Below are 240,157 nucleotides of genomic sequence, written 5' to 3'. Positions count from 1 at the left end.
ATTCCCCCCATGATACCCTGATGGGAAATGGGATTTTGGAGCACTGGGAGCGCCGTACAATAAAGCTGGGAGAACCCAAGCCACCCTTGATGTTTGGGGATGTTTTAAGCGCTGGTTTTGTAATCGCTGCCATCTCTCCACGGCTGGCTCGAGACGGGGGTCGTTCGGTTAATGCACGTCTCGGTCTTCATTGCCTTTTTAACTAGTTTTTAATCAGTAATTATTACTGAGCGGGAGCGATGTGCGGGCTCCTCTCGCTCGCTCCCCAGGCGAGTGCCACTCAATATGTCACGGCAATTAGCGCGCGGTGGCGGCGGGGCGAGGGATGGCCACCACTGCTGCCACCGCTGCTGCCACCGCTGCTGCCACCGCTGCTGCCACCGCTGCTGCCACCGCCACCACCCCGGCTCCTGGAGAAAGCCCAGGAGTGGAGGAGGATGCGGCTGAGCCTCAGAACCCTTCTGGTTCTGTTTTCACAGCCCATAATAACAGCACGGCAGGACTCCAACACAAAGGGACGGAGCAGGTCAGGCCGAGGCAGGGAAGCTTCTCGGCCCCGGGGCAGGGGCAGAGCCTACAGCGCCCTGGGCTTGGTGTTTGATCCCCTGCAGCCAAACAATTCCTGAGCCGTGGATCCCAGCAGCAGGCACCAGCTCATGGGAGCCTGCCCGGCTGCTAATTGCAGACCTAAGTAAATAGCAGGAAACCTGGCTAGGTGGCCCTGGGGATGACGGCAGCGTCCGTGCCCTCTGCAAAGAGCTGAGGATCGCGAGCATCTCCCCTGACAGCACCTGGAGACCAGCCGAAAGCTGCAGCCCCGGCAGGCTTGCAATGAGGATCCTGGTGTAATTGCTGACGCCTTACGACATCTCACACAGTTGGGAGCAGAATGGTTTGGGGTTGGGAGGGGGGTCTGTCCCCTTAGCCACAGTCCCAGCCCTCCTGGGGCACACTGCGGGGCTCCCAGCTGGCAGCGGATCAGCGTCCCGCGGAACAAATGAGCTTTAAAAGCCCGCTCCTTTGTATTACTCCTTATTAACAACGAGGCGGCCCTTGTAAATAGCCATGAAGGGAAGTGCTTAAGCTCATAATTAATAAGCGCTGCCTTGGCTTCTGTTGCTGAGCCGCAGCCCGCAGGGAGCGGTGGCAGCGCCCCCGGAGCTGCCCGTGCCCAGCAGTGGTGAGGGGGGGGTCCCCGCGCCGGGGGTCCCGTGGATGGGGCAGTGGCGGGATGGGCACGGTGACACCGCACAGCTCCAGAGCACCAGGATGGGCACGGTGACACCGCACAGCTCCAGAGCACCAGGATGGGCACGGTGACACCGCACAGCTCCGGAGCCCGGCTGCCACGCAGACCCCAGTGCTAGGGGCTGTAAATGTTTACGGCAGGAGGAAAAGGCCATAAATCATGTTTATGTCCCTTGTTTTCTTTATCGGGGCACTAATTTGACAGGGAAGGGAAATTTTTGCTTATTTTACAACTCTGATTTTGGCTGCAATTTGATTTCAGTAGCTGGGAGGCGAACACGGAATCTTATTTTTATTCCGGAGTTGGTATAAAAATTTACATTTTGACAGAGACCCCCACTAACATTTTAGCGCAGATATAGCGGGCCTCCGGGCATTTCGCAAAACACATAACCCAACGTATAATACACTCATAATTCACTAATGTTTGCTGAATGACAGGGTTAAGTGGCTGCTATTCCCGGCCTCCCACCACACTAATGTACTCCAGACCTGCGCTCCTTTTCTTCTGGATGGAAGTCAAATCGTTTCCTGCAGCCCTCGCCGTGGAAGCTCCTTCCACCGCACATAAACAGTACTTCCTAAATTATTTTCATTTGTTCTTCTAATCTAATTTTTCCCTTGGAGCTCCACTAACCGCCGGGCCCGCGGCGGGGCCGATGTGCTGACTGCTCCCCCGGGACCAGCCCGCCCCGTGCCCACCTCCACGGCCGATGCTGGTGCATCCCTGCGACGCCAGGTTGGCACCCCTGAGCTCCTTCTGGGTAATGTTTGCCCCTTCCCTCCCCATAAGGCTTTTATTCCCTCCCTCTCATCCCTATTGCAAGCAAGATCTCAGCACCAGAGGTGGCTGGGTCCTGCCTGCCGGGTAGGAAAAATGGTTCAGAAACAACCCACCCCAATTTGCTCTTCTTCACCTTGGTTAAAAGCTCTCCAATGGCATTTAAAGATTTTATTCCCCAAGGCTGTGCATGGGGAGGGACCCCCCCTTGGGCAGCCCCACCTGCAGGAAGAGGAAAGCTGCGTTCGGCTTCCCGAGCTGTGTGCTTTATTCCAGCATCGGAAAGGTTTGTATTCGACACGGGGGGGAGGACAGGGAGGTGCCACAGCATCACCTGCGCAGCTCAGCCATTTGCCCTCGCTAACGAAGCTGGCTAATGCTGCCCTCGTTGCGTTACCCTCACCAGATGTGTCGGCAGCACAGGAAAATGCCGTGGAAATGCTGCAATCTGCCCTCAGAGGGAAGGACAAGGTCACCCCTGGATGGGGACCCTGAGGGCAGGGGCAACGGGGCCATGCGCTGGTTTCCCCCCAGGAACAAACACTTCCCCCCTGCTCCAAATAAAAGGGACTCGCAGGTCTGTTCAAAACAGTTTATTGTATTTTTTGTCAGACAAACACATTGATTTCTGGACCACAGTAGAGGATGGAAACCTTTCACAAACTTATTTATTTGAAAATACAAATATAAAATTATACTTTCCACATCTGTGATGTGAGAGACCCCCATCCACATAGTATTTTACAACAGGGCTTTAGAAAGCCATACACAGAGACCTGAAAGATGCTTGATATATATAGATACATATATATATGTATATATATAAAAAAAAAGTCACTACCAAAGTTCTCATCAGTTCATACTAAAGTATAAAAGGAAGGGCTAGGCTTGCCACTGTGCCATAGTTTATTTAGGTACATTTATGACCACCTGAAATGCTTAGACTTGCATTCTAGTACTGATGGAGTTCAGACCTTGTACAACAGAGAATGACTTAATTTGCTACCCACTACGGTCAACGCGACACACAGATCCCACGCTTGGTGTTACGAGTATGTACAGAATACAGAGCTGTATAGCACGGGTGAGTCCTGCTTCTCCGCCAGGCTGCTTGGATTTTTACACTGATCTGAAATGAAATTCTCTCAAGACGATACATTCGGATTGTTTGGTAACTGAGAACCGATCACGTAGATTTACTCTCTCAAACTACTTATTTTTTATTATTTTTGGTAATTTTTATTACAGTATTAAAGTATTGCTTAGCTTACAGAATCTCCTCACGTAGTGTTCACACACAGAAATGGGTTTGAATTCGATTCTGTACGTATGAAACTCTACAGTGTATGTGCGCAGACCCCAGGATCTGCCGGTGTGTCTTCAATGCATCCTGTCTCTTAAACTTACACTAACTTCAGTTTTCTGTTTAAACTATTTTGCTTAAAAACAAACAAACGAACAAAACTAAACTAAAAAAAAAATAATTCAAAAAATTCCACCCAAGAGACATATCCATAGCATAAAAGACAGCTATGAGTTAGTGTTTTTTTTTTTTTTTTGTAAACAGTTTCATATGCAATATCATACATAACCATGGCTGGCCTTCAGTAAAAATGTAGTAAACTATATTGCTTTATTATTGATTATGTTGCATTGAGTGAATGGCAAAAACGAAACAGGAAGGTAACTGTGGCTGGAGTCACTAGCCCTCATTCACACTAAAGATGAAAACAGCATCAGAGGTTTCAGAGCAGGGGAGGGAAGAAAAGAAATCTGAACACCTTTCAGGTCGTTATTACCAACAATTACCCAATGGTTTAACTAGTCTAGCAAGATGTGTAACATTCACCAGCTGAATGCTGCTGTACAATGAAAAAAAAAAACAAAACCCAAAAAACTTACAGCAAGAGAGCCATGCTACCTTAAAGTCCAAGCTACAAATTCAACTCAAAATGAACATTTATGAAGTGTAAGAAACAAAAAAAGGGACAGATCAGGCTTCATTTTAATCAAGCCAATCACAAATGACCTTTTTTTTTTCTTTTTTTTTTTGGTGGGGGAGGGTAACTGAATTCTTTTGGATTTCTGCAATTCCTTTCAAAATTGGCATTGTGTTTGGTTAAGAAAAATCGTCCCACGGCACGGCCAGCACAGCACCCAGCGCTGCGGGAGGCGTGCGACGGGGGAAAACCGGCTTCCCCGCCACTGACCGCTCTCAGGGGGAGGTATTTTCGGTGCCCATTTTGCACAGCTAGATAGAAATCTCTCTTTTTGGTCACTCTGGGGGTAGCAGTTCTGTACGAGCTGTTTGGAAAGAAAAGGGCAATATCTGCCGTAACTGCGCGTTCGCTCCCTGTGCTTGACTAAAATAAAGATGTAGCTGAGCCTTTGTGCAGAAAATTTACAGAAAACCCCCAAACAAACGAACGAACAAAAACCCCTTTGAAATGGACTTCTAGATGAGTGGGGGACTAATGTGAACCTTAGTCTAGGTAGCCACATCAAAACATATCGGATTCCACGACATTTGTGCTATGGGCCACTGGGACTTTTCAAAAGGTATATAAACATCTAAAACATATTCACACAGATTAGCAATTTCTTCTGAGCATTCTTAAAAAAATATTTTTTTCTCTTAGTAAAATCGTTTTAATATACCGTGCCTCCCTCTTTTAAAAAATAAATTAAAAAAATCCAGTTTTGCATATCTAGCATTAGCATTTAAGGTAGTATGGCACATCCCCTTTTCAAAGTCAAGGGTGGGGATCTACAAAATGCCTTAAGAGTTTGCCAGCATTTTTAACATTGTGAGACCTTTGGTTAGTTGAAACCGCATCAGATCAGCAAAAGAAAAGAAAAAAAAAAGAAAAAAAAATAAAACAAACAGGAAAAGAAAAAAAAAAAGGAAAACCTTCCCAAAATTATTAGCATTTTTTTTCTTAAATAAGAGAAAGTTCTATCCTTACTGGTCCTAAATCTGAATAACTACATCTAAATTTTTAACCTTAATTACGATACACCTACCAATATGTACTAGAAGAGGAAGAGAGAAAGAGGGGGGGAAAAATTCACTACACTAGCATCAGGACAGCACTCTTACAAGATAGCCATTTTATACACTATTAACATACAACAATGATCAACAAAGAATATTCTATGAGGTGATAGGGAATGGAGAGGAAAACCAACTGGTAGTACAGTACATCATCAACATTGACAAAATATCAATAAAAAATTCCCTGATTATACATTGAATTTCAGGGAATTTGGTTTGTTGTTTTTTTTAGTTTTTATTTTTTAAAGAATTGTTTTATTTACTTTATTACTTGATCAAGTCTCAATATTTAAAAAGCGTCCAGCATTTTGCTTAAACCTGGTTGTTCTGAAATAAGAAAAAAACCTAAAATATTACACAAAAAAGCATGATTCTTTTTTTTAAAAATAAGAAAAACAAGGTTTTCTCCTTTCGGTTAGCAGTATGGTGCCTTGTTTTTGTTAAAGATGCCTTGCTCTACCTTGTCTATTGAACGTCTACATTAGTCTACTTGTTAGTAAAATTTACAAAAATAGGAGTGCAGCAGCTCTTTTTAACAAATGTCGCATTCAGTGTCTTATACTGGCTGTACCTAAAGTACCAAATTTATAAACGTAACAATTTAAAAAAATATTAATAAAACTTGTCAATATTACGTTAAAAAAAGAAGAAATATATCCACACTACAGTATGTTCTTAATGCCACCTACCATGTTGTACTTCTAGTTTGCTGTTGCAGGCCTATTTACCAATATTAAAAAAATTAAATTAAAAAATATCCTTCATAAGTTTCCTCCCCCAACAGAGGACCATATATATAACAGCCAAATATTAAACATGTGCAAATAGGAAACTGTCAGTTTTTCCCCTACCAGTCACAGTGCAATGATGTTTTATACTTTATTTTTTTAAAATTCTGTTTACAACTACAATAAATTAAAATCTTCCGTTGCTTCTAGGGTGAAACTTGTAGCACTGAGGTATTCCCAAAAAACAAAGTCGCTTTCCTAATTCGTTAATACAGAAAAGTAATGGATAAAAAAGGTAACGATGCAAGCTCTACCACCGCTCCGCCTGCAGCTCCCTGGGGCGGGGAGCCCTCTCCTCCCCGGGCTTCGCAGGGCGCTCGGAGCAGCTGAAATGACTGGACAGCAAGTGGATCTAATTCGAAACGACAACTAAGAACAGGTGTGCTTTGAACCTTAAATGCGTTAAATAGTAAAACCGTAGCTTCTTTTTCAGTCTTGGGAAAAGCAGTTTTTAAATTAAAAATACAACGAGACTGTTACTTGGTAAGCTGTGCACGTATGACTAGATAGTATGCTGGTATGACGCTAGGACAGTTCGAAGGTCTACCACACCTACAGAGCAAGCGAAACAGTGTTAGTCTAACGCTGGTGGGCCAGCTCTGGCAGTTGGTCTACACGGTTAAAACTTTACTTTTTTTTTTTTCTTCCATTTTAATAGAGAAACTGCCTCAGACTGACTCCATCACAAAAATAGTTTGTATTTCTCTTTCTTAATAGTTTATATGTAGTTAATGGAATTGTATTTACAGTATTTTTTTTTTTTTTTTTCAGAATTCACAATTTCAAAAAACCTTATATCACCTCTTTCAACAAAAAAAAGCACTTATAGAAAAAGGACGCGCCAAAGTCTGCCGTCCTTGCCTTATTGCCGAAAATAGATAGAATCAGGTGAACGAAGACACGTCACAAACGAAAAGAGGTGCCAGGGAACCCGCTGCCGGAGCGCGTGCCCGCGCCCGCCGTGCCCCGGCAGCACCCAGCCCGCCGCCGCGGCGCTGCCACCACCCGCCCAGGTCTACGGTGCCAGAACTGGTGCCACCCGCTGAGACCCGCGGCGCCGCCTCAGCGTCCTGTAAGCAACAACGACTACGGAGAACGGGAGGAACACGGAGAGAGGGTGGGGGGAAAAGGAAACGAAAGAAAACCCTTAATATAAACAGCTAGGCTATGGTTAGGCTCCTACGAGATACACAAAGAATTAGGGCTACGTGGCTACGAGGCTATGTCAAAACGCTACGAAAAAACGTGGGTTGGATAGGTTTAAAAAGGGGGGGGAACCCATCGAGAAAATAAAACGAACAAGAAATGGATTTTATATACATACTTTTAAAAGCTGTTGTTTTTATAGTACAGCAGATTCATGAGATGATGAGAGAGATTTTAAACAACCTAAGTCCGTCGAGTGCCACCTCCAGTTTGTTTGTTATTGGTGATGATGTAGTGCTCAAAGTCTGATGATATCACCTAAACATGGGACCACTCAGAAACTTCGCCCTGTCTTGCCCGGACATCCAGATAGGCTCTGAAAGGAGAGGAGCACACACACGACACAGAGGAGAGCAGGGTCAGTGGAGGTTTGGAGACCCGACCGCGGTGCCCTGCTTGGCGCCGTCCTGGCCACGCTGCAGGCACAGGCTGCGGCTCCGGAGCGGCGGAGCACAACGCCACCACTTCTCCTTCCTACCCTGCACCCCCCCGTCCCCAGCACCCATGCCCTGTGCTCCTGTGGCCGGGCTCTGTCAGCACCAGCCGGGCTTCGTGGCGATCAAACACGACTTGATGCACTGGAAGAACACAAGGTGTTCCTCGGGCATCGCGCCCCGAAGTTACAAGGCTCCTGTAAAATGAGTGTTATGTTTTTTCTGTTTTATTATATTTGTGTGGGCGTGCTGCAGCCCTAGGGTTGGAAATAAATATTAGGGGCTTCGGGCAGCTGCAGAGAGGTGCCCGTGCTGGCCGTGTCCCTGGGGTCACTGCCCAAAGCCGCCCCAACGCCGAGCGCTGCACCACGGCGGTAACTTCAAACCCGGTGGTCCTGGAGGAATTAATAACAAGGCTCATTTCCTCCACTCCAAATCTATTTCAATTAGTAATGAGCAACATTAAAAGCACTTTCTGTTTTTAAGTCATTAATGGCTTGAGTTTTAATACTGGCCAGTAAATGATGGTTACAATTTGATGTGTTGTGGTAAGTGTAAAATGATTACAATATATTAATCTGATGAGCACTGCCTTCACTGCAGCATTATTAGTTTGAATTATGATGTTCTGCTCAAACCTCTAGCATGCTTTGTGTACCACCTTGTTATTACACAGGCTGGTGGCCCAGAAAACATGAAGGATTCTGACAAATCGACCTGAGAATGCACACTGATACGTACAAATAATAACCGGGATTAAAGCAAGAGTGCTTGTGCATTTTTTTTGCTTTCCCATAAAAAATGCTACTTGGTGGACTGAATCAATTCATAAAACAATTTCAGGTAATCCTGTGTGTTTATGAGTAGATGCAGAGTAAATAGCAAACCCCTTTATTCACTAGTATTTAACTATACATCTATTTTTACATTTATTTTTGTATTATTTAAAGCCTCTGAACATTTTCCACAGATCCCAGTCCCTTGACTAACTGTAGTCCTAATTCATACGCTGACTTTGAATGTGAAATTGATCAGGTAGAGCTGGGCTAAAGACAGAGGAATTAAGGTTGTCACATATATTACATTTGTGTGTCTGCAACAAGAGCTCTAATGGTGAACTTCCGTGGTTTCATGGGCATACCTTCTAGTTTTCATTGACTGACTTTTCTAATCTACGCTGTTCTCAGTGTAAGACTATTTGTTTGCAAAGATGAATATACCAAAGGCCAAAAAATAATAAAAAAATTAAACATTTAATTAACTCGAGCTTAGTTCAAAGGGTAGGAAACTGGCAGCGATCCAAGGATGCATTACTCAGGTAATGTCTTTAATTTAATTTGCTTAGCTTTAATTTTTTTTTAATCTTGATAATTGCTCTATGGTTACTAGTTACAATGTTATCTTTTAGCTGTAATATTTGGTACAGCACTTAATTAAGAATGATGGTTTCTCTGTAATAAAGCAGTGGGGCTCGTCTATTTTTAGATGAGTGCATTCATAGCGAATCTATAACCCTGACCATGATGCTGTCAACTGGCACTTGATTGCTTCCCCAAAGGTTTTTTGGGATCACCGTTTATTTCTGTGGGGTTTTGAAGTCTCCAAATCATTGCACGAAGTGTCATGACTATGAAGACGTGTCTTTGCTGGGTTCTAGCTCCCGATCTGCCTTCCAGTTTCCAACCCATGAGATTGATTTAAATAAAATAAATCACAGAAAGGAATGATTAAAGGCCACGGAAAGACGAAATGAAGATAAAAGAATTGTTCACTTAAAGTAAATATACGGGAAATGGTAGTTTAGCACAAAGTACAAATGGTATATACTGTAATACCTCCAAGTGAGATGGCAACCAACCATGTGTAACGTTTCAATGGTATCCATTTGTAAAAGCCGTTGCAATCAAAGGTCCCTAAAATTGTACAATTGTTAAGTTCATCAGTGCTCTATACATGGGAACAGATGATTATTAATTTTTGGCAAGAAATTATCACAGGACTTGAAAGACTGTGTTGCCAGCATGAATATGTATTTCCAAAAGTTGTTCTGGTCACTAACGACTCCATGTTCCGAACTCTGGTTACCTTTCCAAGACCATCATCTTCTCATTCCCCCGGTTATAAAAATAAACTTAGGGTTTTCCTTTTTTTGTTTTTAAACCAGGGTTAGTAAATGGAGAGTGTTAAATAATATATATGTAAAAAAAGGGCTACTGGACTCTTTGCAGTTATTGGGGGATAGGAGAAATTAAGAGGCTGCCAATCTGCAAGTCAAATACAAAATCAGTCTTTGAAGTATTAGTGCAGACAAATCAGGATATCACGGCTTTCATTGTGCATCTCATTACTTGAAAGATCAGGGTGTCACTGAGGTCAAAATGACCAAGTTTTCCAGAACAAACAGGTCTTTTTCATCAAGCGAAAAATGGAAATAAGGGTCTTGGAAGTGGCAGTTTAAATTGGTGTAATAATACTGCACATTTTATATGAGAATGGATCCAAGGGGGCTGTCAGGTCCCTTGCGTGTCCATGTGAGGAGCAGGACCAGGGCAGGAATGCAGAGCACGAGGGCACGAATGGTGGGCAGCAGGCTGTTTTGGCTTTTTGGGTACCAGCAGTTTATGCAATAAAAATAACACAGTTTCAGGAATTTTGTCTGCACTATGCTCCCACTCCCCCATTTCATCCAATTTGGTCAAAGAACAAAATTCTCTGTTTCGTTAGAGGAATCTCGGGGGAGTTCTCTGTACTTTGACATGTTTACCTTACAAGAGGAAAAAAAATCTCAGCATTTTACCAGGAAAAAGTAAAACAACTTAATTTGCTGGTTTTCTGTTTCAGAGACTGACAGCCACTAAAGCAGTTCAACCACATTCATGCTAACACACACAGGTAAAACAGTGCAATCTGAAAAACAGCATGCAGCTTTGTTAAGCAAATTTCCATCGCCCATAATTAGTGAGCCTTCAGAACCACGCAGCACTACAGAAATACGCTTCCAATGACATGACAACACAGCACAAGTGACTTACTTGCAACCTGCAAATTTTAAGGACTGTTAGTGACACCGTAACTGGCCTGAAGATGCCTGGGGGTGAGGCAGCGCCCACCTCCCACACTAACGTGCCCCCAGCTCCACACTGACGCCGCAATGGCAGAGGCTGGAAGCTCCAAGCCCGGACAGTCCCGTGCCACCAGCGGGACACTGTGACCCCTGTGGGACACGGGCAGGACTGGTGTCCCTGAGAGCCTCTTTGTTCCCCTGCGGGTGGGAGCAGAGGCTTGGTACGCTGCCTGCACATCAGCCTCAGCGGGCCTTTAAGTGATGTGGAGACCATCTGGATAAGCAGAAGCTTGGAAGGCCATAATTATTAAACGTGTCTTTTTAAAATAAGCCACGTCAGGACCACAGAAGGCGTCAGACGAGCGTTACCAATCCGGTTTGCAACTCCAGCGGCTCTGGGGCAACAGTGTGCAGCTCTGCACCAAGCCTGTCAGCAACCGCAGCGGGTTAAGCACAGCGGTGGAGGCTACGGGGGTGATGCGCCACCCACCCCATCACTTAATAGCTCAAAAAAACAAACAAACCCCCCTTAATGTCACTAAATAACGACCCCATCCCACCCTGGCTGGCACGCAGGGGCCACGGCGCGTGGTACTTACGGCGATCCCGTGGCCGAAGCCGGAGCCCGGCTGTGGGCTGGCAGCGCTTATGTAGTTGCCGACGCCGGAGTCCTGGCTGGCCGTGCCGTAGAGGTCTGCGACGGGCCCGGGGCTGTTGGCCCCGGGGAAGCCTCCGGGCCGGGCTGGGTTGGAGCCTGCCGGGGAAGCGGGTGCGCCAAAATTCGGTTGAGCACTGTAGCTATTCAAGACTGGTGTGCAGAGAATAAAGCTGGGTATGAGGCCAGACGCCGGGCATGCACCGTTATTACAAAGCCAAACACCAGAATAAACAGCCTAGGCCCAACTTCTAACACTTAACCAAGGCCATGCGATAGGAGAGCAAGTACTGAATAATAGTCAGCCCGTACTACTACGAAGCTTAGAGCTCCAAAATATATATATGAATATATATAAAAAAAAAAAGAACAATCATTCAACACACTACTGCAACCAGAGACTGGAGGTGCTCATTTTCACCAAATTATCACAAAATATAATAGATATTTTTCAACATCTGACTTGATGCTCATGCAGTAGTAACAAGTTCTCTAGGTCTGGGCACGCCGAGACAGCATTCACATCCCATGCAAACTACAAAGGAACTAATTTGAGACTACACATTGTGGTAATATTGATATTAAAATGTTGACAGCAAATAACTTCAATCACTTCTAGTAAAATCATTTTTGGATCCATTCGATACTTTTGAAAAAAAACCCGCCCTTTTAAATTGGGAAGCTGTAGAAATAGTTCAATAGTTTTTTGTTTGTTTGTTTGTTTTTTAATGGTATGGAATGGAACAGTTTGGATTTTTTTTTTTTAATATATGAGCAAGGAGAGTGTTGTTTTGTTTATTGATTTTTTTTCCTTTTGATTTGGAGAGCGAAGACCTACCTTCGTCTCCAAAACCATGCTTGGGACATCAACCAAAATTAAACAAATAAATAAAGATCAAAAGCAAAAAAGAATTCCAGAGGGTGTATGACAACTCACCTCCTAACGTGGAAGTAAAAGAAAATTTTATTTTTTTCCTCCCTTTGTAATTTTTTTTTTTTGAGACAGAAAAACAATGTAAATAAGAATGATACTAAAGAATAAATTTAGGTATTAAAGCATGTTAGATGATCAGGCTTCTGGCATTTCTCAGGGTTGCTCTTGGATGTAAAATTTATGAGAAAGAGGTTTCAATGCAAAACAAAAGTCAGCGGGCTGGGGAGAGCTGATGGGGATGGCTGCTGGAAGCTGGAGCTACCCCCACGCCGTGCTGGCGGCCCCTCGGCCTGCACCCTGCACCCCACACCCTGCACCCCTCATCCCATACCCCACACCCTGCACCCCTCATCCCATACCCCACACCCTGCACCCCAATACTGCTGCCAGGCCCCAGGGCCCCGTGGCTGCCCCGGCTGCACGAGGTGCTGCAGGGACAGGGGGAGAGAGGCCTGGTCGCACCGGCCTGCCCAGGCTCTGGCCATGTCCTCACAGCTGAGACTGACTAGCAGGGCACCCAAAACCATTCTAAACGCGGCACAAACAGGTCTGCTGCTGCTGGCAGGACACGGCCAGCCCTATCACACAGCCACCGTGTCCCTGCGAGCTTGCCCGAGCTGTGCTCGTGGTTGTAAGCAGGCACCTTCACCTCCACGCTCAGGCCTGCACCAGGACTTGCTCAGCCTTCTCCCCCGGCCGCAGCTCCCTGCCTGTCTCCATTAGGCACTAAAAGGGTTTATAAAGTTTGATAGCCTGCAATAATCTCCTGCCCCTAGCCTGCAGCTCAGCACCAAGCCGATCAACTGCTGGGGTTTACTGGGGCTGAACACCAGCCTGGGGACAAGCCCTGCTCACCCAGCAGGAGCAGCGCGAGGGAGGACGGTGCTCCTGGTGAGCTCTTTCCAAGACACAAAGTGAGCTTTGGAACAGCCCTGCCTTACCAGCTGCTGAACGTGAACGAGAACTGGGGGCCAGTGGCCAGCCCAGAGCTGAGCTGAGGCCGGCACCTTGCTGGGGCTGAGCCGCCACCAGCCCTCCGACCGTCCCCACCGCGCTGACCACGCAGGAGGCACGCGTTTCTCAAATGAACAGATTAACTACTCCCAAACCCATCCAAATGGCAACTGTTGGCTCTGCAGCAACAGGAAAGTAAATTTTGCAAAATAAATGATTTTCTGTGGCTCTAAAGTGGTAGCAGGGGAAAGTAAGTAGGTCATCTTAGCTAGCAAGTTAAATGAAATAAGGCATGAGAGAGTAAACAGATTATTTTGGAATTCACTGGCAAACAAAGTACCATTTTTTTATTATTAAAGATTAAATGTCAAGATAACATTTGGCCTTCTCACTCATGAAGAAAAATATCCAGCTGAGATGTTCAAAAGCCCTTTATTACTATAAGCTAGCACTTTTTTTTCCCCTTTTCTTCCTCCTGTTTCAACAAAATGGATGCGGGTTTCACTGCCCAGTCACACAGAAAGCCCCGCGTGGCCGCTTGTGCAAAGCCACGAACCTCCAGGAGGGACACGGCCGCTGCGGGGAAGGATGTGCCCAGCACCTCGGGCAAGAAGGACGTAAGGACACGCATCTTTTAAGAGACCAAGGATACCAGAAGGTAGAGGGCAAGACCAGCTGGGGACAGCCGTGGTCTGGAACGTCAACAGAAGCACCAAACATTAGAAAAGCAGCCCCAAATCTCAGGGTGCAGCTAGTGGTGCATGGGGTGCCCCAAGGCTGGCATGGGTGCTTGTGTAATAAGTGGCAGCAGCAACACCGGTGGCTGCATCGCCAGTTTACAACCTGCTTTTAATTGTTATACAGCAACACGTGTGCCAGGAGGAGGTGCAAAGGGTGACAACAGCATTGTTACTGCCAGGGGAGGCAATGCCAGCCCCCAGCCCAGGACAGCAGTGGGACAGCGCTGCCCTGCCAGCATGGCTCTGCCCTGCACGAGTGGTTGCCTCCCCGTGATTCACAATGAATTTCCCAGCATGGTTTGCTGGGAAGAAGTCCAAATCGTGACAGTAATGTGAAGACACAGTCCCCAAAACACACAGCTCTCATTTAGAGGTGCATGGGAGATTTAATTAAAAATCAAAGTTGGGGTGCAAGGCCAAATTTCTCTTTGCCGCAGCCCGCTAACAGCAACAGCACATTGGGGCTGGCATGAATGCGCCTGCATAATGCTTTAAGATTCAATTTCAAGATGCAGTGATCAAATATTAGAGCGTTTCAAAACGGCACTGAAATGAGGGCAGGGCTGGTGAGCTGGGCATCCCGCAGCAGACGCGTGACACAAAGGCTGCCCTTGGGTTTGCACTACGGCGAGCAGGAATGCGGGGCGCTGCGGCCAGCCCCACTGGAGATGCGTGGGGCAAGGCTGCGGGGATGATGTGAGTGAACACCTCTGTGAATACTGTTGTAGCTTGGGACCAGGAGCAGGATGCAGCTGGGGCTGGTGCCCGCACGATGCTGGGGGCTGCCCGACGCTGTGCTGCTGCGGGCAGGAGCAGAGATCCGCATGGGGACGAGCCGCATCGATGCTGGGGCTCATCAGCCATCCATACGCTGCGGCATCTCCGCATCATTAACTCGCAACTGCAAAACTGCACAGCTGACAAGGAGACATGCTCTGCCGTGTCCTGAAACCTCACTAAAAGGAAAGAGCAAACAGAGCAGCAAGGAGCTAGAGAGGTGCTCCGTCCCTCCGAGTCAGCCCAGCCACTGCCATTTACATCTTCAAGAACATCGGAGGAGCGGCTGTCACACACGCTGAATGAGCTGGCGACTGTTTATTCAAACGTCCTTCTGATTGCGGGTATGTAATGTAAGGAAAAGGCAATTTTCTATCCGCTGAGCATCAATTTAATACTACACACTGATGATCACAGAAGTGACTGTGGAAGAACGCGCGGCACAGACGCACGCCCAACGCCCCGCTCTCTGCAAGCGGCTCGGTGGGGGCGCAGGGTGCCCGCTTTGTGCAGCGCCTGCTAAACAGCTGCTTGCAAAACTTTACAGGAAGGGCTGGAAGCTTTCACAGAGCTGACACTTTGCTCCAGACCCGATACATGAAATAGAAAAGCTCTCATAATTACCAGGAGACTAAACACTCCTCAGAAAGCCTTATTTTAACGATTCACTCAGCCATGGCGAGTTGCTAAATATTTGTCTTCTCACAATAGCTGCACTGAAGCGCACCTCGAGCTGGAGGCAGTTTTACGAGCGCTTTGAAACAACAGCAAAGGGACCTTGAACGACTTTCCCAACATACAAAATGCGATGCATTCGGGTAAGAAATGCCTGAAAAGAAATTTGTTGTACACAAACCTGTGAATAATCTGAGACTAACATAAAGCAGAAAACAAAACAAAAATCCTCCGGACTCTGATACCATTTCAGTCCTCAAAGGAAAATGAAGACACTGTAGAGACACAGATCTGCAGGACCAAGCTCCTGCTGTCAGCTCGATCGCAGCAGGAGCTGTCCAAGAGCTGTGTGCCCCTGCACACGGGAGCTCCTCTCTGGGATGCGTTCGGTGCAACCCTGCACGTTCACTGCACCCAGTCCTTGAGCACTGCTGGGGCTTCCCAGGCAGTGAACCTCCTGCACGTCTTCCTGCCAAGCTGAATAGGAATTTGAAGAGAGTTTTAAAATGCACCCATAACCTCAAGACAGTGCTTCAATGAGCATGGCTATTTTATTACTAACTCGTCTCGGCGCCCTTTAGCAGAGCTGGAGCTGTCTTTATCCACACCTAACACGCATGTAAGGTACTTCTCAACGCACCACTCAGACGAGTGAGTTATGTGAAGCAGCCAACAGCTGGAGCCCAAGGCGAAGCTGGCAGCTCAGGCTGACGGAGAGGCAGGAGGCTCGGTGCTCCAAACACTGCTGGGAGCAGGGATGGAGCTCGTGGGAGCTCGCTTAGTAAGCACCTTCTCCTACAAAGCGCCGTGTTAGCACAGCCCTTGCTCGTACATTAATCCGCGTTCAACAAGAAAGGTCACTATTGAAAGATAAACTCTCTTTCGATGAACTCTTGAGAAATTTCTAAGTCAGGATTCATTATGACATTTGCCTTAGCAAGTGGTGTACTGCGCTGAACAGGATCCAAACGCCTCTGGGAGGGGAGGGAGCAGATGGGTAAAGCACAACAAGTTGCATGCTGAAATCCCACCCAGAGCAACTCGATTCAGCTGTAAATGATGGAGGTAATGAGGGAGGGGAAGGAAGAAAAAAATATAAGGATTTTGATATTACTGGCCTACAAAGAAACCTTGCATGGTCCTGGGCTTATGATCAATCCTCTCAGGCTTAGTGAATTAGCCATGGCAACGAAACAACGCTCTTAAGCACCCCTCAATTACGCTGTTTCAAAAGCAAGCCAGGAAATACACGCAGGGCTGTGAGGCACTGCCTGGGGACCGCTGCTCTGGCACACAGCCACATGCAGCACTGAGTTACAACCCTGCTCCCCCTCCAACGGCACCAGAACCTAGACTTACATCCACTCAAAGCTTCCCAAAGTGATTAAAACCCTTAGCATTTATTGTCCTCAGGACAGATTAACTCAGGAGCTGATCCAAAGCCAGTACACATCCTCTGTCTGTGCACCAAGCCAGCAGCCATGCCTGGACCTGGGCAGCTGGAGCAGAGACCAGGCGTCCACCGAGCCCGGGAAGAGGGCTCAGCCCCTCAGCAAAGTCAGCCCAAGGTGGCAGCAGTGGGAAAAGAGGTCAGTAGAGCAGCCTGTTCTATATGAAATACCATGTCGTGCTTTTTTTTGCATGTAACATACAAACATTTCACAAGTTAGGGAAAAAGGAACGTGATGAGCAGTGCAAAATCCGCGGCTGCCTTCCCCGCCACTGCACACAGGCAAGGGAAATCTCAAGTTTGAAAGAAACCACCAGATGATTTACTGGCTTTCCTCCTTGAGAAGAGGCAGAATACTTCAGGATGAAATATAGTGCCCTGTTATCGCAGCCAGAAATGCATCTCGGAGCTGAGAGCGCAGCTGAGCGCCGAAGCGAGCCGGCTGGAGCCGCCGCAGCTTCTCCTCGCCCGCAGATGTCCCCGTCCCCTCCCGCAGGTGTCCCCATCCCCTCCCGCAGACGTCCCGGTCCCCATCCCCTCCTGCAGACACTGGGCTGTAAATCTGGGCCCACGCCACCGCCCGTGCTCGCCCCAGCCGTGCATCTGTAAGCACTACAGCAGCGCTCCCAGAGAACCGCCTAATGGCAATCAATCACCTCCCGGGGAGGGCTCATTATCCCTGGGCAGCAATTAACACTGGTGAGCTAATTTACTACTGGCATTGCTACAGCAGAGTCCAACCACAGAGGCTGGCGGAGGTGTTACTCTGAGAGCAGGTGCTGATGTGGAGCACGGCATGGAGACCGGAGCGACACGTGTGAAGAGCAGAAGAACGAAGCACCCCCCATGAACATATCCGAATTTAAAAAGCGTGTATCTGTTTGTTTTTGCAAGTGGAGCAAATGGAAGAGGCTCTATAAAAAAAATATTTTAAAAACCAACCCAAGTGGAAGGGATTGTTCAGTGCCAGCAGTGTGGCATTGCCACCGGGAGGAGACGTCCCGGCATTTTCTACAGTTCTTCCTACACCCAGTGCTAGTCACCTACAGCTCGCTGTTTCTCCAAGCTCTCCTTGCTCTGCTTCATTCCGCCAGCCCCGGCGGTGCCTTTCCACACAAACAGGCTTTTTGACAACTTGTTGATCCAGTGCTCTAATTTCTGGATGACTCTCTCATCTACCATAAACAGCCACGCACAATTTGGCAGGCATTTCTACCATCAATGTTTATGATAATAACAACACGTGCTTGAAAGCAGCAGGAAATTTTCAATATAACTATCATTAAGACAAAATGCTTTAAATCAAAGCCATTACCCACTACCAAGACTCAAAGCTCACAAGATTAGGCTGTTTTTTATCTTTATGAAAAATTCATATAACATTCCACAACAACATCTTCTAGCTCGAAGGGGGAAACAATCTAATAACACTTAGCGCCGGCGATGGAGATGGAAAGGGGATCGGGGTGGGGGATGTATGGCTCAGGGTGGGGGCAGACAGGTCAGGGAGGTGACACTTGGCCAGCAGCAGGGCACACATGGGAGATGAGGGTGCACAGCCTCCTGGCACCAGTGGCACGGGGACAGCACTTGTCTGAGTGTGCTGTGGCTCCGTCCTCTGCACACAACCAACCACGGGTAGCCCAGCTGGGCCAGGAGCTGTGCCAGTGCTTGGGGACATGTCATTTAACTCACTTGGGACTACTGGATTTAAGAGGGGTTGCCCACCTTTTTGCAGAAGGAGTATCATCTGTAGCTTTAGGGTAACTACACCTCATTCCCTAAGTTGGCCATCCTAAAAGGACGCTTTTACTGCCTTCCTCAAACCTCTGTGGCACTGTGCTGCGGTGTCTGGAAATTGGGAATTTCCCCAGGAGTTACCCAAGCATTCAAGCCTGCTGTACTGTCTGCAAGAACCCGAGTGTAAATGCTGCAGAGGACATTACAGGAGCACCGGGGCTACTGGTGCGGGGCAGATTGCTCCCCTCCTGATTTCCTGAGCATCCTGTGTGTCCTGAAGCATGAGCACCAATGGCCACATCTCCGTGCATGACTAATGGAGCAGCAGTCACAGTGTGGTGCTGATACTTTAAATAACCACCACAGTATGGACTGCGGAGAAACTCCAGCACTGCCTGCAAAGCTTAAATCGTTAGTGCTTAGAGCCTTACAAATGCCGTGTCGTTAGCTAGCACGGCTCTCCTCTAACAGACAGCTTGGCCAAAGCTAATGCTTTGTGCACTCACAGCTGAAGTTAAGGAGCTTGGACCTTGCTTCTCAGAGATGGTAACTACCCAGAGGTGATTTACCTGAGACTCGATGTACAAATTAATGCCAGTGTGAATTAAGATGTCGGTGCTCGCGATTCTTGTTTGCCATTCAGACTGTGAGAGTGCAGAGACACAGCACTGAGAACCAAATGTTCACGTTTAGGCTCTTCTGTTATATATCAATCACTGCACACAGCTCCTGCCAGAGGCACAAACACGTTTGTTTGTGGTCAGGATGAACTACCAGAAGCATCACTGTCCTGTATCTGCTGTATTTACATACAGCACCATTTCATGTCTGAGGCTAACCGCGCCCGGCACACCTCCAATTCAGATCGATGCTCAAACTAAAAAATGTCTCGGAAATAATGAGCTGGAAACACACAGACGTTCTGGAGAGCAGCAATGTACAAACAGCTCACAACTCCCTGAAACAGAAAGTGGGAGACAACCCAGAAAAGTAAATCACCCCGCTGCTACAATTAGAGGCGCCGTTCAGCACGGCCCCTGCGGAGACCTGCGCGGTGCCGCGCTTCGTTTGCGCTCTTTCCATGCAGACTTGAAAAGCAAACACCTCTCTGCAAGAACTCGTGGCAGACAGAGATCCCCTGTCAGTACTGAAAGCCAGAGACATTTTTCTTAGGACAGCCAGGTCAGTCCTGCCTCTGGGAACCCCAAGGGCCAGCTCTGTGCCTTCTCAGCACAGCTCGGCGATGGGGCACAGCGGTGGGCAGCCCTCCCTGCCTGCAGCCCTCCCGGCCCTGCAGGAACAAACAAAATAAAACAACTGTCGGGCTCATCAGCAAAGTAAGTGGTGATGAGGCCAAGAGACACCGAGAGCTGCTATCTGCCTTAACAAGGTACTATTTGTACGTTATTTTCTATCTGCAGTCACACTTTAAAAGGTTGTTCTGTCTCTGCAGCCCCTTTGGAAACGGCTTCACACATCAAAATATCGCAAGGATAACGACAAAAAGCAGTGGGTGGTGAACAGGTTCCCAAGCTCGGCAATTACAGCTGGAACTGAGCAGAGCACAGGAGGGGGGCACCGCCTGACCCCTCCTCGCGGCAGCCGCCTCCCAGACCGCGCGGTGTTGGTGACAATTATTAACACTTCCCAGGCCCGCAGCTAGCAGCAATCCAAGCTGCTATGAACCAAGCTGGACACGTCGGTGTGATAATGACAATTGTGAACTTGTGGCGACTGTTCCTGCCTCCGTTCTGGCACTCTCCTGCCAGCACGGCATGGGGACTTCTGCTCCACCGCCGTACGGGGGCCGAGCACTCGGCACGGACACAAAGAGCGAATGCTGAGCGATGGTGGACGAGCAGAGAGCCAGAGCTGCACAGTCTGAACAGACTGGTGTAAGCTAAAAATTCGAGTGGTGCAGGTGTTTAAAAACCAAGCACCGTCCCCTCGGTGCTCGCTGCAGGCACGTGAGCAGCACCTGTTCTGCTAAAGACTGCACTTAACTCCTCTGAAGCATCAGCCAGAGCTGCTGATGTGCACTGATTTGCCAAAAAAAAAAAAGACATGAAATCCAACATATTCAAGCCCAGCTTTTCTAAGTCATGCACTTATGTAGCAGGACAAAGAAATGCACTTTCCAGCTTGGCTGTAATTTTTTTGCGAGCAATCAATATTTACTGCCTAATCATATTCTCCATATTGCAAGTTAGCGGTGTCACTCGCGCGCCGGGCCGAGCGCTACACGGAGGCCACACAAAGCTTCACTTGTAGAAGCTGCAATCAGGGAGCCAGCTCTTGTCACAGCCTTACAAAAGGATTTCCTCTCGAGCAGCTCATCTTTAATCATTATAAAAGCACAGAAGTTTAATCCATTTTTGATGTAAGCGCTAATAGCTTTGTGTCCTTGAAGTTCAAAGTGGTCTTCGTGCATGTCGCTAATTAGCCGAGCAAGCAGCCATTCAGCTCCCTCTCATGTTTCTAATTAGATCCTTAACAACAAACAAATGTCGACCTTACAAAGGCTGTGCTACGTTTCCCTCCATTAGTTAAACAGTTTGGGAGGGAGGCGGTTTCCATTTTTCTGCAGTCGCTCCCCCCGAAAACATCCCTCGACGATGCCGGGCTGGGGCACTGGGGTGCCCGTGCTGCCCCGCACCGACCGCCTCTCGCTCAGGTGCTGAGCACCGGGGGTCTTGGGTGGGCAGGGACCACCCCGGCCCCATGCTGTGGCCTGGGATGCTCACCAGCTGCATGGAGACCAGCAGGTGAAATACAGAGGTAGAGACACTCGGTCCTGTCAGCCATCTTCCCAACAGGTTTCTCCGCCAATTTAGCTGGTTTTACAGTTAATTTAAAATCTGGTGTGGTTTAATTTTTACATACTTCACATGAAGTGGTTGGGATTGTTTCCTCTTGCTCTCTTTTGGCACTGGCTGTCTGTACCAGGCTGCCTCAGAGCCATTTCAGCAGCAGTAGCCCCACCACAAAGTGTTTGGGTTTTCAGGTGAGGTCCCTGCTCCAGTGCCCAGCCGGGGCAATCGAGGAGGTCCCTGTCCTGAGCACGGTGGCCGCTGCCCCCTCTCTCCATGCCCTGGGCCATGGGCTCTTGCTGCGTTGTGGGACCCGGCCCCAGCACTGTACGTGCTGCCAGTGCCTGTGCATGAAGCTTTAACACTTATTACCATCCATCCAGCTGGCAAATGAGGGCTAAAGCTTGCGATTCTGTGCTAATGCAGACCTCTCGCTAATAATTTTTCTATTTAAAATGAACAAGAGCCAAGCTAAGAGAAGCTGGCGCCTTCACCTCTCGCTGCGTAACGTGAAATCTGTTGCTACTTTTACCATGGGCAACCACATCTGCATTAATTGTTTACCACAGCCCGGACAGGTCTTTTATTAATATTAATGAGTAACAGGGAACAAAAGGCCCCTTTATTTTTAGCCTACTCTAATTGCGTAGTAATTACTCATCTACAAAACAAATGAGCCAAACTCCATTGCCATAGCAACAGAAACTCCGGCCTCCCACTGTAACACATTAACTGGCTATCACTCCTGTTAATTTTAAATTGAAGCCTTTTGTACAATAACAGACAATACTGGAGGAAAATTAAAACAAAACCAGGTCTTTGTTCCGCTGCCTGATGCGGCTGCAGGGGAGGGCAGGGTGGCGGGGGCACCTTCCTGCGGGGCTGACGCCTATGGGGGCAACCGGGTGGCAGGTGAGCTGTGAGGCTGCATTGAACCCTGGTGCTCCCATGCCATGATCCTCTTGTGCCATGGAGTTTGCACCAGGAGCCTGCACAGACGTTTCCACCAGACTCTGTTGGTCAGACAGGTGCCCCCCTGTATGCCTGCACTGCTCTGAACGCCTCTCTTGGGATGGGCAAGGGGAAGACCCTCCCCATCACTGCTGCATTTGTTTAGCTCGAAATTGTTTTGTTGATCCTGCTCCCTTACACCCAGGCCCAGCACTGGGAGGAAGGAGAAAGTGGCACTGCTCTGCCCACCAAAATGAGATCCTGGACACGTGTGTCAGCAGTCATGTACATTCCTGGCCTTCATGCCCCGTGCAGGACCTCCCTGACCCACGCCACTGCTGCCAGCAAACACGAGCTATGGGCACCAACAGGGCTAAGGCTGCCTGACACAGGTTTTTGGTAATAACACCCTGGAAAGGAAAACATGAGCTCATGGTTGAGGAAACTGCGAGACGCTGTGCCTACCATGCCGAGGGCACCGGTTCATCTGTCAGCAGCAAATACCCGCGGCCCCTTCGCAGGCACCTGGAAGCCCTCAATGGCACACAGCTCTGGGCTCTTGCTGTAACTACCAGGAAATGCCTCTAAAAAGCCCCAGATGTGCGAATCGATTATTTTTAAAAAGCTCGAGTTTATATACCTGAAGACCAATTTCGCCTTCTCCAGCAATTACTGATCCACACTCCTCATGCTAATCCAGAGCCAGATGCATGCTAACATCTGCTGCAAGGAAAAATGCCGCTGCTTCTTTTTCACTTTATCTCAGAAAGGAGAGAGGGAAAAATATAACTGTAATTATGTATTTACTTCTAAAACATTTGGGGAGAGAATCAGCATGAAAATACTCACAATAGTGTGTCTGTAAATGTGCACTGTGTCACATTTAGCCGTTGTCCCACTAATGGGTAACAGCCTGCGCCTGCTGCCAGCCAGGCGAGCTGCTCCTCAGCTCAGCGAGTATTTTACGCTGCTGGTGATTAAAATGCACAAGACGTGCTCGTGTGCTTCAGCACCTCATTGCACCACTCAGCTTTCAAACTTCACAATGGCTCGTCTGCATCTTGCGTGGAACAAAGTTTAATTATGAGGCCGAGAGCCCTGTCCCTCCGCTCCTACTAGGGAAGACGCAGCCAAATGGCATCACTTGGCCACCGCAGTGCTCGGAGGGGCTGCAGCACAGCCTGCCCGGCCACGGGGCTGCACGGGGCACGACGTGCGTCCCGCACGAGCTCTGCCAGGGAGCCTTTTCCCACTGAAAATAGTTCTCCTGATTGAAAAGACTATTAAAAGTTAGCCACTAAATTCATTAAAGATTAACTTACGCTGTACTTAAGTCTGCACTTCAGAGGTGGTCACTAATTGCACTGGAGATGATTTATCAAGTGCGCGAGATTTTCTATTACAAAATTATTGATTAAAGCTGATGTATTTAAACCACAATAGACTTCAGCCAGGAGCCCTGTGAAACAACCGCCGCTGTGGTCAAGGCCTAATAACAGCGGCACAAAATTGTTTTAAATCTACTGCATTTACTACTTTGTCCTTTAGAAAGCTCAGTCCCACGAGGATTTAAAAAATCAGGAAATGGCATCCTAGAGTAAAAGAAGACAAACAAGGCTTGTGGGTAGCCTGAGTTCTGGAATGAACAGGAGCGGGGGCTATAACAGCCCCAGCAAAAAGCACCTAGGGAAACGCCGACTGCCCTCCTCACGTAGCCATGCTACACAGGCTGGAGGAGAATGGCACATTCACTGTTCAGACAGGTCTCGGTGCAGTCTGGCTTCTTCTCTGTTTAACACGAGACATTTGTCTTTGTGCTCACCCATTACCGGAGCACAAAGCTGTGCGTGGTTCTTTGTCTTACCCCTCCCACCCTGACCGCCTGCAATGCTCTCAAATGCTGACTGCCTCTGCTAGGAAGATAAGCAAAAGATAAAATCTGATGCAGCCATTAATTTTTTGATGCATCAGCCGTGCTGAGCTCCAGTTGCCAGCCTCTGTCACATAATTACAGGCTGTTCCAATGGAGTGAGAAATTTCAGCCTGCTTGCTGCTCCCAAGTGGTCCACTTGTTAGGTTCTGGCTTTTGAGATTACATAGCTTGGATTAAATTTTATGTACTTTTATATAGCAAAATAAAAGAAGGAGAGTAGTTCCATCTGAGCTGCTGAGCCACAAGGGAGTCCTCTCAATGGGCCGTATAAATCCCAGACTGGCTCATCACTGGATCTCCGAAACGCTCCTCCTCCTGACATTTCTGTGTGCCGGCGCCAGCTCCGCTCCTTCCACACACAGACTGACTGCGGTCCCACTTTTTTATGGCTGTAATTTGCTAACACTATGGGTGCCTAACGACAAGATTAAATTTTTAGAGCACCTTCTTTAAGTATAAGACCAGGATTCCTAAACCCCATGCAATTTGTCGCTCTGCTAATTTTTAGATACACTCCTCACTTCATCATATGCCTCGCGCATTAAACAGTGGGTCCTCCCGTCTCCTTGGCAGATTGAGATTGAAGGGGGAAATTATTCTCCCCCTTGATGCAGGAGTGGTTCAGCTCCTCAGGGGCAATAAGGGAAGTAATCTGGGTGGCTCAGATTGCCTTGCATGGGCTTGCATTGTGTCGGCTCCATCCTTGCAGTTGTTTGGTTGATTTACTTCATGTTCTATTAGAGGTAAGGAGCGGATACAAACTCTTAATTACATTTTGAAAGCCCATTCTGGATATTTTATTTCCTTTTAAAGCACTTGCTGAAATAAGTGCCCTAAGATTGCCTGTACCCAGCGGAGCAGGAACGCGCTCAAAGCACGCTCGGTTTGCAGGGCATCGCCTGAGCGCCCAGGGAGGAGGGAGGCTGCGGTGGGACGGTGCCATACAGTATCTGATCCCAGCAGGGTACCTTCTGACAACCAACAAACTAAACCAATAAGCAAAGCCTAATTCAGGATCTCAGTTACCATCTGTGAAGCTTACTGACTACAACTGCATTTGTGGAAGAATTTAAAAAGTTTAGTGCATAAACCGGGGCATGAGAAGCAAAGACGCTTGCTGGCTCAATGGCAAAGATGATGAACTTGTCTCAAACTCCTAATGCTGATATTTATGAAATGTTAAATCTTAATAGAAAAATGTTCCCTTAAGCTCAGTGACATGGCAATGAATACAAACCGCCACTAGCTTAGAGTCTTTGTTGCATAACAAGATTTAAGGTTTATGACCTAAAAACAATTGCTTTACAGCTCAGGACAGTCTGCAGGAAGCTGCTTCACACACATGGTATTATACAGACACCCAAATGGAGTGATTTGCATTTGGCACATCTGGTCTACAACTGCTAACGAATGATTCTATGGGCTAATATGGGCGAGTAACAGGCTGATGAAGAAACCATGATTGTAAAATGATTTAAAAAATATCTTAAATTCTTTTAAATACAAAATAAAAATAGGAGAATATAGTTATACTCAGCATTTTAATTCCTAGGGACTTTAATTTGAAAAAAATATAGCAAATTTACTATCAACATAACAGCATGTGCGGGTTCTTGTACAGAAGGGTGTAGGTTGCCTACAGCCATGTTCAATTTAAACTTCCAGATAATGGGATTTAACAAATACGGTACTATGGATCCAAGCCTTTAGCAGCTCTCTGCTTTATTGATAGCCCTACACTTTCAATCAGACCAAGGCTATGCTTTTAACTGCCGCGCTATTTCACGTTGATGGTACCTATAATATCAACTCAACAATGCATGTTCTACAACTACATCTACTGCTACCAGTACGACTACTACAGTGCATGCATTTAGTTCAGTCCCACAGATACATACACTCTAAGAACAGGCAAGGGGAGATGTGAAATGTTTTACGGGGGACAACAAGTGTTTTGTTTTTTAAGTAAGGGAAATTAATAAAAACATCAAAAGAAAGAAAGTGTACAAAAAAATAGAGACATTTCTCAAGAGTTGATATGAGTCGTTTCTTGAACCGTTTCGTCTGAACAAGCAAAAAACATGCAACCAGCTGCTACTAACAAGAAGCTGGACACTGAGAGAGGATTAATAGGTGTGGACAAACCTTCCCGCTGAGAGCGCTCAGAAGAGTGTTTGAGAGGAGGTGTGCACGTCCGAGTGTAAGAGAGGCCGGAAAGTATGCCTCAGAGACACCCTCTCTCACAGCAGCCCCAACCAAGCAAGAGAGAAAACAACAAAACATAACTGCTCACACTCACCATCAAGGTCAGTAGCTCGCGTTACTAGATTCGTTATACTGGCAAGTATAAAGTACAGTAAGGGGTTGTCGGGGCACGGGGCTCAAAGCCGGGACTGGTGCCCGAAATCCAGATGTGCCGGAGGCGGGGGCCGGGGGGGGGGGGGGCTCCTTGCGCCGTGCCCCCGCGCTGTCCCACCGCGCTGGGCGCCGCCGACCATCTCGGCGGGCTGAAGCGTGCCCGTGGGACCCGCCGCGCCGGCACGGCTCACCTGGGACAGGCGTGCGCGGCTGCCGCTGGTGCCGAGCAGCGGGGATCGGGCTGAGATTATGGCCTTAGCGTTTTTGTCTCCAGTCATCAGGGAGGAATAGTTGGTGGCAACAGGTTGGAAACTGGAAAAATCTCAGACTCGTCAATGAACCCAAAAGGAAGGAACAAAAATCCTCTCCTGCCAATTTTTTGCTGTCTCACTTTCCTTCCAAATTAATCCCCCCCCCATGTCAAATGCAAGATAAAAATGTCCCCCCCTCCCACATGATTTTACTTTAAAAAAAGCATTTACAAGACAAAAATGTTTTACACTTAAAATATGTCAGGTGGATTTAAAAAGAAATGTGACATTGATAGTGAAGTTGTCTAGGAGGAGTTTGCAGCACTCAAACTTTTAAGTTTGCTCATTTTCCATGGCTCAGGTCCCAATTCATTAAAAAAAAATACAAGAATGGATGAGGTTGTCAAAAGCAGCCGAGGGATCCGGCAGCACAGCCCCACCTGACGTGAATGGATGTGGCCAAACCCCCTCATCAGCTCAAGAGACCTCAGCTATCGCCTCCTCACAGGGATGTGGGACCGGGCATGTGATTTACTGCGAGAGGCATCGCTGCATTCACCCTGCCCGCAAGTGAACGGCTAGGCTGAGCCTGAATTTATGACTGACATTGAGCACGAGTGGAGGGAAATGTCCCTTTTTGCTGATTGTAGGAGATAGCTGCTGTGACAGATAAGAGAACTTGTTTGATCGAGCGTGGTAAACTGGTGGCCGTGTTCTCACAAGCTGCAATAGGAAAAGAAGGGGAGAGGGAAGCGAAGACCGGATAGCGCAGGGGACGGGGCCAGGAGTTGCCCACAGCCACCGCGGCCCCGCCGCAGCCCCCATGCGGTTAACTGCCCCCGGTGGGCTGCTCCCGCTGTTAAGCAAACATGCAGGTTTCCTCCAAGGACACAGGACCACCACCCCAGGAGCATCGGAGGTCATTAGTGCCCACACACCAGAGCCGAGGGGGTTTGGAAATGGAAAGGCCGCAGTCTCCTTGGGAGACCAAGACGCAGGCCCCGGCGCCAGGCTGGGTGCCGGTGCTGCAGAGCCGCTGTGCTCGGTGGTGAGGGCAGGACCTGGGGGGCCAGGTCACCGTGGAGGTGGCCGGAGGGGACACAACGCCACGCCGCCCGCAGTGGGGCTGCGGAAGGGGCAGCAGCCACAGGGCCCGGCCCGCGGCCTGGGGCAGGGTAGGCCCAAGATGGGGCAGGGGCACTGCCTGGGCACTTTCTGGCTCCGTCGGGGCTGAAGAGGGAACTGGGCCAGCATGGGGCAACGGTGCTGTGCTCTGGGCTTTGGGCTGGGGCACGTGCAAAGGAGGGCTGTGCAAATTTGTAAAGGGAAAAAAAAAAAAGAAAAACCAACAGAAAAGAAGAAAAACCCCAACCATTTTTCTTGTAATGAATCGGGCCCATACACTGTATCACAAGATCATACTCTACTGCTCCTGAATACAATTCACTACCATGGCTGGATGGAAGTGGCGAACCCAGGATGTCCCTTCCGAAAACTGTCTTTGGATGGAGATGACTCTACATGAAACACACTGTGCCCAGAGCAGGGCTCACTGCACGTGCAAGTGGCAGCGGGGCCGGGGCTGCAACAAACCCACCTTCCTCCTTGAGATCTTGGGGCTGGGAGGGGTTCTTTTGATTCAGTTTTGGGGTTTTGCCAGTTTTGTGCAAAGAGGCAATTTCGAGGCTTGAAAGACATTTCCAAACACCATACTGCTCTTTAAACTTGCCAGAAAGGGTGTTGTTAATTTAGGATTAGTTTTAGTTTCGTATTGCAAGTTCAAATAAAAAACGAAAGAAACAAAACAAAACAGAAAACCCAACAGAAGGAAAAACAAAAAACACTCAAATTAAAGACAAATGATTTTCAGGCACAGAATTGATCAATGCTCAGTTCAGTTGTAATGGGCACCAAAAGCACTCCGATTAAAAAAATAATAATCAGGGAAGCAACGTTAATCCAGCCAAACCCTCTGTGCCTTGCTAAGGGGCAACTCACCAGGTCTGTTTGTACGTAAAACAAAACCTGAAGGGCAAAACATGAGGAAGAGGCAGAAACAATGAAGTCTTTTTTTTTTTTCTTCCTGAAATCATATGCAAAAATCAACCCCTTTTTTTCCTCTTTGTTTCTTTTGTTTGATTGCTTTTTTGTTTCCCTCTGTGAAGGGGCAGTGGGAAGAGCAGGGAGATTGGGGATCCCCACAACCAGTCTGGCAAGTCACCCCTTAGGCGCTCTCTACATGCCACAAAATGGAACTGGTACAGATAATCCTTTGTAGCCTGCAAGCAGTGCCAGTTTGCATGGAACGGAGTTCTCCTGGTGTCTTGCTTTGGCCTCCATGGCATTAGGCTCACACTCGAGACACATCAGGGCCTGCGCCCTCCTTCTGACCCGTTGCGTAGCGGTTTAGTCGGCTCTTTTCTGGAAGAGCCCAGTTCACGCCCTGGGACTGCCAGAAAAGTCACCAAGAAACCCCCACGTCAGGACTGCGTCATGAGTGAGCTGGGAAACAGCTGCCAACGCCACGTCCTCCGCCCGGGCACAGGCCTCCACCCGGCACAGCACTGAGGGGCCGGGGGCTCCGACCCCAGGGAGCAGCCCCCTGAGGCGGGGAGGCCGCAGATGGCTTCTCCCTCAGCCGGGCATGCGTGGGGACAGGCCAGGGCCAGGGCAGAGGAGGGCGCTGACGAAGGAGCAGCTCACTTATGACTGCACTGAACACTTAAATTCCCTAAGTAAAGCACTAATTCGTATGTTTATCTGAATTTAAAACCAAAGGTAATAACGGTAATTGGCAATGATTTATTTATTTCCCTTAAGGGGAAAAAAATAAAAGTTTTCAGAAGGACAGGAAGAAAAGCTTTGGCATTTCTCATGGGAAGCAGGCCGGAGTTTGCAGCAGGGAATGGAGGTGGTCATCCAAGAAAGGGACAAACTGCCATCAGTGCTGGGTTGCCGGCACTGCAATGCATGCCCCTGACCCCACAGCACCGGGGTGCACTCCTCCTGCTTGCCCACGGCCACCCCTGCACAGGAAGAAAACACCATCCCAGTAAGGGATGTGTCCAGACTGGTTTGAAGTGGGGAGCACAGCTCTGAGCACAGCAGGAGCCCATGCTGCTGCATTACCTCAGCGCAAACTTTCCATGAGAAATGAAAACTTTTTTTCAAAAAACTCCACATTTTTTCTTTGTTTTGGTGTCCTTTATAATCTCAAATTTAAACCAAAGAAACAAAGAAACCAACATAATAAAGGAATAAATAAAGAAACAAATCAGAATATCTACCCAGGTTTTGGCAGTTCTTATGCCAATCTCCTGCAAGGTGCTCCAGGCCCCGTGGCCTCTGCTTGTAGTTTGGGTTTGGGTTTGATTTTTTTTATTTTTTTGATTTTTTTTTTGGTGATTGATTGTTTTCAGGTCCCCAGGATAAGTGTGAGGAAAATCAGAGAAATGATGGAGAGCTGCAGCCACACAGAATACCGACAGAGCTTTTACCTGACCCTGCACTCTGAGGGTTTGCTCTTCCACGGGCCCCCCTACCTGATCCTCTTGCTGCTGCCACGGCTGCCGCTGCTACTGGTCCATAAGCCGCTGCCGGAAAACCTGGCCGTGGAGAAAAGGAGAAGGGTAAAGAAAGAAGCCAGCGGGCACCACGCGTCTCTGCGGGGCGCGGGCGGCTGTGGCCTGCTAAGGGCAAGGCGTCTCCGAAGGGCAGCGTGAGGCTGTGGTCCCAGCTCCCCATGCCATCGATGGGCACCGCGTTTGGGAAGAGCCAAGCCCTGCCCGGGTGCCTGCTGCAGGCAGTCTTTGCTGGTACAAAGGTGGCCCAAATCTCCCTGCAGAAGATGTAAACAGCAGCGTGTGCCACTGATGGTGCTTCGTCCCGCGCGTCTGGCCACGGCACTGGGGGTGGATAAACTCAGAGGGACGCCTGCAGCACTGAGCTTACATCTCCTTACTTTCAGAGGGTTAGGGTCGGCCCGCTCGCACAAAACAATGGGTGCGTTTTGTTCCGTGCTTATTTGCAAGTGATAATAACGTGCTGATCTATAGACATAACGGTAATGGAAAATACGAGAAGGTCCTCATGTCAAGATCACAGATTTGCTGGGATCAAGCAGAAAAAACTCACCGGAATGTAATTTAAAAAAGAGAGAAAGAAAAAAGCTTTTGAAAGCAAAACAGCCACAGATCAAGGATCTCTAAGACATACACCCTGCTACAGGGAGGCTGAGACGTTACAAATGAATGAAATGCTGCTAGCAAGATTTCAGATTCGGTTTCTTTACTTAATTAATATTAAAAAGATCTGCCAGAGGCTCTGACTTTAAATATGTATTTTAAGAGGGCAATGGCAAGGTCCAGGCTATCAGCAAGAACCCCAAATACCCTTGCTGCAAAGTCAACAAAGCAGTCACAGCACTCCCGGTCTTTGGGAGCTCCGGCTGCTTCTGGTGCCAGCCAGGACACCCTCTGGGGTGCCAGGGCACCTGCCCCTCAAGCATGCTCCAGGACTTTGATCACAGCTGCTTTGCAATGCTGAAGAGCCACACAAAAATAACTGAGCCAACAGAAAAGAGAACAGCAAACTAGAGAGATGGAGAGTGAGATCCAGAAGAACCAGCAGACTACGAGCCCGCTACCTCTAGCGCTACCATCTCAGCTACAGGGAATCTACCGGGGGCAGGAACAGAGAGCAGCTAGGCTAGAGTGACTTGAGGCTACTTAAAACATTAATTAAAAAAAGACATACTTGCATTTAAATATGGTAATAGGGCTGTTGAGGGAAAAGAAAAAATCTAGGTAAATGTATGCAGAGCTACCCCGGGCTGCTGCCTGCTGCTGCTCCCCGCCCACAGAGCCCATGCACGCAACAAATCCTGTTACTTAATGCCACTGTGAACTGTTTGTTTTCATTATGTTGATGATCTGCTATGATCTCCGAGGAGCAGGATGCAGTGGGAAACACATCCATACTGGGGGATATTGTAACCAAAGTGCACTCCTGCTGGCGATGGACACGTTAACCCTGGCTGGCTCCCCCTGACATACGGGTAGCGGATCTACAATATCCTGGAGTGAGAAGACTTCAGTGTTAGAAAGTCAAACCAACCTTCCAACAGCAGGGAAAACACCTGTAGGACAAGTGCACAGGCTCTGGGGCTTCATTTTTGTGCAGAGCTGTGCCTACGCCAAACCCCAAGCTGGTGCTGTGGGTGATGCAGGAGCAGAGCTGGCACTGTCCTTAAAGCCTCACAGCACAGATTCTGCTACCACGTCCTGAGAGCAGCATCCTCAGCATTCCCTTGTCCAGCCAGCCACCAGCAAACCTGCCACTTGGAGGCTCTGGGGGCTCGCTAAACCATCCGCAAGGGATCAGAGTAGCTGTGTATTTCCCATGGAATAAAATGCCTCTGCCAAAACCAATCTAATACCCTTCAAATCACCAAGCATCCCCTGAAAGCAGCATAAAGAACAGGGCTGGAAAGTTTGTTTCTCTTGTTCAACTGCCAGGGACTCTCAGTATCTATTTGAAATGCAGGACAAAAAGTTTTGCCATGCAAAAGAATGAAATAACAAGGGTGGAGAAAGCACTCCACAGAAAGAGCCCGAACAAAGCATTTATTATGGCATTCCTGAGTTCACTGCAGACAGATGTGTGAAAAATTAATCCCTCCTCCCCCAGCGAAAGCCATTCTCCTGATTCTGAGATGAAAGCATCTGTGGGACACGGCACTCCAGACAGCTCAAGTGTGATCGGGCTTGCTCGCATGCTGCCGGGACAGCCGCATGGTGCAGCAGGATGGCACGGCCGCTGCACAAGTGGAAGATGGAAGCAGTGATGGATTATCCCAACTGGCAAAACCTGCTTACCAGTACAGACTCACAGACTGGCTCCATCACTGGAGGATCCCTAAATCAATCCAACACTCTGAAAGTAATCAGTCCCACACACCAAAATTACATTTGCCAGGCACTGCATTAATCAGTTCCTTCATCTGAAAACAAATTTCCCAGTCATCACACTATCGGGCACATTAATGCTGGGTGATGTCTAAGAACTGTGCCAACTTATGCCTAATACTGATGGAGTTCTTTGTCCCTGAATCTCTCAGGAATGATGGGCAGCTGACACTGTCTCCATTTCACAGATGGGATAAAATGAGGCACAAAGAAGCAAAGTGACTCCAGAAAGTTATCTGCAGAGAGCGAAGGATGCAGCCCGGCTCTCAGCCATTCTGGTCTCGGGCTCCACCACCAAGTCTCTTAAATTCCCTTAACACCAATCCTATAGCAGTACTGGAACACTTTTGGTCATGCTGTATTATTACCTCCCGCTGTTTATACATTTTTAAATCAGTGAGGACTTTAAACAACAATACAGTGACAGTGAAATTAACACCGAACCCTTTCTGTGTACTGCAGGAAACTTCTGCCTTAATCGTCCTTCTGTGTTCCTGCACCATTGTATTCAAATTTGAGAGCTGGGGCACCTGGAGCTATTTAAGGAAGCAGAAAGCATTAGCAAGCACTTGTGCTTGTTTCTGTGCCCCAGAAGCAATCTGCTTGTCCGCAGAGCCTCTTGCTGGCCTCGCAGATCACACCAGCACTTCGGTGAGGACGTCTGCCTGCGTTCCAGCAGTGACAGCCCCTTCCCATGGGCCTGGGTTTAAACCAGCTCCCCCGAATCCCCGTGGCACCTTCCGGAGAGCAGCTCCTCAGGCAGTGGCAGAGGCGGATCCGCTCTGTCCTGCCCTGACCGATGGCCCTGGGGCTGCCTCAGGAGGTCGCCTTGGCAGAGCCGTGCTCCGACCCTCTGCAGCTGCTGGGGCTGGGACCAGGCACCCAGACCAGGGCACTGGGAAGCCACTGGGAGGCACTGGGAGGCACTGGCTGCAGCATGCTCTGGATCCAGCCCCCAGCGGCGATCCCACCGTCTGAGGTGCAGGGGGCCCAGCCTGGCTTCCTCCAAGCCCGCTGCGCTCTGAAGTCAACTGGGAAATCAGGAAGGGCTGGAGGGAGAGAGAGACTCGTTCACCGTGTTTGTGTGAGGGCTCCAATTCTCGCAGGAACAACCCCTGTCCTTCCTTGTGTATCCTCTGCATATAATTGCCTAGAGAAAACAAGATACCAAAGCTGTTCCAAAGGAGCAAAGTGCCCACTTTAGGCGTTGCAATTAGAAGGTATTTTACAGTAAATGTTTTGCAGTGGGCTTGCACACTGACCAGGAAAGCCCTGAGGATTCACAGCAATTTCATGCTCTCTTATTGCTCAGAATGAGCCAAAGCCAGTATTTGGAGGTCAATTTTTCACAGATAAATTTTTCTGCTTCCTGCATCAATAGTTTCACTTTAAAAACTGAAGCCGCCTCGTGCGAGGGAAGACGGACACATCTGTTTTTAAATGCTGTGCCCTGAGGTCACAGATGGAGTCAGTGGCTGTCTGCAAGCAACTGCTTTATCCAACGCACAAACAAGTTCGGGAGCAGGGGATCGAAAGGGTGGAACGCGACCGACAGCAGCAGGACAGGACTTCAGCAGGCAGCACGCAGCCCCACTGGCTCGTACTTGGCGTTACCAAGCAGAAAAAACTAAGACCTGGGGATTTAGCAGATCTTTCAGGAGATTTGGGAACAAATCTGGCAAGAACAATGCTGCGTGAGGAGGGCTCAGGGGCTCTGTGGGGGGCACACAGCATTGCAGCTCCCTGCAGGACCAGGACCGGGCCCTGGGGCTGCCCAGGAGCCCCTCCAGCAGCAGGGGACTGGGGCCACTGGTGCTTCCCGTGAGCCACAGCCCCTGCCCTGTGCCCCACGGCAGTGCTCTGGGCCGGGGTGATGCTGCCTGCAAAGCCACCTGTGTCTTCACTCTGCTCGCTTCCTTCTCAATCCACATTTCTCCTCTACCCCAGCACGAAGCTAGCCAAAAGACTAGAAACAAGTGAAAAACACAATAAGCATTATATACCCCCTTCCTCTCTGCTGCCAGGACGTTATAAACTGCCTCCCATTGCAGTAAAGCAAATCACACCCATTTGCTTTCAAGGGTCTGCACCTCACCCTGAGGCAGGCACAGCGTCTGCATCGCCCGACCATCCCTTGCTGGGCTCTGGAAGCCCCCTGCAGTGCCAGGAACGAAGGCACGGTTTGAACACAGTGCCCTTTTCATGTCACTCAAGCTTTGAAAAGAAAACATCCCAGCAACAAGGCAGGAGAAGCCGGCACACGCTTGCCAACTCCCTGAGAGGGGAAAGCAGAAGGCAGCGGCTGTGCGGGTCTCTTGTGCTGGGGGGCTCACTGCAGACACGGCCAGCTCTTCGCCTCCAGGCTGTGCTGCTGGGGGAGAACTGAGGAGGGAGGAGTCTTTGTTTGCACTTGTAGATGATGGCAAGGAACTGCCCGGCTCAGGCAAACAGCAAAGAAGCGACCTCTGCTGAAGCGTGTTGTGGCCACGTCCCGCTGGCTGGCGGTGCTGCGGGGAGCTGGGGGGTGCTCGGAGCCCCCCAAAACATCACTTCCAAGTGCTGCCCCGCTGCCACACTGCTGCCATGGCCACGGCCAGACCGTCACCAGCCCTCCCCTGCTGTCCTGGCCCAGATGGGCAGCCACCAAGGGCTTCAGGCTCGGCTCTGCTCGGCCCCTGCAGGCCCCAGGAGGACACGAGATGCTGCACAAGCAGCCAGACAACAGCAACCAAACAACAAGACCAAAAGGTCACAAAGACCCGGAGAACCAGGTTTTCTATCAAAAAATACCACGCAAAGGATTTTTCTCTGCTTCCTACCAGCTAAAGCACGTAGGGCAGAAGAGGTCATACGCTCGGACTTCGGCAATAAGCACGTGGATTTCAAGCAACAATCAAAATGCAAGCTGAGAGTCTCAAATCATCATCTGCCTTCAGCACCAGACTTCAGAAAAACAACAGAAATTACGAGATGTGCGTGGAGAATAAAAGCCACCATAAAACGAGCAGAATTCTGCCTCCCAGTTTACCAACTATTTGCATGCGTTGGCGTCGCAGCTGAGCGCCGGGGCTCAGCCTCCCGAGCACCGCTCCGAGCGGGGCGTTTCGGAGGCCGGGCGGCCGAGCTCCAGGTTTCCGTCCCGCCTCATCTCACAGCGCTTTGTCTTTTAGGCTGACCCGGCTCACGCAGCGTGCCGATCCACATCAGTCGTTTGGGAGTTCACTTGATCTCCCAGAAAAAAAAAGTGTGAAGTCGAGAATGTGAAATCGTCTGCAGGTTGAGTGGGAAAAGGCGAGGGGAAACTGATCCCCTCCTTTCAAGCAGCGTTACCAGCGGCTTTGATCAGCACAGAAAAGCGTCGCGAGGCTCACAGCTGTCATTTCAAATGGGTTCTCGCCTGCATTATTCTTTCCATTAGGCAGTGTTATCCTCTTTGTAGGATCTTTAGGCTTCATTTCAAAAGTATCAGAGACTCACAAGCATGAAGCAGAAGAGCCCAGTCGCCTTTTTTTGGGAGTCGGGCAGGCGTGGGTCCAATTTACTGGACACAAATGCAGTCTTTAATGGTGAGCACGCACAAGGGAAAGCTCCATCCCAAAACAATCCCTTTATGTTTAAAACCTTCATCTTTCAGTCCTCTGTCTCCCCCTCTCCTTTTCTATAAGAAACAAGAATGAGAAAGGAAAACCAGCTGCCATTTCAAGCTTCAGATTAACGACTAACCGCTCACCATACAGAGGAACATACACAGAGAAACCCAATTTCATCTGGGCTTGGTGAAAGACGAGGATTCTACCAAACCATTCGCGTGTTATCATGGTTTAGTAGCAATTAACACTTTTGGATTTGATCGAAGACCCCGTGAAGCTCTCTCCCCACGCCCGCAGGACGTGACCGTCTGCAGCGCCTGGCGCTTCCAGCAGCGACCCCGCCGTGTCCCCACGGACACGCTGCCTGCCCGATGGCCAGGGGGGAACAAGGCACAGGGCAGTGGTCCATGGAAATGGAGAATTTGTCTCCTAAGCTTTCGATCAATTCTATTAATACTTCTAGCTTCTCCAGGCCTGCTCAGAGTTCTTTATTGTGACAGCCCCATTAAGTGTTTCCCTTTGTCTTTATATGCTGTGTTACATCAAGCTTATTAAAATCTATTTCACCAGGTCAGAAAATTAGCGAACTTCAGATACAGCACATCATGCATAATGGAAACCTCATTAAACAGCCCGCTGTGTTATTCAAGGCACAGTCATCTGCTGCTTAAAATGTACGATGCGTAGCAAGATTTTGTAGGAAAATTCCCAACGTCAGACACCCGTAATGCGCTTCACACCGGATGCGTGTTTGCAGATGGATGTTATTATGAACAAATATTTCTGCTTTGGAATTTCAACAAAACAATAAAAGCCAAATATAGTTAATTTAAAATTTGGCACTTCCACATTATGTACAGTGAACAACCCATTTTTCAGCTGTTTACCACTCTCAGGCCATGGTTTTTAAAATGAGAATGATGCACTTTTGCCCAGTAATTACTTTATGCATCAGTGAGACAAAGCCTTGTTTGTCTCCAAATTATCATTCTGTGTCATTTCAAGTGTAATAACCCTTTTGCAGTTATTTCACCATACAGAAAACTGGGAAAGTTCTCAAAGGCAAATGGTTCACTCTAAGAAAAATATTTATTCAAAAAAAAAAAAACACAACAAGACCAAAACCAAGAAAAACCACAACCAATCCAAACCAAGAAGCAAAAGCTGGTAGCTGTTTTAGCTTATTTACTCTACTTAAAAGCTATTCCAATCCTATGGCAGCTTTAAGGCACCAATACACTTCTGAAATGTGTCCTATGAAAACTATACCTCCCACCACCCACCACTCTGACTTGGTATGTAATTCTCCCTAATTTAGTATCTGGTGAAATACAGGGAATTATGAGCTTCAAGTGAAAGCAGCTGATGTGCATGAAAGACAATCTCAACTAAATCGCTTCCTAAAAGCAAGTAATTCTGTTTAGTACTAAGCTGATCGCACGATGAAAGCATTTCTCATTTTAAAGCCCAAAGCCAAACACTTACCATTGATTTTTAATAAACAAGGTATGTATAAATGAAATGATCGTTGCAGGGGGAGGAACGCTTGTGAATTCACTGAACCCACGCCTGACACGCAGCGCAGCAGCACTGAATTTCAGTCACCTGCTGCTGAGCGAACAAGGGCAGGTTAGGTGGAACAGCATCAAGGCATATATTTAAAGTTCAGCAAAGTGGCACTGATTTGCTTCAAGCCTCATTTCAGTTGCTTTGATGGTAGAGAAAATGAGCTATTTTGTTTAAACAGCTTGTTTAAATTTTTATGAATGATCTAAACTATCTGGGTAAGTATTATTAAAAGACAGATCCCAGACTACGAACGAATGCATAAAAAGAACTCACGCCTGGAAGCTGAAGCTGGCAAAATTCAACACAGATGAGAGGCACCTACGTGAAGGAGGAGGTAATTAATCAGAGGACAAGGTTACCAGAGGGCAGGAAATTCTCCACAACTTGCAGGTTTCCAAGTCAGGAGCGAATGCCTCGCCAGAAGACACGCTACAGCTCCCCGCAGCTTATGGAGCGCAACAGCGGTGGCTGGCAGGGACAGGGAACTTCACGCTTCCTTGCTGGAGGAACTGCCGCTGTGCATTTCATAATCCACATTATGAAAAAGGTCAGAGGAGATGGTTGTGGTGCTGAGCCTAAAAACCCTCAGGGCATCACTGCGGGGACTATGTATTACTGCTTCTGGGCACAGGAGAACTTGGAAGCTACTTAAAACTTAATTATGAGCTTGAAACCCCACTATTAAATGTGACTGAAGAATGTTTTTGTGCTGTAAGGGGAATAATCTCTTCAATTCTTTTTCAACCCCCAGCTCCCAGTTTTTAACAGCTTTACAGTTAAAAATTGTACCTATGGAGGCCAAAGGCCTAAGCAGGTGAGCTGCGGTGCTCCGGCCCATTTGGACAGGCAGAACTTCCTACAGCAGAACGGGCCTCACCACATCACGTTATGCTTTCCACAGGGTAACCTGTGTTTGCTTCCATACTTGTGTGCTTGTGTTATGACTCTTTACTCCTGTGGCTAATTATTCTCATTAAGTTCCCCAGCTGCTGCAGCTGCGGCCTGCTCACCACGCAACGATCACTCAGGGACTCTTTTGCTGCAGAACTGCCCGAAACACAAAGAGCTCCTGAGAGACCCAGATTCACCAGCAGGTTTGGTTGGTTTTTCTTTCCATTCTCTCCTCCCTGTCGCTTCAGGATTGCTCATTTTCAGGGCGATAACCCTGGGTATTTAAAGCCCATCACAAATTTCACGCACAGATCAGTGAGCAGCTGGGAACGGGACAACCGAGTTCGATGGTCAAGATGTCCTTACTGATCAAGTAGGTGTTGAAGGCATCACCAGAGAAAAACCTGATGAAGGGCCTGGCAAGTTTTGGTCCTCTGCCAGACGAGCAGTATGGGGAAACCTTACCAGAACCTTGCTCGCAGCATAAAGCCTCTTGCCTGGAGCTGGAGAGAAGTGGAGGCAGCACCTGTACTAGCCACCTGCTGCCGTTCAAAGTGCTGGAAGCTGGACCACTGGCTGAGATCAACAGCTCCCCTCCTGAAAAACCCTTAAATTCAATAGCCAGGATGTTACTTTAAGGAGCGGGGCAAATGGCAGGTGAAAAGGAATTTTACAAAGCACTTCTCTGCAACATGGTAAAAAACAAAACCACAACTCTTCTCAGAAAACAAATGCACCTAAAAGCTGCTTAAGTTCTGCTCAGATTTGGGGAACGGCTCTAGATACCATTTTTCCTGCATCAAAATAAAAGCTATTGCTATCTAAGCAGAACTTGAAGGAGTACCTTCTGGCTTTATGGGCTTTGCTATATTAACTTCTCAGTTTGTTTTCCACAGCTTCAGCTGCTCCTTGCTCCGGGGATGCAACTGCAACAAGAACGGCCCCTCCTCAGCCTGCCCTCTGCCAACACAGGAAGCCCAAACTCTTAATTTTAAACCAGGTCAAGTCCATAGCCTTCATTTTCATTGAGGAAGACAGAAACTGAAAGTTCTGAAGAGTGACAATTAAGGAGATTCTAGTAGATTTCAAATGCATTTTGTAAACCACTTTATGCCATGCAGATGCAGTAATGTGTTTTAGGTGAACAAAAGCATGCAGCACAGGGATGATTACAGCAGATTTTAAGCAGTTAAGAGAGGGTTAGACAAAGTCAGAACGGTTCCTCTTACTGTTATAAGGCTTAACTTAGCTGCGCCTCCTGAGTACCTCCACTGCTTTATACCATGTCCTGCTACATACGAAATGGTCTGCTTGGCAGTACAGTGAGCTACAAACATACCCCTTTCCTCTCTCCCACTGCATTTCCTGTAGGAGATTACTTATAAAGGAGTGGGAGACCAAGAGTGAGAGACCTGCAGGAGAGCAAAACAAGCTTGCAGCTTTGTAATATTCCTGAATGTCCTCAATACCAGATACAGAAACTTACTTCCTTACCTCCTTTCAGGCACAATGAAAAAGAAGCCTGAAGCTTGTCATTATTATAGCAATTACTCTTGTCTTTGGTACCAGCTCCTTTTCTTGACCCAGAAAATAACTATCAGACTCACTAGGCAAGCATCACCAATAACTTTTATGTAAGAACAGCTTCCTACCCAGAACTGATGGACTACAAGTGAGCAGTTTGCGACTGCTATCAGAAAAGAAACTAAATTAAGCTTTATACGTTAACAGAAAGTTGGTTTGGTTTTAAATGCTCTCATAATAATAAAAAACATAGTTTAGGCTTTGAACTTTGATTTTCATAGCACCAGGCACTGCAAGAGCATGACCCAAGACTGGGCTTTGCAGACTATGGAGTATCATTATTAATGAGCAAGTGTATTTCCAGGAGCTCAGAAAAGTTTGTGAAAATATTTGTTTTTCCCACCTCTCCCCATACACAAAGGCTTTAATAAGTTTTAAACATTCAAGCAAACAAACCCTTAATTAAAAAGAAATTTAAATTCCTGAGCTGAAGGCTTCTAAGTAACTTTGGCAATCCCCAGACATCCAGGTAACGATGGAAGAAAGTATAACAGAGGGAAACAAAGCGATGGCAACTCCCGTGCTCCCCCAGGCACAGCCAGCAGCACCAGTCCCACAGTGGGGTCTGGGGACAACGTTTGCCATCCCAGCGAGGGACCTTCTCTAAAGCAACAAGTTACCTGGTTTTCCTTTCCATTTCCAAATAGCAGAAAGAGATTCCTGCACATCAGTGCTGGAGAGTTTGCAACAAGGGTTTCTAACACAACCTGTGGGTTTGATGCTTAAACCCACCTCGGTCAGCACGATGGAAGATCAGACTGTTGGGAATATTGCAATTTTTACATGTAGACATCGCTCTCCCCCCAGTTACAAGTGCGTTGTCATATTTTCTTGTTTTAATTTTTGCTGTCAACACACCTTGTATGTAACCATTCATCTGCAGGTTCTTCAAATACTGGGTCACACGCTTGGAGTGATGGTTGTTTTATTCTTTTATTAAATTGTCATTGGTACTGGTTATTTGGTGCATCCAAACCAAAATATTAAAACTGCAAGCTAAGAGAGCAGCAACACAGCATATCCATTGTAAACAATTTATTATTATTTTCTACCTTAGTTACTTACAGGAAAAAAGTCATAAAAAAGAAAAAAAGAAAAGCACAGATGGACTATTTACAAAAAATGAGAAAATTCACAATAGCTGAAATGTTTGCAAATCATGCACACTAAGACAAGTTCACAAAAGCAAAGCAATTCATAGCAAAAAAACCCAAACAAAATAATAAGAAGCCATACAGATTAAAAAAAGCTATTGCCTGCAGAAAAGTAAAAAGAAAACTAACCAATTATTACATCAAGCATCTTTAATGAAATGAACAGCATAGCCGTGTATTGTAGAGCCTTTGACACTGACATTTTAACAAGTGGATTAACAAACATTAAAATGCATTACAGTTCTACTGTAAGCATGCAATTTACTTCTCACAAACTTATAAAATGGGTAGATACACTTAAAGAAAAACAGGATTCAAATACAATGTGTGTTTTCTACCCAAAACACCAGAACCTGGTCTTGTTAAAAAGGAAGCCAATGGATAGAAGCATATCACAGAGCTTTGAGGTTCTTCTGGCATTTGGGTGAAGATTAAGAGGCGCAATACAGCTCAAGCTAGCGAGGTGAAAGCTTGCCCCTCTTGCCAAAATTTAAGCAATTTGCCCACGATTTGCAAGCAAAGTCTGGAAGTAAAAGCGGCTGCAGGGAGTACGTGAAAGCGTTGCCTGCTGCAAGAGGAGGGGGCAGCTAGTGGTGCAGAGCTCAAGCGGGGGCTGCTGCAGCACGGTGCTCCAGCCCCCAGCCCGGCGGCCACGCGGGGGCTCACCGGCCACCGACCCCGGCACCGCTGCATCGGGGCACAGCTCCGGGACTGCGGCAGCTCCGGGCAGAGCCACCACGACAAAGCGAATCAAGAGAACAAAACACACGTGGGTCAGCTGCACCCACAGCCACTGGCGGCACAGGTTCACACCTGCCCACGCGGGGCGTGCTCGTTTGGAGGAATTAAACCCTGCTTTGTCGATAACCACAGCAAGAGGAGACCCTAGTCTCACTCCACTGTAACTATGATTTGTGCTACTGCTGAACGTCTCTATGTAAAAAAGCGCCAGCATCTCTCTTTGGGCTGCTGTGTAAGAACCAATCATCATTTTTCCTTCCTTGATAAAATGATTTCTAAGAAGTTTGTGAGAAGTCATGCCTTCATAATGCCCCTATCCCCAGTCCTTGTGAGTTACATTCCAAGTGGGCATTAAAAACTCATAACAAAGCAGAGGAAAAAATTAAAAAAAAAAGGAAAAAATAAAAAGCAAACTCAAAGCAGTGAGGATATGGAGCCTTTAAAAAAATAAAAAATAAAATAAAAGTCCAGTCAATCAAACCAGCCAGTAAGAGCAGCAATTTTTCAGTGGACATTGATATTAAACATGGACCACCCAGGCTTTTTCTGTCTCTCTCTCTCATTAGCACTGTAGTAAACCCCGATTAATTTGTTATGCATCTTTAAGAACTAGTTGATAAAAATTATGTCTTGTGAAATCGGCAAATAGTCTGCAAAGTGAAATAAGAACAGAAATTAATAGATTAAACTGAAAAGATAAGTCCCAGAAATTAAAAAAAAATGACACAGAAAGGGAGTGATTGTAATTAAAAGAAAAAGGCTATATACCGAGTTATAAATGCATAGAGGAAAAAAAATAACGTGATGGGAGAAGATAGAGCAGTCGCCAACCTGACTACGTGTGCCTCGCTGCGGGGCCGGGCGTCGCAAGGGCGCGCTGCCGACAGCGCAGGAATGACAATGCAAGCAGGTGGAGCGTGGCGTCTGTAGCATTGCTTCACTTCCACAATGGTATCAGTGGGGCAGTTCAATATCGGTGGGCACTCTATTTTTTTTTTTTTAATTTAAAAAGTCAGTAGGTTGTGTAACCCGAGAGGTAACCGGCACGATGCCCGCGGCCAGCCCCGCCAGGCTGATGTGTGGCAGCGCTGTCACACGGCTGCACTGTAGCAGAACGCGCTGCCACATCTCTGTAGCGATCTGTTCGACTGCAGCTGGGTATTTAGAGGTACGTTTGCACAGACGTGAGGTTGCAGCACTGCTGCTGTGTAAGTACCAGGTTGTTAGGAGGGTGCCGAAGCTCTCCGACACCACGTCACTTTTTTTTTTCCCCCGAATCTCAACATTGAGCACTTGGACATGACAACTTATTAAAAAACTATTCCAGATTCCTCTCCACCAGGCTCGCACCTATCTCACGCTCTGTGCCACAGCACTTACTGCCCCAGACGCGCTCTCCTCGAACAGCCGGCTCCCAAGGGGACACCCCATCTGCCCGGGGTGCCCCCCGCTGCGAGCACCGCCGCAGCCTGCCCAAGCCACCCTCATGGCACCATCCCCGCTGCGCCCCCACCATGCAGCACCCACGAGGAGCGGTGCTCCCGAGCCACCCCTGCCAGGGTCTAATTGCTGGAAGGAATTTATGACCTGCAGGGAGAGCAGCGCGGGCACGGCTCTAGCCCCGACAGAGCCATGCCAGCCGAGGCGGCCGCTGCGCAGCTCCCCTTCTGAGCCCAATTTTCGAGCTGGCCCCTGGTGCAGAAGGCACCACTGGGGCCTGCAGTTAAGCGCACCTGCTTTCTAGAGGTGACAATTTGCTTTGATTTTCTTCTGCGTTTGCAATCTCTGCAAGAGATTGGAAATAACTAGCAACTAACTGGAAGGCCTGTTTTGAAAAACCTGGCCCTTAATAAAAGTGTATATAATGAGGGCTGGAGTCAAACGGCATCTCTGCTTTCAGCCAGCCGACACGTTCGTTTTAGACATGTTTATAATTAAAGTCATCTCTGCCGATTTTCATCATTTAACATATCAAAGCTGTCTCTCATTTAGCTGTCTTCATACAAATGAGCTGGTGCAGGAGTCATGAGAACCCGGGAGGACAGCGAGAGACAGGTAAGCGCCTTCTGAAGCCTCCTCCTGCGTTCAAGCACACATCGGTGCCCACCTGGAGATTTTTTGGGTGACCTTCCTGTGTTGGGAAGCAGTGCCTGGCTGAGCCGAGCACCCTGCTCCTGGCTGGAGGAGCTGCCAGCACGGGGCTGCTGCTGCTGGCAGCAGCATCAGCACTTGCCTTGTCCTGCTGCCCCAGCACAGCCCATGGGGCACCTGCCCCTGCCAGTCTGTTGGAGCCCCAGTGCCCTACCAAGGCACCATTTGTTTTATTCACATCCTCCAAAGGACCTGACTCAGTCTGAAAGGGCTGAAGCAGAGGTGGGAACCAGGCAGCTGATTTTAAAATAGAGCCTTAGCATTGGTAAATTTCAGCCATGGAAAAGAAAATCTAATGAGTTTCCCTTGGTGCTATTCATCCTGCAGAAACCAGTTCTGCAGAAACTATCGTGCAAGGCCATTATTCATCTTACGATGTTAATGATGCATATCCTTTCAACGTAATGCTTTATCCTATTGACCCAGGGTTGAACACACGGACGTATCCTTGCCCCAGTTTGCCCCCAGCAGAGCCAACCACCACTCCATGCTCTCCGACCCACCTATGGGTCCATCCGGGACGGTGCTTGGTGTCCTCGCCACTGCACCTGCAGTGATTTCACCATGGGCAGGGTTTCACTTGGTTTCTCAACTGGCCTGAGCAAAATTGTGCTTCCACCATTCCCTAAGCCATTAGAGCATGGCACAGGGTGGTGATTCCACTCGCATGGGACCTCAGCGACGAGTGCGCTCGTGAACTGACCGTGTAACACAGAGGCTGCGGTGCCATGGTGTCCAGGTGGGCTTTAGCTACTAGTGGCGATAAACACAGCAGCCTGCTAGACCTCCCTGAGAAACGCTGAGGTGAAGTAAAAAGAAATTCTCAATCCCATGCAGTTTCAGTCCCAGCGGCAGCCTTGAGGCCTCGTGGTGCTGCACAGGGGGAGCAGCGCCCACAGCCCATGGCCCTGGGCCCTTGGAGGGGAGCACACCGCGCAGCCAGCCCTGACGGCTGTGCCAGGGAGGGAGGGAGAACAGCACAGAGCACCCCCAACAAGCACACGCCGTCAGGAACTAGCTGCTAGGAAGAACACCGAAGGTATCTACGAATATACAGGAACGTTGGACTTTGCTCCAAACTGCACTTCTAATGAATATGAACTTACCACAGAACGTGTGAACGTGTGTGAGAGTCTGTGTGTGTGTGCCTGCACATTTATCTGTAATATATATATATGAAAGAAAAAAAAAGTCAAAGGGAGGCTAACAGCTCTTAAATTATCTGTTGCTTTATGTTTTAATTTAAGAAGTTTGTTTTCAAATAACCAGTACCAATTTACACATTAATAAAAATGTCTTAAAAATATGTATATGTATATATATAAATATTTTTAATAGTAAAAAAAAATTGTTATGTGAAATGCTCCCTGCAGACTTGCCTGTCTCAACTTGCAGCTATGGATTTAAGAAAAAAAAAAAAAAGGAAAAAAAAAAAGGAAAAACTAAAGAAGGAAAGAAGGGAAAAAAAGTAAATCTGCAAATGAAATGTACATACCTGGGAATTGATAGCTGTAACTTGGGGCAAATCCAGGATATCCTCGGCCATACGTTGCAACAAAATTCGGGTAACCTTGATCACAAAAATATAAAAATAAAAAAAAATAAAAAAGGAGAGAGAGAGAAAAAAAAGTTTCAAGATTAATAAAGGTCTTTTAATTTATAAATATAATGCAAAATAACATGGAAGAAACTTGATTTTACAAGGGGGTACTCAAAAGTGAGATTCATTCTGCTCATGCAAAACTGCAGGAAGGTTTCATTATCTTGAATAGAAACATCTAGAGATATACGACTTTGCTGATCACTTGCCTGCCTTTCTTTGTGCGTGAGACCTGTCACTCACGTAATTAACATGCACTTTGGTATCTGAAGTCCAAGGACTGTGCATACTTGTTAGCTGGAAGAGTAAATGCCAAATGCTAAGGCTAAACACATAACACAGGTTTGCTCTGACATTTGGAGAGCTTACAATGAATGTACTTTGCTTCAGAGCTATTGACAGTTGGAGATTAAGGTAGTAGTAATTCTTTATCCCAGGAGTGTGAAGGACAACAGTTAACACATCAAAGAGTTAGAGGCAGCAACGGCAATGAGCCAGAGTCAAAGAGCTTTTAATTTTTCAGGAAAGTAAAGCCCAGATATGAGAACCGCTTCCTAAAGCAATTGCTAAGATACACACATCCAACCTCAGGCAGCTTTTGAAGTTTTATTATGAGAAAAATACCACTCAAGACCATTTTGCTAATAAAAATGCCTAAGTAAATGCATTAAGGTGCAATTGTGCCCTCTTCCACGCAGGGGCTGGAAGTGAAGCAGTAATGCTGCTCGCAGGGCAGGGCCGCTCGGATGGCTGCGGGCGCTGAAGCGAGGCAGGGCCTCAGCCCCGTGGGACCGTGTGGGACCAGGCCGCGTGGACAATGGCAGCTGGGCCGCCCCATAGCTGCTTGCCCAAGGGTCTCGCCTCGGCTGCCGGCCAGCCCAGGGCAGAGATATTTTGCTGGTCAGGCACCAGAGGTTTGCAACCTGCTGGACATCAAGGCCTGAAACCACACACGGGGAGGCAGCAGCCAGGGGGCCGCACGCTGAGGCCTCCCAGCCCTCACCCAGCGCCATGGCCGCCTCTGTGGGTGCTGCACGCAGTCCTTTATGCTACGGAGGTTTCCTAAAACTGCAACCTCGCTTCTGACCCTCTGTATTTGCTTGCTCAAATTCCTTAAAAACAGGAATTCTCCTTTGCACTTCCAACACTACTTAATGCTCTCTTTGGCTACCAGTGTTAACCTGGCTGCCCAGACTCCAGTGGTCTCCAGGAAAGGCCTCTCAAGACCAAGAAATCATCTGAAGAAGTTTGTTCTCTCTCCACCTGAAGCCAACAGACATCCTGCAGCGGTGACAGCAGCAGCTGGGCCGGACCTCAAGAACATGGGGAGCTGCTGAGCGGTTCCTCTGGAGGTCCTGTTATCTCCGTGTTTGTTTATTCGTTAAAATACTACTACATTGTACGGTAATTTTGCTGCCGCACCAAGTCTCTCCATTTATGATTAGATTTATATATAGATATAATATGCTATTAATCATAATCTAAAACAGGAAGATAAAAATGCTTGGATGAATTTTGATTATGGGATTAGGCAATGCCAGGGGAAAGCAGCCCTGCAATTGCAGGACAGCGCGTGGCAGCTTTCAGCAGATATGTACACACTGCTTAGCCCCTGCCTATTTATTTCACAGCTCAACAGCTGGATTCCCTTAGAAATTAATCACCTCTGTCGTTAAATCAGATCTTTCAGCGTTAAGCTTTACAAACCTTTTTTCCTTTTTTTTTTTTTTTTAAACCTACGATATTGATAAATGGATTGTTTGCTAAGTAACTAGCGCCATTAACACCACTGCGAGCTCCACAATGAAAAATCACTCTGCGGCACCGACCACAGCCACTCTCCTCGCCAGGAGGAAAACATTTGCTCCCATCCAGACCCAACCGACTCCGAGGCAGGTTTTGGCTGGCGACCTAGTAGCCCATGTGCCGAGGAGCACCCAGGTCTGCCCCAGGGCACGGGTACTGCGGGCACATCTCATCAGCTGCCCCATGGGGCCGGGGCTGGGGCTGCCCCCGTTGCGTGTCCCCAGACCTCAGGCAGCATGAGCAGCCCCGCTCTGCCCAGCCAAAGCCGCTATGTGCAATGCCAGCGGCGGGGCTGGGTGGGGGTCTCGGCTGCATCCGCGGCGCTCAGCACTCTCTAGGTCAGGCAGATGAAATCATAAATTTATAATACAACATTACTTCAATTTTCCTCTTCATTTACTGCTGCAGTGCCCAGCTCTGCTCTAACAAGTCAAAGCCCGATCCGTGCAGGGGAAATTGGCTGGCTGAATATCAATATCGCATTAACACCATGCCCATGTGGCTGCTTCATCAAGCCAAATTATGGCCACGCTGACCTATCCACCATTTCCATTAGATGCCATTCTCATCCTGCACCGGGTACCGAACAGGTTATTTGCTTCAGTAGCCCTACTGAATGACCAAACTCTCTAATCATCCCTTGCTGCTAAACCAAAAATCCACGTTTTGCCTGGATTGCCTCCTCTGAAGCGAGACCCTGCTGCCCACGGGAGCGCAAACTCAAACCAACACCCAAACCACTTTCACAGCTCCTTCACCCAGCTCCCTGTGTCTGCTGTCACCAGCAGCAGGCCCTGCACGCCCGCCCCGCAGGCTGGCCGAGCCAGCAGCCCTGTCCTGGCCACAGGATGGATCCTCGCCTGCGCTGGATGCTCCCTGGCCCGCACATGGCACTGCCGTACACAAGGTGACAGTGGTGGCCGTGGTATCGCCACGCTGACCACACGATGGTCACGGTCACACTCCCGCTGCAGGGGACACCTGGTGCTGCCACCAAGTCCGCTGCTGCTGCAGCGTGCGGTCAGTGCTGCCATATGGGGAAGGCACAAAAATAACTGCGGGACAAAAATAACTGCAAGCAGGTAACGCTGCCCTTCTTACTTGCAGTTTACCTAAGGGTACCACAACGTTACTAGTGTTAAAGCCCATCATGGTGGACTCACATTAAGGCCCAAGCATTACAGACAGGGAAACTGGGCAGATTTCCCCCCTTCCTCTCTACACATGGCAACCTGTGGCCCTGGGGACTGAGCTCCTCACCAACGTGCACACAAGGTCACTGGGAAGGCAGGACGGCCAAGCTGGACCCTCAGCTCCCTGATGTCCCACCGCAGCTCTAGAGGGAGAAACAGTTTGTCTCCTCCACAGGAGGAAGTGTCCACAACTACTGAACCAGCCTCTGGAAACATCTTTTAATTTTTATATGTGGTGACCTGGGATGGACAAACCTCACAGTTAGTATGCGGACACACTGCATGAGCACTTCGGGGCCTGGGGGCTCCTGCTTTTAATTCAAATACTTCAGTCAATGCAAGAAAATGATCAGCTACATTATTATTATTAGTGTGGCTCAGAGTAAGGAACTCCAGGTTGTTTGCAATGAAAGGTGCTGTCCTACTGCCAAAGCATCGCCCAACACTACAAGAAAAATGCTCAGGGTCTTGCTTAAAAAAGCCTTGGCTGTGACCTTGACGTAAGCACCCCTTGCACCAGGAACGTAGAACAAAACCCAGCTCCTGGAGGCACACGGGGGTGACCGTGTACCAGGAGCAGCTATGGAGATGAAAAGATCTGCTGTAAAAGTTGCCCCCTTGGTCCAAAAAAATCTCCTACTGATCTGTCTCCTACTTCAAGGGCAGGAAAAAGCAAAGCCCGAGCTGAGCACAGCTGCGCTAACTGGGGTGAACACCACACCTGGAGCTGCTGCAGGAGCCTGGTGGCTCCTGGAAGTCCTGCCATCCTGCTGGGAAGCGCGTGTCCAACGCAGGGTTCCCTTTCCTTAATTCTGCCTCAGAGGCGGCTACCGCTCTATTAAAGAGTCTGATGGAAAAAAGGAATGACTTTCTTTGAAGGGCACAAGCTTCTTTTATGCATGAGTTCAGCCTACCTCGACTGAACGTGTGCAGTAATGCAGAGCCCCAGTCTGCCTGGTGCAATGATATAAGCAGCCTGGTAGGGATTTTCTGAAATTTGGTGTTCATATCAGACATTATTTCAGCAGTCTCAGGGCATAAGCTTTATGGGCTGTGCTCTCCTATCTCTGGAGGGGTTTGCAAGTTAAAAAGGGCCCAACTTAAATATTAAACACCAGCAAGTCTAAGATGCTCATCACCGAATGAAACGAGTGCCGTAGGGTCCCAGCTCAGACCAAGCAGTGCAGCAGCCACCCCCAGAGCCTGGCGTCCCCACTGGGACCACCACACCAGCAGCTGCCCCGACCCTGTTTTTTTTTTCAAGTTTTCAGGTGTGGCCCTGAACAGAGAGCAGAAAGCAGGGCTAACACAGCAGCACCTACGTGGCCCCTGGCGAAGGGGCTCCAAGGGTGATGGGTTTGTACCGGGACCAGCTGGCAGGGGTGGGCTTCTGGGTGCAGCACGAGTTTTCGGGCCCCGGCAGTCCTCGTCCAGCTGAAGACATGCTCTGCCTGCCGGTGCCTGGGATGCGGTGCCTGCCCACCACGGAGCATGTGAGAGCCTTGCCATCCTCCTGCCAGGTGGGCTGCCAGAGAGAAAGAGGTCACGGGAGCTGAAACCATTCCAGCCCGCTCTTTATGCAGAGTGGCTAATTAATGTTCCTGGTCTCCCCCGAGGATGTGCACTTCCCATCAGCAGACAGAGACTGAGACAGCCCAGGAGCAGTCCTGGCAGAAGGCTCAGCCTGCCTGCACTCTCGCAGTCAAAAAATCCTTTCAGAAGAACACTTTAATTTTGTTCCAATCAACCAAATCATCACAGAAGCGGCTGCCTGTGCACCTTTAGACCCCGGCTGCTGCAGGCTCCTCGGGGAGGCTATGATTAATGAAAAAGACCAACTTCCTTAATAGCTTTGGAGGGAGTCACTCTCCACTCTTTCCTTTGGGTTGTCTTGTGCATTTGTTCCTTTGATTTCCTCCTCTGCCTGTGAACAGCATCTGGAGAAGGTGACCTTGGACAAGGGCTCCTGGAAAAAGGTATAAAAACCTTTCAAGAGCAGCTCCAATCCACTTGTTTCCAGTCTGGCCAGACACCTAAAACGAGGAGCGGAGTAAATCTGACACAGGCCTGTTGGGATCTGCCCCCAGCAGCACACCACGCTGGGTCCTCGCTGTGCGACGGGTTAATTACACCCTGCGCTCCCCTCTGTGGCTGGGAGGGGGCAGGAGATGTGGGCTCCCCGCCGAGCCTCCGCCTCGTGCCCCCTTTCCAGCCTTGAAGCAAGCTCCTCCGGGCAGCCTTTGGGAAGGGGCTTGTGGTGGCCGACCTGCCAGCCTAGTTGTGTGCTGTGATTTTGTTGTTCAGCACTTGATTATTTAACACGGTGCCACCGTAGCAAGCAGGAACTTGGAAGATAAAAAAAAAACCAACAGTGCGAGCTGATAATGAAGCATCTGGCCTTCACCATAGATCAGTCATTAATTCTGAGCAAGCCACTCTGATTTGAAATCTAATAAGAGCACGCTAAGGGCTGCCCTGCGAGAAGCAGAGGAGCAGCACCGGTCCGGCCGGCCGGCAGCCGTGCAGCAGGGAGGTGAACCTGTCAGCAGGCATCCCACCGCGGCCGTCTGCAGGAGCCGAGCCGCTCACCGAGGGCTTCTTTATTGCTTCTTAAAGCCTGAAGCGATCGTTTTCCACAGGGGCAGCCGCAGCAGCAATTAGTCACACCGCACCTGAGGGCTCAATCTTCCTTTCAGGTCCCCGGGGCAGGTCCCAGCTCCAGGAACTCCTCTCAACTTTTCCTCCTCGCCTCCTTTCCTCCGCCGCCGCGCACCCACCTCGGTGACACCGGGCACCGCAGCACGGAAGCGACAGAAGCAGAGCAGGACGTGTGCACAGGCACACTGGGAACTCACAGGTAACGAAATCACTGACTGACTAGAACAAGATAAATATTTTAACCATAAAATGTGATTTCCCAACACTTTGGGCAAGGGTGGCGGTGGAACGTGGGGACAGAAGAACAGATGATCGGCTGAATAACCGAATTACACATCCCCGAAATGGATCGTTCCGGCCACCTGAAGAGAAGTGCTATTAATTCTGAGATACAGCAAACATGGCAGGGAAGTTTTTCCCATGACATCAAGCAGTGCCTGAAGTCAGACATCTCAGCAGAACAGCCTGAGCTTCACAGGAACCAAACCCTCTGCCCTGACGCCTGCTCCAGGAGCCTTTGGGTCCTGCAGGGCCCCAGCCCACGCTGCCTGTGGACCCGCTCCGTGGAGCTCAGGAGCACTGAGAGCCAGCTTTCAAGGCTCGTTTTCATGCTCAGCTTCTAGGATCAACTGAACTCCAGAAAAATTCATCTTGAAAAGCTGAAGAGCGTCTTGTTTATGAAGCACCAGATGGACAGGCTGCTGGGACAGAGGAGGTTCTACTGATGGAGAACATGGCACTCTTGAGATCAAAACCCACCACCCTCTTTGTGGGCCAGTCCCAAGGGGAACTGCCTGGTTCCACTTAAATAAAGTGGAACCGCTGCAGCTGGCGGGTGCCTTCAGGTGAGCAGCACTGGGGGGGACGGGGGAGGAGAACGGCCTCATGATGAAGCCAAGTGCTCTGCTTGGGTCTCTGCTGCTGCTGGCCCCGCTCCGCCACCCCACCAACCCCGAGCACCTCTGGACAGAACCCGGGGAGCACCCGGGAAAGGCTGCGGAGCAGGGAGGTGGCTGGAAGGGTCCCTTCTGCCTGGGGACACCCCCAGCCCCCCTACCCATCACGTCCACTTTACAGACCCAGCAGGTGACAACCGAGGGAAGGTCCGGCAATATGAAGGGAGCAGAAAGTGGAAAACACACGGGTTTTACAAAAAGACACTGGCAATGCATTAGCAGGATTTTGGCTTAGTAAATCTGAGGACAGAATATCAAGAGGTTGGTTGTCAGACTATATAGAAAGAACAACTATCTAGGCAGAAACAAATGAGAACCAATTATAACTAAATAGACCTCGTGCACAAATAGAATTTTGCCATTAAATATCATTTATCCCATTTAATTAGTATTTTCTGGACACAATACGCCGGACTAAAATACCGTTCCATCTCCTTGAAACTCGTAATTATTGTTGCGACCTATACTGTTACACATCTCCCTGCTTTCTCCATCTTGCATGCCATTTAAGAACCGGCAAGATTTTCAATTATCTATGCTGAACTGTCAAAGATACCTTTAAAAGAAGGGGAATAATGTGTGACTCAATTCCTCTAAAAAGGGGGAGAGATCATTTTTAGTCAGAATGAACACACTGCATCTTTCATCATTCTATTTTTGCGAGTAAGAGTAAAACAGGCTATTTAAAACATCCATTTAAATGCAAATTTTTATATTCCAGGAAGGGGGGGGAGTTAATCATTTACCACAGACAGGATTATTTTCCCCACTCCACCCCTGCTGAAGTTTTAGGCTCGCACTCCCACGAGTGCCGAGCTGTGCTCGCCCCTACGCCTCACGCGTTCACAAAGCAGGGAGACAACACAGGGGAGGCTCGCTCTGGAAGCCGTTTGGTGGCTATTGCACACTTACCCAACATTCCCATCCCTAGCATAAAAGCGTCCATGGTATACGGTAATCCACGTGCCCTTCCTCTCGTCCCTGGTGGAAACATCACTTCTTTAGGTTGTGCTTTCTTACATTCTACCTATTGAGCAGAAACATGTACAAATGAGATGCAAATGAATTCCATGTAAATGTCAAATGCAGAACTGATCTACTTAAGGGGGGAGATTTATTTTTAGCATTTTCCTCCCCACACCGCCTCCCCCTCAAAGGTGAACTTTCAGAGCAGTGTAAACGGATTGAGAAGAGCAAACGTGTATGTCTCTTTAAACACAGAGCAAACCAACGCCGTAAAGATGACAGAAATGCTGATTGAAGAAGTTGCCGTGGTCCTGAAAGGAAAACCTGCGCTGCGTTTACTCTCAATGACACTTGCGGGCGTGGAATGGATGGAGGAAAGTCTTCAGCACAGCTCTATTACAATCGATAGCAGAAAATGACTCTCGGTGATCATTACAAAAAGCTCCTTTTAAAACAGGAATAAAGAATCGATATTTCTACCCAGCAGAAAATTTCTGTAAACCCTATTAATAAACGATCTGCATTCTTTCACTTCCAGTTACTCCTGCTGCCCTCTGAAGTCACTTAATGCCGCGTTAATCACACCGCCAGCCTCCGCCAACTCCTCCGCGGCCAGGCAGAGCCCCGGGACCGGGACCCGCTCTGGGGAAAGGCCCCGAGGGGCCGGGCTGCACCTTCAGGGGCTGCTTCTGTGCCTCTGGATGGGACGGGGAGAAGCGAGCAGATGGCCCAGTGGCCGTGCTGTTGCTGCCTACCAGGGCTTGCTCCGAGCAGAGGCGGGCGGGCGCCCGGGGGCGAGCAGTGATTTCAGCAGACAAGCCCAGGGATGTCGCAGAACGTGGCGAAACGCTTCCGTTCCTAATAGCCCTATCAGTGACAGTGTATTCATTGTCTTATGAAAACCAACCGCCTGTTCCTAGGCAACCCGATCAGGGAAAATTTCAGGTTTATACAGATTTCATTTAGGTAACATAAAGGTTAACTGACTGTAATGGGAGTATTTTAAACAAAACCACCTACTCCTCCCCTGTCTGCTGCAAACCTCGTGCCGATCCTATTTACTTTGCTTGCAACACATCCCAATGCAAAACCGCTCAGATCCCGCCGATGTTGTCAAAACATGCACTTCTTGAAAGCGAACTGCCCAAATCCTGTGAAGTTTGGGGTAATATTCTTCTGGAGTTGTGCCCTGCGACCCTCCTGCCCTTGCAGGAAGCCTCAGGAGCAGCACTGCGCAGAGCGGGACGACATGTGTGCACGCTGCAGGCACACGATGGGATGGAGAGCCCCGCGGTGCCCCACAGGCTTTCCGTGCCCTGACATTAAGATAAGGAGAGAAGGAAAAGAAAAGGAACAAAAAACTCCATCAGCCACCTCACTGGCCAGCAGCTCACAGCCTGCGCTGCCGCGGGCACAGCAGGGCAGGGCAGGCGGGGGTCAGGACCCATGGTGGGTCCCAGCCTGCAGGGGTGCCTGCAGCGCTGTTTCCATCCACCCCAAAACCTCAGTGCCCCCCGGACCCTCCCAGCCCTAGGGCAGCAACCTGCTGTGACTCCCCATCTCTGCCTCCAAGAGCTCTTTGTGTGCTCGAAACGCCGAGCACAAGCGCCCACCTCCCCGATGCCTCGCGCGCCGGCAAAGCAGCTCGGCAACATCCTCTGAAACTTTCCTTTGCTTATTTTTAATCAGAGAGACGTTTAACAGGAGTGTGCCAATCTAATTTCTCCAGCCAAATTGCAGCAGGGTGATCGCCAGAAGTGTATCATCTCATTTCTCAGCCATATTCCTCGGGTTCGCCACCACTCCAAATGTCACGGAGGCATTGGTTACACCTCGTAGCTGCTTTTGCTGCAAATATTCAGAATGATAAAAACAATCTAGCCTGGCTCGACGGACAATTAACAGGAAAATGAAGTTTGGATTAGCACCGTTAGAAACAATAACCCAGTAATTAGCTTTTGCAACCACAAAACAGCCTACCGCTGCTCTCTGAAAGACTGGCTTAATTTATGATTTTCACAGCACACGAGGATACAAAGGGAATGGTAGTGAGCTGCAAAGAAGTTTTAACTTGGATTTAAAGGAAAAGAAAAAGCCGCCAGTAGGAAAGAGAAATAATTCCTAAGCCTTGTAAACAAATATGCCCCATACGGAGGGCAGAACGATTTGCCATTTTCCAGCACAGACGTCTCCTCTCCGGGCTGGCTGATGTGCGGGTGCAGAGCCGTGAGCCCCAGCCCGGCTGCACGCCTGGGGGGATTTTACTCTCACTGGCAAACGGGGACAGTGAAGCAGGAGGTGAGGGGCCAGGCTGCTGGGGACAGGGCTGGCTGTCACCACCCATGGCAATGGTGACCTTGGGGCAAAACCCCAGGGGACCGCAGGGCAGGCTGCCCTAGAGGGACCCACAGTTGGGCTTCTACATGGGCAGAGCACCCGATAGGAAGGTGGCTCAGCTCCACACCACATCGCCCCCAGGAGCCTGCCTGATGCGGGCACGTTGTGCATAAACCCGGATCCTACACTTCCAGCTCAGCGTTTCTACACTCCCTTAATCACTGCCAGATTTTCTTCCACCTCCCCTGCACGAGAGATGTGCTGTAGTTTCAGCAGCCTAACAAAGAAAGTTTTAACTCTAAATCGAGAAAAAAATAAATAAAAAAAGGGACAGGGAAACTAAAATTTGCTATTTTTGTTTAGTCTAGTTTGGAGAATTAACATTACACTGGGGTGCTCCTGGGTGAAGACAAGCAGTCAAAGCCACCAGAATGCAGGACGGCTGGGATGGGGAGTGAAAAGCCTCTTATACCCAGAGCAACAGAACAGGCTGTCAGCCCGCAGCACCAGGATGTTTCAAAAAAATATGGCTAACAGCTTTCCAGGGAAAGCAGAGCTATTTTGAGGAAAGCAGAGTGCTCCCATATTCACAATGCACAAAAAAATCTATTTTACCGCCCAAAGACAAGGCAACTTTGTCCTGCCAGCAAAGTGCACTTCACAGTTAGTTGAGGTCGGGTTACCTCGGGGACCCCCTGCCACTCATGCCACGTCAAGGCAAACTATCGCTGCTCTGACAGCAACCTGCGTTCACCAACAATGCTGCAAAGGTAGCGCTACACCAGGAACACAAGAAAGGTTTTAAAGCATATTTAAAAACAGCTTTTTGTCACTGACCAAGGTGGGACAGGGACACTGGGCTCAGAAGTTGCTTGGCACATCTTCAGGAGATGCTGGCAAAGTGCACTCTGAAGTTTCTTGCAATTTTCTTTTCCCCCAAGCCCCTGGTAGCCCCCAGCACCAGGCAGCTCCCCGCTGTCCTGCGCAGGCTGCTGAACCTGGCCATGCCAGGGGACCGTGACAAGGGCAGCGCCACCACCTCACCAGCTCCATCGCTCACAGGCACATCCAGGACTGACATCAGAGGAATGCTCCCAGGCTGCAGGTGGCTGCAGCGTCCTTCAGCTGCATGGCAGCAGGGTCCTGCTCCCTGCCTCCTGCACGTGGGGCACGGCTCGGCCTCTCCAGGAGCGGGGTGCCTCGGATACACTAAAACCAACCCATGAACAAACCAGCCCACTGAATCCACCGCGGGCAGGAGAAGGAAAGCTACAGGTGCCTGGCAGTGCGAGCCGGTTTCCAGCAGGTGACTGAAGGTGGTGCCCTGCCGAGCAGCGGGGGCAGCCCAGCTCCCCGCACGTGTCACCCTGTACCTAGGGTGTGAACAGCTTCATCGCAGCCAAACCGCAAGAAAATCAATGACTCCATCACATTTCTTTTCCGGCTACTTCTGCACCCCTCTAAAAAACATTTTTTGGGGTAAAGCAGCCTGCTTGTGTGAGAAGAACACTATTCTGGGGACGTTTTGCTTTGGTTGCACTTGTTCTGCCCCCCTTCCCTCGGCGTTTGGAGAGAATCCGTGGCCTCCCACGTAAATTCCAGGTTTCATTTATTAAACACCTCGCTGGCATTTTCTTTTTACTTGCACACTGCTCGTTTAATATTACACTTGACATTCTAAGCTTTACGGATGGCAACAGAAGCAGAATGGGAGGGCTAAAAATAACCTGCCCAGGGAGGGAGGCTGCAAATGGGCTCGGGAACAGCGGCCGCCCACTGCCCCTGCTCGGGGGCAGTGACAGCGAGCGCGGTGCAAGGAGCCCACGTGGTGCCCGTGCACCTTAGGACCAGGATGGCCAGCACCTGCTCCCCATGCAGCACGGCACTCAGGGGGACACGTTAAAAACAAAGTAGGAGTGATCAGTCCCCGAGGGGGCTGCGGGAGGTGTGTCCGTGCCCAGCCTTACTCCGTGTGTCAGCGCCGGCCATCTGCAGCAGCTCGCTGTCACACATGTGTGCGCGGGGCTCTCCTGCTCCTGCCCGGGCTTGGTAATTAATCTGCAGACACATCAGCAACACGATGAGTCAGTCCCAAGACAGGATCATGTCTCATCTCCTCCCTCGTGGGCCGCTTTTAAAATTAGTGCTGGAGAAGAAGTGACAAGGAGAGCATGCTCAAAGCGTCGCGGCACCTGGATCCCGCACCAAGCAGGCGCAGAGTGCCGCGAAGAGCGCGCTTTAATTATCCGCAACAACAAAACGTCAACAGCCTACACTGCTTCTTCTGCTCCTTGTGATGTTCCTCCAGTGTTTTTGCCCTGTCCCATCCTGCAGGCTGCCGGCACTGCTGTTCCCTTACCACGCAGCCTCTCAGCGGAGAAGAATCCCTCCAGCAGCTCTCCCAGCTCTGCCCCAGCAGGGCACGCCAGCAGCAAGCAGCGCAGGATTTTAACAACCCAGCAAAGCCCAACCTGAGATTTGTGGCAACGGAAGGGAAGCAGCCCTGGACGTCCCACCCACTCGTGCCTCCAGGTACCCATCCTGCAGGCACAGGGCTCCAGCTGGAAGCTGCACGTGCCGTGCTCCTGCAGGGACCTGTCTGGGGGCCCGCACACACATCTCCCCTTCCCCGCAGGAGCATCCAGCGCTGTGCTGTGCCCTGCTATGTGCTCCGTGGGGCTGGGGCTCGGCGTCACGCCGCTGCTCTGCCTCCCAGCACCTCACCAGCTGATCTGGGCTGTGCTGGTTTGTACCAGGTGAAGGCTGAGTCCTGCTCCGTGGGAAATCTCTTGTGTGAAGGAACTACATCCATGGAGCTTTCCGCTACAGGCACCCAACACAGCGCTGTAGTTCTGCCTTCCCATGTGACAAGTCTTTAAATTTACATTTCACGTCTTTACATTTACATCTAAAGCGTTTCTAATTTGTGGCTGGGTCTGTTATTCCTGGGCTGGGGTGGGGGCGTTTGGTGTTACTTCTTGTTTTGTTTTAAGGCAGATTAATCAGCATTTAGTGACTAGACGGGAATGAAACCTCCCCCACAGCCCACAGTTATCTCCCGTGATGCAGCACCAGTGGCAGGAGGAAACTCCCGGAGGAGAGACGTGGGGAGAGCAGTGAGAGGCCAGGCTGGCAGCAAAGCCCAGGGCACGTCCTGGGGCCGGAGCACGGGGCTGGCATAGGGCACGGCGGGCTGCCCTGGCCCTGCCTCAGTACCTCACCAGCACGGTTGCCAAAGGGGCTGTTACTTTTATTTCCGATGCATATTGCAGTCAGGAACAATATGAAGAATATTATTTCAGTGCCCTGGGAAAAATTAGCAAGTCAAATATTGAATCAGGCCTCCAGCATATGCCAAGGAGATTGCTTTGATCTTATCCACACTAAAAGCTCTATTATTGAATTTAAAGTCTGTGAACACATATCAGACCAATATACAATGCATATCTGAATACACATTTGAGAAGCAAAGGCTGTTTTGACAAAGGGAAAAAGAATATTTTAGCCGAAAATATCAAAGTTTTTGCATCCATTGAAATACAAACGCCCTTTTTCATCTGGCTCAGTGGCTTTACTGACAGGGCAACCCGCAACCTGGGGCTCGATGTTGTTTAGGAGAAACTTCACCAAGGGCCTGGCTGCTGGGCTGGGCCTGCCCGGGGAACACCAGCACTCGATGGCAGAGCCACGGCAGCCACAGCCCCAGAGCAAGGCTCCGCACCCTGACCCCACAGCACCGGGGACACCGCGACCGGCTCCGGGCACGTCTGTGACCGCTGGGGAGACCTCGCTGGCACCCACCCGCGCGTCAGAAAGAGCACTTACCATTTTATTATTGATTTCGTGGAAGTGAATTTCACAGACTTTCTCCACCACGTCTTCATTTTCAAAAGTAACGAACCCAAATCCTGTTCGATAAAGGAATAAAAAGGGGAGGAGGAAAGGAAAACGTCAGTGAAGTCAAACAGCTTTCGTTCTAATGAAGCATTACCTGGCCCTTTGGATTTCGGGAAACTTTCACAGAATTACACACGTGTAAATACACCTGCTTTCTACAGGGCTGTTGCCGGGCTCATTACAGACTAATGGAGGGAAGGAGCATCATCTCAGAGAAAATTAATACGGTTCTGTTACAGCTCTTCCATGGGGCTTAATGGAGAATTAAAACCTCCTTATGGATTTTTTGATCCATCCTGAAGAATTTAATGGATAGTTACACCCTGGTTACAAGATGGCTCAGAAACTACAATAAGGCTATATTTTCTTTTACACCTTATGGTTTTTAAGAGCAACCTCTACAAAACCCAATTACATGTCCATGGAACCATATTGATTTTATCTCCTGTTTAATTCCACGGGACTTCTCCATTAGGGCTGACTCATTACATGACCAAAAAAAATAAAGCCCCGTGAGGACAGGAGATGATTCCTCAGTTACCCCTCGCTGCCCCGGCGATGAAGCCGGCACTGACACGTGGCAGAGCTCTGTGCTCGGGCCGGCCGAGCGCCGGAGGTGCTCATTTGTCCCCTTCTTCCTGAATGACTTCCTCTACTGCCTCATCAGGACATCCTGAGGCCGCTCAGAAGCCGCTACGTTTGAGGCCTCTGATCTAATCACTCCTCTCCTCTGCGCTGCTGCTTCAAAGGAGCTGTGGATTTGGGCTGGTTTAGGGTTGTTTGATGCCTGCTGCCCGCCTGTAGCTGTACATGGTTTGCTCTGCTGGCTCCACGCGGCTGCACGGAGGAATCTGGCAGCCCACCACGGCTCTACGCATTAATTCTCCCCGCTCATTTATTTTTCTAAAAAAAATATCAAGCTAAGAGAAAATCGAATGCGCTACATTTCTGGCAATGGCTTGATGAATAAACATCACCAGTGATTAACCTAACGAAACCTTACAAGTGTACCAACACAATCAGCTTCACCCCCCGACCTGTCCCGGGAGCGGTGCTGGCCCCACCGGGTGCCACCCCTGTCACCCCATGGCACAGGACAGGGGCGACCCCAGACCTTGTGCCTGTCCCCACCATCGAGGTGGGACGCCTCGTGCCACCAGCCCCAGCCTCGTCTGCTCGGGAGCACAGCAGCAGCCCCTCATCCCAAACCCGTGCCACTGTGCAGCACTGTGGGGCGTGCTCCTGGCCCCATGTTAAGCCGTGAGGCCGAGTCTCTGGACCCTCTCCTTGGGGGAAAAGCCCACTAGAAATGGTTTGTGGCTCTCCCCCGAGGTGTACCACGTTGTCTGATGGTGCAACCCAGCTCTCAGAGCTCTGCGCTACTTTGCTTTGTGCTGCATGGAGCAGCTCCAAGTGTTTTACTTCACCTAGGGCTTTTATTTGCCTTCCAAGTTACTCCGTTTAAATCCACCTGAAGCAGACCTGCAGTTAGAACGGACTTTTTGTGGTTAACTGGCTAAACGCAGCACCCCGGGCAGCCCGGCAGCACCCTGTGCCAGCAGGGACCGGGGCTGTGGGTGGCACGGCCGCATCCAGCTCTGCCCAGCACAGCGAGCACCCAGCCGGGCCGCACGTCGGTAGCAGCCTCAGCACCAGGAGCATCTTCCTCATTAGTAACTCATTAGCGAATCCTGCAGTTGAGGATTTCTCCTTCGTCTTCTGTCAAGTCTTGCTGCCAGAATGGAGCCGGGAAGGGGAATTTAGAGGAGATTAGCACTAATATGCAGAGCACCACTAAGAGCCCACTGCGGGCATTGTGTGCTCGGACCAGGACAGAAGTTTCCCATCCTCATCCCACCCCATATGGCTTAAACACGGGTTTATCAAGAAATTAGTTCTCTGATTAAATCAGATAGCCTCTCAGCTTTCTTTACTTACAGAATTGATAACAAGAATAAATAAGAGTCCATAGGTGCCAACACTCATTTGCAGGGTTTTGAACACCTCTGCCACTTCACACAGGCAAGAAAAAAAACAGCCTGGAGAGGGTCTGTAAGGAAACCCGGGGTTATTTTCGTTCGTTCCTCTCTAGACAAGCACAGGAGTAGTGAAAAACACTGATCACCTCTCCGTGCCGTGGTGTGGCTGTGCAATCCCTGCGCTTGCTGGATGGGGAAGTAACCAGAGGATTTTAATCTGCACATACACAGGCACTTAAATCCACAGGACGCTGTTCAGGAGATCCTACTGCTCCTTCAACGGGCAACCCCCAAGAGACCGTATACCCCAGAGCTAAAAACTTCATAAAAGTGACTAATGGGTCCTTCTTTGTTTCACTTTTTAAATATTAGATTACAACTTTCAGTAATTGCACGTATAAAAAATATTACTGTATGCATGCCTTATTAGTTAGCGTAATGAATACACGCTCATTTTTAAATTACCAAAACTCTTAGAAACCTTCCTGGACTAAATAGACAATTATTTCTTATGAGAGGTACTAGGAGTCAACAAAAAATGGTCCTTGGAAAGTGTATGAAAAAGATTAACACAAAACAAAGAAGGCTGTTTAAAATGGTGACATAAATAGGATTCCGGTTGTCAAGGAGCACACATTTTAAAATGAAATTATACTGCATCCTTCTGAATGAAGCTATTATTGGAAGCTAACAAGCTCTATTTAAGAGATAAGCATTTAACAGAGTCAAACGGTTTGGTTTTTTTATTCAAATGAATAAAACTGAATATTCATTTGAATAATCTTTTCTGTAAAAGAAAAGACAAAGAAGAGGGGGGAAAAAAATAAAATACGAGGCAAACCGATGCCCCCACATGAGAGGCACCAAGCCAAGAGTGAGCACTAAAGGAAGCTGAGACATGTATTCATGACCTTCAGGTGAAAAAACCCTCCTTTAGCATCTGCTCAAAAAAAAAGGAGTCATTTCACTCTATCCAAACGCCGGTTACTGGGCGATGACAGCACTGCCTGCCACAGCACTCCAGAAACGAGAGAAACACTGCTCAGAGAAAGTGACTGAAACCATAAAAAGATTAAAGCAACTTAAAAAAAATCAGTAGGAGCCATAAATAATATTAAGAAGCAGTACTGAAGATACCAAATGTCAGTGCTCCTATGTTCTGCATTTTGTTTTTTTCACGCTCGAATCAACTATATTTCACACCTTTGTCGTCACTTGAGAAGTTTTATGTCAACCTCAGTAAAATATAGCTGAGATGACGACACCATTGCTATGAAATATATCTACCGTCTCTTGCTAGTTGGCAGCAGCTTTTCCACGGCCAGGCTTTTATCTGGCGTACAGCAACATATATTACAGCTGCGTTTGTACATCCCGAGGACGTCACTCAGCAGCAGAATTGCACGAAAGCAGCTTACCCTGGGAAAGGTCTTGCTCTTTCCAGCCTGCACGTACGTTAAAGCGAGCAAAACAAGGTGACCGCATCCTGCACCAAAAAGGTTAAACCCAGGCTAATGCTGGGCTGGGCCCCAGAGGCTGGGACAGAGGGAATGAGACCCCGGCCTCAACAGCCTGCCCTGCCCTGGTCTGGGGGCTACCACCCCCAGTAGCCACCCAGCCCAACCCAACCCAACCCAACCCAACCCAACCCAACGAACCCAACCCAACCCCTATCACTGCCTGCCAGCCCAGCACCTTTCCCCAGGGCTATGCAGGGTGAAGGGAAGAGGTGCATGGACACCTCTGCTCCACAAAAAGACTCCTCAGCCACAGAGCGGTGCTCTGGTGGACGAACACGCTGCAGAGAGCCGGAGGAGCCTGTTCCAATTCCCAGGCTGTCCCAGGGTCACCCCACAATGCGGAGCAGGTCACTCCATCTCATCTGCATCTGCAGGGCTCCCTTTCACCCAAGTTGGGTCTGTATTGTCTCGTCAGACTGCGTGGTCTTTGCAGCTGGGACTGCCTCTTACTATATTTATCACATGCCAAAGTCTGAGATAGCTCCTTACAGGGCTCTGGGAAATAAGTAATCACCAAGGCTCTTTTGTGCCTACACAATAATCCGCCAAACCAAGGCAAGTAGACAAGAGCAAGGAGAGGAGAAGGGAAGAGATTTACATGGTTCACATCATACCAATAAGCACTGCTTAAATCTTGCTCCCGCTGCTAGGCAAGAATAACCTGGCAGCCGCCTGCTGGCCTCATTACCGCGGGACCCGGCTCCTCCGACGCCCGCAGGACGCTGCCGCGGCCATGTCCCCCCGCAGGCCCCCGGCACGGCCCCGGCCCCGGGGCTCGCAGGAGCTGTGCTGGGGGACGTGGATCCCCCGACAGCCCCGCAGAAGCTCAGCCCTATAATGAGGAAATATTAGTTCAGGCTGCGTTCCCCCTTTGTGCTGGGCCTCAGTACCTGATCTTCTCGTTTGTTTCCTTTATGCCTCTCTCCTTTTCTCCCCACATTTAAGTGACTTAAGCTTCGAAGCACAGAAACGTCCGGGCCTGCTGAGGCATTATTTATGCACCTGCTTTCTTGTTTATACCAATAGTTTTGGCAGCTGGTCCCGTAAACTGTAATAAAATGCTTTTCAAAAAGAAAAAAAAAAAAAAGAAAAAAAGAAATGTGACCAGACAAGCCAGGCATAATAATATTAAAGCCCATGTCAATTAATTTTTCCTCCTCTTGATAAACGAGCCCCATTCCATCCATTAATAATGAGGGAAGAAACAGGAAAAGTTGACACTACTTTAATTTATTTTCTCAACTTGCCTGGTCATATTTCTCCCCGTTGCAAAGCTTTCTGGTGCTGCTGGGAATTGCAAGTGGCTCCCACACAGTCGATGCATAGATTGGTGTGAATCAATACAGTTCTGCTTTATTCACACATCCCTTGTAATCAGAAGGGAAAAAGTTACTTAGTAAGCTATCTCGCACCCGGCTGCCAGCCTCATAATAATAACGAAGCTGCACGGGAGGGGACAGGGGGCCGGGGAAGCCAGGCTGCTAATCACTGCCACCAGAGCCCGTGTTTACAGCCAGGCAGAGCAAAGTGAGCAGAGAGGCCAGGACGTTTTAATTGCTCCGACAGGGAAGCGGGGATGGTTCCAGCTTGGTGCTGTCTAGAAGGAAATTCGCAGCCTGGATCGGAGCCCTCCAGGGACAGCCGCCCCTCTGCTCCGAGAGCCTGAACCCAGCCGTGAGGACTCCCAAAACTCAGCCCTGACTTTGCCACCTTCCTGCTTCGTGTCCCTGGACAAGTCGCTGGACCCTTCCTTGTGCTCCAGGTCCCACGTAGCTTCACCTCCCCTTCCCAGTCCCTTCCAGCTGCCATAGTGCAGCTCAGCTCGTCACAGCTCGGTGCTGTCGGAGACGGGAGCTGTCAGCTCTCATTTGTGGTTTTCCTCATCCTGCCTCCTGCACTGTGCACACAAAAAGGGGGTTTCTGCTTCCCATGTCTGCAGAGCACAGCCATAGCACACCTCTGTCCTTTCACCTCCTGCTCTCCAGGGAGCCACCACCAGACCCGAGGCACCGCGCGGAGGCAAGGAGCATCCCGGGGCTGCACAGGGCAGGGGTGTGCCAGGAGCCAGGAGGGGAAAGGGAAGGTTACCGCCTGCCATCCAGGGCCGCGGCATCAGCCTCATTTCACCGTGCAGTGTGCTCTCTGGCAGTGCTTCTGTGAATGATGCTCATCAAGGCAGATGCTCAGCCTGCGCACCCAGCCGCTGCGCGTCTCGGGGCGGGTGCAGGAAACAGCCAGGTTCCCCCGGCAGCCACAGGCAGGTATTACTGCTGCTTAAAGTGTCAATATATACTCCATGACATGGGAGTAAATTCTCAAAATTAAATCAGCAGACAACCGCCTCAGATCAAAACCTCCACGCAAGGTGCTAGCGTTTCAATACCGGCGCGGCAGGAGAGCGAAGAGCTGAGGTCAGCCGCGCAGCTGGATAAAGGGCACCAGCGAGATACTCCTCGGCTTTTGTTCTGGGAAGCTGCGGCGCTCAGGTTCCTCGCTGTCCTCCCACGGCTGTGTGGCATTTGCAAAGGGAGCATCGTTCAAAAAAAAAAAAGGAAAAAAGGGAAAAAAAAAAAAAAAGAAAAAAGAGGGCATCTTAGAACGAGAAGCCACTGCACCACGGAGCAGCCTGCCTGTTGGAGCAGGCAAAAATCCACCCACACGATTCTGGCAGCGATTGTCCCTGAAAGAAGGAAGGAAGAAGGGCAGACAGAGGGGTTTGTCCCGCGCCCCAGCACCCTGCTCTGACCCACAGCACCTGAGCGGGGCAGCAGGAGATGGGAGCAGGGGGGACCCGGGCTGGCGGTGGCTGCAGGCAGGGAACCCCCCTTCCCTTACAGACCGTGCTAATGCAAGCAGTACCTGAACTTCTCGTAATAAATTTTTCATAACAACAAATCTTCATTAAAATTTTATTCTATTAACATTCTGAAATCAAACCGAAGTGCTGAGTACATAATGACTAAAACGCACACTACACAGCAACTTATTAAATGCCAGCTTTATCATATTGTTAATTAACAGAAACCATTAATGCATTCACAGATCATTTAGAAGCATTAACGGTGACCTAAGAAAAATTGCATGTACGTGTGATACACTTCTGTCTGTACTTTTTGCATCTGAATTTCCTGCGCAGGAGGCCCCAAAGTTTGCTCCCAGTTCAGCTTCTCTGTGCTGGAGACACCGCGCCTCGACGGCTGGGCTGGGAATTAACTCAGGCTTGAGAATGAACGCACCGGGATGGAACAGGAGCTGCTGAAGGAAGAAGCGATCCCAGGCAGCGTTTGCTTTTTTGCCTGTTTGTAAACCCAGCTCCTCCGCAGCGTCCTGGAGCAGACCCACTCCTGCTCATCACAGCTCCTCACTGCTCCTTTCGTTCCAGGGAAGGATTTTCCAGCTCTCTCACAAGCTGGTGGTGTACAAAAACGATGGGAGCGCAGCCGGGCAGGGGAAGCATGATATAAACTAATGGATTTCTTCTTGCTATCAAAGAAGAAAACCCCAAATACTTGCAAAATCCAATTAATCTGCCTACCGCCAGAACGCCAACCTCGTGCTTCAAGTGAACGCTCGCGCCTGTTCCTCCACAGCACCCAGGGTCTCCAACAAACCCAGCCAAAAAACAACCAAAAAACTGTTTTCCAGTACAGCAGGGAGCCGCGGGGAGGGCAGTAGAAGGGCTGCGAGGCCACGGCTGCCCCGGTGCCGCTGCCCAGGCCGGGCTCCCCACCGACACCGCAGCCACTGCCCGCTGCCTGCCAATTTCATCCGCCTGCCTACGGGCGTCAAATACTCTCTGCCTGTCAATTCTTCCACAGTTTATTACCAAATTTCTAAAATATTACATTTTTTATTATATCCAAATTCACTTTATTGCATTTGACAATACAGATAATCACATACCATATGCTCTAATGTTTTGAAACCAATGCATGCTGACAGCAGTTTTTATTCATGATGCATAATTCTATCCGGGGCTAACAAAGGCGATGCAGCACCGAGCCTGGCGCTGAGGTTTTGTTGGTGGGGGGGATTTCTTTTTTCCATTTCCTTTTCTTCATTTTAACATCACATTTGCAATACTGGGAGAAAAGATGTTTTGCTTTTGGTTGAATAGGAAATTGGCTGAAAAGATGGGCTTATCAGAGAGATGTCCTGGAAATATTAATAACTGGTGGGGGTTGGTTATTACAATTACTTGCATTTGAAGCTTGTTGCTAATGGGGTTAGGGAAGCATGACAGCTCATCTCCGAGCGAGGACAGGGCTGCTGTGGTACGGCAGGTCCCAGGCTGCTGTCCCTGCTCATCTATCAGCCTCATCCTGCTCGGAGAGGGTGGGGAGGTACACGCATAGCTCAGGTGTGCTCACTTTTTACTGCTCCTGCAAGGTGCTCGGGTACCCCATAACGCAGGGAGAGGAGCGGGAGGAAGGAAACACCAGGGGAAACTTCCCTGGCGCTGCCTGCACAGCTCCATGTCCCAGCACCCAGATTAGGATTAGGGGCTGTGCCAGGGCTGGCAGTGAGCAGCGCCGTGGCTGCCCTGCCTCCCACCAAGACATGATGCAGCTTTGAAAATGGCTCCATCCCTTAATCCCCTGCCCTCGCCAAGCAGCCTGTACAGAAATCACACAGCAGGGTTCAGCTGAGATGCTCCTTAAACATCTGGAACTGGCTCTGAAGTGCTAACCCAGGGGATTCACCAGGGCAGGGACGAGAAGCAGCCGAGGCGGAGCAGCAGCTCCTGTCACCCCGCAGCACGAAGAGGTGGCACGAGTCCTGCCTGCAGCTCTGCTCCCTGGCAAACCACCGCGGGCCAGGCACAAGCAGCGGCCCCCTTGGTGCTGAGGAGCCCTGGAGCTGCCGAGGGCAGGGAGCTCAGAGCAGCAAGCAGCAGCAATTCCTCCACCATCAGGTGCTGAGCACCCACCATCGGCCAGCCCCGAATGCCACTGCGTCCACACCTACAGGCACGATGCAACAGTTTCCTCAGACACTATCACAGCACAAAAACTGCTTCCATTTAAAGCAGCTTGGCTACTGGGACAGAGAGCAGCCATGTGCACACAGTGGCACACGTGTATTCGTCCCTGAAGAGCAGCGGCAGGCGCTGCTTCCCCTGCCTCGTCCCGCTGCACGACGCCGAGCAGTGTTACGGGCAGCAGCCTCCCACGGTGCTCAGCCATTACGAATGAGTGACACGGCAATATCATACCCGATTAACTCTTTTCAAGGGAAAAAGACCTAAAATCACTTGAAGATAGCAGGCACCGAGAGCAGAGCTGAAATGCAGCCGCATCAAGCACCGGAGCTGCGCTCACCAGCGGCTCCAGTGACAACTTTTTGAAGCCTCTCACCCCCTGGTCTCCAGTGTCTCGTGGCAATAAGCTCCACAATTTACCTGTGTCTCATATGGAAAAAAAGATACCCTGGAGCTTGTGCTAAACGTGTGGCCTGGTAATTCTACTTGGTGTCCTTAGCTCATGCGCACTGAGAAAGGACGATCATCCCACGTGCCTTTTCCATGCCATTCACGGCTCACCCAGTTCTATCACAAACCCTGGGATGAGAAAAAATCGTGTTTATGAAGTGCTCTGAAAAGGAAGAGCAGAAGCACCGCGTACGATTAACAAGAAGCAATAAGCTCTTATAATCTTTTTGTAAGAGAACCAGTTAGGCTCGAACGCCAGCCCAGCGCCGTACAAAATCCCTGCGTGACTCCAAGGCAAAGTCAAGCAAAGAGCATTTCTGCACACACTCACGGCTCCGCGGCCTCCGTTCCTATCATTTCCTTCTCCTCTTCCTTGAATCGATGCTCGAGAAGAGCACGAGCTGAAGCAAAAAGGCTAGGAAAGTCACTCTCCCCCTTCCCTGCCCACACATATCCCTCTGCGAGCGGCCACCGAGAGCCGGAGGATGACGCAGAGCGAGCGCCCGGCTCCTCCTCAGGCTGCTCAACAGCTGCGAGAGAAAGCCCAGGCAAACCCCACGTCCCAACCACCGCGCTCAGGCAATGGATTCAACAACTTGAACGATGGCAATGCTGTGCAAACCAAACAGGATGCTATGTCTAAATTAAGCTGTAATGACCTGCTCTGCGGTCTTTATTAGTCAGGTAATGATCATTTAAGAGGAGGTTACTATCTTGAGCCAAGGGCACCTAATACCATTACTGAACTTGTTAAAACCTGCCAAGCAAGTCATTATTTCTAACATTATTTCTTTTTCTCTTAACACAGCTTTCCACCTTTATCCTTGTGGTGCTCGGCTGTAAATCACAGGTGGCGGTGATCGCGCAGCCTCCTCCTGTTCGAGGAGGCTGAATTCAGCTCCTGCTGGCCACAAGCAGGCTGAACTCGAGACAAGCACCCCAGAAGGGTAACGGGCACGCCTTGAGAAACCCCGACTTCAGAAGGCCCATGGGGACACGTGGCTGTGCAGAGCCAACAATTCGCTGAATGCTTCCCAGAGCCACGAGCAAGGCTGCAGCGAGGCCGGGGCAGACCTGCTCGTGGCTTTGACAAGGAGAAGGTTTCACCCTACAGGGAGAAGAAGTGGCTGAGATGGCTCCACTGGGGGCTGCCCGATCCCAAACCCGCAGGAGGGCCTGGGGGAAGGCGCACGGGGGCAGGACAGAGGCGAATGGGGGAGCTGAGACCTCACGGCCTGCCACAGGAGGAGCGGGGCTGAGAAAGGACGGACGGCTCGAGGCGAGCTGGCAGCCGAGGGAAGGAGGCAGAGCTCTGGCAGGGCTCCTGACACGTTGTGCTGCTCCTCTGCAAGACACTGAGAGCCTGACCGGCCCTACAGCCTGCCACAAAACGCACCCCAGGGCCGGCGGTCACTGCTTATGAGCTGCCACCACCAGCCTCCCGCACAGCAAACACGTCCCTGCCAGGAGCACAGGCTGTGCCCGGCCACGCCACCTGGGCTCTCCCAAAAATCCTCGTGCCCCCGGCCCTCAGACCACCGGGATGGCCGCTCCCAGAGACTCAAACCAACGTGGAGGGATTTGGGCGGTGGTGTCACCGCATTTGTGACACTGCTGGATGCAAACCCAGCCCAGACGCACCCAGCAGGCCCAAGAGAAGCAAAGGCATCAGCCGTGGCTTCTCTTCAGCAGGAATTTAATCATTTACTTAAAGCAGCAATTTCACATTTCACCTTGACGGGATACTTCTGGCCACCACCTAACATTTTCCTACTTGCCCCAGGAACACAGCAGTCAGTCCCCTACACCCCCCTTCCCATCCTTCAGTCTTACAGAGGCTCCTGTAAGGGGAAAAAAAGAAAATAGGGAGGTGGGGGTGAATAAAACAGACAAGCGTGCAGCTATTTAGCACTGTTAGCAAGAAACCTGATGGTGGGAGAACCCCTTCTGCCAGCCGGGCACGGGGCAGGGTCCCGCACCTGGTGGCACCGCAGAGCCCCCGAGGACACCCAGGGCCGGGGTCCCCTCTCCCCAGGGATGTCACAGGGGGTGCAGCACACGGGTGCCGGTGTCCCTGGCCAGGAAGGAATGAAGGCAGCTGCATCTTCCCGTAACCCGGCGTGGACAATATTATGAATGACACGAGCAAGCTGCCAGCTCAGGAACTCATTACTGTCAAGGTACAACATGGCTGTCTGCCAGGCCCCCAGCTTTCACACTCGCTATGCCAGAACATCCACACACAATTTAATTGCATTATAATTTCAAAAGTGCTTTTCAAACTGGAAAAAGGCATTCACTGATTAACCAGCGAAGAGCAAAATTGTTTATGAAATTGAATACAAAAAGCTACAGAAATGTAATTGGGTCGTTCTAGCACCTAATTTTCAAGCCATTTTCCCACTTATTTAATCACGAGATACAAAAGGAACTAGTGAATTGACTTCATACTAATTAGATTACTCCCCGCGATACTCCAGGCCCATATTCCAACTGGTTGATAGTGCTGTTTGAAAATGAAACAAAAAATGTAGCAACAGCTTGTCGGGGGCCATAACACATTTGTTTCCCATCAACCCTGTCTTACAGGAGGGCCATAAAACCCAGGCCAAATTCCCCCTAATCTGCCATAGCCAGTCACCCAGAAACCTCTAACTTTCCTGTAAAGGAATGAGAAACGATTGCCAGGCTATTACGGCTGCTCACACACGGCCACGTCGGGTCGGTGAGCCCCGGCGCGCCGTGCTCGCGGAAGGCCCGAGAGCAGAGTCGTGCCCTCGGCCGGCACCGGGAGGCAGTGAGGGCACCACGGGTGCTGGAGCAAACGGGCTGCCCGAGCCAGGGCACCAGGATTTGCCCCGCAGCTGCTCCCCTGCAACCCACAGCCCCGTGCATGCTGCCCAGGAGGGCAGGAGCTGATGGACGCGCAGGGTCCGCTGAATCCTCGTGCACAAACCCCACGGCACCCTGGTGCTGGCCACCGATTGGGGATGTTCACGCACCTGGGGATTCCCAAGAAGCTAGCAGGAACTGCAGATGGTTCATTTCGCTTTAAACCAGGTCACTAAGTTAAACGGGAGCGCTTCGCTGAGCTGCCCCCTTCGGTTTACTGAAGAGCGGCACTTGTGGAACAGGCAGCGCACGGTGCCTCTTCCCAGCAGAAGTTATGGCAGCAGAAGTTTTCCTCAAGCTGCCCAAGACCCACTCGGTACCCGACACAATCTGCTCTGAGCTTTTCCACTAATTTTAAATTTTATTAGGTGCAACATAATTGATTACATAATCAAATGTAGAACGTACATTATCAAGATATTGTAGCACTTCACAGGCCATTTAATCAGCATATCTGGGGCTGTGCCAAAATGAATTAGCTTGCATTAAATTTCAAGTACATATTATTGGTTGTATTTGTCTCCATGTTTAAGCAGGCGCTTGCTCTTAGAAAAGAAATCTGAAATCCTTCAATTGTAGAAACAGATTATTAAAAATAAAAAGGGAAGCAGGCATTCCTAGAGTTGCTATCTTCTGCAACAGAGACCAAAAAAAGCTCGCTCAATCCCAGAAAATCACCGTGATTGACCAAGGGATCGTGAGTCGTTAGTGTTTATCGACACCCACATGCATGCACAACAGCTGGTTGCTTTGCAAAAACCGTGCACAGAACTGTGAAGGAGCTAAACCCAGGGCACGACGAGGAGAGCACGCAGCCAAGCGCTCACCTCTCGCCTCCCCCCTGGCCGGGGGGAGCTGCACCACGGGACAACGGCAGCGACCAGACCCAGCACTCCACCACTCTCCATCCACCAACTGGTCCATTTTCAGCCACTTTCACCCAGAAAACCTGCCACCGAAACACACTGAAAAAGCCAGGGAAACCTGACCTGTAGTTCTCTGCCCAGCCCAGTGACGCCTAGTGGTTTTTCATAGCTGTGGTTCACTTGTTGTATTTGCACCTCACTTCCAGGGCAGATGCTGCCAGACAGTCACTGGCACGTTTCTTACAGGTGTGTGTTCTGCATGGGCTTGTTACCTGTCCCAGGCTGCACCCCAAACTGCTGCAAGCCTCAGTGGGAAGGAGAGCGTGGCCTCTCGTTGCCCTGCTGGCTATACACCATCATGCACAGGAAGAGAGAATTAGGCACCAAACAACAAAAAATTATTCAAGGAATTGAAATAAATGCTGATGAGAGTAGAGGGAAATACCAGCAAAAATGAGCAGCTTAGCCTCGGGTTAAAATAATACCTTTGAATTGTGCCGTGTGACCCCTTCGGGCTGTAGCTCCAGGCAGCACACAGCATTCTTGGACATTTTAATATCCTGGCCAAGAATCCCTCCCTGCTGCTCACGCACCGCATCAGCATTTGCCTAAGCAAACAACATATACTTCTGTGAGAAAGCGCCTGGCCATGACAGATGCTTTGAATATATGCACCATTTGTTCCTCTGGATACACAAGTAAAGAGCAAAGTGTCTGCTGAGCTATTCCTGGAAGCCAGATCCCACTGCTGGGGACACGGCAGCGCTGCACAGGACACCGAAGCCTCCCCTGAAAAACCCAAGCGCAAGGCACGGCGCGAAGCCCCCTGCAAACACCTCCCTGTGCATGTGGGTTAGAACCAAAAAAACCTTCTGACCCCTCCGGAGTTTGTTTCCAGGAAAGCTCTGATCAGAAATAGAGGAGAGGGGGAGATCACCCTTCTTTAGCACGAGCTCCAAGATGCTTTCTTGATGGAGGCCAGGGGCAGAGAGATAACACCGGTTCCTTCGGTGCACAGATGCTCATCAGGGCGAGTTCAGGTTCAGCGTGCGCTTCAAGCAAATCATGAATTACATTAAGATAATCACTTTCTTACACATATATTTAGAATATATGTGGGGAAAAGCCCTCATCAGTCACATTAACACCATCTAGAAATTCACGTCGGCTCTCCCTTGACAACTTGAGAACGGCCTGTCGGTTTGGGGAGGGACTTGTCCCAAAGGCACCTTTAATGTGGATTAAAGCACGGAGCGGGGAGGAGGATTTCCTCCCCAGCTGTCAGCGAGCACGCCGAGTGACGTTTCATTACTCTGCCACGCCGAAGGCACCAGCATCTCTGTGGGGCGACAATCTGGTGAGAGCTGCGGTGTTGGTAAATAGGACGGCACCAGCCACACCAGCACTGTCTGCAGAGCAGGCAGCGCTGCTCTTCAGGACTGGCATTAACAATGCTCACCTGGTTACTCCTGTGAGCACAGCCAGCCCTGTTTTCCCCTTTTCTTTTCCCCCAGCTATGTCTGTATCAAAAGGAGACAGACTTTGCTGAAAGACCCCGCGGTCAATTTGCAGGGCCCTTTATCGCAGAAAGCCGGGCTTTCATTTCAATGGTACTACACTTTTTTTTTTTTTTTAAGGTGCTATATAAAGAAGAAATCTTCAGTCACTGTACAGAGACTCTTTTCTTTCCCAGTACGCCAGATGCAACCTGCTGTGGAAATGCACAGGTTTAGAAGTGGAAGGCAGGCAAGCAATGGATTGTAACAAGCACCTTACATCAGAAGGAAAACAAAGGCCACATAATAAAGTGCTCCGAAAGAATGGTCAAATAAATGAAAATACTACATAGGACGTGCACTCGCGGAATTAAAACCCTGTATGCTCCTTCAGGCTGGAAAAAGTACTCTGCTGCCAAGTCAACGCAGCCGAAATGCGACTTCACTCCCAAGGGCTTGGGTGTTGTTTTTTTCTTTTAAAGAATGTTATGAAGCAAGGGATCCTTATGGAAGCAGCTGCACAGCTCGCTCTGCAGACTCCTCTCAGGCTCCTCCAAGCAGAGGCTGAGCCTTGCAAGGCTCTTTACCCTCACCCCCACATGTGGGTGCAATGCATCTCCCAGCACCCACCCCACAGCTGCATCCAAAGCTCCGCACACCCTCTCCTCCTGTGACACGGGCAAACAGCCTGGCTGTTACACTAACAGCTCCAGAAAGCCAGGAGAAGTCAGGTTTTATGTCTGTCCAAGGGGCAGTGGCTGACAGATGCCATTTCTATACACAGGGGCTTTTAATATGGCACATGTTTTAGTACGGCAGACTTACACGTGCCCTGACATCTGCTCACATGGGAAATTCAGAGCCCGTTCCTCGATGCTCCAAAAAGCTAAGCTTGCACAGGCAGCAGAACTGGTTTTAAGCCTCTGCTGATCCTCTTCTGTCTTCTCTGCTTCCCATCTCCGTGCGGACGGGAAATTGCCTCTCGGAGGAAGCGAGCGTGAGCCGAGGGCCGCAGCGGGTGCAGTCACTGTATGAACAGCGAGCGCGCACGTCCGACCAGCTTGCAATCACTCCAGTGACCTGACACATGCCTGATGCCATCATCTCTGCCTCACCCGAGCCGCGCTCTATTAAATCGTGGCTGCGTTCTGCTTTTTCAGCTGTCTGTCTCGCAGAAAGAGCACGGACAGGGCAAGCACACATCGCTCCGGCCTTGCTGGAGAAGAGGAGCTAATCCATCTGCTGGAAGCGTTTGTTGATATTACCAATCTCCTGTTGAAGTGACCAGAGTAAACCTAACATATCTTAATCATTTTTTCCACTGTTGGAAGCCAGGCATAAAAAAAAAACAGGAGAGTATTTTGGGAGCGCTGCTGGAGAGAGCCCATTGTTCTTTGCTGCATCAATAAAAGCAGTTTTGCTGTTTGATAGTATAAAGTGTTCAAGAACCAGATGCAACAAAGGAGCAGAATCACCCTGGGAAAGAAAACTTTTAATAGGGACCACACAGGGCTGGCCAGCTTTATGACACAGAGCTGCAGTAATGGAAAAGGAAAACAAGGCTCTGAGACGGGCACATTGCAGGCACGAAATCCAGACCCCTTTGCTACAACCACTGCTATAATTTCAGTGTGCTTTCCATGTTCCTCAGATACAAGAGGATGCTTTATTTCCAACGCAGCCTCTCCTGGCCACGAGGCAGAAGAGAGGCACTTTGCTGAGCACCGTACCTCAGGTAACCACGATTCTGTCAGCCCTGGATGCCACAACACCGTCGTCTGATCTCCCCAGGAGCCCGCTCAGGACGGCTCAGCCAAGCTGCTCCCTGCTGCAGATGGTTTCCTCGCCATTTGCTCCCCTCCATCTCCTCTGCCCTGACCCAAACGCAAGCACCAACCTACGGGGGCTGCTCTGCTGTGCCAGGGAGCCGCAGGCTGGAGGACGGCTGCCCAAGCACCTGCAGACCGATGGGTTTCTGCTGAAGCTCCCCGGGAAGAGCTGGCCACGCTGCTTTCATCTGCTGCTTTCAGAGGTGACCTCCACCAGCTTCTCCCCAGCCCAAATTAACCCAAACCCAACTCCCAGGCACAAATGCCAAGCAGTGCTTTATTAAAAGCTGCTTTTTCCTCCTCGCATTTTTGGTGACATTGTTCTGTGGATTTCCCCACACACTCAACCTTTCTTCAAACCACTGGGGAGACCTGCGAAATCTTTACACTTAAAAACAAAACCGCCGCGAGCAGCAGTCGCAGGCGAAGGGAAAGGTGAACTAATTACACACGCCGGAGCATTCCCTGAAGCATTTCCACAGCCTGGGTGCTGCTGGCCCAGACCTCGAGCTGCTGCCTGCCACGGTTCCCATCCCGTGCCCCCTCGCGGCCTCCACTCGTGCCCAGCTCAGGCACTCGGTGCCTCTCAGCAGCACCTCTCCAGCGCCAGGCTGTTGACCTGGAGACGTCTGAGAGCAGCAAGGCTTGGGGGAGGCACTCCCGATCCTGCCTCAGCAGCAGAGCAGCTCAATAATTTGAATACCCTTTGCTTCCCGGCTTTCACATCACACAAAGAGATCGGCTCGGAGAAGCGGTGTTTATGCGCTGACCTTTTCCTATGGTGTCTGCAGGCGCTCGGAACAAAGCAGTGGCAGGAGCTCACCGGAACTTCTGGGCGATTCAGAGCGCAGCCACGGAATCACTGCTGGGGAAGTCGGGGACCTGGTGCGGGGTTTGGGGTCCCTTTGTTGGTGTTACTGCACTCGGACACTCAGCCCGCTCTGAAGACCACTCAGACACAGCAGCAGCTCCAGCCCAGCACCACGCAGGAGTCCCACGGTGCTGCCTGAAGCAACCTGCTCAGAGCACTTGGTAGTACTCAGCTCCTGCGTGCTGCTCGAGGACTTCGTGGCCAACTCAGATCAAACCCTGTGGTGAGTAAAGCAGGGTGAGGAATCTGCATGCACCCAGCTAACAGCAACTACCTGAGCACAGAGGAAACAGGGCCAGGTTTCAGGCAGAGTTGGACTTTCACAGGATTTTGCAGCAGGCGAGGCTGTGGTTGAGTCCATGCAGTGCAGAGACATAAAAAAAGAAAGATGAAGTCCCTGGTATTTTACAGCGTTTTTGTGAAAAACATTCTCCTTGCCAGATGCAGAAATGGAATAATTAGCTACAGTACGTAAAGCCAGCCGTGTCTGTGGAGAGTTGTAATGAGCTGTGGTCATCGCACGCTGAGTTTTCAGCAGTTACTGATGTTCACCTTAGGTACGAATCGAATTACACAGTCTCCAGACAAGTGTCGACGGCAAAGCTTTTTGTCCCCTCCCTTGCTCTCTGGATGCTCACTTGCTCCAGGATTTCCTCCATCAGCGCACGGCCCCGCTCAGACAGGGGCTCCTCCAGACCTCATCATCCTCGTCGCTTCCAACGCCTGTGCTGCAGCTGAGACTCGCAGCCCCTGCTGGTGCCGCAGCCACGGCAGCCTCTGAGCCCAGCCAAACTTCTCCTCCACTAACCCACATACTTGTTTCGACCTGAAAGATAACGAGCAAACTTTTGGGGCACTGCATGTAGCAGAGCTGCCTGCCTCATTAATGAGGCAGGGGCCAGACGTTCCCAGAAAACCATCCAGTGGCACTGCAGAGGTGTGAGGATACCGAAGGAGCCGGTCCCTGTGCCATCCCCACGGGAGGAGGAGGAGGTCGAATGGCCAGAGGACAGAGCTGCCAGGCCCCATTCCTCACCCATTAGCCCCTACGTGACCTTGGACAAAGTCCTGCTCTGTAGGACCTTCATTTCCCGATCCAGACAGGGGGGATTGCTATTTGTAAGTGATCTGGATGAAAGGCCCTACAGTACATATGGAGGAAAAAAAAAAAAAAAACAAACTAAGAAAAGCCATGCAGCTCCGCGAGGCACGGCACAAAAGCCTTATTGCCAGTCAATGGGAACAGACTATTTATAGCTGAGGATCATTAACTGTATTAAAAAAGTTTGATGTTCTCTAACAATCTATGTCATTTTAAAACGCCGGCCTTCCCCTGACGGCCAGCTGATAAGTGGAGCGGCAGTGCTGAATAGAGGTAATTATACGCTAGTTCAATAGGCTGAGCCCGCAACCGCGCGGAGCCCTCCTCTGAATGCAAGCGTGTCCTTTCCCCAGGGCTCTTATTTAAATATTATGCCAGCTCCCACAGCCTACCGCGGGAAGAATGCTGCTATGTATACCCTCATAAAACTGCATAATTATGAATAATGCCTTGGTTTTTAACAAAATAAATCACCCCGCACCAAAAAAAAAGTGCTAATTCCAACCTACTGCTGGAAGATATTGAAATGCCAAGTGAAGTGAAGCATCCCTCTCCTCAAACACCGACACTCACCACTTGTTCCTGTATCACTGCTGCCCGCAGCAGCTACGTGGGGCAGGGCTGGCAGGGAGCGCACGCCAGGAGCACACACACGAGGAGCAGCGGAGCCGTGGGCCTTTCCTTCGTGCTCCTGGTTTTTTCTCCACGTCTCATTGGGCCTTTCCACCTGGGCTGCTGCCTTTTGGGGCAGGGGTTCTCCGTTCCCGGGGGGCTGCAGCAGGACCCCATGCTACAGAAGCACCCAGTGCCCAGCAGTGCCAGCAGGGAGCCGGAGCAGAGGGGCTCAGCCTCACCCACCGGGGGGCCGCGTGGTCACCAGCCCCCAGCCGCGCTCTTCCAAGTCTGATCAAGACATTAACGAGGAGGCACGCCTGATTCCCATCCAGCTCAAAGTTTATCAGCTTGTAAGAAATGTACAGGCGAGAAACCACAGATAACGCGTTGCTGATTGTTATCACCGGGAATATAAAGCTCCTGCGATATGACACATCGAACATATGGTTTTAAAGACTTCATGTTTTGATCCGCTACATGATGCCATTGTCATTTCAGCCTGGTAGGACTGACACGGCCTGACACCGGGTTGCCATCAATCACACGATGCACACTTTATCTTTTGCCAGAGCGCCGGACGTGCAAATAACACGGCCGTTTCTGCATGGTTACTCCCCAGACAGGCGTGCTCCAGGCGAGCAGCTAAAATCATTTCCTTCGATGGACTGTGCGACCAAGGGAACCGGCACAAAGCGAGCTATCGATTGCCGTGATTATTTCAGCATCAGCCGAGCCCAGCTGATGCTATCTCTGCCCCGCCGGGCCCCACAAGCTGCAGGCTGAGCGGGGCAGGCCGGGCAGGTCACAGCAAAGGCTGCCCACGGCTGGAGGCTTCTGCCTCGCCGTGCCGGGAGACCAAAGAGGTCTTTGGTCGCTTGGCTGTCAGCCTAACACCCTTCAGCAGCACTGAGTGTACCGCACCATTTTGGAAGATGAAAGCAGAGGCCAACGGGGCTTTGCTTTGGATGGAGATCGTCACTTCCACCTGAGCACCACGCTGCTTCTCTTTTAATAAAGTCTGACACCTGCAAACTGTTAAAATCATTTAAGGAGCTCAAGGCAGTGGACAAAAGGCAAGTGCATGGCTATCCACACCCAGCCCAGGCAGGCAAACTGAGGCTCGGAGCTAGGGGAGCTGCCACCAGCACGCAGGGAACCAGCAGTGAAGCCGAAGCCAGACCCTCAGCCTGTTCCCCCTGTGGTGCCGAAACATGGGAGCAGCTCAGCAGAGGTGAGGCCACGAGGGACTTCACGTGAACCAGCACATAGTGCCTCATCAGCTGCTTGCATTTTGGCTTCCAACATCAAAAACTCGGCCAGCAGAACTCACTGCTTGAACCCACAACCTGGAAGCTGCCAGCAGCGCATAGCTCGGACACAAACACAGCTCCTCCTGCCCAGGACCTGTGTAATGATGCTCCCAGAGCTGCAGGCAGTTCTCAGGCTGTGCCCCACGCCTGATCTGGGGCTGAGGAGGACGAGCCTCCTGCTCCCAGGCAGCCCAGGTGGTGTAAGGCCGTGCTGGCAGGGCCGTGAGGGCCGGGACTGACAGAATAGGAGCAGGGAGCAGGGGCTGGGTGCCAGGACACCCACTCGTGTCGGCACCATCTCCGCCCGGGTTTGATGTGCTGCTGTGCCGAGTGTCTCTGTGTTTCCTCAGCCAGGCCAGACGCTCTGGTGACGCTTGGTGAGACGTCGCGTTTGCTCTGAGAGCACCAAGTCTAATTACCCTGCCAAGCCTCTCCGCGTTTTTAAGAACCTTCCCTTTAAACTCTCGATAATAAGGGCTCTCCTCCGAAATACTCCACGTAGCTCTTGTTTCCCGAGTTGCCATAGCTACAAAGCAGTGTTTACTTGTCCTTTCAGCCTGGTACAGCTTTATTAGTGCCCGGCTCCCAGGAGGAGGGGAGGCCGGGTTTAACGCCGCTAATCCCCGTAAGCCCTGGGGGTGGGCAGGGGCAGGCGGCTGTGGGCACTGCCTGGGCCTGCCACAGCCCCCAGAACGTCCCCGAGAACGTCCCCAAGCCCCCAGCCAGCGTCGAGCCTCTCTCGTAATGCCCTGTGCAGCAGGTCCCCTGCCTTGCACCCAGAGCTCGAGATCCATCAGCCACGGCTGGCCCGGGGCTGCCGCCTCCCTCCCCGGCACTCGGACCGCGCTGCTCTCTCGAGATAAACAGGGTGCTTTTTAAAATTATCTTTTGCCCACAAGCAACACACGCACAAAAGCTGCCTTTCTGCCAGTCAATAACGGAAACTTTCAATAGATCAGGAACAGAGATATTTCCAGCGCGTTTCAAATCAAGTTCAGAAAGACAGCTGGGGAGAGGGGAAAGCAGCCACATCTTCGGAGGTTTCCTGGCGTTTTTAGCAAGCGGAGGTAATTTCTCCATGGTCAGTGCAAGGATAAAAGAATAGTTTTTAAATAACTTGCAGCTTTCGATTCTGTATTTATTTATTTATTTTACTTCCCCAAAAACTCTCCCCACGGAAGGACTGAATTTAACCAGAGAAGGTAGAGGAGCGACTACCTGGTGTCTGAAGGCCAGTAATTCCTTCATATCCACACAGGTACCAAATATAGGTATTTATATCGGCTACCCATGTCCTTCAGTTGGGAAGAACTCAAAACTATTAGGGAAAAAAAAAAAAAAGAGGTGTGCCAATGAGCACCAAGTGCATTATGCCATGAGCCACGCTGCTGGACCACAAGGGAAGGAGCAGCGGCCACGGGGCCGAGGGCTCCTGGCTGGCACAGCCCAAGTGTCCCGTCCTGTCCCTGCCCTGTCCCTGCCCCATCCCTGCCTGTCAGCAGAGCCCAAGGCAGCCCCCCAGCTGCCCAGCCCCTCGCTGCCTTGTCCTGGGCATGCAGGGGATAATTTGCTGCTCAAGGCCAGCATTAGCAATGCCTGTCTGTCAGCTAATCAGCAGGCAATTAGCCGGAAGAATTCGGGATGAAGCTTCAGACAAAGAGTAAACCTTCAGCCACTAAATTCCATCCTCAAATAATGAGGCTTTATTTTAATTTCAGTGATGATGCACTGCATCCCCTCCCCTTATTTACCTCCAGGAAGTAACACTAGCATTAAAAAATAATAATAATAAAAATAATCCACGAACCAGCTTCCACCTACTCCTATGTATCAGTCATCATTTAATTTGAGAATTAAGCTCTGTTAATGGACACAAACCATCATTTTGAGCATGCAGGCAGTGTTAATATTTGAATAAGCTAACAACAACAAGAAAACATAGAGCACTAATACATGCACGGTCATTCTTCCTAACGTGAAGGATTCAGTTTTAATTTTCAAAGAATATTAAGACAAATTTTAATTATACTACTGCCTCCCTAGTAAGCGCTTGCAAGAGGAACTCCATTGTGCAGAAATACGGGCCACAGTGGAAAAGAAAAACTTCCCAGTTAAGTAGCTTAATCATTGAACTGCTTTGAGATGGCTTTTTTTTTTTTTTCTCCATTGTAGCCTTCTCACACTTTGCAAAGAGGTTGTCAGAGATGTTTAGTCATAATCATTTCTCTGGAAAATGAAAAGTGAGCTTGACAAACAGGAGTGAGATCAGAAAAGAAAAGAGAAGAAACAAATCTGTCAATATGTGAAAGACATCCTGTTCCTTCCCAGTGACCCAAAACACCAAGGTTTGCTACTTTAAAAAATGAAAAGGGAACAATCTCCAAGGAACAGCTTGTTCACAGTTGAGACCAGTGCTGCCTCCGTTGTGTTTTTCTTTAACAGCTAATGAAATCTCTTTTGCACTTCTGCTACGAAGAATTTAAAATCAAAACCAAAACAAGCCAGGAAGGTTAAATATGTAGATCCAGCATCACCCTTACGTAAGCCCACATCTGTCAGGAAGGTCAGAGCTCCAACAGCAGCGATGATCAGCTCAGTTGCACAGAGCACTGCTCCCAGCCTTCCCCTCCTTGTTTTACCAGGCTGAACGTACAGATACTGCCCGCTCCTCGCTCTCCCCCTTCTCCAGGGCTTCCTGCAGCTTTCGCTGAGCTCAGAGACCCGTGGACAACCCAGCACATCCCAAACCCTGACCCTGCCTCCAACCACCCTCCTTGTAACCTGCCCTGAATGAGGTGCACCTGGGTACTGCCTCCACCTGCAGCCCCCAGGCTCCCACCCCAGCACCAAGCCCAGCGCTGCTCTGGGGGGAAAGCAAAGCTGGCAGAAAGAGGAAAATCAAGGTGCCATCCAACCCCTTCCGACATCACACAAGACAACAGTTTAAAAATTCTCTCTATTTTGAAGTCTTCTAATTCTAATTAATGAAATCTCACCAGGACTGAGAGGAGGGGGAAGCAATCACACAGCCCCTGAGCTGACGCAGGGATTGCAGTGAGCAGGAACCTCTCCTCTCCTGCACATCTCCTCCAGAGCAAGACCTCGGAATGATGTAATGCTGAGGAGTGAGGTAGGGTAAGAAATAGCAATCACTTTGCCAACTGCTCCTCTAACTGTGTCTCCTGACCAAAAGCTGATGAAGGACAACCCAAGCAGCACGAGGTGCTCCCCACCTCCAAAACCAGCCTGCGCCAGGGAACCCCCTGTTTGCAGGGATTTACTTAGCAGGCAGGGGAAGGGATGTGCATTTAAGTTGTTTTTCTCTGTCTCTGTGGTGTAAAGGAAAGTTTTCCATAGGAAAATCCTAAAGCTCACATTTCGGCATCGCAGTGCAGTTGCTCAACCCCTTCCCAGGCCTGGACAGGCGATGCCCTGTACACAGTGGAGGAAGCAGAAGGCTGGTCAGGTGGTGGACAACGGGATAAAGACTACAGATACATGCACCAGGGAGGATGGAAATTCAGGATGCAGAGCTCCAGCTCCAAAGAGCTGTTCCTGAGACACACGAAGCAAGAGGCTCCTTGCTCTGGGGTCAGTACAGACTGGCCTAAATAAAGTGCATCGCCCCCCCGCCAGGACGTGTGCTGCTGTACTTCTGACAAGTGGCCTTTTTAGTGTTGTTTTTTTTTTCCTCATTTTTAATTTTTTTCCCCACTTTTTACTCAATCAGCCCCAGTGTTTACAGCTCACTACACCACAAATCCTTATTTCATGTCACCCACTGGCCCAAGCTGTCCCCACTCACTGTTTCTCCTAGACAAGTTAATAAGATGGAAGGCTCCCCGGAGGCCTCGAGCCAGCGAACATTATCACTTGGAAGCAAGGCAGAAATACTGACACATCGGAAATGACTTCAAGCCTATTAATTACCCTTTCTTCTCTGGCAGATCTTTGAGAGAGAGCCTGACAAATTGAAAGGCAGCAGAGATCATCCTTCCCTGCCCCAGAAAAGCCCCCACCCACGTCAACAAAAGCAAAAACCCCCTCAAAACCAACAACAACCTTCTTTGTTTTATTATCAATTAATTCATCAAAAATTAGCTGAAGCCGAGGCTGCCTGCTGGTGACAGCTCTGCCCTTTTCCTTTTTTCCCCCCCACCTCCTGGGGCACAGAGCAGGCAGTGGGGCACCCGCTGGCGCAGCGCCCACCGACCGGGGACCGTCGCCGTCACCTGCGGTGGCTTCGTCCGGAGCTTCCCAGCAGCCAGCATCAGCAGCCTCCGTCAGGACGATCAAAACTGGCACCCCAGCTGCACTTTAAAACCCTGCTGACCACCCCTCAGCACATTTTTGCCCTCCCTCAAAACATCTTTCAAAATTCTGGCTGGCATAATTGATCCTAATTATTCTAAGCATTAGACGTTAAATGCGTTCCTACATGCAATGTGGCTCCAACCATGGGCTTTTAGCAAAGTCTATTGTATAAATAAGTGATTGGATTTTGTATTCAAGAGCTTCATATTTGACAGTATTAATTTTGATGCAAAGTAGCCACACAAGTCTAGATAAAGTCACTACCTTCCACTACGGCTTTATTTTTAAGGTGATTTTCATAATTTCTGGTTTTAGAAAAAGGCTTCAAAATAACTTGAAGAAAATCTTTAAGCCATTACCTAGAAAACTATCATTAAATCATTTGTTCCTTCTTATTAGTATCATTGTAATTAAAGAGAATCATATTTCAAAAATACATCTTCAGCAGCACTTATCAAAACCCATCCCTGCAGCCTATCAATTAGTATTACAATAACCTCACTCCCTTGTTGCCTTTGCTATTAGCATTTTGATTGAATGTCTGTTGAAAAGTGACTGGTAACAGAAGATTGTGTTCAGAAAGTAATGTTTCTTTATTCGCTTTCATTGAAGCTTGTCTAGTTGTCTCCAGTTCCTACTCAAAAGAGACAAGACAGTTCCAAAAGCAGTAATTTTGATGCAGGATTATTTTTTTTTTCTTCTCTGCGAGGTGAGATAGATTGGGTTAGGCTGGACACAAATGCTATTAAATCACTTGACAGCAGATTTGGGGGCTTCTTTTGGCTGTGACCCAAACACTCGAGCACGCACGAGCTAGCGGCAAGGTGGCACTGCGCGAGCAGCCCGGCTCCGGCCCCGGTAAGCTGGCACCACACAGCACAGGTCTTCACAAACGACCTTTCAGGAGCTTCAGGAATAATAATAATTAATAATGCATGAAGTACTCGGGGAAGTTTTTGGCTCTGTTTATCGCTAATAGTTTTGAACGTAAAAGGCAACAATCTATTACACGGCCCTTGGTGCTGGGGCTGCATCGCCACAACTCACGGAGAGTTAAGGTCTCCAGCCGTAATAAAGCCCTCTAACAAAGGACAGATCTGTAACTAACGTCATTAAGGAGGGGAAATGGATGCATTCTGCAAGTACCATGAATTATAAAGACAAGAGTTCATTAAATCCACTATATTAAAATAAAAATGACCTGCCATGTCAGACAGTTCTATTTACTGATATTCCCACTGCTGATGCCTTTCCACTGATAAATTACATTCAGCAGGCACAACGAACAGTTATCCAAAAACATTTCAATTACGTGAACGTGCTGGAAACTTGCAGGCAACGTTGTGCTGCCAGATAAAGGCAACCTGAGCCCCAGGTTCGCTTTTATGGCTTTGTGGGGAAAAGGAAGCAGCCCCGCTGCTGTGCCAAGCACCGCTGACGGGCCAGCTTGGGGCACCAACGCAGGGAGGGGAGAGAAAATGCCTGGACTCAGTGCCATCACCCAGACACAGCTGGTGTTACCCCTGTGTGGGGTTGTGGGGCAAGGAGCAGGCAGCAGCGGCCGTGCTCGGGTCCTGCAGTGCTCCCAGCCCCGCTCCTCGCCCTCCTTCCCCCGGTACCTGCACCCAGCGCCACGCCGGGCGCTCTGCGCGCTGCCGCCTGCAGCTCGGGAAGTCTCTCGTCTCTCCTGCCTCCGCCTGGGTAATGCCTTCTCCTCTGGCAGGCAGCCAACGGTTGATAATGGTGTCAGGTAGCAATTTCATTTTTAAAATGCTCTTATCAAAGATTTAAGGTGAAAGATAAGAGGAGCATACTAAATCACCATAAAGGAAACATTGTATAAGGCATAGTATTTTACAAATCAAAACAGTTATCAAAATGAAAAGGGATGAATATAAAAACAAATGCAGCCAGTGCTCAGGGTGGGAGCCTCCAGATGCGGGAGGCATTGATCAGATTTCAGGTTTTCTTGGCAAGTCTCAAAGCCTGCGTTGAACTTTCACCGTCACCTCAAAAGAGAGATAAAACGCCAGGTACATTTCCATGTGAGCATGTACACACACATCTCCGCGCCAGCACACGTTTATTTATAGGCCTTTTCATATAGATAGACCTATAAATATAGATATATATTTTTCATACCATTACCCACGGTTGTTGGGTGCTTTTATCAAAGTCATCTGACCTGGAAAGCATCTGTTGTTAATACCACTGTTTTATTATTTATCAAATCCATTTCTTCATAGAATGACTAATTTCATACCCACAGCTGCTCTCATCTCCCCTCCGCAGCTGCTCCTTCCCAGAGCAGCCAGGCACGTTATTAGCCTGCCGCCATCTCCCCCCACCCACGTGCCGCTTCTGCAGCCTCCAAAACCCCAAACGCGGGGACAAAACCAGCACAGGCTCCTGCCCTGCGAGGGATACACCACAACCCCCTCAAACGGCCACGAGGAAACGCGGGCGGCGGGGAAGCAGGCGGCTGATCTGCAAGAAAACAAATCCCACGCTTCTGCCATCTGGTTTGTTTTCCTGCAATGACGGGGAGCATCCAGAAGCTGGAGGAAAACAGAAGTCCTTACTCCTTTGTTACTCGGCTGTGTGGGTGCGGAGCCGATAGAAGAGACCCACACGACTTCCCCAGGGGCCTGAAGTCAACGCCACCGCTCCCAAATGACTTACACCGGGGTCAGCGACAGTCCCACTGAGAGTAAATTTGGCAAGACGGTGCCATGGTGGCAGCACCCGCCCAGGAGCCTGCCCTGGCTCTGTTCTCAGCTGGGACAGGAGCACCAGCAAGTCAAACAACCTCGCCGTGTCCCCAGCTCCCCACAACCTCCTGCCTTCGTAGGGACGCTGCGGGCTTCATCCCCCCCACGTGTGCAAAGGGCTTCGAAATCGCTCCGTGGAGGGCAGGGAGGGGAACTGCTACGGATCTGCTCCCTCCTGGGCTTCTACCAAGGCAGCAAAAAGGAAAGTGGTTGGTGTTCACAGGTGGTTTTAAATGGAGAATAATCTCCAAATCATCACATTAGTTTAAGGTACTCTTTCTGGTCTAGAAAACACTCAATAAATTAACAAAAAAAACTGAGCACAAACCCCACAAAATCCGCTGACCTGTGGATTTTTGCAAGAAGCTGTTTTTCAACTTATTTATTCTATCAGATCCAGCAAAAAAAAAAAGTGCCAGATGTTCTTACATCAGCTTATAGGTTAAAAAAAGATTACAAAAAAACCCAAACATACAGAATAAGCAAAATCACTCCTTGCCAGAACATATTAATCAACCTAATTAAAGAAATCTGATGTCCAAAATTAATGTTTTAGGAAAACCAGCCTCAAGTACAGGTAAGGGCACCGATAAGGAACGGTGCAAGCCACACAAGCTCCCTCCTGCTCAGCCTGTAACGAGCTGCCTGCCGTCCCCCCGCATCACCCAGCACAAAATCTGCACCACGAGACACCTGGGGAGCGAGCACAAAGGGTCTTGCGTGAAGGGGAAAGAGGGGAAGGTGAAACCACGGCAGAATTCCTCTGTTTGGAGACCTTTCTGCCTTCCCGTGTTGCTAACTGAGGACTGGCCAGGAGGTGAGCTCTGAGCTGGAGAGTTTCAGGGAAGTCAATGCTGCCCCTTTGGCCTTTCTGGACCCACCTCCCGAAATAGTTTGAGCTGCAACGTCCCGTGCAGGACAGCAGGGTGGCAGCAAGGAGCCAGGCCAGAGCTGGGCCAGCAGCAGCACGGTGCGGGCACTGCAGGGAGCGGGGTGGCAGTGGCCTTGACCCCTGGGGGGACACAGTTGGCGGAGGCCGGGGCTCGAAGCGAGCACGGCGCGGGGGGACCTGCCCACAGACCGGGCACCGCGACGCTGCGGTGGTGCACATTTTACGTATTGAAGCTGGTAATTTTAACAGCTTCTAATTTGCTAATGCAAGAGGATTGATTAGGTAGAATGTATCCCTGCAAGAGCCGTAAACCGTTAATTGCAGGGTAGCGTTGTTGCCATTTACACGCCCCACTCCCATTCTGCCAGCAGCGGAGCCACCGGAGCCTGGCACCAAGCAGCTCACACCCCAAGACGGGGTGACCCCCACCCAGCCCGACCACCCCTCGCCTCATCCCCCACCAGAACAAACACCCAGGGAACAGAGTGGTCAGGGGCAGCCTGGCAGAGCTTCCCCTGCACTGCCAGCGTATTTGCATAACCGCATTTCTGCTGAATCGCAGGGTTTGGGGATAGGGGATGTTATCTGTTCATGGAAACGGGTCACCGGGAGGCTTTAGGTACAGCAATGACCTTGGAAAATCATAAGGCTTCAGCAGCATCCGGGCACCGGCTGTGACAGGGTGGCAGCGGGCAGAGGGGACTGACGCTGGCACACGGAGGGACACCAAGCGCTCCCGGGGACACCGCTGACTGTGGCTCGCCCTCCCCAGGCTGCTGTGAACGCCCTCCCCACGTTCGGCAGAAGTGCTCTAAAAGCTTTATTATCAGAAGCAGCAGATCCAGAGCACAGATAGGAAAAATAAAAATCCCCACCCATGCGGCGTATTTAAAAAGCTGCACCCAATGCGCTCTGAGCAATCCGCTGGGAAAAGAAAACAATGCATCAGGGAGGGAAAACGCAGGATGTTTCGGTATTTTCACATCATATTTTTGGGCACAGGCACGTTGCAAGTAGCTGCCTATTTTCTCAAGGTCACTCTGCTGATTTTAATTCTGCTCATTGTATTAAGACTGCCCGTCTATGTAAATGTTGCATTTTGTTCTCCTCCTGTTTCTGGCCTTTCCTCAATTAACATTTTCAAATAGTCCCACAAGACTTGAAGCACTACCTGCTAATCACTCCGTTCATGCATTCTGGGAGGCAAAAGGTTTTTGGTTTCATCAGCTGAGTAGATTCATAAGCAAGAACTTATTCACGGCATTTAGGGTTTCCTTCCATTCACAGATCATCAGGATTTTTGCTAATTTATCTGTCGCTCAAACCGGCTGCTCAGCAGTGACAATAAAGATGGCAAACTGAAGGCATATTAAAATGACCTCACTGTCTTCTCAATGCAGCTTCGGCTGTGAAGATTACATTGTCTGCTTCTAATGCAAACACTCATCCCAGCCGAGCCCCTGCCTACTGACTTCCCACACATGCAACAGAACCGTTATCATAATTAAAAAAATGTATCTTGAATGTTTGCACCATTCTTGCTTTAAGGTTCCTGAAGAACCTTTCAGAGATGAGAAAGGTTCCATTGATTCACTTGGCACTCTCCAATACTACTGTAGTCTAATTGCATTAAGTTATTGATACTGTTCAGTACTAGGTGAATGGGAAGACTTCTCTTTTTGAGATAGTGACTGTTAACTGAAGCTCTATGGGAGGGAAATGCCCAGCTTGCTGCTGCTGGCTGGGCTTACTTCTAGCCCTGGGTGCCACACCGATACCTTCTACAAGGCCAACACTGCCAGCTCCCACTCTCCTGTGTCTCTGCTTTCCCATCCGAGGCACCTGGCTATCAGCCCCTGGTGATCTGCAAAGCCATCATTTAGAGCATCCCAGTGATTTCAGGAGGTTTGGCTAACATTTGAAGAGCTATTGAATACCTTCTGTATACAGGTGTCACGGCAAACGCTAACCTTCCTCCTGCACGCCTCTCCCTGCAGGTTCTGTTCCTGTCCAGCACAGGGTGTCGGGGCCGCCTGCCCTCCCCTCGCCTCGCACAAGGAGGGTGTGCAGCAGCCTGAACGTTTCCATCCATGTCTCCTCTTCTCACTGCCTGTATTAAAGCTAATTGAAAGGAGGCTAGATAAATTAAGAAGGTCAAAAAGGTCTGGCTACACAAGGCTCCCTCTGGGAAGAGGGAATTAAATAATTTGTTTTTACGTTAGCTATAAAGACAAGATACAAATGAGCATTACAAATCCACTGTCCTTTACAATGTACTTTTAAGTTGGCATTTACCTTAAAGTCTGCTTGTGTAACTGGAGACTTTCAAACTAATTGCTGCGCTGTGTTTGCAACCTTTACTGGAGGTTGGTGGGATTTTTTTTTTCTTATTATTATTGCATTTGTTTGTTAAACAAGAAAATAAAAATGTCAAGCCATCTCCCGAGTGCTGCTGGCAAGCCGAGCCTCTCCCCTTCTTCAGAGAAAGCATTTGCACACATCTATTCCTTAGGTGCGTCCTGGCCAGTGCAGCTGTTCGCTCTTTCTCCTCCTCTGGATGTAATTTTCATTACTGGTATAAAATTAAGCAATAAGGTATGACAGACAGTACATAGCTGGGCAATTATTCCAAGCCTCAGGTGGCGTTATACAGCATGAGGCTGGGGGCAGAATGACTGTAACCACCCGAGACGTCCAATAATCGCCTTGAAAAGCGTGGCCAGGAGCCTGATTTGCTATTCTGCAACGGGGTCTGCTGGGACGCAGGGCTCATACTGGCGTGAATGCATTTATCCTTACACTTCTCGTAAGGTGCCCTGATGCAGCAGCAATAGCCGCTGGCCAGGAAATTAGAAGAGAGGGGAGACGGCTCCAAGATTTGGCAGCTTTTCCTTTTTGCTTTGTGTTCCCTGACACACAACCGCTGAGCAGCGCCGAGCGCATCGCGCCTGGGGGGCTGGCGTGGGGCCTGCCGAAGGCACCACCCAGCTGCAGCCACCCCTGCCCGGGGCACGGAGCACTCACAGTGCCCCTGATGGGCTCCGAGGTGAAGGGGAAGAGATCAAAGCCAGATGGGAACAGGTGGGACATGGACCCAGAGCCGGGCTGCCACCACGAGCCCTTCCTCGCGCGCCAGCCGCAGCCACCGCGGCGTCTCCTCCTGCCCACCTGGGCTGGGTTTGAACTCGGGATACAAAGCAGAGAGCTGTGAATATTTTTCTTCAGCCTTGCAGTCATTAATGTGTTTTACAGCATGAATATTTATAAGTGAGGATGTAATATTAAAAGCATACACACATGAAATATTAATATGGCACATGTCATAACTGCAATCTAAACAGATAGGTGTGAACGATGGCACTGTGGCTCAGCCATCACTGCTTTCACTGATAGGTCTGTAAATGGTAAATAATATTAACTAATTAATCTTCACAGCCCTCCTCTGAAGTTTTGAAGCAAATATTTGCTTTAAAGTCACTATGAAAAGCCCTGTCTGCAGCTACTCTTCTGTGCCTCCAGCAGGAGACAAACTCGCTGAGTTTAACCAGGGGTTAAAGTCGGGCTGGGTGCTGCAAGGCGCGGGTCCCCAGGATGAATTCCACCGGCGAGGGAACGTGAGTACGGACGAGCCGAAGCAGGGCGAGCGCTTCTCTCCAAACAACTGCACTCTCTGGAGTCCCATTTATGGAGTGATAAAATCGACAAGGGAATAAAAGCCAGTCTCATCTAGGAGAGCAATAATAATAACACCACCTCCATTTACGTCTTATGTCACACTTCTCATCCGAAGCTCTTAAAGCACTTTGTGCACTAAAAACACCGCCACCATCATTGTGGATGCTTTTCCAAAATCCTGCGGGTCAAACCCGGCCAAACAGGAGCTCTCCCTTCAGCCCCATCCTTCTAAAAGCAAAGCTCTGTGAGCAGACAAAAGGTTTCCTCCCGCGCCTCCCTCCGAGCGCACGGTACCATTGGCACGCCGCTGCCAAGAAAAGCTACGCTGAAAATGACCAAATTAGGCAATTACTTCCACGTATCTTAAACACTCTCTGCTCAAAACTGCTTGGAGATGTGTTTTTATATGCACATGACCTTGCTTTATTTGAGGGAGACAGCGATAAACAAATAACTGCAGTGACTCTTAATTATATTTATATCTCATCTATAAAAATGTCAATTATAACTTCAGAGGTCAACTACGAAACGGAGGTTTTGGCAGTCGGACAACACGAAAGGCTATTTTTCTCCTAAGAAAAGCATCATCCTTCGCTGTGGCACAGACAATATCTCACTAACAACATCACTCCTGTCTCTTCCCATAAACGCAGCGATTATGCCACCCGCTTCCACCTGGACAATTACTTCGAGGCGCTGCGATCCGCCAGATCCGCGCGGCACAAGCACTGGGCACAGCGCTCACCTCTGCCTCGAGAGGAGAACGTGGCGAGGAAGCGGCGGAGCTGTGTGCGTGCCTGGAGGGGCACGGGCAGCCACGCCACACTGGTGAGGCAGGCACGGAGCTTTTGGTTTGAATTCTGCAGTTTTAGATCAATGCCCAGGGCTCTCCTCTCCCGGGCACGCTGCTCTCTGTGCCAAAGGCACCAGGCGCCCGGCGCGGCACCGCCAGCGGGTCTGCGGCAGGGCAAGACATTGGGGGGTCTGCCACGATAAACGCCCGTCTCCTGGAGATGGGTTAAGCCCAAACACGTAGGATATTGTCTGCATCGCACAGACAGCCTGTCTTTCGTTAATTTTGTTTAGTTTTAAAATTAAAGAAGCCCAAATCACATGCTGTCACTTCTCTCCTCTCTCCCCTGCCATTCCTAGCCATGTGAGAGAGTTAATTGATATGAAAATAACTCTGGGGGCTGCATGGCTCGGAAAAACATATAGCATTACATTTAATACCAGCAATTACAACTTGGGGGATTCAATCAGTCACAATCTTTATTTTTCTTCCTGCACTCTCAAGACGCGGGACTGGCGTGGCAGCCGCAGCCGATGGCTTCTGAGGCAGCAGATGGGCAAGGCAAGCACAGCCCAAAGCAGGCACATGCCCGTGGAGAGCATTTAAGGATCAAGAGCATCCCATCACATTAACTAACCGATACATCACCTTCTCTTGACTCTCCTCTACCTACGTGCTCAACAGTCACAGAAAGAAAGGGGAGAAGGGGGAGTTGCCAAGCGAATTTATCAATCAGGAGCCACTCCACCCCGCTGCACTTCCCTTCCTGCTAAATTGGAACAGCCAGGGGAGGGCTGAGCCCGCTCCTGCACCCCTCGGTTCAGGCACCTTTCATCTGACACTTCCTCCCTCCCTCCTCCGAGCAGGCCCGTCGGCTGCAGCATTTCTGCTCAGCTTTGATGGGTACAACAAACGAGGCTCCTGCTGCCGGGAGCTGCGGGTCACCCGGCACGGGGAAAAGCACAAGGGCGAGGAGGGCGGCGCTCCGATCCCGATCCCTCCGCTCCCTGCAGCCCCTCCAGCTCGCAGCAGATCAGTGTGCCTGCTAGAGCTCTGCTACATAATGAAGTTAGAAGGACATCATCATCTTGCAAGGCTCCCTCTAACCCCAAAGATCAATAACTAATGTTGAACTCCAGATTTTATCTGCACTTTGCAAGGGTAACAAAATAACACCACCCTCTTTTTTTTTTTTTTTTTCTCCTTTCCAATTACTAAATCCTTTCAAGATTGACCCAGTAATTTTCAGCTCTATGAAATTTTAGGCAGTGAAGAAAGTGATGAAAGTGATTTTCCAGGGTGTTTACGGAACTTTTGTGTGCTTTTTAATCCCCGCACAGAAATGCACAAGTACAGCACAAGGTGCAGAAATACAAAATTACCCTTTCTAAAAAGAAATGTCACCTTAACAAAGCCGACTCAGAGCCACTAAGTGCTAGTTCTTTGCATCCCTGCTATCAAAATTAAATGACCGAGCTAGGAAGAGAAGCCTTGCAAGATGACACTGTCTCCCAGTAAAGCCTGAGACTGTTTTACTCCAAGAAGTAACCACCTCTCCCATTAAATGTGCACAGAATTTGGAGCCTCCCATTAATGTGGCTAGACAGATGAGCACAAAATGCAGTAACGCTCTTATTTTCTTTAGAGAACTTCCAGGAATGGTTGGACATCGGAAAAGAAAAAGACATCGACAGAAGGAACAAAATGGTTACCTTGATGACATTTAAAATGTTCTCAGAGTTGTGTTCCGCTGGCAAGGCCAACATTTTATTTGGGGTGAGGCTTTCAAGCCTTCCCAAGGCATTAATAAAAGCCTTCAGTGAAGAGCAGTTTGGAAGAGGCTTCTTGCTCTGTCTGGTTAAATCTGCACATTAAATCCAGCGAGTCCTGACGTGGATCCCGTGCCACGCTCACAGACAGGTTACCTGCTCTCAGGGTACACACACGAGCAGCACACACGTGCCAGCAGAACGCCAAACACTCTCAATTTGCTTGCAAGGAAATTTATCTCCCTCCTAGCAGTAGGGAGCGAATTTTAATACTTTTCCTTTCCCTTGCCTACGTTGATTATTCTAGGCATACACTAACTACAGTAAACCACAGCGGATATTTTATCTGCCATTTCTCCTTCCCCTGGCTAATTTGAAGATACAGATTGCAACCCGCAAGTGGTTTTAAGAATTGCCATTAACACCGCTGCTTGCATGCTACTGCATTTTAAACATGTTTTCAACACAATCAGAATGTCACAATTTGTAAAATCTGGGGTGATTTCATAAACGATCGATGCAGCAGAACTCGCTTCATGATGACAGCCTACTAGCCAGTTCATTAGCCTGATTAGTGGCAGCTACCTGCACGGAGAAGGAAAAAACGTCTGAGAAGACTGGCGAAATTCGAACACGAGCATAAAGACAACTCCCTGGCTTAGCTTTCGCTTTGTTACCCTTGCTTCTTCCTTCCACCGCTCACTGGCAGAGCTGAAGACCCAGAGCTCGGTCTCTGGTGCCTGTGGGGAAGCTGCTCCAGCCCCAGCGGTGCCACTCAGCACCACGCCGGGCTTGGTGCTGCCTGGGTCTCCTGATGCTGTTGATGAGATGAAGATGAGGCACGAGGGCAGCACCTGAGAGCTCTGGGCTACTCCCCCCCTGCTCCCCAGGCTCTCAGCACTGCCTCACACCTTTTATCAGGCTCCAGATCCAGTGCGTCCCATTTGGATGCATGTCCCAGAGAGAGTTTTTCCCCTGTTCTAACTCAGGCCCCTTCCCTGCAGCCTCACCGCGGAGCTCCCTGAGCTTTACCATCACCAGAGAGAGACACTGCAGAGCCTGATGATCCTCCCGAACGGAATTCATTAGACTGACCAGAAAGGTCACCTCCAAAAAGAAAACCCACACGAGATTTGGCTTTACATGCCGAGCAACCCCTCCTCTGTACACCTGCAGGACAGAGGGAGCCACCTCGAACACAAAGAGCTCTGCTGATTTAGCACGGCTGAATTTAGCCACATGGGTCATCGTGCTGACACTGAGTTTTGGCTGTGCTCACCATGCAGAAGCTGCCACGAAATGGGACGTCTGAGCTCCCGTTCCCTCTTACCTCTATGCCTGTTGGTCGTCTTGTCAAACATAAGCATGGCGTCCTCTACCTGCAAGACACAAGAGGGGAGAGGCGTGCTTTAAACCCCGGCTGCACAGTTCACAAAGCACAAACACACTGGGAAGGGGGGGCACGGGCAGGAGCAGCCTCAGGTCAGGTAGATATAAGCAATGCATCAGATCTCCCTCCCTGGCTCAGGGTCAGCACTGCCTTTTGGAAATCTGCTGCTTTCAACACGTGCTAGCTGACATTTGATCCTAACGCAGAAAAGTGAATGTTAAAAGTTCTGTTGCCCTGGAAAGCCAAACATCTAAGCAGCTCTTCCACCCCTCATCGGTCCCTAGCCATGCCCCTTCCCAGCCTTTTTCCCTTTTGTAGAGATAAAGAAGGACCAAGAGAGGAATTGAGGATGCAAATCACACCCACGACTTCTCCAAATTAGAGTCACTGTCTTGGCTGAGAATTAGGAGGTTTCAAGGAGCATGAGCAGGGTAAAATCTGGTCAGCCAAAAAAGGTATTCAGAGGTTTTCAAAAGGCCTTTTGAAAAGCTAGAGGAAAGAGGGGAGAGGGAGGAGGGACAAAGTTTAATTCGCATCAGGCTTGGCATTTCCACTTCAGAAGAGAGATGACTGATGAAACGTACTGAAGTGCAACCAAATTGCTTTCAACTTTCATTACTATTTGCATGATTTATTCCACCTCCATTTAATCCGTGCAGCCACACCTAAAATTTTACACTTATTTTAGCAGACTGTTGTGCTGGGATTTATTTTCCAGCACCATCACATTTTAAGCTGTTGCTCTGAGTCTCCAGGGGCTGGTGCAGGTCAGTCCTGCACACCGCAGGAAAGGTCCTGTGCAGCCTTCCTGAAAAAACTTCTGAAAAAACGTACAGCCCTCCTATTCCTCGTTTTAAACCAGGGGTTGACGAGAACCTGCATCACTGCTTAATTGAAGAAAACACTGGGGGAAGGTCATCTTTTTAAGCTTTTTTTTTTTTTCTTTCCCCCTCAGTAACTTCGATGAGATTTTCACGCTTTTATATTCTGGATTTCTATAAATCATTTATCTCAGGAAAAGCAACTTATGATGTAGTTTCACCCTCTCTTCACCTAGTGCAGTGCCACCAAAGGGTCTCCCTTTCACCCCAGCAGCTTGTGCGCATTCGGTGCTGACCTCTTGCTTCCTGCCAACGTGTTCATGAAGCAAATCAGGCCGGGGAGCAGCCCCAGCTATGCGGAGCCGCAGCTTCTCCTCCAGCATAGCTCAAGTCCCATCGGTGTCCCTGCACTGACGGGCTGCTGCGGAGGGCAGAGGAGCAGCACCTCGTGCCAAGGTGGGATCGCTTTGGGTGCCCATGCCAGATTCTGCTGCCTTAACACGGTCTTGGAATTAGAGCAGGATTTGAAAGCTCCCACCTGGTTAAAATTCCCGGCTCGGGGAGTCCGGTTTGCCTGGAGGGTTCCTATGCAGGGGAGCGCGCACTCAGCCTGCTGCTGGGCTAAATTACGGTATCAGCCTTGGCTGAGCAGAGACTGATTTGGGGAAGGTGGTAAAAACACAGCTTGAGCCTCTCTTAACTACTGTACTAAAACACATTCCACGATATAATAAAAAAGCAGTGCCGCAAAACCTTACGGTGTACCTGGAGGTTATTAAAACCTGTCTCTGGTTAACTTGTTCGGAACTTTTCCAGAGCAGTTTGCAGAATGTGATAGCAACACCCTGAGACGGAGAACAGCACGCCTCCTGAACACCCATCGTGAACGAGACCCAGAGATGCTGAGGCACTGAAAACTCCAAACCACACCAAGCACAAAGCCATTTGTCCTGCTGTCTTTCTTCGCTTTGAAGAAGAAAACTCACAAGTCTGAGCACTGTCGGAAGGCAGATAAGGACAGGGCTCCCCTTCACCCTTCCAAAACCACTTATCTCTGCTCTGAGGTTCCGCTGCTGCAGCAATCTTTATCTTTCATTCCCGCAGGTCCTGGCCTCGCTGGGAACCAAAATTATGCCCTGCACCCCGTGCTGCTCCCTGCGGCTCTGTGGCAGCCTCAGGCCAGGCAGGCTGCTGACCACCCTTTACCCAAATGCTCTGTTCCAGGAGCTTTACCAGGCGGCTCGCCCCCACCAAGTCCTTGCTTCGAGTCCCACCTCAGAGCCCCAAGAAACCCCCAAGGTCTTTGGAGGTCCCACTGGCATCTCCCCCTCCAGCAAACAGGGTTTTGTGCCATGCGTACCCAGGCCCCGCTCTGCCAGCATGATGATCTTGGCAGGGATCTTTTTTACGCAAATAAACCCTTATTAGCAGTAACAAGCCAAGGCTGAGGGGCTAAGCCAGGAGATTTCTGTGGGGCCGGCTGGGACCCTGAGGAGCGCGGCTCCCCCTGCACCCACTGCTGGGGCCGGAGCCGGGCACGCAGCTCTGTGGGGAAGGCTCAGACCCAGGGTTCAAACCCAGAGCCTGGCAGGGGGGAGCTGGCTCCCCGCAGCTGAGCTTCAGCTCCGGCCCGAGCACGCCCTTAAGAAAAACTAATCAGGGGGGTGTTCGTCAGGCCAGCTGGTGCCCTTTCAACAATGTCTAATTGGTTATCTTTTCTGTCTCCTAAGGTCAGAACATTTTATCTCCGTCTCTGCCCTTTTTGAGTTTACCCCACCCTGCGTTATTTTTTAGGGCAGCCATTGTACCAGAAGAATAGCCTCTTTCCTCTATAGTCCAATGACACAATGAGACTTCTTGAAACCTCCTGAATAGATAGAGTGCAACGGCAAAAGAAAAATTCTATTAACGCTTTGCAAAATAAAACATCTAAGAGCCGGTTAGACAAGCAGGAGAAGAAAATCAATATGGAGAGGGCAGCGCGCTTAGAAAAACTTTTCACCAGTTGCAAAAAGGTGGTGAGGGTATGGGAGGGAGGGGGAGAAAGAAACTTATTAATGCAGAAAGCCCATCAATGGTATGGAAATCTGGCAGAACAGCAAGAACTGAAACTAGAAGAATTTGAATATACAAAGGGCTGAATAGAATGAGCAAACCACACTGCCTCACACACGCAGCCCGTTTCTCACGGTTCTCCGTGAATCAAACACAAGCGGCTTGTTCAAGTTTTCATCAAGGAGAAAGAAGGGACACAGTCAAGGTAACCGGCAGTAAACCCTGTAGTAAGCAAATTGATCCCTATTTCAAGGGAAGAAAAACAACATAGACGCAACTCAATGAAACTTGAGCAGGCTCAGGAGCTGCGGCTGCCCAGCAGTTAACCCCCTCCTCCACGAGCAGGTCCCTTTGCTTGCCCGGTGTTTTAAAGATGCTCCAACAGCGAGTTTTCCAGACCTCACCTCAAAACATGCAGCTCACGCCTTGCTGACAGAAAAGAAGGAAGTTTTCTGCAGGGGCAGAACCAGGACTCGAGACAATCCCAGCTCCGAGGCTCGGCAGGGATGCGCCCAGGACTATTTGCCTACCGCAGACCCCAAGGGCCAGAGAGGACACAGCCTCCGTACCTCAGGCAGGGGATTCAGAGCAGAGAGCTTCACCCCAAAGCAAGATCAGCCACCTGCAGCAACTGGCAGGGGTTTTACAGGGTCTGGGCAGCATTTCAGACCACCTCTACAGCACCCAGTGCTCCTGGAAGCCGGGGTAACTTCAGCCCCGTGTGCTTGAGCGGCAGCCCTGGCTCCCCACCAGAAGCAGAGGACTGCTGGTGGCAGAGCTGCCCTCCCCATCCCCATCCCCATCCCCATCCCCATCCCCATCTTCAGCCCCGTGGTCTCAGCCCCCAGCCAGCAGCCGGAGCCCCTGAGGGGCTGCCTGTGACAGCAGACCATGAGGATGCCCCGCAGCATGGAGCCAGTGGTCAGGAGCACCGGGCAACCCCGAAACGGGTGCGAATCCTCCAACGCACTCTGGCTCAATGTGGAGGCTGAAAGGAGCTGATTAATCCTAAGTAATAATGAGCATCAAATGGGAGAGTATTATAAAATAAACACAAAGTCTTCACACTTAGGGCAAAGACAAGACAGACGGACCTGCCAGATAATGCCAGGAGCAAACGGACACTTCCTAAGTCTGGAATCCTTCTCCCCTGTCCCTGCATGCCCCACACACATCCAATTTAGACCCAGTTTCTTACATAAAGCCTAAGTAATGGGTTTTAGTTTATTTAACCTTTTTTTTCCAATCCACTTGGGGCTCTAAGAGGAGGAAGGGCTATACCCACTTCTTTAATCACTGCCTGGAAGGAGGAATAGGGAATAAGAGAAGGGAAGAAAAAAAAATTGGAGGAGCCAAAGGCTTTAATAATCCTAACAGTTCCCTGGGTTATTTAAAATATGCCCAACCAGTTCACAAAAGGCTTCACAGAGATAAATGTATTTGATTTTCTTCCACCTTAATGGCGACATATATTTCAAGCAACAAAACCAGGATGACCTAAATAAAATGACTATTAATTGTACTCAGAAAGGTTCTGAATTTAATGCAACTGACCCAGCCAGAACTCGAATGCACAATATTCTCCTTTCATTCCTCCCACTTTCCTCGGAGGGATTTTCAACTCCTCTCGTTTTCTGCAGGGTAGTCCTGAGCGGTCAGAGATGATCAAACCTGGTGGCAGCCCATCAGCGCTCACACCTTAATGAACAGTCTGAATCTTCTACACAGCTAAGAAGCAATTCAGTGCCTCTCCGGAGGACAGGAATTTGAATCAGCCACCACAGCTGCTGCCACCGAAATCAGTGAAAACCTCGCTGGAAAGCTGGAATGACTGCAACTGGACGTTTTCTGGGAAACTTCGTTTCTGGTCTTGTTCTACAACCCAGATTTGTACACTGAGCCAAGGCATTTGAAATCAGACCAAAAATTGTAGCTGGTTCCCCTGGAGCCAGCGAAGACCCCACAGTGCCTCTTCAGTGCAGGACCACCACACAGGGCCACTGGGGAAGCTCTGGGATCAGGAACGGGACCCAGGACCCAGGAAACCCCCCCATAAAGGGAGCAGTTTGGGGGGGAGAGGAAGCACCACCAGTGTGCGCCCCTGCAGAGCCGCCTGCACGGCCGGGCAGGGCACAGCTCCGGGCACTGCCGCTGCTCCGTCTGCAGGGGCAGCTCCTGGAAATGCACCTTATAAAGCTGGCGGTTATTTACAGGGTGATACAGGGGAGGAAGAGCAGCCCCTATTTCATGTTCCAAGTTCTTTTTTTTCCCTTTGAACCAAGTTTGCTCATTCAGTAAAACCTCCATGGGGAAACCACCGACTTTTGCAGTTGTAACTCATGACCACGCAGCAGCCTCTATTCCTCGTCCAGCCCAGCAAACCCTGTCCTGACCCAAAACCCAAGTTCCCGACACATCCAGAGCAGGTGGGGGCCCTCCTGCCTGCCCCCAGGACCCCACGGCAGAGCTGTGAGGGATCTGGCAGGGGCTGCTCACCTCCAGCACTCTCCAGCCACCTTTCCCATCCCTTCAAGGTAAAGCAGAATGAGGCCAGGGAAATGAAATGACCGCAACCGAACGCTGTGGGAACTGAGATGAGGTCCTCGGAGAAAAGGAATTACAAAGGGCTGACATTCAGCTCCGTGTCTGGGCTGTGTTCCTACCCCTCCGCCCCAGGTCTGTAAACCTTACAGGTCTATCACATCTTCTGCTCTTCCAGAGAGGTGTGCTGGATATTCTGGCCTAATTCCTCAAATTATTTATACAAACTGCACAACTCTTACAATATTTTGCTTTCTGAAGCAGAAAAACCTCTTAGCTCCTAGTAAACTGTCAGGTGCTATTATTTTAAATACGCATGTGAAATCTAAGCGCCAGCACTGCGCTTCTGCAGATTTACAACCTCCCCCCACATAAATTAAGACAAATGCATATCGCATGCCAGACAGTTAGAAAAAATTGTTCCTCCACACCAGGCCCCTGGGTTTGATTACAATGGAATTAAACAAAGAAACAAATACTTTAACCTTTTCCTCTCTCTCCATCACCAGCACCCCCCCTCCTCCCAGTGCAGCCCCTGCTCAGGAGCCGCAGCCCAGCGGAGGGGAGGTGACCACCAGGAGGTGGCAGGTCCCCATCCCACCGCACCCGACGGCCACCACCTCCTCGGCTGGGGACCGCCAGGGCCAAAAGCACCAACTGTGACTGCTCTGTGGCCACGGGTGCGTGGCACCAGGCCGGCAACCTCTGCGGATCAGTCACGAGTCGTGCAGGGCTCCCCAGGGGCTGGGGACACACGGTGGGGTCCCTCGCTGGGCGCGTCCCAGCGTTGCACAGTGACAACTTACCAACCAGGGGCCAGCCCATTACGCGCCGCGATAATAATCAATGCCATACTGTGCAAGAACAAATTCCAGTGCTAGCAATCTTTCCCCCCAGCAGTCAAGTCTTTAAAAAGTCTTCTTCAGCAATTATAGCTAATAAAACTACAATTTTATTCAACACACACATATCATTGTAACTAATTTTGCTCCATCGGGGCTGAAATTAAAACAGTCATTCAATCACGTTAATCTCGGGGCTTGCTCACCAGCCGTGACATGGCAAAGAGCATCCCAATTGCTTGCCAAAAATCACAGTGGCTACTCCTGGACTTCAAAACGCTCCCGCGACAAGCCAAGACGTTACTCAACACTTACCCTACCAAGGGCGATGCTGGAGTGACTAATGCTCTCCAGAAGAAAAAAAAAAAGAAAGCTTTCCACAGTAGGACAAATTAAACATGACTCCATGCACAATTTCTCATGAATTCCTTAATGCTAATTCCTTAATAAAATGAAGTATTGATGAAAGCAAGGTAGTTTGTCACTCTCTGACCAGGTTATAAACTCTGTTAGGACTCCTGGGAGTTTCCCTTTGGCCTGCCACACATTACCTAACACCACCGAGTGGGAAGTCAAGGCTCTTGGAAAAAGCACTTGGAAACATCAGGGCAGTTCTCTGGCAACAGGGACTGCTGGGCACTACACCACCAGCTGTGGAGAAGGCAGTGAGAACAGGAAGGAAGACAGCAAACAGGGCCAGCGCCAGTAGGACAGTGCAACGTCAGCTTGAGTTGATGACCCCCTGCATCCAGCAGAACAGAACACACCATGTAAGCTCCTGGGACATTTCTCCAAAGGTACAAAATACCCAGGCTGGGAAGCACCACCAGGGAGGTGCACAGGTCGCTGCAAGAAAGGGGGAGGCAGGACGAGCCTCTCTAGGAGAGGGCTTCACAACTCCTAACGGCATCCATGCACCGGCAGTGCCCGAGGTGGCCCTGGTCTCCAGACGCCTGGGTCTGCTTAGCTTGACAGGGAAATAGGTTCCAGTACTGCCTTTCTGAAACGGAGTAACAGAGGTGGCTGAGCCGGCACAGAGGCCATGGCTCAGGAGGCCATAGGACATCCGGCTGCTCCTGCCCATAGGGCCCTGCTGCAAGACCCCCATGGAGAAGGGTGCTGAGGGTGCAGGCAGCCCCCACAGCAGGCACCGGGGGCTGGACGTGGTCAGTAGGAGCACAAACCCCCAGAGCTAGGGTGAACTAAACAATGAACTAAAAATTTCACCACAAAGAGTGGCGTCTTGTCCTCAGAGTGGTGCCTGAACGCCCGTGGCCTCCATCACCTCAGGGCCTGGAGCGGTGCCACTCGGGGACGATGCACTTGAAACATGTCCGGATGGCAACACAGATGACAAATGCCTTATAAATAAAGCAAAAGCTTCCAGGATGACCCCTTTTTTGTCCACCAGCATAACACAGGCACGGACCTGGCCACAGAAGGCAGCATCTGAGCACCACGGCATCTCTGTGTTAATTACCCTCAGGAGACACCATTACCTCTGCAGCTCGACAGGGAGACAAATACACCGCTGCTGCAGCAGTAAATCACCCACAGCTGGCAGGTCCCGAGGTGGCCAGCACCAGTATGGCCCTGGCTCAACACTGGTACAGGTTGTCACCTGTGCCAGGCCAGGGGGAGCCATCGCCACGCAGTGGCTTCTGCCCACAAGCAGCATTCACGGCAGGGGCAGCCCAAGTGGCAGTCCGAGCCAGCCCCACAGCAAGGGTCAGCCCCACGAGCACTGCCGAACCCCACACCACAGTGGGGCGCAGAGACGCTCACCTCCTCCCTCTCCAGCATTTTGGGCGTCCCCATCACACACAGGGACAAGCATAGCAGCAGGCCTCACCCCCCTTTCTGAAGCTGCTTGCTTTAAAACAGCACAAGCTAATGCAACAGAGGACACAAAGCAGACGTCCGTACCCGTTTCTTGAGGCAGACTGATCCGATGCCACACGATACACATGTTTACATGAAGCTGTAGCACTCGGTTAACAAAACGCACTTGTGAATTAGAGCAGCGACTCCAATCCATATTTCTGTCAGAAATCAGTGCCACAGGAATTTCTTCTGTGATCAAACTTGGTCCATGCTACAGTACGAGACAGGGAGCAACTGATAGCTTTAAAACACACGTCAACAACTAGAAACACTCCCATACGCATTACAACGTAGGACAAGGAGCGTATCCTGACCCCACGGCCTCCCAGGCCTCCCACTGCTGCCCTGCAGAGAGAGGCAGGGACACATCTCGTTCAAAACGTCTGCTGGAGAGCCTCCAAACTGGCTTACAAGCATCCAGCTCACCCTGCCTCAAAACACCCTTGTGTTTTACCTACCTCATAGACGGGGAAGAGGGTGGGACTCAAAGGGAACTCGGGCTACAGCCACTTGAAGTGACCCGTGTGTGGTCCCAGGGCCAACACAACCCTTGAAATCTCGACCTCTATTTCCCTGCCAGAATCAGGAGACCGACTTCTCACATGCACCCTCTTCTATCTATACAAGGCATCCTGCCTCCCCATATGCATACACATGCATACACGTGCATTATGCATTAATTTTCTATAGAGTAGCTTCTCACAAGTGCTTTCCCCATTTTTTTGTGAGTTCTGCTCTGCTCCCAGCCCTCTGCCCTCTCTCCCTGCCTACAGGAGTTATCACCAGACAAAAATATAAGACAAATGCACGCAATACTTTTCAATGTGCACAATAATTTTTAAATATTCTTTCTGTTTCTGGCACTCACACATGAGGGTTTACATTTTTAAGCTTCTCCAGGTGAAACAAAGGCGCACTTTTGCTCTTTAGAAAGTGAATGCGGAGATCTCTGTATCACCGCATCACTCCGAACTGAAGCTTAAATCTATCAAGCAGCACAAGAGCAAAGGCACAGCCACAAGAGCTGACAACACTGAAGTTCATCCCAGCTCCTTTACTCAGACAGGGGCTCTCAGACGGAGTCTCAGCAGCCCCACCAGCGTTCAGGAGTCTCCCCATCCACCCAAACGCCCCAGCAGGAGCCAGGGGCAGGCACGGGCCGACCTCTCCTGCTCACACGGCTCTGCAGCGCTGCGGCCGCGGAGCACCGGGTGGAACATTGCTCCTTCAGCATTTCAGCAAGCCAGGTGCGAGGCAGTTTGTGATTTTACTTTCACGGCACATTAGCTGCCGTCAGCAGAAATAATTCTTCCTCCCTTCACAGTGCTCGTTTGCATATTAGCACTGCAAAGTTGCAATCTGTTTTCTTTTCCAAACAATACTTGAGCCGTGCTGCCTGCCCTGCACAGATCTGGGAAGCTCCAAAGATCCAAATCTGGAAAGATCCAAAACCTCCAGGCCTCGGCTGTTCCTCCAGCGCTGCCACCGGCCTCCCCAGGCTCCAGGCAGGCAGCACAAAGAACAAACGAGGCGCCAGCCTCCCTCGGTGGCGAAGGGAGCTTCAAATATTTGCGGAGCACTTGCAGGTCCTTGGATGAAGTGCGCTACGTACAGCGTGCAGCCTTTTCTTTCCAAACCTAGCATTTTCCCTACTGATGCAACGCTAAAAAGCGAGCAGCTGTTTTGTTTACTACAAACAAACATGCCAAATAACTAGATGCAGAGAGACCATTAAAAGCCACATGCCAGAAAGAGCATCAGAACTCATCTCTCCGAGCACCAGCTGAAGTGGAATACATTGGACCCCGAATCAGGCACTGACTGTTTCGGGAGCAATCCTTAATATGTGAAAACTCCTGTTAAGTGTGGCTCAATTTTAAGCGCACAGTTAGGTCCAATTAAGCACAAGATGTGTTATTTGAACAGAACAATTTTATTTTAACATTTTCCTTCTAAGCACTGTCTGGAATCGAGGGACCAGCACCCCACAACTCTCATGGCAGTACCAGGGCCGCGTCCTGCATCGTTGCGTTACCCTGAGCTCCTCCTCACCTGGCCACAAAACCTGCAGAAGAAATAAAGCAACCACGTGCCCCTCTGCCACATTTGAGAGTATAAACAAAAACCATTAAAGCGCAGGTTTCCTTACCCGCTAAACGAGCAGCAATAAGCTACAGCTTTCGTTCAGTGCCCCTGAGCCACGCAGTAAAGCCTCGCTCAGAGCTTTGCCTGTTACAGAGCACAGAGAGAAAAACCCTGCTCATGGGAAACCAAGGTGTGGGTCTTCAAAGATGCCTTTGGAGCACAGCCCCAGTGTCAGACAGCCCCAGCTAAACAGATCTGATGAAGCAACATCCTGAGCAAAGTAACAGGATAGAGTTTAAAGAGCTTCCTACTGCCCTTCTGTAAATACCTGCTGAATAAGTGCGCAGATAAGACAAGTATTGCGTTACTATGCTTCCTGATGCATGAAGGGCTTTTTTTATTGCCCGGAGTTTAAAAAAAAAAACACAAGTATGAACAATTGCCACAGTCAGCTTCAGAAAAAGGCTCAGCTGCAAAATGAAACAGCGTAGTTTATTAGCAAAGAAAAACTCATCTAAGTTTTCCTTCACTGTAATGAAAAAAAGTTTCATTTTATTTCCTGCTAGATCCTTTTTCCTTTTATTGTTCTTTTCATTTACTGACTTGCATATTAAAGAATACTTTTCCCAGGCTATTTCTTCTAAACAGAGCTCTCTCCTCACTTGTCTCTCAACCCCATATCAAACAGGGCTTTCGTTTAGTGGTTTTTTTTTTTAATCCCTGGAAAACCAGCCCGGAGCCAGGTCCCCGCAGCAGGTGCTGCAGGCTGCGGCACAGGGCCACGTCCTCAACTCCTGCCCTGGCTGCTAACGAGGTGGGAATTCGGAGAACCGTGCTCACACCAAACTCATCTCACTTCTGATTTATGGCTCTTTTTTAGGCTGCTCCTTGGACCAGAGCCCCGCTATCCCCAGCACACGCAGTGAGACGCTGCCTGCTCCAGCAGCTCACGGAACCGACGCACAGGCAGCAGAAGTGATCGTCCTGTTGTCACCAATCAGCAACAAAAACGGGGCAGCCGAAGTTCCTGGATGTGCTTTCACAAGCCTCTTAAAAAGACAAGAGCTCTGCCATGGCCTTTACATGGCAGAGCTGGGAGCAGGAGCTTCCCCGGAGCTGCAGCAGCGTTCCACCCTCAGCACAGGGAGAGGTGCTACCAGTGAAGCACTAGCCCGATTCCTGTTGTTTGGGGGCTCAGACTTGTCCTTTGGCTCTTTTAAAAATATGCCAGAAGTCTTGATTAGCAGACGGAAGGTAAAGGTTTGTGGGAATGCATCTCTGAAATGTGTTTGCCACAGAAAACCATCATCACCAGCAACCTCTGGTGGCAATCACCAGCACCCATCACCCATCAGTCCCGGCACTCCCCGCCTGCCTCCTGCCCTCAGGTTTTACAGGACGAGGAGCACTGGGCTGGAAATGCCATTCTGATCACTCCAGCGCTTGGGACGCTTGCTGCAGCCTGACCCCGCTTAATTTGAGCTCAATCACAGAGCTCAGCCTGGAATGCTAGTTGGGGCTGCCGGGATGGATTTGTAAAGCACCACCTTGATTTCAGCCCTCCTGCTCCAGCCCTTCCCACTCTGCCCGGGCTCCTTGGTAATGGCAGTGCTGGGAAAGGCAATCTGCCGGGGAGCAGGCTGTTAAGGCTGAATACAATATTAAAAAGCAAGCAATTAGCAGCCCTGGCTGAGGCACGGCACAGATCCTCTCACACCTAAACCTAACTGCGTGCCCCTCGGAGCTCCTCTAATGCCATCGCATCCTGCTGTGCCCGAGTGTCACGTTGTTGGGAGAGATTTAATGCCCACGAACTACGGCTAGTGGTGGGTAAATTGAGTTTCACACGTGTCAGCACGGCAAGCGCTCATCGCTTTGACAGAGCCTTACCCAGCCACCTGAAACCAAGGTCCAGCTGTATTTTTTAATTACCCCTGGACAGCACGGGAATTACAGGCATCGCCGTGATTCCTGGGTTTCTGAAACCGCGTTACTACTCTTTCAGACCTTACTGCAAAAAATAAAAACCAAAAATTCTCTTGCGAGATTTTTTTTTGTTTAAAGCCACGCTGAAGCCATTCAACCTCCTGCAGCTACTTAAATCATCAAAACAATGTGTGTGAAAAACGAAATCATTTTCTTCAGATTACAAATGAAAATTAAAGGAAAGGATGCTCCTCCTCCACCCTCATTACCCACATAACGGGGATTTGAGGCACGGGCAGGGGGCTCGCTCGCAGCACCGACGTGGCTGAGCAGCCAGTGGGGCAGCCAACGGGGCAGGAGGCCGGGCACCACGGGGCAGGGGAGCCCGCTTGTCTGGGAAAGAACATTGCAGCCTTTAAAACACAAAACAGCATCTGGCTACGGATGCCGTCCTCTCTGGTCAAAAGCTGATGTAATTGTTATAATAAGGTGCGCTTCCTGGGCGTGTTTTCCCAGGGGACGCCGAGGTGCTCTGCAGGGGACCGATCCCATCAGCCCAGCACACCGACCCTAAACGCAGCAAAACAACCCAGCCCCTTGCCAAACCCCTTATTCTACCCGCAATTCAGGGCATCCTGCTCCCTGAGACAGTATTACACATGGACTGAATGTGAACTTAAGGAATTCCTCATGTTTCACCTTTTTTTTTTTTTAAAGGATGTCTTATTTGTACTGCTGACCAAAACAACGCACATTTGCAGGGATTTCCAAAGCTGCCGTTTCCATCTGCCCCATACCTGTGTGTGGGTCCCTGCAGAGGGGCACACACCCAGGTACACTCGCCGTGCTCCCCTCGCTCCTGCTGAGCACCCCGTGTCCCGGGGACTGACACGTGGCAGGAGCGAAGCACAGCCCCTCCGCTGAGCCAGGCAGCTCACCGCTCAGGCTGTATCAACTCCCCGGCTCGGCAAAACAATTAAACCATTTAAGAGGTTAAAAGCATAGACGTGAAATAAAATCCGTACGGTAATGAGATAACGCTGGCACCGGCTGCTTCGACTCAGCTGCCCGCGGCCGGAGGCGATTCCCCCCAGCGCAGTGAGCAGCTCTCGAGGGGCAGCTCCCACCTTTCCGGCCCTTTTTCTCCTGGAAGCCCTGCGGAACAACAAAGCCCTCCCCTTTCTTCCTCTGCAGGGCTCAACAGCTGCCTGTTAAAATTTTGTCGTAGACCCCTGGGCTTCAAACACTTCTCATTTCTTGCCCAGAAGCTATTTGAATGGATTATGGCCCGGTGATGAATCTCTCCTAGAACTGCTACAAGAGACTCTTGAATCACAGCAAACAGGCTCTGTAAATCAAGCAAAGCGAAAAAATGGGCAAAGAGAGGATTTGGGTGTGAAGAATAAAGGTGACAGGTCCATGCATCAATCCTGGTGACGGACAAGGTGTCCTTCCGAGAGGCGTATATATATTTTCAAACTTTGCTTCACTGGCTACACTTTATTATGCTGAAATAAGACAAGATACAATAACTAAGCTCCCATCTCAGTGGATCGTTCACAATGATAATTCCACCTTTGTAATTCAGCTTCAAATAAACCCCCTTTGTTCTGTCTTATTACACAGATTCTGGTATCATTCAAGTATATTAACTGTAGCCTATTACTGTCACACAAAAATGCTCCCTGAGCCATAGCAAAAGGCTCCCCAGACAAAACTTTATGTCATGTTAATCCAAGCTTTAATAACTATGAGGATATATAACTGTATTCTAATTGTGCTTTGTGTTTCTGCATACAAAAAACAGAAGATATCAAAAGTGACAGAGGCAGCCTCCTTCAAACAAAGCACCAACTCCTCAGCCTGCCTGGCTGCTTCCCTTCAGAGCGCGGGGCTAAAACAAGGGCGAGGCGCAACTCAGGACAAGTCGTGGCTCCCACCAAAAGCGAGTCTCAGGCACAGAGGGAAAGCTGGTGGTGCTAATGCTGCGGCTGCTGCTGCAACAGAAATTAATGCCCTCTAAAATAGCACTTAAACAGGGATAATCAGTATTATGGAAATTGTACATATTTAATTCTTGAGTGTCTGCTGAAAACATTACATGATAAAGGACGGCAGTAAGCAAAGCATTCATTTCGAAACCAATGCTTAAAACAAGCAAGGGAAAAAAAGAGAAAAAGTACAAAAGAAAGAAAGAAAAATAATGTGGAAACAAACAATGAAAAGGTTCACAAATTTATTAATAGTGTGTTTTCAAATGCCAGCTGCACGCTGGAAAACTTCTTAGGAAGAAGCGAAAGGATCTGTCCCCACCTCCAAGAGGCTGAGGCAAGAGAGCTCTCTGCTGTGCTGTGCTTCCCCTAACCCAGATGTAAGTGCCTTGAGCACTGAGATTTACACCCCTCCCGTAAGTACGGCCGCAGGGCTGATCTCACCACTAAATCCACAGTGGGCCACAGGTAGGCAGATTTAACCTTGCTGCCCCAGCTGTAGGACGCAGGCCCTTTTAACTCTTCCTTATCTCTCAGTTTTCTATTTCAATCTTCCACGTCTTATTCTTTCAAAATTGTATTTCGACACCGTAAATTCGCGCCCGCTTGCTTCGCCTGTGCCTGGTGGACATAGCCAGCTGCTTCCTTACTCCCTTCCTCAGTGGGTTTTTTAAGAGCCCAGGAAGCCTCTTCGGAGGAGCTGTGTAATGACCAGCCAAAATACTACCAAAATTCAAAGAATCCGGATGGTTTTCCTTCACATACACTTGCTGTGGCCCAAAGGCTTTGCCAGCACTTCCGTGCCAAGAGAATGTCACTAATGCAAACGAGCATTTTACATTATTTACTTGTTGCTGACTTCTAACACCTAGCTACCATAAAGTATCATTGTGCAATATCATAAAAATAGACCCGTACCTTGCTGCCAGCAGCCTGGGCGAGACCGTACGCCTCTCCACACGCGGCGCTGTGCATGGCCCTGCAAAAAGCTGCATGGGGGTAACCGGAGCTGCTGTCTATCAGGATGCAGCCCTTCCACCTCCCCCACCAAAACCTGTGGCATTATCTTCTGGGTTACTCTGGATTGACTTGTCCTGCAGCTAATTAATGCACCAAAGCTGTTTCCCGGGGCCCCGTTAAGGAGGGCTGACTTCCAGCCCCGAAGCAGCTGGGTGCGCACGCTGGGGGCTGTCCGTGCCCGCTAACGCCTGGTCCCAGAGCCAGCACCGTGCTGCAGCTGAAGCACGTCCCATCACTGTGAAGGTTGAAGCAACCTGGGGAGGGCAGAGCTGAGAATTACAGACAGCTGTGGCCTCATCCTGGGGCAGCTGGCTCGCCGAGACCTTTCCTCAACAAGAGGAAAGAGAAGGAAGCTCTCCTGGCTGCCACCAACCTCCTCCTGTTTGGTACAGGAGGTGCAGGCTTTCCAGATCTGCTTGTTGGCCCCCCGGGAGACCACAAAGATCAAACCCGCATCTGTCTCCAGTGTCAGAAACTCAAAATGAGCTCCTTAAACTCCCCAGACTCTAATTAGGTGGCACCTTCCAAACGTTTCCTGGAGTAAGCCCAAAAGGTACGAAGTGCTGTACATCTCCGTGGCAGGTTTTGTTTATCGGTGTGAACTAACCTTAGACAAACTTGGAAAACTTTGCTGGATGTGTGAAAAACAGAGATGAGCTCAGGTTACATGAAAGGCAACCGTGAGAAAACACCGGGTTTCCTCCGGAGGACACCTGCTTGCCCGCCACCGCCGCTTCCCCTTCCTGCCTCGCACCAGCTCTGAGGCTCCCCGAGTCCGGAGACGCGCATCAAACACCACGAGACGTGAAATATAACGCAGCCGAGTGTTTTCCTAGCTCACTGACACTCGAGCCTCTTGGTTCCATATTTTGAGGCTTTTTTTTTCTACAACATGTTATAAAGATGAAAATGAACAGTCTTGTGTAAATCACAAGACTCCAGAAACTGGAGTATTCAGAAGAAAAAAATATCACTGAACAGCCTGAAACTCTTGATAAATTGTGAAATTTGGCAGCACCCATCTGACAATGTTTATTTTTTCCCCCAAAAAGTTGTACTATGCAGAACATTAGATCAAAACAGTTTTCTTTGGCAGACACAGGTTCTGCTCTGCATTCCCCTTCTCCCTGACACACCATATGGACCTTTCTTAATGAAATATATTTAGAGAGGGATATTAAGCTAGCTCAACACTGGTGTAAACACTGCTTCTCTGGAAGTCAGACCGAAAAACATCGTGTGTTTTTGAACTTAAAAATCACTCTTGACTTTAAAAGTGCCGTCAGTTAGCTTTGATTAAAACACCAAATAAAGGTTTAGTAATATAAGACATATATATATATATATATAAAATTCATATATATTATTAAAATCACTGCTATTCTTCAAAAAAGCCTTTATTTAAGTACCATATGATAAAAAGAGCCAAGGGAAATCAGGGAAGCCAGCCTGGGCAGCTTCAATACAAAAGAAGGACCCAGAGAAGTAGAAATTTATTAAAAAGTGAGGGGCTTTTTTTCTGCAGTAAGGACAAGAAGGGTATTTCCAAGGTTTCCAATATGCTCAGAGTATCAGGAACACTGCAGAGCACGCCGGGTTTGAAGGACAGCTGTGCAGCCGCAGACAGCTCCCCAGAAGCTGGCTGCTGGAGCATTTACCCGTGGCACCGCAGCAACCCGCAGGAGCCAGAGATGCCCGGGACCCTCACACGTGGTGACGGCAGGAACGCACACGGGGCTCGCAGGGCTTTGGAAGGATGGGGGAGAGCACCGTGCCATGGCTCTGTGCTTCTACAGCTGGAGAGTCTTTACTTAGAAGGGCCAAACTACCCGCCCACAAGCCCAGCAACTCCCTCGGGATTTCCATCGACTTAAAGGAAATCTGCCACTAATCCAATCGGATCAGATCTTCCCAAGAGCAGGCAGCTTTTATTTGGGGGAAAAGCCCCGTGTAAAGTTGCTTCAGTTGAGTTTAGTTTTGCATTTCCCCTCTCCCTCTTGTTTCCTGCTCCTGGAGCTAGAGGCAGGATGGACAGGCATCGCCTAAAAAAAATCTTGCAGCGTAATGTCAAGATCGATATGTTGACCTAACAAGTAATGCCAGCTTTAGTAGTGTCTTAATGATGTGATCATTATCTTCTTACCTGAAGTACGGCAGCAGCTAGCACGTGGTCCAGCAGGAAAACTTATTCAGTGCAAAACACCACAAACACTTCCCCATATGCACCAAGATATTCTCTGTATTTGGTGTCTCAGGGAAAAAAACAGGTACACGTGCTCCCGAACACTCACAGTGGGCTCAATTAACCAAGCACAGCAGCAGTGCCGCTGCTGTGGAGCAGCAGTTACCTCCCTCTGGGTACCGCAGCTCCACGGGCTTCTGGCCATGTGTCCTGAGCCTCCCCCGTTTCTTTGCAGCGCTCGGAGGTGGCTGGGAACTGGTGCAGGGCGCAGAGGCAGCAGGGAAGGAGGAGATGCTGCTCTGAGTCCCCTCTCTCTGAGGGAACGTGACTGCATTTTATGGCACTGGAGGATTCTGTGTCCTACATCCCATTTATCCCATTTATCTAGCAAACGCTCAGCAGTTTGGGTAAGGCACAGCTGCGCTACCAAACCCATTCTGCCTGGCTGCTGTATCTCAGATAAGTTAAAGACTCACATTTCCACCAACAGCATCCCTGCAACAAAACTGTCTCCATCCCGTTTTGAAACACCTTGCTTTGCCCTCACACACCCCGCAGACGGCTTTGTCCCTGCCCTGTCCCCATCGGGAACAGCACCTGCAAGCACCCCAGGGCCCAGCCTGGGAGGGTCCAGCTGGGATCGCTGGCACAGGACCCCTGCAGCCCCACAGAAAGCAAGGAGACCTAAGAGCCCAGCCAACATCTGTTAGGGAAAACACCGACCAGTCACCATCCCCTGGCCACGGAGCATCTTCCTGGGGCAAATGCCTTCATTGCTCAAGCAGCAGCCGTTAAAAAACAAGGCAACAGATACAATCAGCGTTAGTGGAGATCCCTTCCCATTGCCACCCTACAAAACCACACCGGCCCTGCTTTGCCTGCAAGTTTCAGGTGGTTGGAAGCCTGACATTTGTGCCTGGCACTTCGGCCCCTGTTCTGCCCTTGGAACGAGAGCCACGGGCAGCAGCACCGCAGGGCACGGGGAGCGTGGTACAACACCTGCAAACGGCAAGAACACCGGAGTTTTTCTGTCAAGTGTTAAGTCACAGCAAAATACCCCTGAACCAACAGTAAAGAACGTCCCCTTCTTCACAACAGCACTTAGAGGAAAGTTCAAGTCCCCAGGCAGCTCTTTGCTGGCCACCAGGACGAGCAGTGAGCAGTAACACGCGCGTTGCCGCGGCCCCGAAAGTTGGCTTCCAGACTGCTGTGATTTGTCTATCTCCAGAGACAGACCGCGAGGAGATGCCACTAAGACAATGCATACTTAAACAGATCTCAAGACTGAAATGTGCGATTTTTGGTCTAATTCCAAAAAACGTTAGCTAGTGTGAAACATCTCTTTCAGTTGTCTGCCTCGGATCTCCCAGGACAACGCCAGATAAAGAGGCAATTTATCATCGGGCTGAAGGCGGTGTGTAACGCCTTATCTGCCTTCCACAAAGCCCTGCGTGGTCTGGGCGAGCCCCGCGTTGTGCAGCCTGACCTCCCTCCTCCATTTTGAGGCACCATAGCAACACAAAATTAGCACGCACGGAACTGTTAAATGAATAATTTACTGATTTCATAAGAACCTGCCTCGCAATTTATAGTTCTATTATCTGTTATACCCGCGCCTTAACTCCTTTTGTAAGGAGGCTGCAATCAAGCTCAATAACATCTGAAAACCCAACAAGCACGCGCAGGCCGTGCTGGCTGGGGCACCCCACACCGGCTGGGTCACGGCAGGCCAGACCCCCCCGGTGTCCCCACCACGGCCACGGGAGGTGGCCCCGACGAGCCTTGTCCCCCCCCTACCCCCACGTTTCTCTCCCCAGCCATCCAGGCCCAATCAAGGAGGAAGCGAGCGGCGTTCAGAGGCATCTCCATCTGCAATCTACCGCTTGTCATTTTAAAATCTGCGGCAAGCGGAGGGGAATGCAGGCGGCCAAGATGAGTACACCTGCGATGACAATTGGGGTATAAAATATATTTGAAAAGGCTCCTCCAACACTGTCAGAGATGATCTTCTGGTGACTCAACCGCGTCTTGTCACTCAGACTCAATTTAAAAGATATTTATAAAGACAATACAATGAGAGATTTATTTTCAGACTTATTTATTTGGGTGGAATAGGTTAGATTGTTTTTGTTATACGCTCTTCAGCAGAATGGATATCTCCATTCGCTATACATCACGAGCCACAGATGAGTTCGAGGGATGCTGCAGGCTGCAACTTTCCAGCCTCTCACACCGAGGACAGCCGACAGCTCAAAGCGCTCGATTTGTGCCCCCTGAGATGCCGCTACCCAAAGGTGCCCGGAGCGGAGGACAGCCTGCCTCTGCTTTGTTTTGCAGATGCTATTCCTGCCGGAGAGCCACTCTCGGGGCTTAAAAATTAGGAACAGAGCAGCTACTCAAAGCAATGCTTCTGAAGTAGGTGGAGACCCTCACCAGGGCCAGGGGGGACACAGCTGGGTGCCTGCTGAGCCCCGCGCCGAGCAGCCCCACAACCGCATCTCCCACCAGCCCACGGCTCACCAAAAGGCAAAGTGCTTGGAGGTTAAAAAAAAAAAAAAGAAAAAGGACAGGGTAGCATGATGTTACTCGCTGCTTATTTATCATCTGAAACAAAAACAAAGATAAAATTTCCTTTTATGGCACACGAGCCCTGGGTGGCTTTTTCACCAGGGATGGAACAAACAGGGCACGAGCCGGCCACTGCCACCCCGAGCCTTCCTTGGGGTGCCTCTCACCTGAGGGTGATCACAGGCACTCGGTGAAACTACGGCTTACATGGGGAGGGGAAAGTGGGAAGCTTGACCTCAGAGTGACAACACGCAGAAGGCTCGTCCAGCGCCCCCAGCTCCTTCGTTCTCTGCTCAACAGCACCACGCCGCACTGCTGCTGGCACGGGGCTGAGCAGAGACTCAGGAAGCAGCCCACAAAAACATGAAAAACCAACTGATAAAAACTAGGGTAAAAAAAAAAAAGTCAAAATGCTGACCTGAGACAGTGAAGTTTTCCTCAGACATCCTTACAAATCACACTGAACCACCCATATGCAAACCTTTCCCACCGGGGTCACAGCTTGAACTAGTGGGAGCAGAAAGAAGCGAAGGCTTTGGCATGTGCTGCATGACTCTGAGATAAGATTTTCAAAGAAACCTCTGACAGGAAGGTGCCCGGCTTCCCACAGAGCTGCAAGCAAACAAAGTGGCAATAAAACAGCCACGAATAAATCCAGGCGAGAAGTTCGGTGAGCTTCTAGCCACCACGGCACAGAGGCGTCAAAACGGGCTCTCTGCAGTGGTGGAGAAGGCAAGAAAAACTTCTGAGCCTTCAGGGCAGTGCTCCCAAAGGGCTGCCTGAGGAGGGCGAGGGTCCTGGCACAGGATCCCCAGCACAGGATCCCCGTGCAGCCTCGTGTCCCCACGGCCCAGGCTAAAGCACCGTGGCCCCAGGGCCCTGAGGAGGGACGGTCACCGAGCGGAGCCGCTTCCCTGTCAGCGCCTGCAAACCATGCAGGCACAGCCATAAAAATACGTGCACACAGATGGAGATACGTTAAAAAAAAAATTAAGTGACAGCCAAAACTACAACTGCTTTGAGCTGTGCTGCACGCACCTCGCGTTGTTATTCTTACCAACGTGGTTGGAGTGAAAAGCAGAATTTGTCATATTCCGGGAACACAGGAATAGGAAGAAAAGCCACGGGTCTGTTTACAAGCCCTACTTCCTTTCACTGTTTATTGTTCACGTCTCTGTTGCTGTCTCAAGCACAGCTGGACAATAGCAAACAAAGGCCTGTTAAACCCTGCTCTTAGTGTTTTATTCCCCAAATGCCCATCACCTACAGGAGAGCGGAGATAAAAGTGAGGAGTTTGACCTGACCACACTCACAATGCAACCGCCTCCCCGTCCTCTGAGCAACATAAAAAGGATGTCAGGAGAGCAGATGGATTTGAAGAGGAATTTGGAAAACAACAACAAAATGCAACCCAAGACCTAAAAGCTGTCTCCATTCGGATCCAAGCCCTCGCTCCGTCCCAACCCCCTGAGCAGCATCGCTCTTACTGGCACCGAGGAGCCAGGCTGGGGCTGAGTCACCAACACAGCCCGGTGCCAGCAAAACACGAGCTGAAGGAGTTCAGAGGTGTAAAGGGAGCAGAGCGTTCACCACGCCGCTCCTGAGCACTTCACAACTGGTAATTACGTTACCCCATGCTCCTGCACCACTGGCAGCTCTCCTGGACGGTCATCTTCTACCCATCTTCCTAAGACCAAAGGCAAAATTAGCACTAAAACACCTGCCTCTTAAAGAGGGGCGGTTGTGGCTGCTGATTTCATTTAGTACCTGCTTTCACCAGGACAAAGCAGGGCTGGAAAGCACGGCGGCTCGTGAGCCCGTCCCCAGACCCACGGGGATGTCCCGGGAGGCGAGCAGCGTCTGAGGGAGCTGAAGCCGCTGGTGCGGTGGTGGAGAGGGCTTAGGTGGAACCATTCGTTACTCTGCCAGGAAGTTTTAATTATGTGCTATAAACCAGGAGAAGCTGAACTCACAGTGGGTGCCCCCTTTCCCTTGAATCAATAAGCAGCGTTCAGACACCCGCTCTGGAAGAGTCGCCGCAGCTCCTCCGCTGTTAAAAGGTTGCTGTGCACTTCAATGAAACCAAAAGGACAGATCTCTGCTGTTAGCAGCCAACAGAAAGGTTAAGCCATGCTGGCGCATTGTTTGCGGTAAATGGCCAGCCGCTCGGGCTTTACAGCTTCTTCCAGGAGCTGCGAACTGCCAGCCCGCGCTCCGCAGGACACGCACAGGGGCACGGGGTGCTGCAAATGGGGACACGCCAGGCTTGTGCGAGGCCAGGGGGACCACGGGGGGGCTGCCCGCGGGATCTGCGCGGCGCCAATTACCCAGGCTGACAGCGCTGCTCTAATTAGGGGCCCGCAGCCCAGCCTGCCGCACGCCCCGCGTCTCGCTGACCGAAATGGGACAGAAAGCCTGGGGAACAGGCAGAGGTCTGGGCAGTGACTCTGCAGAGCAGCAGCACACGCTGGCTTGGAGGAAAGGAGGCTGCCAGGACGGGTGCTCACCCACAGCCCCTCTGCACCTTCCCCAGCTCTCCTGCGCTGCCATCCCCGCTCGGCGCTGCCCAGCGCACCCTGCCCGGCCTTGCCAGCCTCCTGTGCAGCCACGGCAATGCTGGTCCTGACCTGCAAAGAATTACAGCTCTCTCCTCTCCTCCTGGCTTTTCCTAAATCAGCAGCAACAAAAGGGATTAGAACAAAAGGTTACATTAACAACTTGGCTGAGGTGACCGCCCCGGTTTCTGATGGGTTTTGGCCAACGCTGACACCGAACGCTTCAGGTTGAGCAGGATTTGCACAACACCCCCCATGCCTTGGCTGGCACTGGCACCATGAGGGTGCTGCTCAGCCCACGGGGGTCTCCAAGCACACGTTTCTCTTCGGTGGGGAGGCCACAACGGGGCAGCATGTCCCATGGCATCCTGCTGCCCCTCCAAGAGCTCGCTCGGCACCTCTCCCATCGCCGCAGCACGAGGCTGCTGCTGGGAACTGCACTTCTCAGAGCTGGAGGAGCCTGCTCATTACCTGCTCTTTCCATGCCAATGAAACTTGCTGCACTAGGTAATGGCCGGGAAGGAGATGCAAACCCTGGCATATAGCTCTATATGTTTCTGAGAGGCAAACAATTTCAGCTTGTTTGACAACTGCTCCTGAAGATGAAGCTAAACTGCCCTTTTGTGCCAATTAAAGAGTCACCAGAACAGAGGCTGCACCTACCCTACTGTTTAATAAAAAGGCAAGAACCAATTTTGCTTCCCTTTTTAAAAAATACAAACGTCTTGCTAAGGATTCTTGTGACAGGATGTTTTTGGTCCATTAATACTCTCCAACAATAACCGTAATACGAGACAGTTGCTTCTCTAGGCAGTTCCGAAAATGATCCTCCTTCCAGGGGCCCAAAATCCCCCCTGCAAACACATCCTAACACACGAGGCTTTCCAAAGACAGCACTGCTACCAGGTCAGGTGCTAACAGAGTGGAAATCCGAACAACCTGCGCAACCCAACTGCTCCAACCATTCAGTGACAGGGACAAAACCTACCAAAAGTGAGGCGTTTGGGTTTTGGTACCATGCCGTTCTGCACAGCGCAGTTTCAGGGGCTGTACCAAAAGCCCGGCAGATTTAAAACATTCTGCCAGAAAGAGCCCTGCAAGAAAACAAAACCAAACCAAAACAAAACCCGAGACCCGGATCACCAGAGCCTCTTTATAAAACAACAGAAATGGATGCAGCGCAGCGCTGCCTCCACACAGGGGTTCTCAGATGAAGCAAATTTCAGTGTCTTTGACGCACTGAAATAGTGTATTCCTTGTCATGAGCACAGCTGATGATGCTGATAGTGTTTTTTTCTGCCACTTTAGAGGAGGTTATTTCCATTCCTTTTATTTTTTGTAAATTGTTTCATTATGTTTGTCTAAAGCACATTCAAGGCTTTGGAAAAACAAAAGCAAGAACAAAAACAAATCAAATCCCTCAATATGTTGTTCTGGAATTTACAAAAAAAGGGAAAAAAAGAAAGAGGAGCAGGATGGGGATAGAGCAAAGCAGCAGAAAGAAGCTGTCCAGCACCGAGCTTCTGGCAGATGTGCAGCTCACACAGCAGAGGTTCTCCTCCACCTCCCCAGTGCTCAGCAGCCCTGCACGCAGCCGGCCTCCCCTGCCGCAGGTCCCCGCTCTCTCGAGGAGCACCACGCAGCCTGCCACTGGTTTCTTCCCCTGGAGCACCTGCATTTGTTTGAGATCAGCAGGAGAAACCAAGGTCTGGAGGGCTACACAAGGACTTCTTCAGCTCCCCGCCCTCCTCCAGAACAGGACGCCGTCAGCGAGTGCACTGCTGACAGTGCCTGGAGAGAGGAGCAGGGAAGGGAAGATTGGGCATGGGAAGAGCTCGCTCCAAAGGGAGAAAAATGGAGAAGAAAAAAGAAAACAGATTTGCATGAGAAGGACACTGCTACCCGTGAGATTCCAGTTTGAGTTATGCTCCCTTGAGCTATGACAGTGTGAGAGAAAGAAAAAGAAAGAAGCGCCACCACTCCTCATCACCACAAAGCGAGCGAACAGCCCAGCAAACACCTCCCCAGCCCGCTCTGTCCCTCCGAGCACAGCCAGCTCAGCAGCCTCCACAACCAAAACTGTACCAGCTCCAGTAGGAATGTACAAAGGGACCTCCCCAGCTCCCCACTGCCTGCCTGGGCTCCCTGGGACCTCCCCAGCTCCCCACTGCCTGCCTGGGCTCCCTGGGACCTCCCCACCCCGTGCGCCTCCGGGACTCTGCGCCCCAAAACCCGGGGCTGGGCTCTGAGCTTCAGCTGCCCCCAGGCTGTTGAGCTCAGGCCCTGAGCGCACGCGTACGTATCGTTATTCGCCTTTAAAGACAATAATACCCATGGCCCATGGACAGAAGTGCCCCATCTCAGGGAATGTTTGTTTTTATTTCTTCTGCTGTCAATGAATTTTGCTCCTGGTGATGGTTTACAGCTGGACATATTCCATACAGAAGCTAACCAGAAGCATTTGTTTCTCAAATAAAAGCCTCAATTGGGAACAGGCTATATAGAAAGTATTTGTAAAACAAAACTGAAGAAAAAAAAAAAAAAAAGCCCTTTCTTAGTCATGCAAGCCAAACACTGCAGGAGAGGAATGAAATTCAAGGGTGAAGTCAGGGGAACTGGGCACTGGGAGGGACGCCCTGGAGCTCAGTCCTTCGCTGTCTTAAGCAACATTAAACCTTATCCTTTTCACTTTCTGATAGCATGAACCATGATTTCAGTTTCTGCACTGAATCTATCACTCCTTCCTGGTTCTCCTGACACTGCTCCTTGGTCAAACAATCCCTGCCTGGGGTTTAAGCCCCCGGACCTACGCAGAGGCACCCCCCACCTGGCCTTGCCAGACCCAGGAGCTCCTCTGCTTCCTCCCTCTTCCCTCACCCACCTCATCAGCCCTTGGCTGCAACTTCCCAAGCAGGATTCATTTCTTTTACCGACGGGTGACCACGCTGTGGTCCTGTGAAAAGGCACCAGCGCTGCCCTTTCTTCACCAGGAACACCTGGGCACTCGGTGGAGCCAGCTCCCCTCACGCTGCACTCCTCCTCATACGCTTCTTCTAAAGCTATTTTTTTAAACGAGTCCCTTACGGTGCTTTATTCCTTTAATTTATCACACTTTGCTATTTCAGTCTGCGCTGTTGCATCTAACTGGTCCTGCGAGACAGCCGGCTCCCTGCAGCAGCGATGCTCGGTGGCTCGGAGCCGCCAGCGCGGCTGCGCCGATCCCTCCCAGCAAGGCACGCGGGGGGCTCCTGCCGCACCCCACAGGGGGGCCCAAAAATGCTGCTGTCCTAACATTTTTTTTTTTTTTTTGGATTTTCAGAAAATAAAGCTAGAAAACTTGCAGCTTGAACACTGCTCCCCGGCAGCGAGGCCTCCGAGCCGGAGAGCAAAATCTACCAGCGAGATGTGAATGAAATGCAAAATGTAAACAAACAGACTCAACGACATGAAATAAAATTATCGAGATTTTGGACGGGATCCAAACTTAATAACACAGAAGGAAGTGAACGTTGAACTTGCGGATTTTTAACCTCAAGTGTCTGTTTAATTTTAAAAACAGCTGCTGGCGACACACTTGCGCGCGACGCTTTCGCACAACACGCGAAGCCTGGTGCATTTGAATAAAAATCAGACGTAGCCGGCTGCCCCGAGGAGCAGTGCCCGCTGTCCCAAGCACGGCTGTCCCCTGCCGTCCAGGAATGCTCCCGTAGGACCCCGATGTGCCCCCCGTGGGGACAACCCAAGGCAGCAAGGCGAGGGCTGACCTCACCCTCTGCGGTGCGCGGACAGCCCCGGACCCGGCCTCACCACTTCCTTGCCCTCCTCTGCGGACACGGGCACACGCAGAGCACTGCGTGGAGAAAAATATGCTCCAAAACGGGTCATCTATTCTGTACCCTTGTTATTTGCAGCTAAGTATAATGGAAAAAATTGACTGTTTGCTTGGTGCAATAGGGCATGACTCTGTTTACACAGAAATAATAGCTAAACAGTGATGGATTCTAAATCTCCATTACAGTGAAAGATTTGAAGGAGTAAAGCAGTTAGAAAAATAATTGGTTTTCTTGTTTAGTTTTAAAAAGCTTTTACACACTGCCAAACCGAGAAGACTCCTCACCTTTTGGTTTTGCCTTGGGTGGGGGGGGAGGTGAGCATCACATTAACGGCAGGAATAAAAAACCCATCCCACCCGGGGAAAAGGACGGCCTGTGACCTTCCCGTTAATGCAGAAGGTCGAGGGTTGTTGAGGGTTGCAGAATCCGGGAGGTGAGGCCCTGAGCTCGCCAACATCGCTGCGTGGCCTCGAGGCAGCAGAGGGGACAAGAAACCCCCCCGGTAAACGGAGAGGCTCCTGCTAAAGGGAGAAAACACGGGTTTGCAAGGAAAAGAGGAGGGAAATGGAACTTTTTGGTAGATTCACCGAGGGAGGGAAGGGAGAGCGCTTCTCCCACAGGCTGTGATCCATCCCCTCCCGCCCCCCCGGCCGTTTGCAGAAGGAGAAGCTGAGGCAGCGAGAAGCAGGGCTCAGGGCAGCGGCCAGAGACAGCATCCGCTCCTCCGGGCACGTCGAGCTTCAGAGGCTGCCGAAAGAAACCTGCCTTTCAGAGAAACCTCTCCCCTGATGACTGACCTCACCAGAGGCAGCTCAAAATGGAAGTGTCCCGAGGACAGGAGGAAGAGCTGCGCCGTTGGGCCCAGCCTCAACACGAAGCGTCTGCGGCCCCTTCCATTTTAAAGCTGGGCTTAGGAACCAGCCCCAGCTAACTGGAAATAATGTAATAACACCGGCAGTGAAACGCACGCAGGGCTTCTCCGTAATGGAAAAAAGGCAGGCATTTATGAGTTCAGAGCCCTCTAGGATGCTACTGAATATTTCAAGCGCTCTGATGGGGGGGGGGGAGACGCCGGCCGGTGTTTTCTGCAGGCAGAGCCCTCTCCCCTACCCCCGAGCTCCTCCGCGGCCGCTCTTTACATTATTTAGCAGCACGGCGACCGCGCTCGCGGCTGGAGACCGAGACACCCGTGGAGCAGGACGGGGCCAAACCTGCCGGTGACATTTGCGGGGTCGGCACGGGGCGTTTCACAGAGCCAGAGCTGGCCCCCCGAAATCCTGCTGTCCTGGCACCGGGCGAGGAGCTCCGCTCGCCTCGGGTCCCATTTCCATACAAAAGAGCAGCTGCTGCGCAGCCATTGTGCTGGCAACTTTTCAGTTGTGACCCGTGGTGGGCTCGGGAGAGGGAGGTTAGCAGCAGATGCAAAGCACCTATTGAGGCCCCATTAATTTTTCAGGAATTCTCAGGCTTTGGCCTTTACAAACCCCGGCAGGAGGAGGAAAGAGGAAAAAGGCTGCAGCGAGGAGAGTCCCCCTCCACAATCCTCGCCCATCAAACGGCTTTGTCAAAACAGAGATGAATAGGCGCTGATCTGAACTCCTCGTGTTCCCTAATTAGAAGGAAAAAATCCAGGGCGCTGATTGAAGTGACAAGCAGCCCCTTTCCAGGGGAACGGACACAAGCACGCTCACACACACACACAAAAAGAAGTTTCTCTCCGCGATCCAATTTCTGGAAATTTATTCCAGTTGTAAACCATTAGGTGCCAATTTTTCAAATCAACCTTACGATTCAATAGCACTGGCTGCCTAATAGACTCTGAAAATCTTTTGCTGGCTCGCAGCTGAGCAAACGTTATCTAAAAACATCTTAATAAGGCTCTCGCTATTCCCTCGCTCCCCACACACCCCAGAGGGTGGTGGAGGCTGGCACGGCGCAGGGCTGAGGGCAGAGCAGCTCCTTCTGGGCAGGACGGGACGGCCCCCGCAAGCCGGACCCCAGCAATGCTCCAGCCCCTGGGGCACCCCAGCCTCTCTGCCCAGCTCCCATAAGCTGCAGCCCCGTGACTTCAGGAAATCGAAAATCACCTCGGTTTAATCTGAAGAAATCTGCAGGCTTCAGCAGCTGGGCTGCTCAAGGTCACCCGCAGAGGGAGCAGATCGGGACCGGGAACACTGGGCTCCTGGTGCAGGACGTCCCCTCCTCAACCTCTCCTTGAGGGCAGCTTGGCCACAAGGCCCCAGACTTTCCCTGGGGCTGCTGCTTTTTAAGAACCACCACGTTAAACACGTCACATTCTGCTGGCTAGAAAGCTGGTGCATGATGACCCTGGGTAAGTCACAGGCCTGGGCTCAGGATGGAGGAAAAAGACCAAACTCCCCATCTTCGGCTACCTGGCAATTCAGACGATGTGCTAACGAGCTTAATGCACCTCACGATTTTTCTAGCAGTCCCTGGAGCAATTCAATAATGTGCATCTTCCCAATACTTTTTAAGTTTAAATAAAAGCAAATATTCTTATTGGATTCCTTTGAGAATTCCAGCACAACTTAAGGAAATAAATGTCTCGTTCCAAAACCCACCCCCGGGCTCAACCTCTGCTCCCCACTTTGCACGCCACTTGGATTTAATTGCCTCTGAAAACAATACCAGGTGGTTCAGAGAAGGGGGTTGCTTTCTTTTTTAAGTTCTCATGGCCTTACAAAATGGCACACACACAAAGCTGTAAAGGCCGACCCGCCAGAAGTCCCCAAATTTGTTCTTGTGTAAATGGCATGGCCAAACGCTTCCTGAAGATCCATCGCCCGGAGAGAAGAAAGCGCGCTCACCATGCTCTAAGCTCCAAACCAAGTTTTACAACCAGGATCTAAAGTCCCAGAGGGGGTGGAAAATTTTAGGCTTATAGCGTTAATGCAGACAGATCTCCTTCCTTTTGAAGAGAACATCTCAGTACCTCGAGCAGAGCCGCGCACGATCAGCGACACTCGCACAATATCCACTCGACTGCGTGAATATCCCCGCTCTGCTCGTGTGAGCAGCTTACAGGAATTACAAAGGCTGAGCTAGCAAGGAGAGAGAAAGGATTACCGAGGGCCACAGTTCATTCGACTTCTGCATAAACAAAATACGACCTTGATTAAAATAATAATCAAACTTAGCACTCCCACTAAACTGCTGCCCGAGAGCAGCGCCGGCCACGGCGATAACCGCTCGCACTTCTCCAGCCCCGGTGGACAAATGGACACGTTCAGGCGTTCCGGCTCCAAGAAGCCCAAACAACCGCTTAGCGGGATTAATTTTTAATAACTCAGCACTTTGGTTTTATGTACTTATTAAAATTTAAGACACCGAGTCATTGACCCCTGTAATTTTTCAATTGTTCAAACCACGAAGTCTGGGCTGGCTAATTACGCCTGAACAGCTGTTGGAGACGACCTTGTGATCAGTGGGGAGAAGCGATGCAATGCTATCGGTTTACGAAGATCCACAACAGTTCCTCTCCTCCTCCCCACCCTGTTATCATTTTAAATAAGTTCATGAGTTAATTACACAGAATAATTCAGAGGGTTATTTGGAAAAATCAAACCCTCTTGATAGTCTAATAAACGACAGCCCCAGCTACGTGCGCTGGGATACTGGCACGCTTCACCTTCACCAGCACCACAGGAAATGTGTACTGGGGAGCCAGCCCCCTCCCCAAAAGGGCTGGAGCAGAGGAGCAGAGCCGGCAGCACCCAGACCTGAGCCTTCAGAGCAGACACTGCAGCTCTGTGCCTGCTGGAGCCTACGCCTGGCCCTGGGGAAGGCTCTCAGCATTTTGTCAGGGTAAAAACAAAAGCCAGGCCTGTGCAGATGACCCAGCAGAAACTGAAGAACTCCTGCACCGGCAGCTGCAGTGATTGAAGTGTCTGGTAAACAGTCCCCGGTTCTCTGGAGATATCTCCCTCCAGCAGCTTCTGGACTGCCTTTCAGGAAGGAGGGAGAAAACAATTCCTAGAAAAACAACCAGCAGAAATTCTCATCTTCAGGCAAAGGGAACAAACCGTCAGCCACCCTGCTGCTGAGGGTCCCTCACCCGCTGCAGGCACCTCCCCTCCCTCACCCAATGCTCCCAGCCCTGCCAGGGGCCCCTGGGTACCCCGAGGGGTGACAATTGTTCCACCCCCAAAAAATCATTCCAGTACTGGGCTTTGGTGAAGGCAGCTTGCAGAAGCTGAGAGCACAGCCCCTGTCCTCCCAGCATTGCACCCACCAAGCACTCACACCAACGCACAGCAGACACCCCTAGCTCCCAGTTTAAACTACGCATCTTCAGACCCCAAAGGCCAGGAGGTTTCTCTGTGCTCCTGGGAGAGGTGCGAATGTCACCGGACCTACCCACACCACTGAGAAAGGCCAGAGACACGAGGTGGTTACACCTGACACCGCACAGCAATGCCAGCGCCTGGCACCAACGCACCCTGACATCCAAGTTCCCTGCCATCCACATAAAAACACAAACATCCCCCACCAAGAGCTTGAAAGTGATGGTTTCTAAAGCAATTAACAGCCGAGTTAGCATTCAGAAAGCAAGTGCGGGGGACCAAAGACCTGCAAAGAGCTGGGAGAAGGCGAACAGCTCTTGCCTGGGTAGGGGACACGAATGCAAACAGACCGCCACATTTCCTACAAAAGCTCTCTGGCTGCTTGGCTTCCCAAAAAGGGCAGCAACCGACAAGAAAATAAACTGCATCTGTCAGAAATATGCAGCGAACAATTAGAGGTAAATTGGGCTGCCTTCTGAAAGACCAAACAAAGCAGGGCGCACAATGCGGAGCGCATTCCTACACACATTCCAAGGCTACTGTTTCACAGCAGAACTTTTGCTCAAGCAAGCATGCAAAGAACAGGGGGGCTCTCCATCCAAATGATTCCCACGGCCTGCTATCTGCATACTCGGTAGCTAAATGCATTTAAAAGACGTGAAAACCAAGAAGGAACTCAATACACAATTGCTGCCACGGCTAGTCCAAACAATCAACTTTGAAGTTTTCCATTAAATCGGAGAGAAAAATTACTTACTGCCCCGAGATGCTGAGAAGCACATTTCCTCCTCTGCAGACAGCAGTGTTTATAAACACGCAGAAGCACTGACAAGGCCTTAGGGTTTGTTTCCACCAAAAATAGCAATTGTCAACAGAGGCACCATATTTCAGCATCGTGAGCTGTTACAGACTCCTATTAAAAATTAATATGCATCTTCTATGATTACATGCGAGCTGTAGCTACACCCGTGCAGTGCCACACACACGTCAGGGTGCGACCACGAGAGCTCTCAAATCCCTGCGGGTGCAGCAGCCGAGCTGCCCTTTGGGGAACTTTTTACCAAGTTCAGCTGAAATGAAACGGGTTGGGCTTTCCTTTCCCTTTTTTTTGCCCCCTAAACTGTGCATTAGCAGTTTTTTTTTTTCTTTTCTTCTCCTTTTCTTGGGGTTGGTAACGAAGCAGCCCCAAGTATCCCCAGCCAGCACCCACAGCAGCAGCTCTGCTCAGCCTGCACCCAGACCCGCAGCCTCCACATCTGCCACCGAGGAGTGCGTCTGCTTGGACTGGAACAAACGTGCCCAAAAGTTACTGAATTTTTTCAAATGCGTCTTGTTTAAAAGATGACACCCTTCCAGGGGGGTGGATTCTTCTATGTTCATTGTCCAGCATACAAATGCACGAGGGGAAAAAAAAAATAATCTGTATCCCTGTGTTTTTGCCTGGTTTCTCACACCAGGAGGGAAGAGGCGCATGTATGAACTGTGACTGCTGGGCTGCGGGGAGGAGCGAGCACCCTGCAAGCCCTGGGCACCTCCGTGCCCCCCAGCTAGCTCGGAAGCACAGAGCTCACATCCCTGTGACCTGCAGGCCGGGGAGCCCTCAGGAGCCTTCAGGCGTGCCGACGTGGTGCATTTACATCCGCGGCGGCCGGGGGGAGGTCAGGCCGTGGTCAGCCGCTCTCCACACCTGGGGAAGTCAGAGCGGCGACGCCAGGCAGGGTGCTATGGCCCCTGGTCACCTCTCCTGTCTCAGTCACATCAGCGCTGTCAGAGAACGGGCTCGGGCTGCAGCAAAGCTCTGACTGTTGATGAATGAGGCTAAATCCAAGCTACAAGATAAGCAAAAACACCTAAAGGCACTTAAATCCAGTCTCCAGCAACCAGCCAAGCGACAACAGGGCAGAGACTGAACTGCAATCAGGCTGCTCGATGCAAGGACAGAATCGGGAATTCACTGAAGTACACGAAACAGACAATTACTATTTCACACACAGCTATAATGAGGAGACAGGGATGTATTTAAGCGGTCTCGCTTTGTCCCAGCCTGCATCGTGGTTCTCCCGTGTAAAATTTGATTCACGGTAGGATGCTGTCCTCAACACCTTTATTTTTTCTTACCCAGCACACAAAATTCAAGCTCTTTGCTCGCGCTGGGTCCAGGTTTGACACAGCAGGCACAGGGGAGCAGGGAGCAGCCTGAGCACAGCTCTCGGCTCTGCAGCGCCGAAAGCAGGCGAGCTTTTCTATTTGCTTTAGGAAGACCAGACAGATGTGACTCAGAGGAAACAGTAGCCAGGTTTTGGCTGGTGGCTCACCCCACACACGCCAGCAAACCTGCAGCCAACAGCAGGAGCAGTCGGTAGCGAAGCAGCCAGCCCAGCCTCTGGCTGTCCTCCAGCGAAATTCAGGCAAAGACAGTTTTGCAGAGCCGTGCAGACAGGGGGCACGGGGACAGCACAGCACAAGACCTTGGGAAAGGAAGGCGAGGTCGCACCCTGCACGCACCTGCACTGCCAGGCAAGGCAGATCCTGCACGCTGCTGTGAGGGATAACCTGTGGGTCTGTACGGGGTGCTGTACGGGGACAGCACCTGCACAAAGGTGTGCTGACCTCAGCCAGCCTCTTCAGCCCCACTTTTCTGAGCACAAGGCACCTGTGAAGCTTCTGCACTTGTTAAAGAAGGGGCAGGAAGGAACACGGAAAAGCCAGAAAGCTTCACTCAGCCCCTCCAACTGAAAGCAGCTTCAGGTGAGATGAAGAGCCCTCTTCTCAGCAGTCTAATACCCAAAAACCAAAGGACGCAGAGGTGACAAAAAAAACAGCACTATCCAGAAAAGGGAGTAGGGTGTCATTGCCCAAAAACCCCAAAGGCCTCTTTTAGGCTTGCAAATCCCACACCTTTGAGATACGCTTTGCTATGATGAAGGCAGTGACCCTTCAACAAGATTTTGCAGGTGGGAAACCGAGGCAGAGAAGTTAGTGACTTGCTCCAAGTCCCAAAGAAAATCCGTAATAATGCTGAGACTTGAATCCAAATATATTTTCTAACTTCCGAGCTCTCAAGGAGCCCTTGGGACCATGCCTCTTACCATCTGTACAAGTGAGGACATACAAGCAAGCACCTTTTTGTTTCTTTGCAGCCACCTAACAATGACGCATTGCTCCCCAAAGAACTCTTCCCAACCTTGAAATGACCAAAAAGCTTCTTACAAGCTGCCTCACATACTTGTTCTTGCCTCCATTTACTCTGCAGAAAAGCTGTATTTAAATTTTTTTGTTTTGGTTTGGTTTTTTGGAAAAAAATGCACTTGAAGACGACAGCTTAACTGTCAAAGGGATCAAGAGCAAAAGCTCCTGCACCTCCATTAAATTCTCACTGCTCAACGATTCCGGCAATCTGCTCGGAGGACTCCTGACAAGGGGGCACACATAAAACACTCAATCCCATATGCTTTTAAATCACCCAGAAGAAGCATGTTTCTGTGACACTCCTCCTCCTCCACTAACTAGATTTAAGCGGTAATTCCATAGGAAGGGTGATTATCACTAAACTTTTAATGAGTTGCCATCTGTACCCTGCACTTCATAAATGGGGAGCGTTCCACTACCATGCTGTCCAGGAACATAAAACGTGGCAACAAAGCACTACAAGGTGATCTCAACTAATACTTCCCTTCTCTCAAAATTAATGGTTTTAACTTGGCAAAGAGACACACAGCAGAGAAGAAAATGAGAGCTGCATTTTGAGTCCTCTCAAATGTATGAGAAGGCTTTTTGTAGCGTTATCAAGACTTATGGCTCTTATTTGGCTGGATCTAAACTTCAAAATAAAATTATTAGGCATTAAGAAACATGATAAATCTCGCATGCCATCTGAGATGGAAACTCTGCACTGAGTTACCAAAATATGTTCAGCAAACTGGCTACAGAAAATGTAATAATTACAAGGATAAGAGCCTCTCTCAGTTTTATGGCCAAGAAAAGCGTACCCTTTTGTCCCCTGAAAGTTCACAAAGTCATACATCACCCTGGCTGGCATGTTTGCTCCTGAAGTATCTAAACTGTTGCAGCTGTCTCAAAGGATTTAGAAAACTAGGAGCCAACAAGGAATTTTTCATTAACGTGGAGAGCAGAAATCAATGGTCCCCTGGTGTCATGTCATTTCAATGGGGAGAGGGAGGAGATGGAGGAGGAAGAAATTCGAACAATACGCATGCTGCAGGCAGGCTGCCAGCCTACAGCACACACCATCCTCTCCTGCTCATTTCAGCTCACAAATGATCAGCAGAGTAATTGTTCCCAATAAATTACCGACCTGCATATGAAATGCCACAACAGTTTTTGTACGGTTTTGTACTTTCACACACAGTTAGCAGGAGGATGCAAGTGACAGAAGCCCAGCGGTGGCTCTCTTTTTCCAAGAGAAGTGCTGGAGCCGCTCAGGTTGGAGTTTACCAAGAACCACCCAGACAAGGGCACATGGTGCCAGTGGTGGGATCTGTTCGGTGCTGCTCCTCATCCGGCCACCGGTACCTGCTGGGGCCCACCAGCTTCCCAGCCGCCCTGCAGAGGGCTTGGAAGTCCTGGTGGACAAGGAATTGGCCATGACCCAGCGGTGCACCCTTGTGGCAAGGAAAGCCAACGGCACCCTGGGCTGCAGCAGGAGGTCGGAGCATGGCTCAGCCCGGCAGGAAGGTGGGGAGAGCTGGGGGAGAGCTGGGGGAGAGCTGGGGGAGAGCTGGGGGAGAGCTGGGGGAGCTCAGCGGCACCTTGTTAGTGTGTAGGAATCAGATAGGACGCAGGAAGGCGAGGGAACTGGGCTGTTCCCGGTGGTGCCCGCTGACAGGACAGGGGGTAATGGTAGAAACCGAAGCACAGGAAACTCTTTATTAACATAATATTTATATTAACATAACCAAACTGCCCTGGGGGTGGTCAAACAGGCTGCCCAGAGGGGCTGGGAGTGACACATGGAGACCTCCAGAGGTCCTCTTCAACCTCTGCCAGTCTGTGATCAGCAGAACAAGAACTCCCCACCCTCTGTCTGCAGACAGGAAAACTGTTTCGTTACCCATTCCAATTAAAACAAAGCCCTCCTGCCCCAAGGCAGCCCTGGCACCGCAGCGGGCACCCAGAGCATCCCTCCTGGGCTGCTGCTTCCCAGGGCTCCGGATTCACCTCCCTGCATCAGTGCGAACAGAACAGAGGCAGCACCTTTCCAAACCAGGAGGGCAGCGTTGTTCAGCCCCTCTGCACAGAAGCCAGCAGCAACACGAGACAGAGGACCTCAGGGATTTAAACTCTGTGTGATCTACAAATGAAGGCAGCAATACAGTCCACAGGCAATAAATACAAAAAGCCACTCCTGCCAGCTTCAAAGACCATATTCATTGGAAAGATATTCTCTATAGATCTCAAGAGGGACATGGGGGGAAAAACGCCAAATCTATTCAGAGGCTTTGAAAGTCCAACCAGTATACGTTTGCCAATTAATGTTTGCCATATAAGTAGTTCCTGCTTTCTAGGAAAAGTGAAAAGTCATTTTGAATTTGATTACTATTTCCATAAAAGAGAACTCGAAACCAAAGCTCTTATGTTTTATTCTATTCCAAAAACGCAGCAAGAGCAAGAATTTTGGAAGCTTTTCTCTGCAGAGGAGCAGAGCTCCAGATGCGTTCAGCATCGCGCCGTGCCTGCTCTGTAACTTAATGGGGTAAACCTTGCTCAACGTCCAGGCCTCCGGGTCAGCCCCGTGGCATTTCAATAAAGCAGAGACAAGCTTGTTTCCACTCCCATGCCAGGAGGAAAGACGAAAGAGGAGATGAAAGAAAGCAGAGGACCACACTTGTAGAGCAAATAGTGGAGGAACTCAAAAGCTCATCAAAGTTAGCGAGAGTCAATCCTCTCTTCGGGTAACATGAAACTTGTTGAACGGTACAATATATGCTGCCTCCGTTCTCCAAACAGTTTATGAACACTGTAATTTTGTTCACTAAAACCCTAACAGCACCAACCCCCCCTCTAATTATAGATGTCTCTCATGCATGATAATCTTCATACAATTAAGCCCGCTTAAAAGAATAACCGATTAAATAAAAAGTGTTTAAATAGCACATAAGGTTGAGATAAAAATGACAAAAGCTCAAGAGATTGAAAACTAAGGCAGAAATTCTACCTGTAAGTACACACTAGTGCACGGAACAGCAGCCCCAACTTTCAGACCTGAACAGGAAGTCTGAAGCTGAAACATTAATACAGAATCACAAAAAAAAAAAAAAAGCCAGCAACAAAAGGAACTCACAACTGCCCTTATACGAGCTGTGTATGGAAAGACATTAACCTCCTCTCAGTATCCTCTTTGGAAGAAAAAGCAGTTGGTTTTATTTCAAGTGCGAAAAGCTCTCCTGCACAAAATGGTACTGAAACTTCATGTCTAATTTAGGTAAAGGGTCCTCTAGGTAAAAATACATTTAGGCAGAAATTCAACATTTGCTGGAAAGGCTGGAGTGCTACCAAACCACTCTGCAGACAGCTGTGTACTCTGCGACTGCCCCCGTCCCAGCACACGGGCCATAAAAGCAGGCAGCAGCTCACCCTCTCCACGGGAGCACGGCTCTGCCTCCCGCTCTGCACACAACAGGAGCCCGGGTCACCCTCTCTGCTCACATCCCTCTGTGAGACTCTCTTGGTCTCACCGGTGCTAGCTTGCATCATTAGAAGCTCCATCAATCAGAAGTTTGCAGTGCTCTGCAGGTTACTTCCATTGCAAAAGCTACAGCTAAAGATAAGGATCGAATATGCGAAGTGGCTGTACAAATGAAAACCAAAAGGATCATACCTGCCTGACAGGTCCTAGGATTAAGCTGGTTATAAACATCCAGAATATGAAAAGAATATTCCTCAGTGCTAGACGGAATCTCAAAGAAAACAGCCCCCACGCACATATTTTTTAATGTATATAAAACACAACCTTGTCCTCGGGCCCCGTATAATTAAGATTTAATTAGATTAAGTTTCAACTAGCAGCAGATATTTTTATAACCAGGGGTTTGTAACGGAAGCAGCAGTACAAATCTCCTTCTGGGAATGCAAAAGCTCACGAGAATAAACTCTCCCAAACACCCTCTAATTTGGAGTGGGAAGGTGAAAACACATCAGGGGAAAAAACCCTCGCAAGCAGCACAGGCTGCGCATGCCATCAGTTCACTCGTCTGCCCGGCTCTACGTGCGTGGTGCCAAAGAGGTGATCTGGCTTCCCAGCCACAGCAATTGGCAGGACGGCTGCAGTAACTCAGCTGGTGAGCACGTCAGCGCTGGGTGCTCACACCGACAGCCGGGTGGCAGCTCACGGACAGCTTTTATTTGCTCTCTGAAGCACCGAGGCCGTACCCAGCCACCAGCCACCCCGCAGGGGCTCTGCCCCGCTCCGCTCCCATCTCCATCTCGCTCCCTGGGCGATGTGCTGACCATGCTGCGTGCCCGCCGCTGCCTGAGCCGCACCACGGGAGCACAGCTGCCATGGCAGTGAGGCTGCCAGCGCAGGCATGGCATTGTCCCCAGGGCGACAGCAGCCACAGCAGCTGGGGACACGCACACCACGGGGACAGGCAGCAGCAGGAGCCCACAGTGGGGCAAGAAGCCAAAGCAAACCCTCCCTCCGACCCCGAGCCGTGGGTTTCCCTCTCCAGCTGCCAGCACAAGCCACCCGTAGAGCTTCCCCTTGCAAAGCTCGTGTCTTCACCCCCTTATGCGTCCCAACGAGGCCAAAAACTTCTCAATTTTCCACTTGTGTTCAAAAAACAAAATCAGCTCAGGAAATGCCAATGACAACAGAAGCACCTGTTTAGGAACAGAACGGACCAAGGATGTCACCAGGGCCCTTCCCGATGAAAGCAGTGTCTGGGTGCTTGTGACTGAACCAACGCCGGGCCCCGACGCTGCCTGTCTAAAACGTGGAAGACTTGCCGGCAATCGACATGTGGCAATTAACCGGCTGTTTACATTACACCTCCTTCCTAGCCCGCAGCTACAGAGCACGAGGCCACCCACACATGAGCCGGGCACTTCGCAGCACAGGCAGAAAGTAAAAGGCACCCAAACGGTGCGGAGGGGCCTGGCGCTGCGTGAGGGCAGGCTGTGCCGTGAGGCAGCAGCTCACACAGCACCCCGGGGAGGCTGGGCCCTGGGGGGTTCAATGTTGTGTGGGCCACGCGGCCATCACAGGGCTCACGGTGCTCAAGGAACAAGGCAGGGGCTGGGGGGGAGCAATGGAGCAAGCCCAGCCCCACAGCACGGGCAGCAGCACAAGGCCTCTGCCTCACACTCATGGGCACGACAGCCGGCAGACGGATCCCCTCACTGGGCGGGCAGCGGCCTTCTGCCAACGCTATCATTAGCCGGGGCTATTTTTAAGCTGACCGCTGCTTAGTGCCGCCAAGCTTCCTCCCCTTCTGCTCCCAGCGCCACAGCGCGAGGCGGCGCGCGGCCCTCCACACCCCCAGGGCTGAGCACCGGGCGCACAGCTCTGCGTTGGCCGCCTGCTCACGGAGCCTGCGCTGCCTCTGCCAGCAGCCACGTGTCCTCGTGCAGGTCCCCTCGGCCACGAGGCGTTTGTGGGGTGCCAGCCCCAGGCCTCTGGAGGAAAAGGAGCCAAGAGGCTGAGGCGAACGTGCACAAGCTGCTCCTCTGCTGTGTCGCTGCCCCGCCGCACACCTACCTCACAGAACAGAAGGCCCCAACTCTGTGGTAGAACTGCTCATCAGAGGGATCCCCCCTTCCGTTACATACTGTAAAAAATGTTATATAAAACCCGAAAAAAAATTCAGCTACAGCTTTTATTTACCATTGTGCATATGGGCCGATGGCTGTGGCAGGCTACCAAGTCTGCTGTTAAGCTAGCCAAGTTTGCTTCTATTGCTTTGCTACTAAGGCGTGCCGCGCGTAAGGAAGCGGGGCCCGCTTCTGATGGCAGCCAAGGCAAGGCCTCTGCTGCTCTGCCCAGCCCTGCCGCCCCGCAGTGCCTGGGGGAATCCTGGAGAGAAGAAGTTTCATCTCCAGTGATCACTGACACAGCGGTCACGTCCACGAGCACAAGGCATGCTGAAGGCCATGTCCCAGGTGTGGCACTGGACAACACCCACACAGCCCGCACCCCAGAGCCACGATCTAGTGACAGCGCCCTTGGAAAAGGCACAAGAGTGCTGCCACCAAGCCCTGGGCTTTGCACTTCATACGGAACATCTACACTGTAATTACAACAGATGCTAGGTAAAACTGGGTCTTGTATTGAAAGGAGACCCTTGGACCGCTCCATTTCCATCAAGTCCCCCCGTTCTTTGAGCAAGACCACGGCCCAGCAGGTCGCTGACACCTCCCAAAGAGACCTGGCACTGCTCAGGAACCCCGCAACGCAGCACTCGCTGCCTCGGTGAGATGATCTGAGGCAAATGTGGAGAACACCAAAACGCACAGACACCACGGGCCATTTCAGGTGCTTAAGGCCCGATGATAAGACGTCCTTCCCAGCAGCTCATGCTAAAAAATATATATATAAAAAAAAAAACGAGGGGGGGGAGCTTCAACTTCATCTCCTGATGGGAGGTGATCCTCCAGCTCTGTAGCAGCCCCGGTGTGTCAGGCCTTATGATGCTCACACCGATAAATGACCTTCCCCACCCTGCAGATGTTTCCCACTTCCTAAGGCTGCTGTATTTATTGACCTGAGCAGGTTTCAAAGAACTCCCCCAAAGACTGACCTATCGGTTATGTTTTTAAGCCAAGTTGTTGCTTTCTAAATTGTTATGACCTTCCTCTTCCCCTCTCTCCCCTCCCAGTCACGAGCAATAGGAATTAAATTGATTCAGTCTATCAGTGTTCTGCATCTAAGTGATTAAATTCAGCCACTAGAAAAATCTGTTTTGTGCTGCATCTGAGCAAAAGCAGCGCTGCCATTGGATCCAGCCCCCGGCCTCAGAGGGAGGGAGGAGGCAGCATGGGGCGGAAAGGCACAGAAGGTAAAATACAGACTTGGTCATTGTGGCGATATCAAAGGCATAATCTTTTTCCCCCCCTTTTTAAGCTTGAGCAGTTATTAGATGTACCATTAGAAGTAGCTTCACAGAGCTGCCTGGCGCAGAGCGGAGAGGAGGCGGCGCTGCGAGGGCAGGTGCAGGCGCAGCACCCCCAGAGCATTAGCAGCACGTTGAGGTTTCAGACCTGCAATATCCAAGATCAGTGCATTATCGATTCCAGACAGATGTCACGGGGCTGGATGCTGACTTTGAGGGCAGCTCCCCATCCTCAGTACAGTCTGTTTCTTGCGCAAACAGACCAGAACTAGTCCTAATTTATCCGGCCTGATGACCAGGCAGCGTTCCTGGGGGACAGATGCCTCGCTCTCCAGGCTGGCTCCAGCCCTAACAACCAGCTGACCATCTATTTTAAGCTGTTCAGCTGGGATTTTACTTTGGGACATCCAAGCCAAGAGGAGCATTCTTCCCTCCTCCCCTTTCTTCCACACGGCAATTAGAAAAATTAAAAAAGGCTGGAGGATTTAACGCATCTGCCTAGCCCCCTCCTCCAGACAACAAGCTCTAAGGACAGAGACAGGCCTGTGAAGGAGAAGTTCGGGAGGCAGGGTTTCAACTTGTGGGTGTCTGCACAAGTGCTGAGCAATTCACCGAGCAGGGTCTCAAAGAAAGAAGGGATCCAGCTCTGCCGCTGCTCTCACTGCAGCTCTCCACCCTCTGCGCTTCCCCTCCTCCAGCCGCTGCGGGCAGGGACCCTACCTGCCCAGGAAACACAGGGGCGTTACGGCTGGGCTGTGCTGAGGATCCGTCCCTCCCTGTTTCAGGAATTTAGCGAGAGAACAAATGCGCACACAGAGAAAGAACACGCTGAAATAACTGCCTGTTCAGCCGCATCCTCCAGAAGTTCTTCGCTTCCTGCATCTGTGGGATTTCTGGCACGGCCACGGCGCTGACCTCACCTGACCTTCCCGCTGCATCAAAGGGCCTCATCTAAATAGGTCATTCCTCGCAGAGGGAGTAAAGTTCAGAGGAAGCTAAGAGACTTACGGGCTGCCTTAATCATCAACACCCCCCTCCACACTCTGCTGGAAAAGAAAAAAAAAAAAAAAAACGGGAAAAAGGGAAAAAAAAAAAAGAAAAGAAGAAAAAAGATATCCACAGTGGCAGAGACAAAATGTTACAGAAAAGAGAATTCGGATCTACATACTGTGGTAGCTGAATTTTAAGCAGTACAAAGTCTAAGAATACATCTGGAAACACACATGCAAATTCTTCATATCTAAAAATAAATGTCTCTGCTGTAGATTACTCTCCAGAGTAAAAGAGAAGTGCTAATATTACTTGGAAGTTTTTTGTCTCTCGTTCTGTTTTTTGTTCGTTTTTTCCCTAAGATCAGAGCTGATGAATTACTGTTAAAAAATCACATACATTAAATTATCTAGATAATTTGAAGCATTATACACTTAAATTAGTATTATTTATTACAAACTACCAGCTTGCCCCAGGCAAACCACACTACCAACACTTTCACTTCATTTTTAAAGGCAGTATCTTTTGCTTTGGAATAAAATGTCCTTCACATCACCTCTGCAAAATGCCACATCCTCTTTCCCCGTGGTTTTCAAGGTTTAGGACTAGCAGGCTTACAGCGTGCCAGGCTCACAAGCTAGGGCTCTTCAGCAACGGGCTCGATGCTGATTTGCATCAGCAGAAGTTGTTGCCATATTTTCCCCATCAGTTCCTTAGAGGAAAGCTTACAAACTTAATTCCCTCTTTACATTTGCTTATTCAAGTTCCAGCTGCATCTCCCCCTAATGTCCCATTAGGGTTTTCCTTTTAATTACTTTTTCACGTCAGCTGTGCATGCTTTGCAAGGTCCTCTTTCTAAGAACTTAGCTCTCTCTCCCGTGGTCCCTTCCATGAAGGATGTTTTCTCCCTCTCCTTTACCCCTCCCAAGAGCCCTCCCCTAGCCCCTGTGTCTCCACGCTCCGTTTCCTGCCTCGTGCCAGCCCCCGGCGCTGCTGTTTCGACACCCCGGGATCGTACCTGCACAAGACACTTAACGAATGGGAAGTGCGGCAGGGTGTGGAGCGTTTCATTCATGAGCATTATGCACTTGGCTTAATGACAATTTCTCATTACACATACTGTCCTTGCAACTGTCATAAAAGATTAAGGAACATAAAAGCAAACTACTTAATTGCGGGCAGGTGTGCAAGCCTATTCCCTCTACCTGCACCAATGTTCTTTGGAAATACCTTTAAAAGAAAAAAAAATACATCCTTGGAGACATTATGTAAGAGAGGCACGCGGCAGTCGCAGTGGCTGTCCCCGCACTCCCGAGGAACAAACAACCAGGGCATGGCACGGCAGAGGACAGGCCCCTCTCCTTCCCTGCACCAACAAGGCACAGGCGGGCGCAGCCAACCTCTCCCACCCAAACCTCATGCCACCAGCATGATGCCTGCCCCTGCCCTGCCCCATCCCACTGCTACAAAGGAAACACGAAGGTTTGTTTAGCCAACAGAGCCCAGGTTTAATTCCACGGCACATCCCGCGGACCCAGAGGCCCAGCAGGCAGAACAAGGGGAATTTTACCCAAACTAGCAGGAAACACTGCACACGGCAGCTGCTGTCAGCCAGGCTGGAGCACGCGAGGTACACACCGAGCCAGCATGTGCACAGAAGTCAGCAAGGCTGGGCCACGGGAAAAGCAAGCTCCTCACGTCCGAGTTCATTTACATGCTATAGGCTGGAAAAAATGGAGCATCCGTTTTCTGTAAAGCTGTGCTCATCTTTTTTGTAGTGCAATAGGCAGAGAGACATCTCTCTTCTCCATTCGGCTTAAAGATCATCTTTTCCACTACCATGATGAAAGACTGGAATCAATGTCAAGACACGGGAGAAATCAGTTTACTTCCATAGTACCAAACAGCAGAAAAGGAATTTGCCCACAGACACTGCTGATAAACTGCCACAAATTCGGGCCAATATCCTTCAAGTTTAACTACACGTTGCTGCAAAAGACAAGACACATTGGCAACTACTTGGACAGCAGTCTGAAGATGTAAAGTGCCCTATAAGTATTATTATTACTAGCAGGCTGCTACGGATGTCTCCTATATTTACCATCTGGGTAAAATAACTACTTCAAACAGTCCGTTTGAAGAAGTCCCAAGAGCAGTTAATGTTTTCCATATACCCTCCAAATCAGTCACAGATGATGCAAAATGGTGAAGCTCCTCCTCCCGTTTCACCTGAGCTCCTGTGAACCTGGGGAAGGGTTGGGGACTGAAACTTCAGCCACTTCCACGCCCTGGCTACTGAGGATCCTTCTGCCCACGCAGCACGCAGAACTCTGCCGAACAGATTCGATCACAGGGGAGGCCAACATTTCCCTTTACAAACCACTGATACCATCACACACCATTTCTCTCTTTTCAGTGTGATGTTCAGCTTAACCCGGATGATTTGTTCTGCATTAATATTTCAGCAGCACTACAAGCAAACGAACGGATTTCTTCCCGTGCTGCAAGCAAACAAGTGCACGCAGGCTGCACCGCGCGGGGCTGCTGCCACGTCCACGCACAGATCCGTGTTACCAACTCCTGGTTGCAGAGGCCACAACAGCACAGAGGAGAACGAGACCCAAAGGAGCGCGGGCAGGCCTTTCCTTTGAAGTGCACACCTTCTTCCAGCATCCGACTCGCAGCTCGTGTAAATCAGCGCAGCTCCAGGCGTTGAGGTCTGGAGCATGTCCATGCACAGGCGGTGGGTTTAAATCAGCACGGAGCCTCTCACCTCGCGGAGTTTTGCCAGTTAGCATCCACAAACAATCTGGCTGAAATCATCACTTACCTCCAATTCTTTTATTTTTAGAGCACTTCCCTTATCACCAATGGCCACGGCAAAATCGTACTGCGTGTTAGCATTTTTACCCTGCCTTACCCCTGCGATACGGCCAAATGGCCCCTGACGCAAGTGGCAGCCTGTCCTATTTTCACAACTCTACCACAGTTTGATTTACACCATGTAAATAGAAGTCGAAAGCAAGCCTCTGGTCCCAAAAGATGCAGTCTCAGGTTTTTGCACCTCCTGTACATTTTATGGAGCAATTTTTTAGGTCAAGGAATAATCTATAAACCTATCCACTTAAACAGAAAAGCAGAAATGAGAAGTGTGACCTAGGAGTCAACAAAACAAAAGGGTCACATTTCCCCAGGATCCCCTCTCCTAATTACTGACAAACCAGGTGAGGCTCTGGCATTACCGAGCCTCTCCTTCAGCCTCTGCAGCCACTCTGGAGCAGGGAACAGCACCGTCAGCCTCCCCTGGTTACCCCTGGGAGAGCAGAGGATGCTACGCAGGGTGCTGCCAGATCCTGAACAGCACCAAAGCTTTGCATCCCTGCCCACAGAAGGGTGTTGGACCTACATGATCTTTACGCTCCCTTCCAACCTGAGCCTCTCTGTGGTTCTGTGATTGGAAGGAAAGGGCATCTTCCTCCCGGTACAATCCGGATTGCTGATTTGGGCTTCAGCAATAAGAACCCACCGCAATCCTTGCTCTGCAGGAGAAGCAAGGCGAGCTCCTCACCAAAGGGGACGCTCCAGCCCCCTTCCCTGTCCCCAGGCTGGGCAGGGTCCCGCACGGAGACAAGGTCAGGGCAGCAGCGGGACACCTTCCCCTGCGCCAGGCAGCGGCTCCGACAGCGCGCCCGCTCTGACTGATGCTGGGAGCCCGCAGCATCAAAGCCAAGGTCACATTCCAGGGAGGCAGAGCGCGAAGACGGAGCGATGTTTGTGTTGATTCACTTGCTTTCGCGATTGCCGGGTATTTAATCTCTACAGCTCTTTTCTTTTGACACGATGGGCTCCTCTGGAGTCATTGCAGCCTAAAGAGTCCATCAAGTAAATGAATCCAGATTTCACAAACAGCCAGAGCAGCTCACTCCCACGTTGCTGACTATTGATAGCTCACTTCCATTTTGACAGGCGGGCTTTCAAAGCTCCACGCAGGAATAAGAAATTTCAAGAGACCAGTAAGTAAATAAATACGACAGACCGACAGCCGGAGCTGCGCGCCCGAAGCGCTGCCGGCAGCGGGAGTACAGCATGCAGGGGGCTGCGACGACAACTCCAGGGCCCCCGGAGATAGCAGGCAAGACTGCCTCTCCTTCCCTCCCCTTTCTCCCAACTGGACAATCTGCTGCTGGGCTTGGAAGTAATCCAACCCAGCCTTTACAAGATATTCTTACTTTCTTAAAGTCAAAATACAGCCAGAAGGTCAAATGAAAGACAGGTTTCCCAAAGCACCTAACTGACTGTGTGAACTTCTGAGCATAAACCTAATTGAAGGCAATGGCAAAAGAAAAACACATCAGTATTTGTGACTTCTAGAATTTTACTGCAGTTCTCTTTCTTGTTTGTTTGTTTTCAGAAAGTACAGGACGGACAGGAGGGGGGTCTCAAACCATCCAGAATTGGAAGAGTTTGTGTTGCACTTAAACAGACCTCTGTTTCAAGTTGCCTTGAACTCAAGATCAGTATCTGCTCTGTTTTATCAGACGAGGTCTGATTTTTGTTCCTTCTTTTATTTTCCTTTTTAAAGGTTTATTTTTGAAAGAGGACCCTGTAACAGGGCCTCTTCCATTTCAGGAAAAGTAAACAAAATCCTTCACAGGGAGGATCGGGGATGAAGGAACAAAGCCTGCGAGACTAAACTGTACAAAGGTGAATTTATTTGTCATTATTTGGTATCACAGCAGCACTATGACTTTGATCAAGGTCAGGGCAAGGTGCTGCACGCAGACACACTCACTGCCTCTCGGAAAAGCCTGCAGTTAAGGCAGCAGTAGGAAAGTCACCCCATTAGTCCCAGATTTCAGGTGGGGATCTGAATGATACCACAGTAACACAGCAAATCAGTGCCATGTCCATAAAGCCAAACTCCTAAACCTCAGTCCCAGCACAGTCATCACTCTGTCCTCTTTACTCCGGGACTCACTGCAGACCATGTTATCCCAAACCATCACCTCTTCTGGTCCGAACTTATCTGAACCGTGCGCCGTAAGCAAAGCAAGGTGCTGAGAGGTGTCTCCCAGGCCAAAAAGCAAGCGAGTGACCGCAGAGGATCCACTGAGACCTGAGCAGTTTTAACACAAAACACCCACATGCAAACAAATCTATGGTACAAGGAACTTGGTGTGATCTCCAGACTCCCTGGGCTAGTTGTGCTTTCTGATTTGGGGCAGCAGTGGCACTTAGTGAAGATCAAGGTCCCTGCGAGAGCTTAGAGGCTACACCAAGGCTAATTCCCTAGGTGCAGGTATGCTCTCAAAACAAGAAATACCAAGGGGATTCTTAAAACCAGAGCAGGAGAATCCCAGCAACATCCTTTTGGCTACTGGATTGTGTCCTGGACATTCACAAATAGGATGTTCAACAGAGAAGAGGGGGCAACAACTTCTGTAGCCTGGTGGGGATGAGAGGCAAGCAAAATAAATATTTAAGTTCCTGCTTATTAGGAAATGCTTGGCAAATAATGTGAAGCCAGAAGGAGGTGTTAAAGAGAAGTATATGCAGTGTTATGGGAAGCTTAATGAGAAGCTGTAACCATTACGTATGTATCATATATGGAAAACTAGGTGAGGCCCCTATGGACTATTACATACTGCATGAAACTTTATGGACACCGTAATGCATTATTTTTAATGATTCCCTTGCCTACTTCAGGCTCTGGAAACCAAGAAGAGCTTCCCTAGTTTCCTGGTGGTGTTTTAGCAATGATGCCTTGCTTGTTCCCAGACTCTGGGTTATTTTAATGAGAAATAATTGGGTTACTTTCCAGATTCCACAAAGCCGATATGTAATGAACAGAAACTCTGAGAAGGTTGCTCAGCATTGCAGTGCTCTTCATGTCCTCTACCTTCCAGAGGGTTACTTTCCCTGGTAAACCATCTATCTACAAATAGGTCCACAAAACACTGGCACTTCTGCTAGTTGAAATTTGCGTTGTCATCAACCATCTCTAGGGAGAGCCAGGCCAGAGAAACAACCAGCTGCAACATCACAACGATTGCCCCTGCAGGAGATGTATATAATGAAAATTGAAAGCTGCAGGATGAACTTCTTACATACTTGTCCTTTTGGTTTATTCATCAGAAATAATTATCTGTGCTCACATTCACAGGAGCACATACTTTATGATGTACATTAAAATTTAATGGATTTTTAATAATACTGTAACTACAGCAGGAGCAGAAAAAAAGAGAAAGACATTAAACCATATGTGCCGTGGTGGTGGGTAGATGGTGTTGAGCAAACATCAACAACACGCAACCAGCTTAGGATTAGTGAGGACGGGAAGAAGGAACTGCTGTTTCCTGTATCTGAAGATCATGGTGACCTGTAGCTCCAAAGGTTTAGCTTAAAATCTCCCCAAGCAACAGATGAGTGTATGCATGAAATGAGCAGATGCGAGTTTCTGAATTTCAGGGACCTACAGGTGATACCCATGGCCTTGGACAAGTACCTGAACTCCCCAACTCAGTTTCTCCACCTGTAAAATGGAGAGAAACACTACAAATATACCCCATGATAGTGGTTTGAGAATGCGCCTGAATCCTGATTTCTGCTGTGCCAATTCAAGTACTTACAGCATTTTACAAAGCTATCGATGTCAATTCCTTAAACATCAGCAGAAATGATTGCTGTAGCAGGAGAGACTGACACTCTAAACACTCCTCAGAACATACTCTGCAGCTAAGGAGTCGGTGCGAAGCATCACCATGTCACCAGTACTTGGACAGACATCTATTTATAGACTAAGAAATTATATATGTGGTGTCCCCACCAACAGTGACACATCTTCATTCAGGCATGAGTCACCTATTCATAAGCATGTTTCCAAAAATAGACCCTATTTACCAGAATTAAATTCCACACGCTCAGGGGAAAATGTCTCCTTAAAAACAAAACAACAAAAAAGGCACGTTAGGAAAGCAAACAATAGCAAACAAGCGCCGAAGCCTTCCGCCTGCAGGTCTCCGTTCGTACAATCACGCTGAGACTGGAAACGTTCAAGATGTAGGAATGAAGATGATCGTATGTTCTCATTACAAACCCCTGCCAAGGTCACCAGAGCACTACCGTCCAAAAGCAAGTATCCAGAATATTCTTGGCGACTCGTGCTCGGTAGAAATAGGAAGTATATTGCAGTTATTAGAGAGAGCAGACAGAACGAGCGCCAAGTAATCCCAGAAAATGTAGTGTTAAATAGAGGGTTCAAACCACAAAGCTGTTGATGGGGAATGTTAAAAATGTCAGCGTGGCTGAAAGACATTCACCAGTGGTGAATGTCAAGTAGCGAGCTACTGTTCAGCAGATGCAATAAAAAAAAGTAAGGGTACTTGGGTAATGGGACCAACATTACAGTTGTTGATACAAATTATATCCAGAAAGCAAAGAAATAAATGAATAAATAAATAAATAATGCAAAAATGGAACAAGTTCAAACTTCTTTTATAGTAATAGTCTCCAGTTGAGCATAATCACCAAAGCTATAGTGATAAGATTGCCAAAACTAGACAAACATCTGTGAGATGAATTCATCTCAGAGGGGAAGCCAACAGCTTGTTATCATTAAAGAGGCAATGCTCTCTCTGCGTTTGAACTGCAGGCCGCCTTGTTACTGCGTTTGCTGAGGCAATTGCACCAGATGTTGGCAGCTATCTTCAGATGGATGACAAGCACCTGCTGTTGGGGAAATTAAATGCTCGTCGGCCTCCTATCCTTCAGGGGAGGGTGGGCCGGGAGGGGAAGAGGGGGAGTGGTGACGGCTGACCCTCTGAAATAAACCTATTTATGCAAAGTGACAGTAAGTGCTGGTTTGCCAAGCAGGGAAACAGAGTGGAAATTCATTGGATCTCTTCCATTGCCCCTGGTGAAATCTGCTCCCACCCTCCCGTCCTGGCAATTAACACGGCACCAATCTGAACTCGCTAAAGCGCTCGGCAGAGCAACGGAGTCAGCGCGGGGACCTTCCCTCGGAAAGCCACCGTTCGCAGAGCCGCCTCCCCAGGCACGGGGCATCGCCGCGGTGGGGTCTGCTGCCCGCCTGCCTGCCCCACAGCCACTGCAACACACTGACCCACATCAGGGCCAACAGTTTGTAACGCTGGCGTTCAAATAGATGCTCCAAGTGCGATCTGAGACACGCTCGTGTTTGCTCGGATTTATGTAATCTCACTGCCACTACCACCTGGTGGCACGCGAACGTGTTACCGGCTCGTTTGAGAGCTCCCTTCTGCAGTATCAGGAGTAACAGCAAAGGTCGGGATGGGCACTGCAACCATGTTAAAAACAAAAGACGCAGAACTCTGACAGGCTTGCTGGTGTTTTCAGCTTTCTGTGAAAACAAAAACTGCAAATGCGAACTCGTTTTATACAAGCAATCATTTCATTATGGTGTATCCTAATTCTCTTCAAACCTCCACATGAGGACAGGAGAGCAAAGAGCCTGTGATACATCCTGCCAGCAGCACCCGTCAGAGCCCACAGCGCTATTTTAAAAACATTTTGCCCTGGACAATAAACTAAAAACACCATTCTGAATTCCAATTCACCCAAAAGCTCTTGTGAATGTCCCTGACGGAGACAAACGTTTGTTTGATCTAAACTGGCCACATGCATTTTAGGTATCCTTCAGATTAAGAGGGAGCTAATCCTCACTCTGCTTAGATTATCTTAATTGGCTCTTCATTTGAGCTACTTTGCCCTTGTCCCCAATTCCAAAGATGTATTTATAAATACACGTCCTGCATCACGCAGTATAAATACACACATCTCTCACAGGCCTGGTACATATTGGTACACCGTACTGTATGATCATTGATAGGACTCGAGTTAATCAACCCACCGATGCTTGGTTACTACTCCACTGCTACCAAAATATGGCCAGCCACATTTTTCCCTAGAAAAACAAATACCAAATTCCCTTAGAGTCAAACACATGTAAAATGGACATCAAATGAATTTCGTCTTCTACCTCTTCAGAATTAGCATGAGTTTAATTAAACCGGTAATACCTCAGTACTGCACGTGTGAACACAATTCTGTTAGTTCACTTCTAGGACAGACTGAAAAATCTTGGTTATTTATTTATTTGTTTACCACTGTGATGGGAAATCACTGAAATACATTTAAAAAAGAACAAGAATACAAACAAAACAAGGACCAGAAGGCTCAGCACAAAATCCCCCACTTAAACCGCATTTTCCATCAGAAAAATAACAAGTCCTAGCACTTAGCACAGGGTGCACGAGGGGCCAGGACCACCACAGGGCTGGCACCCCGGGGCCCTGCCTGCACCCAGCCTGCTGAACGCTCCCAGGGGAGGGATCACAGCCCCTCATTTCCAGGTGAAAAACACATCATTACCTCCATCAGCAACATGAGCTCCTTCCACAGTTGGAACAACCTGTAAGAAGTTCCTCATAGGTACTTTTGAAAGCCTTTTTCTGAGGCACGCAGCCTTAAAGCTGCATTTAAAAAAAATCTCCCATTTCGCATCGCATCACTCAGTATCGATTTGTTGTGCAGTATGACAACGCTCAAACACTTGCTGTCTGATCCATGTTTTAACTAACTCACTTCGGCTCATGAACCTACCCCGTGTTTGTGGGCAGTGTAGTGCAAGCTTCAGTTACGCCATAGTTTCAAATAACTGCTGCTACATTTCCTTCAGTGAACTGATGTTAAAACACAAGTTTTCCCAAGGCAAAGCTTTGGCACCCCCAGAAGTCATGTTCTGGAGCCAGGTCATCAGTTCCACCGACGTTAGGAGCAGTGTCTACCTTCAGAAACACCTTCTCGGAGAGTCCGAGAGGCTGCACTTCAAGCCAAGTACCACACCAGAACCTGATGCAATTTCACAGCATATGTTAGAAACACCTACCAAAGAAAATCTTACGTCACTCCTACTGCAGCAGTTTAACACCACTCTCTCTCGCTTTAGATGCAGCTGGCTGGGGCAGAGTTCATCTTGCTGTTGTCTTTTTGCATAGTGGCCAACCCCATGGGCCCTGCTCCATGAGCAGGGCTCCGAGATGCTACCCGAGCACAATGAAAACAAACATTTCCTTCCAAAGGAGGCCTGCATCTACAGCCCCACTCATCCACACTGCGGATGAATCCAAGACCGCCGCGGGGATAATTTGAATAGGTTATCAAACATGATTAGTTAAACTTGTTAGGCATATTGTATCAGGTTTTTATAAGACAAAAGAGGAAAGGATGAAAAATCAACTTTCGTGGGGTCTCAGGAAAGATACAGGGTAACTTTATGGGTTTGAGTCAGTTGCAAAATTGGTATCTACTCACTGCAAACAAGCATTCACGTGAATGCTGGAGGAGTTAACGAGTATTTTCTTACAACTTCCTTCTGCCAGGCTCCATCCCTGATTAATCCCTGCTTGCACTGCTGCTCCAGCAGAGCCGCCCCACGTACCTGCAGCAGCTGTCAGGCACGGCCACTGCGCCAGCTCCGGTACCGTCGGCACAGAGCTCGGCCTCAGCCCCTTCCTACTGCCACCAGGGCGTTCCTCCCAGTCCTCACCGAGTCCACACGGCTGAAGGCTGCAAGTGACATGAGTGTTGGCATATTTACATTTCCCATGCCCTTCAGAGCTTACTAAGTAAGAAAGGCAAGGAAATGTAAGGCAAGATAAAACAGCTTGCCCAAAGTCAGACAGCAAGTGGGTGGCACAGTGGGAAACAGAAGACAGATGTTCGGGGCCCTGACTCTCCACCACAATTACCTAATCTCACACGGGTTACAGTGCTGCGGCACAAAAGCTTCCTTGCCGTTTCATTTAACCGGAGTAAAAAGGAAATAAAATTGTGCTTTAAACTTCTGCTGTGTTCTGATACAGCTGCCGTGCCCACAAATCCTGCCTTAACATTTCCTCTTTTCATAAAATCCAGGTAGAAACCAACATCTAATTTATAACAAAACCACTTCCACAAAGCATGTCTTATTAGAGACCACCTAAAAACTGACTTCCTGTGTACAACTTTTCATTGACAGAATGAAAACACTGACTTCTTTTTAAGTAACGATCAAGTTTCTTGATTCATTAAAAAAAAAAAAAAGAGCATGCGTAGGAGGGGAGCAGAAATAATAAAAAGTGCTTAGGCCACGAGGGACTACTATATCCCAGATCCCTTTGTGACATGCCAAAGCAAAAAATTTAAAGGAATATTCATTATCCTTTACTATATTGTGGACGTAACACTCAAATTAGGAAATCCACGAACACTGGGACTTTAAAGCCTCTGCGAAGGGCAGAGGCAGCAGCCCGAGCAAGGCTGAGTGCAGCTCTGCAGTGCCGTAACAGAACAGCCTGCACAGATTGTGTTCTGCATTGTTCCAAACTTATCAAGGGCTGCAAACAATGACGTGTTTGTCTGCTGCTCGTTCTGTTTTAGGGAGTTGCAATGAATCAAATTAAGCAACTTCTCCCAAAGTACACCTAGGTTAACTTTGATAGAAAGAAGAATGGAAGGACCTCAGAGCTATTCATCACCGGGCCCAGAGCTCAGGTTCGCTCCGAGGAGAACAGTGCCATTAGCGGCAGCTGAAAATAAAGCCAACGCATTCTGGTTTACAGCTTATTAAAATGTTTCAAAACTCAGGCTATTACAGCTGAGAATGTAAATAACAGTCCAGATCTGTCCTTACATTTCAGAAAACATCACCCATTCACAAATATTGAATCTGGAAATACAGTAATGAAAATGTGAGAGGCTAACACCTTGTCAAATCAAAGCATTACTTTCCTGCAAAGCAAACACTTTTAGAATGCCCATCCCTGGATCCCACTGAACATTAAATCTACACATCAGTGTCCAATGGATGTAACAATACAATTCAAACTGTACGTCGAGTCTGAATTAACTAAGCTTTCACTTTCAGACAAGCAAAATTCCTTGCACCTCCTGACTCTGGCCTTAGCTCCAGCTCCACAGACTTCCAAACCCCCCTGAAATGAACCCATGGCGAGCAAACCACCTTTTCTCATGCTAACAACTCCATTGTAATAACATCTTCAGAGGCCATACTCAAGGTCTCAGGGAAAAGTAAACCACGGGAGTGCTTAATACTCCAACAGCGCATTAACTCGTTCACACCCAGACAGCCTTGCCAAACAAGGAGGAGTTTTCTCTCATGTTTTCTTGATTTATATTTTCACAGCTGTCTGAGAGAAAAGCATGTAGGAAGCAAGTTATGTAAACCACCTGATTAGGCTAAAATCCTCTGTGTGGATCACACCTCCTTCCCTCTCCCCCTCCCGGCACAGTTAAATACAGAAAGGAGAGGGACTTTGTCTATTACTCAAAGCAGATTATTTTTTCAAAGGTTAAACCAGTCTTTTACTTGTGTTGCTCTCTTTGTTATAACGTACAATGCTGTACAACAGAAGGAGAACATTCTCATCCTCACGTTTTACTATTTGCAGCCTCGCTGCTTTCAGCTTTACTTTTCTTGCACCCAGCACCACGGCTCTGCTAAGGAAGGCCTGGGGCAGGGACAGGGCTAGGAACGGCTCTCCTCTTGGCTACTGCTCCTGGTTAACTGCAACCAGAACGTAAGCCATGGCTACAGAAGGTAGACATTAAAAAAAATTACAATCTTTCAAAAGCACAGCAGTTTTGCAGAAAAACACAACATCAGAAGCTAGAAATTATTATTCCCCTGGTCTGTTTCGCGTCTCACAGGAAATAACAAGCAACTGTATAAAACATTTCAGATCCAGAGAGATAATTCAGAAATCCTGTCTTGTTTCAAATTCTCCAAATCTTAAATCCATTTGTGAGGAAACAACATATTCCAAGCAAAGTTGAAGCATGCCTACAATTTGTCTGAGGGACCTCGTGGCAAGTCAGAACAGAAAACAAGATTAATGCATACGTCTCTGTTCCAATTTCATTTGAAATTTTAAAATAAAAAGCAAATGCCACTGCCCTCTTCCCCACAAGTCACTTTAGGATTGCTGTTAAAGAAAACACAGCAAATGCACCCACTTCAAGTCTCTGAGAGCAAGTAAAACAGCTGGAGCCACCAACACTAGCACTGCTTTTTTAGCAGTTTAAAGTAACAGTATGTAAAAAAATCCACAAAAATATTTCACACATCTCCTTTAAAAACCACTATTCTATTTCAAAAAAGTGTAAATTAAATGAATTCCCTCCCACGCCAGAAAACATGATTTTTCTACCAGAACTGTCATATCTGGACTGATCTAAATAGTTCAAGACAGCTGAACCGTACCTATAACACAACCCTGTTCCCACTGGGCTGGAAACACACAGTTTCAAAGACTTCCCACCAAGACTGACTGCACTGCTTTGGGAGGAAGACTTAAACAGAATTCTGTTTCAGCAATGGGGTCAAAAAGTGATCCCGGAGCCCCACCACGCTCACGCACCAGTGACCGGCCGCTCGGTGCTCAGAGCTCAGGTGGGCTCTGAGCCACGCTGCGGGCCTGGCCCACACCATGCCAAGGCCTCGATGCGACGTGGCCGCCCCGGGGCAGGCGGCAGCGCGGGCAGCGAGGGGGTTAAAGCGGTGTCAGACAGCAAGCCTGGCTCCTGACCAAAGGGACATGGGAACCAGGGCAGCTGAGGTATAAAGGCCTCATTGTAGCAGCCCACTGGATTGGAAATGACTTGTAGGCCTAATGAAACAAAATTTTGGCAGTAAAACAGAATGAAAGGAATGAGACAATAAAAGACAGGAACAAAGGGAGCAGAGTTGTTTCAGCTTAGGAAAATAAGCTCACTTTGTTGTTGGGAAAAGCCAAAGCCGATTAGGATAAACCAATGACTAGGCATAAGTCTTCCAAACTAATTACACAGTTCGCCATGTGAAGTATAATTGCAAGTCGCAGAATAAGGACTACATTACTTTCACAGGAGCCCTAAGCAGGGAGCGTTACCTGGAACCGAACCGAACCAGACCCTCAAAGGTGCAGAATGTGCCCGTCCTGACAGAGGGCATTGCACTGGTGCCGAGGGGCCTTCTGCTGGTCACAGTCCTCTGGGTGAGGCTTTCGGAGGCTGTTACACTACTTTTTACTGATACCAGAAGCCTTAAACGCTCCGACATGTCCCGACCTCAGAGCACACCGTTCGGTTATGCTTTCAGAAAGCCATAACACAGGCAGGTTGGCAGCCCCAGCACTGCCACCGCCAGCCATCCTGCACCCTCTCATTTACGCTTGTTTTCAAACTGGGTCGTAACAGACAGCTTTTCACACACCAGCAATGCTGAGGACCCTGGATTAGTTAACGCAGCCAGCGAATGCATTACGTTTGCCAAAATGTCTGGAACACCTTTGACTGAAGTAATAGGGGATCACAGAAGCAACTGTTTCACTCTGATTTGAAAGGGTTACTTGTTCCAAGTGCTGCTTTGCTGGCTCAGCCTCCTCACGCCCTCAGCCACACCTTGCTCCCCGAGCCCCCCAAAATGGCCGCAGCGCCGAGCACCCTCCCAGGCAGGCCGCCCTCCTCCAGGGCCCAGCACATCCCACAGCTCCCCCAGGCCCCGGCCCCCTCCTCTCCTCCTGCAGAGGGGCTGAGAGCCTCTCGGGGGGGCTACAACGCCTGTGTGCCCCACATGCTCAGCATTACCAACCCTAAGCGTTCAGCAGTCACGAGGCTTTTAATTACACTGTTCCGCACTCCTCCTGTTAAGCCTCTTGGTTTTAACTCAGGTAATTTTTCCCAGTCTTCCTCCACAGCTTACAGCAGTAAGGGACTTCCCTTCCTTGCTGACTGAAAGCAAGGAGTCTCACATATCTCGGCCTTACAGAAAGAAAAAACAATCGTATCAGAAACTTCACAATAAAAGTCTCAGGAGTTATCATTACCACGTATTTTGGTGTTCTAGCTGGCAGGCATTTTCACTGGTGAAGTCAGGGAAGAGGGTTTATTAAATGCAGTTTTCTTTTTACTGGAGAGAAAGGTTCTGACATTTACTTTTCAAAAGGAAGCGGTTTCAAATTCAACACTTTAGGGCCCTTCCTGCCAACTCCAGTTAAATTAGTGAGTCAGCTTGGCCCCAGAGCTGATAGCTGCTCTAACCACGTAGAGCATTTCAAGAGCTACCTCGAGTTACCAAAACGACCTCCCCTGGTTGCAAAGCTCTTCTCTGCAGCAAGTACAAACAGGATTTCAAGAAGCACAGCAGCAGTTAAGCAATTTTTTCCACACCAATACATAAGCTCAGCATTTCAAAGAGGAAGTCACCTGAGATGTTCTTATCAAATGTGGGCGGCTCCTCTACACGTTAATTATGTAATGCAATTGTCTTTATTTTAAGAAAGTGCTAAGCAAACGCAAACCTTGCCAATCGATCCTGATGCATTGTTTGCATTGTAATGGCTTGATGGGAGAGTGAGGCTTGTGTGCTAAGCAGTGTGCAGATGTGTCATCAGTCTGCCACAACCAGCCTGCAGCCTAACCCAGCAAGTCAAGGAAAGGTCGGGAAGGGGAACAGACATGGAGAAGGAAACAGCTCCTACACAGTCCCGCAGGCCCAGTCCTGGGTCACTGTACCTGAATCAGAATCCCACCCACTGCACTGGGCTAATGAGTCTTCTGACTTTGCTGGACCACAAGTCCACAATTCCTAAGGGTATTGACCCCTAGGCGCCTTCTCACAACCAGACCATCACCTTAAAACACCCCTCAAACCAATCTCAGCTGACAAAGTACAGCAGAGAGCACTTGAATACTTGCACACAAGGTCGAAACACAGCAACACAGCCAAAAAGCCTCTCCTCCAAAATGCCACTGCCTTCAATCTCAGCTCCTTTTCACAAGCTAGCATACAGCAGCATGGAACTGGGATGAAACTGGAAACTGCCATGTGGTAGCACAGGGGCAAGCTCTGTGAGCCCCAGCTCCTACAGTCACTGAGCTCCAGCAACTGGACCACGCAGCCTCAGCAGGACATACCTGCTCTCCTGCTAGAGGTAGGGCTATAGCTTTGGTCACAACTTGCACAATTATTTTCAGCCCCTTTATTTTTTAGCCCTCAATTTACGACACTTGAAAAAGTATGTCATTTTCCAAAAGCACTGCCGATTGAAAGTCTGACCTCTTTAAGCTGTCTCAAGAAAGGCAAATCACAAAAGCAGGAACTGAAGCATCCAGAACCACAAGTCTACTGAAAAACGCAGCCCAGTTGTCTGCATTCTCAGGGACTGTAAAACTGCAAACATGAAACTACCAGATGGTGAAATTAAAAAGGCTATATTAAGAGAGCATCCAGACAATATGCAAAGCACTTATATTGAAACTATTATTAACTTCAAAAATACAGGTTAGAGGAGTTCTGCAATTAGAAGTAACTACACAAGAAACATCCAAAAGCTCATGTAATCCTTTAATAAAAGGCTCAGCAGGCTGTAAACATCCTGCCGGAATCGAAGATTATTATTGAAAATAAAATGAATGGCTTGCAAAACAACCATCAATCCAGCACAGGAACAGTTTATAAACTCCCCTCCTCAGCCCTCAACAAAATACTGCATGGCCAAGGCATTTCAGAGCCAGATAAAAGAAATATAAACTAACTACAAGGAATGGGAGCTGCTTTGCTTTGGGATAGCCTGCTGTGTCCTCATGCAATCATGCATTTAAATAATCAGCTGATGCATCCAAAAGACAGGAACAGAGCTGCGTGCAACACCAAAGGTTCAGTGCCCACTGGGGCCTCGGGCTCTGTGCCTCCAGGAACAGAAGTGCTCTGTCCTGCCCTGACTCCAGAGGATCAGCTCACCCCAGTACACCAACCTACAGCTCATTACGCCACCACAGCCGTGGTTCTGGGTCTACTGCCTCTGCAGGGAGGGGGCTTACAGGAGTCTCCAAGTGCAAACTCTTCACCTTGTTGGAAGGTGAACAGGCATCCAGAAGCCTTGGGGATGTAAAGTGCCCAGAGGGACTTTGATGTGACAGAGACCAGTCCTTTGAGGACATGGCACCCCATGGAAGTGGGTGGCACCAAACTCCAGCTGGAGCCTGGACTGTGGAGTTTGAGCTGTTCCACTGCTGAAAAGAATATTCTGGCAAGGTTCAGGTTTCCTCCAAACAGTAATAAATCCTTCCAACAGGAACTTCTGTTTGTTTGGTTGGTTTGTTTTTTTGTTTTTAATGATTTCATAATTCTACATATACTTCCAGAAGGATGTTGCTTAAGAGTTTTTTAATAAGAATTGAAAAGGATATTCCAGTGACTTCCATATTACTCTTGCTATTCACATGGTTCCTTCAGGCATTTCCACAACTTAATGAGCTCTCTCACATACCTCTATATGCTCTTTTAGCTACCGGAATCGGGGTAAACAGAAGGCTGATTTTATGGAGTAGACAACTGTGTAATCATTCAGCTAAGGGTCAAATTCTTCCTGAACATATGCAAATTCAACTCCCAATGATTTTTTTTTTAATAAAGGTAAACAGTGTTGGCAATGCTGTACACATTCATATGTAACAAACAAAAGGAATTCCAGAACCAATTTAAATAGGCTTTGAGAAATTATATTGAAAGGCAGAAAATTTGGCCCTCCTTTGAGCACAGGCCTCACTGTGCTTTTTTTTTTTTTCAAAACACACTTGAAAAAGAAAGGAAAAAAAAAAAGAATTCAAAATATGCAGTGCTCATTTGGGCAGGAACTTACCTTGCCAAACTGTTCAAAGTATTGCTTTACGTCTTCCACTACTGTATTAGCCGATAATCCACCTACAAATATTTTCTTTGTTCTTGTGACCATCTGCAAGAAATTACAAGACAAGCATATGGTTTAACCAGATTATTTCAAACAATATGTGGAAAAAAAGAAATATTCGTCAGATGCCATCCCTAGCCCAGTTAATGAGAATATTTCTCTACAAAAGCAATTCAGATTCTATTTGATTAGATACTTCTTTTTTCTTTGTCTTGTTTTGTTTTTATTTGAGAAATGGCTGAGTAAAGGCACTCAATAACAACTCTAGCCCCCGGATATTTTTTTTTAATAAATGATTTTTATTGTGCTTCTCAATGCAAATATAAGTGAAAAAGGATTCCAAGTGTCATATCCTGATAGCTACCGTCACAAAAATGCGTGCCATTTTCCCCCCTTCTTTCCTAAAGACAAAGTGCCTGCTCCTTGGCTGGCAAAAGGCAATTACACCAAATTGAAGCTCTGTGTTATTAAGTTTCCATAAGCCAGTTTAAAAGGAACTTGGTACAGTCACTTTAAAACTAATCACATGAGGTGAGACAGCACGAGCCCCTGACACAGTGCTCTAGCTGCCACAGACCACGCTCCAGAAACGTGCGGTGTCACCACCACGCAGGGGCTGGATCAGGCCCCGCAGATCGCCCTGTCCCGGGTGTTACCCCAGACCCCAGCTGAGCACCCAGCTCTTCTCGCTGACCCTCCCCACCCAAACACAACGTGAAGGGATGATGCTGGACTCCCTACAGAGCACGTCCTTTCGGATGGCTCGTTATCCATAACCCTTTAAGACGGACAGGACCCAGCCCAGGGACCCGAACCTACAGAACAGCAGCAGGGAAGCTGGGGCCACTGGGGGGCTAATGCCAAACAGCCTCTGTGCCCTGTGGGCCACCTTACATTGAATGCAGATCCAGGACAATGCTGTCAACACGCTCCAAAGGGCCAGGCACCATCCCTGTATGCCTGGACCCAGGGGAAAGCCTTCCAGCTGGAGGCAACAGCCACCTAGCAGCCTACTGCACCTTGGACAGATGTTTTGAAGTTAACGCCGCGTGTTAACTCAAGAAACCAACAAACATGTCAATAAGAAATTCATATATTACAATGCCTGATTTTGTTTCCTGTATGACAGAAATTGGCTGAAGGAGCCAACTTGTAAAGAACTGAAGGGAAGAAACACCCTGTAACACCAGCAGCAGGACTGGCTTGGCTGAACAACAGCCAGCAAATTCTGAACCCGCGAAAAGGGAAGGACACCGGGCAGCCGGCCGGGGACGCCGCTGCTGCAGCTGCTCAATGCAGAGGTTAGGTCTGCTTCCCTCTCTTACCTTTTTATTTTTAGTACAGATGAGATGCACTTTATGACAGTGACGGAGACGCATGGGGCTGCCTGCAGGTCACTGCCGGGCTCTGCAGCCCCATCAGCGCGGGCTGCCAGGAGCAGCGCTGCTGCCCAAACTGGCGCTGGCCCAGCCGGGCTCTGTGATGTGACCGGAGCCATAGTGACAAGCTGGGGTGCACGGCTACCGGCGAAGCCTTCACGGAGCTGAGGCACTGAACAAAAAGCTTGGAGTTGCCCCAAATTCTCTCAGCGCAGAACAAATTAAACATCACTCCCGTCTCCACCGCCATTCAAATTAACCAGGGTAGATACTTCCCTCAATCAGCCCCCTAACCATGCTTTACAGAGCTTCACTTTATATTTTTTTTAAGTTAGGAAGAAAAGAAGAAAAAGGTGTAAAAATTCAATTATTTTTTCCTGGCTGCAATCTAGGACTCCGAAATTGAAGTCCAAGCATATATTTTTCTGTAGAAAATTGTCATTTACAAATAAAGAATTGGCTAAAGCCGACTTGTAACTAAAGGATTTTGCAGGGCTGTCAAGAGCCCTCTGCCTGCCAGCATCTGATTTAAGATCAGGCTGAGCTTCTGTTGTCATACAAAAGAAGAAGGAAAGCAATTATTCTAAAGCAACATTTGAAATTATCATCATTTTTATATTTGACCAAGAAAGAGAGAGGTACTTCTGTTAGAAGCAAGATTGAAGGTTTAAAAAAAAAAAAAAAGACAGACTACTTTGTTTCAATAGCTTCAGTCCAGGAAAATATTGGTAATGACAAGCAAATTCACCACATTTTAATGCCTAGAGATGTGTTGCGAGCTGGGAAATGGTTTCAGAGATCGGCTCCTTGGTACAAAAGTGAAGGACAAAATTAAGTCTGCTTTTACAATCTACGTTTTCCTGAAGAGACAGTTCAATTGCTTTGTTACACGCGTTCCCCTCAGCAAAAGAATACAAGTAATTTGTAGCTTTAGCAATTCCTCCTGCCCTGACGCGCTCCGACAGGACGCGCCGGTGCCGCCCTCTCGCCCCGGCGCAGAGGCCGCGTGCTCGGCCCGGAGCCGCGACTCGGGGCACCCGCGGTGGGGGAACACGGCCAGAAAGCTGCTGCTGGGCTGGCTTGTCTGTGCCGGTACGGCCCCACCGATCCACGACTGCTGGATGAGTGCAGCAGGACTCGGGCCAACTGGAAATGGAGCCTCCAAGTCCTGCTGTAACCTGCAAAGCCGCCCCCACAGCCACACAGGGCAGCCGCGAGGCGAGGCCGGGCCCCGCGCCTCAGGCTTGGCACTGCACAGCCAGGAGCCGCACTGCTGGCCCGACAGCTAATGGCTGCGGCCCTTCAACACCAGCCAAACACCATGGGGCATTCAAAAGATGTAAGATTATTGGAAAAAAAATAAAGGTGTTCACTAACGCAGGCGTTTTACTGCACCAGGGACACTCGCTCTGGACATCAGCCACTGAATCACCAGCAAGGGAGCTTAAAGCTAATCCAACCATCAGGACCTGTTCACCCGAGTTCTGAGGGAGCTACGGGTGAAATCATTGCTAGGACGCTCAAAAACCTTCACTGCTACCAGCTGCAAGGGCACACAAGGAGAGCATGTCATGTCCAACCCCATACCGCCGCTGACTACAGCCAGAGGCACGGCACCGAGGCCGATGGACTCCTGCCGCGTCCCATCAGGGTGCTCTCATGCCTCGTGGGATTCCCTCCGCTGCCACCTCCCCAGGCCCGTGCTTGTTGCAGGGAGGAAGAGCAAAGGGTTAAGAAGTGTTTACTGAAGTACACTTAATGCTGCTCAGTAAACATTAATGATGACAAATGACCGGAGCATAGGGAACTGAGCTACCTGAAGAGCCTTTCTTTTCAAAATTGGTTGTTTTTTTTTTTTAATCAAAATTTCTCATTTGGCTGTGAAAATAAATTAGCACATCCCCAAACCCCTACAATTTTACAAAAACTTTTATGTCTGTATCTAAGCAAAACACGCCTTGCCATCAGTTTGCACCCATTACCAGTATTTTAAATATATATTTTTTAATTATAGCAGCAAAAAAACAAAACCTGAAGGTGTGCCCACCCCCAAGCCCCTGCAAGGCGAGTGACTGCGGCTCCGCACCACTTCTGAAGCACGCTCAGCACCAGTGCCCACAGGCTGCTGGCGGGGCGCTCCCACAAGCAGGGCACTCAGCAGCTCCGGCTGCTCGCTGCCCGCGGTGGCGATGCGGCGTGGGGATAGCAGGAAGTGATTTGTGAGAGTCAATCACAAACCCGTGTTTTATGAATGACAAGAAGAGGTCTGGGTCAGTCAGAAACCACCATCCTGCCAGCTTCCTGTCTTTGTTTTTAATTTGCAGTATAATACATCTATCATTTGCTGTTGCAGGACTGTGCAAAATGTAGATAATGGATGTTTTTTGGAGCCTCTGTACACCGAAGGTGTCTCTCTTGCTGTAGCAGGAGTCAACAGGGGAGAGTTAGATCTAACGTTGGTTATAAAGTCTGTTAATTGCAAGTACCTGCAGAATTGCTTTGTTTGTATACTGTGTTGGTGTTGCAGTTAATCAAAACACATGTGACTACAACTGCAAAGAATCACTCAAGGTTACAATCCCTTTATTGGCTTGGCTTTTGAGAAATACATTCGCCTTTGTGTTCTGCAACTGAGCAAACACTTCAGCTGGTGCAGAAGCAGGAAAAGCCACGGTGCTTCAGCAAGACAGCTCTTCTGCTTTACTGTCATTTTTTGCAAGGTTAAGGTTACAATTAGATCAGTTTGGGGCATACAAGGAAAAATCTCTAAACAAGAGGCTGATGGCACAGTCTCTGGAAGCAAAAATCCTGTCCCACTCAAGCATGTCAATACATCTTATGAAATAAAACCAACCAATAAAGGACAAATGAAGGAACACACAGCTTTGCAGTTAGAGCCTCCAGTTCAGTGTCCATTAATATCCTCGCATACCAACTCCACTTTTAGGTTTCTTGGTTTTGTGTTTTTTTCTCCTCCCACTGTAACTGTCTTATCATCATGAATATTTAAATGAATACAGGGGATGATTTAAGCAGATGAAATATTTTGCAGAATCCAAGGAATTTCAAAATCTCAGGCAACAAGTACCCACCATTATTTTCAGATGAGCCAAGGCACAGTTTGTGGTTAACACAGGACTTACTTATTTGGCTTTAGGTCAAATATAATGGTTTTAAGTATCATTTCCCCACCATTCTTTACCTCCTAAACATCTCAGCATGGTGGAATTGGACTGAAGTACTAACTGTGAATCTACACCATGAATTGCTGAAATTAGCATTCATTTCAGATTAAACTAATTATGCATATATAACTGTTTTTCAGAACACTTTCCTCTCCTTGTGCTATAGTGTCCGTGTGGGTGCATGCGTATTCCAGCTTGCTCACCTCATCTGCAGTTTGACTTTTCATCATTTCTAATGTATCTGCCTTCTAAATAGGTTTGTAATAGGAAAACTCATCTTTGGTGTATATATTAAACTGCCTTTTATACCCCATTATGTTGTACATCCAAACTACAGCATTAATTCTTATTAACAACAACAGTAACTCATGTAATAGGGGAAGTGATCTTGTTAACTAAAGTGCTAGGCTTCTTTGGCAGAACACAAACCATAAGCAAGAATTCTCCAGGTTTTCTTTTTCTTTTCTCTTTTTTTTTTTCCGTCTCCAGGATCCTCAAAGCAACTTCCAAAAAGCTATTAAAAACAAATTGAAACAACACAAAGCCCATCATGAAAAAGGCAACATTTACTGAAAGCTGCCAACTTTTCTCCATTCACGAAGTAAGAGAACACCCCAGTATCCATCCCCTTCCCCAATATACCAATCACTATATGGTTCAGAAACGATGGGCAGATTTTGTCTACAGCACTGTGGCACCATAAGCTAGCAAATATTAGGCTCTCAAGCTCACCAAGAGGAAGAGAAACTCAATCCCGTCCAAAGGCAGCACGGCTTTACGTGCCACGTACAACATGCTTAAGTATTCAAAATAGGATTTCAGCAAGACTTAACCAGTGCAAATACCTTGTGCCTGACCCCTGCGTAAGCTAATGTCATCCTGTGAGAACCGACTCCAGCTACAGCAAGGTAGGCAGGAATGAAAGAGCTCTTTAATTCCAACAAGCAGCACAGATCCCCGGCGGGGTAAATCAGTTCACTTGATTTCTGTGGAAAATACAGATGGGTTGTGTTCTCCCAAACCATTCAGAAATGAAACTCGACTGAGTCCCTGCTGTATTCCTAGTTTTTGGCTGTCTCTGCTTGTGCTGTTAACTTTGAGGGTTGTTTTTTGGCTGGCGGTTTGTTGCTCCCTCCCCCCGAAGTCTCTGCTATCAGCAGGAGGCAGAACAAGCAAAGTGATTCCTCTCTAACAGGCTGAATCGACAGCCGGAGCCGGTTTCACAAGCAAATCCGGCCTCAATCCTGGCAGTGCCTTTGCTGGTCGCTTTCCTGCCTCTGGCTGAGCTTAGGGCTCCCGTGTGCCCCGGGAAGGCCGGCGGGTTCAGCTGCAGCGCTGCCGCCGTGCCCTCGGGAGCAGCCCTCGCCAAGCGCAACGCAGGCACGGCCACGGCACTGCCCCGACGTGCACCACCACGGCGAGCTCCCAGCATGGGAGCTGCCATCTCCTGGAAATTAGCCCCAGCTGTGAGAGCTCAGCATTTCTTTGAGCAAAATCTGGCTTCAAGCTTCAAATCAAAAGATACAGTAAAATTCACCAGAGCCAGACTTCACACCCTCCAGAGAACAGGAATAGATCACAGCCCCACAGCCTCGTTACAACCAGTTGTATCGTATCCCTTAGGGCTGCTCCCTTCCACTCTGCTCTAGTTAACTCCTTTATGCATTAGGGAAGCAAGGTCTAGAGGCAGGGAGAGGGGAACAGAGAGAAAAGCTATTTAAATCCCCTCGGTTGCTCTAGCCCCTCACACGCAGTGTGGGGAGGAAGGAAACTGAATATTCACTCAGTGTGGACAGCTCACCGAACGCGACAGCCTGATTAGTGTTCAGCAGTGCTTAAAAACTGCATTAATACATTGAACAAAGATAATTAATTTTGAAGGAACACATCTCACGGCCGCGAGTGCAGATCACTGTTCAAGATGACAACGGACACGGGGCAGGATTTTTGCAGTGCCCATGTAACACAGGGACAAAGCTCCCAAAAGGAACCAATTAAAACTCTGCTCCTAAACTTATGTGCAAAACTTCACCTTACACAGGCAAAAAGAGAGCGAGATGCTGTCCTGCCCAGGGACCTCGCACTCCAAGACATGGCAGCAGGATTTGATGGGCACAGCCTCACCGACCAGCACAAGGTTCATCAGTTCCACTATTTATACCTTACTGGCTTCTGGAAGGAAACATTATGTGCCATAGCCAGAAAACAACCGGAAAGCTTGTGTCCTCCGACAGGTCCCAGGACTGTAAAGCAACGCACTGACAAGGGCACACTCACAGCCTGGTTGGTGTTAAGGCTCTGCAGCCTTCCAGCCGGGCTGTGCTGAAGTAGGTCAGAGTGGGAGGCCAAGCTGAGCAGCTTCCCCACACATGTCCAGGTCCTCATTTCTAATCCGGATCAAAGCAAGTAGGAGGTAACAAAGTTAAGCAGCATCCCTGCTTTCCCAGGCCAGAGAGGAGACCGCAGAGAGCCAGACAGGGCAGGGAAGCTGGCTGTGGTGGTGAAGGGCACTTTGTTCTGCCTTCCCACCACCGGCCACACAGTTGTGGGCCTGCAGAGAGCCTTCAGAGGGCAGCTTCCACCACCAGCAGCGGCTGAGGCCAGCCGCAGAGGGCGGCTGGCCACAAAGGCCAACTGCTTCAAAGCTGTCTGCCTGCAGCTGGACACCAAAATCCATACCGGGGCACTTCAGTGGCCTCATTTTTCCAGGGCCCGCAGCTCCCATTGACTCAAAACCCTCAGTCCGCAGTCTTCCCACTATTTTTCTCATTTGAGTCATATCAACCCTATGAAAATCTATAGCAGTGCTGGAGCAAAAGCAGTAGGCAAACCCCAGTAAGTGCCTTCGATTGCTGCCGTATTTGCATACAGCTGCCGCGGCTGCCCGGAGCGCCGCCAGCACCGGGGGACGTTCCCAGCGCCGACCCAGAGCCCTTCCCCGGGGCACGAGCAGCCGGCTCGCGGAGCCATGGCCAGGAGAAGCCGCTGCCAGCTCCCAGGTGGGCTGCCCAAGCACCACGGCTGTCAGTGAGGAGCTGGGACATGGACCCTGCACAAGGCTCTTCCATCAGAAGGCGCTGCTGCTGGACACACTGGCACGGGGCAGAGCCAGCTGATCTCTGGGGACGTGCTCTCGTCCTGCAGCACCCATCCTTCACCGCTCCACACTCACCTCTCAGGCTGAGAGCACGCACAGGCGGTTACGCTCCTCAGCCAGCCGTACCTTTTAGCATGCCGAGCAGCTCGCGCTGTCAATACGCATGGTTCAGCAGCTAGAATGGCTTTTACGGGGCTGTCAATGAACCTTTCTTTAAGCAAGCACTTGCAAAAAGGAGAAGGAAGAAATGTATTTGGAGGCTTAACACGGTGTTTAACAAAAGCCAGTAGCACAGCCCAATTTGCAGGCTACGAGAAGTGCACGTTCTGGAAGTTTTGAAATTCTTCCAGCTCCAAACAGTGAGGTCACTCCAAAAAAACCTCACTGCCTCTATAGCACAGAAAGCAGACATAATTTAAATACTTCTAGGTTAGTACCAACTAATTTTTCACGATAACCCCGACAAATCAGTGATAAGAGCTCTGTTAAGATTCTAGATAATGTTCTGCTAAAACAAGAAAAAAATCACATGAAGCAAAAAGAAATGTTTAAAGCAATTTGCCTCCCTCCCAACGTACTCCAGATGATTTCTCTGTAAAGAACAAATGGAAAACTTTAACCCTTAGCTTTGATTAATTTCATCTACATAATACAGATGCACATGGCAATCAGTTACTGATGAGCAAGTTTTTCTTCATCTGCTGAGTCAAGCTGATGTCTATGCAACACACTGCTTGGCTTTTTCACTAGGGTGATCTTTTCCTCTGATGTGAGACCACTGAAATCTTGCAAAACGTCCAGATTTGCTTATTACTGCTGTTGAAATACTTTCACAATTCCATGAAACGCCGCATTTTCTTTTATCCTCTTTCCCCCACACACAAATGGGTTGGCGAATTGCAAGAATTGCTCTGCTCCCACCTTCTTCTCACAAAAGAAAGATGTTTCCCTTGCCAGGGAGGGAACCCACCAGCCATTATAAAAGCAACAGAGTTGTCGCTCTAAAGCAGATCAAATAACCCTTGACTAGGAATAAAAGGGCCCCAAGGAGCGGCATCGAGAATGAAGAGTAGAAGCAAGACAAGAGAAAACATTCATACTTTTTTCGAAGGAAGGCAGCACCTCGCAGCTACAAGAGCTTGTCTCCCTTGTGTGATGTTTACTCACTTATTGACCACAGGGCAAGTCATTTCAGTCTCCATAGGGCTGATGTATCAAAGAGTCTTGGGAGAAACTCAGCTGGAGTCTGCAGGGCTCAGCATTTAAGCATACATTTTAACTTGCAGCGTTTGTGGAAGCCTCATTAGGTTGAGTACGTTGCACAACCGAGCGCTATGTGCCTTGATTTCCACAAAAAGAAGAACAAGAATATATCCCCACAGCTCACTGGAGCCTACGAGGCTTCACTCATTAAATGCCTAACCCACTGAAAGTCTGATTTGAAGATGCTGGAAAAGTGCAAGACATTGTTACTGACATTATTGTTATTAAAGGAAGAATAAAAAATATTATTCCTAGCCAGGAAGGTCATACCAAACTACCAAGCAGGAGATAAATCAGCCAAGGTCTCCAAAAAAAGACATTATTTCTCTTTTACTCCAACATCTTAATGTGCATGATTTTTTTTGTGTGCTGGAAAGATATTTCCATAAATCCTCCTCTACAGCAAGCCTTGCTTTCAAGAAGGGGAAAAGTAGCAGATAAAATACTACCCATCAAAATGAACTCAAGTCTCTAGTAACATAACTAAATGTGTAACGTTACAGATGTTTTATAGCCAGGATGTCGGATCCATTTAGATCATTTTTACAAACCCAGCAAGAAATATCTCCCCAACGCTGGAAACCACGCTAACAGGTCTTGGACCAATTGTTTATCGGAAGATGCAGTCAGGGAACAGCAGCAAGCACTGCCCACAACTCAGGGTTCGTTCCCCAGCCTTGCACCAGCAACGGGAGGCAGGACAAGACGCCGGTCCTGATGAGGAGCCAGCCTAAGGCACAGGGGTAGGGAATAGGGTGAGCATGAGGCAGAACGGCCACGGAGCAGGGGTGGGCTACCAGCACACCTCGCCTTGCACCCTGGCACAGGGTCTTTGCCGCTGTCAGCTCCGTGGCTCCTCCTGCCCTGTGGCACCACCCGGCCTCCTCCGTGTGCATGGGCCCTGCAGCCATCACCCCCCAGCCCCACAAAGAGCCGGATGCAGAGAGCAGCCCTTTTCCAAGGGTGAGGAGATCCAGCTCCAGCTGCTGACAAGGAGAACCCAGCCACTGCAGGGCAGCAGCAGAACCAGGAGGGCTCATGTGTCTGCAGCACGTCGAGCCCAGGAGCTAACGCGCCTCCTCCGCTTGTTACGGTGAGGAAACCAACAACCAGTGCCACCAGGAGAAACAGAGCCCTGGCTTCTTCAGCCCTGCCAGAGAGAGGTGCACAGCACAACCCTCTTGCCCAACACAAGCCCTCACCTACCTCCGACACACACCTGGGTACACATGTGGGGACCATCAGTGCCTCGTTACCAGCTGCTGCCCTGCTCACAGACGCTGTCTGCGCACACGCTGCCTGCCCAGGCCGGGCACAGCTGACTGACGTGCACTTTTCCTTTCCCAACCCATTAGCAAGTGGTACCCAGCACTGGAAGATTTATTACCCAGACTGATAACTGCCTCATGCTGCTTTGTTTGTTAATTGCGGCTAGCTTTGCCTTCAGAAGGGTGGGAGCCTAATAAATCAGTTATCTCCAGGAAGAATTTATTTAAAGTTGTTAACATTGTAAATCCAAGTACTTGGCAAGAGACTCCGTGAAGAAGGATGTGTTTATACGCCAGCATTTGGATGGCAGAACACGCAGTGACTCAGCACCCAGGCTTCAGGGAGACCAGCGCTAAGCAGGACCCCGATGGGCTCGGGACTTTGCCCATGGGAACAGGCCAGCCCTCATGTGGGGACATCCCAGGGCTGATGTTTGCAGCCCATTCTCCTCCAACACTGCTCTCCCAAGAGACATCTGGGAAGGCCGTGATGTACCTGCAGGGTGCCGGGAGGTTTCCCTCCTCCCGGGGAATCAAGGTCTGTAACCACGCTGGGAACTTTAACTGAAGGCTGGCAGCTCCGAGCCACGACTCGCACAGTCAGACCCAGGGCTAGAGGCCGCTCTGGTATTCGTAAGGAAAACTCTGAGCCACGTGAACACCTTTAAGAGCCACACACGGCTCTGTAGGACAGAACAGCCCTCACCGGCTGACAACCACCTCTTCTGTAGGTTTACATCCCACTCCTCCAGTCTCGTTTCTTTAAAGCGATATAAAACACGTAAATGAGCCATCCACACTGAATTAATGCTCAGAAGATGTTTTCCTTTTAGATGAAGGTTAACAACATTAAAATAACGAGAAGACCATCACACGCTTCAGCGACAGCCGCGTGAATCCTGCGGTAAGCCGGGACCCCCAGGAGGGCTCAGAGCCCTACCAGCAACCCAGAACTGTGCAGCACCCAGACACGTTCCCTGCCTCCTTTCCACGATGATTTGCCATCCAGATTTTTTGCTCCCCAGTTTTTGTAAGCTGCAGTGTGCCAGCGCTTCTAGCTCCGAAGTTCTGCCCTGAAGGCAAACACGCTGGCAGCTGCGGCAAGTTCTGACGGATGCTCTCTGGGAAGAAGGGGAGAGGAGACAGGGAAGGGGCTGAAGGTCTGCAAATGCCAGGTTATACATTCAGTTCAAGTTCAGCCATCCTTCATCCATTGTTAAATCGCAGACCACATACTGAGAGTTAAAGACTTATATGGGACTCCAGGGACTAATCGAGGAATGATTTCAGCTTCTAACTGTGCTCTAACCAGGCACTTAGGATGCAAAGCACAAGTTTGCGATACTATTGTACTCTGCATCAAAATGACTTTTTGATACGTTTCTGCAAATAACTAATAAGGAAAAAAAACATCGCCCTGGCATTTAACATAATTCTTCCCCTCCGTCCCCATCTTTATATTCACATTTGTGACAAACAGCTCCTGTCTTCAATTAGGCCTACTTGATGTATGCATGAAGCCCCCAAAATATGAAAGAGCTTTTATGCAACACCAGATTATCTAATGTGCACATATTTTGCAAAAGAGCACTTTTAAAATACCTAGTCACAGAGAAGAAAAAAAGCATTCACTAAGTGAGAAAGGGAAAAAAAAGCACATAAAAGCAGCAGAAAGGAAACTGAATGCGTTTTTATATTAAGTAATCAAGTGCTGTCACACATTGAAAACACAAAGCATTGTAAGTTTAAGTGGGCATACACCAAGGGCCTTACCCTGGGACACACTTTTTCAGCAATACAGAAAGCACTCCCTTATCAACGTACCACAGTAAGGAGCAGGATCTCTGCCTATTTAAGAAAAAATAAAAAAATAAAAAATAAAAAATAAAAACAGAGAAATAACTTCTCCTGACAGCCTGACAGCTGACATTCTTAACTGAAAAAGCTATGTGCCAGGAATTATCAGGCCTGGCTTTTCTCTCCCTGATAGATGACAGAGCAAAAAACAACAACGGCCACACACATCTCATAAATCACAACTTTTATTGAATGCCTCGCCACATAATAGCAACAGTCAAACTGAATAAAGACGCTTTTCAGTGCTCATCTGTAAAATACTGGGGGAGAATAGAGATCATTTCCAGCACCAACGGCACACCCCAGACAGAACAGGTATTAATATCAGGGTTGCCGTTTTTCTTATGCAGCTACCTGAATGGTTTGGAGGCTTCTTAATCTTCTATTGTCGGTGGTTTGGTGTTTCTTTCTTTTCAAAAAGCACAAAAGAAGGCAGTGAAGGAAAACAGAAATTAAGTGCATGTGGGACAGGAGCAGAAGGAAAGACCGAAAACTCTGGCAGGCAAACAGAGGGAGTCCTGCTGCTGACAGCTCCCCCTGCCCTGAGGAACCAAACCTGGCCCCCAGCACGCACCAAGCCCAAAAGGCACAGCCACTGCCTGCCCAACCCAACGCCATGCCTGAGCTTTTCTCTCTGGAAGCACCAGGAATCTGCCTCCAGACTTTTTGGGAACTAAGAAGACAGGTGAGCGGAGAATATGTGCGTGTTAGGTCAGGAGAAAGCAAAGGTGGCAGCCCCAATCAAGAAAAATTAGCATGATCTCCCAAGTCAATTAACTAGAAGGGAACCTGCAATGACAGGGAAATGACAGTGATACGGCTGCAATGAACGCAAGGTGGGCCAGGAAAGGGGAGGGGGGAGCAAGGGGCCATTTCCCCAGAGAGACCCTTCTATCTGACAGGTCCTGCTGGAAGAACACAGCCCCCCAAAATCCTTCTGACGTTATCTGCCAGGGGTCTCCGAGCCACGAAGCTCTCCAGGACAAGGGCTGTACCGCAAAGCACTGCAGGCAACACACCTCCCCGTCCCAAACGGAGATCTCTGGGTGCTTTGGAATACAAGAAGCTTAAAAATGGCCCTTTATAGACAGATACGGGCTAGAGCAGGTTACATTTCTTGCTGACAAAGCCCCTGGGCTTGGTGAGTTTTGGGGGTTTTGGGGTCACCTTTTTTCCAAGAAAAAAAAATGCCATTCCTTATGAGAAATTTTGAGGGAAAGTAAGAAAGATCTCAGTGTTGTGAAGGGGAAAGGGAAGAGGATAATCAAATTCTGCAAGCAGCTGCAGCTTCAATGCACCGCAGCCTCGGCCCTGGGACTCCCCTGGGGCTGCCCAGCACCCTCGGAGGGAGGACAGGTCACCAGGCACCCTGCAAGGAGACAGAGCCAGCTCCTCTCCAAAAGCAAAGGACATTAGTTACAGTAGCCCTTTACAACGCACACTAAATAGTTCCAGGTTTAAAGCTATATCAGCCTTTACTATTATTATTATGTTTTATTATCGGCTATAAAACGGCCATTTCTGGAGCAGGTTGGTTGTGCTGAAAATAGTCGGATCCTTAAAAGCTCCCACGTCTCCTGGTGGAAGCACTTTATCAGAGACCACAGAGACCCCCTGGTGCCCGCACACTGCTCCTGGGGGGCACCCAGGGCAAGGCTGCTGAACGCAGTGACACCAGCACGCTCCGATCGTCCTGGGTATTCCCCAGATGTTGAAACACCCCTGCCAGCACCAGGACCGCCTGCCCTGCTTTCCACCAGCCTTCCCAGTCGCTGCCAGGAGAGCCGTGCCATGCTGACACTAACGCCAGGCTCTGTTTCACTAGCAGGGTGCTGGCTCCATGATTTCTGGGGCTCCCAGAGCACCGCACGCAGGACATGAAAACACTTCACACAATTCAATAAATGTGCTGTGCCCTCACGGCAAGGGCACTGTGCTTTGCGACCAGCTGAGCCGCAGCTCTTGGGTTTGTTGAGTCGCCCCAGACTGCATGAGCTCCACCATCACCGACCGGTTCCATTAGACTAATAACAACAACAATAATAGTAATTTCTACTTTTATCTGAATTAGTGAAATATCAAATTGTGCTTTTCATTTGAACAGTTTAGAGGCACTTAATTTTTTATTTCAAGAAAAGCCTAAAAACACATTTTCGTCTCCCTTATAATAGAAAATTTCTAATACAATCTTTCCAGCACATAAACCAAGGAAGGCAGAGGGGCATTTGTATATTAAATCAATTATCAGAACTTCCCTTCCCTTCAACCCCAGCTAATTAAAATTTCATGTGATCCATACCAATAATAGTATGGAGGATCACAGCTGGTGTTTTCAAAGTCAAGTAACAACATAAAAATACAAGGGGCTCTTGGTCTGAAACTCTACTGCTGCAAGACAGAAATAGCCACCCAGCTCTTGAAATTCCAGTCGGTGCAAGTTTGACACCTACCTCCCCCGAAACCTTAAACTCGAGCATCGTTGCGGGGGTCCTGCCCCCCCCAGACCAGAGCCCACCGCCACCAGGAGCCCCTGAGGACACACTGTGCTTGTGTCTTTCCAGCACCAGCACCTAACTGGTGCTCATACACCCAAGAACAAACCATTTCCCACTAAGTGAAAGGCAGACAAGAGCCTGCTCAAGGCTTTGTGGAAGCAGAGTCAGCTCTGGCAGGGGACCCCCAAGGTTTACCCGTCTTCTCCTCCCCAGCGGCCAGCCCGCAGCACGCTTTTGACACGGCGAGGGGCTGGCACGCTTCCACAAGCTGCCCAGAGCATCCTCACCTGGGACTCTGCACCAATCCTGTCTTTTTCAAACCACAGGCCCTGTCCTCAAATGTTATTAAGTGCAAAACCCCCTCCTGTGCCTGTTTCCAATATTATCTTTTTTGAGAAAATAGACTGAGCATATGTTCTTGAGGCTTCTGCCCACACAGTGGGCGGGTGTTACGACAAACATCTATGCAAGATGGGTACCAAATGTGTCTAAATATGAGAAGGTGGTGAGGTTCTGGTTGCTTTTTCTTTTTCATTTTGTTACGTTCAGAATTAACAGAATTGGGTCACTACCAACGTTAACGAAACAACTCCCAGGCTAAGCACGAGCCCAAATTCCCAAGCAGGCTCATTTTCCCTGCATCACTCCTGAACTTAGAGAAGGAGAGGGCATGGCTCTTGGTGCCGTGTTGCAGCACCCTGCCCCTGTCACCGCAGTGCTGCTACACACACAGAAACCACGCTGCACCCAGCATTACCTGCACCTCTACTGCAAACAGCGACGATTCACGGCGGTGTTCGGGAAGATTTGCTGTCAGAAGTGCGTTTATTTCTTTCGGAAGAAGTGGAAGAAGGCAAAGGGAGGGGGGTGGGGATTTTGTTTCCAATATCCATCTGCTCCTGCTGCCGTTCTGCATGTAAAATCACACTTCTGAATTTGTGACATCCTGCCTGGTTGCTGTGGAAATAGTTATGCCGTCACAAGCAAAGGCCAGTTGCTTTGGTTTGGGAATGAGCAGCAACAAAGATAATGTGTTCACTTAAGTGATGCTCTTAAACAAACAACCAACCAAAAAGCCTAGATATGAGGAAAAAATGAGAATATGCAGACCAGAGCAGATTTGCCTCTCAAACAAATGCTTTCTAAGTTTCCCAGCAAGACATTAGCATTTCTTTAATTTCCAGCATCTTTTCCTTTGTTCCATTAAAAACTACAAAATCCACAATTAATGAAAATTCAGAAATGTTTCTGTTCACTAAGCATGTAGCCATAAACATCACCATGCATTGTATTATTTCTAATCAGCTTCATGGGAAGGAGACGAACATTTGTCTGAAGTGCTGCATCATTCTTTCGATGTAAGAGCCCCATTACCAGACTGTACTTATTTGCAAGTCAAATCATGATGCCACTATTCGAATACATTTTCAAGCCCCCAAAAAAACAAGCCAGGAGTTTAGGCTACCCAGAGCTAACTCGATCTGACAGCCATAGCACTGATGCCTGCCAGTGCTGATTGACTGGGTGGATATATTTAGGCACAGGAGAAGGGAAAGGGGGAAGGGAGCAGTCGAGTTACTGAATTCAAGTATACTGCTAGTAGTAACCAAAAATAACAAGCACTGATTCAGCTCCATCACTCAGAACAGATTCAGCTCCATCGAGTATCCGGCTAATGTAGAATTTACTACCACAAGGGCAATGCCAAAAAAGACAGAACATACTCAGAAAAGCAATGAGGGAATCTGCATCCTGTGCTTAAAAATACGTACAATGAAATAGCCACCTCCTGCATACATCTTCTAAAATTTCCTAAATAAAGAAGGAAGTGTGAAATTGTAACGCCAGTTTTTTTGTTGTTTTTTGTTTTTTTTTTTTTATAGCAGGTGATATACAAGTATTAGATACGGAGGTGTGTGTATCACATACCTACTACATAGTGAGATGCCCCCTCTCTCTCAACTCCAGTCCTGGTTCAAACCACTTTCTTTGAGATGGAAGTGCCACTAGCTGAGGGAAGAGACCCTCTCCAGGATGAAAGGACTCTGAGAAGTGTATTTGAAGAGCTGGAGTCAATCTTCTCTACCCCCTTTTTAAGGGCTCAGCTAAACCTTGGAAAATGAACTGTATTTACACATGTAAACTAAAGCCACGAAGTATTCCTGATACATCTTCAGTTTTAAAAAGGGAAAAGCAGGGTGGGTGGGTTGGTTTTTCTTTACCTGCACACTACGGGCACCCAAACAGCCACACCAAGCTCCTCTCAGGGCTGCTGCAGGATGCCCTGGGGGTGCTCTGGGCTCCTTTGCACCAGCAATGCAGCACCTAAGGAAGCAGACAAACCTAAAACCAGCCCAGAACCCCCAAAAGATGCAGCACAACATGTGCGGTGACCACAGCAAGGAGGTGTGCGTTAGGCACCATCCTTCCAGGCTCGGTGCTGGGACTGAGCAGCCTGCCAGGCGCTGAAGGATTTGCATTTGCTGATGATGTCCGAAAGCAGACTGAAAGCTGTAAGGGACGGGCAGGAAGCTGAAAGGCTTTCAGGAGCTGGGAGAGGATTTGTCTACCTGCCCCGCACACTGGGAAAGGTCATGGGAGCTGAAGGCTGCACATGCTGGGTTCCCCTGCGGTGACTTACCAACAGCTTCACCAGAATGCGACTGACCGGGGAAATACAAACAGATGCCTTCTCCACTGAACACAGAAAGCACGGATTTCTCAGTAATTGGGCTCATCCAACATATACAGGCCAGTTTGTTGTGAGTATTTTCAAACACAGTGATGCAGCCTTGAAATTTTAAGGTTTTGTTTAAGAAAAAAGAACCTTTAAATGTAAGCAGAATCAAGCAGCAGAACCTTAATTTATCAATTAGACGCCATCTGTGGATTGTGTTCCTTGAAATAATTGTTGAATTTGACAATGCACTGCTGCTTTACAAAGTTTCTGCCAGCCTTGCTACCATTTAATTAAATTTCTGCACTTAACTTTGATTGCACTGAAAGCACTGCTGGTTTCTGCCGATTGAGTCCCTTTAGCCACCTGCTGTGTTAGAACTAACCATGTTTCCACAGTTATATCAAAAATTATGTTTTTTATTTTTAGTCTTTGTCTTTTTCTCAGTCTTCACCAAAAGAAAAACTAATAAAAAAAACAATGATTCAGCATGCTAACACCATAATAACCAGTATGTAAAGAAGCAGGGATTTGTATGCCTCCCAGCAAAAGCCAGATTCTTCCTCTTTGTTTTCCTCTACGAAACAAGTGTCAGGACATGATGGCTTCATGCGCTGCGATTTGCTTAAACAAAATGAGCTTCCTGTGCCTCCTCATTATATTTGTATCTGGAGATAAAGGCAAACATACCAGCAATTTCCATACATAAATATTGCGCACACAAATAAAAATCAAGTTGTCATTCTCCCCTTAACTCATAGCGCGGTTTGGCAAACAGAACTTCAATAACGTCCAATTAGCAGGAGGAGGAGCCCTACCAAGTCCTACAGGCCTACGAATGGCACCAAGCACCCGGCTCGCTGCAGCGTGCACCCCCCGGGCAGCCCCCGCGGGCTCTGCTCATCGCATGATGCTCATTTCTCGAGCTGGGCACTGCGATGAACACCTGATGTACGTGTGCTCAGCTGCTGGGGGTTCACTCTGGTGGAGAAAAAACTGTAGGAAATGAGTGGCACGCTTGCCCCTGTTCTCAAGCTGTGAAGATGCTGCGTCAGTCTCCCTCTCGCCCTTCTCATTTCTTATTTATCAGCTGCAACGCAAGAATCGAGGTAGGTGGGAACTTGGGTTCTCCTCCCACCTTTGACTGTTAAAATGGGAAAAGCATCTCCTCAACTCAGATGAAGGAGCTGATGCTAAATTAATGCATGCTAGACATTTTTACATCCTTCAGTGTAAACACCGTGGAAGTACAAAGATGTATTCACCTACAAGCGTTATCAAAAGATGGAATGACAGCAGAAACTCAAAGCTGGTGAGAATAACGCAGCGTTTACGTAGGGTCTGTAATTTAGGGCAGCACAGAAGCACACCAAGAGAGGTCACAAAAATGAGCCAAAGTCTGCTTCTGGGCTTCACTTAGGCCGAGGAGAGCCAGTCATTTAGATATTTAAATTATTTTAATAATCTTTCATATAAGGTCATGAAATATTTATTAGTAACCTGTGGGGCTGACCAGCAACGCTCCAAGAAAAATACAGATTTAGGCAATTTCATAAAGTGTGTGGTTCTACAACCAGAGAGGCTGGAATAACTCTTAAGCCAAGCCATGACTAGGTTTTATGATGCATTTTATAGAAAATTACAATCGCATAATTAAGCCTCAGTAGCAACCCTCCAGCCGCTCCCTGATTAAGACCACGCAGCCTCGGCCGCAGGGAGCCCGGGGGGACGGAGGAGCAAAGGACAGCAGAGGGGTCCCCGCTGGTGCTGCGGGGCCAGAAGGGAATCACCAGGAGAGAAGCACCAGGAGCAGAGCTGAGAACACCCTGGGTCTCCCCCACCTATGTAACGACACAAACCCTCCTACTCCACCTTCCAGGTATCCAAGGCAGTGTTTTACGTTTTTAAAAGCAATCTCAGCAGGGTCCCAGGGAAAGGCTCACCTCCATAACCACAACCTGAACTTGTCATTTTTAACAGTGTGCTGTGCCGAAAGTCAGCGTGAGACCAAAGCACTGGAAGATAAAGGGGTACAAACAACACAAGGCTGAGCCACGGCACCAGCACGAGCAGGTAGATTCCCTTGGCTGGTGATTTGGAGGATTTTTTGACCCCGGACAGGTGGCTTCCACTGCCCCAGCACCAGGTCTTGCAGAGGTATTGGGGTTGTTACATTCCTTGGCAGTATAAGAGAAGAAAGGACACACTTTTCTTGGTCTGCTGTTCTGCCCTAAATTAACTTTTAATATGGAACAGGATGTCACATTTGCTTCTCCCCGTAATCTAAAAATTTCTCCTTATGCAGCAGCAATAAGAAGGGCTTTTAAAAATTAAATAGAGCTAAAAACCACGCAAGGGTATATTTCATGGCTATAAAAAAGCATTTTAAATGTAGAGTTAAAAAGGTGTTTCAAGTGTTGTCATCAAAGTAAGGAGAAAATGGAAGGAAAATAGGATTTAAAAAACTGCACATTTCCTTCAAAATCAACCTTCTGAGGCAGAGCACACAGCCCCTTCTGCTGCCACGAGGATCCTGTGTTTAACTCGTTTGTTTGTTGGGGCTCACATGGCAATTATCGGCCAGGCGCTGCCCCGCGGCGCTCTGCTGCGCTCCTCGCCCGCTCCCACTCTCGGGGGCCGGCATTCCTTCCTCAAAGCGAGCACATAGAGCTGGTCAAGGCCTTTAGATACCAACAGCAAACACGACACAGATGCAAAACCAAAGCCCTAAAATACCCTGGGAAGCTCAGTGCAGAGCCTCGCCGTGCCATGCCGAGGCGCAGGGGACATCACAGCAGTGCTGGCACCCATCCTGCTGCTCGCAGGACAGCACGAAAAGCTGCTCCTCGCAAGGGCAACAGCACCAGGCTCTTCCCCCGCCAGCACTCATTTACTAAGTGAATGCATTATCATTAGGTAACAACAGTATTTTATTTTTTTTTAACTGCTCCAGAGCTGCCGAGGAGGGGAGCGCTCGAAGGTCCCGACACGGTCGCTCTCTGCAGCCCTCGCCACATGGTCAGAATTGAATCCAGCATCTCTTTGCAGGCCAGGTTTATTTTTATGCCTGTTTCCTAACAGCACAAATTAAGAGTGTTTGAAAACACAAACAGAGTATTTGCTGTTACTAAAGTTAGAACACAGCCCTGTAAAAGCCACCGAGAGTGCCTGGAAAGGATGCTGTGGGCAGCACCCAGAGCCACTTTGGAGTGTTTGGAGGCTTGCTCTGTTCCAGCAGGAGGTCCCTTTCGGTCACCAAGCCACACCGTAGCTACAAAGCACATGAAGAGCAGCAACCAGGAGATCCCACCAGCTGTGGAAGGAAAAGCTCGAATTCAAGGACGAATCCAGGAATGTTTTTTCAGAGGAGGCTTCACAAACATCTGCATCTAACACAAGCACAGGGCTTTCACCTGAGCTGGCTCTTCTGGGCAGGTCTCGGCTTCACAAGCCCCATGAACCTTCCAGCAGGAGCGAAACCGCACAGAGCAAACACCTGGGAAGGTGAAGAACTACTGCAAAGCAGAAAAGCTTTCTGCTGGTACTGTTTGTGCACTAACCTGGACAGGTTCCCCAGCATGGATTTATTTTTTGTGCACACTGGCCTACGATAAAACAGGGTTTAATCTACACAGTTACTACAAAACCAAAAAAAAATCTTCCAAGTTTCGATGGGACTCCACTACCTCCCAGCTAGGAGCTTACTAACCTCCCCCTCATCTTCCCACTAACACTCCTCCTCCAAATCTTGATTCTGCTTTTATATATATAAAAAAAAAGAAAGCCACAAAAGACTTATCAGCACTATCCAGTACACGGAAAATTGTGTATTTTCAACAACGCAAACCTCTGGGTTCTGATGACAAACCTTCACAGCTGGCTCCGGCAGGCGCTGGCTGCCATGCAGCGGAGTGCTGGAGATGTCGCGGTGGTTGCTGAAGGCTAAAACATCAAATGACACCACACTGCTGCGCAGGGCCTTGTGGTGTTTCTTCCCTTGTTTTATTATTTTCATTTAGCGAACCACAAAGTTTATTTTCCTAAGTTTCTGCAACAACTCTTAAAGTAATGCCCTTCAGCTCACCATTTTTTCATCAAAATCCTCTAAGCGCCTCAGATCTTTACCACCAGACCTCAAACCAAGATTCCAGTTGTAAATCAAGCAAAGGCAGTGCCAAGCTAGCTCTCACCTTAAACCAAAAGGGTAACAACAAAAACATCCTGGGTTGGTTGCCTGAAGCACACAAAACATCCCTGTCAGAGTTGTAAAGCTCTAGCAACATATGTAAATGAACGTACTCTACCACGAACCCTCCTTCCCCTAAGTAAAGTGCAACTGAGCAGTGCCGAGATGCAAATTACCCAGCAGAGAGTTTAGGGACATGAAGGAAACATAAGGACTTGGCGTCTGGACGCGTTCCGATTTGAGTACTTGCAAACTAAAACAAGTCAAGAATTCAAACGAAGAAGCCTTTATTTAAAAACAAACCCAAAAAAAGCCACCCGCGCTCTATTCGGTTAGGAGTCAGGATGATGCAATTGCAAGGAGGAGCCAGGATGCCCTAAGGCCCCGAATTCTGCTGTAACTACAGAGAAGGGAGAGCGGCGACAGCAGAACTGCTCCGACCCTTCCTGGAGCACTGCGTGGACCACGGCCAGCAGCCCCGCGGCCAGAACACAGCGCTACGGCAGGCTGAAGGTGTGCTGCAATGGGAAACTGCAATAGGAACAGCTCGTCTGGGCTTTTTGAACAGAAAAACTCCAGCAGACAGCAGCAATCTGCCCCTATAAGCCCACACAACGCAGCCCAGCACCACGAGGGTGCCCAGAGCTCAGACACACTGATGTGATTCCAAATGCTTCCACTACCAGTTAATTGATTAAACGGAGAATTATCTATGGTTTCAATAAGTTTCCATAGCCCAGACTTCTTCGTTAGGAAGCGGTTACCAAACTACTGTGGAGGGGTGGATGAAGAACAGGAGAGATGACGATGAACTCTCTGCTGCCTCTGAAAGAAATCAGATGGGGTTTGCAGCAGGCAGCCTGCCCAAGGAAACGGCGACGTGGGAATACTTCCTGCATTCCATGTAATGGTAACCATCATTTCTGACCTACCCTGAAATGAATTTGCAAATGACTAGTAACATACAAAATGGGCAGATAGGGCCTTAACTGACTGCTAATCTTCACTAAATAATTACATTTACATATAAATGTAAACATACATACAAATTTACATCAATAAAAGGCTTTTAACTGTAAAGCCCTGTCATCCCTTTTAAAAAATGAAGTCAAATTCCTAGTTAAAGAAAAGCCTGAATGCTGTAGCGTATTTAATACAAACAGTGCAAAGTGACTTCAGCACACAATATCACTCACTGGAAATTAACACATACTTCTTCCTCTCCTTTATAAATCATTTGTATATTGAGACATCCAATGCAGCTAAATCAGCGAACACACAGATCTAATTAAACAACCTGGAAACTGAGCTGTGTAACACACCAAGGGTGTTTTTTTTTGTTTGTTTGTTTTAAAGAGATCTGGCCTGAAATCTCATCAGTCCAACACACACCAGAATTAGCCTCTGCCTTTGTGTTGGATGGAAACCGAATCTACAAACCATCCGACGGAACTCATGCTCGAGATGAACAAAACGCAGCTGCCTTGATCTGTTAAATAACATTCTCTGCTTTCCACTATCAGGAGACAAACTGCAGGTGTAGTGCTCTTCCAGGCCAGACACTACGACCTAAAATAGAAATACAAGTGGTTAAACTGAAAAAAGTGACGTGCCTGTTTGCCTGAGCCAGGTGTGAAGATCTGGGAGCCCCTCGGATGGCGACAGGAGCACAGCACGAGACCAGGGCTGTAAAACATCAGAGCTGGAGCTCTGCTTCCCTGCTCCTCTGCCCTTCCAGGTGTCACAGCACCGCAGCAAGCAGAGACCTTTTCAGTGTGCTTCCATGTCCTTGGGTCTTGCCTCTGGCAGCGCTTACACAGCGCTAAATCAAGCTCCCTTCACACTCGTCTCCCCTTAGAAGAAAAGGATTTTTGTTTTTTTCTGACCTTAACTGCCCAAACTTCCAACTTCAAGGACTGCTCAATCCTCCACCGATAAATGCTCGGGAGGAATTTCAGCCGTGACTTGGAGCGAGGGCAGCAGGAACGAAGGTGCAGCCAGAGCAGCAGCTGCTTCCCGGAGCGGGGCCAGCCCTGGCAGAGCTGGTGGGGGCCAGGGGAACACCGAGATAGGAAGAGGGCTACAGGAGCCCCATGCTTCTGCAGCCACCAGCACCAGCTGATTGGAAAGGTGATCAGGAAGATGATCACTGTGGTGCTGTGGGCTCTGTAACCTCACTCATCCCACCAAGACCTGTATCATTACCTAGGTACCAACCTCCCAGTTCGGCTCCAGCAAGGACACACTCAGAGAGAAAATTCACAGACCTGCTGGAGATGCACGAGTCATCGCCAAGAAGGAGTCGAGTAGAAGGCAAGGCACCAGGACACTTCTGCTTCAAAGTATTAACTACTGAGTAATAAATATATTTGTCATAGCACCAATTTCTTCTGAAGGACTGAAAATAAATATGAAATAAATGCTTCTTCCATAGCCACACACAGCCCACCTTCCCTGTGTCTGTGCCCAAACCACACACCGGGTCAGCAGCAGCGAGTGCCCACCAGAGACCAACAGGAGGCAAAGCCCCTCGACAGGACCCTGCCACTGCACTGGGGTTCTGATCGGGGAAAAAATGAGTGGTTTTATGGCCACTCTCTCAGCTAGATACTTTGATTCATCTGTTCTAGATGGGCTTCGCACAAAAGCTTACGACGATGGCCATTAAGGTCAGGCACACTTTAACACCATATATCACAATTTTAGAACATGTTGATGCTGATCTGAAATAACATTTTTACACTTGCACCCTAATCATCGTTACGGCTTCTGACAGGTTTTAAATACAATAGTATTAACTGCAATTAATTCATTTGAAATTAATGCGGATATTGCAAGCACTTCAGCAAGATCTCCACTGCAATTCACCGTTCATTACTGCACCATTATTTTTTAAGTGTTATCCATAAAGCAGGCTGCCAGTGCATTTGCATTTAGGTGACAGAAGTAGGAACATAGAGGAGCAGTAAATTAGCAGAAAAATTAAGCAGAAGGAGGCTGGAGAATTACCACAGCCCAGGGTCTGAAGTTTTAACTCCCGATGACTTCAGGACCCACGGTACCACCGAGCTGCACACCCAGAGCTCACACCACTGCCTCCACACGGTGCTTGCTCCAGCTGACTGGAAGATCAGCCATTATCATACAGAAAATAAATAAAAAAAGAGTTGTTTTTTTTATCCAACACAGACATTAAAAAAGCTGGCACATCCAGAAGGTAAGGCAGAAATAAAATGTATTAGACCATTAAATATGGTGCATAGCAGCATTCCTCCTTGGGCTAAAAAGAAAAAGCCTTGGATGCAGTTAACAGCCGTTTTTAGAGCATCAATGACCTCAGGTGAAAACAAACTGGTCATTAAAAACACGTTTTAAGAGGATTAGCTATCATCAGAACATACAAGTTACTTAAACTGAAGCTGCTCCATATGGTTAATTTATAATTTCCAAGGTACTAATCAGCGAACAAGTTGTGATGGTTCCTAGGTAAAACGCAGAAGGCGAGATGCACAAAGCTTCCTCGGAGCAGCCCTGACTGGAAGCAGTGCTGGCAGGAGAGTTTCATTTTTCATTTCCCTGCCTAAACTGAAAACAAAACAGAACCAAAAAAACAGGAGGATAAATTTGCTTATGATTAAACAAACATGTTTTCAGTTTGTTGGTAAATTTAAAAAAAAAAAGAATTTCATTTTGAGTCAATCCACATCATCTTGTTTTAACTCTAAATGGAAAAATACTGCGTTTCTTCCAGGTTATTTAACCCCTTCCTAGCCTTTTGTCTGCTAGGCCCACTTGTAAATAAGGAAGACACATAAGAAAAAAAAACACGGAGGTTTCAAAAAGTTTTGACTTTTTCAAAAAGAAGCCAGTGATGTGGCTGTGATTTATGTCTGCCCGGCTACCGACCTCCCCAGATCCACCGTTTTTTGTGCGCCATCTGAGCCGGGGTTAAGAGCTGCAGTCCGGCCCCTGTCCTCTTCATATCCAGAGGTGACACATGTAGATGCCCACAATATGTAAAGATAAAGCCCTGAGGGGCTACTGTAGTAGAAGAACACCTTACAGCAGGATCACCGCACTGATATTGACCTGATGCATGCCCGGAGCCTCACCAGAAGCGTGAGAAGAGGCGCGTGTCTCCCCGCCAGGAGGAGGGGAGCAGACAGGAGAAGTAAATCAAGGCAGACTTTTGCTCACTGCAAGACCAAAGCCATTTAAATAATACATCGCTAAATACATACTCCCCAGAACCTAAAGTCATTAAAAACAAGTGTTGTTCTTATCACAGAAGCCTTTAGGGAGATTTTAGAAGTAGGCTTCTTCCTCATAAAGTAACTGCATCACGCTGTAAAAACTTTATTAATGCGATCATACGGGGCTCTGCAGAGAGCCAACAACAGGTTTGAGACTTACATTTCTACCACAAAACAGCAGCATTATCAAATAAAACACACTTACATTCTCTACAGCTGATCTTTACTGTTTTGTTAGCTTTAACTCCATGTGTGAGAAATGCATCCATCTGCACTGGATTTCCTATCTCCACCTACCCGCATCGCACTGTACACGAACAGGACACAAATAAGACAGCTGTCAAGGGGCTTGTCCAAAGACATCCTCAGCAATTCAAAGGAGACCCCAAAAAGTTTCTGAGATTAAGTTCTCAAATTAAATCAATCCTGCTCTGGAATCCAAGGGAAGGATCTTCCCTGGCAGTCAGCATCTCCGCTGCATCTTCAGCGCTGGAGACAGGGCTGAGGGAGGGGAGGCCGAGGTGAATCCTTCCCCAGCACAAAGCAAAGCAAGCCTCTGCATGGTTCTAGACCCATTTCTTATTCCAGTCCACTCAACCTCTGAGTTTGCTTTGATCTTTTTGTCAAAAAAGTACAAAAACCAACTGTTCCCAAAAATGCAGAAAGGCAGAAATCCAAACCCAAATTCAGCTTAAATCTCCGCTTTATTATGGCCTGAATTATGCAATTATTTGGGAAAAAGAGGGGCTAATCTCTTTCCAAGGACCTTTCAAGTTTTCCATACCAACACAAGACAAATGATTTACATGTGCCAGATGTATCCTGTGTATTCAACTGGGAAGGTAAATACCACGTTTTAAACCACACGCATGCAAAAAACAACCACCACCACAACCCAGAAGACAAATCGCTGCCTCGGAGTGCCTGTTTCTGCAGCTAAACGGGAGTACAGGATGTCCATGTCCCAAGAAGGTGTTGTGCCAACATCCCTTAGAGCTACATCAAATATAATTTTCAAACCAATTAGTTCAAAAAGCATCAACACCAAAGCAATGCCTTCCACATTCTAATTACTAGGCCATCCTATTCAATTCTTAATGAGAGAAGAGACAAAGGCAGTATATGTATTAGGGTCTACTTCAAGAATTCTTTTTCTTTTAGCAAACAGATCCTCTTTTGTTCTGGTTAAACACCAATTACTCCGTTCTCTCTAACATGCAAATCAGCTGAAAATAGGGCATGATGTATCTCGATCCTGCACCACTACAAGTTTGAATGAAGGGGGAAAATAAAGCAACCCTCTAGGGGTTTTCAATTCCAAGTACTTTGTACTCTGATAAAGCTCTTTTCAAAGAGCTTTTTGTATTATCTACGGCAGCTCCCATAAGCAGCGATTTTGCCATTATGCCAAAAGAAATAGCACATTTAAGGTGTACAATATAAGCACGGGAAGTAAAAGTAGCCAACAAAGCTGTTTACATGTAGCTTTTAGTTGTTACGTCCCCGCTGCAAACAGCACAACTCAGAGGCTGGATGAGTACTGCTACACCTAGGGAGCCCGTTATCGCCCAAAGGCGAGTCAGTGGCGGGTGGGAACGCAGAAATCCCCATCCCGCACGTCGGGACAACCCAAGCACCACAGAGGACATCACACTGCCAGCCCTAAGAGACCTCCTCGGTCAGGCCAAAGGCTCGGCCTCATCCTCGGCTCCTGCACACACACCGCTGGGCTCTGCTGGCACCAACCTCTCCGCTCACTTTCTGCCAGACATGTTTTAAGGTAAGTCTCTGCAGTTTTGGAGTCTACTCGTTTACCACACCCACTGGCTTCGGTTTCAAGTGAAGTACTGGTACCTTGAAGCCCCTCTGGCCATGGCTGGAAGGCAGCTGCTGCTCCTGAGCTGTCACCTCCACATGCAGCCATGCCCCAAGGCTCAGCCTGAGCAGTTATTTCAGAATCCAAACCCAGAACTGTTTTCACACCTTTGGTCACTGCTCTACAATTGAAAGCTTTTACGTGCTGCTCTCTCCTTGTAAAGGCCCCAGCCAGCGTCCGTGACGCTTCAGGACTGTTACTTACACAGACACACGCGTTTCTGTATGGAAAGACAAATGGAAGTGATCTCTGTAAAACAAGCCGAGTCCTAACTTTGCAGCTGAGTTCAGGAGGCTGAATTGTGCCACACGGTGTCCCTGCACTGACCAGGTGGACAAGGGTTCAAATTTCTTCTCCCACAGAACTTTTTAATCTCCTTTTAGGGAGAAAAGGGGGGGAAAAGAGTATCTGTTTTGTACAATGCACAGAACGGTGTGTATTATGGGGCAGAGATAATACCAGATTCCCAGCCTAAGAAGTGGTACAGAAACTTTTGAGTCTAAACAGCTTCCCTAAAGCAGCACGAGCAGTCCAGGGGTGACTCCCCTTGCTTACAGCGTCAGGAACATCCTAGGAAGCAGAGGCAGAAGGCCAAAGCATGGCAGGAGGAAGCAGCAGCTTTAACTGATTATCCCACACTACGTCCTTTGTGGTGTCCCTTGGTTACACCGAACACAACCACACAAATAATTTTTAAAATGCATTAGGAGGGGAAGAAACATGTCCTTAAAAGTTTATTGAAGAGCAAACAGACACAAAGCCAACTCAACGGGATGCACTCGGCCTGATTACTTCCATGCGGCTGCATGCCTCAGAAGGCCGCCCTTCTCCCAATCCCTCCTGCGTCTTCCCAGATACACATCTGAAGGAAGGGTGCACACACGCACACAGAAACATGCTGGCATTGAAGGACATCTACAGGTGCAAGAGTATGTGCATTACGGAAACAAAGATCTCCACAAAAATCTCTGTACTGCCAGCCCTGCATTCAACAAGAGGATACAGAATTTGTTGGCTACAATTAAAGAATCTAACAAGCATTTGCACAGCACTTGAATATTCTGTGTAAAATTGTAATTTAATTTATATAATGCAGTTTACATATTTAAACATAAACACTTTAATACATACCTTCTATACACAGGCAAAAATCATCCCTGCTGTTTTTTTGAAATACATACACACAAAAACATACAAAACCAGCCCATTTCAAGGAGAAAGACCCTAGAGTATTTCTCATTTACAAATTCAGCCAAAAACCACAGCATATTAGTCTCTTCTGCCAAACATTATACACGATCTTCCAAAAAAGTTTTCATCTGTTCTGTTGGCCTTTAATATATTTTTTGATTTATGTCATTTTGAATTTTTTTCCTTCTGTAGCTTAAGAGAAAACAAGCATTCTTCTGATTCCAGATTCAAGATTTCTTTAAAGAGAAACCAGAAGTAATAAATCTGAAGCGTCGCGCTGCTACCGTATCACGCAAGCAAGCAGTATTACAGCATGTGCTGACTATAGTTTCCAAGCAAAAAAAAAAAAAAAAAAGTATTAAGTAACAGTACTTTCTTACATTATATATTCTTTTTCTTGCCTGAAGAGCGTTCTTCCTCAAGTTTTCACTCGGATGTTCTTCGTGCCCCATGTATTACACACACGGAGCAAGCTGCTAGGGCTCAGGCTCTCCCACCTCCTCCTCTCCACATCAGCAAGCCGTAAAACCTCAGGGGCAAGGCCAAGTGGTAACCCTGGCCTGGGAAGCACTAACTGCTCTCCAATCTGTTTCATGGTTGCCACAACCAAAATAAGCTACCAGCGTGCTATTCCTTGCACAGTTTCTATGCCAAACCTACTGCAAGTTAAAGAGAAAAGACAAAGCCTGGGAGAGCAACAGGGTACAAGGAGCTCCTTTTCAGTGGGGAAGAAACGAAACTGGCATTACTGCTTGTACTGCTTACAAGGACAAAGTCAGTTTCTTGCTGCAAGTTACCGTGTCAGCTCAAAGCTGAAGGGAGCTCTGCTGCTATAACCGGGACAACGTTGGAGCTGAGCAAAGACCTGGGACACTGGGAGGTGAGGGCTGGCCAAGCATGTGAGCAGCTCCCCCAGAGCTGACCACCCTATGCTTAAAGCAAGGTTTAAACACAGTGCTAAAACACAGGAGTTGAAGTCTTGGGGAAAAGGGAGGAGGTGCAGCTCGCAGAGACAGCCGGCTCCCTACGCCACCTCCAGTCCTGGCCATTTGACCACACGATGGTCAAGCACTGAGCACTATGTACCAAGCACAAGTACCAGAACTCGGTGTCAAAAATCAACTGCGCTAAGCAATGATATTCTTCTGTTGGGTCAGTCTGGAAGGGGAAGGAGAGTAGCCTGAGAGAAGCCTGAAAATGGAAGAGAAAATGAGCAGTAAACTATGTAATGTAATAAAAATGGCAGTTAGGCTACTGAGTACATAGATACCGGGTTTATTTCAGTTTACTACCAAGAACGAAGGATAACTGCAGGGCACTGTAAAACATTCATTCCTTTGCATTAATTGCTGTTAGAGTCATGGTTTAGTATGTTACACCAGCCTCGGCTTGCTCTAATTCTTTATCCTATTTGCTTTGGCTAGGATGCTTTAAAAAAAAAAAAAAAAGGAGAAAATGCTTTTAACGATTACTTGAGGCCTATGTCACCAGGTATGACGAGGACATCGGCAAGACACCTGACAGGTCGGTGCTGAGAAGAGCCCCTCGCACACAGCACCGCTGCAAACTGGCCCACCGTCGGGCAGCAGATCCACAAGCCAGCTCTCACGGAGACACAAGCGAGCACACGTTGCAGGAGAGCAGAGCACCGTGCCTGCGGTACCCGGCTCCACATCGACCCTTTCTGCTGCCCTTGAAGGCGTGCACAGGCCTGGACATGTGTGGCCAGGCAGAAGGAAACGGCCAAGTGCCGGCACAAGCAGCACCCGGAGCAGGGTCGCTGCACGCGCTGCCTCCAAGCCCCGACACGCACCCCCAGCACAGGGAGAAGGGTGGCAGTCAGGCCCCAAAATGAGTACCTGCATTTAAAACCAGCACCACAAAAAAAGCCCACGGAGCAGCAAACCACGGGCACGCACACAAATACCCTGACCAGCACGCAGAGCCGGAGCTGATGGCAGCACCCTGGCTTCAGAAGTGACTGACACCAGCCAGGCCTCCCCTTGCTCCTGGGGAGGAAACACAGTGTCCATGCCTCGGGAGAGAAAGCCTGGACACAAAAATGCCAAATAACCTGCCTTAAAAAAAAAAAAAAAGGCAGCGGAAAGCCTGCTAAGTATTAATCATGAGTTATGAAGGCCCAGTACAATACACAAGAGCTGGCACGGCTGGTGCAAATCTGTGCTGCCAAACTCCAGCAAGTCTCATTACCAAGGAATTGGGAATCAAAGCTTTGCTATCCTCTCTTGCTGAAGCCAGCCCCGAGGCCCTCGCACACCCGCATCCCCGGAGGGCACAGGGTCACTGCATGGCCTTCCTCGTGATGGCTTTCAGAAGAGGAGCCCTCCAACCACGACCACGTGGAGGCAGGTATTCAAATTGTGCCGACGTCTGGCAATCCAACTGAGCATGTTGCCTACTACTGAACTCATGGAAAAAATAATTCACATACAACCTCACACCTGTGTTAACTCAGTGTATGTAATTATACAGATTATTACTTAATAACTGCATTATATTTACCGACACACAAGCCATTAAGAATCAGAAAAGCACTAAAATAACCTAAATGAAAAAAGTAAAAGCTTTTACAAAGCCATAAAAGTTAAGTCACAATTCCACGTGGAAGTAGAATTTCGCTACCTCGAGACTAGAATTACAACGCACATTCGTTTTGTATCCTTTTATAAGGATGATATCTCCAAACGCTTTATGATGTTAAATAACACACAGCTGCACAGTTTAACGAGCAACAGGGAAAAGCTCTATGAGGAAGTAAAAAGAAAAGATAGGGAAGCATCTGATTTTCAAGTGAAAGTTAGTGGAATGAAACAGCAATGAAGCAAGCATTATACAGGGAAATTGTTCAAGATGGCAGGGTCTTCTGAGGTAAAGGCTCCGGGAGAGCAGAGCAACAGAGGCGGCAGATTCGCTCAGTGGGTGGTTAAAACCACACGGGCGTTTTGAACTTTCCGTAACAGATGACATCTTGGTTAAATGACTGGATTCTGGAAAACAAGAGTTTCGAACCCAGCTTCACCACACGCCTCCTGCGTGACCTCAGGCAAATTTCTCCACCTTCCCTTAGATTTCATCTCTCCCTCTTCTAGAGAGGGTTGATGTTGAGTCCCTCCCCCCAAACATCCCCTGCCAATTCCATTTGCCTTCAAGATCTGCGCAGCACAACGCGCACACGCGTGGACAGCAAGGCCCCATGCCTGGCAGCTGATACATAGCAGGCGAGAAGGAAAGGAAAAGACAGCATCTCTTTAGGGCAAAAACGAGCCTCAGGTTTCATCTTCGTGAGTGCTTTAAGTCAAACAGACTTTGGGCAGAATACCCTACAACTAAGGCACCCAGGAAACGATGCCAGGGCTCAGCGCACTACGGGACCGAAGGCGCACCGAGGGCCTCAGTTCCAGTACGCAGCTCCTGCACCACTTGTGCTCTGCAAGGAGCTGGAAACCCTGGCGTCCACCCCCTTAAGTTATTATTCAACAACAAACGAGGACTATATTTAGAACTTTTTCCATGGAGCAGCAGTATCCAAGGGCTGTTGAGCCAAGAGGCACTCAAAGGTTAAACAAGCCTATCAGGCACTGTCCCCGTCCCAAGTCTGTCTGCAGGTTCCATCGCCGCCATCTCTTACACATGCCTGTAAGTTTTACAAAACGTTGTTGATCCAAGGAGTGACAGACACGACCAGAAATTACCCTCCCTGGTGCCTCTGTCTCGGTAGCGACCTTACAATCGCACGAGCACATACACACAAGCACTTTGACTATTTTAAAGGCTTGGCTAGCAAAGATGAATTCAATGCATTAAACAATCTTAGCAAAAAACTGAAATCCTACTTTTTCTCTCAGCTATTCAGTCAGTATTTCAGCTCCTCAAGCTGCTCTGAACACCACGCATTCTTCATTCTCTGATTTTGCTCATATTTTAGGAAACAACTGTTAGATCATGTAGAGATTTACATTTCGTTCTCTGCAAGGAAGCATGGCCTAGCTACAGAAACAAACAGAGAACAACTCGGAGCTCCACTGGAGTCATATGCAGTCTTCAGGAAATTAAAACTACCTCCACCACTAGTCATCAGCAGGGCTTGAAAACTGGGACTTTCAGCTCCTTAGCACAATACCCCATCACTTGAGCTAAAAGAGCAGCACAACTGCATCGCAGGAACAGATAAACCAGTTTGATCACGTTGATCAGAAAAATCCACCTTGCTGAACAGTCCAGGCTAGAAAGGCTGTCTGGACCAACCAGTAACTTTAGTGGCCTAATTGCTGATTATGTTTCCTCCCAATTGCTGATTATGTCTCCTCCCAAGCTCTTACGAAACACGACCAGCAGGGCTGGAAGACTCAGCACACAAGGACAAAGAAACAGCAGGCATGTAAGCACCAATATTTATCTAATGTATGTCATGTTCACACCACAATGAAATCACTGTCTTCCAAGGGGGCTGGTATGTTTGCAGCATTTGTTTGTTATTTCTAAAGATGCAGGAGGCAAAGTAGTTAAAAATAAAGAGGCCACTGCGTGCAAAATTCATCTTTAACTGCCTACACTGCTTTAAGTGACTTGGAAGGTATTACAGCGCGCTCCCCGAGCTGAGAGTACCGGTGTTAACAAACGACTCCTCCAGAGGCAGCAGAGGGTAGACCACCAATAAAAGTCAGCTGGCAAGTTTTATCAGCTTCCCTTACTCCCAGTGGCTACCCCTGCGCTGGCTTCACTCGGTGGGAGCTCTGCCCGCACACGAGAGCACAGGGACGGGTGCCCTGCAGGAGACCTCCCAAAGCCCGGCACAGGCGGCACTGCTTGAGAAGTGGGCACAGCAAAGCCCCAGCAGCCTCACGGCCTCACCTAAGCCCATGTTTAGAGTGGAAGGAACAGTTTGAAATGAATCCCATTCTTTGCATGAGGAGACAGCAGAGAGGATTCCTCCAAAACGCAACCCGTGGTAATGACAGTTGTTAAATGCTTACCAACATGCTACGTGCAGCACGGCTTTAATGCTATATGCATAATCCAACCCTGAAGAACGAGAAGAGGCACACAGTAAGTATGTTATTTCTTCCCTGTGTAGCAATGGATGGGGAGGCTGTACTTGGCTAGTGGCAAAGCAGCAGCTTTGACATTACTTCCCAAAGTGCATCATAGAAACCAAGTGTCAACGAAAACTTAAAGCACTGAACTGTACTTGACATCTCCAAAGAGGAGTCATTCAGCTCTCACATTCATGACTTGCTGTATAAATTCAGAGAGGTCAGCCTAGAAAACCCTCTTAAAAGTTGGGATTATGAACATGTGTTGGTTTAGACACAGAAGCCTCGTGTTAGTCTAAAAGGCCACCCAGGGATGGCTTCTGGCAGCCTTCCCAAGTCACAGCACCACACCTCGTTTGCCCATCTGAGATACAGGAACAGCAGCTCCCTATCTCCCAGCGCCTTCTGAAGATTCACATTTCTAAATCAGGACAGCCCTCCCTGTGTCACCTTCTCGAGCAGAAGGGGACAAAGCAGGTGACCACCGCAAAATTCACCAGTTCAAAGAATCCTCCTTACAGGTGCACCAGTTGAAAACTGTTTTTTTTGGAGATACAAGGATTAAGGATACAGCTACCCACTCTGTTCACTACTCGTGTCTAAACCGTGTCAGCTGTACGTGAAGTGGCTTGCTGCACTCCAGACAACTGGCAGGGTAACAAACTGTCACCTAGGTGACAAAATAATGACCCTTCTGTGAAGCTCTTGCAGTGTCTCCTGGCCATAATTGGACACTGCTGTTCAAAATGCTAAGCGTGGGAGGGAACGAGATGGTACGGTCGTGGATTTGGACAGGCTGCAAGCTAACCTTTGGCTCAGCAGGCTGGAAGGGACTGCTGTAGGACGCTGTGCTCCAGTGATGGTGGTGGGTGGCACCAAGCGGGTGCTGCTGCACAGAGGAGAGCCAGCACGCCCCGAGTGCTGTGCCCAGCATCCGCAGGTGGAACTGAGCTTCTGGAAAGCTGGGGGGAAAACGGTCTTCAAGAAAGCAGAGAGAGATGCTGAGGTACCCGCAACGGCCACAGCCAAGGGACTTCACCACCACGTCCTGCACAAACAGCATCACGAAGGGGAAGTCGTTCCCAACATCTGCCTTGGGAAGGGTACAAAGCACCTCCCTGCTGCTCAGGAGGCTGCACACGACCAGCTACCCAAGACTCCCTTGACACTCCAAGAGGAAGAAAACACGGCATACAATTCATCTCTTTGAAAGAATCGGGTTTAGGTACACAAGATGGATGTGCAGCCAACCCGTGTCTTCACTGCAAGCCCGTTAGAGCAGCTGTAACAACTCCAAGTGCTGAAATACATTGGTTAAAGCAGCATAATGCACACGCTTCAACCCCTGCTCGCCACACAGCCCTCCAGCAGTGGTGCCTGAACTCCTGTCACACACATTAGAGTTACCTGAAGAAGATAAGCCACCACACCTAACAAGGACAGCTTGGACAAGCGGGGTAGGCATGCTATCTTCAGCTGAGCAAGCTTCGAACAAGAGACAAAATGAAAGCCCCCAAAGCCAAGTTTATCACCATTAACCTGGGACACAGCAGTACAACCACCACGCTGGGCACTGCCTGCCTCAGAAAGCACAGGAAAGCCAAGCCTCCTCGTGCCGGGGGTGGTAGGGTCATGCCAGGTAAGGAGGAGATGGAAAGGAAGTGCAAAAATAACAATACCATATTATATAGTATTTTAGAATAAAAATGTCACTTTCTGTGGCTTCACTAGAGCAGCATTTCAGAAGAAGCGGGGTCGTTGCTTTTCACAATCCTCTGCTGCTCATCACAAATCCCTAATAAGTATTAGACACATGCAAAGAAAAAGCATTTGCTTAATGGAAACACTGCAGGTCAGGACCAGGAAAGACCCAGGAGAAGCAAGTATGCTCATTTCTGTTCCTGCCTTACTCCTGTACCTCAGCTTCTGAACAGCCAGGAACAGTTTCCATTTTGTTTCCCCACAAGTTCTACTTTGATCGTTCAGATAAACATTTGTTGCCTTTCCCCTGAAACAAGAATAAACCTTTCTGTTCATGCTCATACCAAACCCAAATGTCTGACAAATGAAGGCAGAGAATAGAAAATATTTATATACCCAGGAGTAGATATGGCTGCAAGGAGCCATCGGGGTAATGTAATAATAGGGGTTACATCAGAAATTTAAGGAGGCAAGCTATAGCTTGAAATAAGCCATGGAAGCCCAACATAACTCAAGATGAAATGGAAATCACCCTCTGACTAAGAGGTTTAACCAAGATTAAAATGGCAAAATAAAAAAAAAAAAAGTATTGCTCAGCTCATCTTGCAATTCTCCTTTCAAGTCCTATCACATCTGCACTGGCACACTGCACATACCACGAGACAGGCCCCAGCCAGGTGAGCTAAGGGAAGATAAAAGCAGATGCAGGAGGAAAAAAGTCCGCGGGTACAAAGTCTTCCTGCGTTCAGCTCAAGTGAAGATTAGCCATACAATGCTGGGAGGGCTGCGCTTCGCTCTGCAACGAAGGCACATTTCCTACCTGACTCTTGAGAAGAGTGTTTTGTTTGTCAGGAGATGACGAAAGGTTAGTTCCTTTTGATCCTTACCCTCCTGGACAGGATTTTTCAAGTGATTTTCTTTGGCGAACTACAGCTGTAGCCGTGAACTACGCAAGATCCCAGGTGGGCACGGAGGAGAAGGACACTGTGTGTTGTTTCTGAAGAAGGTTGTAGATAAAAATAGAAATAGGTGCCTTGCATTTTCTGGTAAGTTTGTTTTGTTCTTCTGCGATTACCCAGAGGCAGAGCTGAGACGTAATCCGTGGCCTCTAATCCACCAGGCAACCCAACGAAGGCAATGGAAAGCGAACTGAAAGGAGGCCGGTAGAAAGACGACAACGGTCCTGCCATTGTAGTGGCAGAAGACCAGCCCCCAGAGCAGGATTTTCTCAGTATTTTCTGTTCTCCCATTACTGTCACCCACACCCCACAACCTCCCCTCCCAAAGGCGGTGCAGGGACTACACGGGACGTGCCCAGGAGCTCGCACAGGGCTGCACCGGGGGCCACAGGGCGCTGCAAGCTGCTGGCAGCGAGAGGAGGCAAGGCTCTAAAACACTTGTTCAGAAAGGCCCCAGAGTAAACCCCGTGCTACACGAGCACACACAGGTTGTCACTAGGTACCTATCATGCATGACATGCTACTAAATGAAGGATAAGTGACACGTTTATACAGATTTCCTGCCTACCTCCTGTGACGATTCAGTAAACACTGGGAAATTTACATTTAACAAATCAGCATCTTAATTTTTAACCAGAACAGGTGTTCCAGCCTGGAAGGATCCTCTTGAAAGGCTGACTGAAGCCTTAATTCGTGATGTGCTCTCTTGAGGTGATGAGGCCCAAGTTTCTGGGTTCGGTATGCGGGAGGTGTGGCAGCAGACAGGGCGAGCTGAACGCCCCCTGCAGCACCCTCCTGCTGCCAGCAGCTCGCTCACACGCCCAGGCTTTAATTTCTGAAGATGCATCTTTCAAAAAAAAAATAAAAATAAAGATTTAGCAATGCCTCAGCTATTTTGAAGCTCCGAAAAGAAGATTCACTAAAGCAGATAAGCCTGTTTTGTTTATTGTTTTAAAAGCTGTTTTCTCAACCTTGCATTTGAATGGAAGATTTGACTCCTGGAAAGTCTGTGAAAAGACAAACACAATACGTTACGGCCAACTCGGGACAGCAGTGGCTACAATCAGACCACCCTTCAGAGAGAAAGGCAAAGCTTCTGAACCACTCGTTCCTGCAAGCCCCTGCAGTTCCCCCTGCATCGGGCATTGTTACTGTCTCCGGGTTCTTCACAGCACCAAAGAGTTCGCTCTGACAGAGCCTAACTGGCAGAGCTAGACCAGCTCTCTCAGCCCAGAAGTCTAATTAGATGGAATAAAAATCATAAACGCCACAGAATACTCCAGCAAAGGAATTTTGGAAGAAAAACAGTGAAATACATGTTGTATAACCTTCTGGACCCAAACCACACATCCAAAACTGGATGTGTTTTCTTCTTGATGATCACTGATTGGAAAGCCCACGCAAAGGGTACGAAGCAGGACACATCTTCAGGGTGTTGAAAGAATAAAAAAAGTTATTGCACATCTAATGGAAAACCTTTAAATTAGGAGGATGCCAATAGAAGTCAGAAGGACACATTTCTGTAAAATCCCATTTAGCTGCAACATTCACACCAAATTGCAGATTTAATCAAATTTTTCCCACTCTTTGCTTTGCAGACAAATGCTCGGGTTTCAGAACCGCAGAGGGACAATTCTCTCTTCAGGCCTCGTGACGGGGTTGGAGGTCAGAGGGGGAGATCTGCCAGGAGCTACCAGGCAGCTCCCAGCCCAGGCACCCTGAGCTTCTGCTGGGGGGGCGCAGGGCAGCAGCATCCCACCAGCCTGGGGACACCGAGCAGAGGGCTCAGGCACCTGCTCCTGCTGCTGGCACCATTGCTAAAGCACCGAGCCTTGCCCCAGGCCCAGAGCCACTGCTCACAAGTGATTAAAGTGGAGTCGGATCAGGGCTCAGTGGTGATAGAAACAAGCTGGCGGCAGCATCTAACGATACTAGTTCATGTGAAAAACAATTCAACCTTTTTAAGTTACAAAGGAAACCTGGCTTCCAGTTCCTTTGGAGACCCCCACCACACTGCTCAAAAGCAAGAAAATGATTGTCCGTGCCCGCTGCCCGCCCCCTGTTTGTGTGCACAGGAGGGTTTTACCCCCAGCCCCTACCAGAACAGGGCGCGCTGCTCCAGGCTGCGTGCGCTGACGCATTGCCTCTGATGTTCGTTACCTTGCAACCAATTAGCGAGCTAGGGTTTACAGGAACATAAAAATTCGCAAATCTCAGATACTGTGTAAATTTACATCCAATATGTTTGGAACATGTCAATAAAATATTTATCATTACATTGTGCCTCTCCCAACTGTTGTGTTTTCCTCTTGGCAGAGGTTAAAACGACTCCCCCTCACCATCCTGTGTATGTATTACAGGCACTTTCAAAACCGACTGCCAGTGGGGAATAGCAAGTTTGGTTCAGGAGCACATGCTTTAAAATTAGGCTTTCCGAGAACTATTCAGATTAGGAGAGCACGACTAAGTGTCTAATCTCCCCCTGCAATTCTTGACAATGTTCCTTTAGGGGGAAGAGAAACGCACTGCAAATCACTTTCTACTGCTTCCTATCACCAAAACCAATTCAGGACTTGGAAACCTGACTGATGAAGTCAAACCCAGCTTAATGGTAAGGCAATTTGTGCGAGTGCAAACCACCCGCCCCTCTGTGGGGCATTCGAGGTTTGGCTGGCAGCACTGATGCTCAACAGCCTGCTACAAACACCCAGAAAGAAAAACCAGCAGACGAAGGTGCACACGCACAGCATCACGCTACCAACACCAACCTTCTGCACAGCATCCCTCAAAAAAGCATGGAAACACGATGTTAGAGAAGCATAGGCGGATTCACAGAGGTGTACACGCACAGGGTACACACACGCACAGAAAAACAACGCCACCCTAACCACTCTCACAGCTGCTTTTCCCCTGAAGGACTCGAGTTTCTTTCCAAAGTGAATAAACTTCTCTGCTGCAGCGTGATCGGACCTACACAATCATCTCTGGAGCAAAACACAACTGCTGCTTTCATGATAAACTAAACAAGCAGAAACAAAGACAGAAAATACAAAGGCAGAGAAGGGATTTCAGGTAGGCAGATTGTTTTAACGGAACAATTCCGGCCTTCTTCCATGTTAACTGCCAGGGAACCCAAGAACGCTGGTGGCTTTCATCTTAGCCTTGCACTTGAGTGACACCAGAATAAATACCCTTCACTTATCTCCTCTGGCTAATGTCATCACAAGATGGACAGGAGGAGAAGGAGGGCAAATACCAACCTCCTTCAGGTTCACTGCTTCCCAGACTCGTTTGGCTATGGGAAGAGACACATCCACTCCTATTTGCTTCTGTAAGACTTATGCCTCTCCTATATAAATATATATATATATACACACACACACACATATTTTAAATCTGCCTGATACAGCTTGAACCTCATTTTCTGTGGGCAATTTTCCTGAAAGAAAATAACAATAATAATAATAATAAGGGAGTGTCCTGCTGAGGTTAACCACTAATGCAGTAAAATAAGACGGAAGGCAAATGGCGTAAACCTACTTTGAATTCCGATCATAAGCCGGGGGAGTATTAACTGTCAAACAGCCCGTGGCACTTACACTTCTCCCTCCCTTTTTTAACTGCTACAAGCTTTTACTATTCTACATATGACTTCAAATACTTATGTAACAAAGCCTGAAAAATGAGAGGCAGATGAGCTGTCTTAGCCCAGAGGTAGGAGGTTAAAATGACCTCAAATCATAAAGTCTAGTGTAATATTTAATCTTTGAAACTAGAAATGTTTAAAAAAACAGTCTCCATCGATCAGTTCTCCATGCCAGCAGCCTGCTGGCACAGCCTGCAGAGCGGAGGCACTCTGCTCCAAAGCAAAGCCAAAATCAGAGGCTTTATCTATGGAAGAGGAGGAGACCACAGCAGAAGAGTGACATCATCCGAGTTCTCCTGGTCAAAAACGCTACTTTTATTGTGCAGGGAGGAAGATTTGCTTCCGTTTCACACTGGTTAGACTTGGATCTTCACTTGGCTAACACCCGCATGCAGTAAGCAGTGCCCCGGCAGTGAGCGATCTCTGCGCAGCGCTGGAGCACGCAGAGCACAGCACACGCTGCGAATGCTGCTGGAGGCAGGAAGGGAGGAGACAGAGGAGACTTTCTGCACTAACAACCCAAAATCAGCTCCCGTAGCCCTGCCACCAAGCTCTGCGTTTTCACTAGCAAGCCTAAATAAAGGAGGTGCCAAAGGTGCTCCTCTCATTTAATTAAAAGCAGCTCAGGAGCTTCCCTTCAGATTTCATTAAGAGCAGGTCTCCGTGCTGCTCCGTGGTTAACAACGCTCCCCTCCTGAGCCAGGAAGCAAACTTCTTCTCTGTTGGGCTGCAGTGCTCATGCACCGAGGAACATCCCTAAGCCAGGCAGGATCCTAAGACTTGTGCAATAAAAGCCGGGACAGCACTTGCCCACCGCACGCTTCACTACACACGGGCACGGCCAGCATCTCAGAGACCTTGTCCCTCCTGGCTCTGTGAACAAGGGCTCCAAATCCCAAGGTCACTGATGTTTAAATTTTGGCAAATTTGTGGTCCCAAACCCACAGCCACCACCTCAGAGGGTACCCAAGGGTCCTCGGACCTCACCCCCAGGGAAAGAGGAACGCTCAGTGCCTGGAGAAGGGAGCACACCACACTTCCCAACAGCAGTCCTGCTGGCTCGGGAAATCAGCTTTAATCTGTAGGCTGGCAGCTGCAAAACCACGTTTCAAAGATGCAAAGGAGTTACAGAGATGGCATTAAAAACTACCTTGCCCCACAAACTTCATCCTCTGTTGGGGAGGAGACTGCAAGGACAGAAAACAACATTAATACGTGCTTCAGAATCATTTTTCAGGGAAAGAAAGCTTCCTCTCCCCTCACTATCACCTAAATACATCAAAGTGATGGAAATTGTATTATGATGGATAGATCAGTCACTATGATATATCTGTTTATCACGTAAGTAGCTAATTGCAAACATTCCCATCTCTACCCTTCTTTAGATCCCACTCCTGATCAACAAGGCTGCTCGAAACCTGAGATGACATCTGCAGGCGACCTCAAACAGAAAAAAGACAACTCCTCCCCATCCCCACCGTCCCCCACATCTGGAACCAGTGGCTCTTTACCACAGCCCTTCTGAAAACTCCCAGCCATTTCCCTGCGTTGTGGATTAAATTGCCTGCAGTATTTTCCCAAGAAAAATCTCAAAAGCAAAGAGATGCGACTATTAAATACACACAGAAAACGACTGCAGCCGTTCAGTGTGAGGAGAGCATGCCACGTTTCTTTCAGTATCAGGAAGTTTCAGCACAACCCAGGCGGTGGCAATCTGCTGCATTACCTCACACAGCTGTCACAGCCAGGTTTTCCCAGGAACTTAAAAACCACCTACCAAAAACACAGTTGCACAAACAATTCCATTTCCAGTTTTTTCCTCTTATACGGTGACGTGCACACAGACTATCTAAAAATCTTGAAACTCTACAGCTGAGGATAATTGGCAGCTGAACACAAAATATTTATCATCTAAAGTCCTCCTTTGGTCAATAGAAGCTTAAAATAACTTCTGCCTTCTACCCTGCTCAGTGCCCTTGCAAACGGAGCCTGAATGACCTAATGTTGTCTCCCGAGGGATGGGTGAGGCCAGCCAGAAACACCAGCTGGAACCTTCAGAGACAGCAAAGACAAAATCGCCTGCAAAGTTTCTGCACTGACTTCAAGGCTCGGCCATTCCCTCCATTAGCAAGCAGGACAGAAAAGCAAGCCTGTACCGGGGGTGCCCACACTGCCCGCAACCAGGTTTTTGGGAAAGGAGATCACCCTGCGGGTCTGTGCGTGCTCCTCCCCACGTCCTCGGGCTGTCCTCACCACTGCTGCAGTGCCAGCACAAGATAAAGCCTCCTTCCAGACTCCATGCACAAAGGATCTCTGTCTTCTGACCAAAGTGTGGAGAAGAACAAGAACCAAAGCATCGGCTGCTGTGAAAGCATACCTGTTGTTCCTGCAGTTCTCTGAGCAGAGAAAATGGGAAGAGGGCTGTAGCATGCTAAAACCTACCGCTTACTTTTTGGGCTTTCAACTCAGACCAGAACTCACTGCGTCAACACAGGGAACAGAAGTTTCATACTGTGCACCTACATAACGCACAGATCCTTTTCTGCAAAAAACTCTTCCTGGTTTTTACCAGGGATTAGCATGTTTCAACTTTAACTACTGACGCTGGATTTAAGCAAGAGTTGCTCCAGAACATAAAACTGAATCTGAGGGGGAGGGAGAGGAGGTGGCTTGTTTGCGCCCAGCCGTAACGCTGCGCTCAGGCTCCCATGGCAGTGACCTGCAGCCTGCCCCTCCGCGAGCAGAGAGCAGGTCTTTGTTTTCAGGGGATTTTCTTGCACTTCAAAGTACCTTCCTGCTGCCATACTCAGCTACAGACCTGAGAAGAAAAGAGATCCCCAAACGTCTTTAAGTAGGTCTGCCACCGTCCTGACAGGCTCCAGTCAGCAAGGCACAGAGCAGCCTCGGAAGCACACCGGGCGTTTCCAAACCAGGCACTCACGATATTTAAATTCTGCTGGGGCACATCAGGGCTGTCACACAGCCACCAGCTTCTGTGCCCGAGTTCTCTGCATCTGTGCAATGGGTCATCGTGTCTCCCAACAGCAGATGAAGTGATTGCATGTTGCTTTGGAAACTTGAAGACCCCAAGTGTGCGCTCCAGGTCTCTCAGCTCGCCGTGATGCAGCCTCGCCCAGCCGGGTCCAGCAGGCTGGAGGAGCCTGGCGGTGTTTGCCCAGCAGGGCTGCTCGTCCCCACAGGTTAATTTACCAAATCCTGCAGGAGATTCTTCAGAGAGGTCTGAAAGCACCTCCAGGTGAGCACGTTGCTATGGGAAAACCACAGAGCATCTCTATTTACCTAGCACTAAGCGTTATTCATCCCCTTCCCGTGACAGCTCCTAACAGTCCAAAACCAAGAAAGTAAAGCTACGGTGCTCCTCGTACATGAAAGCAGCACGGAAAGCAGGAGTAGAAAGAGCGAGCACAGGCTTAAAACACACAAAACCCTCACTGAGGTCACTGTAGCAACTGGACTAATACAAAGAAAAGCTCACTGAAACATTCACGTACATTTTTGGAAGCAGAATTTGTGCTGTCAAGTAAAGATGGAAAAAAAAAAAAGCACAACAGTGCCCCGTGAGACCACCCTTTTTCCATCTCTAAGACGCTTGAAGTTTTACTTCGCAGATAAGCCGTTTCTCAGAGCTGTAACTCCTTTTTTAAGCAGAGAAACGACAACAAAAATGTGTAGTAGTTGTGTAGTTTTTTCCCCTTTCTCAACTATAACCTCTCTCTCGTCCCCAACACTTCCAAATCAGCCGAAAAAACTGAAGCCATGGCTCTGTGTAATATTTCTCCCTCACTAAGCAAACCCAGCAACGCTTCCCTGCGGAGCCTGCGCTGAAAGTTCAGGTTGTGAAGAACAGAACAGGGCACTATTCATTACGTGCCTCTGCCACGGACCCTCCCAAAACCCAAACCCCAGTGCAGGCACAAAGGCAAGCCACCACCCCTCGGCAGAGCCACACTCCCCATATCACCAGCCACAATTCGGAGCCCTCCACGCAGGCTGCTGCCGTGCCACCACAGCTGTGACCACATGAGGATGGTGGCTAGAGCTGGGGAGGCTGCTCGAGGATGCACAGGGGGCTGAGGACCCTCCACTCACCAGCAGAAAGGCTCCAGGGAGGTGACCGCAAGCAGCCCAGCCCCACGGAGCCCTGCGGCACAACCCCTGCGCTTTCCTTAATTCTACTTTAAGAGGAAACATTTATGGTAAGCGTATGGCTCCCGATCACAATGGGACAAGATTCCAGCTGGCAGGAAACCAAGCGAGGCAATGCTAAAATACACCACCGCTAGTCCTGGCAGCTAAGCACACCCACGTCATGGGCTAGGGGATGAGAAAAATTGTCAGGGACTCGGCACCCTCACAGCACCATGGCCTGCAGACAGCCCCTCCTTGGCCAAGCAGGGTCAGGGACAGAGCCCAGGCCCTCGAGGACGGCAGGACCCCACATTCCCTGCCCAGGACCCAGCTCTGCCTGCAGCCAGGAGGCACCGGAGCCAGCAGCACGCACACGGGGCCCTGCCGGGGTCACTCACCTGTCCCGCTGCCCCTGGAAAGCCGCCCCTTTGGGCAATGCTCTGACACAAAGTAAGATTGATTGCACAGCTGTCCAATGAAGCCTGCTTTAAATAATCCAGATGGAAGCCAATGTGGGTGATAAATTAAGAATAATAATCTATCCTCGGTGACACCCAGAAAACGTGCTCGTATCTCTCCTTTGCACCTCTCTGCGTATCAGTGCGCACACTCACAGCCCAAATCCTAACCTCTCAGGGAGAGACCCTTACTTGGCTGGGAAACATTACAATGCCAGGCTTGATAAAGTGAGGACTCGATAGGCAGCCTTGAAAGAAAGCCATGCTGTTCAGGTGGATCTGCCCCAAATGGCCATTTTTAGGCTGTGGAAATAAAAAGACATCTAAAAGAGCTGGTAATTGTCCCCAGAACTCGAAACACCACTATAGTTGAAGGAAATTCAACCACTGCGATAGAATAATCGCCAGCCCCAAGTCAAATTGTTATTCTCCTCCCCCACAACACGCACGCTAAGTGCCCCCACAAGAGCCTTTACCGGAGGCTTGCACTTGGCAGGCGAGCCAGCAGCGCCGCGGCACCTCGTCAGCTCCGCAAAGCTTCCTCCTGCTCGCTGCGGTGCAGGGGCCAACCCGCCCAACCCCACATCTCCAGCAAAACTTCCCCGTTCACGGTGTGCTCCGCCACTTGAACTTGTCCATCATGTCATCTTGCACCAAAAAATGTTTGCCAGCCACCATTTTGCAGGTTGTTTTTCCTCGGAGGAAAAGGAAGGCTTGGAAAGGGCTGGAACAGAGGGGACGCCCTGTGGTCCTTCCAAACGACCAGAACTCGGTTTAAGGCTCTGCTGCCAGCTCCCCGGAACAGGTCTGCACTGAGCTTGAGGCTTCACCCCGAAGCAGGGTGTGGGCACCCAGCACCTCCCAGGGCCAGGCTCCCACCTCGCCGTGCGGAGCCCTCCTCGACTGCAGGTCACGCGCAGCACAGCCGAGGGCTGTAATAATCCTGGCAGGAGCTGAACCGGCTTCCGCCGCTGATGGCTTTGGACAGAAGACAGAAAAACACTGCAGAAAATTCGTGACGAAGGTCCCAATCCATCAAAGCAACAGAAGCTAAAGCACATGGTTGGACTGACTTCACTGAACAGCTCTGGTGCTCGACTTCCGCACAAACAAACCCTGGCGAAAGCGGGAGCTGTTTTAGATTTGGGCCCGGGAGGGCGCTCGCAGCAGCTCCCAGAACAAAACAAAGTCCTGTTATTTTTGTCAATTTCATCAGAATTGAGTCTAATATCCATAAAGCGTGTTTTAAATGAAATGAATGAATTGAAAGAAGAATTCAAACGCTATTTCAAACGCACTCGAGAAGTACCTGTGTAAAGATTTCAGGACTCCATCACGACACCATCCAGCAGAGACAGGGGAACAAATGTTAATCTAACTCGAGATGTATGCACAGCATAAATCTCCACATTCATTGTGCAGAGACAATAACATCTTCCCACAGCTTATAACTGTATTTAAAATTCATTTATGTAAATTACAATAGCACACATATGATAAAATTGTTAAGGCAGAATGTGCCCTTTGCTCAAAACAAAAGGACTGAAAAAGCGGAGTTTTTAATAGTAATAAAAAATATCTATTTCCAGTTCAATTTATTTTAAAATATAAGCTCTCAATCATGCACTATTAATTTCCCCAATTTATTCTGAAGCCAAAGGCAACAAATGGCTGTTATGGAAGCAATGACAAAACCACCATGTCACAAAAAAAGGGGGAAAAAAAAGCATTAAGCAGTCAAATCTGATGAACAACGAGAATGAAGGAAAAGCCTGTGATTATGTGAACTGGAAGCAGGAGTTACAGCACTAAAGCGAGAGAGAAAAAAAAGTGTTTAAAGCCTTCCCCTAAGAACGGGCATTGTAGGAGATATTCTGGGCTTAGGAAAAAAAGATCATTTTGAAGCTAATGTATTGCCCACCTTGTGGTTAGAGCACAGGGAAGCAGAATCCTTACATGAACTAGAGGGGGAAGAATGAACTTTATTGTAGGAAATTTCATTCAACTGCTTTTAAAATGAAAACGCACAAGGCTCTGGAGATAATGCCAAGTTGTGTGTGGTTCCAGCGAGCCTCTAACTCTGAACTCTAGAGCCAGATATTAACTTACAACCCACTCACAATATCGAAAATAGAAGCATGACGTAATTCGAGCATGTTTGCTTTGGTCAGCCACGGCCGAAGGCAGGCAGCACACTGATTCCGGCCCCTTGACCAATTAACTCTTCTCTTGGAGCCACGAGAGCTCACTGACATGCCCCGCTCAGCAGCACACACCAGCTCTGTAAGCAAAAAACAGAACAGCCTGCAGGAAGGCGCAGCGGGACGCAGCAAACCTCACCGGTGTGTGAGGAGGCAGCAGGCAGGTGCAGCTGCTCACACCACTGCTTTCCCTCGCAGCCCCCTCAGCAATAGCAGAGGGCATTAAAACAACTCAAGAGTATTTCGTGCACAAGGAACCACTTCCCTGCAAACTCTTACTCCAACTACTCCGCACACAGCCATGCCCAACACGCGATTTAAAAACACCAAGTCAATGATGTCCCTATCGCCCTGCTTCTGATGGTACTGGAGGCAGTGACAGAGGTGACAGCCCCGCAGCCAAGCCCAGTCCCCTCTCTAACTCCTTCCCTGAAGTCCCGGCTCTGTAGAACGCGGCACGTGGATGCACACCCAGGCACACACCTCCTCGTCCTGCCACCGATGCTCTGCAGACAGATTGGCACAGGGCAGATTAATAACGACAATTACGCTCACCAGATGCTAAGGAGACGCGTATCTGAGTCACTAGACATGCTCGAAGACGAAAACATTTCCTGAAGTACCAGATGAGGGAACATAATCAGAACTACAAGTACCAGAAGAGTCAGTACAGCACAAAAGGGCAAACACTGGACCCAGTTAGAAAACAATGTTATACTTTCTATGGGAAATTAAAATATTAAGTTGTTATTTTCAGCCTTTGGGGAGGTTTTCAGAGTTTCCTCTCTTCCCCCCCAACCATAAGAGTAACTGCAAAGGTCTCAGAAAGTCAAAAAAACGCTCAGTTTGTCCCCATGCTCTCAGCTCCCTCCCAGCTCTTAACAGAAGGGAGCAGGGAGCAGAGCAGAGAACGGGGAAGCAGAACGTTTTGCAATATTTTATCATCAAACGTAATCTGGATTAAAAGTAGTTTTTATGGAAGCTCTCAAGCAGCCTTATCGAAAGTGACATTTCAGCCCAGATTTCTCAAAAGCACTTCACAACGGAATCCTTGAAAAGTGAAATTAATTGTTACTCTATCTATTAAACAGATAAGAAGCAGAGGCACAGAGTTCCTCTTCCAGCCAGTGCACAGAAACAGAACTACATGGGGGGGAAGAAAAGGGGAAAAAAAGGAAGAGAAAAAGAAAGGGAAGTTTTTTCCCATGGAGACACAAAACCAGCACAGCAGCTGCTTTCATACAGCCAGGCCATCGGACCTGGTACTTGCCATCAGCTGATGCTGAAGTTCTGACAACGATATGAAAATATCTCGTTCTAGCCTTTTAAAATAAAAACCCATCTGCACTTACACATCTCTCCCCGTGCAAGCACCAGCAAGTACCACAAGACATACCAGACTAGGGGAATTTTCTGCAACAAGTCCTGGAAAACGCGTGGGAGATTTTCGTTTCCTTTTGCTTAGTTCTGGGGAACTGGGGGAAAGTATTTCACATAGCTTGCTGCCAATTCACCAAGCGGGCATCTCCGGGGCTTTTCTTCTTCCTGCTCCCTAATTCACGCTACCTGGGCTGCTTTCACTACCCCAGCAGCACGGCTGTGCCCGACTTGCTCCCTGCCACGTGTGCCTGTGGCCCGACACCGCCCCAGCACTGGATGCCCTCTCCCTCCACGCGTCCCCCCAGCCCCTGTGTGTAACCCCCAAAGCAGAAGCCTTAACCGTGACCGACCGAGGTGCCGGAGCAAAGCACTGGCAAAGATTTATGACAAATAGCTGTTGGCCTGCTTCCCGGTGGGAGGGATGGAGAGGGCGAGCAGGAGCTCTCTTTGAGCTGGGTGACGCCAGGCTCTGCCTGGCCCCAGCCCCCTGAGGAGGGCAGCGGCCACCGAGCCCCCGGCGAGCCCCCCGCGGGTGCTGGAGGAGACCAGGCTGCACAGCGTGTCAGGACACGTGTGCCCACATGAACGCCTGAATTAGAAAAAAAAAAATTAAGCATTCACATGCATACCCATCTATTCCTAATACATTTTCCTCCACTGATTGCATATTCCAAATGAAGGCAACAGAGGGAAGAAAACTTAGAGAAAAATTAATCAATCAGCTACTTGAGCCTTTTACGCTTTCACAAATAATCAAGTAATGGTGGCAGAGTATCGCAGAGCATCCTCCCCATTATGTGCAGGCAGGAGTACCCAACTCCGCATCGTGATGAGCTGAAAGAGGCTGCGTTGCAGGGCAAGCTCGCCAGCCCCTGCTCGTGGGGAAATTACAGCAGTGGGAGCAGAGACGGCAGCGCGAGGCCAGGCACAGCTGTAGTTTTATGCACAAAGATGCCCACTTCAACTTTCCTACTTCTGTTGGCTTGGAAGAAGGAGCAGAAGAGGATTAAAGCCACCAACAAGCCAACCCAGAAAGCTGCCAGCGGACACCTGCCTACAGGCTCCAAGAAGGTTCCTTCGAGTCCAATTCCTGTCTCCAGAGTCAGATGAGGGATAAATGAAGACAACCCACTAGCAAGTGGGAAGCTCCAGGGAGCTGTGACTTGTTTGTTACTTGTTCACGTCCCCAGGGAGAGATCCCACACCATCCAAGGCGAACATGCAAGGATGGCCAAGAAATAACAAGCTGCACGTGCTGCTTCATGGACAGCAATGCAGAGATGGGATAACTTGCATCAGTGTATTAAATTGGACTTTGTTATGGCATAAGTTGACTTAAAGTGGCATTAATGGTTACAGAAAAATACTCCCTCCCCCAGCTCCAGGAGGCTGATCAGACCAAGCAGAGCTTTGCTTGTAATGCTGCTTATTTCACTTAAAGCCTCATTACAGTATCGTGCTGCTGGTTCGCTTGTAGAGAGGGATGTCTTTACAGCATTAAAAAGGTCTTGTGTTTAATTAAATTAGCTGCACCTGTATATATTATGAGCAATAAATCAACTATAATTTGCTACCATAGGCAGCTATTAATCTTCCCTGTGTTATTTATTGCTCAGCATCATTAGTACGAAGGCTCTTCCAGGATACAGTAAGAAATAGCAGTTTAGGGACCAGAAGCTATAACTCACTGCGCTTTCCCCTCTCCCTTTTTTAGTGGTGTCAATCACATTTCTTGTACACTTGAACAAATGCAAATATATAAGCGATTCTGGCATCCATTACGTGTGGGTATTCATACATATATTTATAAATAAAGTAAAATTAATGTCCCTCCTGCTTTTGGGCCTTTACTTCTATTTGCACATAACCACCAGCAAAATGACACAGCTCAAAATACTAAGCACAAAAATTAAAACTAAGTGAAAACAAAACAGCTCTGGATTCTTGCTCTTTCACATTATGCAAAAGAACAGTAATAATGTTGCAGTACTCCAGCTATGCCATACAGCATCTCAGGATACAATTTAGAGACGTACTCACCTAGGGATCAGACTGCAATCCACCACTTTAGCAAACAGCAGTAGCTGGCTGTATTAGCAGCACTTGGGCATTTTTTATTTTTTTTTTATCTTTACACATACAGACACACTACTAGATTTTGCACAATTTGGCTCACAGTCAAGATCATGATGGCATTAGCAGTTTTGCTTCGTAATTTACTCACAGTTTAGGAAGAAATTGTTCAGTACTAGCTACCAGCACAAAACGTACAAGAGCAACACTTGCTTATGTTTGCAAAAAAATGGATTAAACATCTGTTGTGCCCCCCAGCCCCTGCTTTTATTCCTCTCACCTAACTCCTGCCCTTCATCCCTTCCTAGTTAAGCCATCACTTAAAGTAACAATAATAAATCAAGATCCCTTAAGACTAAAAACAAAATAAAAAAGACCAACAACAAAAAAAATCTCCAAATCCTCTACCCATAACTTCAGCCTGCTGCCAACACGCCTGTGTAAAGCCGTGTGCATTGCTCTCTACTCTCCATATTTTTATTGTATTTTTTTAAACAGCTGCTACATTGCACCGATGTTCACAGTGCATTAAATACCTTCCCCACAATATTTTTCAACTTCTTAAACTGACACGAGAGCATTATGCAACAGCTAATGTAAGAGAAGCTGTCTCAGTAAACAAATGCACGAGTATTTTGAATGCTTAATGTTGCCGCTAAATCACAAGTCCACTCTGAACACACATCTTGCAGTTGCTATTTGATTTCTAGACTTGAATCTCAAATCACATCTCAGTTTCTCTTTCCCACTGCAAATGTACAAGTGTCTGCATATGATTTTATTACTTATTTTTTAATTTTATTATTTTCAACAACAGTAATAGCTGACATTGACAATGCTAGAGCTTCAGGTAAGCGCCTGCCGCCAGGCCATGTATATATAATTAGTGACAATCCCAGCAGGAGTGGAGAGGAACTTCCAAACGACCCCGTTATGGAGTTTGGTGAGGGGAGGCACTGGCATCCTGCACCACAGCCCTGTAGCGCTCAGAAACACCGGTCTTCACTACTCATCAGCAGAACACAAACTAACTCACTGAGCTTCATTTACAAACATAAAAGCTCCATACAGAAACAGAACAGCCTTTTCAGAAGTCAGCAAGCTAGGTTTCAAGAAATCTCTTCCAGCTGATAAAGCTGTGCTCAGGAGGAGGTGGACCCCGTCCCGCGGGGCAGAGGAGGGTCCCCCTGCCTCCCATCCCCACCAGCTCGGCCACCACCGTGCCCATCTTCCCAAACCGGCCTCCGCTCTCCCTCACGGCCCGACGAGCCTCGCTTATGAATGAGAACAGTCAGCCCCTCTTGCGAGCTCCAACCCTGCCCAGCCCTCCTGCCTCCCTCCCCACATTTTTTTCATAAACATCTCTGGAACTAGCAAAGAAAACACACGTGAAAAGCTCGAGGCTGGTGGGGGAGCAGCGGCACGCGCTCGAGGCACGCACACCACACACAGCCGGGGAGGGAGCGCGCCAGGCAGAGAACTATTAATAAAGAGAAAAAATTAAAAGGGCGTTCAGGAGCCAGATTGGGCACTGGCGCTGGATGGGGCTGCGGGAGCGCTGACACTAAACCCAGCAGAGATTATGTAACCTAAGCTGTCCGCGATCATCTGCTCCTCCAGCTCTGCTGCCGCGCGGCCTGGGCCAGGCCCTGCTCCCTGCGCGTCCTCACGTGCTCCTGAGGCCGCCGCCGTCCCCCTGTGTGCTACAAGCACGCTGCCTTACGCCCTTCTCCGCCTCAAGACCTGCCCTCGCACACCTCGTGCCGTGGGTGAGCACAGCAGCAGGGGCAGGGCTAAAGCAGGCGCTGCTCCTGCCCCTGCAGCACCCCTCCAGGCAGCATGGGGGGGAGCCGGCCCATGGCTGCACCTCAGGCCCTGCCTGCACACAGCGACAGGTCCCAGCCAGGTGGGCATCAGGAGAAACCCGCCTTATTTTCTGCAAAACGCTTCAGCCCCGGCAGTACAATCGGTTCCTGCACCTGCAAGGCAAAGGAAGAGGAACTTAAGAGGATTTGACCTGCTCTACTTGACCCAGAAGACCGACACCTACAGAAAGAAGGCATGTCCGCTGGCTGATGTGTGTTTCTCAGAAGAGCTCTTGTTTCCTCCTGTTTTTTCATGGGCTGGGATCAACCGTTGCTTTACATGAAGTCGTTTGAAAAGCCTGCCAGCCATTATCACCTCTTGTCCCTTTTCCACATCCTTCAGAGATACTCAACCCCAACAGGAAGGGAAGCGGGGCTGGAGGCGCCAGCAGCCCCTCTCCTCTCCCGTGTGAGGCAGCCACAGGACACAGCCACGTTGAGCAGCTTCGCATTAAACGCTACCTGCAAAATGCACAAGATGCAAAAACGCCCTCCCTACCTGAACCCAGAAGCGCGAAGACAAGAAACCTCGTGAAGCACATCTTAAAAAAAACAGTTAAGGCACAAAGCAACCACTGCCTGCGTCCAGAGCAGCTCCATGGGCTGGGGGGAGCCATGCGGCTGCCGAGGCCAGTGCTGAGCCCCCGCAGCCCCCCAGCGCCCCGCCAGGCTCAGACCTCGGCGGCGCGTTCCAGCAGGAGAGGGCAGCGGCGTGACAGCTTCTTGTTTATCGAGCCTGAATACCAATAGCTTCATCACCTCGGAGAATTAACAATACAAGGGCTCAAAGCCTACTTTATTGGTTACGTCAAACGCTGGAAGATGCTGCCCGAATCCTGGCGGAATGGCAGGAAACAAAAGTGGTCTCAGCATGAGCAGGGAGCAGAGACTTGATTATCTGCAATTAGCGAATCGATGATTCTCCAAGACACTGATTTAGGCCAGCACTTCTTATTAGCAACAGTCAAGGAAAGCACAAGGGCAAATTGCATCAGAGCCGAGCCCAGCTCCCAAATACTGTCTCCACTGGAAATTCACATATAATCTTGCAAGGACTCAAACAGACGCGCACAACAGCATCACTTAGATTAGCCTGCCAGATACAAGCTGAACCTGACCATCAGTTAGGTGGCCTTAGTCACCACCGCCATGGAAACAAGTAATTTTATTATTTTGCTCTGAATATACTGGTATCTCAGGTAGCTAGATGTTAACAGCCCCTTACTGCGGGGACATTTAAGCAACTTTGCTCACGTTACACATCCACACCCTTGCTGCGGAGCACAAAAGGCCTAAAGGAAGCTTGGTGAGGTCCCTGGGAAGACACCCACCGGTTTTGGATTAGGCCCTTCTGTTTTTAAGTACTAGATGTAATTTTGTCTTGTAACATTACACGAGAACACAGCTGTATATTTCATCTCAGAGTTAAACCGTTAATTTGCAAATTACAATATAGCAATACTCCCTATTAATAAAGCCATTACACGGGTTATGTTCATCTTCTATCCAGAAGTTTACACACAACAGGTCTCACTCAAACAGCTTAAAACTAAACTATTAGTTCATTTGCAATCAGACACAGAGACAGGTATGGTGTAAAATACACAACAGCAGACAGCTTGAATATACATTTTACTTTCATTTGTCTGAGATGTTTGTGCCAAGAATCCACTTGAGCCTGCTCTTCACTCTCTTTTAATACAATTAGGGAGAAAAAATTGTTTTTAAAATGATTAAAAGCATAACGCTGCCCAGTGTCATATACCCTCCAATAGTCTTCAATGTGTGTGACTGTCTTTGAAACTGTATCAGAGCAGTTACATCACTTACAGCATGTATTTTTGGTTTATTAATCCCTCCTCCTGTAGAGGAGTTGCTGGAAGGAAAAAACCTTAACCCCTTTATTTTAAAATAAAAGCACACACTAAGAAGTCACGTAGGTATTTTAAATAAGACTCAGACAGGGTTGAACCCTGATGCAGAGCAACACAGCTTCCCATTTATACTCTTACATGATAAAATTAAAAACACCGAGTTGAGTTACTGTAACAGGCTCTGCGCGAGCACCTCCCGAACAAGGCAGCGATCTGCCCCCCCGGGAACACCCCCAGCACAGACCCTACAGGCTGTGCTATGCACAAAGTTGCTCGGTGATGATTTACCAAGACAAAAGGATGGGCAGCTTAATTCTTCCCCTTCACCAGCCCAGATAAATTCCAGCCCCGAAGCACAGGAAATTAAAAGAGAACAATAAACTACGAAGACACGCGTCCATCGGGGAAGGAAATCCCGACGGGCGCCGGAGCCCTGCAAGAGTTAACGTGTGCGCTGTGCCCGCAGCCCCACAGCTGCTACCTGCAGCCACGGCCCCTCGGCAGCAACGCACAAGGGGAAGGCGCAATTTTGAGCTTCTCTTTTCATCTCTATGGTGACAAAAAGCTCCGCGGAGGGAAATCAGGGTGCCTTCCACTCAAAAGGTTTCTCATTTTCAATGACTGCCTTTCACAATATTTTAATTAAATCTCTGGTGGGAAAGCTTTAATTTTTTTTTTTTTTTTCCAGATTGTGGGGCTCACAACAACTATAGTAAAAAAAAAAAAAATAATAAAGGTTTGGAAGGAGGTAGTTTAAGCATTTTTGAAATAGATTCTCTGAAGACACTAGAATAAATCTACCAGCTGCAAAGTTTTACAAGCCAGAATGTAGAGGGGGCCAAAAAGTCATCCGGTGACCAAAGTGTTATGTTACGTGCACCTTCTCCCACGTTTTAGCTGGGGCTGCAGGACTAAACAGGAAAGGGGGCTGAGCACAGCCCAGGCACAAGCAGGGGGGGCATCAGTGGGAGGGCAGCCCCTGGGGAAGCTCTTGCTCCCTCGAAGCAGTAACAGCACTGCGCCACTCCGGGCAACGCAGAAGATCCAGTTGGAAGGCTGCAGTATAAAAGCAAGGTCACCGGATTTATCTTTGTTTCCCAAGATCTCTGTTCACTGCCAGCAGCACACAGCCAGCTGTAACCTCGGAGGACGGGGCATGGCAGGGGCCAGCAGCCCTCCCTGGCTCCCATGGCAGGACTGGTGCAGGACCCACAGCATGCTGCACCCCGCAGCCCCGCCACCAGGAGCCTGCAAGTGCTCACCAAGTCACAGAGCTTCCTGACAGCCAAATGGAAAGGCTTCTCTAACACGAACGGGATGGAACCACTGAAGAGATGCTAAAAAGTTTGTGTAAAAGTGACAAAACATCCCAAAAATCCAAAGTGGTAGAATGCAGGAAGACCAGCTTGGGAGACTGTGGCTCTGGAGGACAGGCTTCGTAAAGGTCATTAACAGCCTCGCCACCCAAAAAACTTTCTCTAGGGTGCCCATTTCAATAGAAGAGCAGAAGCAGTTCAGCTGAAGATGCACAGTGTAGAAGAACAGATGACTGCAGCTGAAGTCCATGAACTGCACCAGGAGATCCAAGTGTGTTAACAAACATAAAGCTCTGGCCAAAGCACCTTACCTCTCATCCGAGCTCACTCGTGTAATGTAGCAATAATACCAGCTCTTTACTTCATATAATTGCTGGGAGAACACATTCATACCACAAGGTCCTGCAAACTCCTTAAAAACCAAGCTCTGTGACTGCGAAGTTTTCAAGTAACAAGACAAACCAGGACAAACGTCATCAATTTGTATTTGTTTAAAAGTTTAACACTTTACTGAAGTGAAAAGCAAAAGCTAACTAGATATGGGAAAAGAATACTCACATCCTCCTTTAAAAATAAAAATTTAAGCACAGGGAGAAGCAATGCCACAATCCCCTGCAACAGACAAGCCCAGACCCCCTGAATCCCAGACCGGTGCCTTTGTCACCGCGCTCAATAGAAAACACAAGTTATTCAGGCAGGCTGACTACTTATCCCGCGCTCCCGCCTGCTTGCTGGAAATTGCTATTCGAGGAGCTGCCCAATCTGTAACGACTTCTGGATGAGTCTGCATTTGATTTCAGGGCAAAGGCCAAGCCAAGAGGGAGACCCCGCAAGGAACTCCTCCCTCCAGCCTCAGCTCATTTTTTAAGGCCGTCTCAAAGATGAAAACAAAATGCTTTAGTGCTCGCAGGGGCTAAATATATGGAGTTCGAAAATGAAATACAACCTCCTTTCAAAGCCGCTGATAGGCAAAAACTATGTTCTTTAAAATAAAATGCTGGAGCAGGGGTGGGAGTCCTGCAGGACCAAAGGTTTCTTTTAAACTGACACAAACAGAACTGCCTATTTCTCATGTAAATTATTATTTTTTAAAATCATAATAACTACTGCAAGTCCAGCTACCCCTGTACATAAAACCCTTTCCACATACATATTTTCCTGGGGGAAAAAAGGCTTATCCCCACAAAGGAGTATGAAATAAATTGCTTTACTGAAGGTTAATAATATCCTGTCGCCGTGGTAAAAGACTCAATTACAAAACCTTCAGAAGAGCTCCCAAGGAACTCATCTGCCTGCAGTGACAGAGGCTTAAATAGCCAAAATACACAGAAAGGCTAAGCGCTTCCCAAAAGAGAGGAAAAGGGGAAAAAGATGGGGGGGGTTAAGTAAAAAACCTGGAAATTGGACACTCAAGGTTATAAAAAAAACAAAAAACTGCACACACACACACCGATGATTCCCCTCCGCACACACAATTCTCTATAATCTCAGCAAGAATTATGGCCTAGGGAGACCAGCACTAATTTTAGTATCAGATTTATTATGCAGCAGGGAGCAGAAATCAGTCAGGCCCGTCTCTCACTCCTAATGGGCAGAACTAGATCACGCTCCGGGAAGGCTCTGCTGAAGAATAGCTCGGGCCTGGTGAAAAACAAAGCCCCTGGGGCTCCCCGGAGCACAAACACACTGCGTTCTTAGAAGCCACAATAAAACATGATGATACTCCTCGTTTCTACAGCGCTGCCTGCCAGAGGATCCCAAAGCACATCAGTCAGAGCTTCCCGTGCCTCACGGCAGGGCGCAGCCTTCGGGGTGCTCGGGCTGGGGCCCAGGGGGGGCCTGCTGTGTTTTACCTCCCCGACAAGGGTGCTGTTCAGGCAAGTCCTCTGCGGGCAGGAGGACGGCTCTGCCCGGCCCTCAGGAGGCTTCCCGGGCAGCAGGGGCAGAGGGAGGCTTAGGGGCAGCTGAGGAAGGAGCTGAGCGCTGCCACCCGTGCTGATGCTGGGGGGGGGGATGTCCCCAGAGCACCCTCACACAACCCTCACCCTCACACTGCCGCATCAGCCCCCTGGCACACACGGAGCATCCCCCAGAAGTTCAGGGGACGGCAGCAGAGTGCCCTTCTCTGCTCAGCTCTTCCCCTCCCTGCCCCGGGCTGTTTGCAGAAGCCTCAGTGCTGCTCCGTCCACTCGCCTCCACGTTTTAAGCATTTTCCAGCCTAGTCCCTGCATCCGTCTGTCCCCCCTCAGACAGCAAACAGCACCAGCACCATTCTTCGGATGCTTTGAATGCCCGGTGTAACCAGGCCTACTTCGAACAACTGTTTCCAATAAGCCAGCACCAGCCCTTCGCAGAGGGCTGTCACGACTGGCTCACGCCTGCTCCCCAGCTCCCGAACAGCCCCGCGATGCAACACCAGGGCAGGCTTTGCACAAAGCTTTGTCCCCTGGTGGGAACTGAAGACATCACACCACCACTCACACTGCACTGGCCACAGCTCAGCCAGGACGATGCTGGCTTCTCGCGCCCTCATCTCCTCCTTTAACCAGCGCAGAGGCGGCACAGGCCCAGCCCCACGGGGCAGCACGCACCCGAGGCCAGTCAGCAGCAGCCCTCTTTGGAGGCACGGGTTATTTCCACCGGTTTGGACGTTGCAGGGCACGTGAGCAGCACTTCTGTTTTCCACATCCATAAAACAAGAGCGATGACAATCACTTAGCTCATCTCCATGTGATGAGAATCAGGGTCAGATTTGAGCTAGTTCCAGTCATTTCAGCACTTCAGTCTTTTACAAAAAGAAGATGCTGGCGTCTACAGAAACCTGTGTCCCACAGACTTTCATTTTCAATGAAATTTCTCCAAGAACCATTTTTTGTTGGCATCTCACTAAGATGAAGACCAGAAACTCTCAAAATATCACAACCTTATTTTGTTTTCAAATAGAAGCCAGGCAGGTACATGCCTCTAAAAACTGCATTACCTTACTTCTTTGTGTATCTAGGCACTTTGCTAGTAGTTTTCTAGTTGTGTTTTTGAAATGGCCATGAGTGTATCAAGCAATTTAGGAGCTTTGCTTTGACCTGCTCTAATGGAAGCTTACAGTTAACTCCTGCTAACCTCAATGACAGCAAAGACAACCAGCAATGAGTAATTTAGAAAAGTCCACAGGAAATGTACGTGGTCACTCATGGTTTTTACCTACAGTAAATAACAGATAATAGTAAATAATAGTGCTAATGAAAACAGATTTAGGAGTTGTGAATTCTCCTGCATGCTTTCCTCCATCAAAAGAGCTGCCTTTTTGCCTCCAAATTTTAGGGGAGAAAACAAGAAAAAAACATAGCAGTTTCTTGTCCAAAAAGTACCTCCGTTACCCAAAGATCGTCCACAGAACAGTTCACTTTAAGCCCAAACCTAGCCCTGAACTACTCATGTCCTGCTCATTAAGAAATCACGGAACTACTCCTGGCTCCTATCTCATTTCTTCCACTGACTTCCTCAGTAACCCCGAGCAGCTGACTTCGATGGAAGTTATGAGACTTAGAAATTAATTCAGGCATTTACACACCTGCCTGGAAAACAAAAAAAGCAGGAGAGCAAGGGACAGAAAAGACAGCAACCAGGCCCTAATAATCCTGGCCTCATCCAAGCAAACTTAAACCATCCATCCTGGTCTGCTAACCTCAGTGCAAGCCCCCAGAGCTCTGCACGTACTGCTGCTTCTACCACTCTGGCTGCCAGGCAGCAGAAAGTCTCTCACATTTCTTAGGGCAGTGAAGACCTAAGATCCTCCTTACAAAAACAGGGACCAGATTACCATTCAAGAATGCCACATCAGATTTATTCACTCAATTGTACTGGAAGTGCAAGCTCTCCTCCTACAGAACAGCCCCACGTCATGTGCACAGCACCCAGCGAGCTCACCAAAAACTACTTGCACGTTAACACTGCGCATTTCAGACCTGCCAAGCAGCAGGAAAATAATCTTGCACATAACCACCAAATTACCTCTTCCTCCCTCTGCCTCTTTACAGCCTAGAGCACATTTTTGCCCGCATAACCAGCACCAATAAGCAGGCCAAGCAATTCAGGACTTGCTCTCTGATCTCTGTTCCACCTCAAGAAGCGCTTGGCAGCATCCATTTGTCTGCCTTGATCCAACGATCTCCAGTTCTCGGCAAGACAAACAGGTGCTGTTGTCCTTCTCTCAGCTGGAGGAAATTCAGAACATTTCAAGGAAACAAAGGGATGCACCCTCTGCAGATGAAGGAATGCACCTGCCAAAGACCTCTAAGAATACTGAGAAACAGAAAATTCTCTTTTCATTTTGTCCATATAAGATACTTGCCCTGTCAACCACGTTCCTTCAGCTGCAAGCTGGATGAAATAAGGTTACGTTTTCTGCAAGGATACTTGTCCTCCCTCCCGTTTTTCTGTAGCCATCATTTTCAAATGAATTGACACTTTATTTTACTTTCCACATATTGCAAGAGATCAGGATTACGCAGCATCAGCTGAATAAAGTTCCACACACGCTCTCATCAGCTTGATGTGTTCAGATGACAGTGATGGGGACTATAAAAGCATGAAGACAGATAATCACTGCTTATGTCTGCAATTATAGTTTCAATAAAGTTTCTTCATGGCTCTTTAGCATTAAAGCCTTTGGACTGGTAACTAAATTGCTTTCATTTTTTCTATTTTATGTTTTACTTTCTCGACCCCCTAACACATACAAATAAATTGATTGAGAGAAAAAAGAAATGCCCCTACTAAAATATCCACTAAAGATACCTCAGAAACAGCAGCCCAGAAATCTGAACTGATTTCTAATAGCTACAACAAAATCAAAGCCACGCTCACAAAACTTTGGGGGAAATCTTAACTGTGGATGGCTTTCAGCTATCATTTTATTTGATCTGGAAGATATAGCATAGAAGATGTGACCAGATTAAAACAAATTTAAAAAAAAAAGTCACACGAGACAAGCCCAACTCCCTCTTCGTACATAAATTGCTGCGGACATCGCATGCATAACCCAACGCTTTGATCACAGTTCACGGTGATTCACCAGGATTAGGCTGATTTGGGGATTTAAAGCACACAGGCACCTGGCAGGAGACTCCCTCCAGCTCCCCTCCGCGCCACCCACCCGCGGGATGCAGGCTGACCAGGGCAGGGACCCCCAGGTGGGCAGGGGGGACAGGCACGTGCAGTTAAACACAGCCCATCTCTGGCAACGCGCCCCTTGGTGGGGACACATCGGGACACCCGATGGAGGAACCGCCACAGCCACCCCTCCAGGCACTGACAGGGAAGGACGAGGCTATGAGCAGCGGTCACGGTCCCGCTGCACAAAGGAGAACGCCAGGCTCCAGGAGCTGGGCCACGGGGGCGGAGGAGCGTCCGGCATGGCTGAGCGCCCAGCTCTGCGGGGAAGAGAGCAGCCAACGCTAGCTGGAGGCAGAGGGCCCCCAGGACACCTGCAGCTTCGCATGCTCGCTCCTCTCCTCTTGTTTCTGAGGGCACCAGGACCATCCACGCGGTGCCGTGCGTGTTCGAGCCCGCCGCCAGCCCCTGCCCTCACCTCCCGGAGCCGCCAGGCGAGCGCTGCGCCCCAGCCCCCATGGCAGCCCGCAGCGCCACGTGACAGCGCCGGCCCTAACTCGCACCACAAACCACCTCGCCCGCTGCGGCCTAGCGCCCTTATCTCGCTTCCCCCCTCCCCAAAGCCTCACCCCGCCGGCGCAGCTCGGAAACCCGAGCACGCAGCAGGAACCTCGGCGTTGGGCGGTTGCAACCTCCGCCGTGCCCCCACAGCACCGGGGCTCTCGAGTCAGGGCCTCCCTCACGAGTTCTCAATCAAAAGTCGTTAATAACAAAAAAACCTCAGTTTAATCCCTCAAACGAGTCACAAAGAGCTGGCAGCGCTCGATACTGCTTCGCTTCACGCACTTCCTTCCCAACGCCCAGGGCCGCCATCAGCACCTCTCCAGAGCAGAGCAGACCGTTTACCTCACAGCACCGAACCCGGGGCTCAGGAAACAGCTGCGTGTGCTGCCACGCTGAGATACTTCAGATAATCCCTTGTGCCATTTTCTCCTCTGGTCCTTGCTTCTTCAGGCTCAGTGGCAGCATCCCCAGCAGCATCAGGGCCTTGTTTTGTCTGGGATCCCACACGCTCCTCAGAGTCCCACCTCCGCCGACGCCAGGCTGTGCTGACCCCAATGCCCCTGGGACATGACCATCACGGCACAAAGAGCAGGTTTTCAGGGGGCTTTATCACCGAGTACAGTTTGAACAGGGTGGAGACCAAACTTCAGGTGTGTGCATATTCAGCAGGCCACCCAGCCAGGGCCAGAGTTATCGAGATGACCTACAGCACTGACTGGGGAGGAAGGTGAGCTATCTAGTACAAATATATCAATCATAAGAAAACGAGCAAACTGAAACAAAAACACAAGGGAGCCTCAGCCACCAGACCGACACCCCTCCCTGCAGCTGGCTCAGGGCTTGTGTGGGACTCACGTGAGGTCTCCCAGGAGATTCAGGATGCTGCAGAGAGCAGACGCACAGCGTTTAATGCCACAGCAGCCCTGCACCAAAAGGTGGGGTGCTAGCCCCGATTCCTCAGCAAATTCCTGCGATATTTCACATCTCTACATCAACTTCAGCTTTCTTTTCCATGTCTTCTGTTCCCTCCTACACTCCACTAAGCACAGTGTTGCTTTAAACTTTGCGGGTCTGCCAAATACAATGCCAGAAGTAGGCAGATTTCACCAGCAAACGAGCATCTTCTATAACCCTCTGCAACATTTTGCAAACCTTTGGCAGACACAGGATAAACACCGTGTACACATCAAGCTCGATGTGCAGCTCAGACTCCGAGCAGACAACAGCACCTGTGCATCTCTGAACATAAATGATTGATAACAGGGCCAAATGGAAAACTACACGTTTCCTGCTTTCAGTGAGTGCTGCAGAAAAAACACCAGCAAGGTCCCTGCAGCAGCACCTTTCTCCAGCAGTGCACCCAACAGAAAACCAGCCCTAAGGGTTTGCTATTGACAAGCTTTTGCCACAATCCACACCTCCAACTCGAGAGATACCTCTCAGTCCAGTTGGACTTACAGATGCTTGGGACAAACACTCCGCTCTTTGCCAACTCCTTACACACCCCATCTACTCACCCTTCAGGAGGATTCCTGTACATTTACACTGCATTTCTAACAAAAACCTCTATTGACTCTCTACCTAGTAGGTTCTCTATTTCTGCCAGCATTCAAGGAGCAGGAACTCTTGCTGGCACTTCACAGTCCTTATTTTAAACAAATCAAATCTTCAAAACACTTTTTCTCCCTATGCTCCTCACCTTCCCGTTCATGCAAAACTGACCCACAAAACAGCATAAAGATGAGCTCAGAATCAGGAATACTAAAACACAAAGGGAAACAGCACGGGACAGGTTTGGGGGGACGAGTATTTCATATCCTCCAGGCAATACCAGCATTCCCAATGAGCTGGGCTAAGCCACAAGGGCTGGAATTGCTCCAGGGCTTTGCCCAAGTTCCCAGCCAAGGGACGAAGCACAGCGGCCCTGCTCTGGCTGCATCTCACAGTTATAAGGCCCACACAGAAGAAAATAAAACCAACAGGACTTAACAACTTCAAACCTTGGGAACTACTTAATTCACTAGATATTAGTTTCTTTCCCCCACCCCACCGTTTTCCCTCCCACCTGCCAGGCCACCTCATTACTGTCACTCTACATCAGCTCTTGCTACAGTAGTTTTCTTGGACCTTTGCCCCTTTAGTCAGCTTGAAACCTCTTCCCTATTGTACATCAGAGTCAATGGGAAATTAATGCAAGTCCTTGCTGGGGGGAGGGAAGGGCAGAGGGAATGGCGCTTTCTGCTGCTGTCGATATTACTTTCCCCTCACCCTTCTTGCCACGTACACTTCACCAACATATTAAGAAGCCCTGTTTGCATTTAACTGTTCTTGCTGAAGTCTCTGGAACTATTCCTCACGTGTAATGGTTCAAAAGCATTAGCAGGGTAGGGTCTTTTCTTCTAATCTAAAGCCCCAAGTACAATCTTAATACATAAATTAAGCCTACTTGATCACAACAATACATAGAGCAACAATACATACAGCTGCAGACGTCCCAGCACGAGGAACGACTGAGCAAGGGCAAAGCACTTCCTAACATTCTTAACATTTTCTCCGCACTCAAAAAATAAAGGAAATATTTTCACCAGGAGAGCAGAAGAACGTCAAAGTTTAGAAGTAACTTATTAATACAGCACGCTGATCCCTCTACAGGGCTTCACATTAACTTGAAAGTTACTCAGCAAACCACAATTTCTACAGCAATATCATCTTAGAAACCTAAGCCACGTTGAACACTACTCACATAGTTTACAGAATTATTCCAGTGACTAAGGCAAACAGAATGTGTGATTGCAGGACTAGAGACTAAATTAAGCTTAGACGATTTTTTTAAAAAAGTCAGATACTACAGAGACCCAGCCTCATGCTTGCAATTACTTTTTTTTGGCAACAGCAGGTTAGTACTTTCTTGTGAGAGAGACCCTCTGGTGGAAGAGGAAAAACAAGAGCGAGGAAACTGGCCATCTCTGAAAGAAGTGATGGAACTGACCATATACGAAGTACTGTCAAACACACAAAGTAATCTTTTAATCTTTTTCTGCTACAGGCTCCTCAGTTCAACAAAGCATTTAATAACGTGCTTTTAGCCCATCCTGATTCAGCAAAGCACTTACCCACATGCTTATGCCAACTTAAGTATATGCTTAAGTGCTTTTGCACAATAGGGACAGAGAAGATTCCGGCCCTGCAGATGAACCAGTTTCTGAAAGAAGCCCTTTTTTCCCTGTAACATGACTGGCTCTATCTACAGCTTCCCTTCCCTTTAGAGCATGACCCAAAACGTGTTTGAAGCAAACATTAAAACACAATTGAAAAGTCAAATAACTATTAGGAACAGCAAAGACATCCTCGTGTGACTTAACAAAATCGAAGAGCTGTTCTTTTTCCTTCCCAACACAGCATATACCTTGATCTGCAAACGTCACTTTACCCCGATTCACTTGCTCTCCTCTGAAAATAAGTTACAAGTTCCCCTAATGCTTTGGATTTCACAACGTTTATGAGACTATCACCAGAGTCAACAGGCTAAAAAAAGAATCCATTAGCATTAACTGGGCTGTCACTGGCAGTGACAAATAAATGAATTTGATGGTTTTAGATCAGTCATTAGTAGACCTACCCCCGGGCTGATAAAGGCTCAGCACTTTGCAGACGAGATGTACTCAATCTGGAAGCAGAGAGGAGTGTACAAGGGTGTTAGCATGCTGCTCTTCTTCCATCTCCCTATCCTCCCTTATTTCGGACCCTTTCCTGGCATATCCAAGCACCCAGGCCTTAGTGCAGAAAAGTTACAGCTAGATGCCATTAAAAAAAAAATCTAATAATAAAGAAAAACAACTGGAATGGTGAAACACATTAAAATAAAAAAGTTAAGCAACGTTCAATTTTAATTTTTAAGTCAGCAGTAAGTTAAAATTAAAAATACACTAGACACAGCTTTTGTGTTTTTGTAACACAAAAGACGTCCTTAGGCCATGATAATAGAAAGCCATATTTTACACAAGAACAGGACAGTCTCTGGGGATTAAGGACAACGTGAGCATCTACCTGAGTGTTTAGGGAGAAGAAATAAATGTTTACATCTCCAAAAATAACAAAGTGATGAAAATCCAACTCAGCTCTTGCCTCTGACAAAACTCTCTGCACTCACAGAATGCCTTGCACAGCCACTTCTTCTTCTGGCTGCCAGCATGAAAGAACAGCGATCATGTTCTGCCTCACACAGATCACAGAGAGCAAGAAGCTGAGCCCAAGAATAATGGGTTTTAAAACCCTGATCCTCTACTACCTGAGAAGATCAGCCAAGACTCAGACTCATCAATTTTTTCATTTCAGCACCTGATGCCAGAGGCGAGTTTTAAGAGCCGCTTACGCTGAACAAGGCATCTGCATCAGGGCAGGTTGAAGATACCACGCACTGGCCATCAGCTGCAAAAAGAAGTCCCTCATACCGCTCAGCAAAGGCTTCATACTCTGTATGCAGCAGGTAAAGAGTAATATTAAGGTACACGTATATGCCCAATGCCAAGAGTAGTAAATACGACCTCTCTTATTCTATCCAGACCTGTAAATGCAAGGGAATAAAATAATAATAATAGAATTAATAGCAAAAAAGGTCTGACCGAGCTGCTCTTGAGCCTGGTAGGAAAGGAAGGGTGGCAGGAAAGGAAGAATCCCAAGCTCTGCCGGTGTGTTCAGGCTGCATTCTTTTGAAAAGGACTTCAAAGTCTACCCTATACTTAAAGCAAGAAGGGAAGTACTGGGACTAACCCGGAGGAGTTTAGAGGAAGAAGCAGGGGAGGAAACAACAGAACTCTTGATTTCCAAGGTCCATCATTTGCTTTGGAATAAAATCTCTCCGCTACTCTGACTCATGCTTATCAAGCAGCCAAGGGATGCAAACACCCCACCTACAGTTAACTTAATTGGAATCAGACATCTAAATCCCCTGTTTCGCTTTAAAAAAAAAATAAAAAAAAATCCCAGGTTAGCCCGGGTGTTATTCCAAAAGGGCATGCCCTCCATTTGCTGCTCTGGAACAGCCAGCTTCACGTGGGTTTAACCGGAGCAACTCCAATGAAAGGAGAGTTGTTGATGCTCTGTTTTTTCGCCCAAAGAGGAGGAACAGATGTGCACGACTGCACCTCTTGCAATCCATGGGCCCGGCCAGACAGGAAACCAGCTAGGCCACAGACAAGGTACGCACAGCTTGCCGATACACTGGCTGACGTGAGCACAGCGATGCCAGAACCAGTTATGGGTCCTGTGCTGTCCTCTGTCAGGATGACACACACCTAACAGAAACACCGGTACGCAGCGTCACCATTCGACTACCAGGCTAAGTGTGTGTCTCACCACATAAAGCCCTTTTGCTGCTTTGTGCTGGACAGTCCCCAGAATACCGCACCCAACCAAGGCAGATTAGATCCCAAATTACCACACGCAGCCCTGACAAGAATGAGCTCTACTCCTGGTGGTCAGCAGACACCGAGCCCACGGCACAGCGCTGCAGGAGCCCCCTTTCTCTTTGTAAAAAACACTCTCCAAGGAAGGGGGAGGTGGCGCAGGGGCTGGAAATTGCTCCCATTTGAGAACATCTAGTGAACGTGCTAAATTTGCTAGGGCTTTTCCAACCTAACACAGCAGGTAAAGTCGGAGCTGACAGGCTGCGTATATCACAAGTCAAGTGACAGTAGTCTTTGGTATTCAAAAAAAGGGCACTAAACTACTTCCTTCCCCTGCCCACCCCCGTCACAGCTGCTTTTTAAGGATTTTTATGTCAGCAGAGTTACAAACAATCAACTGTTAGAGAGCTCATTCCAGCATTTGGAAGCAGGACAGATTGTTATCAAGGAACAGCAGCCTCCAGAACATGGATGTGTATTCTTTTCATCTCGCTGATAGCCATGGACTGGAACCTCAAGGAGTCAAACCCCTACAGCACATTTCCAAAAACAATGGCTTCAAGTCATCCTGGACTTCACAAGGAGAGAAGGATTACACATCACTGCGTAATCCACTGGAGGCAATCACTGAGGATTTTCTGCAAGGGTCATTCTCAGAAAACCAGGGAAGAATGCTCCGCTGTTACAGCCTGCCACTTCTCGCTCAGTAACCAATTTGCATCACCAGAGAGGTGTCAAATCACGAAGATGCAGTTAAAAAAAGCCCAAAAGAAAGCGTTTTACTGGGACACGGTCTGAAAGAGGAGGCCCAGCCAATTAAAATCAATCCGAAGGGGGGAAGGAACGGACACAAATCATTGTGCACACACAGAAAAGCCAGCGTGACCCCGCAGCCCACAGCGAGGCGTGATCTGGCAAGGGGGCGCGTGTGGCCCCAGAACCCGCGGCTGGCCAGAGCTGAGCAGCCCGGGCAGGTTGGGAGGGCTCCCGGAGGGAGGAAGGCCCCGGTGGAAGGAAGGAGCTGCCGGCAGCCCCACGAGCGAGCACGGCCTTCCTGCAGCCCAGCCTCCTCCTCCTCTCCTCCTCCCCAGCCCCGTACCCATCACCGAGACCACCAGAGAGCCGAGCCCTTTGCGTTTGGCTACACGCGCCCGGGAGGACGGTCTGTGGGGGAAAATGGAAAAAATAAAAAGCCTTCCCTCGAACCTAGAGAAAGACAGAGACGTTTCATTAAATGCCATTAATCTCCACAGACCCAAGCATTAGCTAGTTAATTAGACTAAAGCACGGTCGCATTTTAACGCTGAGCACTCACTGTTCAACTGGGATAAATGAACAACTGAAGTCCAAAACCTTAATTCAGTATCTAATTAAAAAACAGAAAACAAAAAAAATCCAGATTATAAAATACAGTCCAGAATAATGTATCACAAATGATGTAAAATCTGTTCTTCACTGCACACGATTTTCTCCAGTTTCGTGATAAAGCCCCTTCAAAGTCTTTTGTCCCTCCTCCCCCACACACACCCGGTGGAAATCCCAGCACCTTAGAAGGGACAAGTCCATAAAAAGCAGCCACAGACAGCGCTGACCTCTCTCCAGACAGAGCAGTTCCTGCTAAGAGCATCGTACATTCCAGAACTGACCCCACACATTTTTCACCAAAAGCAAAAAACTACCAAGAAAAGTTACTTGAGGAAAACCAAAATCCCTTTTGTAAAAACTTCCTGTTAAACAATGCAAAAATCAGGTCAATTTAACACACTTATATGCACTGCATAAGACATGCCCTTTTTCTGGTGTTTATTTATTTATCTATTTACTGTTTTAGAAGAAATCACAAAGGACAGTTTAACAGCTCTGTTGCAACTATTATTAACTTTTACAAATAGCGCTATAGAAACAGATACCTGGTAGATGAAAACAATTTATAAAGTAAATAAGCCTTTAAAAGTATTGGGCGGGGGGAAAGGAACAGCAACCACAGTGCAAGATCACCCTCATGCAAGATAATCATCTTGAATCGTGAAACCTTACAAATTTTTAAAGTTTCCCGAATTTTATCTGCAAGACATCATTAATTCAACAACATAATCCAGAAGCCACAAACCCTACGAACTATAAACTCTGCTGAGCATGGAAGCAAGCCAGGCAACTCATTATTCACTAATTAGTTATTAGATATGTCCAATGAAGAAAAGAACCCCTAAATACTTGACTATATTAGTTTGGTTTAAAATTCTGCAAGTAGGCTGTTAGCTTTTGTTGTTGTTGTTGTTTGCTTTTATTCTAAAGAAATCACTAGCACCTCTCCTTCCATATGCCTAAGGTTCATAAATTATACATTGTTTTTTCCAGACGCACGCTTTGCACGATATATAATGTTATAGTTCCACACACTATTGAACTGCTTGCTTTCATAAAAGCTATATACACTAAAATTGTTAGATTAAATTTGCTCAGGTAATCTCATGCCACAAGCTTTCAACTGTTCTTCCGTATTATAAACGTGCCTCTACAACTTTGCAGGCGTCTTCCCACTTTTTAAACAGGATACGAAAGCAACTCAAGGTGATTACAGTGTGTGCACGTGGCATACACCAGATAAATTCAATTCTTCCTATAGATTCTCAGAAACAAATCATAACAGTAAGTTGATTACAAAAGTTTTCTTTTGGTCTCTGACTTTCAGAATTCAAATGCAACTGCCCACACATTTGGATCTGAAACTGTTGCTTTCATTAGCCACAGCCTAAAGAGCAACAACCACTCCTATTCCATAAGCAGGTCCTCCGGAGGAAAAGGCACCTGGCGATGCTTCAGAGCAAGCATGCAGACAGAAGCATCGCTGCACACAGCTACAGCATCTTTGTCCCTGCGCGGAAACCGGCCGCACTCCAGCAGGAGTGCCCTGCAAGAAGGTCACTCCTCCAGCCAGCGGTAAGGGACTTACAGCTCATTGTGTCGCTGCTCTTGCAAAAGAACACCCTGTGGCCTGAAGAGTTCAGAGCTTCATCAGAAACTTGCTATCCAACACTTATTAAGTCTGCAAACACATCTCTGAAGTTATACAAAAGAAAACTTGCAAACAATGAAGGCAGAGATATATTCCCCTCCATCACAACCACAGAACTGAAAGCTCAGCTCAAAACCAGCCCGAAGTCTGCTCTTAATCCTAACGCTCTTCATAAACACCATGCAAAACACATTGCGTAAAATAGCAAAACAAACGCGAGTAATGCAGCAACGATCTCCCACCACAACGAGAAGCCTCTGGTTTTCAGCCAGCGGCAGCTGAGCGGCACTCTGCAAGGAGACGGTTAAACTGGAGACACGTAATATCGCACAAAGCAGCTCTCCTGTAGTTTCACAGCCATACGCTGATACCCTTAAGACGCCATGCACTCCGGCTTTAAAAGCTTTCATTGCCAATTCCCTGTTTGAAACCTGAACTGCCTGGCAACAATGATTCTCTGTGTGCCTAAAATCCTATTATCGATCCTCCTACTTACCTTAGGCTGTGCTCGTCGGGGAAATGCAACTTTGGGGTCAATCTGAGGAAAAAGAAAGGGGAAATCAACAAGATAGCTTTTGTTGTCGGGGTTTGTTTTTTGTTTTTTATTTTATTTTATTTTTAAATCACTGAATTATTAATCCCTCATTTCTCAGGCTTATAATTCAGCACACTGGGTCATCTAGAACTACTTTGGAAGTGACAGATCACAGTCTAGGTTTGTCAGGTAGTTTTTTTGGCAAGGGGAGGGAGATAGGTAAGAGAGGAAGAAAACATCTCTTCCGTACATCCCCTGCATCAACTTCGGGGCTATGATCTCTGCTCACACCCAGGGAGCTCTGTGTAGCCTCTGGGTGCTACCTGTACAACAAAACTGCACGCTAAACCATATCTGCATGCTCTGGAGGTTGCACAGAAAAATCCACACCCCTGATCAAGATCTTAACCTGTTGGTTTTGACACCTGCACCTTCCTTCAGTTGGGCTTTGGGTTACTTCGTTTTTTGGTTTTCTGTTTTGTCAACTGACTAGCAACACCACACAAAAAAAGAAATGCAGAACTCAGAAGTCAGATTACCTCGATTAATTATTAGAACTAAATCGTTAGAAGGAATGCAAGATTATCCTTCATAACAACATCACTAATTGACCTGGTATACAGCTTCCCTTAAAAAATATGGGTGAGAAATGAAAGACTATGGGGTGGAAAAAGAAGAGAGCAAGACAAAACATGCAGGCACTTTAAACCGTGAGGGACCAACTTCTTAAAGATTTTCCATGAAGGAATTACCTAAAGCATTCTTGAATGAAGCATGCTACCACAGAGACAAAAAGGAACAACAACAACAAAAAAATCTGTTTCACCCCACAGTCCCTTGTTTTAAGGTACAGCATTGACTCCCATCAGGCTGCCTAAATGAGAAACCCTGTCCACTTCGCAATTCCAAAATGCTACTTCTGCAACTGACAAAAAAAAATTCCACATGGGTCACCTTTAAAAATTAAAAGTTCTCTACCTGTCAAAAATCACTTAAAAATAAAAAGCATCATAAATGAATGGCTGAATGTGAATTAAAAAAATCCCACCTTCTGAACAGAAGTCCATCTAAAATTGTCATCTTTAAAAATGACTGTAATAAAATGTCTACGTGCTCCTGATTGCACCTGTATTTATTTATTTTTTTTTTAGCAGCATCTGCACACAGACACGTTCTAAATAAAGAGACTGGAAAAGGATGTTTTAAAGGACTAAATCCTACCTTAACTGTGTAACTTGCAACTGCTTTCAGTGTCATTTCTGACTGCATAACAAACTTTAATCCTGATCTTCCTAAGGTATACGTAAAGAAGTAGAGGCTATGAGAGTTTGGGTTTGTTTTTTGTTATATTCCCACTCCCCCCTCACCCCACGCCCCCAGCTAACCCTGAACAAGGAGATATTTCAATTTGGTATTGTCATTCCTGTGGTGAATTGACTCATAAATAACCACGGGCCTCTCCTAAAAAGCAGTTTTACTCAATTAATATGTCAAAATTGCAAATATCACAAACATTTGATGTGCAACTGATAAACTAATTTGTCTGCATCGGATACAAATAGAGTATCTTTCCTTTTTTTAAAACATACCTGAGAAATGAGCGATTACATGCCACTTAATTGTTCAAAAAGCATAAAAAGTAGAATTCTTTATCTAGAAAGCTAACCTTTTCATAGAGATTAACATTATCTACAAATATATTCAGCACTGACTAGGCATTTGTCTACTGGGGAAATACAACAGGTATGGATTTTCCACAGAGATACCTAAAGGTAGAGGCAAATATGCACGTTTCTATGTTTGCTTCTCAAGTCAAAGATTTCTCAACAAAGGAGAACGCCAGTCCCACCAGAACGACATTGCTGCAGAGTCCCACTGGCAAAAAAAAAGTTGGGATAGCCATTAAATTCTGAGGCAAAACAGTCACTTCTGAAGGTCAGTTCAAAGAGCATGGAGTTCTTTGCACCACAGCAACAGCACTTGTTTCTTCAATCGGTGATTTTCCTTCACGAGAACTTTTGGATGCACACCTTCAGCATTTTCAGATGAACACTACCGACAAACATGTCAAATCCATACCTTTTGCATAACCCTGTCAACTATTTAAACAACAACCAAAAAAAAAAGTTCTACCAAAAAAAAATTAGTTAGTTAGGTACAATTCTACTTACTGTATCTACAAGTCCTCTAGGAAATGACTATAATACTATTTCTGATATGAATGGCCATTACCTAAACAAAGCTTTTAACGTAACTGTAAACAAGAGCGACGTTTCCATGCCAATACCCAACCGATCTGCCTCCTGTGCTGAACGTTGAAACAGAGTCAAATGCTATGTTATACTAAAGAACAGTTACTACAATACGTTTACAGATAAATGGCTGAAAGGGAGCCTGGCTAGCTCTGTGCATTACTTTTAGGTTGCATTCTGACTGTAAGGCTGATTTGTTTTTCAAATTGATTCAGTCATTATCACACAATCAAAATCGAGGCAAATTTGTCCTGGTCAAGCTTTTCACCCCTTCCCCAAGGAAAAGAAAATTAATATATTGCAGAGACTAAATGGTGATAAAGGAAAAAAGCTGGGGGAGGACCTAATTATAGGCAGAAATGAGACAAGGTGTCCTCCCATGATTTTTTTTTTAAACTCTCGTTCAAGATACTGTTTGTCTTTGTTCTTCTTATCTAAATTTATCTTTAAAACACATAGAGAATACAGCTGTACACCGAAAGTCTGGTGACTTTAATCTCTGAAGCACAGTAGAATCAGTTATCATACCATATCTGATTAAACCTAAAATCAAATTATTAAGGCATGTGAAAGCATGGGCTACGTGTTCAGACAAGCCCAACAGAATTTGTAGGTCAAACTGAAACACTAAATTCCACCTGCTTCTACAAGGGCTTTGGGTTTTTTGTTTTCACAGAAATCACATTAAAAATCACACACTCGTGTTTGCTCCCTGCTCGTTCTATTCCTCCGTTAACTGCATCTCCTCCGCCCAGGTACACGCAGGATGTTCCAGCCCTCAGACAGGATTCTCCCTACCACCACGCTCGCGTTAAAACATTTCAGCTCCAGAATGCACGCTATAAAGGACGGTTACAGCAACGCACACATTTGATACGTTCAGCAGAAGCTCTCTGCCAGACAGTTGAACCAATACGATCCTTCCCTTCCCAAAACACGACCCTCCTCAGACCGATCGGTACCAGAGCAAAAATGACCTCTACCGGCGTCCTTTCCCCCACCCTCCAGGTTTGCTGAGGCTGAGCACTGAAACAAAGTAAGGCACACGCAAACTTCATCATCCTTCTGCGTGGCCTCGATTGCAGGGAGGAAAGCAGGGCCCAGCGCTGCACACACACCGGGCACCTATTGTTTGACCCAACGCTGAGCGTGCACCGTCAGGTCAAGGGGTGAACTTCATGTTTAAAAATAAACAACAACAAAAAAAACACATGCGAATGTAACGTTCACTAAAAAATAGATCAAGTGAATAATCTCGTAGCAGTCTCCTTATGTTACCCACTGGAGGCTGAGGGTAGCAAAAAGCTTTGCAGAAAGGACAACAAATCAGGACTTGGGCTGCTCTGCCACCGCCAACCTGGAGCTCTCGCACAGCTCCCCAAAATTACCGGGCAGGGGAAAACCTCGCCAAAAAAAAGGCTTCAGGAGTGACACCAGAGGCAGCTTTGGCGATCTGATGGTCAGTCAGCCCTGCCCTGAGACACACGCACCGCTAAGGAAATAAATAATCGATCGCAGCAAATAAAAAGTTCCCTGCGGAAAGCCTGCTGCAGCGGAACACCAAAAAAGTTAGATTTCCCCCTACAATTCCTCTCAATGTCACCGCTCGATAAAATACAAGGCTGGGGGGAGGAGCCAGCGGCTGCTATGGGAAGATTCGGATTGAGAAAAAAAAAAAAAAAAAGAAAAAAGGAAAAAAGAAAAGTTAACAGAGGAAACGCTGTAAAAGTGAACTCCGGGAGGGGGCTAATAAATAAAAAAAAAAAAAAAAAAAAAAAAAAAAAAAGAAAGGGACGGCGGAGGCCGGCGCTGCCCGGCTCAATGACAGCACGGCGCTGCCCCCCCACCCCCCCCCCCAGCACCTACCGTCTTGGAGTCCAGCTCGTGGTGGGGCTGGGCCAGCACTTTGTCCACGCTCGCCGGGTCCGCGAACGTAACGAACCCGAAGCCTCTGCGAGAGACAAAGAACAGGGAGCGGGGGGCGGGGGGCGCTCAGCACCGGAGGAGCGGCGGCACGGAGGCAACGCCGCCCCCGCCCCGAGCCCCCCCCCCACAACCCCAACCCCGAGCCCCGCTCCCGGCCCCGTCCCCTCCCCGCTGCCGCCCGGTGCCGGCCGGGCCCCGGGGGGGGGGGTCCCCGCTCCCCGCTCCCCGCGGGCGAAGTTGTGCGTGCATGAGGGGGTGTGGGGGGGGTTTACCTGGAGCGCTTGGTGGTGGGGTCCCGCATGACCATACACTCTCTGATCTCCCCGAATTTGCTAAAATAGTCTCTAAGGCTGTCTGCGGAGAGAAGAGCACAGAGGCAGCGCGGGGCGGGAGGGGGGGGACCGGGAAATGAGGGGGGGGGGCGTGAGGAAGGGGAGGGGGGGGCGGTGTTTTTTGGGGACGGGGGGGTCCCGGCGCCTACCTGGTGAGGTCTGCCAGCTGAGGCCGCCGATGAACATCTTGCTGGGGGGGCAGAGCAGAGCGGGGTTGAGCGCCGGGGCGGGATCGGCCATTTTGACGGGGCACCGCACGGCGGCGCGGAGCGGAGCGGGGCTGGGGGCGGGAGGGGACGGGAGGGGAGGAGGAGGAGGGGAGCAAGGGGAGGAGGAGGAGGGGGGGGGGGGGGCCCGGCCCGTGCCCGTGCCCCCGCCCCCCCCCCCTCTCCCCGCTCCCCGCTCCCCGTTCCCCGCTCCCCAGCCCCGCCGCCGCCTCCCCGCCGACTTACCCGGGGTCGTGCTGCGCCTCGCCGGGGCTGCCCGAGGTCGCCTGGCTCCCGTCCGCCTCCATGGCCGCAGCGAGCCGCGCCGAGCCACAGAGAGCCCCCACAGCCCCCCCACCCCCCGCCCGCCCCCCGCCCGGCCCGGCCCGGCTCCGCTCCGCTCCGCTCCCCTTCCCTTCCCCCCTCCTCCTCCTCCTCCTCCTCCTCCTCCCTCCGCTACCGGAGGCTCTCGCCGGAGCGGCGCTGGGGCAGCGGCCAGAGCCGTCACACGTGGGCTCGGCTCGGCTCAGCGCCGTCCCTCGCTCCCTCCCCCCGCCACCATCCTCCTCCTCCTCCTCCTCCCCCCCCCCCTCCCTCCATCCCGCGCGCCACGGGGCGGGGCCGCCGCCGTCGCGTGGCCCGGCCGCGACGTCACCGGCGCGCGCGCGCGCCCGCCGCGGCCCCGAGCCGCCCATCGGGAGCGAGCGCCGGGAACGCGCGGCCCCCGCCGGGCACGGGAGGGGACGGGGAGGGTGTTAGGGGAGGGGGGGCAGGGGGAGCAGTGGTGCCGTGCTCGGGGGGCGGGAGGGGACGGCAGGGAGCCGGGCGGAGCGGCCCCGTGGCACGGTGGCACCCGCACGGTGTCCCGGTGGCCCCCACAGCCCAGCATCGCGGTGTCCGGGTCACGGTGTGCCCATCTCCGTGTCATCCTGGTGTCCCAGTGTCCCCACATCGCAGCATCCCAGTGTCCCCATCCCCGTGTCCCCACTCCAGTGTCCCCACCCCAGTGTCCCCATCCCAGTGTCCCGGTATCCCCATCCCAGTGTCCCGGTGTCCCCACATCACAGCATCCCAGTGTCCTCATCCCCGTGTCCCCATTCCAGTGTTCCCATCCCAGTGTCCTCACCCCAGTATCCCGGTGTCCCCACCCCAGTGTCCCGGTGTTCCCACATCGCAGCATCCCAGTGTCCCCATCCCAGTGTCCCCACCCCCGTGTCCCAGTGTCCCCACATCCCAGCACTCCACACCCCGCTGTCCCCAGTGCCAGCCTCAGCTTTGCTCCCGCTCGGTGCCCAGCAGCGCTGCAGCAGGAGGTGGGAGCAGTGCGGGGCCGCCAGCTGCTGGCACGGCTCCATGAGGTGCCTGCGCTCAGTTTCCCCCCAAGAAGCCCCCATCAGGGGTGCAGGCCACCCGCCCAGCAGGACCAAGCCGCAGTGCCCCACATCTCCAGGGGTGTCCGTCAAATTCCAGCAGCTGCACCAGCACCAACCCAAGCCCCGACCACGGCCCCGGGGCTGCTTCAGCCGTCAGGGGAGCGAGGCCTGGGTTAGGGCACCCCACAACCTCCCTGACCCCGCTGCCAAATTGCTGTTATCCCCTGCTTCAGGGAAAAGCACGGCCCGGTGGCTTTGGGCAGGCTGTGTTGGTGCCGCCTCGTCTGCCTCTCCCAGCGCTGTGGCCGGGTTCAGGCAGGTGCCCGTGTTCAATCTATTCAGTCATTTTTGCTATTTCTCTTGCACGCACCGTGTAGATTTACAAATTCAGCTTATTTTCAGGCAGCCTCCCATTACCCCGTTGTGGTTTTGCCCTTGGTGAGGTTTACAAACCCCGTTGTGGTTCACGTATACATGTCAGGCTGGATGCCGCTTTTGGGGCAGAAACCCCTGCGTCCTTGCCCCTGGCACCCTGGCAGCAGCAATCCGATGGGGAGTGCTGGAGGAAGAGCCCATTAGTGCCCCATCTGCAGAAACAGTTCACAACTCCCACCCTATTTTTTTTTATCATGAGCATGATCAACCCCTGCAACAAACCCTTGAGGAAGAGGTGGCCTTTTTCTCGCTTGCTGCTACACCAAGAGCGTGAACATCGCTGAGTGGACAATGCCACAGCTTGGCCGCAGCTTTAGCTCCCAGAATTTGCACCCCTTGCTCACCCCAGGGCAAGCAGCCACCTGCAGGGGCTCGGGCCCAGTGCACCGGGGGTGCTTGCAGCCCCCATGCAGGAGCAGCGTGCTCGTGGGGTGAGCGCTGCCCGGTCCTGCCCGTCACCCGTGCCGTAAAAGCAGCGTCTGCAGCTCACGTGCCGTGGGGTTCTCATCAGCAGGCCTGCGCTGAGTTGATTAGTTATTCATGTTTAATGCAAGATGAAAAGTGCTGCAGTACAGGGGAGTGCCTGTGGAAGGTTTATTACTGTCCAGGGGATTCCCTGCCTGGTAGGAGAAGGAAGCAGCAAGTTTTAGTAACATCTCTGGATGAGATCCAGAGAGAACAAGCTCCTCTGCCGCCTGGTCCGAGCACAGAGGACCCAGGCACCCACCTTCACCGCCCTGGATGTGTGCATGCAGGCAGCAGAGGGGCCAGCACGGCCACTTCCCAAAGCCTCTGCAGCCAGCACAACCCCAGGGAAGGGGCCGGGTTGCAGCGACCCCACGACCGGGATGCCCACGGGCACCACGACGGGAGCGTGCGCTCTCCTCCTCCCCAGCCACCAGCGTTCGTGCTAAAGATCCGAGCTCCCAACAGACTTTTGGGAGGAGCTAATGAACTGTGAAGCTGACATCTGTAACTGCTGCTCAGTGGTAGTATTGTCCCTAGCCGCACAATTAAAAGTTGGAGCATTTATCCCAACAACAAGGAAAGTTACGGCTATCGATATAACCCCAAGCAGCCGGGAGCTGGTAGCGCTGCAGACAGCTGAATCCGCGTTCACACATCTGTCCTCGCACTCTCACAGCACCTACTCCTCGTTAGCAGGTTTTAGCCTCACTGGTCGCCTCTCAACATACAGCAACCACGCTTCACAGATCGGAAATTGAGGAGCTGAGTCCGCTAGGTAAGTTTTTAGAGGGCCTGACTAACACCTGGCTCTGCATCTCACCATAGACACGCGTCCTGGGGGCCTCGGTGATTCTGAAATACACAGCTGTCGGGCTCCTAAACCAGCCAGGGGCTTTTGAAAATATCATGTCCATTAAGGAAGGTGGAAGCAGGCAGCTGAGTGAGGTGCAGGTCCTCATCGCCCGCATGGCAGCCTGCTGGGACATCTCGTCCACGCCGTGCGGCGCTGCTGGACGGCTGCACCTACCGCACGCCGCCTGGAGAAGGAGTTCGTCTCGCTGCTGCAGGAGAAATCTGCATTTATGTTTTGTGTGTGCTATAAATTCAGTGTCGTAATAAAAAGGGGCTAAATCTTCACTGAATAATTCATTTTCGCGCGTAAGGAAGAAATAATGACTTATATTATATTCCATCTATCATTTAGCAAGTTCTTGGGATTGATCGGCCGGCGGCTGTCGGCAGTCCCTGATCACTGGCCTGCCCGCTGCCCAGATGCGGCCTCACCTGACAAATGTTATTTAGACAGCATTACGGAGGGGCAGTGCACGGGGGAGCTGCCAGGAAATCAAAGAGCATTTAAAATGCAGAATATGTCGTTGTCAAACAATTGGTCTCGTTGATGCCTCGCTGCCGCTGGCGTTGCCTCGGTGCCCGCAGCACTCTGCGGAGAGGCTCTGCCAGCACGGCTCTGCCAGCACAGCCACGGAGCAGGGGTGGCACGGAGAAAGGGAGAGATGAGCGATGGGATGGCCAGGAGGCTGCAGCTCCAGCAGGGCCTGGAGGAGGCGTTCCCCGTCCCAAGGTTCCTAACAGAGAGGTTTTTCACGTGCACGGCACCAGCAGCTTTGTTGCAACGCTCGCAGGCAAAAGTTCAGCAGAGTGCGGATTTATTGGCTCAGGTTTTGGGGTTTGCTTTTTAAGGCTCTCCAGCCTTCAGTATCCAACTGCATCTCCTGGTGGCGATTGCTCCCCGTCTGCCCGGGCTGCCAGGCCTCTTTGTTACCGGCTGCTACCTCGCCGAAAGGGGAGCACGGAAAGAACACAGCCGCCAAAACCCTGCCCTCGGCCGGGCTGTGCAGGGGACCGAGGAGGATCTGCCCCTGCCGCAGCAGCTTGCCAGGGAAAAAAACAAACAAAAGCCATTGAGCCGGGCTGTGCACGAAGGAGTGGTTATTTAAAAACGCAGCGACCAGTTCCTGAGCTGAAAAACCTTACCCCAGAGCCAGCAACTTTGGCACATCCAGCGCAGATGTGGCTCTGGACTTTCTGTGGAGACACTGAAGTTTTTCTCAGCGGCAGTTCCGGCTCTGCACTGAGGCATTCCAGCATCGTGCTAATGAAGACCTTACACTGACCTTTTTAAAAACACGGGGATTTTCATCCTGATTTTCATCCTAATTGAGAAGGCACCATTTTTCAACTGTTTCAAAAGAAGAATAAAAAAACAAACATTATCAGTCCGATCTTTTAGATGATAAGGGAGGGGGGGAGAAAGCTCGGTGAGGAGAGATTTCAAAGCCTGCTTTGTTTTCATCAGCTTTGAAATCAACAGACAGCCCTGAGAATTTTGTTTTTCAGAACTATGGTGTTTAATTCGATTTACAACTTCCAGGCAATTCTATATATATTCACCAAAAATACAACAACAACAAAAAAAAAAAACAAGACTGCTTTAAAGAAATCCTCCTGCTTTTTTCAGATGTGTCATTTTTCCTGTGGGTAGGATTGCAGGATACAGACCAATTAAGCTAAAAACAAAAACAAAACGGGGAGGAGAGGCGGGGAGAGAAGAGGTGGTTTCGTTTTGTCCCTGTTCAGCGCTCCCTGCCCCGTCTGGCTTGGGTGACCGTCTCATGGACACCTTTCCTTCACTTTACTGAGGGCTTTAGTGCAGGTTTCTTCAAGGACCGTCCCTCAAATACACCAGCTGACAGCAGCTGAAATCCACCCATTTCTTTGGCTAGAAACATCGGAGCCACCTGACCGACCTAGCGCATTCCCTCTCGCTGTCGGAGGGCTGGCAGCAGCTTCCACCCCGGTGCTGTGGCACGACGGGCTCCAGCCTCACTGCCAGCCCCATGCCCAGCACAGGCAGCAGCAGCAGCGACAGCAGCAGCTTGTCCCTTCACTGCTCCCATGGCTTTGCTCCAAAAAAGCTTCCTAAGATCCCGGGCAGTGCCACCACCTCTTGCTGGCGGTGCCTCCTGGGGAGATGCACTGTTGGGGTCACAAATATTTTCTGTGCCAGGACTCCCTCTCCTGAACTGAGGCTCTCCACCTTATTTGTCTACCCGATTAATTGTTAGAAAAGGCCTTTAAGATCCTCTGATAAACTGTTCCAGAAGTCCAAACTAATATTATTAACTATGAATCTTCCCCTATAAATAATTCCCAGAAGTAGATCAATGCTACAGCAGAGTCAATGGATGCACTGGAATCATTTCTTCCTGTTACTCCTGGACTACTTTTTTTTCTGTCGCCACTAATCAATTACGATGATAAAACTGCCCTGGAACACCCCCAAAATAAAGACAAACCATGTATTATCAGAGGCTGGGGATGTGCGCAGCATTGGAGATGTGCTACCTTCTCTGTGGCACATTTGTTTTCTCCAACAGACAGTTAAGTTAAAAAAAAAAAAAAGGAGGCACAGTAAATGAATGGTCTGGATGTAACACAGCATTAATTCCCTGACCTTCTGCATTGAGTGACTAAGAATCTCAATCTCAATTATTCCTTTCATGATGGAATCTGAAATAGACACAGCGAGTCCTCACATTCTTGCTCAAAACCAGGAGAGGTGGAATGAGATGAGCCAGCCCGATCGCTCGGCACTGAAACCACATTCATTATCAGCTCCATGTCATTCAAAAAAATTGACTGCAGGAGAAAGCAAGAGCATCCAAGGAGAACGACCGCAGAACATGTGCAGGCAGTGTCTGTGTGGGTACAGGCGCACGTTTGGATGTGTCTATGCACTTCACAATGCACAAATCGGAAGCTGAATCAGGGTAGGAAAAGCAAGTCGCTCTCTAGAGGGCATCAGCGCTGTACATTTCCAACAGGCAGATCAAAGTTGTTGCAAGACACCCTGAAAGGCTGGGGACCAGGAGCGACTCCGCCGCCGTTTGCCCGTTTCTCCGAGCCACGTGCCCCCCGGCCAGTGGCTCCATTTTGAAGCTGTGGCGTTCCTGAACTTCTGGAAATGCACAAAGCTCCCATTTCTGGTGTCTCCCAGCTGTCTTCAGAGAGCTAACCAGTTTATTTGGTTCTTTCCAGCTACTCAAACACTTTTTATTGCTGATCTGGCAAATCCCATGCCTAGGAAGGTCACACCAAAGGCGACACAAGCAGGAAGGCTTCCACCAAGCTTTTAGGCTGCCTGAGCACAGCTCTTCAGTGGGTACAAGCTGCCACTGGAGGGGTCTGTGAAGGAATCTTCCTGCACTCAGGGCACAGACAGAGCCCCAGGGCCCAGCTGTAGGGGCTATTTCCCAGCCCCGTGTGGTCTTCCTTGCAGCCGGGCACGGTTTCCCTGCACAACCGCCTGCCCTTGTCCACGGAGCACTCACACCAGCACCTCGGGGCTGTTCTGTGTGCACGCTGGTGGGGTCGGGTGCCCTCACAGCACCTCTGTACATCAATCAAGAAGGGCTGGGGTGCCTGAAGGCCCCTTGGTGCCCACACCCCAGACATCCCCTTGGCACAGTGCGCTGGGCTCCCCCGGGTGCCCCTCTGGAGGGGCTTGGCACAGCACGCAGGCCGGCGGCTGCCAGCCTGGGAGACCAGAAGCCGTGCGCATCCCTGGCTGCATCACGCATTCCAGCGCTGTACGTCAGGAAGGAACGTGCCTGGTGACTGCAGCTGTAACGACGTTAAGGCGCCGTAATCTAATTCTAACCGCATCGTGACGGAGGCGCGGAGCAGATAAGCACGAAGAGCCGGGGGGACGAACCCGGCGCCTGCTGCACCCTGCTCGCGGGAGCCCTGCAGAGCCCCGGCCCTGCACCATACCAGCGGGCAGGGCCCACACATGGGCAGCATCCTGCAGCCTCCTCACAGCACCGCACATCCCACAGGCTGGTGCCACCAGCCCACCGCCTGCAGAAGATGTTCCCTGTGCTGCCGCCCGATGCCATCCCACCCCGGGGAGCAGCCTTGGCCAGCACCGCGCCAGCCTCTAAGTCATGGCCAAGAAACGTCCCCGTACCCGGGAGCGCTCCTTCCCTCTGCGCCAACCCTTTGTTCTCTTTCCTTATTTAAGAAATTCCTCATCTTGAAGCATCGTCTCCCCTTGGATTTAAAGCACAGCTGCTCCGGCTGTCCGGGTCCTGGATTCCTGGTCTGACATTCGGGCTGCCATCAGATTTACTCCCTGGTTCCAAATCCGCTTAAGCAGAGGTTAATGCTGAACTTGTGCTTACACCTTTGCTGAATCAGGGCTTTGCTGACTTTCTGCTTTATTTATTTGGCTTTCCGAGGTTGCAAAGCTGAGATGGCAAGGATCCTGCCTTGAACTTCCCCCGGGATGCCGTGTGATGGAGAGCAAAGGCTGCGAACGTTGTGGAGTCTCTGCTGCATTAGGAGCAGAGTTTCATGAAGATTCATGTCTTTCATATTGTTCTATGAAATTAAAGTGCAGTGGAAAATCACTCTCGAGGAAGTGAAGATCTACTGCAGTAATTTAGATGTAAACATAATTAAGCAACCCGTCCTGACATACCTGTCCCTTCTTGGCCAAAGTTCAGCTGGAACGTTTGTCGATGTTAAGATCAAGCTACACAAATAATTTGAACCAGCTACGGCAGGGAAGTGAAACCCATAAAAGAGATTTGGGTGACAAGATCCACAACAGCACTCCCCTCAGTCCATCTGAGCCAGAAGCAAAATTTGGGCCCTTCATTTCTCTTCCTACACAACCCTCCTGCCTCCCACACCTCCTCAGAGCTGCCTTTCCTCGCACAGCAGTGACCGAAACCCAGCTCAGCTGCAGGATCGCCGCCTGTGCAGCTTCCCTGAATTCGTTTAAACCTGACGGGCACAGGGTTAGTCACACATCTCACTGGCTGAAAGTAAGAAGCGGGTATTTATGCTTGGTTTTGAACACTTTACGCTTGGTTTTTGAGTAGCCGCAGTCCCAAAATGTGCCAAATTCACACTTTTGGAACTGGTTATAACTAAGCAAAACCGAGCTGCTTTTAAGCTGAGCTGGGAGCATCAAACTGGCAGGGACACTTAGAGCTCTCCAGAGTCCCTGGGTGTGGAATGGTTTTCTGAAAATGCAGGCTTTTTTCTCTTTGTTTAAATGTATAGTCTTTGAAGCTCCAAGGAAAGAACTCAAAAAATGTGACCTTCAGGGCTCTGATACCAGACAACAAATAAAAATAATCCAGAGGACAATCCCTTCAAAAACATGTCCTGCTATTATTTAGCAAGCAGAGAAAAGAAATGAGGATGACATGTTTTGCTTGGAGGCCACGACTGACAGCGGGCCCGTGTGTTATCTTTAAAAATACCGGAGGGATAACACGGTGCTGGCAAACTTCTGCTGCGTGCGACACGCAGCCCGTGCTGCAGGAGCAGGCACCGCGTCCCCACCTAGCAGCGCCGTGCGCTTTGCTCAGAGAGCTGTGGCCACGTGCCAGGAGGTGACACCCGCTCACCTGGCACTCCAGGGCATTTCAGCTTCACCTTTCCGAATCAACATCTTCCAGTCATTTGGGAACCACACCTGGAGGCCCAGCAGGACCCTAAGGTTCTTATCATGGTGCTGGTTCAACAAAAGGGGGAAAAAATAAAAAATTCGGGCAATCCTAAGCCTGAATGGACAGGGTCTCCTGGACCTGCTCTCTGACTGGGCCATTTTGGAGTCATACATCAGCACGGTGCTGCCGGCCCCGGGATGTATTAGTGCAATGCATCATCAGGGCAGCATTGCTGCAGTGACGCATTACTCTGCACACAGCGTTAGCCTCTCGCCAGCTGATTGTCCACTAGCAAGAACATGTTCAGGACAGCCCATACAGATTAATTTATTCTCAGAAACTTTTGGAGACTTGCACTGTTTATTCTGAAACTCAGCTTTATTTCTTTCTGGGTACCCAGCTGGGACCAGAGGAACTCTTGGATCTCTGGAGAACACCCACAAGCCTCACCATGGCATGCTGCTTAAAAGGTGAAAACAATTTTCAGAACAAGCCGAAGTCAATGGAAACCCCCTAAGGGTTTCTTCAGTTTTCATGTTGTGTTTGCTGGCAGCCCGATGAGCCGTGGCTGCAGCTTACCAAAAGCAAATAGCCCAGGGGCTGCAGCCCCACGGACTCCCTCAGATGGAGGGATGGTTTGGTGTGCCAGGACACAGGCACGCTTACAGCCCTGCTGGTACCGTATGGTGAGCGATGGGCAGCCGTCATCCAAGCTTCTTCCCACTTGGAGCCTTCTCTTTTCTTAAAATGCACGGAAGTTTTAAAAACTTCTCAGTCACTTCTCCCCCTGCTTTTTGCTCACCTCCCTGTATGGCTGCGGCTCACCTCGCACACAGCGCTGCGGGTTTGAGCCACTACAGGGACAACGCTCGGCTGTTCTCTAGCAGCAACAGAAAAATAAGATAAAATTAAAAACAACACGAACTTAGCTGAGAAAGTAATAAGAAGGCAAACTCAATTACTGTTTCATCTGGCATTATTGTAGCTTTGCTGCTGTTTGTCAGGGACTTCTTCCAGGCAAAATTGGAGAGATTATCTTGTCTGGATGTTATGAGGTAGCTAATCCCTTCCGCAAGCGGAGGGGCGCCAAGCGCGCCGCGTTGGGCCCGTGGGCGCGTGGAGGCGGGCGAAGCGCTGCCGCCAGCTCCTGGCCTGGCACGGCCTCTGGGAGAGCACCACTGCCCTGAAGTGCTCCCATCTCCTCCTCTCCCTGCCTGGCTGTGCCATTGCTGTCCATGGAAGACGTGTCCCCAGAAGAACCTGGAGCAGAGCTGAGGATGAGGCTGGTCCTGCCTTCCCCCAGCCAGCTGCAGGAGTCCCTGCGGCACGGTGCGGGTGGGGGACACCAGGAAGCACATCCCCACCTACACGGGGTCTTACACAGCGCATGTCACTCTGGGGCCATCCCTTCCAGGGAAGACAGTCAGATTTCCCTGTAAGGACACCTATTTCTCTTTCATTTCAAACTCAGATGTAAGCAGGGTGAGGTTGTCTTCAACAGAAATTCATAAAGGTCTAATTGTTAATCACACTGTACATTAACCCAGAGCAAGGTGTTTAGGCAAACAGCACTGACACAGCTAACACCTCGCAGCAAAGCAATGGATCGCTACTGCAGCCTGGGGAATGAAATGTGGAGCCCCCCTACCCCCTGCTCGCAGGACCAAACTCGCTGGCTGCCCCTGCTCCCCATGAGAACAGGGAGCAAAAACCAAAAACCAGACCTCACTTGTTCCCCTGGCCCCCAGGAGTTCAGGGAAAACATCTTTGCAACTGGGGGAAATGTAAAGGGTTGCTCAGCTGGAAAAACTGACCAGCCACTCTACCGTGTGTGT

General features: G+C 49.1%; 1 protein-coding gene and 1 long non-coding RNA gene across 26 annotated transcripts; one reads left to right on the top strand and one right to left on the bottom strand.

The window, feature by feature from the left end:
* Positions 1-2,607: 2,607 nt before the first annotated feature.
* On the bottom strand, positions 2,608-230,103 carry MSI2 (musashi RNA binding protein 2). Of its 25 annotated transcripts, none has more exons than XM_072026218.1 (16): positions 229,808-230,095; positions 229,505-229,545; positions 229,296-229,377; positions 228,964-229,048; positions 224,807-224,848; positions 154,766-154,858; positions 95,319-95,367; positions 59,792-59,874; positions 53,576-53,690; positions 45,946-46,020; positions 31,560-31,583; positions 30,347-30,409; positions 28,803-28,829; positions 11,176-11,330; positions 9,348-9,425; positions 2,608-7,394 (listed from the first exon to the last, which is right to left on the bottom strand). In XM_072026218.1, exons 1-15 carry the CDS (start codon positions 229,867-229,869, stop codon positions 9,384-9,386), a joined length of 1,038 nt encoding a protein of 345 aa, XP_071882319.1. In that variant the 5' UTR covers positions 229,870-230,095; the 3' UTR covers positions 2,608-7,394; positions 9,348-9,383. The 25 variants fall into 25 exon arrangements, 23 of the variants coding, with proteins under 23 accessions (XP_071882319.1, XP_071882321.1, XP_071882318.1 ...); XR_011804315.1 differs by lacking the exon at positions 28,803-28,829 and adding an exon at positions 26,341-26,432 and having other exon boundaries at positions 7,330-7,394; positions 229,808-230,097; XM_072026220.1 differs by lacking the exons at positions 9,348-9,425; positions 28,803-28,829 and adding an exon at positions 26,341-26,432 and having other exon boundaries at positions 229,808-230,098.
* On the top strand, positions 37,414-39,990 carry LOC139999172 (uncharacterized). The gene is made up of 2 exons (XR_011804316.1): positions 37,414-39,023; positions 39,132-39,990. It is a non-coding gene; the product is annotated as an uncharacterized lncRNA (long non-coding RNA).
* Positions 230,104-240,157: the final 10,054 nt, after the last annotated feature.

The sequence above is a fragment of the Anas platyrhynchos genome, chromosome 20 (genome assembly GCF_047663525.1).
Source record: "Anas platyrhynchos isolate ZD024472 breed Pekin duck chromosome 20, IASCAAS_PekinDuck_T2T, whole genome shotgun sequence".
Taxonomy (NCBI): domain Eukaryota; kingdom Metazoa; phylum Chordata; class Aves; order Anseriformes; family Anatidae; genus Anas; species Anas platyrhynchos.
Note: the sequence above shows the minus strand (reverse complement) of the source record. Positions and strands in the feature narration are given on the sequence as shown.

What these genes read in the sequence shown, in the direction of transcription:
- MSI2 (XM_072026214.1), bottom strand. Translation starts at nt 229,869, where the DNA reads ATGGAGGCGGACGGGAGCCAGGCGACCTCGGGCAGCCCCGGCGAGGCG. An exon ending in CCCACCACCAAGCGCTCCAG is followed by an intron (nt 229,049 to 229,295) that starts GTAAACCCCCCC and finishes TGTCTCTCGCAG; the next exon opens with AGGCTTCGGGTTCGTTACGT. An exon ending in ATTACCATATTTAAATGCAA is followed by an intron (nt 30,410 to 31,559) that starts GTATGTCTTTTT and finishes CTCCACGGCCAG; the next exon opens with GTTTTCCGGCAGCGGCTTAT.